We start from the raw sequence: 279,787 nt of genomic DNA on the forward strand, positions 1-279,787 counted from the left end.
TAAATAAATAACTAAACCTCCCGCCTCCCCACCCGCTTCCTGACGAACAAGCTCCAGCGCTGCTCCCTCAACCAAACCTCACCTACCCAACGCCCCAACTCAACCTAACCCTACCCGCTGCTCATTGGCTAGCCCCTTCCCTGCCAGCCCGCCCCTTCGGGGCGGTGTCCGCCTGCGATCGGTCCAGTGGGCCGTCCATCAAACGGAGCTCCGCCAATCGACAGCTCCAGCTCTCTTGGTTTCCCCCTCCCCCCCGCATGACGTCAATGGCAGGTGGGGAGAATTTAGCCGGAAGCTGGGAACATTTCCAGCTGAAAGTGAGGAAAAACGCGAACCGTGACCCCGAGCGCAAACTCCGAATTTCCCCGCTCCTTATTCCTCACTCGGCGTAACTGCCCCGGGGGTCAGGCGAAGGAAAATGGGCAGATTTTGAGTGGCAAACACCCTCCTTGGGGATGGGAACTCTCACGAGGCGGCTGCGTTTGACGTCAGGTCATTAGCCTGTGGCGTGTTGCTCCGCGGTGCTGCGGCTCTGGCAGAGAAAAAAAATAGATCCCGGGGTTTGGGCTCCCGGTAAAGGCGGTGACGGGATCGAGGAGGGGAGGGGGGGGGCAGGGGATGAGGAATGGGGTGCCGGAGGGTGGGGTTTAAAATCCGGTGAGAGGTGGAACCGGGGGTGGTGGGGGGGAGGTTGGGTTTGCTCCATGTCCTGGGTGGGCGGAGGGATATTAAGTGTTGGTGTTGTGAGAGAAGGGGCAGGTCTGTCTGTGGGAGACTAAAAATAGCAACATTGTGTCTTTTTTATACAATTATTCATTTCGCGGCTGATACAGTATCCTCTGAGTGGTGAGTAAAAATAGCAACATTTCTGCTCCCCCCTAGCCACCCGAATGTATCTGCTTGGCAGGGAAATCTGAGTCTGTTTGAAGTGGAGATTTGCCTTTCCAGCCCCACAGTAAATGACAGGAACAGCAGCACCAGAGCTTGCAGGGGGCTGACTGGATCTAGCAGGGCGAATAATTCTTTACAAGCTCCACTTCACTTTTTTTGTTCTATATTTTCATGAATATATATTAGTAGCAGTGGCTGTTTCTCCCTCCCCACCTCCCCTCCCTTAATCTTGGCTTTTACTCCTGAGGTGATGTTACAGTGGGGATGAGTGGCTGTTCTTGTATTAACCCGGAAATATTCTGGCATGTTTGTCTTATTTTCCACCCCCCCCCCCCCTCTCTCCTCTCCTCTCACCTCCAGCCCTTCTTGAAGGATTTTTCTGACTATTAAGGACAAGAGAAAGCGAATGGTTGGAAGTGTGCGGCGAACATACAAGATTTCTTTTTTTAAAAAAAAAAGTTTGGAGCTGGATTGTCAGGCCCACAGTCACAGAGGCAGGATTTAGTGAGCGTTGTTTTTTTATTTTGGTAAGTTCAGCCAACCTACTTTTTATTTACTGCCTAAAAATGTTTGGTTTGGGAATGGAATCCGCGTCTTCGACAAACTTGCACGCTTGATTTTTTGGTGAACTGTTCCAAATGTTAATTCTGGACCCCTGAATGTGCCCTTTCACATCCTCAGTCGACGTGTAGATCACCCAGTGCATTAGTAGAATCGCTTCGTCCTGAGTCGACTAGCTGTCATGTATTCTGAAGGGAGGGGGGTAGTGAAAATGGTCTTGTTATGAAGTAATCCATCTAGTTTCCAAAACATTCAGTTACGTGTACAGGGTCGAGTGGTCTGACTGAGGGTATTAATATTGCTAACCTTGAAAATACAGCCCCTTACATTGGCACATTGCGTTCTTGTTCAGTGTGTGCGAATGAGCAGTGAGATGAAAGTCCTATACAGTCTAACAGTTTGACAGCTCAGCTAAGTCACCATTGAGTGGGGAAGTTAATTTGATTCCAGAGTGCTTATAAGCAATCATGAATGTGAAGACTGTTTGCAGCTTGTTTCATCAAGCAGTATTTCGATGGCATATTCAGTACAGTTTAATCCCTTGAACCCCTCAGTATATTCGGAGCCAAATGCGTTACAAATTCCACATAGCGTTTATTTTACATGATATTTACTATTAGTGCACACTATATTTCTGTAATATCCCTTGTTTGGACTTTATTATTGTTGAAAAAAGTTATCTTCCAGTTTCCAAAGTAGCTTTAAATAACATTAATTGCTCTTTGAAAAATTGGGCAGCTAAGAGATTGTTTTGGATTCTTGATGGATGGTTTCATGGTATTACTTATTCAAATTTGTTACTTGATACATCACCTATTTGTTTTATTGTTTATGCAATACAATATTGTGAACTTAATGATCAAAAGTTAGTAAGAGAGTTTTTTTAACAGGCAGTGATCTCAGCTTATATTTTTGTCTGTAGGTTTGTCCTATGTGATGGGATAAATGGGGCACTAAGTTGCACGATTTTTGCAATGGAATATTGTGCAGCTCTAATTGTAATGTTCTTGTGTTCGTTTGGCTAGGTGTTATTTACTTTTGTCAGTTCTTAAAATCCACAGTACATATTAAATTCTGGCATATACTGACCTATTGTGAATTGTGTGTATAAAGGGTTCTAACACGAAGTTTTGGTTGTATTAAATTAGCTGTACAAATGTGCAACATGCAAAACTATGATGCCTATGGCATACCCCAGACTGTAAAATATGGACAGATATATTTGAATTCACTAATTACTCCTGAAAACTTGAGATATGTGATTTACTTAGTTTTATCTATGCTAAGGTTAATTTCTCCATTTTTAATTTAAAATAAACCAGAATGTTATTTTTGGATATAAGAAGCAAGTAGTGAGTTCTAGCCTTGTATAAATCAATAGAAGGATTGTGTAAAGACAAGGGTTTGATCGATACTATCCTGGTATAATGATGTACACATGTACATCGCCCTTCAACAAGTATTTGGGATGTAATGGCCCCCCCCCTTCAAGAATCCTAAATAACTAGGATACTTTGAACAAAAGTAATGAGTTAAATTTTGAAAAAATCCAGGAACATTATTTTTTTGATATGCTAGAAACTCTTGGAGAAAATGCACAATATACTTAAAAAGTCAATGTAGATTCAAGCCTTTGGCTGAAATGACTGATCCTTTTACTACCTAGATTACATGCAACTACAGTATCAGAACTGGGAACCGCTACAGCAGTGTAAATAATCTGATTTGAATTATATTAAGGAACTGACTGATCATTGTTCTCAACTAGAGTTTTATTTTATACACTAAAGCAATTAATTTTAAAAATGGTTATAGATGGTGGATTTTGAATTGTTTTGATGGCTTTAGAACATTTTCTTTGTTTTAGCGGGGAATTTTCTTAGCCATATATCCATCTTTCGTTTGGTATACTCCAACATTTGCATGATAGCACATTCCCGATTTGTTAATTTTTTGCATACTGTATGGCTTGTGAACTGTTTTGAAATATGATAGGTGCTACATGAGTGCAATACTTGCCTTATTTACACAAAAATCAGTTGCGAAAATTTGACATGAAAGTACTTTGGGGGAAAAAATTGCAAAATGCTTTCTGCTAATTGAAAATGCTTAAGAAATTAAGTTATGTTATAAATGTAATTAACTACTGTTTTTTGGAAGTTGAACAATTTTGCTGAATTGATGCTTAGACCATCTGGAAGATTCAATTATTTTAAGTAGAGTAACCATGTTCTGGCAGCACAGCACAGAATCAATGTAAAAGATGTGGAGCACACTAAATCAGCATGGGTAGTACTTTTCAAACCAACTAGTATGCAGCTCCTCATGTAAGGTAATGTAATGTAATCAGCGTAGGCTTGGGGAAGTTCATATGTTTGTAACAGAGCATGTGTCTTTTATTGTACAGCTTAGCTGTAGATTTAACTTTCTGCACCTGCATCGTGTGTTTGAATCATACATTTGTGGTGAGGTTTGTAGCTGTTAATTCCTGTCAGAATTTAGGGCTCTTATCTATAGCTGAATGATACTGACTTCTAGCTGTGCTGCTTTGTAAAGACTAATTTAGTCCCTGTTTTCTATTCTGCAGTGATAGTTGCTGAGGGAAAAAAAAAGCTGTAAAACATTGAGGTCAGTTCAAGAATATACTCTACAGTTCAAGGGGCTTTCATATGGCCAAGAGCTGAATGTAAAGATTTCAATATGTACTTCTTTAGATTAGAGTGAATGCGTTTTTGTTTTGATATACCCCATTACTGTGTACAGGTAGCGGCTAGCAACCTAAGGTAGTTCCTATCCCAGTCAATTAAAGTAGCTATTTTGTGCTTCTGCTTTCCATACGTAATATGGCAATATCTTCAGTGGTTCCAAATACAAGCAGACCGAAGCTCGAAACTAGCTCCTTCAGTGGGTTTGCTGAGCTGCACAGGCTGATAGATTAAATCTTTTGAGATTTCTGTGATATTTATTTAATCAGGAGCTAAAGCAATAAGGTTCAGTGAGAAAGCCTTTTCACCAGAACCCAGCCTCTTCTGGTGGAGTTTGTTTAAAGCCAAGACTTTTACCTGTTATTGTGTCAATATAGTATTGAGACAAGTGGAGAGTAAGATCAAGGATTAAGAGGAAAAGCCCCAAGTAGCAAAGCAATGTTTTTTTTTAAAAGAAGAACAAACCTGAACTGCAGCTGAAATGAAATGAAGTGCTGGGAGGAAACGGGAAAGGGAAGAAGCAATTAGGACCAACTAACAGAAATTAACCCAGAGGTAAAGAGGTTACAGCAGGCAATGAAATGAGGATTTTCCTGTTTTCTTTTAGCTAAGTGCATCTAAATTATTCTAAGGAATATAGACTTCATTTTTCCATCAATGGTATTAGGGAAATGTGTGTATCCTGTGTAATGATAGTCCAATTTTTTTGCAGTTCTGATTTTTTGGTATAAATGCATTCTAATTGCCTGTTCAACAATCACTCCGTTATTGTGGAGCTTAAAATGAACATTTTATAGAGCAATATGGGATTATAGCTGGGCTTATTTACCTTATTTGCACCAATATATCATGGGATGGTTAGAAATTACCATTGAAGCCAATATACTCTAATGTACCAATATAATTTATGTGCAGTGTTTTTAAATTCACCACCTCTCATTGCACCATTACTAGCGTCAGACTCCAAGCAACTAGTGTTATTATAGTTTAAAATGCCCTCTGTAGACACAACCCAAAATTGAAAGAATAAAGTCTGTGCTTATTTTGCTTAGGTGTGATTTGTAATAGCTCATGTGGACACAATACAAAAACTTGGCATACCTACTCTCATACTGTGTTGTAAGCCTAGTGACATCATTCGAAGAAATCCTACAATGCTTTGCTGATGCACAGCGGGCTACTGCCGTTCACATTCCTCAGGGACAAAATATTTTTTCTGTAGCATATTTAACTACTCAAACTAAATTGATTAATAATCTTTATAATTTGGAAGTTGGGACCGGTAATCTCTAGTTTGTGCTACCTAAAATAATTTTTGTGGTGTGGATTATCTTATTGTTGCACAATAAATAACATGCAAGAGCTGCCCTTCTTTACAGAACAAAAAAAAAAAGCCCTGATTTAAATTTTTTAAATCGTAGATACTGGTTAGAATTTTGAATACCTGTGCCACAGTAGATGGTTTAATGGAAACTCATGGACATGCAGTGCCTCATCCAACCCCAAATTTTCTGTCCATTGATGAATGGACAATCTAATGCACTTGTGCACTGCACCTTGTTTTTCTGATGAGTACCGTCAGTGATGCTTCACCTCGGAAAATACTTTAATTTGAATCTCTTGCCAAATTCAGATGGAGATGGAGAGTTAATTCAGAATTACCTGTGTTTTATAGACTTGCCCCATGCACAAAGAGTGAAAGCATTAAACGTTACAGAATTGAGCAGTGCGACCAAAATATTTTCAGAGTGGATCACCAGACTTCATTTTATTTAATCACAGCCCAGTTATGGCGAGGTGTTACCAATAGTCTTAACACCCTGGGTTAGGTTTCCCACTTCTAACTTTACTGTGTGGTAGCTGTTTAAAAAGTGTGCAGGTTTAGTTATTGGGTGAGAGTGTGATGGCCAGGATTTTTCACTTGTGCATTCACAGCCCATGATTACCCATGAGAGCAGAAGTGGAAAGCTTCCTAATCCACCCTCTGTGAAGTGCTGTCCATAGATGAACGTCAGAAATAGGAGCAAGAGTTAGGCCATTTGGCCCCTGGATAGGTGGATGACTTGAGGTACAAAGATGAAAAATGGTAGATCTGATGGTGGAGGTGTAGACTACCAGCTAGCCCCTTTCATGACCTGGGGAGGTCCTAAACTTTGCAGTCAATGCACTACTTTTGAAGTGTATTCACTGTTGTAATGAAGGAATTCAATAGCCCATTTATGCAGAGCAAATTCTCACAAACAGCAATGTGATAATGAACAGATCATTTGTTTCAATAATGTTGATTTGAGGGATATATTATGGCCAGTATACAGGGGATAACTCCCTTGTTTATCTTCAAAATAGTATCATGGAATCTGCTGTGTCCACCTGAGGGTGAACGTGGTGACGGTTTATCCTGCCACCTGAATGATGGCACTGCCAACAGTGCAGCACTCCCTCAGAACTATATTGGAGTGACAGCCTAGATTATGTGCTCAAGTCTCTGCAGTGGGACTTGACATAGCAGTCTCATCTTGGAGTCAGAAGGTTATTGACTGAGAAAGCATCTTATGAAAATTGAACAGTTGCAATGTTTTTGTTCTTTCCATTTGTCAGTCTTCAACATTTTCCCAGCAGTGAGTATTGATGTAACTTTTATGTAGTAACTCAAAGCAATTACTGGGACTGACCATCATTAGCTGAGACAGGAATGATGCGGTATTAATTTTACACGCTCATTCTAAAACCAACATAACCACCGACCACCGGATAAAATGAAATAAAACACAACAATGTGACTTCCATTAATTTTTTTCTTCTTTTGAAATAGGCCTTGGTGGTTTAATTTTTTTTCAAAAGGAATATGTCACATTTCCTTATCTCTGCACTTCAGGCTAAACCACTCAGCTCAAATCAGTATGTTTATTGGAATATTTTGGCACACAAACTTAAATTTCTGCTTTTCTTCCTGTAACATCCAGAATATTGTGGAACGTGAGCAAACAACCTAAGATGACACATCAGTGCTCTCTCTCTTTTGAGTTAGACACTCAGCTGAGGCCCTGCCTGCCTGTTCGGGTAGAAGATCCCATGGGGCTACTATATTTGAAGAGTAGAGATTTTTTCTGGTGTCTTGACCAACATTGCTCCTCAGCTATCACCACCAAAAAACGCATTAATTCAGTTTCTGTTTGTGGGATCTTGCTGTGTAAAGTTGGTTGCTGCTTTTGCCTACATGACAGCGGTGACTATAATTCATTGATTGTGGAATGCTTGTGATCTACTGACTGTATAAGTGCTAAATCTTTACTTCTATACCTGGTTAGAGACCTTTGCCAGTAGTCCTTTGTCAGTTACTTCAAACCTGGGCTTTTTTAAATATATATATATATATATATATATATATATATACAGTGTTGGAACTGTATGGTGAAGGATTTCTCTTAAGCATGCAGCCAGCTTCATTAGATACACCAGGGTTGGATAGGAAGCCTCATGGCTACATCTTTAAATACAGAAATGTTCTTTAATTTGTATCGGGGGCTAACTGATGGTGGGGAATGTGTTACAGGGTTGTAACACACTTGAGATCTAGATGATTTCATAAACCACATGAACAAATCTAAAGTCAGCTATAAATCTTCATTGAACCTGTTGAATATCTTACAGCTGTCAGCACCCAGATCTTTTTTTATTTTTGTGATATGTGACCTTTTCTCTTTATGTTGTTCATTTTGTTGTTAAAGCTCATACTTCAGTCTGCAGCTAGTTTTTACTGGACATTGTGGCTGATGAATTTTGCTACATGGATTTCTATCATAACGTGAGAAGAACTGATGTCTTTCAAAAAAATAAAGCAGTGTTTTGAAGATTTGGTTGACTGAGCATGTCCTTGTGTCAGCTGGCAGGAGGCAGTATTACTTAAAAAAAAAACTCATCCTGTACAGAGATATTAGGTGAGGTTTTAACTTACTCAAATCCCTTTCACTTACATAAAATGCCCATTGCATGGATACAACTCTATTTGTATAACTTTCAGTTTTATTTTGCTATCATATTGAAATAGTATTGACTTTATTGGAAGGTGTTGGAAAGTTAGGTTCAGATTTGAATTGGAAATTTCAACGTTGTGTTGTGTTGCTTGTCCACTTCACTTAGAAAATGTAGGTTAAGTCCATAAATAGCGAATAAATACCATTCTTCTACATCTGTAAAGTTGTGATTAAAAAATGAGAAAAATATTCATATAACTTGTGCCATTTCAATCTGTAACACAATTAATATAACTTATAGCAATTTTTCACATTTTCCCATAAATTCTTTGAAAAGGACGTAACATGCACTTTGTTGGAATATAAAATTCAGCAGGACAATATTGTGTTATAAATTTAAGATGCGTTTTGCCAATATTTTATGGTACAAATTACAATCCAGAGAGTATTATTGGTTACTTGCCATCAATAGTGAAAGAAAATTACTTTTTAAAAAAGAATTGTTCTACAGTTATGTGATCAGCACCTGTAGTGGCTTCCATTAATCAGGGTCAGAGCCAGATAATTTTTTTTTTATCATTGCTGTCCAAAGATCATAGTTCTATCTCAATCATTAATGCTCCCATAGCTGGTCTCATTTGTGTTTTTGTATGTTTACATTTTGTTGGACAAGCTGTTGAAGGCCCAAGCTCCCCCAAACAATACCCACGCTATGGTTGTATTCTTTCTTATCCCTGCTCTCCTGGATAACTTTCCATCTTCTGCCACATGTGGTGAAAATAGGCATGCTTTGTGCCATTCAGGATTCCTATAGCACTCTAGCTATAACATTAGGTACTCAACTACCACTTGGAAATCTGAGGTGTAGGTAGGGCGCCTCTAGAAGGACCAACCCTTAACCCTACCGTCCTTGCAGACTACGGCACCATCACCAACTTCAGTTTCCTCTCCAAAAATCCTTAAACGTTAATATAAAAGCAAAATACTGCTGATGCTCGAAATCTGAAATAAAAACAGAAAATGCTGGAAAAACTCAGCAGGTCTGGCAAAATCTGTGGAGAGAGATACAGATACCACTTATAAACTTACATTACAATAGCCTAAGTCTAGGCTAGCTATAATCTAAAGTAAATAAAATATTTATTTTGCGACTCGTCAGAGCTGAAGAGAGGTAGAAATGTGATGGGTTTTATACTGTTGAAGAGAGGGGGTAGAGCAGGTGGAGCAGAATAGAAGGTTAGGGATAGGTGGGAGCTCAGGAGAGATTTGACATCGATGTCATGGACACAAGAACATATTGTCGCCTCCCATCTTTCCTGGAACTCCATGTTTGAATCTCTTCAATTAAACGCGCATACACACACACACACCCGCCATAGTACCAAAATGGCTTTCATCAAAGTCACAAATGGTATCCTTTTGTGATTGTGACAAAGGTATACTATTCCTTCTCGCCCTGTCTGCAGCCTTTGATATAGTTGACCGCACCATCCTCCTTCAACACCTCTCCATGGTCATCCAGCTGGGTGAGACTGCTCTTAGCTGGTTCCAATTGTAGCCAGACTATCGCTGCGATGGGTTCCCTTCCTTCACTGCACTGTTAGCTCTGGTGTCCCCCAAGAATGTATCCTCTGCCCCCTCCTATTTTTCATCTATAAGCTCCCAGTAGCAACATCATCCTAAAGCACAGGATTAGTTTTCACATGTACACTGGTGACACCCAGCTCTACCCCACCACTGCCTCTCAATATCGCCACTGTTGCTAAATTATAAGATTGCTAATCCAACATCCAGCACTGAATGAGCAGAAGCTTCCTCCAATTGAATACAGATCAAGTATTGAGTAAATACGAAAACCGAATACGTCCAAAAACTGCACTTTTTGTTTTGAATCTCATCGACCTTTAGGATGGGAACACTAGTTATTTGTCTGCACTGTTCACCTTGCAATTTTTGTGGCATAAAAAAAAACTTATTACAGGTATCCTATATTTATTATTCAGTGATATAGCTTACTTTTTATTTTATTTACTTTAGACTATAGCTAGCCTAGACTTAGGCTATTGTAATGTAAGTTTAGTTCAGGTAAATGGTATCTGAAATCCGAAATGCATTCGGCCCTGAGGATTTTGGATAAAGGATACTTGACCTGTATTGGGAAGGCATTGTTTCAGGTCCCCGCTCCAAGCTCCATTCCCTAGGTACCAACTCCATCCCTCTCCTGGCAACAGTCTGAGACTTCAACATCCTGATTTTGATCACTGCACTATTGGTAGCTTTCAGTGCCTTGGACATCAGCTTTGGAATTTCCTTCCTAAACCTCTCTGCCTCTCTAACTCACTTTCTGCTTTTTACCTACTTGTTTGACCAAGCCTTTGGTCATCTGACCTGATCTTTCCTTATGTGGCTCAGTGTCAGTATTTTGTTTTTTAATGCTCCTGTGAATCACCTTGGAACTTTTTTTTGGTTACATTAAAGGTGCTATGTAAGTGTAAGTTGTTTGTTTGTTGTAGGATTTTGATGTATTTCAGAAGACATACATGACACTGTCCAATTTTTGCACTTATATTACGGATTTTCGGATCAACTGACTACATCACCCTTTACCCCTTGTAATCACACCAAATCTCTGTGCTTCATGCCAGAACTAGTTTGCCAGTTAACCAATCTTTCCATTTATGGATGGTAACGTGGAAGTTTTTTTAAAAATCTGTGCCCTGCTGTTCAGTTATCACTTTCACCTTATTCAAATTAGCCATTCATTTGTTACCACTGATGTAGACTTGCCCTTTTCGACCATGGAGCAAAGGCATCTATGTTTGTTAGAACTTCACACGTGCTCTGAATAGTGGTGACATCTTCCGTGTTTCTTTGACAAAAGACATGGGTGCTGGTACTGTTCTCCACACTAGTGAGTGGCAATTGTTAGCCTGTTTCAGTCTGAAACTGAAAGTTTCAAGGCTTTTAACCTTGCTTTGTTTCTGTGGCACACGGGTGCGATTTAGAGTTATAGGACATTATTTAAAGGAGGCGCTGTGGATTTCACCTGCTAGCTGGACAGCCAGCGAGAGTTCTGCATCACCTCTTTGCAGGAAGGCCTGCTGAATTAAGTGCAATTAACTGGGCAGTGGCAGGCCTTCCCTGGGATCAAGGACCCAGGAGCAGAAGTCCTGCTTGCCCAGAGCTGCTGATCTCGGATCAGAGGTGCGGCAGCACCACCAGGGAGGCAGTGGCTGCTGATGGTACTACACCCACCCAAGGCCTAGCATTGCTGAGGGACCCAGGCATAGGTGAGTGATGGCAGGAGGGGGCTGCAGCAAAGGCAAAGGGGTTGGCTTTTAGTGGGCCCCTTGAACAGGCACTGAGTTCCTTTGAATGAGGGACACTCCCAGGAAGCCTACAATGATTGCTTTTTGGGCTCCCTACATGGCAAGTCCCCTGCCTGATGTGGGGTAAATGCCAGTGGTGGTAGGATGCAACCCTTAAGTGGTCATTAATTGCACATTTAAGGGTCCCGATTGGTGGTGGGACAGGAAGGACATTCACAAGCCTTCATGCCATGAGTTTAACCAGGCAGAGGCAGAAAGGCAGTGGGGTCCTCGCCCACCACCCCACCTCCACCCAACACTGTCTGTTACAAACAGCCAATGGGACATGCTGTTTGATACGATTCACCAGTCATTTGTGCAACATTTAAACAATGGATGAAGTTAGCCATTTCTCACGGCTACTATACATCACTAGTGGTATTTTCCACTAACAAGATGCTGCTGCCAAGCTAAAAAGGCATTCTGCCTACCATGCAAATTAATAATGTGAAATGAATTCCAGTGCCAGTGTGATGCCAAGTATGTAGGCCATATGTCCAAACAACTGGTGGATTGTATCAAACAGCACATCCCATCGGCTGTTTGCAACACGAGTATGGACTGTACTCAACCAGCTTGTGCTTGTAAAACTCAGAACCCAAGGTCCAACATTAGATGTGATTCCATGATTGGGTAGCACTTGCTGAACAATTCTGAGTGTGCTAAGAATTACACTAACCACCAATTCGAGATTATCAGTTGGGTTCACTTACACTTGCTAGGAGCTACATATATTCACATGCAGGACCTTGTTCTTTGAAAATAAAAAGAACGTGCCCAAACATTGCACCTTTTTCAACTAAAACAAAAGCTTGGGTGGGGACAACATTTACCTGGAGCATTCCCCATGGCAACACCTTGACCAATCAGAGTTGACTTGCCTGGTTTGAATTTAAACGGACCTGGGGAATAACTGTTGCCTGATGCAGTCTCCATTGCAACACCCCAACCAATCAGATTCCACTTGCCAAACAATCAGCATCCTTTTCTCATGCAGTATAAATTGTTGTTCCCTTTTGAAATTTGGTATTCTTGCATCTGCCCATGAGTGCAAGACGAAAAGCTTTGACAGCATGTCACATTTTAAAGCAATACTCAAGCTCTATACTACCAAATGACTAGATACTAAAAGCAGGGTGCAAATTTTCTCAGAGAGGTTATTTTCACACTATTGCTAACATTCAAAAGTTCATTTTGCCAAATGGGTTTTCTCGAACTCACTCACTGACTGAGTTGCCTGGCTGTGATTATCTCAGTATATCTCTGTGTTTGGGATGGGGGATTATTATGGTTGTAGAATTTCTTTGTAATCTGCCCAGCGTTGGTATGAGTGCACAAGTCACGCAGCTTCAGTCTCTTGGTAGGACATGAGTGCTTGAAGCCTGGGAACCTTCCACTCATCTGTGCTAGAAATTATTTTAATTATCACAGGTGAAATTGTAATCCATCTGCAGGGTTCAGGTCATCTTTCTGATTTGTGAAATATGTTGCTGTTTTGTAACACAAGTCAATGATGAGAGGTCTCAGGATTGTAGGGAATGGCATCTGCCAGTGGTGCAATAAACATAACATCAGGTGACCAATTGATTTACAAAAGGGTCAGAGCTAACATTATTTAATAGCCATCAAGCAAACACACAATCTCTTGTGTAATTGCCCCCATTCTTTTCCCTCTTAGTTGAACAAGCTCTTGCCCCCCAACTCCCCAAGTTTTCAACCCGATGTTTCTACCCCCCCCCCCCCCCCCCCCCACACACACACACACACACACACACACACACACTCTTAACAAGATATTTGCCTGCACTGTTTCCCACAGCTAAGCAAGATTTCAATGCTATTTTTGCATCTCTTTTTTTCTCCCTCTTCAACTGCATTCCCTATTCATGCTCGCACCACAGGCTGTATTACTACTTCCTCAATTGTATCGTGCCTCAACACCTCTAACCCTATTGTTCTGAATCCCCCTTAGAAATTGCATCTGCCCTCCCTTCTGCAACCTCCACTGCTCCCTTCTCTACTACTCTTCTCTATCCCTTGTTCCCCTTGCTTCTCCCATCCCTTCCATCCTCCCTTCTCTCCTCAATACTCTTTTTTTCATTCTTCCCTGATCATGTATATAGATTTAATTATCTCTGATCCTCTAACCCTGCTTAACCTAAATTATTCAAATTGGTCTTGTCTACCTGTGAACAATGCCACAGGAGATTAACTTGCACATGTATGATATTCCATACATCTGCATTTTTTTGAAATCCCTTAAATATAATTCAGTTTCTTGAAACTGAACTAAAGCTGTTCAGAGAAATTAATGACTGCATTTTCTTATCGGATAAGAATGCTGATCCTATGCTCTGAGCAGGAACAGTGCTCAAAGAGAGCCCATATTGGAGAATTATTGCTGGGGTGTTGTAGCCCAACCTTTTGATCTGTGCTCCTTTTGAGTGTGGCTCCCTGCTAGGGAATTAATCCTCTTGTATACAACAGATAATATCACAAAAATGTGCTTTTCAATGAAATGCTCTTTTTGCTAACTTGTATGTGTTGATTTATAAAGTTAGTGTGATGTCAGTCTTGAGAGTGGAGACCTCCTCTCTTAGCAATGTGTTGTTGTGAAATAAAACTCAGTTCCCAATTCCAATTGAAGACAAAAAGCTCCAACAGGAACATTCAATAATGGAAAGTCAAAAATAAGTATGTTTTAATAGCGGCAAAATCAAGGCATTGTGTCCCACATGAATGAACCACGTTAGTAAGTTATAGTACAATGTTAATTCTCTATCCCCCCACTCTAATTCGTTTCATTCTTCAGCTGTTTCAATCACACTAAGCCTGTGTGTTCCTGGCATTTCCTATTCAAGAGCTCTCATTTTCACCTTATGGCCAATAATGGGCTTTTCTCTAGATAGGTGGAGCAGTTTATCCTTCATTTCAAGAATAGCCACACCATTTCCATTAGCCTGACTTGTTCTATTGGATCTCTACACTTGAGGTTTATGACATAATTGGAATCCCCAAGTGCATTACAGACATGTAATGTACTCCTAATTGTCTTCTATTTTGTGAAGTAGAGGAAAAGTAGGCAAATGTTTTGGATTAGTTGGGTGTGACTAAGGCCTGGATGTCTGTCGCCTCAATTTGAGGGTTAGCTGTGACTCAGTTGGTAGCACCTTGCCTCTGAATCACAAGGCCCTTGGTTCAAGTCCTATTCCGGGGCTTGAGTACAAAGATCAAAGCTGACACTTCAGTGCAGCACTGAGCGAGTATTGCAGTGTTGGAGGTGTCATCTTTCAAATGAGATGTTAAACCAAGGTCCCATCTACCTGTTTGGGTGGATGCAAAAGGTCTCACGGCAGTATATTTCAAAGAAGAGCCGGGGAGCTTTCCCTGGTGTCCTGGGCAATATCTATTCCCCAATCAACATTACAAAAATGGACTATCTAATCATTTATCAATTGCTGTTTCATTCATAAGTGTCAGCAGATGTATGTGATGCCGACATGACCAAAGCAGAAGAATCAAAATGTTTGATCCAAATAATTAAGAAGTGGAACCATTTTGGTGAGTCCAAAACCAGATGCTATTGGGATTAGGTAGGACCTGTGATGTTTGCTTTGCTAGTGATGAAAATTCATTGAAAATCTCCTTTTATGCTTTTGCAGGATGTACTAAGGGGAATAAAATAGGCTTTTGTTTTTAAAAATCAGACATTTTAGTGTCTAGTTTTATTCTGGTCAAAAATAAGTGGGTAGCAACTCTAAAATAGTTACTCTGCATGCTGCTCATAGGCTTACCTCAGAATACAGTCCATTTATTTTCCTGCCACTATTGCACTAGATTTATTTCCTTACCTTTTATGGCACTAGATCTTTTACTGAGATGAGTTTCAGAATTGACCCAGCGCAGCTGCATAGCTGAAAGTCCCTTGTGCAATTTCCCATATTACTGCAAAGTACTGTATTTATAAAAAATATGAACTGATCATATTCTAAAAGTACACAGCTGCAAACTGCGGTATAGAATTTTTCTACTACTCATGAATTGAACTAAGACTAATGAGCTGTGCTGAGCTTGGTTGCGGAATGTAAATTTTAGGTCTCAATTGGCAGTTGTGTATCCAGCTCCTTTCCTAAACCTTCAGTGATGGTTAGTGTCTGAGGATCTGGAATGTCATGTTTTATGTAAGCACATCCAACACTTAGAGATACTTCATTAAGCTTTATTTGGAAGTGAATAAATTTATGATACTGGTGCTTGGCATAAACTTATAAACTGATATAGAAAACCATACCAACCTGTTTTGAAGCATTCATTGTTTAGGATTTATTTTTATAAAACCTGTTTTTATTTTGAAGTACTGTCAATGTCTAATGCATACCCTAAGTTCTCAGTAAATTGCTGTGTTAAGTCTGATCCATGTTTAGTGTGCTTCAAAACTGCGGATGAAGTTGTCATTTTTATACTGCACTTTACAGCATGTATGTAACTGGCTTTGAGAAATATACCTTGTTTGTCTAAACTAAATGTATCTGTCCTGGTCTTCCATACTTTAAGTTTCTTAAAAATAACGTTAAATCTATTATTTATTTTTCTGTGCCCTTCTGCTTCTGTCAAAGATGCTATACAAACGCATGCTGTTGTACTTGTTTTCACTCTGCTTATTTTTTGATAGCTGTTTAACATTGGAATTAACTTTTATCTCCAGCTGTTATCAGTCTATGCACCAATTAAATTAAATTCCAGTGAGCCTTTTTTTTTTGACTGGTTGAATCTTAATGTCGAAAGTAGTCATCGAAAGATCCTGTAAAAAGGGTTATGGCTATTTCCAGTTGAAGCTGACTTTTTTTTTCTCTCTTTAACCAGCTGGAAAATTTTACTTGTACTTTATTTAAAATACAAGCGCTCTTGCTCTTGTTTGGCTTCTGCACCACCCAACCCTAAGTCTTCTTGGCAGACCTGTGTCAATGATATTTGTTATCATGTGGTTTCCAAAGTACTGGATCTGTGAGGATTAGATGGAAAAGTGTTTTAATTGACAACTAACTTTGGGGACTTAATTTGACAACAACAGGCCTCACCCCAGATGAATATATATATATATATATATTTTTAAAAACTGTCCTCATTGGGTTGGCTGAAGAACAGAAGGAGCTACTGATATACCAGTGAAATGGTGGGAATGTAGCTTTTGTAGAGAGGCCTGTGGGCTTTGCCATTTCTGTTTTCACCCCAGAAAATTCAAGTAGGAACCTTGGGTTGGGAAGATAAGAAAGAGGGTTGGACTGGGTTGACCTGGAGCAGCAAAATAAATAAAAGAGGAAAGGAATGAACTGGTTCTCATGTTGGTCGCGATTGAATGGTTTTGATTTGCCTTTATACGCTGTGGATTGAAAGAAATTGCAGCCATAATGTAACAGTATTTTGTAGCTGATTCTTGGCCCACTAGGCTGATCTACAAGTCTGCTTCGCCACAGTGTGTAGTATTTGGGTTTGTGCCCAAAATTCTGAGGAGGCGTGGAAGCATTTCTCCGAGAAGCTGGATGGGCCAGCAAGTCATCTACCAGTGCAAATGTACAACGGGAGGATCCCACCTGCTCAACTGGGGAATGTGCAGCTCTGTTGGTAGGAACCCTCAAAATGGGGAACAGTGGCATTTTTCATGGAAGACTTACTTCCAATGGAGCAGATTTGTAGGGGTCAATACACCTATATTGATTTTTTGGTAATACACTTTTATAGTGAGCATCATTTACTAAAACCTTGGGCAGAGCTTTGGCTAATGTGTTTCACTCTATGGGGTTCCATTTCCTAAGGTCTATTTATTCTCTTCCTCTGTCTCCCCACCCTTTTCCCACCCACCCTGCCAAGCCTAAACCATGGCTCAAAACCCTGCCAAGCCCAAACTATGGGCTGAATTTTACCGTCGGCGAGCAGGGGGCGGGGGTAGAATGACGCCGGGGGAACCCCCAACGTTATCCCGCCCCATTTAAATTTTCAGAAAGGTGGGCCTGCAGCAAATTCAGCTGTGCGCCCGCCGACCTGTCAATGGCCAACTGACAGGTCAATTAAACAATTAAAGGACCTGTCCGTCCAACCTTAAGGTTGGCGGGCAGGCCAGGAGCCCCGGCGGGCAATAGAAAAAACATGAAACCTCATCCACCGGCGGGATGAGGTTTCATGCAGTGTTTTAAAAAGTTTAATGAAGTTTTAGTGTCAATTATGAACATGTCCCATCTCATGTCACATTGTCACATAAGGGGGGGACATGTTAAGGATTTTTTTTTCTATTTTTAATGTTTTTAAAAGTGTAAGTGATCTCCCTGAGGCAGCACTTATCCTCAGGGAGATGTGCGTTCTTTCGTGCGCATGCGCGAAAGAGCACACCCTTGTTGCTTTTGGCGAATTCCCCCCTTGCCCGTACAGGAAGCGCACAGCACTTCCCGGTGGATGTCATGCTGGGTGGGCCTTAATTGGCTCGTCCAGGTAAAATAGTGGCGGGGCCCACTTCTCCGGCGGGGATCGGCTCCCCGCCCGCCAGAGATTGGGTCGGGCCCGCCCGCCTGGCAGGCAGAAAATTCTGCCCTCTGGCTCAGAAAAAATAGTTACACATTAGTGCTGTGGAAGATTTCCTCCTTGTGATATCTGTAGAAAAATCACAAAATTCTTTCCATGTGTGAACACTTGCACTATAATTAATGCACAGGAGAAATGTTCGCCCATGGAATGCAAGTATTAATTTGTTTTTCCATTTTTTTGTGTTTGCAATTGTTCACAATAAACATGTTTTTTATATTTGCTGCCATGCTTCTGAGTGTTTACATCTCCGCTGTCTGGCATGTTTTTATTCATGCTTTATGCTGTCACTTTATAGTACGCTGTCCTGCAAACCCAACTTTACAGAAATGCTGAAGCATCTAATTTTTGTGGGGTTTTAGTTTGAATATGTAATTCGTAGCTCATGAGATTTAGAGAATCTGCTCGGGCTCATCCTTTCGATGTCCAGTCATCAATTTAGTTCTTATGGTAGGTCATGACTCCTGCTGTCGTGGAAAGCAATCTAATTCATGCTTTTCCGCTAGCTTGCTGATGAGGCTTAATAATGTTCATTGATTACCTCTGTTCAATAAATCCCAGTGATGTCATGCACACTTTGGGCAGCACAAAGAGCTTTAGGAATCTTCAGTTTTACTCTTAAAAGACCTGACAGCATTATTGCACATGGTAATCCCATTTATCCACCCACAGTAATTTTCAATTAGATCTATAGAATTATTTATTAAGCGTGCTGATGAAGCTGAAATAACTTAATTTATTGTTTGATGATAAATAGAGCTAGGAGTGTGCTTTATTGGTCTGGTGCCCATTTTTTAAACTTTATGCTTTTGTGGACCTGGGAAAATGATTTGGATACAGTAGTGAATCACGAGACCGTGGAGGTATATTATCTGGTGAATATACACCCATGTTTTGCCTGCATTTTAGCAATAAAGAGGTTCTCTTCCCACCACCCCCACCCAGCTACCTGTATTATTTGTTGACACAATAGCTTTAAACCAACAATTACTACATAACTTGACAATGTACTCGTGTGTAGATCCTATAATTAAAGTAATTCCGCTGTTGGAAAAGCTGGTTTCTCCTGCCATTTAATGATTTTTGTTTAGTCTTATTTCCGTGTACTGTGGGTGTTGTAGTTTTGATTTTCTTTAAAATCACCTGACAACACTAATCAAAAGTTCTAAAATGTGACTTTAGGGATAATTAAAGTGCAGAGAAAAAGTTGCCGCGTACTTTGAGTGAACAGTCTGCCTGAAAGGCCTCACCATGTGGGCTTTTACAAGCTATGACTTTGCTGATGTAGGTGAAATAGAAGAAGACAGCAATGGTTTCTCAGCTGTTCAACCACTAGTGAGCCATCAATATCTCTTCCTTCAGCTGCCACCGCTTTTCAAACAGAAGTGAGGTGTCCACTGGGTCAGAGGCATTTGGTGACTTAGTCAGCCTGTGTGATAGACTACAAGCAGTTGGTTTCAGTGAGTCCATCACAGAGCAGTTGTTTTCCATACCCGCGTGACTGGGAGGATCTGCGGTTTCAGTTTTTGCTGCTAATTATGTTCATGTAGGTAAAAACTTTTTTTTTTCAGATTTGTGTATGCTGACTAAAATGCTTAAAGAATCTGTGAACCTGGTTAATGGCTTTTATTGTAATTTTAAAATAATGCTAATGTAGGGAAATGTACAACTGTAGAGAAGCTATTATTTAACCGCCAGTTTGGGTTATATGTTGGCAATAGAATTGTGCTTTCCTTTGAGGTTTTATGACTGTATTTTATTTCCTACTACTTTGTTCCTAGGCTGTACAAGAATTTATATCATAGTATTAGTGTAGCTTTGCTATATTATCATTGAACCCGTGGTACTATAACCGCTAAGTTCTTCTAAGTTCTGAAAACAGGAGTAATTGCTATTAATGCATGATTGCTTATACCCTTTTTAGGTCTTGATTCCATTGCAAGTTATCAAAATCTATCATGACTTTAAAAATATAAATGTAACAGAATAACTGAAACGAGATAGAAACCTTTTTTTGTGCTTGGTGTGGCCTGACAATACGTAATGAAATAATATTTTCCACATCGGTGTTGAGTCTTTGTTTACTGCCCTGTGCACTGTCTGAAGGACAGTAATCAGAAATAGTGGTAAGATGATTTTTATTAAACCTGCACAAAAGATACCAGAATACTGGGGGGAATGTAGAGAGAGAGGGGAAAGGAGGTTGTAATGAATTTGTTTGTTGATTCCCATTTGGTTTGTGTAAGAAAATAAGAAAAAAATAGTCACTCGTTGCATTTAGATCGCCTAAGTATTGAGTAGACATGAGCTTCTCAGCATTTACTAAAGTCTGTCTTTTACATTCAAGTTTAAAGCTGCTAGCCTAGAAGCTCCAAATCAATCTTAACCATTCCATAGATTTCAGACTGCTTTTTAAAAAAAAATTTAAAAAAGGTTTAGATAAAATGCAGTTTTTACTTTTTTTTCATTTGACATTTTTGACAACTTTTTTGAAGTTCATTTAAAGACTTCCTTTTACCTTTCCAAGCTTGCATTGTTTAGTAAAATACCAACGTTATTACTTCAAGTGACTCAATTCATTTTATAAGCACGACAGGCATTCCAGTCAACTTTACTAAAATGTTCCAATTGATACGTTTTCAGTGACCTCAGAAGTTTCCATTTATCCCGCTTCATCCCATTATTGTAATTAGTGGAGCAACCGGAATTGGTAGCTGATTTCCTAAAACCAAGTTAATATATCAACAACTTGTTGTGACAAAATGGAGATGGGTATTTTCTTCTTGTTAAGAAGTCATATTTAATTAGAGAGCATGTTTCTGCCGTCCACCTAATATTCCACCCTCAAGGTTTGTAAAGTCTTGATGCATTTTTAGTGTTTGGGCCAATTAAATTTCTTGCTTGTTTAGAAATATAATCCATTTTGTTTCTCATTATAACAAGCTGACATACGGCAAGGTTTTTTGACATCCGCAGAGGATCATTACATTGGAATGAGTGCTGATGTATTGGAAATAGTGATGTAAGATGTCGTCCTAATTGTTGTAAATAAAAATGTGCTCGCTCGAGCAACTGAAATTCTACATAGTGAAGATAAAAACCTTCGTAAAGCTCAACCAGCCCACCCTCACAGCAATGATGAATAGGTGACCAGTGTCTTTGTGAGGAGGCGTGAAGTCACAGATATTTCTTCAAGATCTGCACTGAGTTCCTCTCAAAAAGGCTTAAAGGATTTGTGACTCATTTTGTGATGAAATTCAAAGGCAAGCAAGTAACACTGGCAGATAATATACTTGCAACACTTATCTCTCATAAATGCAAATATTTTGTATACATGTAAGTGTCAGGTTGTTTCCATGGTTATAAACAGGTTTTACTACACAAGTAATGAAGGTGTGGCTATAGAAATGTCATTTGTTACATTTTATGCAATGCCCCATTAACAATACCACATAGTTTCTTAAATCCTCCTTTGTCAAAGACTGTTTAATCAGCTCTGCTCCATGCATCCTACTATGGGGTAGGGATGAAAGTTTCAGTGCAGTTAGTAAAACACTAGCATCACTTTAATCGGTGGTGGTTTCAGAATAGTTCACTCGTGTTTATTATTTGGCAGTCAGTGCAAAGCAATTTTAAAAATGGGTATGTAGCGTGAAATAAAACTTGCCAGTTCTCATGCCAAACTGATGATGGATGAATGAAAAGAAAGTTAATTTAAAATTTGTTTTATGTTCTAATGGGGCTATTGAGGCCATAAATCAACGAGGCAATAATTGTTGGGGTGGCAAATAGATGCTTAAGGAACAAAATATTTGCGAGAAGACGTTTTTTTTTTAATGCTGGTCTTCTAAAGGAAAATGGGATACAAGAGGAATAGTCTTGTGAATATTTTGTTCCTGAAACATCTATTTGCCACCGCAGCAGTTGCTGCCTCATTGATTTGTAGCCTCAATAATCCCATGAGGTACTAAGCAAATTTAAAATTAACTTTAATTCAGTGACGCATTCATTGGAAAAATGGTCATGGCAAAGCTTCCATCTTCTGATACCTGTGCTTCTAGGAAAGCACCACATTAAGCAGTCTCATTAAAATTGGTGGCTCTTCAGAAATGCCCAAATGCTGATTTCTGGCAGACACTTCCTACTCAAAGGGTGCAAAAGTGTTGCATTGCAATAAAACCTTGCATCAAAATGCCGTAACGCCTTTGTGCAGTGGTCAGCCTTTTTTTTTTCCAGTGCTTTTTTTTTTATATCTGGATGTGCGTTTCCTTTTTCTCCCCTGACTTTTTTTGCCTACAGCCTTCTGTATCAGCTTGTTCTCCAGCAATATATTTTCATGCAGAATTCATCATTTTAGTGGAATTTATTGATATTGAATTTTTTTATCAGTGGTATTGTTTTGGTCAGCAGAGTTTTAGAGTTCGGGAATCCACCATCTATGCTTCAACCCAAGCCAACTTTCTAAGAAACCAACACAGGTGCCCACTTATTTAAGTTCAAAAAGAACAGGCTTCACCAAGCTCCCTGGTAACTCAGTGAGTGGTCTGGTGAAATCTGGTAGTGTTAGGCCACACCAAGTCTGTTACCAACATTGTTTTCCCTTGCTTCTGGATCATTTCCTAGTTGCAGCCCTACTATCTCCTCTGTTGGCTTCCTTGCCCAGTGCTTCCTTGCCTCAAAGGTTAACCTTTAATGCTCTGCTCTTTGACCTCTCTGTTTCCATCTTGCCAATTTTGTTTGAGAATCTTCTCCGGCGGGTCATCGTTTAATGCTCTGCTCTTTGACCTCTCTGTTTCCATCTTGCCTATTTTGTTTGAGAATCTTCTCCGGCGGGTCATCGATTGCATCTTAAATTCCCCAACTCCTGATTACTGCTCATCATCACTCTTTGTCGGCGTAGCCTCCATTCCCTGCCCTGTAGAACTGCTTTCCAAAACAACCTGGCTACTTGCCTCCCTGACTTCAAAATCTCCGCACACTATTTTTTTTTAAAAAAACTTCTTTCTACATGGTGGTTTTGCTCTACATTGTCTCCAAACATCATTGTCTGCCTGACTGTCTGCTTAATCCTTGCATTTATACACTACCCCTAACACTAAAGAACCTCCCCTTAAATGTTTTACGGAGGAATGCAAGTTGTTGCTATGCGGAAAGAGTTAATCCAACAATAAAATTGTGTACTGTGTGTCATTTTCGAAGAGGTAGACATTTCGTCAGGAATACTTAACTTTTTGCATGCAGAATTTTCAAAGTCGATCAAAACTGTGAAATAACACAGATACAAATTGAGTCTTAGCCTTTTATTGTAATTATTTTAATATTTTTATTATTTAATATTTTACATGGATTCATGTTTGATTTTGTACAGTAGATTTAGTTAATCTGATTTGAGGAACCCCAGTATGAAGATCAGAAAGGTTTTCTAATGAGTTCAGACCGAAAGTCAACCAGTGCAAAGAATAATTGAATATTTAGAAAATATCTCTTACATTGTCAGTGTTTTCTTTATGGAAATGCAACAAAAATCATGATCTGTTACTGAGGTTTGCACCATTGTTATTTAAACACTATTTTGGGCAGTAAAGTTGCTTAGGCCTTTGTCAGACTTGCTCTTGTCCTAGACCAAGGAACATTTGGCTTAGGGCAAAGAGGGGTGGCAGCTGGAAGCCATCTGGGGAAAGAACTGAGTAATTGGGCAGATGCATTGGGTTGTGTAAGTTGACATGGGGCAAGTACTTGGGATGGTAGAGTAAGTAATTGGACTCTTTCTGGGTGTGTGCCGTTCTTGAGGGGATAGATAATAACCTTTCACAACCTAGTTTAGTGGACCCAGGTCTTTCAATTTCCAAACCCTCCCTCCCCCTCCACCCCCAACCCCAAAATCTGGTTTCAGAGCTGAATTTGCAATATATGACTGAATAATTACTTTGTCCAGTTAAGTGGTGTAAGAAGTGAAGATAATGTGGCAGTATGTTCAGTTGCTAATTTAATAAGGATTTAAGGAGCTATTTTGTGTGGTAACATGGCCACTTACCTTAAATTCCAAAATTTGTTGTTTTGTAATGATTTGATCATTTTTAAAAGAAGACAAAGTTTATCTAGCAAGCTTGTTTTTGAGTGGTATGCAAACCCCACCACACCCCCCCCCCACTCCCCACTTCAAATGTGTGAAGAGAAAGGGTGCTTAATCTGCTTTAAGGGGCTAAATGAGGGGAGGGGGCCATTGTATGATTGACATGGGTTCTGCCAGCCAAGCCAGTTGCAGAATAAAATTGTTAGCAAAGCCCAACTCAATAACTCGAGCTCCAAACAAATTCTCCATACTAAATATTCAGGATCCTGAGAAAGGGGGTAGGTCTCTTTGAGGATGTACAACATCATACTAAAAAATATTTTTGTTTTTTATATTACCATACAAAGAGATGTTTGTGCAAGAATAAACATAAAGTGAACTCAGTTGGATAGAGGGTGGGGAAATGCAAACTGAAGACTCAGACCAACTTCACTAAGTGTTTTGGAGACATTTGATTACCTCAAAATCCTGTTCAGCTTCAAGCTGACTTCATAGTTCCTCCGTCCCAAGACTGCTTCCTTTCAACTCCGTAACCTCTTCCACCCCACCTCAACCCATCTGCTGCTGAAAGCCTCATTCATGCATTTGTTACTGATAGCTATTTGATAAATGCTCTTCAGCTCATCTATAAGTCTGCCACCCATATCCTGTGGCAAGTCCATCTTGAACATCAGCACTAAGCTTTGCCAAGATACATAGACTCCAGACCCTTGTTGCCATAAATTTTAAAATTCACACCCTTGTGTTTAGATCACTCCATGACTTTGCCCTCTCCCTATCCAAAATCACAGCACCTTTTCAACTCTGTTTTTCTGACTCTGGCCTCTTATGCATCCCTCCACCGCCAGCCCCTAAGTCTGTCCACATGAGCTGGAGGATATAGTTTTATCATATATATATATATGTTATGAAGGTGTGAAAATGTTACATGCAGTAAGCATGATGCAGGAACTGGGTGCTTTATGCAGTGCTTTTTAATGCATTATACAGAGCGATGCTGTAAAGGAATAAAGAGATTATAGTAGAACCAAAATAAACAGCTGCAGCTAGAATTCAAGGACCTGAGCAGGTTTGGGGATTCTCCTGCCAGCTAGGAATAAAGGGAACAAAAAGTGTCAGCAAGACAGCTCAAATTGGGGACAGTATTATACTAATTTAATTTTTTTAATAAATGCAAATTAGGACTGATGAATATTAAAATGCTTTAGTACTGTATTTTATGAATGAAACTGAGATATGTGAGCCATGTATGTCCTATCGTGGTAGTTGCTTTTAACTATGGCCTCCGAGTTTGTCTTTTATGTAATATCAGCTATCCGGAATAAATAAATCAGTGTCACAGAGGGAGGCATACGAGAAAATGCTTAGCTTAAAAGCTCTCCAAATAGTAATCAGCATTGCATTAAGCACTCTGTACAATAACAACAATGTTATCTTCAGAGCATCCAAAATGAAATTCCTCAGCCATTCCCACAGAGGATCACAAGATCACATTTTTAGTTTGAACTAAATGGAAAGGAATAGGCTGGTACTTGTATACAGCAACTAAAGTGAAAAATGTGATCATGCAGACTGATTTCAAAAATGAAAGAAGAGAGTAAAAGGATTTTAAGAGCTATGGTGATGTTCAGTTAATTGACGGACAGAAACAACTGGTTTACAGTGATTGAATCATTCGGGTTCACCTCATTACATGGTTTACGGGATTTTTACCTGTTTTTTGCTGAGGAAACACCATGGTTTCTGTCTCTTTCCTTGCAGCCAAGCACCTTGGCACTGGGTGTAGACTAGAAAAAAAAACTATTGACAGTGAAACTTAGCCTTTACATGGTATGAATGAGCTCCTGAAGAAATAGGAAATTATGCATTAACAAATTAATTTCAGTTTGGGAGAGAAAAATAGTGGAAGAATGTGAGGGAGAGTAATAAATATAGTTTTTGTTCTGTAATTCTGTTATTATATACATCTCTCCACTAACATTTCCTGAGGAAAATGGTGTGTTTGCAGTGAGGCTATATTATGAACTTTGGGCATGGCGTTGGGAGAGGGAGCAAGAAAGGGGAGGGAAGACTCAAGAACACCTATGTGCAGAGCAAATGGTGCAAGAAGTGAGAGGTAAAGGGGAGGTGAGTAACTGAGGGATATCTTTACCTTTTGCTGAGAATGTGTTTTGGGGGTAGCAGAATTGTAGTATCTGTAGTGTATATGGACTTAAGTTGCAGATCAGTCATGTCCTCATTGAATGATGGAACACGCACGTGGGGCTAAATGGTCTACTGCTCCTCTGTTCACTCTCTGGAGTTCGATGATTAAATATAAGCCAATTATAGCTGTCAGTCTAACAAAAATCTGAACACAATTTGAATAAAATTAGAATTGAGGTTATATTAGTAGCTCTATGGCTTGGATAAAAGCTTGATTTTGCATAATAGCAAATTGAAAACCCTTCATTCATACAAAAAAGAAATAGCACTCTGTTTGACACAGTTCTGTAAGATTTGGGGCCAGGGTGGGTGGGGGACAGCGGGGGAGAGAGAAAGAGCAATTGTTTTGCAAATATAAATATATCAAACGATCGATTTCCATCAGACTTTCTCTGATGGAAAGTCCCAAAAAGTCAGCCCAGTGGATTAGACAAAAAAGGACCATAAAATACAAGAAGTGTGGGGAGACTTTTTAAAAAACTTCTCCCTGATCCCTATTGGAGTGGTATCTTATCACGATAATGGGCGAAAGGAAATCGGGGGCCTCTTAAACCATTTTGGAACTTTGCAGTTCATCATTGTTGCACTTGTTTAGAATTGAGCCAGGATTTTCCTGGTGCTTACTTTTGAGGCAGAATTTCCACCTCTTTACAGGGTTGTGCCTAGCTTATTTTTTTTCAGTATTTGAGTTGGGCTTGGGAGCTGCTTGAGAGTGGCTATGGTTAGCTTGGATCATTTGTGGCATTGCAGCATGGCTGGCACGCTCTCGGAGTTGGCAAAATTTCAATTTTATTTAATAAGTACAATAGAATATGCCTTGCTTTTTTTTTTACACCTAGCATTGTGATGGTGCAAATGGCAAAAATATGCCAGATGAATTATTTGTCACTTACGCATTTTTACCATGTGCTTATCATATATGGACAGATATATTGCACATCCCCTGTTGCTTCTGATGGAAAGTCCCGTAAAGGTGCAGAGCAGGGAGACAGTGAATTGTCCCTATGCCAATAAGTAGAGAAGAAAACCTAGGCCAAGTTTTTGTGTACATTCAACAATTGAGAGAGTAAATAACATTTTTGAATTTAAATTATTTTTCAACTTCTTTCAAAGATGGAGGGACAACATAGCATTTGCTAAGTATTTAAATGTATATGTGTGTCTATCTAGCGTCTTTACACATATACATATATATATATATATATGTATATTCAGGTTTGGTAACTAGAATTTTAAAATTTCACTTATATCATTACAAAAAAGAGCTATGAGAAATTTATGGTCTTTCTGTTTACTGTAAGTTAACCAGTGGCCATCTTGTTGTCATTTGTTAATCTTCCTTTATTGACATCTTGGGCTGTTTTCTCTTCAGTCAGAAGAATTGTAACTGTCATTATGCATCTGTTTCAGCCTGTGGGCATGCGTTGTAGTGCTTTAAATTCTACTTCAGTAGGCTTGTCAAAAGTTGTATCTTGTGACTTTCAATTTGTACTTGTTTCTTCAGGTTTTGCAGAAAAGCATTTCTTGTGGTTGGTTATGTCCAGCATCTCTGGGTTGCTGTTAATGGACAATGGCTTTGCAGCCTCCATAGCCAGCAGTAGTTGCCAGGGAAGACGTGAAACCAAATTGGAAAAACTTGTTAAAGATCAGTGAAAGTGATATTGACTTGCATCAAATGAAGGTGTATGTAAAACACCAAAATATTCAGCACTGTCCCAGCAACTGTTTATTTCTGTCTCAGCTATAAAGAAAATAGTTAGAATATTAGCAATGCAACTCATTGAATCTGTGATGAGCACAATAATAGAACAAGCATTGCAAAAAGGTTAAGCATGTTAGTTTTCTGACCAGAATAGTCAGTATGGATGTGTAGCCTTCATCTAGTATCATAATGCATACTGGTGCTTGAGACCTAGGGTGCAGCCAATAGCAATGATCTGTATCACACCACTGACCTGCACGAGTTGACTTGACTTCCAGGTTAAATTGGATATTATCAAGAGAGCATCAATGATCTTGCCTGATGTAAGTTTTACCTAATTGAGTTATTTTTTGACTGGAAAGTATCACGGAACTGCATACTTTACCGTTCTGAGTAATTCAACTGCTACCCAAAAGAGGATTTCACTTCCTCAACATTGCACCACAAAGAAGATGCACTGTGACTCTAAATAACCAGATTTGCATCATGGCGCAATGAATTTGCATTGTGCAAGATGACCCATGTATGTTTTTGCAATCACAGAAACTGAATAAAACCTTGCCCAAATCTTCCACAGTTACTTTTTGAACTTCCTTCAGGCCTCTCAAAATAAAACCTCAGTGTTGGAAACTTGGATCCAGCAATTTCTTTTCAAGGCAGTCATGAAGGCTGATAATGTTCTGAATAGAATGTTTGGAAGCTGTTGAACCAGATGGTTTGGAGATGCTGTCCACAACCTTTTTCATCTATTAATGGATGGAAAACCATGGATAATGCACCCATAGTTTTCTGATTATTTAGGTCAAAGCAGAAGTCCCTGTCAGCATAATGAATTTGGAAAATTGACCCATGTTTTCTATGTGCCTACTATTTGAAATTGATTTAACCGGAAGTTTTTGAACTTTTGACTTAACAAACTTTGACCTAACTTTTCTACTTAGTATCAGGTGCATTATTTTGCAAAATAAGTAATGCCTTTCTGGTAGACACTTCAGTGCAGCACTGAAGGGGTCCTACACCATTAGAGCTATAGTTTTTTTTTCTGAAACACAAAATCAAGGTGCCATCAACCTTTTTAGGTGGATGTGAAAAGTCCCATGGCATTTTTCATATTGAATTTTGGAAAGTAAATACATTTCTGTGGAAAGGATGTCTGCATTCTATTGAATATGAAAGCTATGGACCATGTCTGTGGCAGTTTGTGTATGTAGAGCTGAATATTGCTGAGCAGAAACCAAGATTTAAAGTGATTGACTAGTTTATGATCAGAATTGCTGCTGAAACTCCACAGTTTTTCACACTTATATTATGTCAGAATGATTGATTGAAAATTAGGTTTTTAAAAAAAGCTTTTGTTTTCTCCTAATGAGCATGAATGGATCATGACTCCTTGGTTATATCATCTCCTTGTTGAACATCTTCCACAAGTCGCCTCTGAGAACAAGGCAAGGATAAGAGTCCCTGTGCCTATTGGCCCTAAACATAATTATTGCCTCCTTGTAAAATAGTGGTTCGAGTTGTGGACAGGGGAGGCAGTGGCATAGTTGTATTGTCACGACTTATTATTCTAGAGACCCAGTGTAATGCTCTGGGGACCCAGGTTTGAATCCCACTATGGCAGATGGTGAAATTTGAATTCAATAAAAATCTGGAATTATAAGTCTGGTGATCACCATTGCCGATTGTTGTAAAAACCCATGTGGTTCACTAATATCCTTTAAGAAAGGAAATCTGCTGTCCTTAACTGGTCTGGTCTACATGTGACTCCAGACCCACAGCAATGTGGTTGACTCTTAAATGCCCTCTGAACAAGGGCAATTAGGGATGGGCGCTAAATGCTGACCTAGCCAGCGACACCCATATCCCATGAACAAAAAAAAAAATCCTCTGGCCCCCAGGCTTTTCCATCATTATTAGTGTATCACCTTAACAGTGCAGCAAGACACAGTGATATTCTTCTTGAATAAAGAAAAGGTTTTCATCTGGGTAGAATGAAGCTTCCTATTTAAATGAATGATCTTTATTGATGGATTCAAATAATGAATCACAAACTTTACTGTTAACCTTCTTTCTGGGTGAGTGCTAATGGCTTAATCTCCACCATCCGAATCCTGCCCTAGTGAGGGATCTGCTTAAGATGCCCTCAACCCTAATTCTCTCTTCTGTTCACTCTTAGACTGTTGGATCCTTGCTGTGGCCATGAACTCATGTATCCAGAGTGTGCATTTAAAAGGAGCACAGATTATCATCTTCAAAAGATTAACTGCTCCTCTGTCACTCAACCCACCCCTTCCTCCCTTCTCTGCAGCCCTTACCTTATTGTGTATTAGGGGTGATTGTTATGGCTGGTTGGAAGCACTTGAATAGGTGAAGGAAGAATTCTGTTAGTAACTGATTCCATTTGGAACAGAGGGCTTTGTTGGATTGTCTTGCCTTTTTTTGTGGTGTCCTTTTAAGAGTGGCAGTGGCCACCCCCTCACCTGCAAATGGTACATGACATTACAACAAACCATTAGTGAATTTAGTCTGATCGCAAACCAGAAGCTCAATGTGCTGAAAGCATCCTTGTAATATGTAACTGCAGTTACCATGTAACACAAATCTGTAGTCTGTCATAACTCAAGAAGGCTTGTAAACTTTACTGGGGAGAAAAAAAATATTTTAAAATATATAATTGAACCACAGATGACTGTCACATGATTTGTTGACATGTGAAAAAACATCACATAACTGAAAATGACTGTGTTGTTTTAGCATTTGCTTCCCTTCACTACACAACTTGTCTACCGCTTGCACTCACTAGGAAAAAACCTAACTGATCTATTTAGCCTGACGAGTAAAATGCTCTTTTGAACTACAGCAATTTAATTGCACCTCAGATTTTTAATCCCTTTGCTGCTGCACAGCTTCAAATCTAAAACCTTCACACAGCCATAAGACTATAAGACATGGGAGCAGAAATTAGGCCAATCGGCCCATCGAGTCTGCTCCGCCATTCAATTATGGCTGATAAGTTTCTCAACCCCATTCTCCCGCCCTCTCCCCGTAACCTTTGATCCCCTTACCAATCAAGAACCTATCTATCTTGGTCTTAAATACACTCAATGACCTGGCCTCCACAGCATTCTGTGGCAATGAATTCCATAGATTCACCACTCTCTGGCTAAAGAGGTTTCTCCTCATCTCTTCTAAAAGGTCTTCCCTTTACTCTGAGGCTGTGCCCTTGGGTCCTGGTCTCTCCTACTAATGGAAACATCTTCCCCACGTCCACTCTATCCAGGCCTTTCAGTATTCTGTAAGTTTCAATCAGATCCCCCCCCTCATCCTTCTACACTCCATCGAGTATAGAGCCAGAGTCCTCAAACGTTCCTCATATGTTAAGCCTTTCATTCCTGGGATCGTTCTCGTGAACCTCCTCTGGACCCTCTCCAGGGCCAGCACATCCTTCCTGAGATACGGGGCCCAAAATTGCTCACAATATTCTAAATGTGGTCTGACCAGAGCCTTATAAAGCCTCAGCAGCACATCCCTGCTTTTATATTCTAGTCCTCTCGAAATAAATGCCAACATTGCATTTGCCTTCCTAACTACCACGTCAACCTGCAAGTTAACCTTAAGAGAATCCTGGACTAGGACTCCCAAGTCCCTTTGCACTCCAGATTTCTGAATTCTCTCCCCATTTAGAAAATAGTCCATGCCTCTATTCTTCCTACCAAAGTGCATGACCTCACACTTGCCCACGTTGTATTCCAACTGCCACTTCTTTGCTCATTCTCCTAACCTGTCCAAATCCTTCTGCAGCCTCCCCACCTCCTCAATACTACCTGTCCCTCCACCTATCTTTGGATCATCTGCAAACTTAGCCAGGATGCCCTCAGTTCCTTCATCTAGATCATTAATGTATAACAACACTAGAACAAAAGAAGGGAGGTACAAGGAACAAAAGAATGAATGCTATGTTGGGAGCCACCCTGCTTATTTGTTTTGCACAACAGGAAATAAGTTCTGCTTTGTGAATTTGGAACAGAATTAAGACATGAAATTTATCTGGAACGGTACCTCCTGTTACAAAAACAAAAATACCTGGAAAAACTCAGCAGGTCTGACAGCATCTGCGGAGAGGAACACAGTTGACGTTTCGAGTCCGTATGACCCTTTATCAGAACTAAGGAAATCTATTTCCTTAGATTTCCTTAGTTCTGATGAAGGGTCATACGGACTCGAAATGTCAACTGTATTCCTCTCCGCAGATGCTGTCAGACCTGCTGAGTTTTTCCCAGGTATTTCTGTTTTTAGGATTTCCAGCATCCGCAGTGTTTTGCTTTTATCTTAGTACCTCCTGTTAGTTGGTTACTCGCTGGTGTTTTGTAGTGCACTGTTCATTTGAAGTACATACCGCATCCCCTTTAGGTCATGGAGACAGGAGAGACATTCAAGTGTTTGGAGGAAGTAAAGGGAAAGCTGTGAGGCTGGCCCCTGGTGTTTAGTGTTTCTGATTTATGAACAAAAACTGGAGAAATATGACATTTGAAACTAGTAAAAGGCAAATTTAGGGCTGACACCTGGAAGTTGTTTCTCTCGCACATCAAGCATTACATGGAGCCATCTCTTGGATGAATAGTGGATGCAAAAAACTTGGCATTGTTTCGGGGCCAAAGGATAAACTAACATGGTCGAAATGTCTTTCCTCATCCATAATTATCTTGGGCGATGCTTTGGAGACTAGTGTCAAAATCCCACCTACGCTGACACGGTATTGACAATGCTGCTGACTTCATATCCTCTAAGTTTGATCTCCCGTCAGAAGTAAGAAGTGCGTAGAGCTTCCGACATCCCCATCATCAATACCGATTGCTTCCACTTCCATGACATTTCCAGCCTCTACCTCGCCTCAGCTCATTTGCTGCTGAAAACCTAATCCATGCCTTTGTTACCTCCTGACTCTATGCCAGTGCTCACCTGGCAGACCTATCACCTGTATTCTCTGTAAACCTGAGGTCATCCAAACCTCTGTCTGAATGCTGACTCACACCTAACTCTTTCACCTATCGCCCCTGTGCTCGCTGACCTACATTGGTGCCCGTTCCATTAACTCCTTTTTAAAAAATTTCTTATCCTTATTTACAAACCCCACTATGGTCTCACAGATGGGTTAGGATAGGTCCCATCCTACCTCTGTAACCTCCTCTAGCCCTACAAGCCACTGAGATTTCTGTGCTCCTCCAGTTCTGGTCTCTTGTGCATACCCAATGTTTGTTGCTCTGCCTTTAATTGCCAGGCTCTAAACTCTGAAATTCTCTCCCTGTCCCTCTCCAGCTCCCCACCTCTTCTTCTTAAGACTCATCTTTAAAACCATCTCTCTGACCAGACTCTTGCTCATGTGGCTTGGTGTCAAATTTTCTTTGGTAAAGCACCTTTGGAACATTTTGCTATACTAAAGGAGCTGTATAAATACTTGTTGTTTAGAACACATTAACCTACAAATTAGGAGTGGGAATGAGGCCATTTCGCCCCTTGAGCCTGCTCTGCCATTTGATAAGATCATGGCTGATCTGACCCTAGCCTCAGCTCTACTTTCTTGTCTACCCCCGATACCCTTAAAAATATCCAATGACCCTGCCTCCACTGTTCTGTGGGGGAGAGATTCCATAGACTAATGACCCTCAGAGAAAAGATTTCTCCTTATCTTGGTGTTAAATGGAAGACCCCTAATTTTTTAACTGTGTCCCCTATGTCTAGTGTCTCTCATAAGGGGGAAACATCCTCTCAACATCCACCCGGTTAAGTCCCCTCAAATATATTGTAATTTTCAATAAGGTCACCACAAACTCCACTGGATACAGACCCAATCTTTCCTCATAAAAATAACCCCTTCATCCTAGGGATCGGTTGAGTGAACCTTCTCTGAATTGCTTCTAATGCAATTATATCCCTTCTTATGTAGGAATTCAAAACTGCACACTTGTTGTAGCAGGTAAATGAATGGGTAAGCTTAATTGTAACACAAAAGCATGACAAACATGTATTATGGAAATAATGGAGAAGGAAGCAAAAGATTATTACCTGACAGTGCATGCATACACAAGGTTTGTACTGAGTTTACAGTCACGTGTACAATCTAGTGTAAAATGCTGTTTCTTGAAGCTGATCTAGTGCATTGTGCTAACAGATTCAATGCTAACAGTGGCTATATCCAGTCCACGCTCGCAGGAATAACCAGCCTGCGCTGTGCTATGTTTATGTATGAATGTTTGATTGAGAAAGTTGTGGGTTCGGGCCCTTTTGCTGTATTATGCACAAAACCCAGGCTAACAGGTTGGTGCTGTATTGTTGGTAGTGAGATATTATGCCTAAACCAGAAACATGGGCTGGAATTTTATGGTGCCCTGCCAGCGAGCTTGAAGGTGAGGGTGGGGCTTTTAAAATCCAGTGTGTGGCCTGCTCGCTGACTACCCGGCTGCCCCTGATTGGTCTCCCAATTTACAGGCCGCGGAAGATATGTTGGGCAGCCTGCCTACCGTTGAGCCTATTGAGGCCCTTAATTGGCTAAGTAATGGCCACTTAAGGGCCTCACCCTGCCCCTGCTGCTATTTAAGCAGCAGGGGGAGGCCTGTGACAAACCGGTAGGCCAGCAGCGCTGTGCGGCCTCATGTCAGGCAAGATGTGGGGACACCACCTCCTTTGGGGGTCCTCTGTGCCCATCAGAGGTAGCCTCCCCACTTTTAACCCACCCCAGGCCTCAAACCCGGTCCCCAACCCCTTCACTCTCCTCGCTGATACTCATCCAATTGGACGGCAGCTCTCTAGGGTGGGACTTCCTCCCGAGATGGGGGCAGAAGTCTTGCCCTGAGATAATTAATGCTCCGCCGAATGTTGAGTGGCTGTGGGGGCAGCCCGTATCGGCAGGGAACACTCTTCAGGTGCTGGGGTAGGACCTTGGGAAAATCCTGCCCGTGAGAAATAGATTACCCGGTTATAGGGTGATCAGATTTTCAAAAGTCAAAACTGGGACAAGTTGAAAAGCTTTGGGAAGGCAGGGCCTGATGATGATTGACATGTTGGGTGACTAATGGCAGGGGTGGGGCAGTTCAAGATAGGAGGTCATGATGACAGTGGCATAAACACTATGTGGCTATATCCAGTCCACACTCCTAGGAATAACCAGCCTGTGCTGGTTATCTGCCACTGTAATCAAAGACTGAAAAACTTGTGAGCAAACTGGCATAATTGTTTCTGTTTGCTTTACTTTTTGCTGATTTTAGGCATTATAATTTTAGGGTGCAGTTATATCTTGAGATTGTTATTAACGTCATTGCATTTAAAGTGAGAGGGTGGGGGGGGTGGAGGGTGTGGTTGCAAAGGAGGTGGAGGGGAACCAGTGAAGGGTGGTGTTGCCCAGCCCATGCAGGCCTTTGCTGCAGCCTCTGTGCCCAAGATTGGCCTCTGAGTGGCCTCTGCTCCCTGCCCTGGCTCTCACTCGCACTCCAGCATGCTGCTGCTGGAAGGCGCTAAGGATTTTGTCTTGAGCAGTGGCCTCCTGTTCTCTTTCCCCACCAGCTGGGCTTGGCTCATGGTGTCAGGGGGTGGTGCGCGTGTTTGTGTGTGTGAGAGAGAACTGGCGTCTATTTGCCTGCAGCCAGCAAAGGCTCTCGGTCACTAATCATCTCCCAGGATGGAAACTGCTGCAGCTCATTTACTCTCTCTTTTTGGGAAAGGTTTTCGAAAGACGCTTACCGTTTGTTGTCATTGAGTAGGCAATCTCGAGGACGTATTGAAATTAATTTTGTTGTTTGGTAACGTGAGGTGAATAGGCAGAATTCCTCACAGGAACGCGACAATCCAGATGTTGAAATCAAAAACGGTTTTTATATTGCACCGGTCTGGCTCAGTTTCTGCACCAACTGATGATTCAGAACATTGTGCCCCACTCCAGGGTCTGCACACATAATCCAGGCTGATCCTTCAGTGCAGTATGGGAGAGGCTCTGTTTCTCAAATGACACATTGAATAAGCAGATGGGCCTTGATTTAGTCAGAGAAAGAGGCCCTGATGTTTCAGGGGTGATGGAGAGGGTGTGGGGGACACGTGCTTGTAGAGAGGAATTCCAGAAATGCCCGGAACGCGGAGGTCCTGGTGAATTTAATGGCAGGAGGACCTCACCTTTTCTTTTAAAAACAAAACCTCAGTTTCCCTCCTCTCAGCAGCCAGCCAGATTGGGGCTGGTTTGGCTGCCAAGAGGGAAATCCAGCGACAAGCTGCAACTGGAATACCAAGAGCGAGGGAGAGACCTGGGAGAGATCAGCAGATCAAAGAGGAAGATTTGCTTGAGAGGCTGGGGGGAAGCAATAACAGAAAATGCTGGAAAAACTCCAGCAGGTCTAACAGCGTCTGTGGAAAAAAAAAACAGAGTTAACGTTTCGAGTCCTTATGACCCTTCTTCAGAGCTCTGAAGAAGAGTCATATGGACTCGAAATGCTAACTCTGTTTTTCTCTCCACAGACGCTGTTAGACCTGCTGGGTTTTTTCAGCATTTTCTGTTCTTTGTTTCAGAGCTCCAGCATCCGCAGTATTTTGCTTTTATCTGGTGGAAGCAATACTGGTCCTCACGGCCCACAAGCACCTACCTGCTAGAGCTGACTGTGTCTCCACCGCTCTTTAGCTGCCGCGTTAGCCGCATTAAATTTAAATGGCTGCCAAAATTGGAGGTACGAAGCCCTCATTTAAATATTATAATCGCAGACGTGCCTCTCCAGAGCAGGTTATTCAGATGCCCAAAATCCACCGCAGTTAAACTGGAAGTAGGTGTTTTCATACCGGTTTGAGGTCAGGTACTGATTCCCAGGGTGCAGCGTGAGAAGGGTTTTTTGAGGGGTTTGCCGGTGGTAAATGGAACGTGGAGGGGGCGGCGGGGGGGGTTAAAGGGCTCAGTGGAGCTGAAAACCCGGACATTTGGACAATCTGGAAAAAGCTGTTGGACACTGGGACGTTTAGTGGAAACTTTGGACTGCCCTGGTCATACCAGGACTTCTGGTAATCTTGGAAAAACTCAGCAGGTCTGGCAGCATTGGCGGAGAAGAGCACAGTTGACGTTTCGAGTCCTCATGACCCTTCAACAGAACTAAGTAAAAATAGGAAAGGGGTGAAATATAAGCTAGTTTAAGGTGGGGGAGGGGTTTGTTGGGACAAGCAGCCAGTGATAGGTGGAGATAACCAAAAGCTGTCACAGACAAAAGAACAAAGAGGTGTTGAAGGTGGTGATATTATCTAAAGGAATGTGCTAATTAAGAGTAGAAGACAGGACAGATAAGGTACAGATAGCTCTAGTGAGGGTGGGGGAATACTAAAAGGTAGAGGTAAACAATGGGTGGAAATACATTTAAAAATAATGGAAATAGGTGGGAAAAGAAAAATCTATATAAATTATTGGAAAAAACAAAAAGGAGGGGGAAGAAACGGGAAGGGGGTGGGGATGGAGGGGAGAGTTCAAGATCTAAAATTGTTGAACTCAATATTCAGTCCGGAAGGCTGTAAAGTGCCTAGTCGGAAGATGAGGTGCTGTTCCTCCAGTTTGCGTTGAGCTTCACTGGAACAATGCAGCAAGCCAAGGACAGACATGTGGGCAAGAGAACAGGGTGGAGTGTTGAAATGGCAAGCGACAGGGAGGTCTGGGTCATGCTTGCAACGAATGCAGTAGATTAAGTTGAGGGAAGTGCAAATGAAATGCTGCTTCACTTGAAAGGAGTGTTTGGGCCCTTGGACGGTGAGGAGAGAGGAAGTGAAGGGGCAGGTGTTGCATCTTCTGCGTTTGCATGGGTTGGTGCCGTGGGAGGGGGTTGAGGAGTGGACCAGGGTGTCACGGAGGGAACGATCCCTATGGAATGCCGCAAGGGGGGATGAGGGGAAGATGTGTTTGGCGGTGGCATCATGCTGGAGTTGGCGGAAATGGCGGAGGATGATCCTTTGAATGCGGAGGGGTGATAAGTGAGGACAAGGGGGAACCCTATCATGTTTCTGGGAGGGAGAGGAAGGTGTGAGGGCGGATGCGCGGGAGATGGGCCGGACACGGTTGAGGGCCCTGTCAACTACCGTGGGTGGAAAACCTCGGTTAAGGAAGAAGGAAGACATGTCAGAGGAACTGTTTTTGAAAGTGGCATCATCAGAACAGATGCGACGGAGGCGAAGGAACTGAGAGAATGGGATGGAGTCCTTACAGGAAGTGGGGTGTGAGGAGCTGTAGTCGAGGTAGCTGTGGGAGTCGGTAGGCTTGTAATGAATATTGGTGGACAGTCTATCACTAGAAATTGAGACAGAGAGGTCAAGGAAGGGAAGGGAAGTGTCAGAGATAGACCATGTGACAATGATGGAGGGGTGGAGATTGGAAGAATATTAATAAATTTTTCCAGGTCCTGACGAGAGCATGAAGCAGCACCGAAGTAATCATCGATGTACCGGAGAAAGAGTTGTGGGAGGGGGCCGGAGTAGGACTGGAACAAGGAATGTTCCACATACCCCATAAAGAGACAGGCATCTCTACATTGGAGAGACCAAACGCAGACTGGGTGACCGCTTTGCAGAACACCTTCGGTCTGTCCGCAAGCATGACCCAGACCTCCCTGTCACTTGCCATTTCAACACTCCACCCTGCTCTCTTGCCCACATGTCTGTCCTTGGCTTGCTGCATTGTTCCAGTGAAGCTCAACGCAAACTGGAGGAACAGCACCTCATCTTCCGACTAGGCACTTTATAGCCTTCCGGACTGAGCATTGAATTCAACAATTTTAGATCTTGAACTCTCTCCTCCATCCCCACCCCCTTACCGTTTCTTCCCCCTCTTTGTTTTTTCCAATAATTTATATAGATTTTTCTTTTCCCATCTATTTCCATTATTTTTAAATGTATTTCCACCCATTGTTTATTTCTACCTTTTAGTATTCCCCCACCCCCACTAGAACTATCTGTACCTTTATTTGTCCTGTTTTCTACTCTTATTTAGCACATTCCTTTAGATAATATCACCACCTTCAACACCTCTTTGTTCTTTTGTCTGTGACAGCTTTTGGTTATCTCCACCTATCACTGGCTGCTTGTCCCAACAAACCCTCCCCCACCTTAAACCAGCTTATATTTCACCCCTTTCCTATTTTTACTTAGTTCTGTTGAAGGGTCATGAGGACTCGAAACGTCAACTGTGCTCTTCTCCGCCAATGCTGCCAGACCTCCTGAGTTTTTCCAGGTATTTCTGTTTCTGTTTTTGTTTTGGATTTCCAGCATCCGCAGTTTTTTTGTTTTTATCTTCTGGTAATCTTATTTGCAGCTTGTGGGATTTTGCTGTGTGCAAATTGGCTACTTCCTTTGCGGACATAAAAATGATCGTTTTTAAAATAATTCATTTTGAAGCACTTTGGAAATTGCCTACAACTGTGAATGGTGAATTTATATAAATTAAAGTTAATTTCTGTTTCTTTTTATTCCATTCTTAAAAGGTTTTAAGATGCAATATTTTAGGAGGGGATAATAGGAGTACAAAATTATTCATTTAGAAGACAGCTCAAATGCAGCAACCTTGGTACTGAGTCTGTGCCAGATTCTGGATCTTACTGGTCTTCAGGGGGAAAAAAATTGTCATCTTAATAGGGGACACATGAAATCAAGAGAATAAGTTCCTTTAGAATATGTGTTGAATCGTTTTCTATCCACCTGAGTTTCTAGCCTTTCTAGAACACCTTTCTGCCAAGGAGCTTCACCTGTCTTTTCTATTGATGCTAACAAAGCTGGATCTGGCACATTTGGTTTTATTTTCAGGTAGACTTTTCTTCCTTTTAGCGCAGGCTGATGAATTCTCACTCTTCTGCCTGGTTTTAACTTTTGTCGTTTTCTCCTCAATGACACTGCTGCATCCGTACTGAAAATATGCTCCCAAGTAGAATGCATAGTTAAATATTCTACCTCAATGGATTCTGCAGGAGTCAAAATGCTGTTCTTCCTGGGTGAGTTCAAGTGCCTTGCCACATCTGCACTGACTTCATTTCAGGTCCAAATAATTTTCATCAGCTATCTTGGCCACCTCTGGGAAAAATTCAGCCATTTTCACTGGTAAGGTAAGTAAGGCTGACTCACTGGCTGTGCTGTATTTAAAGTACGACTGTGTTAGTGATGCTGCCAGAGAGCTAAGCTTAAGCCACATGGAGCATGGGGAAACATTAGGTGCGCAAAGTGTTTACCTACGCAGCAGCGCCAATTCAGCAACTTCTCGAACAAGCCAGTAAATTTTTCATTCATTTAATAGGACTTAAAATTCTTGCACAGCCCACTTTAAAAAAAAAATGTCTGGTTTTCAGACAGGGCTGGTTTTCGGATAGCTGATTTTGAGGTACTGTACTGTATTATGTGACTGAACATTCTTGAAATTAATGGTTCATTTAAGGAACCTGTTTATTGATATTCAGGATTAGCTAGAAATCCATTGTCCAATTTTTTCTGAAGCCCTTTCCTATGTGAGAAAGGGAGATTTTACTAATGGTCTGTAGCTGTGAATGAAGTAGAACGACTGCTTCCGTCATGGAACAGATCATTTTGAACTATCGCTGGCTTGTGCTAGGTTGTTAATGCTGCCAAATCTAAAAGTTATACTTAAATGTATTTAAAGATGGCAATCACAGTACAGTGTACTAGCAATCTAGTGAATGAAGTTTTACCGGTAATTGAAATTAAATGGGAGGATGCTCAGAACAGTGCGAACAATTACAATAGTGTTTAACATCACTAATGAAGGCTTGGATTGTAAATAAGAGCAGCAGTCCTATTTAACTGTGACAACCGTTTATAATAGAGACCACACTTACTGTCTGTACAGTGTCTGCAGCTGCTTCACTGCTGATTTTCTTTGGTTTTTCTCAGTAACCTGAGAGTCTTTTTGAAGCCAAAAATTTCTTGAGACAATACATGCAATAGAATTGCATTGAACTGGTCTGATTGTGGAATTTGACTTCAGGTCTGGACCTGACCTTCACAGGACCTATATTTTCATCTCTTGACCTTCACAATCACAGCTCTCTAACTGTAAGCACTGCATATAGTGAACTTCGCTCTCCCTGTACTTCACTGCTTGCTATCTACTATCTTCCTTAAAACCAAACCTCAGTGACTGTAGAGGTCTGTTAAGATGGAAATAAAATTTGTAGCTTTATTCTTCATGAGCTATGCTGTGCAACATTTGAGTAATTCTTCGCAACATTAGATAAAATTTCAACCTAAAAGGGGGAGAAAAAAAAGTCCACAGAACATTTACAGTGATGCTTTTGCCAGGCAAATTGCTTGGGGATATATCCACTCTGAAGGGAACATCACTGCAAAAGTGGAGATTTCATTTATTGGGTGTCATCTATTGGGTGTCGGAGGGTAATGGGGTGGTGGGACAGGTCGTACATATACCTGTAGTACACACTTAATTGAAACGATCTGAAAGTTTGCACATTAAACTCCCACTTTGCTATATTGTTTATATTGCTTAATACAAAATACTGGAAATTTCAACTTCTTTAGTAGTGCTGAAATTGATTCTTTTTTCCTTACTAGGCGTGAACTGTAGAGCACATTTAAAAATAATTTATCATTAAACTGTGAATGCAATGGATATATTTCCCTAGGCAAATTTCTTCAGGCTACGAATCTGACCTGTTTCCCCCACCCCACCCCCATCTTAAATGAGACTGCTGACATCCTGTGATGATGGTTGCTTTGTCGCAGAATGAAAAAAACTGTAGAACATAATCAATACAGTGTTACAGTTTAACCTGGAGATGAAGAAATGGAAAAATTAAGTCAAAACACTGTTTTTATAAGTTCACCCTGAATGAATTTAATAGTGTTGACTTTGCACAACAAATATCACATTTAAAAACAACACCCCATTGGTGGTGGGAGTAACTGCATACTGGTAAACCCGGGTGGGCTGCTTAATAAATGCTTTCATCACAAATTAAGCGTAAGTGAGAAATAGCAAACTTTTGCCTGTACTGAGATTTAGTTTGCTTTTTTCCTGCTGACCACAGTGGTGCTCCAGTATTCTAATACGTTGCTCTCCATGTGTCTTGCAGTTGGTGTAGAGAAGTGCACAAATGCAAAGGTATTGCATGAGATCAATCCGGGGTGACTTCTGTACTGCCTTCTCTAACACCCCTCCCCCCTTTTCCCTTCTCCTTTTCCTGCTCCTGCCCTCCTTTTTCTGCAGGGGAAATTGACTAGTCTTTGAGAAAGATTTGTTGAATTTAAATAGAGTCTATAAGATTTAACGCTGAGTATTCTGCAGTTGTTGTCACTGGACTACAGTGGTTCAAGAAGATAGTTCACCCCACCACCTTTTCGGAGGCAATTGGGGATGGGCAACAAATGCTGGCCTTGCCAGTGACTCCTAAATCCCAGGGGTGAAAAGGAATTGATTTGTATCCGCCTGTTGAATTATGTCAAGGGAATGATTAATATCACAGAATTTTTACAGTGCAGAAGGAGGCCATTCGGCCATTTGTGTCTGCACTGGCTCTCTGAATGAGCAGTTTACTTAGTGCTATTCTCCTGCCTTCTCCCCATAACCCTGCACTTTGTCCCTGTTCAGATAACAATCTAATTCCCATTTGAACCTGCCTCCACCACGCTCTCAGGCAGTGCGTTCCAGACTTAACCAGTTGCTTTGTGAAAAAGTTTTTTCTCATATCACTTTTTTTTTGCTTCCTTTGCAAATTACCTTAAATCTGTGCCTTCATGCTTTCAATTACTTCACGAGTGGGAACCGTTTCTCTTCACCTACTCTATCCAGTCTCCTCTCGGCCTTCTTTCCCCATGGAATGTAGTCACAACTTCACCAATCTATCTTCATAACTGAAGTCCCTCGCCCCTGGAACCATTCTCGTGAATCTTTTCTGCCCTCTTTGCCATGCCTTCAAATCTTCCCTAAAATGTGGTGCCCAGAACTGGTGCAGTGTTCCAACTGAGGAAGTACTAATGTCTTATAAAAGTTCAACAGAGTCTCCTCGCTCTTGCACCCTCTGCCCCTATTAATAAAGCCTAGGATGCTGTATGCTTTGTCAACTGTTCTCTCAGCCTGTCCTGCCACCTTCAATGATTTGTGCACCTACGTATCCAGATGTATGTGCACGCAACTTGCAAGAATTGGAGTCTAAAACATTACTTTAGTTATGTAATTAACATTACTTAATTGTGCAAAGATGGTTTTGAGCGGCAGCATTGTCATATAAATGCTGGATTCGAGCTCTAAATGTTCTTGTATTGAGATTTCTTTTTTTGATGTGCCTAGTTCTTCATACAACTTCGTAGCAAAGCACCTTCCATGTTTGGTTAGCTCCTGATCAATTTCATTACAGCTCTGCTGGTGGTGGCAGGAGTTATTGAAAGGGTTAAACAGGAGTATGAGCACAGAAGGAAATATTTGAGCAAATCTACACTTGCTAATTCAGCTCCGAACATGAGGACAGATCTAGGGAAAATGAGCAGATGGCTCAGACTGCACTGATGGTCAGGTAAAACAAAAGAAGATTGGGTGTGTTCAAAGGTTTAAGTACAAAATTGAATAATTAATCAAATGCAGCAGCTTCCTCATGTCTGTAACTTGGACATCTTTTAATGGTTGCAGGGTCAAAACCCTGGAACTCCCTGCTGAACAGCACTCTGGGAGTACCTTCACTACACAGACTACAAGAAGGCTTAAATGCCATTTTCTCAAGGCGAAATCTGCCAGCTTTGCTTGTGATATCTATGTCGCCAGAATGAATATACAAAAAAAAGCCTTTCCTATTTTCAGACATGCATTTTGAATGATACATAAATGATCAGGTTCGAGTTTGCATCCCGTTTAGAACAGCAGAATTTTGATGCAATAACTGTTGTAATAAGGGTTCTTTAGATGTCTCTCAATGATGAGATCTTGAGACTTGTATATTTAAACATGAACCATTTATTGTTAACTTTTTAACTATTTACAGATCCCAAGTTACTGTCATGGATGGCTCCCTCAACCTATTACCATATGACTCTATACATCATACCGTGGGCAGTGCTATTCTCCAGTCCCACATTAACCCTTCCTCTGCTGAGCACATTTACGTTACAATGGCATGGAGGCACATGCTACAACATCATACAACATTAACCATGCTCTTTAATCATTGCAGAATCTCAAAACTACAGATCTCTGTATATAGATTTTTTTTAATATATGGTTAACTGAATTAATTGTCATGCGACAAACTTATGATGTGAAGTATTTCTGGAACATGAATGGTGGCGAAATTAACAGAACACTGAACATTTACTGCTTACAGATCAAGCTGCTGTTGGTTCTGAAATGCTAGTTTCTGCCAATGGAGGAGTCAAATTGTAACTATTCAGCATTTATGTCTGTACAATTTATATGCCTTTATCATTAGAACTCTGTGTCTTGTCTTGAAAAATTAGCCTATTTTCAAACTGTAAATTTTACTTGCATAAAGTTAGTCATTTGAAATTGGTTCTTAGAGACTAGTAATACTTTATGGTGTTTTGGGTACATATTCATTGAAAATAATATTTTATTTCAAAAGGTTATAGAAATTTGAAAGGAGTCCTTATGTACATGTAACAATGACTACTTTGGCTATAGTGTTCACTTTTTTTTACAAGTATTCTAAAAATGTACATAAAGTGTTGATTTTGTTGGGTGAATTGTTCCAGCATTGTTACATCTGCAGTAACAGTTGAGTGCAACTTCAACAACACTCAAGAAGCTTGACACCAGCCAGGACAAAAAAGCCCACATGATTGGTACACCATCCTTCACCAGCACATGCAGTTATGGCAGTGTGTACCATCTACAGGATCTAGCATTTATTGCCTGATCCTAAAGGCCCTTGAGAGGTGGTGGTGAGCTCCCGTCTTGAACCGCTGCAGTCCATCTAGTGTAGGTTCATTCCCAAAGCTGTCATAGTAAATTCTGCATTGTCTTTTTTGTCATTCATTATCTGTTTTAGGCATTCGATTTCTCTCAGTACTGTGCTTGTGTTCCTTTCCCGTGAGAAATACAGTGGTCTTTTCTGGACCACGGAGGCATCTTTAAAGAATAGTCACATCTTTTTGATTATTTTTGAGTTAGTGTAAATGTGCGCATTTGAATCGTTTTAAAGTTAAATAATTTGATCTCCAGTTACATACTTAATAAAGGTGATAGTTTAATGTGCTGCTGAATATTGGAGGCGTTTGAAGTAATTGAATACTTAAAATACCAATCCTAATTCCTGTATTGGTTCTGCTTTTAATTTCCAGAACACATTGCTATCCCGATTCAATGTTGGGCATCAGCGTACAGTTGAGGGAACATTTTATCACATGCTTTCTATCTTAGTTTATGAAGAAGTCTGCAAGAGGAAGTTGAAATGTTAACAGATGGCCTAGTCTTTCCACTTTCTCAACAGAAGTTGCATTTAACAATCTATTAAAGAATGCTCTTTCTTTCCCCCACCCTTGCCTCTTTGCTCCACCAGCACTTTTTCCTTCTTGCAGTTTACAGACTCCGTTACACAAACCACATTTTGGCAACTCAGTCATCAAATGAATTTGAAAAAAGCCTACCAATGCACATAAATATTGTAGCTCACTGCATCTGTATACTTAATCACCTGCTTGCACTGTCTTGCTTCTGTTTCTTAGCCTGTGAACAACAACATGAGCTAAAGCTCTGACATGTTCAGAAAACTTCTGGAGTTTACAGCAATCTTTGTTTCTCCCCACCCCTTCTGTCTGCTTGGCCATTTTCCTATAATTTTTGCCTTTCCACTATTATTTGTCAGTCGTTGTTGGTCATTTGCTTTGCTTCAGTAATGAACCTTCCCTGTTGCTAATTTTAAGAAAGGAAGACTATGGTATGATGGGCACTGAGTGCCAACATAGAGCTGGATTTTACGGGGTGCCCATGGTCCCTTTGCCCTCTCCCCCCCACCTTCCTGGCATAAATGTCAAGGAGAAACTTGCCCACAATTCCTACTACTTCCCCACAGCAATTTAACGCTGGTAACAGTGTTAATCGCTTCAAGGTGCGACTTCTGCCCCTTTCCCAGGAGCAAGTCCTGACTTGGAGATCTGCTGGCCAATCTGATTGGCCGGCAGTACTGTAGTTGCAGCAGTGCCCCCCAGGTGCCGCTGCTGGGACTGCAGGCAATGCCCAATGCTCAGGAGCCCGGACTGACAGGTAAGTCCAAGGTTGAAGATTGTGGCGTCGGCAAGTGAGTGGCGGTGTTGGGAGGCTGTACTCCAGAACTGACGGGGTGGAGTATTTAAATGGGGGAAGGGGGTGGGGGGGGATGACCTGGGAGGGTGTCTCCGATGGGCTGAAGGGGTCCCCAAAGCAGGTCCACCTCCCTTGCCTGACACCAACCTATACTGCTAAAGCTCCCGTCTTCTTGCATGGTGTGAGCCTCCCTTCCCCACCGCAGGTAAAATACTCATGACCAATTAATAGACACTTAAGGGCCTCAATAGGCCCAAGGGTGAGCAGACTGCCCAATGCCTCCCCACCCCCTGTACAACTTCAAACGGGTTGAGGGTGGGTGGATGGAGGGAAGGTCACCCACTGGATTTTACGTGCCTCCTCGCCTTCAAATCTGCCAGTGGGGGAGCATTAAAGTCTAGCCCGTGTAATATAGGGTAGGAAAGATCAGCAGCAATTGTGAAGCAGCGGAATTCTCAAATTCTGCTTTGCTGATGGGGAGGCAACTAAGACAGAGCAAGCATGTCACTGTAGAAAGAATGGAAAATTTGCTATAGCGTTAGTATCGGGCTCTTCTACACCTTTTGTGATGACGTGTGAATTGATGGAAGACATGAAGCAGGCTATTGACCTTTCACCCCAATCATAGGAGTCTGTATAACTGTGATGGACTCGAGAGAATGAATTAGTGAGGGAGCAAAAGCAGGTACGTCCCTTTGCTGAATGCACTATTTCCACAGGAGGAAGTTTTTAGTTTCTGAGTTGCATTCAACATGTCACGAATAATTAGCTGAGAATTTGATGCTAGGCTCACCATATATGTTAATGCTGGACCTCATGCTATTTTTGTGTAACAGCCGTGGTAATACATTATGCTGTAGATAATTAACTATACTGAAAATGTTGCTTGGTAAAAGGAAAGTAAATATACTCACCCTGTAATTGTTTGGACTTAATTTGTCAGAAGCAGATAAGTGGGTTATTAAGAAATGAAGAAGAAGCTGGATGAAGTGCAAGAATGATGAGGAAATATTGGAGCAAAGGGCACAGTTATTCTGTCATGTGCATCATTTCGAAGCAATGTAAAAGTGACAGCACAAACCTGACTGTAGAATCCAACTCCAGTCTCAATGTAGAATGCAATTGTTTGAGGATCCCTAGCAGAGGTTGCCTCACACATTCTTTATGCTTGACACATAACAATGGGTGCTTCTGGCTACGAATTATGGTACGGTATGGTTGCCCAGTAGCTATGGCACTAGACCAACAATCCAAAGGTTCAAATACCATTATATCAAGTGCGAAAAATTAATTCAGTAAATCTGGTAATTCATGGGTTGGCACTGCATAAAATGGTTCTTGAATGTTCTCGGTGAGGGACCTGCCATCTGTTCTCAGCTGCCTACATGTGATTCCATTACCATAACACATTGATTCATGGGCAATAAAAAGTCTTCCCAGTGCTGCATGCACCAATGAGTTTGAAGTGCAGCTAGCAATCTGATTAGTAAGTAGCACACTATAATTGAAGAAAAAGAAATGGAGGTGTAGAGTAAATGAAGGAATGTAAGTGGATCATTTATTCTAATTGTACCATACCTTTATTTTCATTTTATGATGTTTTAACATTTTACACTGCAGTTGTACTCTCTCACAGAAGTTAAGTATTGCCTGCTGTTGCTTTTTTAATGATGATCCGAGTGGGGAAACACATTGGACTCAATTATTTTAAAGCAAAGAGTGGGTAATCAACACACCTTAGCCTCATGCTTTTATATCGGGATATTTGATTGTCTTATTTCTTTTTAAATTTAGAAGTAGGCATAAATTATTTTGGACCAAACAAAGAAGAATATTTGTACAAATACATAGTGGTAAGGGCTTAGCCAAATCTACAGTTTTCTTCATTAGTTTACATCAGTAACAAGTTGTGACACTGCTGTTCAGAGTTTGGCTGAATTGAAGCACAAGTCCCAGAACTGGTAAGAGGAATGAAACGCCAAATTAACAGCACATGAATTTTCCAGGCATTGATCTCTGCTTTCAGTTGAATGAAACTTTTCTGAGGAATTGGTGCATGCTAAAGATGAGCCGATTTTCCAGTATGGTTGGTCAATTCTGAGAAAACCATTGTTCTTTTGAATGCTTTTGGGAATTCTAAACTATTTTTGGCATGAGGTTCAAAAGAACATGATGACGATCAAGTTCACATGTCCAGGTATGGGAAAGTAGCCAGATGGTAGTCAGTAAGTTACACGTTTATTTTAAACGCATCCTTTTCTGTTGCTGTCACTTACCTTGAGTAAGGTTTTCTTATTGACTGGAGAAACACCAGTATATTTCCATAGCCAGAAGCACGTGCTGCTGATGGCTAGGGAGATAGACAATACGCTTTTCTACTGCTTTCCTCTTAAAAATAGCTGCTTAAATAAATGGTGCAATGAGAATTTAGGGAGTGGGATTAGACGAGATGGCTCACGTGGAGAAAACATGGTACTTGATGGGCTGAATGGCTTGTTCCTGTGTTGGAGTGTTCTATAATGTGATAAATTGCCCTGTTACTGATCACATTAATAACCTGGTGGGGAGGATATCATTAGGTAATTCTGGCTCGAATTCCTGAGTTAAATTTATTCAGCTCCACTTTGCAAAATCACTTCTTTTTCCTCCCATAATATTTTCTGTATTCATGTTTTCTATATTTATTGCTGACATTATGGTCTGTATATTTACTGTGGTGGGTTATGTAAGCGGGAGTGGAGTTTGCCCCGCATGCTGTAGAATTTTAACTGCCCAGCCTGTGACTTTTCGCTACGATGGGTCCCCTGCCCAGAAGTCAGCTTGATTGACAGGCTTGGCTTCCAGCTGGACAGGGAGCATGCCAAAGCCTTGGGACCAGGTAGATCAGAACCCTGACCCTGGAGTGGAGTGGAGTGGAGTGGAGTGGAGTGGAGTGGAGTGGAGTGGAGTGGAGTGGAGTGGAGTGGAGTGGAGTGGAGTGGAGTGGGCTTCTGATGTGTGGGGCTTGAGGAAGAATTCCTTCTTCTTCTGGCCGACAAGGAGTGCTTACCTTCTCCCTGAAGCTGTCCTCACCTTGCTGCAGCAGCTGGGTTCCCTGAGGCTGGGAAACCAGGCTGTTCACTTCTAAAAGCTGCAAAGGAGTTAAATCAGACATTTCTAGTCTCAGGTTTGAAATGCCAAAGCACCTCCTGAGAGTGGGGGGATGGCTGCCCGCTTCTTGTCCCACCTGCAGTAAAACCTGAAAGTCCATAGGATTGGAGCTGGCTTCCTAACGTGCTTGGAGATTTTTCCCATTGAATACCCCCTCACCCGCATCCAATTCCACATGTTAATCCATATTAAAGCTCACCCTACTAAGGAATTTTTTTAAAAAATCTGTAGGTCATGTTTTAAAATCCGGTTTTGATTATTGCTGATAACTAGCAAAAACATTTAGTAAATGTAATTTTATTTTATCAATACAAAGTTTATATTAAAATGGTCCGAAGAATATTCATTTCCCCCTCTACTGTAAATTATTGGCAAGGCTACCAGATTATGCAGATGACATAGTCTTTTGACTCTGGCAACATTTCTTATGATTAACTACTGAACTGTGGAGGGAAGGAAAGGAACAATTATGCACTTGACCAGAGATTAAGCTTCTCCTGATTGTTGGCTATTAATTATTACCTGAAAGATGATCTTCAGGCTGTGCATGTAAAGAGTTGGCCAAGAACATTCTCTTCACTTCAGAGATGTTGTTGTGGAAACATGATCTAGTCTCAGTAAACATTTGATTACTGATCTTTTAAAGTTATTACAACGGGAAATTGTGTATTTATTTGTACAAGTAGATTAGAATTACTCATTTAAAACCTGTGTTTTTTGTTTGTGAACCATTTTCATCAATTGTAAATACAATTTCCTGAGATCAGTGACATTACCCACAAATTTGGTGACACTATTAGAAAGGATAACTTTGGGTATGTGTTGTTGGTGGTAAGCGCCTATTCTTGCTGTTAGTTTTTTGTATTTTTCTGTTTAAATAGTTCCTTGCGTTCAGCAGCACTAACTACTCTCATAAGTGGACCTTGTACAGCCTGCCAATCCGATTGACCCGTTTGCCTGCCCATTACATAAACATAGCAAGATTCACGTTCTATACTGCCAAGTGATCTCCTAGACTTCAGCACACACAATGCACATTCTACCACACCCCAGCTCAGGCATAAACCAGTAGACAGATCCATTCACCAATAAAAGAGTAAATATCAGCACTCTATGAAAACGTTATATTGAGAGTAATCTCCTTACAATCAGTAGCAAGTGACCCTTGGAGTATGGTTCCTCGACTTCTCACTGTCCCCGGAATCACTGATGCACTTCTTATCTCTGCTGTCTTTGTGCAACACTGTCAAAGCTATAGTACCAGATTGCTTTGAAGAAATAGAACAAAGGGACATTGAATCCTGTAATGGCTGAGTTTAAAATGGTGCATGCCCAAAAATGCAGCTACCGAATAAATGTACTATAAACAGCCTCGCAGGAAAATACTTCACAGGGCCTCAGAGAAATACAAGTTTCTAAATTGCTCTCTAGGGATACCAAGTATACTGTCACTAGTAATACTGAGATACTTTTGGTTTGATGCTGGAGCATACTTCATTTTCTGGAGAACTAAATGAATAAATTTAGGGCCCCATGTTCCATCTGTTGAACATATAGACATTCTTTAAAATAAATCCACACAGGTGAGGTAATTTCCTCTTCCATGAATAAAATCAATTTGGTGATTAATTTACTAAACAGTAGCCCAAAGTTTAACTTAAAAAAAAATCAAATACTTACTTCACAAGTTGACGTAAAGTTCCCTCTCGATCAGTGATACAAATTGGGAGAGCAAGTCTATTGTTTTGAGATCCATGGACAGCCAAAAGTTGGAACAATATGCCAACATTTTGACTTGTCAATGGTGCGGTAGAATCTAAAAGTGAATAAACTACTTATTTTGTAGTGCCTAAACTTTGACACCTTGCTGAAGGAATCTTCTGTTTTCATAATGATATATTATTAATTTGGTAAAGAGCTCCATAGCCAGACCAGTTTTAAAAAAAAAATCTGATTAATGTCAAGGGATTTATTGATCCCGACTCCTATTGTTTACTCTTATTTTGTAATTTTAATATTTTGTTTGCTCAATTCTTAATTTTCTCTCCTGTGTCTAATATATGTCGCTCTCTAGTGAATTGGTCCAGTGGTCCTAGGAATGCTGTTTACTAACTGTTGAACAGAACGACCAAGTCTACAATGTTAGCTGATCTTAGGGAAAGCTTGTTATCTTCAATCAGTGTAGGTTCTCTGAAAACTGTAATTGAAATTGGGAACTCATTTTATATAGAGTATAATATCTCATGTGAGACTGAGTTGACCATTCAGCTGCATAATGACATTGGGTTGGCCATTTATGGAATTTTAATATGCTTTAAAGTTTCCTAATTTAAAAAAAATGGTTTTATGTAGTGATGTTACTGATAATTGGATACATTGATGACTTTTACATATGCATATTGCAGAATTTTGGCATTTTTATTATTTGTTGAAGATATTATTGAAATAGTGCCACTGTATCAGAAGATTTGCACTTCAAACTTATTGTAACTTTCAGGATAATTTTATTATTGGCATTTGAGTAAATAAATTCAGCAAGATAAGGTGTAAATTTGAAAGCAAGGCTTTGTTTATAAAATTTCTATTAACGCAAATGTGGAGAATAATGCACTCAATGAGATATTTTGGATACATTTTGCAGGGCTCAGTATTTGGTCTTTATATAGAATATGTATGTATAAATGATTTTGTTTCTGTGCAAAAATACAGATGCATCGAGCAGTAGCACTGTTGGCACCGACAGTGTTACTGGCTATTGCAATTACTCTTGACATTTAGTTGATCCTGCTAGAAAGACTGCCCTGTCTTCTTGCGACTATTGTCTTTGTGGTTACTAACACACAGTAAATATAGCGCGATCTTTGGTATAGGGCAAAGATTACTAATGCAGGCTTATGCTCACCAAAGTAAAAGGAGTGAAACTAAGGCAACATCAAGCAAATTTCCAAGTTGAAGTTTTGTTTTCCTGGCACAAGCTTCAAGAATAACAACATTGTCCTTAGCAGTAAATGTACCAACTTTCTCACTACTGTTTTAATTATTTGTAGTGAACTGAACATGCACCTGTAGTAAAATTGTGCATGTCATTTGGGGAGTGAGTGATATTGTAATTGAACTGAAATATTTACCAACTTGATTTCAACGTTCAGCAGTTATATTGTTAGTATTTAACCACAACAGCCCTTGGGTCCTTTGTCAAAATAATTCTCCATGGGGAAAAAAAATTAATGTGCAAGGCATCTGGTGGAGGCAGATATTGGTGAATGTGTTGTGACCTCCATTGGATAGCCTACTGTTATTGTTGCTTTACATAGGTATTACCATGAAAAATGGAAGTAAGGCTGCCTCTTACTGCTATACCATTTGCACGCTTTTTTTCTGGTAAGTATCTCATTAGGATTTGGAGTTAGGTAACCAGTGCTTTTTATGTGTACTTGAGCAAATCTCTGCTAGTCTTTAACGATAATAGAAATGTGCCAGGTAATGGTGGTTTTCTTTTATGCATAGCTTCACATATACTGTCAGTACTATATTAGTGCATCCACTGCATGATATTTTTAAAGTCCATTGTACATTTATATAAAAGAGTTGAAAAACTCTAAAGAATAGATGTGCAAACGTCGGCAACATGTTGCTTTTGATGTTAACATCTTTGATCAACCAAATCATAGAAATTGCAGTTTGGAAGGGGATCGTTGGCTTCATGACTGTCCTCGTGCTAACTTGCCCATTAGATCTACTTTTCTAAACCCGTTTTCGTGCTGTTTCCTTATACACTTCAAAATATTTCAATCAATAATTTATCTAATTATCTCTTCAAAGTTATGATTTAATTTTGGCTTCAATAGCTCTTTTGTAGTGAAACATTCCATATCCTGAAAATCCTTTAAGTGAAAGAAGAATTCTGAACTCTCCCCTTTTTAATGTTTTGGTATGGAGCATGAAGTTCTGCCTCCTTATCACTGACTCTTCAATTGGTAGAAATGTTGAGTGTAGATTTCTGAAAATATCTCTGTTGCAACTTTTAACATTGTCCAACAGCAAGTACTGTTCCTAGATAAAGGGTAAAAAAAAATCAAACAATGTGGAATTTGAGAACATTTTGAAGTATTCTTTATTGGGTCTTTATAAATTTCCCCAACCATGATTTTATCTTTTAAAAATTCCAAAATTCTTTTGTAAGTGCATGAAAGTATTTGCTGATGAAATATAAGATATCCCAAAGTCACAAGGAAGGCTGGTTATTTTACCACATTTAAAAAAAGGAGTATTGGAGTAAGTAGGCTCTGAGCTGCTCTCATGGTCTTCCTAACAGTAATGTTTAAGATGAAATTGGTGATAGCAGGGTACACCAGAAATTGGGAAAGGTAGAAAGAGGGAGAAAGATTGTTGTCAATTTGTGGAGGTACACTTTGAGAGCTAAATTTATGTTCTATTTAAAGTCTTGAAATTCTATACGTAAGCTAGAAATTTCTGAAGAAAATAAATTCCTGCTTTTAGTAATTACTAACTGGTGAACTGTGGAGTAAAGTTTTGTCTAAAATAGTTTAATCAAAAGGCTATAAATATTTTCAAGCATGCGTGTTTATTCATCAAACACTAAATTCATACATTCACAGTAAATGGTAATATTGCTAAGTTAGTGTTGCTTTAGGAAGAAGAGGAGTAGGCCATGTTGTAATATGCCTTTAAAGGACAGCAGCATGACAGCATTGGAAGAAAGTTTGTCATGCGATCCAGTCTTAGTTTCAATTTTGTCTGTAAGCAGAACATAGCACCCAGAGCTCTGCTGCTGATGTCTTCAAGCTTTCTGCCTTTTGTATAGCTGTTCTTATGTGCCTAGTCTAAATAAGTGAACCTACAACATGTTTACCCAGTCCCTTATGAGTGATTAGTGCCTTTATATCATTATAAAAACACGAAAGGCCAGTTAGCTTCTCGAGCCTGTTCCACCAATCAGTAGGATAATGGCTGATCTACAGCCTAACTCCATATACCCACATTTGCCTATATCTCTTTGATACCTCTAGTTTGCAGAAATCTATCCATCCCAGAATTAGCATTAACAATTGACCCAGCATCAGCTGCCATTTATGGAGCATTCAGTATAATGCTATACATATATAGTGTGGTATAAACATTATAAAGAGTAGCACTAATTAAAAATTAATCAGAATCCTTGGATACTTAACTTGTAGTTAAACATGACTTTCTTGTTCTTGAGATAAGCAACTGGTAAATTGAACAGAACCTATGTTATCATCTGGAGTCTCATTTGCATTAAACCCACAATCTGGGTGCAAACCAATTATGTAACTTAAAAGATTGCAGAGTTTTGGTGTAAGTGAGCTACCTATGTAACTACCATCTGCTGAATTTCTCTTGATCAATTTATACCTGTTCATCAAATCTTTTGAATAAATCTCAGGCCATGCCCCACACTTAAAAAGTATCCTCTAATTGCAAGACCTCTGAACAATACAGCCAGATATTTACACACAACAAGAAACATAAACTTTTTTTCTGGTCTTTTAACTGCAACTTTTTAAGAAGTTTAAAAAAAAACCTCACTGAATCCCACACTGTATTTTCTGTATCTTTAAATGCATTCTGTGATGATACAAATAAATCTCACAATTAACAATTGCAAAGCTTCCTGAATGCAGATTCTTAAACATCCTGTGTTTAATTTGTGTGAATGATGGTCAAATGAGTTGAAATGTACATTTTAAGATGCAAAGAAGATTTATGGTAGGCTGCTTTTTTGGACTCATTATTTACACTGGTCACTGTGTATATTTTGATGAGATTGGGAGGTTACTTTGATATAACATGATATTGGCAAAATGAGGCAACTTTTGGGTGCATTTTTGGGTTGTAACTTTGCGTTGCTCCAGAGGAGGAAACTCTAGGCCCTGCATTGGGTCTACTTCACTTGTGTTACTGTTACTGTTTCTATAATTGTCTAGGCTGCAGCCTCATTCTGTTTAGTTTTGATCATTTACATTGGGGCATCTAGGCAACTGCTATCATTTAAGTCATAGCACAATCTTTGTGTACCTTTTCGAACCTGCAGCTGAAAGATATGAAGATCTGCTATTTTTTAATATCAGTGATTGGCCCTTTGGAGTATTTAATCACTTTAAATGCTTCAATCATCATTTCTCTATGTAATTGTTGTTCAGAATTTAAGAAGCCTATAAAATGCTAAACACAAGCTCCGACATGCTTTAAGAGAAAAGCAGATTGGAACACAAAAAAGCTACTGAGCTGCAACATCTAGCTGAGAGGCATGTACTGTGCTTTTACAATGTACTGAAGGCTGCATATGGCCCACCCACTACAACCTTTGCTCCTATCCTATCATCTGATGGAAATGAACTAATCACTGATAAGGCAGCTGTAATGGAAAGGTGGCATGAGCAGTTTGCTGAGCTCCTCAACAGAAACTCCCACATCTCAACAGATTCTCTGAATTAAAATGGAGCAGTTGCCTGAGAAAGAGAGTCAGTCTCTTCCTCCTCCCACTGAAGAGGCGATACAAGCTATTAAATCAACCAAATGAGGCAAGGCCCCCAGCCCTTGGTGTTGAAAGATGGCGTTCCAGCAGAGATTTGGAAGTTTGAAAGTATAGAGCTTGTTAACAATCTTAACAGCCATCTTGGAGAGTTTGTGGGATCAGAAAAAAGTTCAACAGAACTTTGAAGGTGCTAACATTGTCAGCATCTGGAAGCAGAAAGGATCCAAAAATGTTTGCAACAACTACCAAGGAATAAGTTTTCTCTTAATCACAGGAATGATCCTTGCAAAGGTCCTACTAAATTGTCTACTAGTCAGCCTTGTAGCTGATGTCCTCCCAGAATCACAATATGTTTTTAGGGCTAAATGTGGGACAGCTGATGAGGTGTTTGCAACAAGACAACTACAAGAAAAGTGTAGAGAGCAACATCAGAATCCACATATGCTGTTCAAAGACCTAACTAAAGCTTTTGACAGTGTGAGTCAACCTGGTCTATGGCACTTGCTGTCCAAGCTAAGGTCAAAATCCTACATTTACTGCATGATCGTATGGTTGGACATGTTTGAACCTATGGTGAGATTTCCAATGCCTTTGTGGTAATCAGTGGCACAAAGCAGGGATACTTTGTGGTTCCTCAACTTTTCAGTCTCTTTTGCTGCTGGTGGCTTAAGGAAGCCACCAGACACATGTCTGCAAGCATCAACATCAGGTTCTATTCCAGGAAGCTCTTCAATCTCTCCAAACTGCATATCTCCACCAAAGTCACAGAGGCAGTACTTGGAGAGCTTCTGTATGCAGATGACTGTGCCCTAGCTGCTCACAATAAGGCTATGGCAAAAAAAAAAAATTCTCAAGTACTGACAAAAACTTTACCTATGACTCTCTAAATCAGTGCCTCGAAAACCAAGATTAAGTTTCAGCCAGCACCAGACACAAGATGAAGCACCAGACCATTGATGGCTGTGGGGAAAAAGTCTCATACTTTGGTAGTGTGCTCTCTAGGGATGCCACTATTGTTGAAGATATCCATGCAAGCATCCAAAAACCAAGTTTTGCCAACCTCTTACTCTTACTCTATGATTGTGTCTGAAAGCAGCATGGCATAAGCTGAAGGCTAAAATTGAACTCTTATCAGACCATTGTCCTTACCACCCTGCTGTATGGCATAGAACCCTGGATCTGCTTTTAAGTGTCACATCAAAGCTTTGGGGTGTTTTCACCCAAAGACACCTGGGTCTATCGTGAGAATTCAATGGCAGGACAAGGTTACAAAGGGCAAGGTCCTTCATCTTGCTGGGCTCAGCAGTATGGAGACCATCCTCCTGAACTTTCCATTTAAATGGGCAGGCCATGTCTCCCGGCTGGATGAGTACAGAGTATCAGAAGCTATCAGAATGTTTATGGCTCAGTTTTGCTTTAGACATTTAGAAAACGTGGGGAACTGACTTGGGACAAACAACATCAAGGTGGTCAGTATAAACAATACATGGACCCCTAAAGAGCCTTACAAACTTGTGCATGGCAACCTACCTCTCTTGGGAAAGTAGCCAGCCAACCCATGTGGAGGCAAGCACTGGAACTTAGTTCAACATATTTGGAGGACTACTTATATCAAACTGGCAGGATCCGACATGCCCAGAGGAAAGCCGGAGGTGATGCATGTGCAGAAGTTCTCCCAGGCACCAACAATGACAACATAAACTTCCAGTTTTTTTGGACATCCATGCTAATCTCGCATCTGATTCCTCAGTCATGAGAGGATCCACAGATAAAATCACTTGCAGATTGGACAGACTGGAATAATGAGGTGTCTACCAACAAGAAGTAACCATGTACCTGTATTGGATGACAGATAACTTAGTATATCTTACGAGGCAGTGACACATTGAAGGGTTCAACTTACATTGATAAACCACAAGAGGAAACCTCAAGCGGCTTATCAATGTTATCTAAACTTGGAGATGTGTTGCTGTCTGGAAACACATTCCTGTGGGTTTAATTCTATATGATATATTGAAATGTATTGATATTTTCTCAATGTCTAGAGCAAAATTGAGCCATAATCTTCCTGATAGTAAGTTGGTTGTGAAGGAATGTCTGTCATTGCCCAATATCTGTTTTTCTTGCAGTGAAAACATTATTCTAATTGCCGCGTTATTAGCTATATAGGAATAGGAGTAAATCATTAAGCCCATCAAATCTTTCCTGCCATTTAATCAGACCATGGCTGATCTGTACCTTACTATATTTACCTGCCTTTGCTGTATATCCCTTGGTCCCCTTGCCTAACAAAAATCTATTGATCTGGTATTAAAAGTTTCAATTGAACCAACATTCAGTTTTTTTGGCTTCTTTGGGGAGGGAGGGAGGGGCGCATGGGAAAACAATTTGTGCAGTGATTTTCCATGGATTTGGTCAGCAGGAATTTTCTCTATTCCATGTCTTTTCAAGCATGGTGCCCTCTACAGAGGATCTGTGGTGTCCGTGCACAGGACAAGCAAAAGTGAGGCTGTGCAACCAGTCAGATTTGAAATATTCTCACTGAGCCATGCAGAATCCAAACCAGGAAGCATAAAACAGGAAGTGTAAATTAGATTTACAAAAGGTACAGAAGGCCAGCTAAAGGCAGGATTAAAGGAGAGAGAGATAAGAGACAGAATAAGTTTTTTTTAAAAAAAATCCTGAGGGAATGAGATTCCACATTTAGAAAATATTTTTTCAGGCCCAGAGATGTTGTTCAGTAATTATCATTTGCCTCATTGTTTGAAACTCACTGCATACACCAACCCTGCTTTTTTTTCCCCAACTATTTTTATTATCCCAGATTCATGCAGTCATTTCAATGCCCACTCCCATGCCACAAGGTTACCTCATGTTACGTGTGCTCTGTGTGGAACTTGTATCATATGTCTTTGGGGAATCCAAGTAGGCAACACACCCTCCCCTATCCACCATTTTTGTGACCTTCTCAGCAACCTCAGCTTGATTAATCAGATATGGCCTACCCTTCCTAAATCTGCTGTGCCTTCCCTTGGTCACCTGGTACTTGTCCAAGTTCTCAATTACTCTGTCCCTGATGGTAGATTCCATAACTTTCCCACAACTGATGTAAAAATAATGGGTCTGTAGTTTTGTTTTCTTCTTCCCTTCTCAATAATGGAGTGACCTTTTGGGATTGGCCTACGATTTCATAAATGCACAAATGTTTAATCCTCTATTTATAAATATGCATTCCCAATTATAGCTTCAGAAATTTTTTGAAGCAATTTTACAAGTTCAAAGTTAATATTTTCAATTTCTTAACCTACTTTTATACAAAATTATTATATTATGAAAAAAAACTAACTAATTTCTGTTGTTTATATGAACATAGAAATTCTTCTGAAATTGACAAGTTTTAGGGGGTATTTTCTGCTTAAGATGAAAGATATCAGTAGTGAAGGTGTCTTCAGCCTGATTTTTTTTTTTCCATTTCTCATGCACTTCACAAGAACTCTTGCATGGACAGAGAGGTTCTCCATCTTTGAGAATGGCTCCAGAGGCCCAAATTCAGAGGTCCCAGCCCCAACCATTTTCATGGGGGGAGGGGGAACTGGGGCAGATCAATCTTTGGACATCCATGGTTTACTGAGGCAGCTGCACATGTTAAAGTATAGCTGCCTTGAATCTGACCTGATTTTTGCAAGGAGGGAGTTTGAAATATGACATATGTACACTAAACCTGGTAGGCGAAGGTCTAAACTTATCAGAGTTCTATGGAGAGGTAGGTACCCTTTTGGATATGGTCCCAGGACACCTTTGGGAGAGTTCGGATGCCCCTTTGGATTGTTAAAATTAGACATGAATGTGTGTATGAAGTGGATAAACTCATTGGAACTGTCAAAGGGAGCTGCCGAGCTGTCAAGGCGTTTTAAATCTCATGTCCTTTTAAATATTTGGGAAAACGGTCTGCTATGTTCAAAATAATCAGCGCTTGCTATTTCACTTTGTCTGTTGACATAGACCTGAGGGCTACCATTACAGGATTAGTGCTGCATGACTGATTTCACAACCTATCATCACAGTAGGGTGTCTGTCAGTTCACAGTTTGACAGCTCCAAGTGCTTAAAGTATTTGAAGTGGAAGTACAAATACAAATGCTTATTCTGAAAAGGGATTAAAGGAAGTTAAATGTTATGAATGTTTATTTTAATAGTGAGTCATCAATAGACACTTAAGAACTTTATTTAATCTCAGCATAGATCCTGAGGTCTGCCCATGGTGCCTACTAGCTGAGTTGGCATGGAGGGTGTAAGGGCAAAGGGTGGTGGGTTGGGGCATGGGTTGGCATGAGTTGGCACTAAGTTGGTACAGGGGCTATAAGGGTTATGGGGATGGATGGAGGGTATGAGGGGCCATGGTGGGGTGGGTGGGGGCATGAGGTGGCAGGGATGGGGCATGGTGAGTGTGTGAGGTTTTTGGTTTTATTCTTTTTTCACAGTGCTGGAGCACCGAGGTGAACCTTTTTGCCAAGCTTGCCTCCACACCTGGCAGCCCCTGTTCTGCCTCTGAACTGTTTCTGGGGCAGAAGGGGAGGGCTCCCATTAATCCCCGCCCTCTCAGGATGAAAATCTGAACTTCCGGAGAACTTTCTCCCGGACTGGGTTTGCGAAGCCGGGAGTCGTACAGAATCTGTGCTTCAGACCCAGGGACAAAAATTCGGGCTGGTGACTTATCAACGAAGTGAAACATCCCAAGGCGCTCTACAAATGCCAAATTGGATACAATAGGAAGACTGGAGGCGGGTAGGTGAAGTGGCAAAAACTAGTTGGAGGCATTGAAAAGCAGGAGGTTTATTTTCCCTTATGATTTGCATGCTGCCATACTTATTGCCTACCTGAAGCATGCACTGAAGTCAAGACCAAGTAAAAATAACAGTTGCAGGTTATTGGTTGCCTTTTTATTGATTATGTGCATATTTCACTGTGCTATCCGAAACATCATAGGATCTATTGAGATCAGTTTAACAAATTCCTATGGTGGACATTTAACAATCAACCTCTTGGTTACTAGTCCAATACCATAACCACAGCACCACTATTTTGGAGGCAATGGAAATGAGATAGAAATAGAAGCTGGTAATATGGTGGTAGAAGTAAGTGGCTTTGATATCAGGATGGGAGGTTGAGGCTCAGCTCTAGATTGGAATTGGACCCCCAAGGTTTTGCACAATCCATTCAACTTGGATTGTTTGTCCAACCAAGTAACGACTAATGGTGCAGTGGTGGTTGTGGAGAGCAGGAATAGAGTACAGTTGCAAATCATAAGCACTTATGTAATATGACCTCAGAGTAACATTGCTGATGAGCAGCTTGTAAATGAGAAAGGGAGGCCCAGGACATATAATTGGGTGTCTGTGTTCAGGTAGGAAAAGAATTTGAGCAATTTCTGATGATACCCTGGCTGTACTGATGTATGTGGGAGCGAAACAATGTTGGAATAGTCCTATTGCATTTGGATGATCCAGGAGTTGTGAAGGAGTGGAACAGTATGTGAAACATCATTGGGAAGTTGAAGATGGGAATAAATGATTTGTGACTTTGACGTTGGTGTTGAACTGTAAAAAGGATTCAGACAGAGTTTTGAGAGAAATTGGTACAGAGCTGGAAGTTGACAATACATTCAAAGCTCTTAGAAAAGGAAATAGGAGAACAGTGGTGAGGAGGTCTGTGACATCTTTTGATTATCTGCTCCTATCACTGCTTGCTTATCTCCACAATCATCTCACCCTCAACTTCTCTCTCCCCCCGACCCCCCACCTTAGACCAGCTTATATTTCATCTTTCTCCTAACTATACTCAGTTCTGCCGAAGGGTCATGAAGACTCGAAACGTTAACTGATTTCTTCTCCACCGATGCTGCCAGACCTGCTGAGTTTTTCCAGGTAATTTTGTTTTTGTAGTGGTGAGGAGGGGGTGGCTGAGGCTGGGTTTTTGCTGGGGGAAGCTGTGATGATGGTTTTGAAGGGGAGAAAAATGATGTATGGACAGATTATTTGATATAAAGGCACTGTTGAAGCTGTGTTAGGAAATGATTAAGCATGTTATACATCACATGCAGAAGCTACTGTTTGAGACTCTTGCTGGTTGAAAGGATAGATGGGAAATCTGCTCCCAGTGCCACTCAAGACATTTACTAGGAGGTGCCAAGAGTCGGCTCGTGGTTGCAGCTCTATAAATGCTCCCCTCCCTCCCTTCCCCCAGCCCATTGAAGGAGAATCTGGCTTTAACTTGGTACCTCAATAATGGTACCTTCATTTCTCAGGAGCAGATGCTTTTCCCTTTATGGCAACTGTACTGTCCCTGCTTTGCAATTTATTGTTCATAACTGTCTTACCAGTGGAGTTTTGAAAGAGCGGACTTGCTAATTTATTGGTCTTTACTTTTCATCTCTATAGCAAGCAAATCCATGGTGACGGCATATATCGTTTTGGAATTCTCTATGTTGCATTGAGCAGAAAGTATACACTAACATGTCCTTGACCCCTTTTAATAAATTTTACAATAATAACATTTTACACGATGGAAACGGGCTCAAATAAAAACAATGTGCTTCAAGCTATCTTTTATTCTTGCTTATAAAGCTTATTCGAATTGTAATTGTTCTTGCAGTTATTCAACTAAAAAGTACCCAATTTTTCAATCTATTTTTGTCCCCTACAGAGGGTATTTTTGTTAAATGTAAATTGGGAACATTTAAAATTCTTCGCAGTGGCATGCCTGGGGATTTGTATACTAGTGATCTTGTTATTTTCTTGTTAAATCATTGAAGGTCTTTTTTAGATTGTTGAATTGCAAAGATATGCAATGCTACAACAGTGATTTGTTTTACTGATAAATGATCTGCCCATTTGTTGTAAGTTTTTTTCTTTGCTTCCATTTTTAACCTGTCATAATGGTCACTATTTATAGTTGGTACCTGTCTCTGGGTTTAATGCTGTCAGTAAGTATTTTATTGCCCTAGAATTTGTACCCATTAACTTTGTGGGATTTAAGCAACAATATCGAATTTTTTTTTAAATTCTAAAAATAATGTGCAGATAGTAGGTTTCACAACTCTTCTTCTGCTTTTATATTTGGAGTGTGAACCTGTTGATAGAAAACTGTGCAAATTCTGAGTCCTTTTTTGTATTGCAATGGTGAAAAGCAGCACATCCTTCCGGTGTCTTGCATTTTGCGTATGAGAAAGCAGCAGGGTATTTGCACTCAGGAAAGTCCTCTCTTCCAACCAGCTCCCACAACTCAACAGCTCATCTCCACACCCCCCCTCCCCCTCCCCCTCCCCCCCACCCCACCACCAAAACCCAATGATTTAAGATCAATGGCGAGATCCTAGAAAATGTGGACTATTTTCCATATCTTGAGAGCTTCCTCTGGACGAAGGCAGACATAAATGATGAAATTCATCTTCACCTCCAATTTGCCAGTTCAGCATTCAGCCAACAGAGGAAAAGACTATTTGAGGACCACAATCTCAATTCTGAGTCTAAAGTCATTACCTGTCCCACATGTGGCAGAGCCTGCAGATCGTACATTGGACTTATCGGCCATCTTGGAACCTATTGAACCAAAATTCGGGGGAAGGGTTGAGTTGAGGATGGACCATGTGAAGGTGAGGGAAGGGTGGAAATTGTAAACCAAGTTGAAATTTTCCACTTTGGTGCGAGGGTAGGAAACAGCACTGAAAGTCATTGCTGCACTGTACCAGATAATTTTTTCAGGGCCGTGGTTGTTCAGCAGTAACCTAAGACTTAGCACTCCATTTAAAATCTCAAAAGAATCAACAGGGTTTAACTTCTTCAAATGTTTTTACAGTAGGACCAATAGTGTAAAAAGTGGAAGTTCACATCAATTTGGTGATTTCTGATCGATTTCCACCTGCAAGGACTTCCAACAGCACACCTGGTGAAGGAACAGGGAATTACTGACAACAATTTTGGATTGCTATGTTTAACTGCGCATGTGTGGATGCCAGGAGTTGCTGTCAGTTTCATAGAGTAATGACTATGAACACTGACAGTGTTTCCAGGCTAAAAATGTCTTCATTCCAAAGTTAATCAGCTTTCAAGTTTTTCATCAGGTAAAGGTAGTAGAGTCATAGACATTGGGTGGAATTCAAAAAGAATTCCGTACTGGTCATTTTGTTTTAACACGAGAAGGATGAGCATCGATGTGAAAAATCTTTTCACATCATTGACTGTTTTGTACAGTGCCTATCTCTCTGCTTTTCTCCATCTGGTCCTTTGCTTTCTGTCCTGTTCTCTACTTCCGTTCCATGTTTCCTGCCTTTATGGGGTAAATACTCTGTAAATGTATATTAATCTAAGCTTCTTCCTTCTGGTCCTGTTGGTGTCACATTTGGGTGTATTTTAAAAAAAATTTCATTTGCTCCTTATTATCACTTGATTTAAAAAAAAATTGCTTTGAATCAGTCGCTAATAATTTACACGTCTGTCTGAATAAAAAGGGGTGGAAGATCTCCTTCAATGCCATTTTGATGTTTTTTTTCTTTGTTGTATAACATCATGTGATGATGTTCAGTTCCCTGTTTATTATCTTGCACAAGAGACATGGAGATAACATAATGAGAGGCTTGTCACTACAGTTCCAAGCCAGCCAAAAACTTCAATGCCCAAGGTCAACTCCCAGTTATCAGTGGACATTTGATAGGGTAGGTAAGTGAGGAACTGTGTTTTGTTCGGTACACCTTTTCATTTGTTTTTTATTCAGCAATTTCTTCTCATTCAACTAGCAGTATTACATTTCAGTCTTCCTTTCTGTTTAAACCATTCTTGAAGCATGTAGAGTGTTGGTGAAAAATAGTTGTCATAAATGTTAGCTTAGAGAATTAATTATTTTTAAAGGTATGCAGCTACTGTCATTATTAGTGGGGAAGATTGCTGCTTAGACTAAAAACTTCATGCACTTTTTCATGTTCTATTCCAGTGGCACTTGACAACACAAGTACAAAAGTACAGTAAAGACTAAAGTAACGTGTTTTTGGTTTGACATTGAGGATATTAATCACGTGGTTAGTCTGTTTTAAATGGTTGAATTCTTAAATATGTAACTTAATAATTACATTGAGTTAGCCTAGTGGATTACAATTTCATTTCTTGGGGAATGGGAACGGATCTAACGCATCTGAAGTGCAGTTCTGATTTGCTAGAATTCTTTTTCGACTGCAAGATTGAATTGCAAGATACTGAATGCAAAATTTAGTTCCACAAAACAATACAGGAGTTGAATTTTTGTATTACTTTCATTGAGGAGAAAAGCCTTGTGAGACCCTGAAGATTTTGTGTATCTGACAAAACAGTTTTGAAAACAAGAAATTGCTGACAGAAATTGGAAGCAACGTTCAAATATTAGGTCAACAAAATTTGAATAGTAGCAAAGCGTGCAAAAGGCACCCCAGTTATGATAAATTTGTGTTCTTTTTAATGGGAATCAGAATTAGTGTTTTCTCTCTTATTGAGTAAAAGATTCCAGGTTGCTTTAAAAAAAACTTTTTTTGTAATTTTAATGCTGATCTAATATACAGTTTTTACCATTTTGATTCATGCATCGGGCATTGATCTTACCCCCTGATCAGTTGAACAGAACTGTATGCATTATAAGCAAAAATGGAAGCTCAATTTTAACAGTAAACATTGTTTGTAACTCCTACTAGAAATGATTGCTACGGTGGCTACAGATAAGATCCTGCTTTTGTCTCTAAGTCATTGTTCATTAGCCTTGCTTTTAATCGTACAAGAGCAGCTCTGATGAAGTGTCATCAACCTGAAATATTAGTGCTATTTCTCTTTCCACAGATACTACCAGACCTGCTGGGTATTTACAGCATTTTTGTTTTTATTATTCTTTTTAATCTTGTTCACTACTCCATATTTTTGAAAAAAATTAAAAATTATTACTTTCTCTTGTAGCGTTACTGAATCCCAATCCAATCTTTTTTATTCATTCGTGGGATGTGGGTGTCGCTGGCTAGGCCAGCATTTATTCCATCCCTAATTGGTGGTGTGAGCTGCTGACTTGAACCGCTGCAGTCCATGTGACATAAATATACCCACAGTGCCTTTAGGTAGGGTTTTGACTCAGCGACTGTGAAGGAACGGCGATATATTTCCAAGTCAGGATGGTGAGTGGCTTGGACGGGAACTTCTAGGTGGTGGTGTTCCCATGTGTCTGCTTCCCTTGTCCTTCTAGATGGTAGTCATCGTGGGTTTGGAAGGTGCTGCCTAAAGAGCCTTGGTGAGTTCCTACGTTGCATCATGTGGATGGTACACACTGCTGTCACTGCAGTGGTGGTGGAGGGAGTGAATATTTGTGGATGGGGTGCCATTCAAGCAGGCTGCTTTGTCCTGGGTGGTGTCAAGCTTTTTGAGTATTGTGGGAGCGGCATTCATCTAGTCAAGTGGGGAGTATTCCATCACACTCCTGACTTGTGCTTTGTAGACGGTGGACAGGCTTTGGGGAGTCAGGAGGTGAGTTTCTCATCACAGGATTCCTAGCCTCTGACCTGCTCTTCTTGTAGCCACAGTATTTATATGGCTAGTCCAGTTCAGTTTCTGGTCAGTGGTAACCCCCAGGATGTTGATAGTGGGGGATTCAGTGATGGTAATGCCATTGTTGGTCAAGGGACGATGGTTATATTCCCTCTTGTTGGAGATGGTCATTGCCTGGCATTTGTGTGGCACAAATGTTACTTCCTACTTGTCAGCCCAAGCCTGGATATTGGCCAAGCCTTGCTGCGTTTGGACATTGGACTGCTTCAGTATCTGAGGAGTCGTGAAGGGTGCTAAACATTGCGTAATCGTCAGCGAACATCCCCACTTCTGACCTTATGGAAGGAAGGTCATTAATGAAGCAGCTGGAGATAGTTGGGCCGAGGATACTACCCTTAGGAACTCCCTGCAGTGATATCCTGGAACTGAGATGATTGACCTCCAACAACCACAACCATCTTCCTTTGTGCTAGGCATGACTCCAAATGATGTAAATTGTGTTTTAAATAAATGTGACGTTAAAAGCTTTATGGGAGGATTTTCCCCACGGGGGCAGGCCTGGGAACGGCTGTGAGACCGTGATTTCACGTTGTCTGGCCAATTAGCGCACAGCCAGCGTGAAAGGTGCGTTAAGGGCCTCGGTGCCACAGGGATGGGGGCGGGAGGGGTGCGAGTGCTGAAGTGTGCGCATGCCCGGGGCTGCCCGCATTGACAGCTCCCTGAAGGCACAGAGCTGCCTCCGGGAGCTGAAGGATTTTAAAATGAAAAGTAAACTTTTTACATATGATATAAACATGACCCCACATGTGACTTGGTCACGTGAAGAGGGACATGTAAAAAAGGATGTTAAAATTTTTAAATTGTATTTTTAGTGACCATTGGAAACCTCATCCACGAGGTTTCGTTAAAAATGCAAAGGTCGCCTGGCCTATTCGCCTGCCCGCCAACCAAATAATTGAGCGGGCAGCGAAAAATGTAACTTAATTAATTACTTAAGGGCGTTAATAGGCTTCTTAATTGTTGGCGGACGCGCTGCCGCCTCTCACGCGTGCACGTCGACCAAAAGATTGCGAGAGTTCGCGATGACGTTGAGACACTCGCCTGACATCATTAAGCATGATTCCACTCCCGTTTGGGTCAGGTGCCAAATAGCTCTGACACAAATACTTTTAATGGAACCGAACAACTATATTAAAGATGAGTGATTCATTCTGTAAATATTCCATAAGTAAGCTAACAGAATGGCCTTGGAGCAATTAAGTTGTAAATGGATTATTATTGGTTAATAGATGCACTTTGTTATCACCTTATCAGTCATATTATTCTGTTTCTCCAATTCTCATTTGCTTATAATAATCAAATTTGCTAAGAAATAGCAGATGGATTTTTAACTGTAGATCTGGGCATAAGGTATTGCTTACTAGAACAGGAAATCAAAAATGTTTGCATGATGGTGTGTCCACCAACGAACAAAAATTATGTAAATGCAATTGTTTGTTCATTGACAGTATCCAGGCAATATGAATCCGTAACAACAGGAATGCAGCGCCAGTATATCTGATTATAATTCAAAACATTCACCTTGTATAGACCATTGAGGCCAAATTGGGACTTTGGGATATTGATGCACTAGAGACGGCTCAAAGAAAACCAGTATGAATAATTCTGGGATGCAGTAACACAGTGAGATTAGCTGAATTGCACTTGCTTTCACTAAAGAAGATTGAAGGGAGCAGAGAGGCATTGATGATGCAACTATAAACAACTTATTTCATTTGACTGAGCAGAGAGTTAAAAATAACAGATGCAGAATGGAATGTCTCAAGTGTGACAAGAAAATAAATTAACTTGAAAGCAGTTAGTGATGAGCCGATTTAATGCTATGGTGTTGGGGGCAAATGGAATAACTTTATTAAATATAAATGCAGTGAATTGAAGTTTGTTTTGGAAATGAGAGTACCATGTAAACAGTTTTATCTGGAGTTGAAAATAGGGTAGATTCCATGACCTGGCAGCAGCATGTGAATCATTTTGATTGCACATCAGGACAGTTTTTTGGTCCAACTTTTGGTTATAATCTGACTCGTGAAAGCAGTAGTGCTAAACAGTATGCGACCTATACAGATGCTGGTATACATTTTCACTCTGACATGATGTTGAATTTGAAATATCTTGGGTGGCTGGTTTGATGTTCTGTGCGCTTAGGATCATAGAACATAGGACTTGGGCCATTCGGCCCTTTGAGCCTGCGCTGCCTTTCAAGAAGATCATGGCTGATCTAGTTGTGGTTTCAACTCCACTTTCCTGTCTACCTCCCATAAGTTTTGACTCCCTTGTCTATCAAAAGATCTACCTAACTCACCCTTGATTCCCTTAGTCTTGACTTACAAGCTTGATTTTGAGTCTTTTAACATCATGAAAATGCAGGCGCTTATTCTCCTAATAAGGAGGTGTCAGTTGTGGCTCAGTTCATAGCACCTTTGCCTTTGAATCAGAGGGTTGTGGGTTCATATCCCACTCCCGGAAACCAAGAACTGTGATTGTACTCGAAAGAGTTGCAATCTGTGACTGTTGATAACTCGAAAGAGTTTCTCCTAATAAGTAGTGGCAGGAAACATAATTTTGTATATGAGCCAAATTTGACTACTAATAGCCCATCTGCTTTCATGAAGTCCAAAAACATTAGTGTTAAATCATCCCACTTCACCACAGCTCCCCAAAAATTCTTCCTTTTACGTTTAAGTTTACCTTCAATAGCTTTCCAAGTTAAAAACATGTATTGGAGTACCTACATTCTCCTTGTAATTGGTTTCAGCAGCGAAAATTGCAGGTACTACATTTTTTCTTTAAGTTGCATGATTTCAACATAAGCTCAAGAAACCACTGCCCCTGCTCTTTGAGAATAACAACTAATTAGTTGGATGTACACCAATTAGAACTTAAAGCTTATATGACTGTTACAGAAAAGTGAACATGTTATGTTCATTTTCTATTGAGACCTACAACTAAACCCAAAACAAGGTCAACAAATCACTTCTCAATAAATTCATAATTTGGCACCAGAAATTCCTATGAATTTATGCTCAAGACCCACTTTTGGGATTTTAAAGATGGTGACCAGTCCCTTCTGTGAAAACACAAGACATGAAAGATCTCCTTAAATGTATCAAATTCTTTCCTGTTACAGACCTTTTCAATCTACCCTGTCACTGGCTGCAGTACATTACCAGTCTTGTGAACAGTAGCTGCAGATTTGAGGTGTAGCCAGCAAGATTCAATTGTGTTTTCTGATGGTGTCTGGGAGCCAGCATCACAGAAGGATCTGGTCACCATCTTTAAAATCCCAAAAATGGGTCTTGACCATAAATTCATAGGAATTTCTGGTGCCAATTTATGAATTTATTGAGAAGTAATTTGTTGACCTTGTTTTGGGTTTAGTTGTAGGTCTCAATAGAAAATGAATATAACATGGTCACTTTTCTGTAACAGTTATATAAGCTTTAAGTTCTCATTGGTGTACACCCAACTAATTAGTTGTTATTCTCAAAGAGCAGGGGCAGTGGTTTCTTGAGTTTGTGTTGAAATCGTGCAACTGAAAGAAAAAATGTAGTACCTCCAATTTTCGCTGTTGAAACCAATTACAAGGAGAATGTGGGTACTTCAATACATGTTTTTAACTTGGAAAGCTATTGAAGGCAGACTTAAATGTAAAAGGAAGAATTTTTGGGGAGCTGTGGTGAAGTGGGATGATTTAACACTAATGTTTTTGGACTTCATGAAAGCAGATGGTGTGTTGATAATGAATTTCAAATAAGATAACCTGAAGTTGACTGAGGAGGAGGTGGGGAAAGCACAGAATGGTGTTCATACATTACCGTAGAGAACAGTATCATTTCTACCTGACTATTCCATCTCCTTGAATAGCAATAGTTATTTGTAGCCTGGGCTAACAGAAACATTTAATTAATTAATTAGAATATTGAGTTTGAACTGGTGCTGGATTTCCATAAGTTTTTTTTTGTTGTTGTGGTTAGGAAATTTAAATACAAAGCTGTGCCTGCCGATTAATCAATCATTACAGTAAAGATTGAAATGTCTTGCTAAATTATTTGGTGGTATAACCACCAAATCCCATAAGTCCAGCCGAAGTTCAGGACTTTTTAAGAAAGGCATAAGAGGAGCACTGACTGTCTTGGAGTAAAGCAATGAAAGTAATTGGGTTATTAAAGGACAAAATTACCAAGGCTGAATATCATAGCTGAGGTATGTTGAGCTGGAGGGAATAAGTGTGGAAAATGTCTTGAAGCAGTGTGATGAGATAAAAGGAATTGGGACATAACAGATTGCTGGCACAAAACAAACATTCCTCTGCTTAATAAGAAAATTAAATAGAATGTGAATGTTTTGCTATCCAAGTCGAGGAAAAATTAATAATGTTAAGTTGCACGTGACAATTTGGGACAGTTTTTTTTTTATTTGTTCAGGGGATGTGGGCATTGCTGGCTAGGCCAGCATTTCTTGCCCATCCCTAATTGCCCCTGAGAAGGTGTGCTGCCCTCTTTTTATATAGATTCGGACTAGTTAATGAACCTGCAAAATAAAGCTTGTAAGTCAAGGCTAAGGAAATCAAAGCCGAGTTAGATCGAAAAGGGAGTCGAGGCTTATGGAGGACGGACAGGAAAGTGGAGTTGAGACCACAACCAGAACGGCCATGATCTTATTGAAAGGCGGAGCAGGCTCAAAGGACCAAATGGCCTACTCCTGCTTCTAAATACTGTGTCCTATGATCCTAAGTGCACAGAGGCCACTCAAGATATTTTCATCATGTCGGATTGAAAATACATACTACCGCCTGGATAGGTAGCACACTGCTTAAACACTACTGCTTTCATGAGTCAGATTATGACCAAAAGTTAGACCAAAACTTTCCTGATGCAATCAAAATGATTCACATCCTGACACCAGGTCATGGAGTCTATCCTATATTCAACTCCTGATGGAACATATTACATGGTACTCTCAGATAAGGAACCACTGGTTACTTTCAACCATGGTAGAGAACTAAAAATGGGCTTGAGTTAATAAAATCTTGTACATTAATATCATTGCGTAAGTGGTGTCGTGAAGAAATAAGGAGACTGCTGGTAATTGAGCGTGTAATTTCAAACTGCTTACAGTAAAGGCGGAATATGCTTATAGTCTTGGAGGATAACAGTAATGACTTGTACAGTATGTATTGAATATCTACATTAAGTGCATGTTCAGTAGTTCTATGCAGGCGCTGAATTGAAGGTGCAAATGAAGAACCAGAAGTGCAGCACAGTAGATTTCCATTTTTTTTTACATTAATGGAAGTGATACAAAAGTATTTCTGAACTCTGTCAGCTTCTGAAAGAGGTGGGACAGGAAATGTGTGACAACTTGTAATATGACTTGCAGTATCTCTTGGAGAACAAAAGACCCTTGCATTTTTACGGCATTATATGGTGCTGATTGGAACATTTTTACAAAGATTCTGGCTCATTATAACAACAGTAGCTTTCTGAGTGTGAACTAACGCTTTCATTTCTTTCAAGACGGATAAGACTTTCCCTCTCACAAGCATGGATTTATAGAAATGTGAGCAATCATGTTTATTTGGCTCTGTTGGAGTGAACATTGAGCTGCTCTGCTGTTAAACCACTTCCTATCAAAGGCGTCGGTATGTCATTCAACTTTATTGTGACTAAATTGTGGAAATGAGCTTTTAATCCTTTCATTTTAAGGACAATTTTAAGTTGATGTTGTGAGAGGAAAAGGTGACTTTCGTGTTGAGGCTGGTTGTGAGTTGGAAACCATTCCAAGGTTCTACCTTCTAAAGTAGATGGTGACGCGTTTCAGTAGCGCACACCGTGTGTGAGAGTTTATTTCCAGATGATCCTCGGATTTTCATGTGCATGCATAAGCTGTTGCTTTGGTTCTGCTGTGGTGATTGCCCTGCATTGTAGATGGCTTACAGGCCTAGTTTACAAAAGGAGTTAGGAAGGTCATGAGTGCACTTGTGCAGTTGTTACAGTTGTTTTAAGCCTTTCAGCAGACTGTAATCTTCGTGTTGGATGTTAGCCAAAATAAAATCTTTTATTTGAATTGCTTCTATCCATTTTTTTCAATGCAGAGAAGTTCTTAATAATTGGGGGGAAATATTCCTGTTACCTACTATTTAAAGCAAATTCTTTCACCTACATCAGCATTGCAATCCTGTTGTACACAGCCACAAGTGTAATGCAAGCTTGTAAAACCTGTAAGCAGGCAAAATGATCTGTGTAATTCCAATGATCCATGGGTGCTTTTTGCTTAATCTCTTTTTAGTTTGTTCCCTCCCTTGACCATTGTCGTACCATTTATCAGCTCTTGCAGAATAAAGACTGGTGAAGCTTCGACAAATAAGAGAGTTTTTGTGAAAGATTAACAGATTCCCCTTTTTGACCCTTCTCTTTAATGACATTAGAATGCATTTGAACAGCCATTCATGTTATCCTGCAGTCCACACATGTGTGAGCATAATAATTCTGTATACTTTGGATCATATCATGATGTTATTGCTCATTGCGGAGTACAGAGAGGAGTAATCAAGATTATTCCAGGCATCTAGGATAAATATTGAGGAAAGATTAAAAAAATTCTGGAGGTGACCAAAGTTTTTAAAGATTGGGGATGGGTAATAAATGCTGGCCTAGCCAGTGTAGCCCACATCACTTGAATAAATAAAAAAAAAAGTGGAATTTTGACTGAAGCAAGTTATAAGGAAAGATCAGCAGAACTTTTTTTAAATATGCTGTGATAGTTACTTTATGTAGTAAGTCACCTTGGGAGACCATTGAAATGACTAGCATAAATAGGCTTAGGAAACGGCAAGAATTTTTTGATAGGGTGAAAAAAATGGTTGGAATTGTTTACATAGGCACTGACTGTGAGCCTAATGGCATTTATTTTGTTCCAAGCAGTGTTAACTTGCAGCAATAACTGACCTAAATAATGAATTTGATGAGCTGCAACTGGTGTTACTTGATTATGTAGTGGAATAGGTTTGTTTCATAATAACCTCATAAAAGTGCTAATAATGTTGAAACTAAAATGCACGAAGAAGTCTTGTCATTTCCCCAAGCCAAATTGATGTTGTGCTTGATGGCTGTTTTTCTTGTATGCAGGATTGTGAAGTGTGCAGCGATTTAATCAGCTTATGTTGTCACTGCAAATTAAATGAGAGTAGGATGAAGAAAGAGATCTACCAGTTTGTGCACACGGTCTGAAGGTCAGTCCATGTCCCAGAGCTGGATGGAAACATATAGGTCAGCTTCAAGGCTTCAGAACCGAGAGGGAAACTTCAAAAAAAATCTGACGTGAACACCCATAATTTTGCTTTTGAAACTCCAAGTTTTCTGCAGTTGTAACTATATCGATTTTACAATAAATGTTTGGTTTGTTTTTAAACAAAAGTTTGAAGAACCCTCTTGGTTTTGCAAAGTGTGCAGATGATAAATATGAATTCCTTATCTTTCTATTTGCTAGACTTCTTCAATGGATTTTTGCATTTAAAGGGAATTTTCTTCTGTTTAAAGAGAAACAATCAATCTGTATTATAGCTAAGATGGAACATGCACAAAAGACCATGATTATTTTCCAAAACTTTATGAAAATTTTCTTTTAAGAGGATTAGCAGGCTACAAAGGATGAGGTGTCAGGGTGTAGCTAACACCCTGATTACACCTTTGACACAAATCGTTCCTGAGTCTCACATTTTTAAATGTTGTTTTTCCATCCATATACAAATTGCATTTTATATATTGATACCCCTTTGTGTGGTCTCAGGTTGCTGTTATCAGTATAGGATGACTCTTATTTAGTTTTACCTCAAGATTTCTCAAAGTGCCTGCCAGTGCTGATAAGCCACCTATAACTCCAGGGATAAAATATATATTCCTATTTGGATAATGGCTGGCTGGTAGGCTGTCTTCCACAAAAGCACACAGGAAGACTGTTGAGCAACCAGCTAGGAACCATTGTCAATCTGGAGAATTGTCAAGGTGACCTCGCTTGTCAAGGCCTTTTCAGGAACCGGGTTTCAGGATGTACCTGGTGAAGATTTCCATTTCCTTTTCAAGGAGAACTGTTCTGTGAAGAATTTTGAAGTTCCGACCTAACATAGCCATATGCCACAGGCCATTACATTATGGCCTGCAATTTCCATTGTGGGCACCACCCAAGTAGTGGGATCTGAAAATACGCCCGTTCCAATTGCTCATTCTGCTGATGTCAGATTATGTTCAAATTTTCTGTGATTCTGATTAGAATACGACCAAATGTAAAATAGCTGCAAATCAGCATGAGCAATTGGGGGAGGCAAGGAAAATGCCAAACGCTCGTATTTTTTGAATATCAACATTTAAACTTTAAGAAGCTGAAATTGCGGATGCTTTGCAGTTTGTAAAGTGACTTTTATACTGAAGCTGTGAAAATACAGAGCTGGTCTTCGTAAGGATGACTGGAAAAATGAGCGCTCAAAAAATTGCAGTGATGCACCAAAAAAAAACAACTGTTTTCCGCTGCACTCAAATATTTGGTCATCATTTAAACAAAAAGCCTCTGAACAAGTGCAAATACGGGTAATGTGTGTAAGGCTCTGCAACTGTGGATTGGGGCCATTATAATGGGCAGGAATGGGTTTAGGCAGAGGGTTCGATAGATTAGATTATTGTAAAAAAAAATTGAGCAGATTTGGGTGTTTTGTCCTTATGCCAAAAAAAAAGTTCATGATCTTTTAGGCTGAATATTTGATTTGCAATCTGACTTGTGCTTCTCTCTGGCTAAAAATGTACAGGAAATTCCAGGTCTATATCAATATCATTGACCATGTCCATATTAAAAGTAAGTAGCTGTCAGAAAGTAGTCAAGTAAAATGCATTTCCAGGTAGGTAATGTTTACTTAACAGAAAGAGGACAACATAATATAAAATGTCAAAGAACTCTTTTTGTTCCTACCTGTAGGAATGTATATGCTTAAACAAGCTACATAATTCAAATGTGGTTCTGAACTTTGTATCATGAAATCATCAACAGCACTGTTGTTGCCAACTTCTTCCAGTGAAGTTCTTTCAATACAAATAGACAAAGCATTCAACCTGTCTTGTGTCACACTTGCTGAGTTTGCGCAATTCGCTATCTTTAGGCTAACAACAAAAGCAATTTGAATTATATTGCACTTGTCCTTAGGAACTCTCAAAGTGTTATGTAGACAAACACACCAGCCAGTTTGCGTACAGCAAGGTTCCAGAAACAACAACTGTGCTAAATAACAAGTTATTCTGTTTCATGGTGGTATTGATTGAGGGAGGAATGCTGGATGGCACAGCTAGTCATATTCTTTGAATAGTGCCATGGGATCTTCTATGTCCATTTGAAGAGGTGTACTATTCTTGAGAATTTCTGCCTGTGGTATGCATTGGCTGGAACAGCTTCTGTTATCAGCCGAACTCTTATGAGTGGCACTGAGACGAGCGGGCCCCACCAATCCCCTTTTAATTTTGTGACCAAATGCTGGAACGTACACTATCTAAGATACTGACTGAGTGAGAAATAACGACTACAAGCATGTACCTTTGTGAAAAGGAATTACTTTGGTGAAACAAAAAAAAAATCAGGTTCACTAACAAATGATGTGGATTATTTCTTTTGTTAAAATCACCCATTCCATAGGTAAACAGAAGTGTATGATTTCATTATTTGAAGAAGAACTTGAATTTATATCATGCCTTTCACAGCCTCAGGACATCCCAAAGCCCTTCACACCCAATGAAGAAATTTTGAAGTTGTGAAAAAAAAAGGGCAGCCAATTTGAACACAGCAAGCTCCCATAAATGGCAAAGCGATAATGATTCAGAAAATCTGTTTTTTTTAACTGTTGATGTCAATTGAGGGATCAGCCCTAAGTTGGGTCAGTTTTTTTTTATTCATGTTGTTGTAGCTGTTGTCTAATCTGGCTAAAAGCACGAAGGCAAAGCATGAGTCACTTGATAAGATCTTAGATAGCGGAGGGGCAGAGAGGTTTTTCTGGCCCGCTTCTATTTCTTACTTAGTGTTGTGGTGACATCATTCAAAAACACAATGTCCGCTTCCACATGTATGCTGCTGACGCCCAGCTCCACCACACCTCCACCTCTCTCAACACCTCCACTGTCACCTGCCAGTAAATGTTGGGCAACATTCCTCCAACTAAATATTGGAAAGTTCAAAGCACAATCTATGATCTCCAACACAAACCTTGTTTCCTAGCCACACACAACATCCTTCTCTCTACGCAAGTGTCTAAGGCTGAACCAGACCAACCTCCGTGTGGTATTTGAACCTGAAATGAGCTTCCAGACATATATCGACTGCATCACTAAGACGGTCTCCTTCTACCTCCGTAACAATGTTCAACTCTACTCCTGTTCCAACTCACCTACCACTGAAATGCTCTCCATGTCTTTGCCTTTAGGCTCGACTATTCCAATGCTTTCTTCCCTCATCTTCCACCCTAAATAAACGAGCCCATTCAAAACAGCTGCCCATATCCTAACTTGCAGCAAGGGCAGGATTTTGCCCTTTGGGTTGGGACAGCGATGTTAGGATCAAATGGGTGTCACAACCCCACGTTTCTGTGGGGAAATAGTCACCCGGCAGAGGTTTTTCCCCGAATTGGCCAAATGTGGCCTGAGGATGAGGTCGCCATCCAATTAAAATGGCAGACAGGTTCTCAAAATTGGGGGTCCAACATTAGTACTTCCAACTGGAAGGAACAGCAACTTGCAGTTCAGATAAGAGAGAGGGTGCCTCCATTTTGAGGTGCTCACTCTCCAAATTCTTAAACTTTTACATTTAAAAATGTCTTCAACAGTCAGGCCATCATTGTGGAAGGGGAGCCTTCCACTGGAGGGGACTGGAAATTTCCAGTCGGCCTCTGATAATTGGTATTAATAGGCCTTTAGCTGTCAGTAATTGGCTACCCACCACTTGCAGATGGGTAGTCCTGCCAACTCCAATTCTGTTTCTGAGAAATGGCCCAGGGGTTGGATTGAGCTCTGCACATGACCCCCTGGCCACCCCCTCCCACTGGAGCCTAAAGATCCAAGTCCCATTAACCCCCCCACCCATATGCTCACAGATGTACATTGGCGACTGGTCCAGCAATGCCTGAATTTTAAAATTCTCATCCTAGTTTTCAAAGCTTGCCCTTGTCCCCCCCCCCTATCTCTGTAACCTCCTCCAGCCCTACAACCACCTGAGAGATCTGTGCTCTTCCATTCCTGGTTTCTTGTGCATCCTCGATTTTTAGTCACACCACCATTGGCTGCCTAGGGGCTAAGCTCTGGAATTGGTTCCCTAAAGATCTGTGCTTCTCTACTGCGTTCTTCTCTGTTAAGACGCTCCTGAAAATGTATCTCTTTGATCAAGCTTTTGGTCATCTGTCCAAGTAGCTCTCTGAGTGGCATGGTGTCAGATTTTGTTTCATAATGTTCCTGTGAAGCACCTTAGGGTGTTCCACAGCATTAAAGGTGCTATATAAATGCATTTTTAAAAAATGTTGGTTACTCCTGCAATAATAGTTCTCTGTGGCTCTTCATGCAGTTGAAGTGCATGTGTGTGGTGGAAAAAAAACCTATCTCTGAGAATTACTGCTTCAGGTATAACTTTGTAAATTTGAATAATAGGGATTACTATCTACATATTGAGGAGGTGGAACTGACTTTATTGAAGGCCTGGAATTAAGCTAGTGGAAACTATTAACCCAGATGAGATATATCCCTGTCCTTTGTATCTTTCGCAGCTAGCCTATGTTGCTTAAAATAAAAAAAACATAATAATTGACTCAATAAACTGCATCAGCCTGCTGCTGTTGAGCTGGTGTTAATTCTATTATTAATTGTTTATTTACTGTGTTGCCTAAGCCAAAGCGTTAGACATATTAATATATTCATAGAAATAATAATCTAAAATAACTCATTAATACTGTGCCACAAAACATAAGCCTGATATCCCAAAAATTTTACGTGCACTCATAAAATGCAGTCGCGCTAACACTGAAGAAATTGGTTTTATTCAGAAGATGTTTCTCATGTGTTAAATAAAAGGTTTCTAAAGCAACATTTTATGGGGAGTAATATTTCACTTTATCAGGGAATGCAGGCTCTGTTCATGGCAGTTAGCTAATATTGGCCCTGATTTTAGTCGGCAGCAAAGTGACAGTGCTCGCCACTGACCTTGAAGAAAGTCACCCACACAAAATCTAGTGATCTCTATGGTGTTGATTTCACCCTTCCCGATGTTAATTTTATTCTGCCATCAGTTATGGGGGATCTCTGGCATCCAACAATGATGTCCTCAGGCATGTAGGCTAAGTAAACAATCTTTTTGTAGAATTCTCACAGACAGCTTACCAGGAAGATAAAAGACAAAAACAAAATTACCTGGAAAAACTCAGCAGGTCTGGCAGCATTGGCGGAGAAGAAAAGAGTTGACGTTTCGAGTCCTCACGACCCTTCAACAGAACTTAAAAGATAAAAGTACTGATTATCCTTCATTTCTTAACCATTTTTATAGAAAGCAGAAAAAAGATTGGAACATACACATGGGGTTAGGGTAGAAGTGGAAATATCATAAACAAAATGTAACTTTTTTATTGTTTTTATAATCCGTGGATTTTTTTTTTATCATAATGGAGAAATATGACATTCCAGAAATATAAAATTAGTTTTTCAGAGCCAGAGATATTGTTCAGCAGTATTATGAGTTACCATGTTGTTTAACAACTCTGTTAAGCCTCACTCACCTAGGGATTTTATAGTGAGGTAACAGAGTTAAAAAGTGGAAGGTTGCATCAAATCGAATGATTGCTAAGATGTCCATCTGCAGAGAATCCCAACAGTACAGTGTATGGAGGAGCAGGGAAGCCCTGACTGCAGCACCTGGATTTCCAGATTTAATTGTGCACGTGCAGACACCAGAAATTGTTTTGGCATCATAGTCACACGCTAAGTCCTCCAAGTCATACACCGATCTGACTTGGAACCGTATCGTCGTTTCCTTCACTGTCGTTGGGTCAAAATCCTGGGAATCCCTTCCTGACAGCGCTGTGGGTGTTCCTACAACTGCTGTGGTTCAAGAAGGCAGCTCGCCACCATCTCCTCGAGGGCAATTAGGGATGAGCAATAAATGCTGGCCTAGCCATCGACGCCCATATCACATAAGTGAATCAAAAATAGTAGTGATGCCATCATCACAATCGCAAAATCACACTGCTGTTTGTGGGAGCTTGCTGTGCACTGATTGGCTGCTGCATTTCCTGCATTACATAAGCGACAACGCTTCAAAATACTTCTTTGGCTGTAAAGCTTATGGGATGTCCTGAGGTTGAGCAAGATGTTCTATAAATGCAAATCTTTCCTTTAACTCTGGGCCAATGTTATTTAGCTGAAGTAATAATAAATGTGCATTTGTCAGCATCTGAAAGAAGAAGATGGGTTAATGTTACAAGTGGCATACTTCTTCTGAAAGTTTTTTTTTATTATTTATGGTTCTACCCAAAAGATTAATTTTTATCTTTTGCTTGGCGACTGATTTGTGCATTCCAGTATTTTGTTTCTCTTTCAGATTTATAAGCTCCGGAGTTTTTTTTTCTGTCTCCTTAGTTACTGCTATAGTCTGTTGATTAAACTTGGGGGAATCCTGTCTGCAGCTGTTTTATTCCTTAAAAAGCAAATATTTTATCCATTAATACAATATTTGTCCTTTTGATGCCTTTTAGCACTTTTTTGTTTAATAGATTTTTTTATAGCTAAACACTACTTTATGCGGTCAGTAGTAACAGACAGTTTTTAATCAGTACCACACTGGGTCCACACTGGGTGATGCATTTACACAGTGACCTAGCAGGTGCTCCTGGGGTCAGGTTTTAATCAAGATGAAAGGCTATAAAGTTACTGAATGCCAGCTTCCAAATGACATACGAAGTTGCTGTTATGTGCAGAAAATCAGTACGTTGCTCTTATTTACAAACCAGGCTGAACAGAAGTCTGTATCAAGGCTACACTGGCCTTTATGTTAAACATAGCGTGCTAAAAGCCAGACACCAGTAGCAAGAATATAATCTGTTCTCTTGGATGCAGTGAACAGTTGCTGTCTTGAGTTGGTAGCTGGAACCTTGTGGGTGCTATCATTTTTACATTTTCTAATTCTGTGAACACTTATCCAACTATTGTGACCATATACTGCAAAAACAAAATTTTGGATTTGTCTGTTTTATAAAAAAAAAAATCTGGATGGAGTTGGGAGTGAAAGTGAGCGCTAGCATGCTGGGTTGTTTTTGTTTAAATCTCAAGTGATGTAGTTGATTTAACAACCCTGGGATGTTTTATAGTCCTTAAGTTGTTTATCTGAGCACCACTTATCCAAATTGACTGGCTAACTGAACTGACTCATTCTCCTCGCATTGCGTGTGCGTGCATGATTATCTTTCACAGTATTTATTTTTGTGCAGAATTGATATTGTAACTCAGTACAGCACTGGAATTAATACATAATAGGTTATTGTTAATTACTGATGCATAGGGCAAGCATTTCCTAAATTTTTGAAGTGATTTATTTTCGACTGTGTTTAGATTGTTCACTGCTTTAAGATCAATTTCCAGCTTTTTAGAAAAAAAAAACGTTCTTCTGTATTTTAAGTCTTTGCTGTCCTTTTAACAGCATTGCTTGTCACTTGCACTCTCTCTCTCTCTCCCTACAAATGTTTGCACATTGACTCATTTGCAGAAAGAAGTGTGGATTTATTGAACAAATGGATCATATTCTGTCTTTATTCTGAAATCTATTCTTGTTTGATTGAAAATGAATCGATTTGGTGACAATCGAACAAAATCAAGTCCAGAATAATGGATAATAAGAAGTAGTTACAAAACAGTGATCTTTGTGGGTTGCTCTTTGTGGGTTATAACAAAGTATTCTAGTTTGTTGGCTAGTTGCAGGCACTGAGTTTATATTCTGGCCATTGAGCAGATCCAAGTATTTCTGCTCCCACCAAGACTTCCAATTTTGACCACTTTTTATATAATGTACCAGGTCCTGGGAGGGCAGTCTAAGGCTGCCAACCTTTTACAGTAACCTTTAAATCATGCTACCAGCCTTTCTCTGAGAAAATTTGGCCCGTTGTGCAGCAAGACCTGAACAACATTCTGGCCTGGGCTGATAAATGGCAAATAATATTCACGCCTGGCAATTGTGTAGCAATCGCCATCTCCAACAAGAGTGAATCTAACTAACTCCTCATGATATTCAGTGGCATTACTATTGATAAGCCCCCGACTATCAACATCCTGGGGTTACCATTGATCAGAAACTGAACTGGACCAGCCATATAACTACCTATGGCTATAAGAGCAGGTCGGAGGCTGGGAATTCTCTGGAGAGTAACACCTCCTGACTGCCCAATGCCTGCCCACCATCTACAAGGCACACGACAGGATTGTGATGGAATACTCTCCACTTGCCTGGATGAGTGCAGCTCCAACAACATTCAAGATGCTCGGCACCATTCAGGACAAAGCAGCCTGCTTAATTAGCACCCCATTGACCAATTCCAACATTCAGTCCCTCCACCACCAATGCACAGTGGTAGCATTGTGTACCATCTACAAGATGCACTGTTGCAACTCACCTAGCCTCCTTTGACAGTACTTTCCAAACCCGTGACCTCTACCACCTAGAGGGACAAGGGCAGCAGATGCATGAGAACACCACCTGCAAGTTCCCCTCCAAGCCAAACACCATCTTGACTTGGAACTATATTGCCATTCCTTAACTGTCATTGGGTCAAAACCCTGGAACCTCCCTTCTAACAGCACTGTGGGTGTACCTACAGCACATGTACTGCAGCGTTTCAAGAAGGCAGCTCACCACCAGCTTCTGGAGGGAAATTAGGGATGGGTAACAAAAATGCTGACCTAGCCAGCGACGCCCATGTGCAGAATGACATTGTCAATACGAATTTTGTAATCATACTTGTTCACGATTTGTGATTCTGCAATCTCTTGACATTATCATAGACCTTTTTGTTTATTCATTCATGAATGGTGGTGTTACTGGCTAAGCCAGCATTTATTGCCCATCCCTAATTGCCCTTGAGAACTGAGTGGTTTGCTAGGCCATTTCAGAGGGCATTTAAGAGTCAGCCACATTGCTGTCGGTCTGGATTCACATGTAGGCCAGACCAGGTAAGCATCACTGATTTCCTTCCCTAAAGTACATTAGTGAACTAGATGGGTTTTTACGACAATCGGCAATGGTTTCATGATTATCACTAGACTTTCAATTCCAGGATATTTTTTGAATTCAGATTTCACCACCTGCTGTAGTGGGATTGGAACCCAGATTTCCAGGGCATTAGAAACAAAAACAGAAAATGCTGGAAAAACTCAGCAGGTCTAACAGCATCTGTGGAAGGTAAAACAGTTAACGTTTCGAGTCCATATGACCCTTCTTCAAAGTCGGGGCATTACCCTGGGTCACTGGATTACTAGTCCAGTGACAATACCACCTCGCCACCGCCTCCCCCCAAGTGCTGCACCAAATGCCCCATTAACACCAGTAGCAGTCAGGAAGACCCATTGAAAATCAGCTCTTTATCGCTGCTGGTATATCAATATTTTTGTGAAAAATGGCTGTCCGATTCACCTTGCTTAGGCTGAACAAGTTGTTGAACAAGAGCTATGAGTGCCCACTGAATGTCAGTTCATATTGCTTTGCAATTGGTGGGCAGGCCAGCTAACTCAAACTTTAATACATGTTGCAGCCAGGTATGAAGCTTCGTACATACTTGCATTCCATATTGAAGTAGAAGGGTGCCCAAAACATTGGGCAGAACTTTCAACTTTGACAGGGATGTAAAACAGGTGGCAGCAAATCTACTTCAATGGAGAGAAAAATCAAGCGGGGTGTTTGATGGGCGATCAATCCGCTGTGGCCCAGTAATATGCTCTCGCTGCAATGAAAGTTCCACCCACTGTGTGTTAGTAATCGATTGCGTGTGTTGCTGTGCACAGAATAGAATCAATAATATTTTTTGAAAGTGAACTAATATTTGGAAGCCTGGTATTACTGTTCAACCTATGAAGATGAAGGCAAAAGTAAATTCTGAACCGTAAGTGACTCAAGTTTTGTCAGCTGCAGGATTCCTATTAAAAGAGAGGGTGTGAATTCTTTCACTTGTTATTTTTCCCACAACTATATTGTGCAGGGAAGTAAACAGGCAGTCAGATCCTTCATAGGAGACAGAAGTCTTAATCATGTACATGAAACCCAAATTAAATTATTTCCATCACTTAGGGAAAACATAACAGAGAAGGAAGCATGTGAATGTATTTAGGGAAAGAAAGACCTGTATTTCAATAGCACCTTCCTCAGGATATACTAAAATTCATCACAGCAATGGATTACTTTGGTAGGTAGGGTAGCCATAATTCTTATATAAGCAAACGTAGTTAGGAAGGGGTAATTGTGTGGTTACATTAGTGGAAGGAAATGGGAAATACCTGGCCAAGTGCGGAGATGGAAGAAGGGCAAATGTGTGGCTATATCACTAAAAATAAGTCTTAATGGTTTGTGAGGGCAGCTGTTGAATAGGTGATACATGGAGTTATATCTTTTGGCTAAAAGTTAGTGAGTACTCCCTAGCTCCTGCTTATGGTGTTAGCTGAATTCTGATAAGGTTACAGCTTTGAAATTACTACCCCGTATCCATTATGTGTTATTATATACTTTAGAATTCCTGGAGGATTAACTTGTTCTGTGTTAACTTCTCATACAGCAATGAAGAACATAGCAGATGTTGATTAGCTGTGTAGGTTTCTGTTTGATGTCGGGAGTAACAAAACAAATGAACACATTATATATTTTTTTGTGTTTATGAGAAGGAATCATAGTCATGTCACAATGACCAGCATTCCTACTTTTTAATTGTACTAAAGATCACGGAAATAAGAAACACGGAACGTGTCAATCGATAGCCTTTGTTTTCAGGGGACATTATTTAAATTGTGATTCACTCAATATCTACATAACAATTGGGGCAAGTAGATCTCTATTCTTCAGAAACCATTGAGATGGCATTCTGACATTGGGCTTTTGTAACTGTCAAATTGATTATGTAACTTTATCAGAGGATACAAGCTTTAGATCCCAACAGAGGGATATTTGTCTCCTTATCTCTATAACCCCGCTTGGCTGCACCCATCCAGGTCATTTTTATTTAGGGCTTGGTGGATGTCATATTAAGTTGCATTTGCTTTGCTGTTGTTAATTGCTGCCTCGCCATGTTCCATTCTTATCTATCCTGTCGTACATAGATAATCTCCTACAGTGACTTCTCTTCTGTGACTTCTAGAGTTCCCAAGGATCTATCCTTGTCCCCCTTTTGTTTCCCATCTACCTGCTGTCTCTTGGTGGCATTGTCCAGAAATGCACCGTCAGGTTTCACGTGTATATTGACGATACTTGGCTGTATCTCTTCACCACCTGTCTCAACCCCGCCGCTGTCTAACTTGTCACACTGCTTTTCTGGCATTAACTAATGATGAGCAGAAATTTCCTCCTCCAGCTAAATATTGGGAAAATTAAAGCCATTGTCCCCGCTCCCTGCCACAAACTCCATTCCCTATCCATTAACTCCATCCGCCTCCTCTGGTAACTGTTTGAGGCTGAACTGAATTGTTTGCAGCCTTGGTGGCGTATTTGACAACAAAGTGAACTTCTAACCACGCATGTGCTCCATCTGCAAGGCCTCCAACTTCCAACTCCATACCATTGCCCAACTCTACCCCTGTCTCAGTTCACCTGCTCTTGAAACCATTATCCATGCCTTTGCTAATTCTAGGTGTGCAATTTAATGCCCTCCCAGAGGTGCGTTTGGAGGCAGAGGGCATTTAATTGGTCGGGAGTGTGCTAAGTGGGGATCCTGCTGCCTTCCCACTCTGCCCAATTAAGTCTGGGGCAGGAAGGCTCATGGGCAACCTTCCCGCCCTGATGCCAATTGAGGCCCTTAAGTGGTCAAACTGCTGTGGATGAGGCAGTCACCATGCAGGGAGCCCAAAAAGCTGTGCGTGTGTGTTGGGGGGAGGAATTCCCTTGTTGTCAGGCACTCAGTGTCTGATCGAGGGACCCAGCATTGGGAAAGGAGTGGGGGAGGGGTGCCACTGAGACCCATCCACCTGTTCTTCTGACTCCGTTCCCCCCACCGCTCCCTAGCTAGCGACCCCCATCCTTCCTTCACTCACTGTGGCCTGGGCTCCCTGCTTATCCTGGGCCTCTGGTGGGCACATTGCTGACAGCTGCCATTGCTTCCCTTGTGGTGCTGTTGGCAATGAGGAGGTGCTAGCCTCTGGCTTAAGTGCCTGACTGCCATCTAATATAGTGGGCCTTCCGTAAAGGAGGCGATATGGGGCTCTCGCCAGCTCCGCGGCCAGCAGGTGAGACCCTGTCGCCCAGATTAAATTCTGCCCTAGGTTTACGTATTCTAGTGTTCTCCAGACAGTCCCACGAATTGATCCAAACTTCTATTGTTCTATCCTAACTCGCACCAAGTCCTGTTTACTAATCACCCTTGTGCTTGCTGACCTATTTTGGCTCCCATTATGGCAACAGCTAAACTTTAAAATGCTCATCCTTATTTTGAAGTTCCTCCATGGCCTTGCTCCTCCCTATTTTTATAGCCTCTCCCAGCCCCACAAGCCTTCAAGATTTCTGTGCTCTTCCAATTCTGGCCTCGCGTGTGTTCCTGATTTTAAATATTCCATCATTGGTGGCCGTGTCATCAGTTACTTCGGCCCGGAGGTCTGAAATTCCCTCCTAAACCTCTCCGCCTTGCTACCTCTCTGTACTCTAAAGTTGTCTCTTTAAATGTGTCACTTTATGCAAGCTTTTGGTCATTTACCCTAATATCTGCTGTAATGAATATGTAACTTCTCATTTGAAAGATCAGTGAGAATCAAGCTGATATAACCATTTATAGATTAGGAATTGGACTGTAGATTGAAAAAAATGACTTCAGTGCTGTGAAAGCTAAATCAATAACTTCTCAACACGAAAGATTAATTTCATTGTAGCCCACTCGCCTCTCGTTGATTTAAAAAAAAATGAAAAACTTGTTCAGTCCCAATCATTTAGCTGTTTGGCTTGATGATCCTGTTTGAGAAATACTGAGGTAAACTGATGCTTGGAACACTGGTAAAATAGTTGGGAATCTCGATGAAAGCTTGTTGCTGCTTGCCACCAGAGATTTCAATGTTCCACACAGTCTTTATCTGCTCCTTGATGGAATGTTGTTAACAATCAGAGAAAATTCTTGCACAGAAAAATTTCTTGCTGTATTCCATCAGAATCAACAGTACTGTTTACAAAAAGCAACATGCAGCTTGTCCCCGTATTCTTATATTCCCTACCAGTTAACCAACTATCTAATATTTCAAATGTTGACACAAGCTCTGTTTCAGTTCCTAACACTAGTTGTGTTTTATGGTCTCACAACCCTACGTGAAAAATAATGATGTTTCTTCTGCTCTCTGCCCTAAATCTCACACTTAATCATATTTTCCAGTGTCCCCTTGTTCTATTCTCCTCAATCACTAGAAGGAATGTGTTTCCACCTACTCCATCCCTTCCTAATTTTACATACCTTTATCAAATCGTGCATTAATCTCTGTTGTAATGTAAGCCACCACAATTATTTTCTAGGTCTTCCTGCGTATTTGTGTTTCCTTATCGAAGCAGCATCCAATTGAATCCCTTTTTTATAGTACATATAATTGCTCTGCCTTTGAGGTTCTTCAATTTAGGTTTGATTTTGTCTATTGTTTCTTAAAAAAAAATGTTTTTAAGTTGTAAGCCTGCAAGAAAGAAGGTTCCCATAATAATATTTTTAATTTATGCATTCTATTTTTTTTTACTCTCTCTAGGCTTTGACAGAGGAGCTAAGCTGACCAGATCTACAAGAAGAAAGCTAAGAAGATAAGTCTTGTACCATGCACTAGAACATTAAACACTGAGAAGGCTAGGATTGCACACTGATTTCTTGGAGAGAGGAAGTTGAAGATGGGGCGGAAAAAGATTCAGATTACGAGGATTATGGATGAACGTAACAGGCAGGTAAGAAAATGGATTGTGGAAATTTGAGGAATGAGTTTTGTTGCACTTTCAAACTCATGTAACTTCTGAGACTTACTTTGACTCAACTACTATTTTACTATAGTATAAACACAAAATGCTGGAAATACTCTACAGGTCAAGTAGCATCTGTGGAGAAATTTTATGCCATTTGCTCTATTTGGTTGGGGGTATAGGTTATCCATTACTCATTATATAATGACCATTGAGATTAAGCTCCAGGATGCTTCAGAACATCATATTGAGTAGTCTTCATAGCTGCTTTTTTAATAATGGAAAAGACAAAATTTGCAAATGGGGCTAGATCACTATATGCAGGCATATCTGGCTTTTAAATCATTCGAGGGTTCATGCCTGTGAAGTCACTACACGTTGCAACCACAGGAGATCTTTCCTACTGATATTTTAATGCTTGAAATTAAATGTGATTTGTACTATTGACGTGTGACTGGGTGAAATTGTCGTCAGCCCATTAATATTACCACCTGGAGTTAGGATGAGGATTGCTAAATTATGCTGTCTAATTATTTATGTCGATGTGTTCAATTCTGGATCCTGAGTTGGCCCCAATTTCAAATGAGCTATTCAAATATTCATTTCCCTCTGCATACAGCCAGTTCTTTCTGGCATCCATTCATATATATATATATATATATATATATACATATGTATATATATGAAATTTTTTTTGAAATTGTTTATAACTGATACACACACGTGCGTGTAAGGCTGTGTGTGCGGTAACAGAAAGGTGCCCTTGGGAGCTGAACACCAAGAGCTAGCCTATAAGGTTACTCCACTCTGGGCCAACATAGATTTGCATACTAAGGAATGGAACACAGCATAAAAATGGTGTAAAACAATATGTCATTATTTTTTATTCCTTTACTGCAACAAGGTTGGAATAAATTAGAATTCTTTTACCACATTTTTTTTTATTTTCCTGTGCCTGCAATCTATTGCAAGGTGCCTGTGTGATGGACGTTTTAAAATTCAGAAATTAAAATTTATTGCAAGCATATACTTGCTAAAGTAGATTTCTATTTCCTTGTTGAAATAAGGAGCAGCTTCTTGATACATTCTGTGTATAATTTTAACCTAACCTAGCAGGTGGGAAATGAATGGGTTCAAGTCAGTCGCCCACTTTACACTCTGCCCAATTTTACCCTCAATTGAAATCAATGGAGACAACATTCAGATGGCAGCTACTCCAACATGCCTGCTTCTTGCTCAATGGGCTAGGTTATTTATTTTATTTCTTTTCTTGTAGATCTCTGCTGCTTCTAGTGTAATCATACTCCTTCAGTTGGAAATGGCTCTCTATTGCCTCTGAATCCAAATGTCTTGGGTTCAAGCCCATTTTCACCCTGACACTTTGGTACAATACTGGTGGTGTACTGTAGTATCTGAGGTGCCTCTATTTGGATGAAGCACCCTTTAAATTAACTTGACAGTTATACTTCATGTGGTATCAAAACCAAATGATAACTGCCTCACAGAGATGCTAAAGTTACGTATAATGAAACTTGTCTATTATGAGGAATTAAGTTTGATTGTTGTCACTGGGATTCTGTTTAGGGGTTCTGGATTCTGATGTCACTGAGGTGGCCTTTGAGGCCATTTGTAAAGATATACTGAAATACCTACAATCTTCTATTTATAGATCAATCCAGGATAATGGTCACAAAAACTTTGGCCTTCAGCAGGATTTCAAGTACTATAAATCAAGAATGAATGCCAACTGACTAATTTAGACATTTAATTGTAATGTGATCAAGTTTTAATAGTTGAGTGTTTTGTGATATTTCAAAACTGTAGAAAAATGTTTCTGTTTTGAGCAACCAGTGATTTTTCTGGACCAATAGAACAGCACAAACTTTACAGTGGCAGTGGAATTTGTCCCTCTAGGAACAACCATTTTTACAACCTCTGAGACTATCTTTTTTTTAACCGTGTTATGGGTAGTTTTAACAGGTGGCAAACCCGCAATACTAAGGGGAAAGCAGGGCAGTGTGGTTAGTTTTAGATTGTTTTTTTGCAAAGTGCCAGTACAAAGAAGATAAACCAAATGGCAGCCACCTGTGGCCTGCAAACATATGTAGCAATATGCTACTGTGATTTTGATTGAGTCTCAGAGCAATCCATCATTGCTGTGAAGGATTCCACTCATGTCCCAGCTGTGAAATGTCAGTATATCAACACATTCCACCAACTAATCACTGAAGATCATTTTTAAGCCTTCATTTAGGTTTAATTCTACACAGTTGTGATCTTCCATAATCTGATCCAGTACCCTGCCATGCTATGCAAAACAAAAATAAATGATTGTAATAAATGTTTTATCACTATTGGGTTTCATTGTACATACATGGTATTCACTTTGTGCAAGAGCAGGCACGTTTTTGTCAATATCCTTGATGTCACTGTAGAACTGGCTGCTGGAAGCTGAGTTGAACTGTGTTTTGGCCCGGTTACCAGTTGTAAATAAAGCAAGTGCCTCTCATCCCCATTGCTCTCCCATCCCCTTGCTGCCTTGTTTACTTTAAACAGAGAAGGTACATAAGGGTAGATTTTCTGATCAGCTTTTCTGCGCCCAACCATTAGTGTGCTGACCCTGCTGATAACTGACATTTGCTTCCCTTTACATAGCATTGGGAAGCTCAGAGTTCATATTGGCTCTGATGTTGTGACCTCAACAGAGTATTGTGTGTAAGCAGTTTTAAAGGGCTGATTAATAAATTTAAAGAACTGTAGTTTCTTAAAAGACAAGTGGTCATGTAAGGGGATAACTATGTTGGCAGCAATGGCAAAAGTTGTTAATATTTTGAATGAATGTCAACCTTTTCAAAATTTCTTTGTGTTGAAAAAAAAATTGCCTGACAGGACCTGATGGTAAACACAGTAAATGTGGAGACAATAAACTGAGTATACCTCCCTGTGATGCAGTGGAATATCGCTCCCAACTCCAGATTGGCAGTGGCACAGGATGATACAGTAATGGAGATGGTAGCCCTGCTTTTCATTGCAGGACACAATCTCTACAGGACAGAACATGCAGTATGGATGGGAAAGAGGAAAAGGACTTAAGGGGTGCCGCCGACTTTTGTGTTCTCTGGCAGTGCCATCTCTAGGGCCGTGTAGCAAATGATGCAGCTCTGCGTTTGGGTATCTGCTGACCTAGAGCCTGTGTTCAGTTCAAAATGTTGACTGCTAGCCAGCTGTGCCTCTGCTTGTAAATTTGGGTTGGAATGTTCTCCCATTCTGTCTCCGACATGCCTGGCATACCTCCATTTTTTTTTCTCCTCTTCCATTGGAAAATTCCCATTGGGAAATCAATTGACCTAATATGGATAGTTCAAAACAACTCAAGCTGTCAAACCCCTTGCCACAAATAGGAAAGAAAAACAAAATGGTAAGAAATGGATTCAGAATTGCCTGAAGTGCTTAACGAGCAGAAGCCTGGCTAATGTGTAAAATCTGCAATATGTGGAGTAGAATGACATCAAATTAAAATTATCTGGTTTCCAGAACAAGCAATTTTTTTTCTGAAAAATGGATTATGGAGTAGTAATTGAACAAAACAAGTGGGAGCCTTATGTTCTGGTTTATATGTTTTGGGAATAGTGTTACTCAGGCTTATTAATAATTTCAACTGCAAATAAAAATAAATACTAAATTTAAATACTAAATACTACTTGAAGGACTAGCTTGGATATCTTTTTTTTTGGGTGGGGTAGAATGATAATGGTGTCCAGTTATTTTTAAAGTACTATAACTGAATGAATCTAGAACTTGATCATACTGAGACCATAACTCCATATACTGGGTTTAGTATGGCTCTTCTACTGCTTAATGTGTCTCCCACTTAAACTCGTTTTTTATTTGTTCATGGGATGTGGGTGTTGCTGGCTAGGCCAACATTTATTGCCCATCCCTAATTGTCCTTGAGAAGGTGGTGGTGAGCTGCCCTCTTGAACCCTGCAATTCATGTTTTGTTGGAACACCCACAGTGCTGTTAGGAGGGGAGTTTCAGGACTTTGACCAGGTGACAGTGAAGGAACGGCGATATAGTTCCAAGTCAGGATGGTGAGTGGCTTGGGGGGATCTTGCAGATGGTGGTGTTTCCATGCATCTGCTGCCCTGCCTAGGTGGTAGAAGTCGTGTGTTTGGAAGGTGCTGTTGAAGCCTTGGTGAGTTCCTGCAGTGCATCTTGTGGATGGTATACACTGCTGCCACTGTGTGTCCACGATGGAGGGAATGAATGTTCAGGTGGTGGATGGAGTGCCAAAAGCAGACTGCTTTGTCCGTGATGATGTCAAGCTTGTGTGTTATAAGAGCTGCACTCATCCAGGCAAGTAGAGAATATTCCATCACATGCCTGACTTGTGCCTTGTAGATGGTGGACAGGCTTTGTGGAGTCAGGAGATGAGTTACTCCTACAAAATTCCCAGTCTCTGGCCCATCCTTGGAGGCACAGTATTTATATGGCTGGACCAGTTCAATTTCTGGTCAATGATAACCCCCAGGATGTTGATAGTGGGGGATTCTGCAATGGTAATGCCATTGAATGTCATGGAGAGATGGTTAGTTTCTCTCTTCTTGGAGATAGTCATTGCCTGGCACTTATGTAGCACGAATGATACTTGCCACTTATCAGCCCAGGCCTGAATATTGTCAGGTCTTGCTGCATATGGACACAGATTGTTTCAGTATTTGAGGAGTCGCAAATGTTGCTGCAATCACCTGTGAACATCCCCAATTCTGTTCTTACGATGGAGGGAAGGTCATTGATGAAACGGCTTAAGATGGTTCGGCCTATGACACTACCCTGAGGAACTCCTACAGCGATGCCCTGGGACTGAGATGATTGACCTCCAACAACCTTAATGGTCTTCCTTTGTGCTAGGTATGACTCCAACCAGTGGAGAGTTTTTCCCCTGATTCCAATTGACTTTAGTTTTGCTGGGGCTCCTTAATACCATACTCGTCAATTTCTGCCTTGATGTCAAGGGCAGTCACTGCACCTCACCTCTGCATTTCAGCTCTTTTGTCCATGTTTCGACCCGAGGCTGTAATGGGATCAGGAGCTGAGTGGCCCTGGCTGAAACTCTTTCGAGTTATCAACAGTCACAGATTGCAACTCTTTCGAGTACAATCACAGTTCTTGGTTTCCGGGAGTGGGACATGAACCCACAACCCTCTGATTCAAAGGCGAGGATGCTATGAACTGAGCCACAGCTGGCTGAAGCCAAACTGAACATCAGTGAGCAGGCTATTGCTGATTAAGTGCCACTTGATAGCACTGTCAACAACGCCACTGTTCATCACTCTGCTGATGATTGAGAGTAGATTGATGGAGCGGTAATTGGCTAGGTTGGATTTGCCCTGCTTTTAGTGGGCAGGACATACCTGGGCAATTTTTCACATTGCCGGGTAGATGCCAGTGTTGTAACTGTACTGGAATAACTTGGCTAGGGACATGGTTAGCTCTGGAGCACAAGTTTTCAGTACTGTTGCCGCAATGTTGTCAGGATCCATTGACTTTGCTGTATCCAGTGCCTTCAGCCCTTTTTTGATATCGTGTGGAGTGAATTGAATTGGCTAAAGACCGGCATCTCCGATGCTGAGGACGTCAGGAGGAGGTCGAGATGGATCATCCACTTGGCACTTCTGACTGAAGAAAGCTGCAAATGCTTCAGTCTTGTCTTTTGCACTGTCATTCTGGGCTCCCCCTCATTGAGGATGGGGATGTTTGTGGAGCCTCCTCCTCCAATTAGTTTAATTGTCCAGCACCATTCACAACTGGATGTGGATGTAGAGCTTAGCTCCGTTTATCACATGCTACTTCTGTTGTTTGGAATGCAAGTAGTTCTGTTCTGTGTTGATCTCCCAGCTTGATGGTAATGGCAGAGTGGGGGATATGCTGGGCCATGAGGTCAGATTGTGGTTGAGTCCAACACTGCTGCTGCTGATGGCCCACCATGCCTCACAGATGCCCAGTTTTGAGTTGCTAGATCTGTTTGAAATCTGTCCCATTTAGCACGTTATTAGTGCCACGCAACACGATGGAGGGTATCCTCAACGTGAAAACGGGACTTCGTCTTCACAAGGACTGTGGTGATCACTCCTACCAATACTGTCATGGACAGATGCATCTGTGACAGGTAAATTGGTGAGGATGAAGTAGGGTTTTCCCTCTTGTTGGTTCCCTCACCACCAGCTGAAGACCCAGTTTAGCAGCTATGTCATTTATGACTTAGCCAGCTCTGTCAGTAATGGTGCTACTGAGTCATTCTTGATGATGGACATTAAAGTCCCCCACTCAGAGTACATTCTGCACCCTTGCCACCCTTAGTGCTTCCTGCAAGTGGTGTTCAACATGGAGGAGCACTAATTCATCAGCTGAGGGGGGACGGTAGGTGGTAATCAGCAGGAGGCTTCCTTGCCCATGGTTGCCTTGTCCATGTTTGACCTGATGCCATGAGAATTCATGGGGTCCAGCAGACTCCTGTACTGTGTACCACATGTGGTGGCTCTGTCTGGTTGGTGGGTCAGGCCATACTCAGGGGTGGTGATGATGGTGTCTGGGACATTGTCTGTAAGGAATAATTCCGTGAGTATGACTACGTCAGGCTGTTGCTTGACTAGTCTGTGGGACAGCTCTCCCAATTTTGGCACAAGCCCCCAGATGTTCCTAAGGAGGACTTTGCAAGGCCGATAGGGATGGGTGTGCAGTTGTCGTTTCCGGTGCCTAGGTTGATGCCAGGTGGTCCTTGTGGTTTTGTCCTTCTTGGGAAGAGAAGGGATAGTTTTCCTTGGTTACTGTCACATAGGATGTAATCTGTGACTTTGACAAGAGCCATTTTGGATCTCATGGACAAGATGAGCTTGGAGAGAGCATGAGCAGAGAGACAAGAGTAACTAGAAATATGTGTCAGTTCAGAGCTCGGGAGGGAGGTAAATTTAGCCCTGCAAGTTAGGAGGAAAGTGGGAGAGGCAGGTGAGATGATCTTAATCTTAGCACTTATTGGAGGTAAAGGTAGGGAAGAGGGATTAAAGAAGATGGTTAAGACATTATAAGGCTACTTAATACAATGTTTAAAACCATAAAAATGATTTTCTTTTTGTAGGTTTTTTTCCTCATTTGATTTCCTTATGCATTATTTTCAACGTTTTGTGCATGGAAGCAAAACATTAATTCTGTTTCTCATGACTTGAGTGTAATGGTAGAATAATAGGAGTCTTGTGCACCCTTAACTTTTCTGGAAATGAAGTGTTGTCACCTTTTGGATCATTCATTAAATAATAATATTCATTTTCTGAGGTCCATTGTAATTTGCCTTCTAATGAGCTCCCCAAAAGGCAGTGGAATAGATGTGTATATAAACTCCTGCAGAAATCCCAATTTAAATCTGACTTGGCCACTGAAATTTCAAAATGAAGAAATGAAATTTTATTCAAATTGGCCACAATCCAGGAACCTTGATAAACTGTGATTGTGTTAGATTTTGGGATGGAAGCCAGTTGCTGTTTTTGTTTCTCCCTTTTTTATTTCTGTTAATTTTGTTTCCTGAAGTTGTTTGGTCATTGCTGGGGTCACTTTCCACCAAGTTGCCCAGCCATCCTGTGTGACCTGCCCTCAGTGAACGTTGTCAAGCCGCTTGACCTAGGAAGTTACCGTGTGTGAAGCCAAGGCTATCCTCAGCTGACGATAACACATAGACATTTCCAGGACCAGTCATTGGATAGCAATTAGAAGTAGGAATTTCCCGAATTTTTCTTGTCCATAGCCTTGACTGAAACTTAGTGCACACCAGGAGTCAGGCCTTGGACCTTTCTTTTTAAGTCAGCTCCCGCTATATCAATCAGTCGAATGTCACAGAGCATTGTGACTAAATTTCTATTTTTGATCTATGTGAATGGGATGAAATGACTATCCTAAGTAACATTTTTACAACTTTATTTCTTTCAAAATCACTTTTCTTTCATTTCAAAAGGGTTACTTCAATATGGCCCAAGTGGCAGGAACTTTTCACAATTATTATGGAAATTGATAAATTTGATCTAGTGATAATAGAAATTAGATACTGGATATTAGGTAGTGGCGGGTGGGTAAATAGGTTAATCTAGATAAAACCTTTCTCTCACAACTTAATGGAGATATCAAATATTCAAATACTATAGATGGATTTAAATGATGACCAGATGCATTTTGGAGAAAGAGACAATAAGTAGATATGGTAAGAAGTACAAATTGAGATCTCATCAACCTAGGGAAGAGGTTTTGGGATGAATAATTATTTATTATTAAATTTCTTATGTTTTTGCATTGTGTTTGTTTGTCTTTCTCCTTTTAGCAAAACTGACAATATAGAATACGATTTTAAAATCATTATTGCCATCTCCAGGAATTCACACTGCCATTGTAAGGTTGTGCTGTTTAAATCCTTCAGATTTCAAGATTAGGCATAATGGTTTTCTGTATTCTGTTGTTTTGTCCAATGCAGGTGACGTTCACAAAGAGAAAATTTGGATTAATGAAGAAAGCCTATGAACTGAGTGTACTGTGTGACTGTGAGATTGCTTTGATAATATTCAACAGTTCAAACAAATTGTTTCAGTATGCTAGTACTGACATGGACAAAGTTTTGCTCAAGTACACAGAGTATAATGAACCCCACGAAAGCAGAACCAACTCGGATATTGTTGAGGTAGGTGCCACCCTGTTTTGATTTAACCCGTTTTATTATGTGAGGTCCCGATAATTCTTCGGTAATTTGTTTAAATTTTGCTTTTTGAAGTGGTTTTATTAGCTGCCAGTGGGTTAAAATACCAATAAACCATTCATTTTTGTTCAGTCTTCTTGAATAAGAGCTGAGGTCTTTTTTTTTAAGGTTTTTTATTTTATAGTGCTACCCCTGATAGCAGCCCGATTTTCAACAGCAGTACTGCAAGGTAAACAAGGTGGCACAGTTGTCCCTGGAGCCAATATAAATATTACAGCTGGAGCTTGAGGCTATTTTATTCTGGTTGCCCATAAGCTGACGTGCCTCAATCTGCCCGTTACAGGCTTGCAGTGTAGTTCCGCACTCGCCTTCCCCGAACATAAGGGAAGTTAGGCAAACACTGAACAAAATCATGATTCCTGATTTTATATACATACATGTATTTTTTTTTAAAGTTGCATGTACAGTTATTTTAACATTCCAGCACTGTTTGGAACACAAATATGTTTGAATTCCAGAGCGCTGGGACCGTCAGCCTATGTTACAGAATCTTTTCTTCAATTAATGTAAATGACAAGGAAATGCCTTCTAGAGACGTGGAAGATGTATTGTGCATTCAAATAGGTTGATGGATATCTGATATATCACAAATCTGTGAGTATCAGTAGTTGACAAACAAGATTAAAGAGAGGAAGTAGACAACACAAAGGAAGGATTCCAGATTAAATATGCGCTCATGGATTGGGAACTTGGCCATAATGACTAGACGCTCTTGCATGGCTATTTGAGTATTGGTGAGAGGATATAGTCCTACTCTTGAGTAATATTATTATACTGAATGTCGTAAAAAACGAAAATATGGAGAGGAACTATGCTTCACTTATTTTCAAATGATCTCCCTTATACAAGGGATTACCTTTATGTCTGGGGTTCCGTGGGAGCCCTCTCTAAGGAGGCCATGTTGCTGGATTATCAGTAAGCAGCTCCATAAGGAATAGCAGAAATTGGCATACTTTCAAAACTGATAATGATCAAGATCCATTGGTACTAGAAACCTCAAGCACCAATTGAAGGAATTACCAAATGTCCAGATTCTTTTGTAAGGCTGATTTTTGATGAACTGATCTTGCAAAGGAGGAGGGTTGCTGTTATGTGGAATTCTGGATGTAATGTATGACATTTTCATCCATCATAGAAAATAGGAGCAGGAGTAGGTCATTTGGCCCTTTGAGCCTGCTCCACTATTCAATATGATTGTGGCTGATCCTCTGTCTCAACGCCATACTCCTGCTCTCATACCCCTTGATACCTTTACTGTCTAGAAATCTATCTGTTTCCTCATATTCCTCATATATTCAGTGACTAGGCCTCCAGAGCCTTCTATGGTAGAGAATTCCACAGGTTCACCACCTTCCTGAGTGAAGAAATTTCTCCTCATCTCAATCCTAAATGGCCTTACCCCATAACCTGAGACTGTGACCTCTTGTCCTTGAGCCCCCAGCCAGAGGAAACATCATCCCTGCATCCTGTCTGTCCAGCCCTGTCAGAATTTTATGTTTCAATGAGATCCCCTCTTATTCTCCTAAACTCCAGTGAATACTGGCCTAATCTCTCCTCATACGACAATCCTGTCATCCCACCCTGCCAGATGAATCAGTCTGGTGAACCTTCACTGCACTCTCTCTATGGCAAGTATATCCTTTCTTGGGTAAGGAGACCAAAACTGCACACAATACTCCTGATGTAGTCTCACCAGGGCTCTGCACAGCTGCAGTAAGACACCCTTGCTCCTGTACTCAAATCCTCTTACAGTGAAGGCCAACTTAACATTTGCCTTCCTAACTGCTTGCTGCACCTGGTATACAAAGGTCCCTTTGTACATCAACATTTCCCAATCTATCACTATTTAAATAATACTCTGCCATTCTGTTTTCCTACCAAAATGGATAACTTCACACTTATCCACGTTATACTACATCTGCAATGTATTTGCTCACTCACTGAACTTGTCTAAATCGCCTTTTGAAGTCTCTTTACATCCTCCTTGCCTCTTACACTCCCACATAGTTTTGTGTCGTCGGTAATCTTGGAAATATTACATTTGATTCCCTCATCCAAATATATTGTGAATAGCTGGGGCCCAAGCACTGATCCACCTGCCACTCTGAAAAATACTCATTTATTCCTACTCTCTGTTTCCTGTCTGCTAACCAATTCTCAATCCATGCCAATATATTACCCCAATCCCATATGCTTTAATTTTGCAGACCAACCTCTTATGTAGGACAAAAACAAAAAGCTAAAAGCTACTGCGGATGCTGGAAATCCAAAACAAAACAAAAACAGAATTACCTGGAAAAACTCAGCAAGTCTGGCAGCATCGGCGGAGAAGAAATCAGTCAACGTTTCGAGCCTTCATGGCCCTTCGGCAGAACTGCCAAAGGGCCATGGAGGCTCGAAACGTTGACTGATTTCTTCTCCGCCGATGCTGCCAGACTTGCTGAGTTTTTCCAGGTAATTCTGTTTTTGTTTTGTTTTTTTTCTCTTATGTAGGACTATTGCTTTCTGAAAATCCAAATATACCACATCCACTAGTTCTGCCTTATCTATTCTACTAGTTGTGTCCTCAAAAAAAAAACTCCAGTAGGTTTGTCAAACATTATTTCGCTTTCATAAATCCATGTTGACTTTGTCTAATCCCATTGATATTTTCTAAGTTACCTGTTATCACATCCTTCATAATAGACTGTAGCATTTTCCCTACTACTGATGTTAGGCTAACCAGTCTGTAATTCCTTGTTTTCTCCCTCCCTCTTTTTTTTTTTAAATAGTGGAGTTACATTTTCCACCCTCCAATCTACTGAGACTGTTTCAGCATCTATAGAATTTTGGAAGATGACAACCAACACATCCACCATTTCCATGGCCACTTCCTTTAGGACCCTGGGATGTAGATAATCAGGCCCTGGGGATTTATCGGCTTTCAGTCCCATTTCATTTCCCCAGCACTATTTTCTTTTTTACTAATATTAATTTCCTTCAATTCCTTATGCTTCCTAGACCCTTGGTTCCCTAGCATTTCTGGGAAGTTATTTGTACCTTCTTCCATGAAGACAGAACTAAAGTAGCTGTTTAATTTCTCTGCCATTTCCTTGTTCTCTATTATAAATTCTCCTGTTTTGGGCTGTAAGGGACCTACGATTGTCTTCACTAATCTTTTTCTTTTTACATACTTATGGAAGCTTTTATAGTCCGCTTTTATGTTCCTTGCAAGTTTACTCGCACACATTATTTTTCTCCTCTTAATCAATCCCCTGGTCCTCCTTTTATGAATTCTAAACTGCTCCCAATCCTCGGGCTTACTATTTTTTCTAGCAACTTTATATGACTCCTCTTTGGATCTAATGTTATCCTTAATTTGTTTTGTTAGCTTTGGTTGAGCTGCTTTCCCCATTGTTTTTGAGCCAGAAGGGAATGTATAACTGTTGCAATGCATGCCTTTGTTCATTAAATATTCGCCATTGCCTATTCACTGTCGTGCCTTTCAATGAACTTCCCCAATCTGTCATAGCCAACTCACCCCTCGTACCTTCACAGTTTCCTTTGTTTAGACTTAGGACCCTAGTTTCAGACTGGACTACTTCACTTCTCCATCCTAATGAAGAATACGATCATGTTATGGTCACTCTTCCCTAAAGGACCTGCACAACAAGATTATTAATTGGTGCCTTCTCATTACACAATACCAAATCTAGCATAGCCTGTTTCCTAGTTGGTTCCTCAATGTACTGGCCTAAAAACCGTCCCATACACATTCTAGGAATTAATCTGCCATGGTATTATTGCTAATTTGATTTTCCCAGTGTATATGTACATTAAAGTCATCCATGATTACTGTAGCATCCTTGTTACATGCATCTTTAATTTCCTGTTTAATGCTGTCCCCTACCTTACCACTACTGGAGACAACTCCTACTTATGTTTTCCGCCCCTTGTTGTTTCTTAGCTCCACCCAGACTGATTTTACATCTAGATCTTCTGAGCCAATATCCTTTCTCACTATTACACTGATTTCATCCTTAGCTAACAATGCCACCCCATCTCCTTTTCCTTTTTTCCTGTCCTTCCTAAATATCAAATACCCTTGGATATCCAGTTCCCAGCCCCGGTCGTCTTCAGTCATGTCCCCATAATCGCGATCATATCATACCTATTTACATCTATTTGTGCTGTCAATTCGTCTACCTTATTGCGAATGCTCCATGCATTCAGATACAGTGCCTTTAGACTTATCTTTTTAACATTTTTACACACCTTTTTTTGTACTATGGCCCTATTTGTTGCTAGCCCTTGTTTCCTCTGCCTTCTACTTTTGTTTTCCACTCCATTATGTATCGCATGCAAAGAACAACACAATGCTTCACAACATGAAGCATGTCATTGAGCTATCCATTTAGAAAGAGTTTCTGAGGGCTACATAACTTTTATAGTGGCATAGCTACTCCTTTAAAATCTGGCCAATAAACCATATTTGCCTGTGTCAGTGCAATCTACTGCTACTAGTTTCTAAAAATACATGAAAGATAAACATGCTGGCCACGCCAGTTCAATAGTAAGAATCCTCTAAAATTAATGGAAATGATGCATAGAAGGTTTATTCCTCAGTAGTTATTATTCTAGTGTTCTCCCTGTCATTTAGATGAATGAAAATAAGCATTTGGTGTAGTACATTCCAATTAAAAGAGTGATGCATCTTATTTTTAAACTATCTGCACTGTAATTCCACTGTGTCCTCTTCCTTCCTGAGGGTATTGGTTTTTAATTTAAAAAAACTGTTCTTGTCTCAGTTTTTTAAGTTTGTTTATTTTTGTCCCTTTATCTAAATCCTTTTGTACTTTGACCTTTGCTCTGCCGAAGGGATGACCAGCTGGCACACTTCTAGCCTCTGACTATGTTAGTTTGGGAATAGTAGAAGTGAATAACAGTAGCTTGTGGCGATTTCCTCTTTCTGTTTATTTGTGAAATCCTTCTTCCTCACTGCCCTGCCTCCTAACAGGGTTAGGCTGGGAATGGAAACTTGTTATGACGAATGTTTGGTGCAATCCTATGCCCTGTCATTCATCTGAATAAACTTTCGAGCCCCACTTTTTTTTACATCTTTAAAAAAGATTTGCAAGCGAACCCTTAGTTTAACAAGCTCCACCTCTTTGTCCCCCCCCCAACCATCCTCTCTACCCTTTATTTGTGACTCTTTTACCGATCCAGATACAGTATAATAACAATTCTACTGCCAGGTGCCAGATTAAAGGGCAAGGAAGATGAATGGTAAAGGCCCTAGGATGGTTTAATCTAGTACACCTATGAGATAACTAAACATAATTTATAAAACAAAAACATTTTGAGCAAAAAAAAACTCAAGAAGCAGTCCCGCCTCAATCATTTCAGCCAAGTAAGCTGACATCCCTGATTGACCGATCCACTACCATTTAAAATTTCCATAATTTAAATTGCACACATGAGCACAGTTTGGGATGATTACTCAAAGGTAACACAATTGGGTGTTTCCTTAAAAGACAAAATGCTTCTGAATTTTTGAGACAAAAACCCTGATTTTTCTTGCACTTGTCAGAATATCTTACCAAGCATAAGCCACTTATTTATATTTAGTTTTGGTATATTGATTATTTCCTAATGTTTTTTACTTGCGTTTTATTAGTTTTATCTCTAACCACAAACAATTAAGATCCACGTGGAGAAAGTATGAAAGTGTTATACTTATGTTTAAAACTACATTGTTCTGGCACCAACCTCGACCTTTGGGCTGAAGGGGGTGGGACAATGGGGATTGGAGCATTATCTGTAATAAAGTTGCTTACATTTTGTTCATCAAAAGTAGTTTTTGGAACGTATGATTTGTGTACTTACTGACCTCCTTGAGGACCAGAAGAAGAGGAGCCTATGCTATGCATCCACAAACCAAACATTCCTAAAAATGATCCCTGCCAAAACAATGTAGATACATACAACAGCCATTTCACACTCACTCAAAGCACCAAAATAGCAGTGAGATGATTGACCAATTACTCTTTTCTTTTTTGATAGTGTTGATTTGAGGGAGGGATGGTGTTCAAGAAACTAGAGAATTCCACACTCTTGTTAAGGAAATTTGTAAGGTCCATCTAACCAGGAAGCAAAACTTTAATTAAACTTCTCATCCAAAGTGTAGCAACCCCAAAAATTCAGGACTTTGTTCAGTACAACACTAAATTGCCAGTCTACCTTGCATGGCCAAGCCACATAGTTTTCCCAACAGAGCCAACAATGTAATTCTTTCTCATGCGTCCAACATCCATTTACAAATAAGAATTGCAGTGGGCAGATAAGTGGGAAAAGGCAGCCCTCCTTGTGTACCACATAGTGGTGAAGGGGAGGCACTTCTAGCTCATGACTTGCCTGTATGTTTGGAACATTCCATGCCAGTTTGTGGACAAGGGAAAGCTAATCCCATGAGGTGCAGAGATTATTGCTCCTTGGAGGTTAAATCAAAAGTTACACTTGGAAAACCCAGAGTTTGACTTTTACTAGTTTGTACTTCTTTGCAAGTGTCGGAGAATTCAGCTCATTGCTGTCCTTAGGACTCTGTACTCCTTTATCATAAGATAAAAGTTCAAGACTCAACATTACAGGGAGTGGCTTGTTAACATAGATCTTAAAGATGCTTATTCTTGTGTGAATTTGCCTCTCTAAGCAAGTGATTCTACAAATATTTAACTTCCTGAGAAGACTCTTATAAAGGGAGATGGTTTTCAGTGACATCCAGTGCAAAACCTATTCTTAACAGCTTGCATTGAAATACGAAATGCAGCATTATTGGTGGATGCTGGGTTAACTTGCATATGTATGTTGATTGTACCCAGCTTTACCACCGCCACTTCTCTTGATTTGATATCTGCTTGTCTGATATAATGACCCAAAACTTCCTCCCAACATCTCTGCTGCTTTGCCACACAATCCAGCTACTATCTCAGAGTGAGGCAAACTCTGCAACTTTTTCATCCTGTTTAACATAGGATATGGGGTTCAACGTTCATGTATCCATCAACAAGGTTGCCTATCTCTGCCCCTACTTTATCCCCTGCCAAAACTATTATCCACATCTTTGCTACCTCTGGATTCTTCCTTCAAGGACATTCTGGTCTCCACTTTCTGTAAGCTCCCAGCTTGTCGAGAAATCTTCTGCCTGACTTACTCATCCATCACCCTATCTTCACTGATACGCATTGACACAAATGCATCAAATTTAAGATCCTTATCTTTACAAACCCCTCCATTGTCTTGCCCTGTCCTATTTCTACAAGCTACTCAAAGTTAGCAACCCTCCCCATGCTTTCTTGATTTTGTCCTTCTTTACATTGTTCCCTCTCTCTCCTTCATTGCTGTCAGCTGTGCTGGACTTAGTTTCTGGAACTTTCTCCCTAAACATTTCTATTTTCCTTAAAACTCTTCTCTAACCTTCAGTCTCATTTTCAACTCCCCCCCAACATAGACTTGGTGTCTGTTCCTTTCTTCCTCTGTGAAGCATCTTGTAAACTACTTCTATATTGCAGCTGCTCTATGAATGCAAGCTGATGCCTTGCAATTGTTGAAGTTTTCAACATTCAGTTACTCCTTTCCCCCAAGTGTATTTGCAGAATTGTAAGCAACCACAATCTGTAACCTCATGACCTTGGCCTGATAAGTGGAAAGCAACATTCATCTCACACAATTGCTAAGCAATGACCGTGTCCAAGAAGAGAGAATCTAACCATTGCCCCTTGACATTCAATGGCATTACCATTGCTGAATCCCCCACTATCAACATCCTGGGGGTTACCATTGACCAGAAACTGAACTGGACTCGCCATGTAAATACTGTGACTACCAGAGCAGATCAGAAGCTAGGAATCCTGCGGTGTGTAACACACCACCTCAGCACCCCCGAAAACCTGTCCACCATCTACAAGGCACAAGTCAGGAGTGTGATGGAATACTCTCCACTTGCCTGGATGAGTGCAGCTCTAACAACACTCAAGAAGCTTGACACCATCCAGGACAAGGCAGCCCGCTTGATTGGCACCACATCCACAAACATTCACTCCCTCCACCATCTATGCACAGTGGCAGCAGTGTGTACCATCTACAAAATGCACTGCAGGAACTCATCAAGGCTCCTTAGACAGCATCTTCAAACCAAAAACCGCTACCACTTAGAAGGACAAGGGCAGCAGATGATGGGAACAACACCACCTGGAAGTTTCCACCCAAGCCACACATCATCCTGACTTGGAAATATATTGCCATTCCTTCACTGTCGCTGGGTCAAAACCCTGGAACTCCCTCCCTAACAGCACTGTGGGTATATCTACACCACATGGATTGCAGCAGTTCAAGAAGGCAACTCACCACCAGCTTCTCAAGGGAAATTGGGGATGGGCAATAAATGTTTGCCTAGCCAGCGACACCCACATCCCATGAATGAATTTTTTTAAAAAGTGTTAATGATATCTCCTAATACTGATGGTTGTTGCTTTTTCTGTGGTGCCCATCACAAAGGCTTCTCTTTTTTGTACAGTGGTCATTGGCAACTCTGTCTTGAATTCATTAGTGACTGGGCAGTGTCCATAAGGATAGTCACGTCAAGAGAGAGGTTTGTTCAGTAATTTGCCTGCTGTCAGTTCCCTATCTCCTACCCAGTACCTAATGCCTCCCTTATGGGATATCCCACCTAAAGAAAGGTTGCTTTTTGGCAACGTAGTCTCAACTGAATCCAATTTAAGAAACACGGCAATCACAGCAGATTTTTAAAACGTATATCTGCAATAAATAAGGCATAGCACAAAATATTTATACAAATGATTAAAGGATATACTTCTGATTGTTGTTCATCACCAGCATGCTAATTTGACACTGGTGTCGTCAAAAACTCTTAAGACACAGCAACTCAACACCTTGCTGAGATGTAAAATCCAGGAGTGGAAAATGTCAGTAGAGTCCTGGTCCAGCCTCATAAGTGAACTCAGGTGTAGACCTCAAAGTAACCTTTTCAGATCAATCTTTTTTTTCTCTGCAGGAGCCAAAGTAGGATCACCTAGGTGGCCTGTCAATCCCCTGGAATGAAAATTTCGTTGTGTTTATTCCCTCCTTTTATCTGCTTCCCTTCATTGTATGGATTTATACAGATGTACAAAAAAAAGTACAACATTCTCAAACCCATTCTGATAGGATAAGACTTAGTTCAAGGATTTCCCCCTCTCTCACCTTTTGTCATGTTTATACTGCGGAAGTTGCAAAGGCCACTTTGTAATTGTAGGGTAAATAAATACAATTTCAAATGTTAATGTTCTGTAAGCCATTATATTTCACCCAGGTCAGGATGAAAAACACCAAGTGGCAATCCAAAAATTGCTTTAGAATTTCCACTAATTATTATGAGATAGGATGATTGACAAAATGGTTTGTGATGATCCCCAAGTTTGACTAAAATTCACTTAATGGATCCTTCATACTATTGTATGTCATTTTATGATTTACTTGGAATCTATCATCAGACACTGAGTGACTGAATACGTGGACAACAGTGAACTGATCGAAGAGAGCCTATTTAGATTTGTGAATTGTAAGTCATGTCTGACTAATGTAATCAAGAAAGACAAATCAGAATATTTTCTTAAGGGTGAGGATTAGGGGCTGTGGAGAAGCAAAGATGTCAATTTACACAAATGGCTAGAAACCAATGTACAGGTACAAGAAGTAATCAAAAGCCTAATGAAATGCTGTCACTTATCTCGAGGGAATTGGAACACAAAAATGAGGAAGTGATGCTTTGGTTGTATAGCACCTTGGTCAGACCCCATCTGGAGTACTGGAAAGATACATTGGCGTTAAAAAGGATCCTGTGCAGATTCACCAGGCTGATGACCAGATTTAAAGGGATAAATTAAGATGATGATGCATAAATTTGATATTCCCTGGAGTTTAAGTCAAACGAATAATCTAAGTGAGGTATTTTAAATGATAAAGGGATTCAATAGGGTAGATGCAGAGCAACTATGGGCTGAATAATATTGGGTGGGTGGGTGGGGCAGCTGGCAAACACCCCCCCCCCCCCCCCCCCCCCGCCGAAACCATTTTGGCAAGGAATCGACACACCCCACACTGAGCCAACCTACAGCCATGAAGCATTGCGAGGCAGATGAAAGAGGACCATTGGACTTAGTCCCACCCTCTGGAGCTGCTAGCCAATCAGATTGGCTGGCAGCTCCATTAGTCCTGCCAGCCTCAGGAAAGCGTCAGTGACTGCTGCTGGGACTGCTGGAGAAGAAAGGACCCCAAAGCCTTGGATCCCTGAAGCAGGTAAGTCTGGGGTCTTGGGCTGGGAGGTTTTGGCTAGGCTAGACAGAGGGGCAGTGGGTGGAGGGGGAGAGGGTGGGTTTAAGAGAGGGAGTGGGTAGGAAGGAAGGGAGGGTTCACCCTACGATCGGCAAAGGGCAACCTCTGAAGCGTGACCCCCCCCACCCCAACTTCATTCCTGCCCTTTAAGCACTTGAGGTAAAAAAAAATCGGGCTTCCCAGTCCCATCCTGCTGCCCACGCCAAACATTTGATGACATGGGCAGTGTATTATCAAGGTCAATTGGTTTGATAACAAGCCTAATTGACTGTTAATTGTTCACTTTAATATGGTGGGGGGCTCCCAATTTTGGCATCCACCTGCCCACCCCCCTCCCCCACCCTGTGTTATGGAGGTGAGTTTGGGGGTGCGCTGGAATGTGGTGGGGTGGGCGCCCACCCCATTATATGCCCCCTCCCCTCTTGCAGGAAACACGTCTGCCGGGGAAATGTAAAATTCAGCCCTATGTCCTCTCTTGCGGAGGAATCCAGAACTAGAGGGCGTAACCTTAAAATTAGAGGTTGGACATTTACATCTGAAATCAGGAAAAACTTTTCTGAGGTTAGTGGAAATCTGGAATGCTTACAAAAATACTGTGGATGCTGGATCAATTGAAATATTCAGAACTTGATATTGATAGATTGTTGCCAGGTAAAGATAGTGGAGGATATTGATCACAGGCTGATTAATAGAGTCGAGGAGCAGATCATCCATGATCTAAGTGAATGATGGAACATTGTTCCCATATTTATCCACTACGGTTTTGTTGGCATATGGGAGTAATCTTTGAGATGCAGGGCTAGATTTTTCTCCCTTTTACTGTCCACTTTTGATTGATATCAGGGCAGGTAAGGGGATGTAGGTGTCATCTGGGGAGGACTGGTCACTGCCAGAATTTTATAATTTTAGTTTAAAAAACAATTGAGTAACTTTTTGTTCTAGAATATTATATTTCATGTTTGTTAATCCTGAGTGTTGCAATCAAGCCAATTGTCTAAATCTGGGATCTGAACTAAGGCAGCCTGAAAAGTACCGAGGTGGCTATCCAGAGGTTGGAGAGAGAGAGAGGCCGTAGATAGTAAATGCTAAGAAGAAGCTAAAGCCTTCATGATTTTATTATTATTTCAGCAAAAGACATCCTCTGCTTCCTTCCCTATTTCGTGGTGTCTCTGGGCCACATAACAGGTGTGATTTTTGAGAGGGCGAGCAAACAGCCTACTCCCAGGCACCAGCCTCTCAGCAATATCAACCTGATAATTGTTCTTGTGGTGATCTCTACCTCCCGTGAAGAAGCACCTGACCTCAACTTGGTGTTTTCCACGTAGCAATGTGACTAATCAGAAAATCACCAGGTTAGGGGATCTTGAGCGTGAAAACCACATCCTGCCACTATGTGGTATTACTTTGCTGTGCTACATCAGCTACTTAACAAATTATATGTCTTTTTAAATTACATTTAAGGTTTATTGCACCCGCATCCCTCCAAGGAATACTGTTTTTATTCTTGTTAAGAGTTGTGCCACCATCTGCTCCAACCCAGCTGTTTCCAGCTCTCTCCATATCAGCTGGAGATGTGATAATGAGGCTATGGCATCTGCCCCATTGTCTGGTGAAAATGCAGGATGGACTGTGGGTGGGTGAGAATGTGCAGCGGCAGCTCAGCCTACCTACATTTAAAATGGCAACTCTGGCAGGACACCCTACTGAAGCTTGCATTTTTTTTTGCTGGCTAGTTGATGATTCGACATTTTAGATTTTGTTTAGCAGCACCAATTAAGGAAATGAGTTTTCCACACACGGTTACCCACGTTGCAAGTTCTGAACCTAAGCTGCAAAGTCAAGAGGAGCTGCAGAGCAAAGACGAGACACTTCCTCACAGGGAGGGAAAGCTGAGGCAGAGTTCCTCTTAGGCCACTCATGTGAACTTCCTAGCGGCTGGCCTGCCTCCTATAGCAGCCTGTCAGGTGTGCCGCTGAAATATCTAAAATATAATACCATACCAGGGAGAGAGAGTCCTATGAAATTTTGTTCATTAGTACCCTTTTTTGTTTGGATACGAGTGCCCTGACAGTTCCAAAACAGCATCTGCAGCGTGACTGCATGCATGTGGGATGAATTGCAGCAGATATTACATTAGTGAGGGCATTAATGCACATGCTGTAAATGGCAACTGGAAGTATGCAGAGCCGGTAGATAGTGTGTGTAATTTGACGCCATTTTGGAGCTCATGGCTCCAGCTAACACCCCTTTGAAGCTGTACAGTTGAACAAGAAGGGTCCCCATCAGCTCTGTTTAAAGAGATCATTAAGTACTTACAGGTTAATTGCTGTTTGGTTTTCTTCTAACTGTCACTAAGAGTCTGGAAGTGTTTGGTGCTCCCTACAGTTGTTTGAAGTTGTAAGGGAGTTAGTGTGGCAGGTGCTGAAGGAGTTTTTACTGATTTCAAGGCTTCTGCACAAACCAATTGTTCCTGTACATGGGTGCAGTAGTAGGCATTCCTGCTTGGACGCTGCATGTCTTAGAGAATGAAACGAAGCCAAGCAGAGCACTTCAGGCTGTTGGAAGGGGGAGAAGGGCACTCAGCAGGAGGCCTTACCTGGCAGTGTAATCAGAGAGCAATTCTCCTACCTGAACCTTGAGGTGGAACGATGTGTGAGACCTTCAATGAGGATCTCCTCACTGAAGGTGTGTCACCTGTTCTAACCATAGCTACAAACTCAGAGCAGTGCAAGTAATGCCTTGTCAGTGCTGTGAAAGTGACCGTGATGATGATCTTTTATGCATCTGCTGCTTTCCAGACTGGAGCTGGGTATATGTGCAACAACTCACTGTTGGATGAGGGAGGTTGTTAAGTCTATCTATTCATTGAGAGCTGGCTACATTTCATTCTGTCTTGCCAGGGATAAACAGGCAGAGTGAGCATGTGTCTTTGCTAGGATTGCAGGCTTCCCCATGGTTCAGGGTGCTATTGACTGCGCACATGTTTTGTGGGTGCCGCGTGTCTACTTTGCCCTATATCGGAACTGAAAGTGATTCCATTACCTCAAAATCTAGCTGGTGTTTGACCACAGACGGCAAACCGTGAAAGTTAATGCCTGGGTCTCCTTTCAGTTGTCCTAATGCCTTCATTCTGTGACAGTCTGCTGTGTTTGAGCCACCATGACAGAAAAACAAAGAGTGGGCACCAAAACTGGGCTGCAATACTCTTGTGCCCGGTGTCTCCTCACGTGCACGTTCTGCTATAATCTATCCCCTCAAGATACGGGCAGTGTCAGTATCTGAGCTGGTGACAGCAGTTGTGAAATGAGTGCTGTGTCTTCATCAACACCACCACCACCACCACTATCATCAACTGTCTGTCCATGTTGCACATCTTGGGTATCTGAAAGGAAAAAGGCACAAGGGTAAATGTATGGTGTGGAGAGGAGGGGAAAGTAAGAATCATAGAATGGTTACAGAGAAAGAGGCCATTCAGTCTGTCATGTCGAGCGCCAGCTCTCTGCAAGAGGAATTAGCTAGTCTAACTCCCTCGCCATTTCCCTGTATCCCTGTAAACGTTTCCTCTTCAGCTGCTTTTCAGATTATTTGAAAGGCATTATTGAACGTGTCCACCACACACTCAGGCAGTGCATTCCAGGTTCTAACCACTCACCGTGTAAAAATAAGCTTTTCCTTATGTCACCATTGTCTCCTTTGCCATTCACCTTGTGTGCTTACACCATCTGCAGCTTGTAGATCAGAAGAGATTGTGGGATGAGGGAGATGTGGGATGCGAGAAGGAGGATTAGGTTTGAGGATAGCGTCATTTTCAGTGGTTTTTGCCCCGCCGCTGGCTGCAGCCTCATCACTGGTCATCCTGATAATGGCCAGCATTGTCTGCTCCAAGGAAGGCACATCTTCCCCTTCAGTTAGCTCCCATTTCCCTGGATTATGCACTACCTTGTCCTGCAAGAGAGAAGGAAGCTGATAAGGTTGGTGCAATTTGTTTAACTGATGTGGCTATGGTTGGGTAGCTAGTAGTGTCTGCTGAGATGTGGCTATGAGGCTTGCAGCAATGGTTTACTGTACGAGGGTGAGCTGAAGCTATGAATAGTACCTTTGAACTCTGTTCAAGATTGTTGGTAGCTGAGTGATGAGGGTGTGGTGATTTGAGCAATGTCTGAGGCATGTAGTGCAGCTGATAGGATATGGGCATTGAGAGGTGCTTTCACTGGCCTTGACCACTCGTGAGGGCATTTGGCATTTCACCCATGCCCTTGAGGTTTGACACGTGGTATTGACCTCCATGGCTATCTGAACCCATTGCATTTTGACTGCGTCTGGAAGGCCTCCTGTCCCCCTGCGGATATGGGTTCTTACTTTCCACCTCCTTAGAGAAGGCCGAGGGGAGATTTGTTAGAGATGTTTAAAATCATGAGAGGGGTGGAAGGCACAGATTTAAAGAGATCAGCAAAAGAGCCAAGGGCGACATGAGGAAAATGTTTTTTTAAACACCGCAATGGGTCACTAAATTAATTCCTGCGGTGGAGCGATTGTCCTGTGAGGAACAATTAAATGGACTGAGCCTTTTATTCTCTGGAGTTTAGAAGAATTTAGAGGTGATCTCATTCAAACGTACAAAATTCTTAAAGGGCTCGACAGGTTAGATGCAGGAAGGATGTGTCCCCTGGCTGGGGTGTCTAGAACCAGGAGACACAGTCTTAGAATAAGCAGCAGGCCATTTAGGACTGAGGTGAAGAGGAATGACTTCACTCAGAGGGTGGGGAATCTGGAATTCTCTGCCCCAGAAGGCTGTGGAGGCTCAGTTGTTGACTATATTCAAGACTGAGATTGATAGATTTCTGCATATTAATAGGAATACTGGGATAGTGCAGGAGAATGGTGTTGAGGTAGATCAGCCATGATCTCGCTGAATGGCCCACTCCTGTTCCTATTTCTTATGTTTTTATGTATGGTTCGGACCTGGAATGCACTGCCTGGGTGTGGTGGAGGCAGATTCAAACGTGACTTTCAAAGAAGAATTGTATACGCACCTGAAGAAAAAGAAATTGCAGCATTGAACTGATCTTACAGAGAGTCGGCATGGACATGATGGGCTGAATGGTCTTCTGCGCTGTAACCATTCTATAAATCTATAATTCTCCTCCACCGTGGCTTCCGCGGCAGTGTTTGAAAGCCTTAGAGCCCGCCCTCTCCTATGTTGTGCCATCATTCAATGTTTCACAGGTCAGGTCCACTTCCTGCAAAATCACTAACACCTGTTCCAGCCACAAGGTGCCTCTCCTTTAAGAGTTGCAGACTAGCTTTAACTGGTGCTAGCCAGTTATTATTTTGGGCTCCTTGCTGATGCATGCAGCTAATGAACGGCTTGGTTAGAAATAAAAGCAGAAAATGCTGGAAGAACTCAGCAGGTCCGGCAGCACCTGTGGAAAGCGAAGCAGATTAACGTTTTGAGTCCGTATGACTTCAGGGCTGAAGAGAGGTAGAAATATGGTGGACTTTATACTGTTGCAGTGGGGGCATGGAGCAGGTGGAGCAAAATAGGGCAGGGATCAGTGGGAGTTCGGGAGAGATTTGACAAAGGGAGTGTTAATTGCAGTCTTAAAGGCTAAACAAGGTGCTAATATTGGCCTAAAGGTGTGATAGCAGAATGTGTTAATAGCAGAACCATGGTTGGCACTCTGTGAAAGCAAAACATAAGAACACATTACAGATAGCTCTGTGGGGGGAGGGGGTTGAGAAAAAAAAATTACAGATCAAAGTGAGGGACAGAGTTCATGGTGTGAAGTTGTTCAACTCAATGTTAAGTCCGGAAGGCTTTAAAGTGCCTCATCAGAAGATGAGGTGCTATTCCTCCAGTTTGCGTTGGGCTTCACTGGAATATTGCAGCAGGCCAAGGATGGGAATGTGGGCATGAGAGCAAGATGGTGAATTGAAATGGCAAGCAACAGGACGGTCGGGGGCCATGCTTGTAGTCTGAGCGAAGGTGTTCTGCAAAGCGGTCACCCAGTCTGTGTTTCTCCTCCGAACGGAAGAGGAAACTGCATTGTGAGCAGTGAATGCAGCAGACTAGAGACTAAATACAGTAGACTAAACAGCTTGGTTAGTGTTGGCTGCAAATATCTAAATGAGCAGGCAGCACAAAGTTGACGTGCATGCCTCGATTACCATGAATGGGTGTGGGTTAAACGTGTATCATGATCCCATGCCCAATTATCAGGCCCCATCCAATTTAGTCCTCATCATCTTTCCCTAATAATTGTGAAAATTATTTAATTGACAGTATTTAAAATAAAGCACTGATCTTGACGGGCCATGTCTATTTTTTTTAATTCATTTCCAGGGATGTGGGCGTCACTGGCTAGGCCAGCATTTATTCCCCATCCTGAATTGCCCTTGAGAAGGTGGTCGTGCGCTGCCTTCTTGAACCGCTGCAGACCATGTGTAGGTACAGCCACAGTGTTGTTAGGGAGGGAGTTCCAGGATTTTGACCCAGTTATAGTTGAGGAACGGCAATATAGTTCCAAGCCAGGATGGTATGTGACTTGGAGGGGAACTCCCAGGTGGTGGTGTTCCCATGCATCTGCTGGCCTTATCCTTCTAGATGGTAGTGGTTGTGGGTTTGGAAGGTGCTATCTAAGGAGCCTTGGTGAGTTCCTGCAGTGCATCTTGTAGATGGTACACACTGCTGCCACTGTGCATCGGTGGTGGAGGGAGTGATTGTTTGTGGATGGAATACGAATCAAACGGGCTGCTGTGTCCTGGGTGGTGTCAAGCTTCTTGAGTGTTGTTGGAGCTGCACTCATCCAGGCAAGTGGAGGGTATTCCATCACACTCCTGACTTGTAGATGATGGACAGGTTTTGGGGAGTCAGGAGGTGAGTTACTCGCTGCAGGATTCCTAGCCTCTATATGGTAGAAGAACTAATTTCTTACAATGTAGCTACATTGCATTTGGTCATTGTCTTTAAATCAGATTTTTATTGCCATCTGAATGAAAACTAAGGGCAGGATTTTGCCCCTGGCAGGGGTGCTCGGGGAGGTCAGGAAGTTGACTGCCGCCTGCAATTGGCACCGCATCGTGATTCCACACTGGCAGGAACACGAGCGGCAACGCTCAGCGCTGACTATGTGGGCAGGGGGAGGAGGGGCAAGCGGGCCTAGTGTGATCTTTGCGCACCCGCGCGAAATAGCGCTTCAACCTCCCTGAGGCAGCTCCGTGCCTCAGGGAGATGAAGCGCTGTTTTAAGAAAAATAAATAAAGGAAATAAAATTGTCATTAAAACATGTCCCCTCATGTGACAGAGTTAGGACATGTTTTTAATTCAAAAATAAAATTTTTATTTGATGTTTATTTGCTTTAGGAAAACCTCAACCTAAACCACGGACCGTGGTTTCCTAAAAAATGTAAAGACCGCTTGGCCTTTTCGCCTCCCCGCCAACCGTTAGGTGCGACAGGCAGCGTAAATTTGAATTTAATTAGCTTCTTCATGGCTTTTAATAGGCCCTTCAATTGTCGGCGGGCGCGCTGCCGACTCCGGCGAGCGCCCGCCGAACGAAATATCGCGAGACTGCGCGATGGCGTCAGGGCGCTCGGCCGACATCATCGCGCTTAATTTTACCCTCGAGCGTGTTGGGCGCGCGCCTGCACACAGCGTAATATTCTGCCCTAAGTGTTTTCCATGATCGTTGTGCACTGGTGAGATCTTACTTTTTGATTTATCTCTTCCTGTTCTTCTGCTTCAAAAAAAAAATAGCTAGTGACGATAACACAGCATCCATCTTTATTCAGTAGATGCATTGGAAGGTATTGTGTACCAAGGGGGTAGTGTCGTTGTCAATTCATAGCCTTTGATGAAAAACTTTCATTAATTGATTTTACATGCGGCTATGTCGAGGGCTCAGTCGATGCTAAACACAAGAAAACATATGAAATGCTCGGATTTGATTTTGGAAGAAAAGTTGCAAAAAAGTGTCCAGTTTTTTTTTTAAACATGCAAAAAAAATGGTAAGAAGCACATGATTAGTTTTGACTTTGTGTGATAGCGTAAAATGGGTGATAGTGAATTGCTGGCTTGCTGTACATGATTCCATTGATTCCATTTGACTCCATTGAAGTCGAATAAAAATGAGGAGAGATGCAAAGTGGATTGTCAATTTGCTATCCCCTGTTTTACACTGTTGCACAAAGTCAAAGTTAAGCCCTCAGAGCCTACATAGGAGCATAAGAAAATGTTGGACAGGAGACGACCAACTCACTTACCCGTTCTGTCCATGCGCCATGATATCTTTTGTCTGTGGGAGGTCCGATGTTAACGAGAAGTGGAGGTGTTTACTGAATTGGCATAAAATGCCACGGAAATGCTGGCAAAGTGTATAAGCAGGTGTAGGACTGTTGCACCTGTATTTTCTCGATGTTTTGCTCTGAAAAGTCAGCATTACGTAATTTGTCGTGCCAAAAATTTCGAAGGTACTTATGGCCAATTTGGCTTAGTGGTTCTTGTGGTTTGTGAGCAATAGACTCCACTCCACAAAGGCTTGAAACGTTTTTATTTATAATAGTTTAGTATATTATGTCAAGGACATACATTTTGCACTAATAAATCTTACTATCCATTAGATTTCTCTCATTTTTGCTGGACCTATCTGGGCTATTTTTGTAAATTTGCTTTCTTTTGATGAGGAGCTGGGCAGATTTTTCTGAAACATTGCTCAATTTCTTTTAAAAAAAAATAATGGATTCTAAAATCTTTCCCTGAAATTATGGGCTGAATTATCTTTTCGGCATGCGGGGCCCGCCCCTGCACACCGATGCGTAAAATGACATGCGGTGATTTCGGGCGTGCACCCTGACGTCACCAGATCTTCCATTCGGCGGGTGCGTGCCCGCCAAACTCTCAAAGGTCTGTTAAGGCCATTAATAAACCGATTAAACTAATTCTCAACGCTGCCTGTCCAACCTTAAGGCTGGCGGGCAGGCGAAGAGCCCAAGCGGCCTTCGTGTTTTTCATGAAACCTCATCCGTGGGCGGAATGAGGTTTCATGAAGGTTTTATTAAATTAATAAATATTTTTTACCCATTTCATAAACGTGTCCCAGCTCATGTGACACTGTCACATGAGGGGACATGTCCGTGTAATTTTAATCTTTTCATTATTTTAAACTTTCCATTTGAACTTAATTGCCCTGAGGCAGCTCTGTGCCTCAGGGAGATTTCTGCGCTCTTTTTGCATGCTCTTTCGAAAGGGCACAGGCCCCGACTCTCTCTCTCCCTCCCTCCCCCTGCTCGCACAGGCAGCGCTGAGCACTACCGGGCGTGCGTCACGCTGGGCGGGCCTTAATTGACCCATCCATGTAAAATGATGGTGCGCAGCCGATCGCAGGGTGGCGATTGGCTCTGCGCCTGCTTGCACCCACTCTTGACCAGCCCGCCCGACAGGCAGAAGGTTCTGCCCTATGTGAACTTTTGACGTACACTCCTAAAGATGGTGTTCACTCCTTAAAAATTTACTTTGCATATTCAATGTGCAGGACACTCGTTATAAACTCTTGTTGAAGAGGTGCCTGCAAGGATAGGCTTATAAGCAGGAATACGGTTTATGGGATAGAGCCCTATTCTTATAAGACGTTCATCTCTATCTTTTCACCCTGCCACCCTTTTTTGTTCTGTTCCTCTTTTTCTGTAACACATATAAGCCTAGCTTCTTTCTTCCTCAGATGTTGCCTGACCTGTGTGTTTTTAGTATTTTTTTTGTTTCAATAAGCCAGCGTCCATCCCCTTTAACAGGTCAGCTATTTAAGGCAATGGGGTAATGTTTCTATGTTAGTGATTTCTATGGTTAGTTAAAATTGTAAAAATTCTGTTACAAATAGTAAACCGAGGGAGTCTTCAGCTGTACTATGCTCAGTACTACTTGATAATGCTAAGAGCATTTAAAATTGACTTTGAAACCTGTGATAAAAGTTTTATCACCCATGAACTACTCTTGACCTTATGCTTGAATTGCCTGAATCAAAGCAGGATACTGTATGTTGGATATCTCTCAAATGTCTGCAGTGCTTTCCATCATCCACTTTGTCATCAGTCATTAGTTACCTGTATTTGATTTATAGTTAAGGTTGCAGTAGAAATCCCAGATACAATGTACTTTAACACATCCGGTATGATTTCAAAATCCGCACCACCCTCTGTTGTCTCCCATCTTTTCCTTAAAACATGAAAGTACAAAATAGTGACTGGTGCAAGACTGTTGACTTTAATTTATTTCTTGTGTATAATTTTATATTTTTTATTTCACCAGTCACTTCTAAATTTAACCTTGGAATTAGAGTCCTAATCTATAACTTTCCAGTACTGCAAGGAATTTGTTATTGTATCTGTGTCACTGATATGTAATTGAATACGTAGTTTTCTCATCAGTTATTTCCTTTTTGAGTAAACCATGGTTTCTGTTTATAGGTCTATATGGCTGTGGCATGAACATTTCCTAATGCCTTGATTAGCAAACTAGCATCTTTTCACCGCCTTGTGCTGTTCCCTTCAGCAAACCTGTGACTTTTATGCCCCAGTTATGTTGTACCATGTGATTTTTTTTTTGTCTCTGGAGTGTTTCTGTAAGTAGTGCATGTGGGTAGCCATGGTTGTACTGTCTACTCACATTGCTCTTGAAGAGAACAGAGTTCCATACATTTGTACTTAAGTGCAGGAATAAAAGTCTACTCATTGGCCTTTGACATCCAGTAGCGTGTCTGCTGTTCAGAAGAAACTAATCAGGGCAAATTTAAAGGCAATTTGGTGGACTATATAAATTCCTATATGAATTTAAAAAGCTAATTTTGTAGGAGTTTCAGTTTTCTTAAGAAATAGAAAATGTTGGACCTTGGTGAAACGAGCAAAGTTGCATTGCATCAGTAACAAACATGTAGTATAAATGAAATACTAGAACAATGATATTATTAAATGCTTGAGTGTTTTTTTTTATTTTGGGGCTGTTGTAGGAGGTTATCATGTCTGTGCTTATACTGGAAGCAATACCTATTGCCAGGTTGAAAAAATGTCTAAATGTCTTGTGTCCTGGTCCCAGGGGTTCGGTTTGGCCAGGCACAGTGAAGGATCTAGCCTACGTCATTAGCATTCTACCAATTCTACGACGCCAGATCATGTCTGCATCCTGTGCTTTTATCAAATTGTTTCTTACTGTTTTATTATAAAGAAACAGATTGATACTTCATTCCGGGAATACAATATAGATCACAAAGCACACATCAACCTGGGATTAATTACTCACTGCTGTCTTTTCACAGAAATTTGCACATATGGTATCTGCATTCATAATTTAGCATGACCCAGTTGCTGCTGATCCTGGCTAGGGTCCAAAGCCCTTTGAAGCTTCCTAAGACTTAACCATAAGTAGCTTTTACCTCAGATGCAATACATGAGGAAGGCTGACGTGTTACGTTTGTGCAAAGGGGGTGTTCAGTAAAGTGCCGTGAGGATTTTCTGAAATAATTTATTCAGTACCTGCGGGAAGCCAGAGGGATCTGTTTATTGCAGTGTAGTCATGTGTTTAAGCTGATCTGAATTGATAAATAATATTGTGGCAACAATTTCACTATGACCTTTTTATTTTGAAAAGAAGTAATAAATGGAGAAATTTGGGATCAAGCCGCAGCTGTTTTACGATTGGGGAATTTCAGTTTGTAATTTTCGATGTAGTTTTGAAAGTGCTGTTCTGTAGAATTACATACGATGGTAGGAAAAATAAAAGTATGATATCAGCTCCAGCATGACCAACATTATTCTGCAGCTCAGGATGCTGAGCATTGCTTGTCGATGTCATCTGCACACCGACACCGAGCCAGTAGCAACAATTGACAGATGCAAATGGATTTCAAGGCAGATGGATTGTGCCTGCTGTGAGAGTTTTGCTCTGATGTTGTGAGTGTTGAAATGGGTTTGGAACATCTTTGCCATTGAGTTTTTTTTTAAAGCTTACATTAGCAGACATGGAGATGGTAATCTTTGTGACTCTTTCTCATTCAGCATGCACTGCACACTGGGAGTTAAGATCAGCCAGTCTCATTAGCACTGGTGATGTTTTTCGACATCGCAAATGCCATGTTCAGATGACATTGGATGACACTGAACCATCTGTTAGCTTTATTCTCATCCTTTGCAAAAAGCCCTGGGCACGGATCGAAGCAGCAGCTTGTTTTTGCGTAACCTTGGATAATGTTCTCTGCTAATATCGCAGACATCATGGTATATGAGAAAGAAACAGACTCATATGATTTGCATAGTTCCAAGAGATAAGTTGAGAAGGCAAAAGATGTTGAGGGCTTAGGCAACTGGTGGCTGCCTACTGACCGGTACCATGTGCCACTTGGGTCTTGTTAAAGTACACTTTTCAGATTCACCTATGAAACTGTCTCACCTGGTACCAATGGGAGCCATCCACTTAGGATTCAGGATGTGCTGGAGTTGCCATATAACAGCATCTGACTGCCTTGACTGGCCAAATACTTTTTCTAGTACCTGAATATCTTGTTGATTGATGACATTGATTAATGTTTTGACTGCCAGGTAATCTGTTTTAGGTGACTTTTTCAAGTGTCCAATATCCACCAGCGAGTTTCCTATCCATTATCACACGAACGATGTTCTGACTGTTTGCTTTTGAGGGGAGAATTGCGAGAAGAAAGTTGATCATCATTTGTAGTTGGTCCTTGCTCCTTGCAAGCCCTCCGCTAATGGAGTTAGTAATGTTAAATGGAAGAAATTGGCACAGTGGTGCTCAATTTGATCTCTTGGCCCACTCTGTCCTGTGGTATAATTCCTTTCCATGAGTACACCAGCATTTGTTTGCCTGGGGTTGAAATTTGTTCCATTTGATGTATGTGCATCTTATGGCAATTGTATTTCATGGCCTATTGTGTTCTTTAGGAGAACACCATTCCTTGCTGTTCCAATTTTGGAGGCAACCTGAAAGCTAAATTCAGACATAGCATCACTTATCCCCAATTGGAATCTCAAATTGATCCTATCCAAATACTGTTGCAAGCTGCTCAGCATGAAAATCTAAGTTTTTTGCCACGAAAAGCTGTAATTTGTTTTGCTACATCTTGGGTATCCTTAAAATAAATGTTGACAATACCTGCAAAGCTGCTAATGAAGCAATACTGCTTAAACTTGGACAATGTTGTGGATGATGCGTCCTGGTGGGTGTGTTTGTTTTTGCCTCATCCGCCACGTGGGGTCATATTGGAACACTTATTTTGAACACTTGGATTGTCACAATGCTTTAAAATATCCCTGCTAAGTAGGTATGCTATGTAGTTTAAGGACTTGTGGTTTTTGCGCAATGCCTCCTCCAGTGTATGTTTTTTATACTTAAAAAATCTCCTCAGCATTCGACTTTACAAGGAGTCAAGGATGACTGCGCTTATCCATAATTCTTAGCAGGATGAAAGGATGAAAATATTGTAGGGCCTTGGTCCCAGGGTTATCAGGAATAGTTGAGAAACATTCCCGAGTAATTTTAGAGAAGAGGATATTTAATTGTGAAAGAAACAGTTTTGCTATTCATGTCACACAAAGATATTCAACTTTTAGTGCTAGCAATAACATCATTGATCGAGTGCATCTAAAAAAAAAAATCATGGCTCACTACTTTGAATATCTAAACTCTTGTTTCACAATTGCAGTATTGATGTGCATCCAATGGGATAACTATATCAAAAAGAGTGCATGTATGGAAGTGAAAGTGATTTTAAGAGATACCGTTAACAACAACATTAAAGGTGTTGGTGTGTAAATTTACAAACACCCAGGAGCATTTATTTGGCATCTGTGCCATTCTAAATGACAAATCTTCAAAGTAGCTTTTTAGAAAATTAGAAACTTAGAAAGTAGAGTGCATTTCAACAAAATAGACATCTGGCTCTGGATACAACAAAAGTTTGCACAGTAGGATTTTCTTCTTTATTTATAAGGGTTCTAACATTTGACCTAAGAATGCACAAGTATAATGTTTTGAATAATAATTGGATAGCTTTCTAGATGGACAGGATCTAAGGAAATTATGGGTTCTCATTTCCACTTGTTGAACAGTAGAGGAATTTTTGGCGCTGCTTTCATCAAATTACATCTGTAATGACATCAAAATATTTTTCATTTGTGTTCATAAATTCCAGCAACCAATCCAAAGCAAGTCAGCTATGTATGTCAATGAGTATGACATAATGCCCTTGACTGTATTAATTAGTATAGCGGTTTTACTGCTGGAGACAAACATAAGTAGGTCAGGTTAGAAGCAATGGTGCAAATAATGACTTGAAATTTGAGCTGTAAAGGGAAAAGAGACTTCAGGATTTCAGAACGTGCTTGTATTGCAAGAATTACATAGAAATCATTCAGTGCTATAAGGATCCCATCTTAATTTCTCAACTGACTGTGAAATAAGTGGTTGGAATTGCAACTAATGTTATTCAGCCAACCGTAAATAATAATTGTTAATTAATGAATACATTAATTCTTCAACTTCAGAGAAGGAAAAAAATGTAGATAAAACTGTAACACTCAAAAAGGCTAAACCCAGGCAGAAAATCCAGCCCATTTCTCAAAACTTTGGAATTCACAGTCAACACTGACATCTTCCATCATCTTAAACTTACTAGATATGTGTTTATTTACTGTAATAAAAAGACAATAGCATGCAGTTTTGTTAACAACAAAAATGTAAAAATGACATTTCAGGGATCAAGCATGTTAGTGGGAAGACAAATGGTTGACATTGGCTTCCGTGTTTGTTTGCACAATGTATATGAGTTGAAAGGTCTTCAAGAATAGAAATGCATTTACAATTTTGCATCTGATTAATACTTCATGTCACATATCTGTTTTTAAAACATACTTTACAGTAGGACAGTCACAATCCTAGAAAGTGAGGATTTACTTAACTGAAAAGCATTGCTGTGCTAAGATTGATGTGCTTTTTAAAGTTTGATGGTTACAATTTACATGATATTTTAGAGCTTAATTTTGTGGAATCATACATGATTTGACCTTCGCATACATCTTTTGGCAAGTCTCACAATTTATGTTATAATTTTCAAACTGCAGATCCTCCTTTAATAGCAAGAGAAAGATAAAACCTAAATCCACAAGAGCATGAGCCTTTTTGTCCTTCTATTACTACAAAAGCTTAAACTGAAAAACATTACTTTTTTAATAGTTACTTTTCACTGATCCTAATTCTCACAGTGGAAATGTTATGATTTTTAAAAATCTGCATAATATTAGTTATGATTTAATTATTCATAAATATATCACATGTGTCAATGAAGTGTAAAGTTAGTCACACAAATGTATTTAATCTCTTGGAAGAGAAAACAATGCTATAGTGATTATCTTAGTTAAACAGTATCTAATTAAAAACACTTACAATACATGGACCATGATTTTGCAGTTAGCAGGGAGGGAACAGTGCTTGCTGTTGATTTTGAAGAAGGCTGCCCACAAATATCTTGTGAACTCTGCGATGTCTATAATGTCAAGTTAATTCTACCAGCTTTAAGGGTTCTGTAGGAGTGAAGCTATCAAACAGGCTGAGCAGGCAGTAACATAGAATTGTCACAGACAGCAAACCAAAAAGTAAAAAGCACTGATTATCATTCACCCTTTCCTCATTTTACAGAAAGTGATAAAAAAAATGAAATATACATGTGGAATTTAGGTAGAAGCTGACATGACATTTATATTATTTCAAAAATCTCCAGAATGAGACACGCTGTAGATTTCTAAAATTATTTTTTTCAGGACTAGAGAGGTTGTTCATCAATAATTATAACTTGGTACGCTGTTTATAAATAAGTCTCAGTCAACAAGGCACAACACTTCTGTGTTTTTTACAGTAAGAAAAGTGTTATTTAAAAAATTGAAGTTAACATTAAATCACTGATTTTTGTGCTGATTTCATCTGCAAAGATTCCAACAGTGCACTTTATGGAGGAGCAGGGTATCTCTGACAGCACTTTCCAAATTTCTGTGTTTTACGCATGTGCAAACACCAGAAGTTGCTGTCAGTTCACTATCATTCTGGTGGCAAAATTTGGGCCATAAAATACTAATAAATTGTGCTTTGTAATTTTGCATTTTGGAACCATATTGGTTATCTTATTTGCTGGATTTATTATTTTCATATGTAATATCGTGGAGTGTTTGGAAATGTTAATCCACTTCATAAGCATGATGTTGATTGTTGATAAAGAAAAGGCTAACACTGCAATAAAAAAAGTTACTTTGTTGGCAGCTGGGTAATGTCATCATGCATTAAATACCTAGTAGATAAATGCTTGCTGCAATTGGAACTGAACCTGACTATGTAATATTTATGAATATCATTAAAGCTGCCATTTCATATTTTGGTAATGAAGGCAAATGGGACGCAGCTGGTATTACAAGCAAGCCACATAAAACTTGTAATTGATCAATCAAACTAATTATAACTCTGGATGTGAAATGAATAAAAAATAAAGAGTCAGGCAACTGGCTAATTACTGAGATCAGCAAAGGAATTTTAACTAAACCTGAGTGTGTGAAGTATCTAGTAGAAATTAATAAAATTGTGTTTTGCTAAGACCAGCCTAGGAAGCAGCAGTAGCGTAGCACATTAGAATTGCAACATGACGTGTAACAGGGTGATGGGACCGGAGTTCATGCACACATCTAGCCGTGTAACCAAGCTGCTGTGCAGAGGCTAAGTGCTCAAAGTTGCTAGGTATGTGGGAAAAGACTAGTAAAGAACAAAAGCTATTACAGGTCACTTGTCTCTTCTGTTATCTAGCCTGCCCCTTGATAGCACATCGAACATTTGTTTCTGTCAATTCTTCAGATTACAATCTCTTGTTTTTGATAGTTGCGAGTTTAGCCATTCTCAAAGGATCAATGATCCCATCTGATATTAAATGCAATAACTCATCTGATATTAAATACAACTGAGATCTACTGAATTTACTAATAGTGCCTCCTTTCTCTTATCTGCCAAACAGTTGTCCTCCTAAATATGTCCAACCCTGGAATATTGCTGCCAGATCTAGAGGTTCAACTAATGTCTCATTCATGGTCAGGACACCAGAAAAAAAGTGCTGTTGTCTATTAGATTATTGCCCCTTTCACCTCTGGCTGAGCTGTTTCTTTCTCATTAATCTATACTGCAATTTTTCTTCTCTTTCATTTGTACTACTATGGCCAGTGCTCCTCTGAACTCCTCCTTTCATTGTAAGATCCAAAGATGCTCCCCTACATACCATGCCTCTTCCTCCTCATGTTCTCATTATGTTGAAATTAAAACTCCTCACATTGCCTTTCACTCTAACTAATCATTTCTAACACATCTGAACAGTTGAACTCTTTACCTATTTAAGCTTCCTTTCCTTCTGTGATAATGTTGCTTCTAAAACCAAATCTTGGCTTCACCTATTGCTGCTAATTTTTTTACCATTCTAGGGATTTTTTGGGTAGAGGGTGGAGAGAAGGTGAAGGGGTGGGAATACGATTTACAAGTCTTGGGTACTTGAGTACTGACTGACTGGAGTTTTAAAAAAAAAAATGGAAACAAATCATCTATTGAGTAAATGCATTTTTAAAAATCCAAGTTGCTGGCAATCCAGATGTAGGTGCCTTCTATTTTAGTTGCAGTTACACCAAGTTCCTTTCTTGGTTGAGTGAGTTTGTTCTTGGCCAGGCTGCTGTACACGTGGTCTCATGTAGGCATTCTGTCTCTGGAGAGAAGGTAACTGACATCAACCAGTTTATTCTATTTAAATCATTCTTCCTGGCTTATTTTATGAAGTGGCATTGACTGTGGCTGCGAAACAAATCAAGATCCTTTTTGCCTTACTTCCCCAGCCTGCCCCCCTACTAGACTGACAATTAGAGGAAGAGAAATAATTTGGAAGTACTGTAGGGGATACAGAAGCAATCCACATTAAAATGTGAAAATTCACTCCATTTATGGCATGATATAAATGTATTTCTACAATTTTAGTTGTATCTTCAAAGGAAGTCTGAAAATGCACATTTAAAAAAATTTAGCTGATATTCATTTGAGGAGGTCTTGCGGCACAATGGGTGGCATCCCTGCCTCTGAGCTAGAAGCTCCGGCTTCAAGACCCACTCTAGGACTTGACGGCTAAGGAAGGTGCATTTATAACGTGGTGAAACAAGTTGCCTATCAACCTGAAAACCCTTCCAACACGCTCCAGTGGCAGGTAGTAAGAGAGGGAGAGAAAGGGACGAAAATTTGGAGGCTCTACCATCACTATTTATAGCTCCAGGTTACAACATGCGTGTGAAAGTGCATGTTGTCACAGCAACTGGGACTCCTTGGGAGCCAGTAGGCTGAACTAACTTGTGTGGACCAGCTTGGTGTCAACAGATTGGGGTTTGATTCCTGTTCCAGCTGGGGTGGATTCGGGAACTGACTCTTTATCGTAGCTGTGGTGGAGATCATGGCCTTCCAGTGGAGAACTGAAGAAGAATGTTCATTGAATCAGTTTGGAAGGCTGATCCAGATATTGTCTCGTTCCCCAAAATGAGTGTGACAATGATTTTGACTGTTACTTGCCCTATTTAACGGACTATTTAGAATCCTTTGATTTTATTTTACAGAATATTTTGCATAAGGTATACACATTCTATGAAAAAAAAATCATGTCACGCAAGACTCTTTACATTTATACAGGCCGCAATTTTACTATGATGTGCCAAGTAATACCACTGCCTCAGTTACAGCTCTATTGCTCTCTAGATCCTAGATTTTTTTCCCTTTGGTTGCTGATGTGCGTTCTATTTGGAACTGAAAAGGAATACTAAAATCAACAACCACATGTTGTGCAAGCCTATTTAAACTTTATTTTGGATACTTCATAATAGATGAGTAGTCTTAGGTCAGACTAAACAAACATGAATGTTATCTTTGTAGATTCAATTAATGATATTGTTTGTTATACGTTACTCCATGTATTTGCTTTGATAACTTAACTGCAGCTTAATCTGTACTTGAGTCAACCTGAAAATTGAAGTTCCTTATTGGTAAGGAAGCATTGAAAGCTTTTATGAATTTTTATTTTAGCTTTGTTTCTGTTGTAATGACTAAGAGCTGGTAAATGCATTCCCATCCAATGTTTATTTTAATGTGTCTTTGAAGCATTGGAGTCCTTGCATCTCTGGCTAAACCTCAGCTCATCTGCTGCTGCAGTCTTCATCCTTAACTCTGACACCTCCGACTCGCCTATTGTAATCTCTCCTGACCAACTGCCCGTCCTCCAAAAACTTGAGCTCATTCAAACTCTACTGCAAATATTCCAACATATACCAAGTCCTGCTCACCAATTATCCCAATGCTCATTAACCTACATTGACTCCAAGCCCACCAAGGCTTCATTTACAATTCTCATCCTCATGTTCAAATCTTTTCACAATGTCATTCCCACCCCGTCTTCGTCACTGTAGCCTCCTGCAGCCCTGCGACCCTAGAAGAGGGTGATACATTATAGAAAATTATTCATTTTGCAATAGGATCAGTTTGCCCTGTTTATTTCCTTCTCATTAGATTTGAAAAGCTTTATTTTAATGGCTTGCATTGCCTCCTCTGCCAACACCTTTCCTGGTAGAATTTTTAAAAATAGTTTTGATATACCACACTAAAGTGTGAGATCCCCAGGAACATTCAGTTCGTAAACAGATTCTTGCTATGACACACACTTCAGTAAAATGTGTAATTTAGCCAACTCAAAAATAGATGATTAAAATCAGTGTGTACTATAGTTAGTGAAACAGTGAGTAAGAGCTTTTTTTCAGTTGTACTGAAGTGAAGCATTCTTACTTGAGTGAACTTGTTTACTCAACGCAATTTCATACGTGTTCTTAAGATCTGAAATTCCGTCAGTATTCCGTTAAGTGAATTCTGTTACTTTTCAAACAAAATTACAGATGCTTAATACATTGAGGAGCCTGATGCAGCAATTAAATATTCTTGAGGGTGGTTAAATCATCAAATTATTTTGCGTAAAAAGCAATTACTCTTCAGGGGAGTTATCCCCAGTGGCCCTGGCCATGATTTATCCCTCAATCAACATCACAAGAAACAGATTATTTTATCATTTTCACATTGCTGTTTGTAGGAGCTTGGTGTGTGCAATTCGGCTGCCGAGTTTTCTACAATAGTGTCTACATTTCAAAAGTACTTCGTTGGCTGTAAAACACTTTTTTGAGTTGCCCGGTGGTTGTGAAAGACATTCTGGAAATACAAGTCTTTTTTTCTTTTGATTGGAGTTTATATGTCCAAGCTTTTGCTAGGAGATAAATCATTGCCCGAAGCTGCGTAGTTCTGCACTTGGTCATCACTGAAATGTCTTTCGAAAATGGTAGAAATCAATACACATTTTTAAAAATTGCTTTATGTCTTGTGGTTAAATATATTTAATTGCCCCCACCCCGCCCACCCCTTTTGATTGAATTCTTTGCTGATTTAATAAACAAAAGAATTTTGGATTGCTAAATTCTGCATGGGATTGGTTTCCTTGCCCAGCAATGTCGAGCAGCAGCCCCTTAGCTTGCAGATGGTGAGTTTAATAGGCTGGTAATTGTTATTAGGCACTGTACTTGTCAATTATTTTCTGAGAAGGCTCACGTGACTCAGTAAATCAATTAACTGAACAGTCATGGAAAGGCAATTAAGAAATAATCAGAATGGTTAATTCAATTGAAGAGTGGAAATTGTATCGTAATTGAGATAATTTTGAGTTGAAAGCATTCCTGATTTCTTTTTCCTTCTCCCTGCACCAATGGCATTGATTCTTTTAATGGGGTACACTTCCGCTTGATCTGGCATCTCCCTCAAAAATAGCCAATATTCATGCAAGTCTTGAGAGTGTGTCAGTAGATTGTTGGTACAAGACCTGGGATCTTCCTGATTGTATGCTTATGTTTGGTAGCCTAACTTGTATTTAGTTTAAAAACTTAAATACATTGTAGGAAGTGATAATCTTTTGCTTCGCAAGTAAATTACAGGAAAGATTTTTAGAACTGTTTAAGCATTTTTTATGTTTACAAAAAGAGGGAAACTGTGAAAATAATGAAGATTAATTATTCTGAAAATTCCTATTAGGAAAAGTATAGTATAGAATTTAGCCTTGCGTGCATGTAATTGTACGGGTAGAAACCTCAGCACAAATATCAGCCAAGATTGATGTTGAAATTCAGATTGTCTAGTTGTGTTTGCAACATTCATGTGTTTTAAACGCTGGGCCAGCCAAATCACAGCCCCTCAAAATAACTTCAGTTCCTTCAATGAATTATTCCTGTTAATGAAGTACAAACTTACAGTAACGTAATTGATAATCATGAGTCCCGCAAATTACAAGCCTAGAAATCGATTGCTGATCTCCATTGGTGTTTTGCATTTGTTGATAAAATAGTGTAAGGCTTCTTCAGCATATCCCAAACCTGCACCCTCTACCGACTCTAAGGACCGGGACAGCAGGCTCATAGGAACCCCATGCATCACTTTCAAGTTCCACTCCAAGTCACATACCATCCTGACTTGAAAATATATTCCTTCATCATTGCTAGGTCAAAATCCTGGAACTCCCTACCTAATGGTACCTTGGAAGTACCTTCACCATACAGACTGCAGCATTCAAACAATGGCTCTGGCTACCTTCTCGAGGGCGATTAGGGATGGATAATAAATGCTGGCCTTTTCAACATTGCCCGTGTCTCATAAATGAATAAATAAAAAAAAACCTCCCAGATAACTTTGGTCTGGGTTGATCGTATTGTAACTGTCTGCTACTGCTGCACATCTGTGATATCTTATTCTCACTTCCGCTGTGTATCTATCACACATCAGAAGGTTCTCAGTTTTGTTGCAGAAGAGAAACAAACTTTTGAAAGTCAGCCATTGACCAGCAACCTTAAATTCACCAGTAGTTACAGGAGTCTTCTGATTTTCATCTCAATATTTTATAAGTGACTGCAATTACTTGGATTTACCTGTTGAAAGCAGCGGCCTTAAAAGTGCAGGTCAGATTAGCAGCTCAGAAACCAACAGTGCTCTAAAGTGAAGACTGCCCTTGAGCAGCATCATAGGAGAGCCAGAAGTCTAATTTCCAAAAACTAAAAATTCACATCTAAAATTCTTTCTTGGCCCACTTAATTGCTGAGAATGACTTTTGCCATAGTGATCTCTAGCACTGTCTCATTTTGCTGAGGATCTACCAATTTTGGACATTGATTAGGTCATGCCTATGCGCTATGTACATGTGTGTTTTTTGACGTTGTGGGCAGAGTATGGGTAGAATGGCTCTAATTCACCCACTTGGCACTGGCACAGTTGTTCTAATAGCTGTAAACACATTCTGTGTCAGGCTTGGTACGTAATGACTGTGACGTTTCTTCACTCCTTAACTAACGCTCAACCCAAGCATGCTGCATTACTTTGGTGAGTGAACTTTAGAGTGTCCTAGATGTGCCACACATCCGGTTTTACTTCTTTTCCTTTTCTCTTTTCTGCCATGGCAAAGACTCCCATCAGCTTTAAATGCTTTTTTTTTTTAAGGCCTGCGGGAAAGGCTGCTCAATGTGGTCATTTGCTTTTATGTGGTTTTATCCATTTAATTTTCTCCTAAAGTGATATTTTATGGATTCTTCTATTTAGTGATACCAGTCTAAAATGGCACTGTAAGTGAAAATATGTTACTGACTGAACTTCTGGCTGGCATTGGAATTGCATTGAGCCTTTCAGGGCTGAGTTTTGTCAAGGTCTGAAAATGTACTTGAGAGCACCATGTCGCCATTCTTGAAGAAACAAAAGGTGTGCAATACAGGAGTGGAAATTGAAATGCTACTTTTTTTAGGCATAGCTTCTGGCTTCCAGATGCAAACTAATTAGAATAAATATAACTGGAGTCATAAATTAGTTGCTGAGGGATTAGATACTGAAGTGAAGAAACATCTTGAGGGGAATTAATGGCACTAGCAAATGTCAATAATACTGAGAATAATATATATAAATTGAAACCTACCTTGACATTAGAAATTAGGTTAGAATGTACGTCATTTGCAATTTGACACTTTTTTTTTCCCCCAAAATATTTTCTAAAGTGGTAAAACAAGCAAAACAAAAATTGGAAATGCAATCGTAACAGAGCTGGTAGTGATACAAAGATGCTGTAAACCAGCTTCTACCGTGAAAATATGAAAGAGTTTTCTCAGAAATATTTCCCTGGGGGATTATAATAGCTGATATTGTATTCCTCCAGAAGTTATTTCAGGCTACAATATATGACGCATGACCAAACATTACAGATTACTTGGAAAAGCTCTGACTTGTGGACATTTGCCCCTTGCTATGATTTTAATTGGGGAATGTGGAGAGAAAAATTATGACTTTTTCCCCTCTCAAAATTTTGCTGCAAATTTACACTGCAGCCAGTAATGAACCATTAGCAATCTGCCCACAGGCATCCAAATAATCTGTAGGAAATTATTTATTGGAGAATAAGAAGCAATTGGCAGAATTGCTTCAATAGGGAATCGGATATATACATGAAAAGGGAAAAAAAATCAGGGCCACGGGGAAAGAGCTGGGGAGTGGGACTAATTAGATAGATAGCTCTTTCAGAAAGCCGCTACAGGAACACTGGGCTGACTGGCCTCTTGTGTGTGGTAGGTTTCTGTGATTCAGTTTAGATTATATTGTATGTGCTACAATATTTAATTGTGTCTTAAGGTATTCTCATCTCCATGCTGCAATTTGAGATCACCAGTTTTATACTGGTGGACAGATTTCATTAATTTTTCAATAAAGTATGAATATTTATGTGAGTACACACAATGGATGCAAGCCCACCACCACCACCCCCCTAACCTCCCCCAACCCCCCCCCCCAACCTCCCCCAACCTCTGCCCATCAGTAACTGGTTCAGCAAGATTTGGTAGCTATCATGAGAAAAAGTAAGAAAAAGAGAGAAAAATATTTGAAGAGGGGAAAGTTACAATTAATGTAAGCCCGTGACTACTGCACTTCAAGGACCTCCAGTTAAATTGAAGTCCATGGGAATCAGGAGGAAAGCTCTTCACTGGCTGGAGTCACACCCAGCAGAAAGGAAGATGGGTTGTAACTGTTGGAGACCAGTCGTCTCAGGTTTAGGACATCGCTGCAGGAATTCCTCAGTGCGCTATCCCTAGGTACAACCCTCTACAGCTGCTTTACTGCTTCATCAATCACCGTCTCTCCATCATAAAGTCAGAAGTGGGGATGTTTGCTGATGATTGCACAATGTTCAGTTCCATTTTCAACTGCTCCAATAATGAGCCAATCCGTGCCTGCATGCAGACCTGGGCTGCTAAATGGCAAGTGAAATTTGTGCTATGCAAGTTTTAGGCAATGACTGTGTCCAACCAGAGAGAGGCTAAACACCTTCCCTTGACATTCAATGGCACTACCATCACTGAATCATCCGCCATCAACATCTAGGGGGTTACTGTTACCATTAAGAAAGTTAACTGATAAGCTGCATGAATACTATGCCTGCAGTAGCTGATCAGAACTGGGTATCCGTGCAGTGAGTGATTCATCTCATGATTCCTCAAAGCCTGTCCACCAAATACAAGGTACAAGTCAGGACTGTGATGGAACACTCTCCACTTGCTTGGATGAGTACAGCTCCAGTAACACTCAAGAAGCTCGACATCATCCAGGACAAAACAGCTCACTGGATTGGCACCCCATCCACCACCTTAAACATTCACTCACTCCACAACAGGGTGGGGGTGCCAATCAAGTGGGCTTTTTTTTGCCCTGGATGTGTTTTGGAGCTGCAGTGTGTACAATCTACAAGATTCACCTCAAACACCACCTCCCAATCTGTGACCTCTGCCACCTAGAAGGGTGAGCAGCAGGCGCATGGGAATACCACCATCTCCAGCTTTTCCTTTTAACTCTCACACCATCCTGACTTGGAGATACGTCACTGCTCCTCCCTTGTCACTGGGTCAAAATGCTGCAACACCTTCCTAAATAACACTTTGGGTGTACCTTCAGCACTCAGATTGCAGCAGTTAAAGAAGGTATCTCACATCATCTTCTGAAAGGCAACTAGGGATAGGCAATAAATGTCTTGCCAGTGACACTCACAGCCGGTGAATGAATTTTAAATAAACGTGCACACAAATTTCTGTGTCCGCTTTAAAAGAAAAGGCAGTTTGACTTCTAATTGACTTGAGCAAGGCATGCGGTACCTAAGTTACACTCGATGGCATTTTAACACCACAATAAACTTATCTGGTGTAATGTTCCTGCCTGTCCCGGACAGAAAAAGCAAGCAATTGAATTGACCTAGAAAAGAACTGATGCTTTGGAGTCTAGCATCCCTTCGAAGTTGCTTGTGGTAGCTGAGTTTGGAAGGCTCTTGCGTGATGTTATGCACTTTTTAATTGCAGTTAGCAGATGTCTCTGTTTCGACCAGTATTGCAAGTGTAGTTTCACAGTGTTATATTGGTTTGACCACAAGTTGATGAGACATCATCAATATTGTCTTTTGGAAGGCTTAAAGCTGCAATTTTGTAATGCAGAACAGATCAATTCTTCCCAGGCTTCTGTAACAATATAAATATGTTCAACTAGCAAAGCATAATCAGTTAGTCCCTATTGTTGCATTTAGTCCTACTAGTCACTTTGAGTGGTACATTTTTGTGAGGTCTTTTTCTCATGCTGAGAAGGACCATATTGTCTGTCTTGCATGTGCCGTTGCCTGTTCTAGTGCTCCTGTGTCACGCTACCCCAGTGGCTGATGCATGGTGGTTTAAAAGGCAGCTAATTTTTACTAGTGGACGTGCAAATGGTTTTGGAGGATGATCTCACGCAACAGTGGCACTAAAAGGCCTGGTTTAGGACTGCGCCATCTCAACGTGGCTGACGAGCAACAGGAAGGGCACCGGCGTAGTGCTGAGTGGGAGGACGAATGCTGCCGAATGGAAAGAGGACAGCAGGTTTGTGCTCCATCATGCCACTGCCACACCCCAGGGGAAGCGCCTTAGCAATATGCTGGAATGCTGTGGCCCCTTCCAAGCTCCTTCGAACACAGGTATTCACAATCATGATGGCAGCAAGCAGAGTTTGCAATACTTGAGTTTCCAAATGTACGGTGTCTTCTGCTTGTGCTGCATTGAAGCTGAGACATTGGCCATCAGACTCTGCATCATGATTGGGTTTGCAAGCGTACTAATGGAGTTGACTGGAAAGGATTGGCTCCAAGGTTTGCACAAAGCCGTTGTGTCAGGTTGGTCCCTATCCATGCCACTTGACGTTGCAGGCAGGGTTTCTAGTAGGCCGTCAAATGCAACAAGCATTTTATTGTGTATCCTCATCAACCATTTTCTGTTCCAGTGAAGTGGCAATTTCGACCTGAAAGGTTAACTCTGGTTTCTCGCCACAGATGCTATCTGACCTGCTGAGTATTTCCATCATTTTATGTTTTTGTTTTAACCTTTTTCTGTAGTTCACCCCATCGAAGTTTTCATCTCTGTGGCACAACTTGCGTGTGACCTAGATGAGCAGACACCTTTGCTACCCTTGTCCCTTGACCTGGTTGCAGGCCACTCATCCTGGAGTCTCACCACATGCACATCCCATCTCTCAGCTAGCCTCTAAAGTTCAGGCAGTCAGTATCTGAATTGGTGGTTGAGAGTATGGGAGCCAGTGACTGTGGCCCGAATCTTCCACTCGCCCAGTGGGGATGGGGCACGCTCGCTGAGGCTGAAATGACTTGTGGTGACATCGGGCGGGCGTCCCAACGTCACCGTGTGTCATTTAGATTTTCAGTTCGGTGAGCGTACAGCCGACTTGGCTGCGTGCCCGCCGAACTGTCAAAGGCCTCTATTAAGGCCATTTAATTAGCAATTGAACGAATAAACTGAGCTGCCCGCCCAACCTTAAGGTGGCCTTCATGCATTTTTCATGGAATCTCATCCACGGGTGGGATGAGGTTTCAGGAAGGGTTTATAAATTAAATACATTTTTTTGTTAATGTTCATTGACATGTCCCAGCTCATGTGACACTGTCACATGAAGGGACATCTTAAAATTTTTTCTTTTCTTTATTAAAATTTTGGGAACTTAAACTAATCTCCCTGAGGCAGCTCTGTGCCTTAGGGAGATTTCTGCACTCTTTCACACGCATGCGTGAAAGAGCACAGGCCCCAACTCAGGGAACCTCCCACCCCACCTCCTGCACAGGGAGTGCTCAGCACTTCTGGGTGCACGTCATGCTGGGTGGGCCTTAATTGGCCCGCCCACGTAAAATGGGGGCGCCGATCGGGTCTGCCCCCCCATGCCCACACAACCCCCCGCACAACGGGGGGGAAAACTCTCCCCTGTGTTTCTTCTTCATCACTATCTTCCTGATCTTCTACCTCTTGCACTTTCACCACTGCCTGGCTAGGTGGCAGTTCTTTTCTGAAAGGAGAAAGGCACAAGGGTAGAGTTCTGGTGAAGAAAGTGGGGGAAAGTAAGAAGTGCATGATTACATGATCTGCACCTTATAAATTGGGAAAGCTTGTGGGTTTGGGTTGGGTATCAGATGTGACAAAGTATTTTGATACTGTCATCTTGAATTGTCAGTCCTGCTGCTGGCAACGGCAAAGGCCACTCTAATAACGATAGTAACCATCCCCTCCATCAGGGTATGGACACGCAGCCATGCGTGACCCCAGCAGGTTAGCTTACTGCTGCCACTGGTTATGCACCAACTCGTCCTGCAAGAGAGGGAGAACTGTTCGGTGAGTGTAGTGCAGTTGATTTGGGTGATCGCGGCTATCATGGTTGAATAGCTGGCAGTGAAATGTGGAGTGTGAGGCTTGCAGCAGTGCTGAGTGTGTGAGCATGAGGTGAAGCTTTGACTGTTGGTTATGAGTCATGATTGACAGATTGTTAGTAGGTGAGTGATGGCATGTGGTGCTTTGAGCAGTGTGTAAGGCTAGAGGTGCAGTTTGACATAATGTGGCATTTGAAGATAGATTCACTGTTTTTGAACACTTGCGTGAGGTAATTGAACTTTCTGAAGCATTGCGTGAGGCTCTCTGGCTTGACTCCAGCCGCTGACTGCCGTGGCTATCTTGGTCTCACTACCTTTGCAAAGTTTTTCAGAGGGCCTCCTGGATGCCAGTGGACAGATCACATCTATTCTCTTCACCTTTTCCACATCCAGTGCAGCATCCAGAGAACCTTGGAGCATGCTCTCCCCCTTGAATTGCACCACAATTCACTCTTCTTCCTACTCGGGCTCTCATAAAATAGTTCCAGCGCCTGCTCCAACCAAAATGCACCTCCCCCTTTTTTAAGAGGTGCAGGCTGGCTTTAAATAGTGCTGATTAATTTTAATTGGTGCTAGCGTCGCATAAACTCCGACCCAGTACTGAAACGTCCATTCATTCAACACCGCGTTTAGAGCTGGCCGGATGCAGCAATAATACAAATTAGTAGGTAGCACGAAGTTGGCGTACTGCCTGCATCAGAAACAGAATGCGTGGATTAATCCCACCGTCCAATTGCTGCGCCTGTTTGTTGTTGAATTTTGCTCTGAGTATCTAAAAAAAAATCTCAATTTTGAAAAAAAACTTCAACTGCATATATTGTAAACAATTTCATTACGCTTAAGAACTGGGTGTCCCACTTTTGATCATTGAATTAGCTGACAGAAGCAGTCTTTCAATTTTCTGCAGCTGCACACATGCTAGTATTACATATGTGCCACCTGTAGTGATTCAAAATATTTACATGTAATACAGAACTTTTTTACTCGACTTCAACTCAGCACAGTCAATCTTTTCAGAAAGTGTTGACAGAGTATAATTTTTCTTGGTTCGGTTTCTGGATGGCTTCTCTCATTTATTAGTGCAGAATAAACATGAGAACAGATTTGATTTCTTTAAAAATTAGTTTTTAGATTTTCTTACCATTTCCAAATATAATTAAGTAGAAAAATGCATACATTTGCAATTTTATTTGCATGATGCAGCAGAAGTGCAAAGAACTCAGGAAACAATTCTACTGCTTCATTTTGACCTCATTGAGACCATGACTTTGAATTCACCCTAACTCTGGGCCATTCTTCCGCCTTTGGAGTGTCAGGAAAAACATTTACCATCATCCAAAGTTTGAGATTGGGTAAAAACGTGTGACCTAAATTCATTGCTCTTGTTTGTTATGAGTGTTGTCAAGAAGCCTTTTGGTTCAGTCCCTTCATAACATCTTTTTTGATTCTTTCTATTTGCTGATAATCTAATGTGTTTGGGTCCAAGCTTAGTTCAGACTAGCAATTTGTTCAAACTAGCTTTCTTTGTTCAAATTTTTTTATACATGATGCAGACGAAGCCTGTGGAAATGTTCACGAGATTACAGTAATGAAAGATGCTGTGTATTGTCCAAGAAGGAGCAAGGTTACCGGTGAAGAGGTAGCTGAAGGGATACTGGAGAGTATAGCTTGGTCAAAAACACAGATTGCAAGTCATAAAGGTTATTGTTGTAGGGTCTCTGCTCAGCATGGTGGATAACCATGTGGTCCATAAAGACACAATGCCTAATAGAGTTGTCTGCCTGAAACTTCAGTAGTACAAATTAAGAGTGCAAGAAATGGGAGCAGGAATAAGCCATCCAGCCCCTTGAACCTGCTCTGCCATTCAGTAAGATCATGGCTGAACTTCTGCAAAAGTCCTGTCCTGCCCTATCTTAATGTTCCCTTGGTGCCCAAAGATGTGTTGACCTCAGTCTTGAATATACTCATCAACTAAGAATCTACAGCCATCAGGAGTAGAACATCCCAAAGGTTTGCAACCCTCTGAGTGAAGAAATTTTTCTTCATCTCTGCCACAAATGGCTGAGCCCTTACCCTGAGACTATGACCCCTAATTCTAAACTCTTCAGCCTAAGGAACAGCCTCCCAGCATCTACCCTGTCAATTTTGTACATTTCAATTTTTTTCCCTTCATACAGGTGTCACTGGCAAGGCCAGCATTTATTGAATCTTTGAGATTCGATGAGATCACCTCTCATTCTTCTAGCCTCCAGAGTGTATAGGCTCATTCTACTTATTCTCTCATCATAGGACAACCCAAAAATCAATCTGGTGAACCTTTGTTGCACCCCCCGCAAAATAAGCGTATACATCCTTAGGTAAGGAGACCAAAACGGTATCCGGTACTCCAGGTGTAGACTCCTCAAATCCCTGTGCAATTGCAGCGTCACTCTTGCTTTCCCCAAAAATCTAATGGATTTGTGAAACGGGGGCTGTATTTTACGCTCCACTGGTGGTGGGTTTAAAGGCAGGGAGGTGGTGGGGGGGATGGGGGGTGTGCCACTGACCTGTCTAAAATTTTAAGAGGGGTGGTGAGCAGAGTGGAAAAGGGAGGGGGTGGATGGCCACTTCAGGGCCTCATCCTTCTCCCACCAGTATTATATCTGGAGCATGGAAAGGCCCACACCATGCAGGAAACCCAGCAGCTTTAACCGTGTGGGCTGGTGTTGGGCAGGAGGGGGGAACCCTCTATATGGATCACCTGGGCCCATCGGAGGCCTCGCCCCTCTGAGATCATTCCCCCCCGCCCCCCCTTGACTCTCCTTATGGCTTCTTGAACCCGGTCTCTTGTTCCACCCCCACCACACCTTGCTGACCCTGAACCCGGACATAGCTGGGCTCCTCAGCGTCATGCCTGTAGTCCCAGCAGTGACCATTCACTCGGTCCGTGAGCCATGCCACCCTGTCTCAATCAGCACACTCCACCCTTCAGTGGAAGTGGTTATATGGAGCCCACGTATACAGTTCCATGAAGATTGTATCCACTCGGCACTTGAGGGCTAAACCTGCAAGTTTCTCTGTTTTACCACTGCCAGGCAACTTAAAATGATGGCAATCGGCAATTAAGATGAAAATTTGTGCAAAAAATTATAATTTCAAACAGATCTGTCTGATGAACACAGCACCCATTTAGAGCCTATTTTCGCCTTTTCACCAAACTAACAATCCCACCACCCCCACCCTGACCCCCCACCACCCCACCCACCTACCCAGCTTCCCAAATATTTGGATTAGTGGTGTTCTCCTAAATATGACTTGCAAGATCATTCAAGGGATAGTGGGCATAGATTTGTAAAAGGACAGGTTGTACTTGACTAATTTAATGGAATTTTTGAAGGAACAAAGGACATACAGTTTATTTTGTAGTTTTGGATTTTTTTTAGAAGGCACTTCAAAACTGTACTTTTAACAAAATATTTAAGACATATGGCAATAAACAGAGTTTAACTGCATGGACAGAGAGCACAAAAATTGATCACTTTCTGGATTGGTTAGTAGTTTTGGTCCAGGGACCTGTGCTGGGATCTTTTTAAACCTGGCAAACTAGGAAGAAGAATGCAAGAGGACAGATTAAAGCATTAGACTTCAGAAGTGATTGGTACAGTTTAGTGCAGAGTAATGTGGAATATTACTTTTCAGGTAGAGGATCAGTGGAAGGAAGTGTAGGCTAAATAGTAAGTTAAAGGGAGAGTAAGAGAATCCTGGAGTGCAAATACATAGATTTATATAGATGGGAGTGCAGTTGAAAAAGCAGATGGAATTCAGTACTTTGTATATATAGGGTCACTGAAGTGAAGTGATTATTTTGCATTGCACAAGACATTGGTTAGGTCAGAATTATGGAGGTGATCCTGTGCTCTTAGCAGGGAGCTGAGATTACAGGGATCGGGAAAATTGGGCCAAGGACGTTGTAGCCTTATCTCAGATCCACAGTGTGTGGCAGTGGCTTCCTTGCTTAGTTGCTGAGGGTTGTATTCTCACCCCTATTGTGTGCATTACCAGGCACCACATTAGAGAAAATTATTAAAAATTCTATATTAAAACCCTTGTTTGGAGAAACAATAACAATGGGGGTGTGGGGGGAAATGCTAAACTGGGGATTATCAGCAGAAGAATGAAGGTGTCTGGGGAGCTGTCAGCCCCATTTATGAAATAATAATAGTTTCTTATCTGTATGAATTCTTTGAATAAACAAAGAAATGTGAGACACATTTTCATAACAGTGTTGAAAGATAGAATGCTTTCTGGCAAGTGCTTATGTCTTATCATTTAAAAGGGAACTGGATTTCAAAAAGAAAAGTATGAATGTATGAGGGTGGGAAGTGAAATTGGAGTAGATAATGCCAACTGAAGAGAGAGGACCAAATGGGCTGGATGGTCTCCACATTAAAATAGAAAACCAATACATTTCTGCCAAAACACCAGCACATATAGAGTGATTGAGTAACAAGCATTGAACACACAAGCAGCGACTTTTAGGAAGAAATGTAAACTTATCTCTGCAACTGCACGCAAACAAAATCTTTTCCAGGAGTAGGTTGTTAGTCGGGGGCCACATGCCACACGAGGAAGAAAGGCAATCATCAACAAGATGGTGGAGGAATTTCCATTCTTGGGAATTTTCCTTCTCGGGTGTCAGCTGTGGCAATAATTAAACAAGTTTGACGTGTGGCCAGGTAATTTCACAAATGGGATGAAGCTGTGCAGAACTGCCTGACCTAGGGCTAACTGTGTCTCTACTTCTTAGACTAGCATCTCTGAAATGTGACTGGTGTTGGTTTTAGCTTGACTGGTCCATGAAAATGGGATAGGATGTGGTGGGACGAACAACCTAAAATTTTTTGAATGAATAGCAGCAGATATCAGTGGTTAGAGATGTTGGGTGTCTCTTAACTTCCTATTGGTTATTGTACCTTTTGAGACTTTCCATTGCCTGTCTGTATGCTGAAGCAGTGTGCTCACTGGAGAGTTGTCAGTTGTGCTAATGGACAATAATGGTGTGTTATCTGTATCAATTCTTTAAATAAACAAGAAGAAATGTAACGGGGAATATTTTGAGCATAAGGTTCCATCTCCTGATCTAATTGTTTTTTTTTTAAATGCCCTGAGTCTCCTGCCTTATAGGAGACATTATCAATGTTAATTAATTTCCCCAATTCCACAGAAACGCACTCCACCCATTTTGATTTTCCAGATGCATCAAAGAGCTGTTTAGCTAATGTTATCTAATGGCCCATCAGCAGCTCAATAAATTCAACACAGACTGGTATTTATCCTGCTCTTGGAAGCTAATTGGAGCCCATGCAAACCTTTTAAACATATCCACTTGTAGAGCAAAACTCCTTGTATGGGTAAACTCACGCCCACTAATAACTAATTAATGCTGGGGGTTCACAAAATAAGCTGTACTTTTTTTTTTGTTTAAGTTCAGGTTCTTTAGATAATGATTTGGAGTGCTTTCAAATGCACGAAAGGATTCCTCTGAATAGTTTCTTTAGACTGCAGGAAACAAAAAAGAATTTCATTAACATTACATAAACTTGTAAAGACCTGGAAGTGAATCAATGAAATAGTCATTGTAAATCATTCTGAACTTCACCGTCTGAGAAGCTAGAATATCTTTTAATGGTGTAATCTGAGTCCTCACTGCCAAATGTAGAAATTCAATAATGGCTAGTGAGTACAAGCCTGTCGAGCAACAAATCTGAGCACCTCATTGAGGCTGCTTTTCTTGACAGCAATAGAAATGATGATGCAGTGCAATCTATATAAAAACATGCAAACAATTCCACTTGGATCTATAAAGCGAAAGTAAATCAGAATGGTACTTGAATTCTATCTGCATCTGAATTATTTCTGGCTTGAGTATATATCTATCTGATTTGGATTTGGTTTGATTGCTTACCTGCTACAAATGCTATTTTTTAAAAAATGCATATATTATTCTTGGAGTTGCATCATCTCCCTCCAGCTGTAAAATGGTCACAATAATGAAATATTGGCAAATGTGGTAGTTAATGTCTGTCTCTCTACTGGAAGAATCCTAATGTAATCAATTTCAGTCTTTCCATTTTAAGATGGATTATCACTAAAATGCCTATCCAATGGCAACAGAATGAAGGCTTAATCAAAATTATCAATTAAGTGACTTGCAAAACCTTGGCATAAGCTACTCTGTTTTGCCTCATATTATCTAAATCCAGCATTAAAGGCTAGATGGATGCTGCAGAAAGAAGATAGTAATATATTCAGAATAAGACTGGAATAAAGATCTGTTGGAAGTAATTTTTGATAAAAGGGTGGAATTTTAAAAACATGCTTGACCTGCTAACATTATGTACTGCTGGGGGAAAATGGCTTGCATTTATAGAACACCTTTCATGACCTTGGGACATTACAAAGCGTTTTACTTCCAATTAAGTACTTTTGAAGTGTAGTCACTTTTGTATTGTGAATTACTAGTTATTTGCAACGCACACCACCCATATTAAAAGCGCACTCTGCCTTAATGGCAGTCTGCCTTTTTAAAAATATATTAGCTCTTTGTATAACCCGATGCTAATAATTGAGTCTGAAATGATGTTAGGAACCTGAAAGTAAAGAAAGTACTTCTTTTTTGGCTTAGTTGAAGTATTCTTTCCACTGAATCAGTAGGTTATGGGTCTTGAACCCACAGAATTTCAGCACATAATCTAAGCTAACACTCTAGTGCAGAACTAAGGGAGTGCAGCATTGTCAAAGATTCCGACCTTCTACTGAGGTTTTAAACAGAGGTTATATTGGCTTGTTCTGCTAGATGTAAAAGATCTCATGGCATGGCTAAAAAAAATTGGGAATCCTTTTAATGTCTTGCCAAACATCACCAAAAAATGGACTGACTAGGCATTCATCTCATTTATTGTTTGCTAGATCTTGCTGTCTGTACATTGACTGCAGAGTTTACACTTCAAATGTAATTCACTGACTTGGAACAATCTGAAGATGTGATGAATGCAAGGTTTTGTTTTGAATTGTTCAATTGAAATGAATATTATTTTCAATATTTAAAAAGCACCAAAATAAAAATAATGATCTGTACTTCATGCCTTCAATATCATTTAGCTCTACATGCTCTGCTGGGTGGAAAATAGTATTATTGTTATTAATTTCCATGGTATTAACTGTGCCTGAATCCCATTATATTAACACAGTGGCCTATTTTTAAATTGTGAAAATGTCACAATAGCAACACTAGATATGTATATGTGTTCCCATTCTGAAACAGTGGCAAGTTTTGTAGTTTATGTCTACATTTTTCACTGCTAGAGAGGGCAAGCATAGACATTAAACAGTAAAATCTCAATGAGTCAAATCCCAGGGAATCCGCCTCCACATTCGTGTTAAGCAGAGATTGGTGGTAATGAAGGAGGCCCCATTCCTACATGAATGCATCTTTATGTAACTCAATGTGCCTACAAACGTGGTCTATGTCAAAAACAACAGATTCAAATGCTGAATGAAAACACAGTAAAGTAGTAAATGTGCGAACAAGTTATTTGTTCACACCTTACAATGGCCTGACCTTGCCAGGGTTTTGCATTGAAAAAGGCCAGGAATTAGCTCTGGAAAATCTCCGTAATCTTTTTCTGCTCAGTGTGCTGTTTTCAGACGAGTGCAATACAGTCCACCATGCCGTCAATGCAGTCAAACATTGTTATCGGTGTTTTCTTGCTGCAGTGTGAAATCCTGGAGATCTCTACGTCCTTTGTGACATCAGTCAGGGAAATAGGGAGGCGAGTGGGTAGGCATTCTCGGACTCTTCAGTGTCATCAGCCTTCTCGTGCTCCTCGGTTGAAGAACGTACTGCATCTGCGATAGCATCATCTACCGGTTTCCTTGTGCATCATATGGCATCGTCCATCTCTGCGTAGGTTTGTATGATTGTCTCTTCTGGAATTTCCATGCCACCACCCCCCCCCCAGCAGCTGATCGAAAAATGCCTCCTCGTTGAGTTGGTTGGCCTCACCTTGCTTCTCCTCGTTCTTGCCATCTTGTGACGCCGTAACCTATTTGAACCCAGAATTTTTTTCATATTCATGGGATTTGGGCATCGCTGGCTAGGCCAGCATTTATTGCCTATCCCTTATCGCTCTTGTTCAGAGGGCATTTTAAGAGTCAACCACAATGCTGTGGGTCTGGAGTCACATGTAGGCCAGACCAGGTGAGGACAGCAGATTTCCTTCCCTAAAGGACATTAGTGAACCAGATGGGTTTTTACAACAATCGACAATGGTTTCATGGTCATCATTAGATTTTTAATTCCAGATTTTTATTGAATTCACACACCAGCATTTGCCATGGCAGGATTTGAACAGGATTCCCCAGAGCATTACCCTGGGTCTCTGGATTACTAGTCCAGTGACAATACCACTACGCCATTGCCTCCCTCCCATGGTGAAAGCAGTTGGTAATTGCAGCTTCTGCCACCTTTTTCATCATGAACATGGCCTCTGGTACAGTTGGATTGTACCCCTGGTTCTTTTCAATGACTTTGATAACCTGAGAGATCGGGAGAAGATGGTGGTACAGTGGTAATGACCCTGGACTGGCAATCCAGAGGCCTGGGCTAATGCTTTGGGGATGTGGGTTCAAATCCCACTGTGACAGTTGGTGGAATTTAAATTCAATTAATAATATTTGGAACTGAAAACTAGTCTCCGTGATGGTGGCCATGGCACCTATCATTGATTGTTTCTGGTTCACAAATGTCCTTTAGCGAAGGAAATCAGCCATCCTTACCTGGTCCGGTCTACGTGTGACACCAGAACCTCAGCAATATGGTTGGACTCTTAGCTGCCCTCTGAAATGGTCTAGCAAGCCACTCAGTTCAAGAGCGACTAAGGATGGACAACAAATGCTGGCCTTATCAGTGACGATGAAAGAATCTTTTTAAAAATCAGCTGCTGTTGGTAGTGTATTTTCAGGTCCCTAATCACTCCCTGATCCATTGGCTGGAGCTTTACCATGGTGTTGGGAGGCAAGGACAACAGTTTCACGCTCTTCAGGCCAGTGATGTTGGGTTGCATGGGGCCGTTTTCTGTTTTTCTTCCTTTTCTTTTGTTACGTTTTGTCCACTTTCCTGACCCATGTCTCAAAAATGCTGGAGGTCATCCAGGCGGTTTTGTTAGTCAAGACAAAACCTACACAATACATTTGTGAAGCAAGGTGACTTCTTGGACTTTCCTATCACAAGAAGTGGCAGATTTTTGGTGCCATCCACATTGGCGCATATCATAGCAGTGACACATTCCTTGCTCCACTTTCCACCATTACATGTTTCACCTTTAAACTTCAAAGAGTGGTGTGGCAAAAGGGGTAGAACAGTGCAGTTTCATCTGCATTAAAAATATCTCTTGGTACGTCACGTGGGCGAGACCATTTTGGAGCCAGTCATCTGTTGTTGCTGCCATAACCGCCACACCCTCACTGTTTACCTTGTGGAAGATGATGCTGTGTCTTGTCTTGAATCGGTCCAGTCCATCGCTGCAGGTGAACTCCATGTGGCCCACCTTCTTTGCCAGGGCAACTCCCCTTTCCTGCAGGATAGGACCGGAGATGGGGATGTTCTCTGCTCAGGTTGCCTTGAACCACGCTAGCTGAGCTTCTTCAACATCAGGATAGGCCGTCATTCTCATCCTCTTCCTTGCTGGAGAATACCTGTTTGTCAAACTGTTCCAAGATGTTCACCTTGTGTTTCATAATGATGGACAAACTTGATGGTGGAATCTCCTATTCCTTTACAATGCCCGCTTTCTGCTTCACATCACGGTTTTCCACTTGCTGTATCAATTGCACCTTCTCTCCGATCATCAACACTTTTAACTTCCTCACAGGTTTAGCTATACTTGCAGATCTCACACATCCTTTCACAGGGAAATCTTGATGTCAAATGATGGCTTGCCCCAGAGCTCCATGATTTTGCGCTCCTTTGCGGACGAACTCCGCCCTGATTGGTCAGCATGGTCATATAACAAGCTTAGATAAATTTGGGTAATCCAGAGTTGCTGGTGCAGAACTTCAGCTTACCATGGGCATTGTTTTATGGGATTTGCTATTCTGCCAGCAGGAATGGTTGACGACTTCGACACAACTGGAATTTTGTGTCATCCGAGTTTGACTCATCGTGATTTCACTGTAAATGCATTGAATTTCCCTCTTGCCCTCATTTTCAGTATTAACTGTGGAGTGTCTAAGTCATTATTATCGCTTTTCCCAGTGGCTTGCCAATTTGTGCCAAGCTATAGACATGTCATTTGGAATTGATTTTTATTATTTGTATTTTTATCAAACCGTCTTCTGATTGGACTGATGGTGAGTTCTGGTAGGTTTTTGGCCAGGGAGGAGGAGGTGGAGAAGGATTTGATAAGTAATCAATGTAAAGCCTAAATGTTCATTTCTTCCTTCCTCCCTCCTCTCCTGTTTTGTTTTTAAAGAGTGAGTAAAGAAAGAGCTTGGATGCTTCAGTTGTTAATGCTGCACTTAGTAAGATTATTGAGCATTACGTAGGATCCTCCTTAATATTTTTCCCACAAATTTTCTACCCTTCTGGGTATCTCATTACAGGTTATTCAAGTATGTATTAATGTTTTCCTTGCGGTGTTCATTTGTCCAGAGCTTCCCATAGACAATAGTATTTCTGATTGAAATAGAGAGAGAATCAGAGTATTCCTGAAATTGTCTGATCTGCAGGATTTCCTGTGGAAAATAAAACCAGTGTAACCAGTGTTGATTGCTTTGTCCTGACAGTCAAGGACTGGAATTTCCCAGCTTTAAATCACAATGGAGCTTGAATGGTGTTGAGCTGCTTGCCAAACAAGCTAGTAAATATTCTGAGTCTTTTGGGTAAGGTAGGCACTGTTTATTGTGTAAAAGGAAATTTGTTACATATAGGATTGAAACTGACCTCAGCAAAATGGGCCAAGAGATGTAGAACACCCAGGAAGAGTGGGGGTAATTTGGACTCTGGGTAATTGTGCATTAAAGGATGATATAAGTTCAGCCGCCATTAGACATCTTTCCTGATCTTCATTTCCATTGGCTTCAACGCCAGAGTTCTATCTCTGTCACCTAGAATTAGCTGTAACCACCCACCATCTGAAACAATGGAAAAAAAATTGACTTCACCTGTGAATCCAGTGAGGTTTTTGGTTGTGCTACCTACAGTGGCACAATATGTTTTTCTGAAACAAAAAATTGAATTTTTGCTGGTCTCCCATTGTGAGCAGCTGATTCCATTCTCCATGTTTAAAAAAAAACTGCTGGTCCTTGGGTAGTACAGTACAGTCTGGTAGTTGGACAATTCAGTGGCTCGCATGTTATATCTATCTAATAGCTTCAAATCTATAGTTGTAGTAAGTAATCTATTATTGATGTTATGGCACAGCGGATGGTAAATGCTGAGCTGCTCAAGTCCCAGAGGGAATCTTGAAACAGCTGCCACAACTGTTTTTGCAATTTGTATTTTATTCCGAGATGCGTGCCTTGAATTCAATAGTAATAAGTCCACTGATACTTTGAGGTTTTTTTACAAAACTAAATTAAACATTTATTAATAGAAGAAAAGATTTTAAGTACATACATAGGTCTATAAATTACTACTATAATAATTCCTAACTCCCCTAATTAATCTGGCTCCCAGTTACACCTCCGTTAAGGCAACAGTAAAACAGAATAGATTTCAACAGACCCAGGCAAAGCACACAATACCATATGATAAAGGCAAAATACTGTGGATGCTGGAAACCTGAAACAAAAACAAAAAATGCTGGAAAAACTCAGCAGGTCTGACAGCATCTGTGGAGAGAAAGACAGAGCTAACGTTTTGAGTCCGTATGACTCTTCTTCAGAGCTCACAATACCCTGGACAGTGACATTCAAAGTGAGTTTTCTTCGCTTCGGTTCCTGCAGACAGTGACTTGATGTATAAAGGCTGCAGGCTTTTCACACTTGTGTTAGACCTTAGAATGCCTTCTCCCTTACACATAACTTCATCTCCTTTATACATGTTTCTCCCTTTTAATGCAAATCCCATTGTTCCCATATGTTTTGCAACTTTACTTTTCTCATAATATAAATCTTTTCATGGTACTAATTTTATCAGTAACCTTTGGGAAAAATAAACATTGTTTGGCTTAGCTTCTTATAGCTAGGTGTAACATCTTACCATCTCTTTGAAATTGAAACTACTCTTGTTTATCTAAAAATGCAAATGTTGCTCACACCTCACATTCCAAAACTTCAGCCATGTTTACATCTTTAGCATTTCAAACCTAACTTCCCTTTTGATAACTCAAAGCCTCCAGACCAGCTATCTACAATTCAATTAAATCCCCTCCACACGCACATACGCAGAGAGAAACTAATTCAAACCCCACTATTATAACCCACTTTTACAATAAATCAAAATAATATTATGAAAATTATTATATTTTCATGACATTAAACAATTTATAGCATTGGGATGGCGTAGAAGAGGTGTTCTCAGGAGCTAGATAACCATAGTGAGACTAGATATTGCCATGGATCAGAAGCTAATTTATTTCAATTTCAAATTAAATTTAGAACTACACTTTTAAATGTTTATGAAATTGGTAGTCACAGATTCCATCTTTACTGCACTTGTTATATTATTTATGCCAGCTGGTCCTATGGCTCATGCTCATTTATAATTCAAACACTGAAGGCACACATTTGAGAAACTAAACTGGCAGCTTTCCTTATTTTTGAGCTGTGGTGACCCTGTCTATTTAGTATTTTGTAAAACACTATTTTCTTAATGTGTATCAAAATAAAACAATAAGATCCAATGCACTTGAGTATTTCCAATAAAAGAAGAAAATTCTTATAAAATGACATGTAGAATGAAAATCTGACAATGTAAAACAGAATGTTACAACATCTTGTAATGTAAATAATCCCGATAATGTATTTGTGGCACCGCATTCTTAAGAAGGTGTTGACGTGAAATTTGCTTCATGTTAATTTGTCTTAATTAACTATATTTAAATAACTTCCTGGATATATAATGCAGAAATCAAAATAAATGTTAGATATCTGTTATCAACTCTCTGTGGAAAGCAACCTTGAGAGAATAACTACAGGAGTAGTATTTTCTGCTAGTTCTTGGATTATGGGTGATAAAATGTTGCAATCAGTAGAAGTGACTATGGGCTGAACTTGAAGCAGTGGGCCATCTGTGTTTGGCCAGCCTGCCTTTTAGTTATGTCATGGCCGTCAGGCCTTTAATTGGCTTGAGGTGGAATTTCTGCCCTCGTTTGAGAGGAAGTCCTGTCTCCAAGAGCGACCAGCCAATCAAATGGCTAGCAGTTTTCTTGTCCAAGCAGCGTCACCAGGAGCTGTGGACAGTGCTGGAACTACAGCAAATCCCCTGAATAAAAGGAGCTAGGAGCCCGGAACAAGGTGAGCCTGGGGTCTTGCTGGGGCTAGACTGGCAGGCCACAGTGAGGGGTTTTAACAGGGCAGAGGAAAGAGTGGAAATGTGGGGGTGGGGGAGGGGAGCCTTGGGGTGGCCTCCGCTGGGCATAGGTTGCCCATACAGAAGGCATGCTCTCACTTGGCCTGGGTCTCCCATGGCTGGGAAAAGTCCCAGAGGCTGCAGGTAAAATATCTGCGGGAGCAGGCAGGGGCGGGCAGGTGATGGGCATAGCGCCACTGCCACTGGCTACGCGTTTATGCCCCCCCCGCCTGACATCCTGTCCCCATAGAGGTGTAAATCCCAGCCCTGTGAAGCTGTTGGATTATTGTATAAATCCATCTGGTTCACCAATGTCCTTATGGAAGGAAACCAGCCACCTTTCCCTGGTCTCACGTGTACAGGGCTCCAGTCCCACACCAATGACTCTTAGCTACTGTCTGAGGTGACCTAGCAAGCCACTCAGACAACAAATAAATACAGGCCAGGCCAGCGATGCCCAAATCCCAAGAATTAATTTTAAAAGAATTTCTTTTGGTTCACATAGTGGGAAAAAAATGATATTTAGCAAAATACTAACCAGGTGGAAATGCCACAGCTGGGAGAACTGAATTGAATTTAACTTCAATACAAAAACCATAGTGACCAAGTTTTTCATTATCATAGCTGATGTTTCTTTTTGTCTCAGCATCCAATTTGGGCTGATTATGCCTTGGAATCTTTTTCTACATAAAAGGTGCTATATATATTTCCAAACTATTATTGTGATGGTCTGAATTTTTTTCTTCCAGAAAAAAATTAACAAACCTGTTAAATTATTGAATGAAATTTGCACTCCAGAGAAATCTTTGCCTATTCTGGTAGAATTAGAGTTTCTGTCTTATTGCAGCTGTGCACGCTGATGCAGTTGCCCTTATAGAAAGGAGAGACTTTGAATTGCGCAGGAGAATTGTCTGTGTTTGCAAAAAACAAAGCATACCTCCAGCACAGTAGATGTATTGCACAGATGGTCACAGGAAGTGCAGACTATCTTGCATTAGGGCTGGTGATGCCAGAAGCTGCTTGCATTTTGTTTTCTTTTGGAACTACATTTCATCCTTTTGCATCAAGTCTCCATGGCTGAACTCTACACTGCACAACAGTAAAAATAACACAAGACATTAGTTTCATTGCATCCGATAGCAGTTGTACCCTAAAAGGTGGAGTCAATGTCCCATGTAGTGGGATTCAGATAATTGGTTACTGAGCATCTTAACTATTATTCTAAGTTACACTTGAATTCAGCATTGAACAGAGTATTCATGAGACCTATAAATTTATTCAAACATACTTAGAAATATCAGTGGAATGTTATTAAAGCAATCACTTCTGGCATAATTTTCATTTTCCTTTGTATAACTGACTCTTGTTCTTGCTGCTTTTCTTTCCATATCAACTTGGTTTGGTTCTATTACTTTTGCTTCAGGAATCAGGGGCTGTAAGTTGAAGCCCTGAATTAAGGAAATTGATCACATACTCTTGGCTGACACTCCAATACAGTACTGAGGGAGTTCTCCATCATCAGTTGATATATTAAATTGAGGCTTTGTCAGTCTGCTCAGCTGGACACAGAAGCTCCCATCTTCTTTGAAATAGAGCAGGGAGTTCTGCTGATGCTGTAGCCAGTGTGCCTTGGTCAACCAGTACAGATTGTATGTCTCAATTCTGTTTGTGGGATCTAACAGTGTGCACAATGGCTGCTTGCCTATAAAAACTGCAGTTACTGTCTTTCCAAAAGTAATAAAATAACTAACGATGTGAAAGGCACAGTGTAAATGCAAGTATGTTTGTTTTATTTATCCTCTTCACACTGACCCAATTATACTCAATTTTCTGTAGTTTTTTTAAACAAAATTTCCTCACTCATTTTAGATTATGAGCTAGAGTATCAGTAATAATAATAGAATAGTTCACTATTAATTTGCAATGATCTTGCTCACCCATCTTTTAAAAGTGCATTTCATCAAATGTATGTCAAGAGGAAAGCCTGTATCGACACTGTAAAATTTAATATTTTTCAACCATTGATTATGCTAATTTACGTTTGTCATACACTTGGTCCTGAAAAGTATATTTCTGACCATATTCCTTACGCCAAATTGCAAGAAGTGAAAATCACAACATCTATTCAAAGCTATTTGAAGTGTTTTGGAAGACGTGGTAAGTTGTTACATAAGTCTTTCTTTTCTTGCATTTTCTGTCATGCTTGCTCTCTTTCTCTCTTTATCATGAGCTTTCACTCTCGCTCTCATTCTGTACCTCGGCCCTGATCCCTTGTCTACCTGTTTGCCTGCTTCCAAAACGCTGCTTGTCAAATGTTTGCAATGTAGTGTTGTTGCTCTGGTTCGGTGACTCTTGAGGTCCTTCATCCATTCAGGAAAGTCTAGTTCAGCAAAGTAATTGCAGCTGGCTTTAGTTTTGAAAGACAAGGGCCAGGATATTGAGTTGGGGCGCGGGGCCCGCTCGCCGACACGTAAAATGACGCGGGATGACATCGGGCAGAACTCCCGATGTCACCTCACCTCATTTCCGTTTTCAGGTCGGCGGCACAGCTGAATCAGCTGTGCGCCCGCTGACCTGTAACCGTCCAATTGAGGCCATTTAAAAACTAATTGAACTAGGTAATGGACCTGGCTGTCCAACCTTAAGGCTGGTGGGCTTCAGAAAAAGCATGAAACCTCACCCACGGGCGGGATGAGGTTTCAAGTAGGTTTTTAAAAATTTAATAAAAGTTTGAATGAAAGTGATGGACTTGTCCCAACTCATGTGACAGTGTCACATGAGGGGACATGTCAGGGAAATTTTAATTTTGTGCATTGACCGTTTTTGAATTTGTCGCCGATCTCCCCGAGGCAGCACTTAGCCTGAGGGAGATGAGTGCGTTCTTTTGCACACATGCACGAAAGAGCGCATTCCCGGCTGAGGGAATGCCCCTCGACCGCACAGGGAGCGCATAGCGCTTCCTGGCAGACGTCACGATGGGTGGGCCTTAATTGGCCCGCCCACGCAAAATGGCGGATCGGGGGTGCCAATCGGAGGCGTGCCTGCACGTGCCCACTCTTCCCCCCCCCCCCCCCCCCGATGGGGTGGGTGGTTTGGGGGGGTGGGGGGGGGGAATCTTCCCAAGGCTTTATTTCTGATACAGAGAACTTACTGTCAAAGTAAATTATTGTCCCCAAAGGGATCAAAAGTTTTAATTGCTAAAGAAGAATTTAATCTTTCAACAAATTGCTTGATTTCAGTTATGTGAATGTACTAATTAAGTGACATTTTCAAATAATAGAAGTTACCGGTGAAAACCACATGTTTCTTTTCAGTATGTGGGAACTATGGGATTATGCTGAATGTGACACAAAACGCTATGTTGTGGCTTTTATCTGCAGTTAGTAAATGTGTTGTCACTTACAGTTGAGTGGGTAGTAAACATTTTAACAATTGGTATTTAATTGAATAGGCTTACTTCTGATCCATAACTGTTTAAATTTACATTTGTTGGATAAGTAAGTGTTATTCGGGTAAATACTAACTGCTGCCTAATTGCTGTTCAAAAAGCGAGAGGTTATCTTCTCATGGATTAAAAATTATGAAGGGCTGTGATAGGGTAGGCACAGAAAACATGTTTCTGTTTGTAGGAGAGTCCAAAACTAGGGGCTAGAAATATAAGATAGTCAACGATAAATCCAGTGAGATGTTCAGGAGAAAGTTCTTTTATGCAGAGGGTGGCTTGGAACTCGCTACCAAATGGAGGATTTGAGATGAATAACATAGATGCATTTGAGGAGAAATCAGATAAAAACATGGAGAAAGAAATAGAAGGATATGTTGAGATGAAGTAAGGAGAAGAGGAGGAGGCATTGTGTTGAGGATTAACACTGGCATTGATCAGCTGGGCTGAATGGTTTGTGTCTGCGCTGTAAATTCTACGCTATGCGATCTGTGGAAAACTAGCCACTTGGTTTATTCAGTGGATTGGACTGACTGGATAAATCTCCAGGTTTACTGTTCAGAGATTTTAATGTGTTTGAGTAACTTGTTTGTATTGTGCAATGGGTTTCAGCATGATAACTGAAAGGTGTACAGTACAAATAAATGTCTACACACACGCTACCTGAAATCTGTTTTCACAGGTAATTTGGAGAATATCTGTTTGCTTTGTTCAAGTGGCATGCTAGTGAATATTAGCACATCTCCCATTTACATTGCCCGTAGGAAATGGATGAGGCTGAAAAAATTATGGTGGCTGTCGAGACCAAGAAGCAAGGAGGGAAGGCAAGACCAAGACAGGTCAGGGAGAAAGGACATAGGAAGCCCTGGTAATAGGCAGCAGTAAAGATTAAACTGGTAGTTAGAGGGCCTTGAGAGTGAGTGCAGTTGTTCTGTAGGTAAATTCAGATTCTTCACATTTTTCTTTCAGTTTTGCTTGAGCGATTCGAGAAGATTGAATCAAGGAACTATCATAGCAGCTATGTCAGAAGAGAAAATATATTCTTAACAAAAACTGCAGTAACACGGCATCCAAACCGTAGAGAGATCTGTGTACTTTTGCCATGATGTATTGGAAATAATAACCTCTAGTTCACCGAAACACAATTCCAGCGGCAGTTTATCATTTTGCCTTTTTATGATTTTTCTTCAGGCAAGCACGAATTACAAAAATTGCTGAAAAGTTTCCACTGTGTTCTGGTTAAACCCTTATTGACCTACTGAAGTTAAATATATCAAAGGGTCAGTGCGCAACATGTACAGAACGTGTTCAGAATGGAATTTCAACCAGAAGTTGGGGGAAAAAATTGTATGGTGTATTGGGCTATGGCAAGTTGAAGTTTTTGGTCAACGATCACAGCTTTCAGATTGGATGGGCATATGCAAATCTGGGAATGAACATATTTTAAGAGCAGCATATGTGCAGTAAAAATGCACATGATATGTTTTTAACAATTGAGTGTTGGAAACTGCAGTTTCCTAATTCAACTGGTGGCCAGAAGCTCCATTGACGCTGTTAATGTTCTATTGTTAATGACTAATACTAAAATATAAACTGTGCACTGCAACCTGAGAAAGCATAAAATTACCCACTCTCTAAACCTGTCTCGGGTTGTATCATGAATTGGGCTATAAAAAAACATTTTTAAAATGGTTTTGTCAAATGAGTGAATGTTTGCAACGTAATCTATATGGCACAACTCTGATTGATTGATTGTATTCTGTGACCTAGGTGTCAGACATCCAGTGTTATTAACTGTTCTTCAAAATGGTTGCATAGCCTGTAAAGGGCACCAGACACTTGAGTAGAGATTTGAGATAAACATGAATAACATTTTTTTTTAAGTATTCAGAAGTGCAATATAGCACTCATCATCATTAACAGCAACCTCCTGCTTCAAATTACATTGATGATAATAAATCATGTGGTGTAAATAAATTCGTTAAACTCAAATTGCTGGAGAAGTATTTTTTAACTTTGAGATTATTTGGCTATAATTTAGGAACTAATTGAACAAAGCAAGCGTAAATTTTGCAAGCAAAGGATAAAAATCTATTTACTGAAATTGCCCCTCACAGGCATTTCTTTTTAATTATTAAAAAATCAATTAAAAGTATATTGTGTAAGGGATAACTTTGCCAGGATCTGCTTTTGTTAGGTGGCCTGAATTATCAGGGCTACAATGTACAAAGCCCCACCTCTGCTGTTGCAATCAAGTAGTGGAGCCTAGGAGAATAACACCTATAATGCCTTCACCTTAACTGAGTTAGCCTTCAGAATTCAATGCAATATTAGGCCAGAAAAAGCAAACATTACTCAATTCCTTAAGTAAGGGTGCTAACAAAGTAATACAAACATTGTTTAACTTGATCACTGATATAACTAATCGAAACATTGGGCTGAATCTTAACTCCCAAAAATGGATTGGTTGGGGTCAGGTTAGAGGTTAAAGTTCAAATAATATGAAACAGGAAACCAATCTGCCTCAAGCCCGCCTCGTTCCAGTTTTAACGTAGGCAGGGTGAGGGGCCGGCGACCAATCCACTCATGGGAGGTGGGTTTAAATATTAGAATGAGGCTGTGTGCCTTCATTTAACGGTCATTTTATTTTTAGCGCATGGCTCTTGGGCCAGATCAAGGCAACCCACCCAGAAGGAACACACCTCCAAGGTAAAATCTAGGCAATTATGTTTTATCAGTCCATTTGTCTCAGTGGGATATAATTGAGTCGAATGACATTTCACTCTGTTATCTGATTATACTAAGAATCTGTACCCTTATCTTACAAGCTGTTTATTCCATAGAGTCAATCAATGGAAACCAATGTCTAATTCGGAAAGCACAGCCTTTGACCTGTGCTTTAGTGACTGTTGGACTTCAAAAACTGTCACTCAAATCTGGTTACTGAATGTGATCATTATTTTTGCTTCTGAAGAATAATAGTCTAGATTTTAACTCATGTTGGGAAGGTTTGGGGGCGGGGTGGAGGGTGGGAGGACAGTGGTCAGGGCAGATGGTGAATTCCCCAGAACCACCATGGCCACCACCACCCACCCCCCAAACACACACCCCTGCCCTCCCCCTCCCCCTCAACCTCAGGCCAATAATAGTGGGAAGCCTTACCGACCAGTGGGTGGAAGTGGGATTTTGTGTATCATGAAACAGCATGCAGAGTGAGTGGGATCAAGGGTGTGTCACCATCAGGGAACAGGGAGGGAAGCCCAGGGGAGGGGGAGCTCCAGGTTTCCTTGTAGGACCAGGAGGGCTGCTTCTGCTGTTCCTGGCCCATGAGGAAAGGAACTTTTTGTTTTGATAAATCGGTTACTTTCCTGACCCCGGACCCATTTGCTGCCAGGTTGAGCTGGCGGGGAAGCAACAACTGCTTGGGTTAAAATTAAATTGCAGGCGCACGCACCCCCCCCTCCCCCTCCCCCCCCTCTCCATTATGCCATTGGAACCCGATTTATATGTTCAAAGTGGAACCCTGCTAGCTTCTGATGGGTATCCTGCACACGTGCTAAAAAGCAGCAAGTTAAAATTACATCCCGCAGGAACCCAGTGGGATTGGAGAGGGGAAGTTATTGCCTGAATATTTAACTCCCCATCCGGTTAAGATCAAGCTTCATGTCTTAGAATGATAAATTCAAGTCACCATCAGCCTAAATCTATTTCAGTACTCCACTTGAACAAAATTGTTTGGTCTGAATTGTTAGCCGTGTTAAACCTTACGAGTGTAGGTACATACAAAAAAAACTGGAACTCTGCAATAAAGAAAATGCTGCATGTATATAGCAGACCCTTCAGCATCTCAGAAAATGGGTTAACTTTTTAAATGATGTCTCTCTTCTCAGCTGCCAGTATATCAACTCTGCACATTGAACGTTTTGTGGCCTTTTATTTCTTCCACCATTCTGTGCAGACACTGATTTTGAATACAGTGCACCAGTCCTGCTGATAGACCCATCCCAAAAATCCTGTAATACCTGACATGTTCCTCCCATTTGTTTCTCATATAAAACTAATTTAAAAAAATATATATTTCAATAACCCTAGGGTATGGTTTATAAGAAAGAAATCTCTGCCTTTTAACTGGATTCAGCATTCACAGCAATTTTGGTATTTCAAGGATGTTACCCTGTGAAGCTGCCTACCTGACTCATTATTTCATAGTATCATGTGTAAAGGGCTGTGTAATTGTCAGAATTTATAAAACCTTTTGAAGCAAAATGTGACACTACCAGTTGAGCAGCTATATTTTGTCCTTAATTTAATATGCTGCCGCAGTCTGATTAAAGATTGACCGTGTTAAAATGTTTATCTTGGTCTTGCACCTTTGCTTGCCCATATGTGCATTGTTTAATGCCATTGACCCATTTTAAGTTACACTGTCGTCAGATTTTTCGTTAACTCACATGTACCAATATGGATGCACATTACTCCTCACTCCCAACTTAGTAAGAGGAATATGAAAATCAGATGGGAACCCTGGTTCTGACGGAAAGACGCCATCATTCTTGGCAATAGAGCAGTTAAATTGTCCATGTTTACTTGTCTAGTGACGACTTAGAAATGTACTTGGCACGTGCTAAATAAAATAATATTTGGGAGTTAAAGAATTGCAATTCAGCCTCAGACTTGGCAAATTCCCATGGGCTCGCATCCATGATTTATGAAGCCCTCGAAACTTACCATCTTGATTTACACTTTTTGTAATTCCTGCTGCAGCATCTATTCTATTTATTCTGTATATTTGTTATATCGGAAATAGCAGATATGTTTCTCCATTGTAATTTATTATTTCAGCCTCGAACACCTAAGCCTTTTGATTTTTTTTGTTTTACTAGGGTGGGTCAAAGAAGCTTTGAAAGATTTTTTTTTCCCCCCATTGCTTATGTTGTTACACACTCCAGTGCCCCCATGGCATTACACGCAGATACACACATTATTAATTTGTTCACAGTTCTAAATCACTATTGCTGATTTTGGCCTGCACATAACGCTTACCTATTCTTCTCTGTCAGAAGCCATGAAGCAGAAATTAACATTATTTTTAAAAAGGAATGAAGCTGTGCCTAAGCCCTGCCTCGCTGTCGAGCATTGGGCAAACTGTAGAATCCTCTTTCATTGTGAAGTTTGTATTTCAGAGTGATAAAATCCATGGGGAGAAGAAAATGGGTTGACATTTTTCACAAGTTGGCTGCTTTCCAAGCTACGCTCGTGGGCTGTGGTTTTTGCTAGACAGCAGCTCGCAGAAGGCACCAAGATAATCTTGCAAATTATAGATCTTTTTGTCATACTAAAGTCTCAAATTGATGAGAAACTGTATTCAGTGGGAATATACTGTAACACAGAATTAATGATCATTCTGGATGTCCTGGAAGCTTTCATTTCATTGCGCTTAATTATGCATCTTAATTTCCTAATACAAATTTTATGAGAAAGGTAGAAAGACAGCGTTATATTTCAGCCCTGTATCAATTCAAATGTTATCAGCTGGTTGGAAAGCTTTAATACTATTGGGATATAATGTATTTCCGGTTATGCAAAATCACTGACTTAGCTTCAGCAAGTGATGTCACCTAATAGATATAGAACACAATGGCTGACTTTATTTCATAGAATCACACGGCACAGTGTATTTACAAATAATTTGCAAATGCCTCCTTACCACATCTGTTTTAAACTACATCAACAACAACTTATTTAGAATCATAGGCCGGAACCTTCTGGTCGGTGTGCGGGGGTGGGCCCTGCTCGCCGACGCGCAGAACGACTCGCGGTGACGTCGGGCGCGCGTCCTTCCGATCTTCAGTTCGGCGGGCGCACACCGGAGTCGGCTGCGCGCCCGCCAAACTCTCAAAGGCCGATTAAGGCCATTTGACAACCGATTGAAACAGCAGGACTGCCCGTCCAACCTTCAGGTTGTCGGGGGGGCAGGCGAAGAGCCCAGGCGGCCTTTGCATTTATCATGAAACCTCATCCACGGGCGGGATGAGGTTTCATGAGGGCTTTATAAATCAAATAAATTTTTTTTTAATTAAAAGTCATTGACATGTCCCAGCTCATGTGACACTATCACATGAGGAGGCATGTCTGAATAAATTTTCTGGGTTTTTTTTTTGAAGTTTTCGTCATGAAAATAAGCTCCCTGAGGCAGCTCTGTGCCTCAGGGAGATTTCCGCGCTCTTTTGCGCACGTGCCCCGTCTCTCCCTTGTCCCTCCGCCCGTACAAGTAGCGCTGAGCGCTTCCGGGCGCATGTCACGCTGGGCGGGCCTCAATTGCGTGCGCTCCGAAAGGCAAGAAGACTGCAGCCCCCAGGTTTAATGATGGATCACTCAAAGCGCTGTTTGGATGCTGTGGAGGCCCGCCATGATGTCCTCTACCCCTGCTCTGGCCGCAGGAGGGGCAGCAACATTACCACTCTGGCTTGGTAGGTGATGGCAGTGGTGATCAGTGCCAACATGGACAGACGATCCAGCGTGGGGGGTGGGGGGGGATGAGTCCGGCGGGCTAGCCTTATAATGATACGCTGATGTATTACAATGAAGTGCCTGACATCCGACGGTGGGAAACGCGGCCCACCGCCGACAGGCTGAGCGGACGATCGCAAACTGCTTTCACGACGTCGTGAAACCAATTTTTGGCCTTCTCGCCATATTGTCCGCTCAAGCCACCGAAGCACACCCGCGCCAGCGGGCACAGGCGGTTCAGCCCCTAGTAAATCATCAATTTACCCTATTTTAAGTTACCATTGAAAACTGGAGGCTAAAAACTATAGGGCAGATGCACATCGTACATCGAAAGTGAAAGTGCATTGCCAGTCTCATTTGACTGCCGATGATCAAATTTAGTTTGTATTTGAGAAACTTGAGTTCCTCCGATGGCTCAGTTGGTGATATGCATTGCCTAATGTGGAGCTGAGCCGTACATACAAGAGAAACAGGTAGACAGAGGAGTAAAATAAAAACGATCAGCATCGAATACATAGAAGAAATAATCGTGCAGTTTTGATGATGATATTCAGACCAGTTAGTTTATGAATATGTATAACAATATTGCCTTTTCTTCCCTCAGCTTGCAAGCCTTTCCCACTTAATCATGGAAATGCAGTGTATTCCCCAAGCTGTTGATAAAGACCTTTCTCATTGTGCAAGATTCAATTCTGTTGACTATAGCCATCCTTTAATCTGTTTAAAAAAAAAAGCTCTGATTTTGAAAATTGCCAGGGCCAAATTTTCAGTCAAGGTTGGGATTCAGATCAGAGGCAAACAGCGGGTAACCAATAATATGCAAATTATTTTAATTAAGCGGCCTATTAAGGCCCCATTTCTGCACCAGTTGGGATTTCTAATCAGCTATGTTGGCCCAGAACACATCCAAGCCAACGTGGTGGGCTTAGGCGGGGAATGGGGAGGGGGCTGCGGCTGTTCACAAGAGAGAGCCCCCACCCCCATAATGGCTGCCGGGCGACAGCAACGGCTGCTGGTCATCCCCGGCCAGGCTGAAACCCAGGCTTCTGTGACCAGTTTAAAAATCCACAAAAACTCACTTGGCCTTTTCCTTCTCTCTCTCTCTCTCTCTCTCTCCATCATCAGGCGGGTCTGCTGACCTGTGAGCGCTGGCGAAACCTCCCTTTGGGCCTCCAGCATCAGGAGCCTGTGCACTCTCCCTGGCTGGATGGTGAGCCCACTCCCTGGCCTTGAATGGGCTCCCCCATTCAAAATGGCAGTGGCCATGTCTCTATCATACCATGTGGGTCAGGACCCAGAACTAGTCCCCTTGTTGGCTTCCTGACCCCTGAATGAAAATTCAGCACCCCCCCCGCCCTCCCAGTCTTTATTGCCGTTTTAAAACAGATCTACGTTAATTCACGAGACAGGAACCACAAAGGATTTTCTTTGTTTTTTTTTGCTTAGTTTAATAAACTTCAGCTGAACAAAAGGTGTGGATTTTTAAAACTACTTTAACCAAGTTTCAAATGCCACAAGCAGCAGTCACATCCTCCTGTGTTTTCTAACCAAGCTCAGCTCTTATCAAAGTGAAAGTGCAACCGCTGAGAAAATGGAGGCTTGTATCTCTCCCATAGCCCTCACTGGGCCTTGTTAACAGATTACAGCATTCCAGATGTACTCCTGTGCATAGTACAAGGCTCATGCTATTGTGTTACTGACTAATGATAAAAAAAAGGACAGAATTATTTCACGGCTTTGGGGCTGAAAGCCGAGGCTCAAATGAAGTGATAAGGTGACAGGACTTGGATATCAGAAAAGCTTTATGGCGCGTTATCTTTTAATGGAGTGCTGTTGTTTCAAGCTCCCTAGTGGTGACAACAGCCCCTCCAGAGTCGCACTGAGCAAAGACTTCCAGAAACAGTAGCAGGAGCCTGTCTGCTGAGCGACTTTCCCAGTGGAGGTTGAATATTTGCCTTACTCATATCAGTGCTGGGAACTGACTGAGCTGCCAGCAAGAGCTAGCTGGGCTTACACTCCATGACCTTCAGGGTACCACATAACAGTACCATGTATGGCCATAGTGAATGGAGTACCCAGCTGATTGGCTAAGATGGAAGATCAAGGCCTTGAACGGCTGACAGGTGTTAGAAATGACAGCACCTGTTTACCATGTGCTGATTTAATGATCCTGTACATTAGTGGAAGTTTAGACAGAGTTGGCGTATAGAAGACAAAACATATGCCAAGCATTTTCAAAAAAATCTCTTTGCAGACTTTCTGCTTCAGATTAAAAGGATTTCAGGTCTTTTTCTGGAGGTTGACCATGTAAACCTATCTGGTGAAACAGCTTACGATGATTGCGACAACGATGTGTTCAGATGGTGTTCTAACTTAAAGTTTGTATTGAAAGATTTTGATATGTTTGGTGTGGCTGCTTTGAATTTCAACATAAACGGGACTGATCTCACAAATGAGCACTGCTGACATGACCACGCCGCAAAGAGACATTCCCCACAATTTTCTGACCGTTAAAATTAATGGATGGAAAATCACCAGGAGCATACCTGAGATTCCCTGGTATGTTCCTACGAAGCACTGGGCTTCCCGCCAGGATTATGCATTCATACATTGTACGTCAAAATATTAACGAATTGGTATTCCTTTTTCAAAAAAGTTCAAAGGCCCCTTGATCTCCTTCAAATTACATTTTACGGGGTATTTCTGTTTATCAGCATGTTACCACATGCTAATGCAGAGTCATAAGTGAAGCTTTGGCCTGTACAGAATTAGCTGGTCCCTGTTGGAACACGGGTGGAACACCACAGAGGACCAGCGCATTCCTGGGCTTAGGAGACATTGGCCATGATTTCCACTGTCCAGTGCTGCACATTGACCATTTCGGATATGTGTCAGATGATGAAAAGATTCCTATGATCAAAACTCCATTGATACTATGACTTGCTGCAGGCTCACGTGTGAAAAATGGCTGCTTCGACAAGCTATTTTCCATATGTGGAGTAACAATTTCGTATGAATCACCTTCCATAGGAAATGAAGATTGAAAAATGATCAGAGGGGGAATGGAAGAGGGAAAAAAAATGAACCTGGTTTGAACTAATTAAGCAAATATAAAATGAGGAAAAGTATGAATTGCTGTATAATTAAGCTAGTGGAAAGGGGCATAGTTGCAATACTCCACAGCATAAATTCAGAGTGATTTGTTTAGATTGGGTTTTGCAGCAGATTCCTAAACTTGGTGGAGTGACAAAGTGGTCTGGGCTTTTGCTCCACTATCCTGCTTCAGATCAGGTGGAATGGTGGGAGCAGTGGAAAAATCAGGAGTTTACCACTGCCTCCCCATCCCTAGCTGTGCTTTTCTCATTCTGCTCCTTCACTGCCCACTTGTCTGGATGAGTGCAGCTCCCACAGCACTTGAAGCTTGACACCATCCAGGACAAAGCAACCCAGTAGCAGCAGTGTGTACCATCTATAAGATGCACTGCTGGAACTCACCAAGGTTCCTTAGCACCCTCCAAACCCACGGCCGCTACCATCTAAAAGAACAAGGGCAGCAGACCCATGGGAACACCGCCACCTGGAAGTTCCCCTCCAAGCCACTCACCATCCTGACTTGGAACTATATCACTGTTCTTTCACTGTCGCCGGGTCAAAATCCTGGAACTCCCTCCGTAGTAGCACGGTGGGTGTACCTACATCACATGGACAGCAGTGGCTCAAGGATGCAGCTCACCACCACCACCTCGAGGGCAGTTAGGGATGGACAATAAATGCTGGCCTAGCCAGTGATGCCCACATTCCATAAATGAGTTTTAAAAAATGTTAGTAACACAACTCCCCTGCCTCCCACTTGTGCCCCGGCTGTCTCTAGGGTGGTGGCAGCAATCCTGCTTAGCAGCCTTTCGGAGAGGGAGACCATATTCTTCTCCTTCTCTTGAGGCCCCTTACTCTACTGTGAGATCTCATAGCTCTCGCAGAGCTTGTTTTGAAATTGGGGGGAAAAAAAGGCCTTTGCAGTGCTGCACATGGCTGCCTGTCACCGCCACAAACTCCCCTGACCCCCACACATCATTTCAAGTGCTCCTACTTTTCCTCTGGGCTTGCAGTGAGTGTCCAAAATATCACTGCCAAATTTTGCTTAAATGCATCTTTCCATCAATTAATGCTTGGCAACTAGGGGAATGGGCCAGAATGACAGCAGGACAGCTGGTCTGGAAGTCTCCCCTCCAAAGGGAAGAGGAAACTCCAGGCCGCTATCTCTGAAAATTGCGTAATTTTCCCTTTTTTTTTTGTTGGACTTTTAATATCAGTTGAATGAACAGAGGTTTATTGCGCAAGTCCCTTAAGATTATTATGTAAAATCTTAAATATGCGTTTGACCGAAATACACTTTAGTAATTTTGTGTTGAGTTGGTGAATTTGAATATGCCATTACTTGAACAATTAATGGTTAGAAAATCTTTAATTACCGAAGTAACCTGTTAACACAGCCCCAAGGATGTGAAACAGAGCAACAGCCCCAATATTAATGGCGGAGGAAGCAAGCAAGGGGGAGCGGGGTTCTGCAGTAGCTGGGAAACCTGTCAATCCCAGTCAGGTAGAGGTCCTGCTGAATTTAACTGCAGACCTCTTCAGAAATTTTCTGCTCGCTTTCCCGCCCGGCAGCCAGCCAAGTCAATGGCATCTGGGGGCGGGGGAAAAGCTTGCGGTAGGAGGCAGCCGCTGGGGACGGTCCCCGGCAAACGAGAAGATCAGACCCTCTCCTGCCATTGGGGGGGGGGGATTTAAACCCCCCCCCCCCCCGCCCCCCCAACCCTGCCATGTGTCTACTTGTTAGTGGCAGTTCTAAGATGGTGCTGTTATCTTTGTATTCTAAATATTATTGAAATTATGCCAGGTGTAGTGTTTTACAAATGTGTAACAGCATGGCCTAAAAGCATGAAGAAGTGAATCATAATTACAGTCAAATGTCATATTGTTTTCAGTTATCTTACATTATATTTAGTATGGAATGAGCAAGAGGGTGCAAGATAAACAAGTAATCATCAGAGACTAAAGCAGCTCGAGAATCAGTAAACAGGAAATTAGTTAGAAGGGAGGCTATATAGGCTCAAAACCACAAATAAAACCACACATAACAGGTAGGTATAAGTAACAGAAAAATACAAAGCATTGGTACAATAAAATTAAGAACAATATGATATTAGTATTATTTCAAATAACTAAACATGCACTCCATATTAGAAATTGTGGGAAAGCAAAAATAACAATTCCAGATTAAGTGTTAAATTGTGAGGGATATTATTTGCTAGGACAGCCTGCACTGAAATCTCTGTTATTGGGAACAACTAGGTTTAGCTATTTTTCAGCATGTCTTGCAATAGCATTTTAGAAGATCAGTGCTAAGAGTCCACAAAATGCAAGGAGTCATCATTGCCTGCGCTTTCTGTTGTTGGTGTTAATTATGCTTTCTCTAAGGGTGCGTTCACACTCAACAAATTTATTGTCTGTGCAGAGCTTCACACCAGTGCTAATCTTGGAGTGTAAATTGGCTGCCAAAGTCCAAACTGACTCCCGAGGGAAATAGTAAAGCAGCCTCCTGTAGGGAGTCTTACTCAGCTTCCTTCTGGTGTCAGGTCAGCTCCTGATGCTAGATACAAGTTAACAGTTACACTGTAACTGCACAGTTGATGCAAAACCAAAGCACTTGTGCACCAATCCTGTAGTTGAATTGTGAAGCACCTTCTCAGGGTAGAATTTTTTTTTGTCTAAGGAAGGGTCTTTTCCTCTGTTCGGTGACTTTTTTTTGTGATAGTGAGCTAAATTGTCAGGCGTACTTTCTTTGAATTAATAGTTTGATTAATGATAAGATGCGTTTGATGTATAATAAGAGCCTTTAGAATGGGGCAAAAAAATGGTTATTGCTTTAAGAAGTACGTAATTGATAGAAGTGCAAATAGTATTGCATAATTAGAACACTGGAATTTTTATTTTTGTCCGCATGTTGTGACCGTGAGCCTCTGAAATTTGAGAACCAGTGTTGTAATGTGAAAGGCTGCTGGTTCTGTGCCACCACAAACTATTTGGAAACAGCTGAGCTTTTGCATGGCTTTCAGACAATGATAAGTAGGACAAAGCGAAATAAAACAAACGAGTCTTGCGATATCTTTCTCTAGATGCAAGATAATTTCAGGGTGTCAAATAAAAGTACTGTAAAACTGCATGGGAGAAATGTGTATCTATAACTTTGTCAGGATAGGATGGGGGGGGCGGGGTAGTCTTTTAAAAAATGGTTAAAAACATTTGCTATTCTTAGGGAGCTATCTGAATTAAATAGAAGCAAATGCCAAATATAGATGATGGCGCATTCAATCTTGAGATTCACCTCTATGTTGCCAAAACCCAGGATTCAAAAATACTACAGCTATCTTAATGTCTGTTATTGAATATTTTGTGTAAGTAAATATTCTATTTGTGTACTTAATTCTCTTCCCTCTTTCCTGTCTCTCTGGATCGTTCAGTGATTAGGGAGGCACATCTCTGACTCGCAGCGTGCCGCCAGTGCTAGACTGAAATGCACTACTAGAAAGTGTGACCAGTCTCTCTCATCCATTCTGCAAGAGCTTGTGCTGTCAGAAAGAGAGAGAGAATGTTTAGGCCCAACCTCTGGGGGTTTCCCCTTGGGGACCAGTGCTGTAGCTAGCCAAGCATTGGTTAAAACTGTGCCTGCGGCCAATTGCTTCACCCCTGCTGGTGCAAACCTGGACACCAATCGGGACAGCTGCTTGGTCATTGAAGCCTTTGCTGATATAAGTAATCAGACACTGGGCCTCAGCCAGTTCATCAGTACTGACCTACCAATGCCAGTATGAACCTCTAACACAAACCAAAAGCAAGATTTTGATTGATTTGCTGCCAAGGCATTGACTGGCTAGGCAGCTGTTTGGGACCTCATTAATGAGATCTTTGACTCTTCTATGTATCAGTCATGGAGTCCTTTCTGTAGCCTGTTGCAATCTTGTCTCCATCCTTACTGCCAGCCTAGGCAAGATTTTTAGTGAGCATTGACATAAAGTAAACCCTGAGCTGTGATACTAACTCTTCTCTCCACCCCTACCACCCCATGACGGCCAGGTGGGTGTGGAGTTAAAGGGTTAAGTACAGGCAACATATCCCCTCAATGCCAGCAGATATTGGGACATTTGAGCATGGCGGGACACGCGAATAATACATAAAATAATACATAAAATATCAGGTTCCCGCAGTGCAATATGTCCTTGAGCTGTCTCGTCCGTCAGTACCTTGGCAGCTCCTCAATCAAAATCTTGCTTTTGGTTTGTGTTAGAGATTCATGCTGGCATTGATAGGTCAGTGCTGATGAACTGGCTGAGGCCCAGTGACTGAGTTTACTTATATCATTCAATGACTAGGCAGCTGTCCTGATTGGTGTCCAGGTTTGCACCAGGCAAGGGTGAAGCAACTGGCTGCAGGCACGGTATTAACCAATGCTTGGCTGGCTGCAGCATTGGTCCCCAAGGGGAAATCCCTAGAGTTGGCTAGAGGCAGAGGTTAGATGTGATAGAAGCTTTGAACTCACCTAGAGAAGTATTGGGTGGATTTTCCATTTGGTACATTAGATCAATGGGAATGAGCCCTGCAGCCATTTGCACACACTTGAGTAATGTGCAAGCTAGCTTCCAATTTCCTGCTTTATTATATGTTCACAGTAAGCTCTTCCTGGAAATCTGTCAGTCATGGGGAGCATGTTGATTCAGTGGTGGGATATCCAGAACTGCAGCAGCTATTTAAAGGGCTACAGTAGTTGTTTAAATTGCAAGAATAAAAAATGGTGGCCTGTTTTGTACCTTATCCACTGGAGAGCAGTCAACTGAAAGTTTATCCAATTCAATTGGACAAAATTTTGCACAAAAAAAAGAATTGCAACACTATTTAGTCCGATCCTTTGCAAATAACATTTATAACATGCAGCATTTATTTTATTTGCATCTTTCTTAGCCTCCTGTGCTGTATAATTCTATGATATACAAACTGGGTGAATCATAACAAAACTTAAGTTTGAATTATTCAAAATAAGCTGAGTACAGCACTAAGCCAAAATTAGGGAAAATGCTCCCTTTTTGACAACACAGCACTTGAGTGAAAATAAATAAATGCTCAGTACACATACAATGATCACTCATAAGAATATAAATTGGTTCCACTTTATTTCAACCTTGTGCAGAGAAGAATTTTTTGTTGGTATACGGGAATAAAGTAGCAACAGATGCAATGCTAAACTTCAATAATCATTGGTGTAGCTCAAAGGATGATGCTGGGAATTGTACTTTGGGCTGCTGCATAATAAACATGTCCATAATGAAATGATTGGCACAGCCAATCAGATGTATATCTACTCAGAGAGCCTGATGTATAGCTGCACCTGGCTGCAAAGTTGCTTCAGTTACAACCTCTTCAGTTTTCAGTGTGACCTCAGCTACTAGTTGCAGGTTGGCCTCCTCCTTCACAATAGGACCCTCTGCATGACAAAACTGTGGCGTGTGCAACAACTGCCAATGGTCATGTAGCAATCAAAATTTAGATAGCTCTCTACTAAACTAGGGAAGTATTGGACTGGCCATTAATTCTAATGCCGTACAGATAGGATGTGCACAAAGTACAAATCGGGTGTTTAGATAATTAAATCCCATGAGTTGTCTCAAATGTAAATAAAGTTTTTTGCACCATATATGTGAAAGTGCTATGCACCAACAGTAAAGGGCCAGCAAAAAATATTGCGGTAGACTGGTTGAGTGGATGAAATGTGTCCCTGTCATTTCCTGCTTCCAACCACCCCCTCCCCAACCCGCAGGACAAATCCACTGCTGTATGTCAAGTCCGTGTCATACTGAGTCTGCTGCCAAGAAAGCAATCAGGCCGCAAAAGGAGATCTGCCCTGCTTCGCCCGCCTCCTTTTCAAAGGAGAAAGGGAAAGTTGCTGGATTCTGAAGTGGAACATCTAATTCCCCAGCCATTAGTCGGCAGTGGCTCACTTGACATCAGATTTATCCTGCTATCAAGTGGCACCACATCCTGGATATTTAGGGGGAGGCAGGGAAGGAGTAGAAAAAAACAAAAACTACTAAAGAACCCAGCAAGCCTGGGGACACAGAGCTACTGGCAAACTTATCAGCTGGAGCCCACAGCCTGCGACACTTGAGGAATGTCCGCAGCTTTCGAGAGGGGGTGGGGGAAAGAGAGGGCACAATCGGGAGGTAGGTGAAAGATCTGCCATTGGGAAGATTGTGGTGAGGGGTGGAAGAAGAGGTTGGAGATCAGGATTGTGGGATGGTGGGCGATTACCTGTGTATTTGTATAACTGCTTAGGTTTGATGGTTTTACTCTACTGCCTCAATATGGTCAGCACCCAGGCCCAGCTAGTTACAGGAGATAGTTCTAGGTTTTGCAAGGCCCAGGTGAGGCAATACACTGCTGGATTTTCTGGTAATCTTTTAAAGCACAAACCAACATGCAATACACAAAATCCACTATGAAGGAGAAACACAATAGCCTAGAACTTCCGATCTCTTGGTGGGGGGTGGGGGTTCGTAATCTAGAGGTGTCACAGAGGATGCGCTACCATTGCAAGGACTGCATGGCAATTGCACGGAAAGTTTAAACTTCCGATGGACATTTACCCTGCGCCGGGAACCATCCGAAACTCCAATTTAAATCAGAAGCTTCGGATAGTTCTGACTCGGAGCAGAAAAATTAGTGAGATTAAAACCACTTCTAACTCCTGGATAACTACACTACTGACCCCGACTAACCCCACCCGCCCCCCAACTTCCCCATGCAACTCCCCTCCTACTACCCAAATCCCCGACCCACCCCCAAACTGACCCATCCTACCCACTAACCGTATGCCCTTGGCCCTGGCTTCTCAAAGTGGCTGCGTGGGAGCTTTAAGCCTACCGCTTCATAGCAACTAATGCCAGAAAAAGGGGTTGCACTTTCACTTTCCCGACGTTGCTGCCCTGCACAGAAGGGACTCGGGGAACCAGGTATGCTGCACGTTTCTCACCAGGCCTGGGTCAAAAGTCCGGGTGAGCAATGTTCAGCTCCCGACCTAGGTAAGTAAAAAAAAGAGCAGAGTGGAAATCCGACTGATTGCCAATCCTCGGAAGTTCTGGATCAGTATCCCTTTAGAAGGAGTCCAAGCTGATCTGCAATTGTGGTAACCTGATGTTGACCCCACCATCAGGTTGGTTCTCTCTTGCAAGCTGAGCAGTTTGAGCACATCCTGTTCATTTGTTTCCATAAATTACGATAGAATCAGTGTGCTGTGCATATTATGGAAAGAATTCTTGGGAAGCAAAAAAATAAATTCATAATCTATCAGATCTAATTTTTCTGAAATTTGAGCTAATATTTTATGAATAAAAACCAATAAATAAATTAGTGATTTGTGCAAGAGAAGGAAATACTTGTTCTTTCCACGTGGACTTTTGTGGTGTTCTATATGGTTGATTTTATTCCAGTTTCTTCTACCATATGTGTGCACAAGATGAACTTTGAAGCGGGAACTGTGTATACATGAATAATGCATATCACAGGTCAAAAATAATGTTGAGCTTCTGGCCTGTTACTAGTGTACGCATGAATCACTCACTGGTCCTAATTCAAAAGTCACAACTGGGGCAAATCCTGATAACTCAAAAGAAATTTTCGTAGGTTACCTGAATTGTAGCCTGAAGGAGATTTTCCTTTTCCTACATCCATTTGTTCGTTTGTTTTTGTTGTTTTTTTTTTGAAATTCTTCCATGAAATGTGGGCGTCTCTGGCAAGGCAGCATTTGTTCCCCATCCCTAATTGCCCTTGAACCGAGTGGCTTGCAGAGCCCCTTTCAGAGAGCAGTTAAGAGTCAGCCACCTTGCAGTGTGCCTGGAGTCACATGTTTGTAGTTTCTGTTGTGACCTTTTCCCGTCTCATTTTTCTCTCTTTTTATTAGCATTATCTTCACTTTCTCCGGTGAAATAATCTGTCTCTTCTTTTAAAAATAAAACACTAATTCTACCCCACTTTGGTCTTGGTCTGTGTGTTCATTGTTGATCCTGCACGTCGATCCTTCCAAATGATAGTCATGTCCCCAGGTTGTTTAAGACAATTTAAGAATTTTCTGCTAAAGTTCCTCCAACCTATCACAAATGATCAGACAAAACTCAAAGATGTAATTTATTTTCCTCAAAAAATTAGTCTTGCTGTCCATATGCTACGCCAGCCTTGTCCTTCAGAAATCCAATCGATATCTTCATGCCACTTCAAAATTCTTGTGCTCATTTTCAAATCTCTTCATGACATTGTCCCCGCCTCCCCATCCCTATAACATCCGAGGTCTCTGTGCGGCTTCGTTCTCAACGGTTGCTCACCCCTTATTTTAATCACTCCACCGTTGGCGGCCATGCTTTCAATTGCCCAGACAGCTATCTCTGGAATTCCGTCCCCAAACCTCTCCTTCACTCTACCTCTCTCTCATCTTAGAAGAAGTTCCTCAAAACCTATGGGCAGGATTTTATGTCGCGCGGGTGGGCGCGCACCTGACCCGATCGGGCGTAAAATCGTGCGAGAAGACGTCGGGTGAGCGCCCTGACATCATCCCGCGCTTGTGCGGTATTTTGCTTGGTTGGCGCATGCAAAAGGCGGAGGCGCGCGCACCGACAATTAAGCCCATTAACTGCGCAATTGTCTCTGATTTTTACATAGCCTGTCCAACCTTACAGTTGGCGGACGGGCAAATCAGCCAGGTGGACTTTGCATTTTTCATCAAGCCTCATCCAAGGGCGGGATGAGGTTTCCGTTATTAAATAAAGTCAAAATCAAAATCTGTGGACAGCATTTTTATCATCTATATGTTCAGGTGCCTGATTGTGATGCTTGGACGTTTTTTTTTCTGATTTTCAAAACTTTATTTCATGGTTTTTGGGCCTGCAGCTCCCTGAGACAGCTCTCTGCCTTTAGGGAGCTTTCTCTCAGCGCTCGCCCGCGCCCGTGTTGATTTCATCACCCACCCGCCCTCCCACCGCCACCACGGCAGCGCTGAGCTTTTCAGTGTGAGCTTCACACTGGCTGGTTGTTAATTGGCCAGCCGGCGTGAAATCGTGATCGAGGTCAGGGGGTCCGTTTCCTGGCCGATCCTGGTCCCGCCGATTGCGCCCACCCACCGAGCTGAAAATTCAGGCCAATATCTTTGACCAAGCTTTGGTCACCTATTCTAATCTCTTTATGTGGCTCAGTGCCAGATTTTAGTTGATAGAGCTCATGTGAAGCACCTTGCAATATTTTACCATATTACCAAATTATTGGTGCTAAATAAATACAAGTTTTTGTTGTTGAGGAATTGGAACAAAATGCTTCCACTGCCTCCTCTGGAATCTTTTTCTAAGTGTCCTAATTGTACATGTACTTACTACTTAAGGTGAGTTCTTTCTTAACTATAAATTATACCTGAACTGCTTTATCAAAGCAATAAAATATAATGGGTACGGCCTAGATTTTCCATCCATTCCTAGTGACTGGATGGGAAGATGAGTGACTTTCTGAATTTCTAAAGAGTTCTGGTATGCATTAAGACATTGAGAGGTAGAAGTTTGTCTTGGGACGTGGCACAAAAGCAGGCAGTGTCATATAGGTTGCCCCAATACACAACACCCAATATTCAGTTCCATTGACTTCAGTATACAGGACGTATAACTGGCACCTGATGTGATACTGCCCATTTCTCACTACCAACTCGAGGTGAATCTCTATTCCCAGAACTTTCAGAATAAAAGTTCTTAGCGTAAAACTTTTGCTTTCCTTTGGTTTCTAACCTCCTAACTCTCTAAATTGCATTTATGCATTATGACACCTACAAGTATGCTTCATCATGCACATAATTGGCTTAACATTTTGTTGTGACCTATTTTAATACTGTCAGTTTGCATTAAAAATGTATGATAATACAGTATTTCACCATGTGTAAAGAATTTTGCATACTGAAGGCAGGACTACCTCATTTCACCTCCAATGTATTTTGTCCCTTCCTCAAGTAGTGTGCGTTTAACATTTCCTTTCAACTCTGAACAATTTACTGAAACAATCCTGGATAGTAATTTAGTAGCAATTCACATTATGTGAAATGAGGGGAGCTGTGTAAATTAATTTGAATTTTAAATCTGCATACAGCTGCTATAATCTTCATGTATCTCATTAAAGGTGAATAACAATGAACTTCATCCTCCAGTTTCTTGACCCAAAATGAGTTCATGGTAGTAAAGCAGGCCTCCCATTTTAAATGATTGAGAAATAAGTATCTGTCAGTGTTGAAATGTGCAATCCTACAGCTTAGTTTTGGTGCAGTCATGCAGTTTTCTTCTTATTGATTGCAAAGGTGACTGCTCTTAGGCTTAGTTCCAGATTTATGAAGATGCCCACTAAGACTGGATAAGTTTTGGGGTGGTGTTGGGTGAGGGGCATCATACACTTTATATATCTAATCGGTGAATGGTTATTGTCATAGCAGGTCTGTAGTTGTGTGTGAATTTTCCAATTGTATTTCAGACCTTAAGAAAGAAAGGACATAATGACTGTGATAGCCCAGACCCAGATGATTCTTTTGAGCACAGTCCGCTCATGGAGGACAAATACAGAAAGCTTAATGAAGATAATGATGTAATGTTCAAGCGCTATGGTGTAAGTACCTTCATCTGGTATTCTTTGTGTTGATTCTTTAAATCTGCTAGGCACTTAACAAGAAAGAACACAGAGGCTGCGACAGTCCAGAGCCTGATTCATCATACGTGCTCACCCCACACACAGAGGAAAAATATAAAAAAATAAATGAAGAGTTTGATAACATGATGAGGAATCACAAACTCGCAGTAAGTAGATTTTGGCATGTGGTTCCTTTGCTTGAGAAGACATTGATTTCCTTGCTACCTGATTGCCTGCTCTTGACCGAAGAAGGCTGCATGAAGACAACTGAACAGAGCGTGAAGGAGCACCGATTGAGACCTAATTCACAAAACATGTACCTAATCTCATGAGCTGATTCAGAGCTAACTCATTTAAATTACCATGGCTGGAATGAATCACCCTTTTCATACTGTGTAATTTCAGTTATTGCACGCCTCTGGCATTATTATGATTTTCCATCTCACAACTCATTATCACTGTGATGTATAATAATGTGTCTGTGAATTAATGTACAGAATAATTCACTCTAACATTTGTAGTTTGAACATGGTGTGTGCCAAGCTGAACCATACTTTTGTTAAGGTGTTATGTGTTGCATTTGGACGAATGTGTATTTTTTTCCAATCACAACTGAAAATGTATGGAGCACCAGCCCATTTGAAGTATATAGTTTTGAAACTGCCCTTCAGATTAATCAGTAAATGATAAATTTAATTAATCAAATAAAAATAAAAGCCATTTTTGCAAAAGGCTCAACTTGTTCCATTGACTTCCTCCATATAAATCCCATTTGCTCAGGAGAGAATACATAATCAAGTATGAAACTGATTGTTAATAGAAGCAAATGCTTGAATTGTGTTTTTGGCATTTAAATGTTTTATTTACATGTTTGTATGTAAAACAGAACAAATTTTCCGTGGTATTGGCTGTGTTAATGTTTGATTAAAGGTGGTAGAAGAATATATTAAGTAGCCATTTTGAGCCAAGGTTGTGAAGGGTTTTAGGTAAGTTAAAGGTGCTAGCTGATCATGGGGCAAAATTTTAATATCTACATGATGAAATAATTGGTCTTGTTTTTGACAAATTTAAGCGCATCGTGCAATTTTATATCTTGTTTACCAAATTGTTTCTATTCAATTCTATTTTGCTTTTCTATGGCAAATGTAGGGTATGTCAATTATTGTCATTTTACTCTTACAACAGTAGGGGAGACTAAAAAGACCACGTGCGCACGTATCAACTCCCGAATCCAAATTGCACCTGACACCGTAAAATGGCTTCTGGTAGCGCAGCGGGTAGATGTACTAATATTGCAACGCAACACTATAGAGACCGGGACTTTCCTAGATTTGTTTCCCTCCTGAGCCAGAAAATCTAAGGGTAGGGGTGAGGGTGTTAAAATTGTTCCTAGCATGTGTGGAAACATTGGGTAAGGTTCTTAAATTCACATGTGGCTAGTAAGTGAGGATGTGGTTGGGCTCTGCCATGAGACCTGTTAACACTCACTGCCCTGGCCTGTGTTTGAGAAATAAATATTGGGCCCAGGTGCTTGTCTGGAAAACTGCACCCCTGCGTGAGTCACTTCCTCAGGGGAAGAGGAAACAATATCTGAGGGTTGGGAGTAAAATGACATCAAAGACAAGGGCATACTGATTTATAATAGCAAATTGCCAGATGCACTAGGGTGGGTGTTTTCTGCCTAGTAGATCCAGTATGAAATTTTATTTTGCATCATGCAACATGATTCCTCCAGAACCAAATTCTTGAAAGAATGTGATTAAAAATATCATGTAACAAAAAATTTACAGTTGTAATTACATGGAGATCAAATGTGGAGTATCCTAGCAAATTTATCATTGTTCGAATGTCAGATTTGTGTTTCCGTTCCTTTGACTGATGACTGCAAAACTAAAAGTAAATATGGCACAAACATGTTGGCAAAGCAAACTTGATTTTCATTTTTAACAATATGTTTAAATGCAATGCTTTGCCTTTTCAATCACTTTGGTGTTTTTTTTTAAAAATCCAGTGGATCATTTTATAATACTTCTTTAGTCCAGTACAAGAATTTTGTAATGAGAAGTTTGGGGCAGAATTATTCCAGCTCGTCACAACGGGAAACATGGTGGCCGGGCCCACTTTATTGTGGGAGAGGCTGCGCATCAGTCCCATGGGAAAACCTCCTGCGATTAAGTTAGAGGTGAGAGGCAATGAGCTGATAAATACGCTGCCGGCTCATAGTGGGATGTCAATTCGGCCCATCAACGAGCCAAATAACACCCATTATCCTTGAGCCCGCAGGAAATTTAGCGGCGGCTCAGGGATTAAATGGGAGTCACATGGCTCTCCCATGCTTCCCAAAGGCCACTCAACAAACCATGTCATGTTTGCCAACGGCCTACCGGGGGTGGGGGTTGGAGGGGATTCCTCATTGTCACGCACTTTGTGCTCAAATAAGGGGCCAGAAATCGAGAAGCGGGGTGCTGAAAGCTGCCCTGCCTCTGCACCTGTCTTCCCAGTTTCTCTGCCTCCCCCCCTCCCCCAACCCGGCAACCATGATTCCACCCCACCCACCTGTGTCCAGGGGCCCTGACAGGCACTTCATTTGATCGACCTCCTTCACGGAAACGACAGTGGGTTTCTACCACTGGTTCTCCAACTGGTAGGCGAGACCCCCATCGCCCACGTTAAATCCAGCCCTTGGTTCCAGAATTATGACTGCATCTATGACTTACTTTTAAATTGGAGTGTAACAACTGTTTCAAATTTCATTGCAAATTCTGAAAATACTGAGGAAAATTACTGCACGAGATTTTCACTATAAAATTTGCCTTCTGGCTGATCACAAATGGAAGTCCCAATGGATCTCCATATTCCTTTTGCTTTTTGAAAATAATTACAATTTGAAACTCGCACAAAATGTCACCATACAATGCATTTCATTATTACAAAGTTCTTGTTTGGTACCTGTCCTAGAATTTTAACTTCTCAATGTGTTGCCTGTCAAATGGTGTGTGCTAGCTAACATTTTTGTTTTTAACTCTGTACCATTTTTGAGAAGTGTGCTAATCTGAAAGCTTCAATAATGTATGTACTAATATCAAAGATTTTTTTATTCATTTTTGCTGATTTATACAGAATTTCATAGCATGCAAAGTATGGTTCTACTTTTAAATATTAACCTTATTTTAATGAGATGAATTTATCTAATCAATGTTCTTTGTGGAGGTTTTGCTGAGAAATCGATAATATCACAACTGGGAAAAATGTTATGTTCCTGGTTCCTTAACCACATATATACTGATATGAAAACTAGAGCATATTATTTGGCAAGTACTACATTTTAGGAAATAAATAGGTAGGCGATAACACCTGAAAAATAGTTGGTACAGTAATTAAATGCATTTTTTTTTTCATTTCTGTAGCTTAAGTTGGTGTTCACTTCTATTTGGCCTTGGTTGTCTGTGGTACATCAAAGTGCACCAGTGCAGGGGCTCATTTCTCCCACTGTTTTTGGATCAATAATTAAACATAATTATTATTCCAGCTTTCACATTTTAACGTGGTAAAATTAAGGAAAATAATTTAAAAAGAGAAAATACCTGTAGTTTCATCTAGAGCAATTTTTCCAATCCAGATTATTATGGAATAGATTTCCAGAGTCCCCATTGATGTAGCAGTACCTCAGCTGCTGCTACAGCATATTGCAAACTCATAGGATTGTTATCGCAAGTGTCAGTCCTCGACTTGTGAGAACTTAGAAAATTGGCCCCTGCATGTATAGATAGCCAATGCTTGTGAAATAGCAGAATGATGCGTTTTAACACTAGTTTAGGGAAGCATACAGCTAAACTGTTGCTATATTAACTATATTGGGTCCGGGGTAGCGGTTCTTGCAAGATTGGGCAAATGAAAGATGTAAGTTCTTTCCTTTATGCTCACTTGCGTAGGGTAGAGTTGGGATCCATACTCATTGTACCATTTTAGGATGTGCAAATGTGCGAATTTATTGTAAATGCTCGATTCCGTTGTACATTAAAGGCATTCAGCACATCCTAAACTCAATTAATCCCAGGACGTCTTTGCTATTTGTTTTATTGAAATAACATATATTAGCAATGAAGTAATGCATCTTTTGATTTCTTTGCAGCCTGGTTTGCCACCACAAAACTTCGCAATGCCGGTTGCAGTTCCAGTGAGCAACCCAAATACCCTAACCTACAGCCACCCAGGAAGCTCCCTCGTAACCCATTCATTGGTAACCACATCTCTAACCGATACCAGCATGCTTTCGCCTCCCCAAGCTACACTGCCCAGAAATGTTGTATCACCAGGTGCTCCACAGAGACCACCAAGTGCTGGTAATGCAGGTATTCTTGTATTTCTAACTATTGATGCAGTGTAGAAGGTGACTGCATAATTAGAAAGTTACCATGCAAAGGAATAGTTTTTTTAGATTGGGTGCTTATAAATAAATTAATTAGAAAGCTGGCATAACTGGAGTAACTTGATGGAATAGAAATAAGATTTAAGTTACCATAAATACCCCCAAATAATCAGCATTTTTCTAAAACTTATGGGGTAATTTTCACTATTCACACTTACGGTTTGGGAGCCTTACCCATTGACAGTGCATGTTGGAAGATTGGGCGTAAGCCACAGATGAATTTCCACCCATTATCTATCCAGAAAACTGCAGATGGTACACCCCTCATAGGTCCTCCCAGCTGGCAAGGCTACATACTGGAAAACAATCCCTTAAAGCCACATCCCTGACAGCACTGGAATTGCTTTTCAAAGTTTAGCAACAATCACTGGTGTAGTAGCAAAATTTGAGGTGCAGGAGCTGTAAGAAAATGCTGGCCATATCATTTCTAAATCTACCATTATGTTGTTTTCCTATGTATTAATCATTTGAGTCCCCAAATGTCAGTAAAACTATGCTTTCTAAGTGAAAATTGTTAGTGCCGGTAGGCATTTTATTCTGAACCACGTGGTATTTTGAATCATTACTCTTTAGCATAACTCGAATTTATTATCCAACAGTTTAATTACTTGATTCAAGCCCATTAAAACATGAATTACAGAAATCTTTACTTACTTCTGACTGGGGGATGGTATATAGAGGGACCACTGCTTTTCTTGATTTATACTGATAACCTAGACCTGGATGTACAGGGCACAATTTCAAAATTTGAAGATGATGCAAGACTTGGAAGTATTGTGAACTGTGAGGAGGATAGCGATAGACTTCAAGAGGATATAGACAGGTTGGTGGGCATTCACGTGGCAGATGAAATTTAATGTAGAGAAGTGTGAAGCGATACATTTTGGTCAGAAGAATGAGGAGAGTTGACATAAAATAAAGGGTACAATTCTAAAGGAAATGCAAGAGCAGAGGGATCTGGGTGTATATGTGTATAAATCATTGAAGGTGACAAGGCAGGTTGAGAAAGCGGATAATAAATTATACTAAATCCTGAGTTTTACCAATAGAGGCACAGAGTACAAAAGCAAGTAAGTTATGAACCTTCATAAAACTCTGGTTCAGCCTCAACAGGAAGGATGAAAAGGTTTTAGAAAGAGTGCAGAATAGTATTACGAGAATGTTGGAGAGAAGGTTGAGAGGAGATTTGTTGGACGTGCTCAAAATCATGAGGGGTCTGGCTCGAGTAAATGGGGAGAAACTGTTCCTATCGGCGGAAGGTCGCGAACCCTAAGGTGATTAACAAAAGAAGCAGAGGCGACATGAGGAAAAACTTTTTTTATGCAGCAAGTGGTTTGGGTCTGGAATGCACTGCCTGAGCTTGTGGTGGAGACAGATTCAATTGCAATTTTCAAAAGGGAACTGGATAATTATCTGAAGAGCAAAGGTTTTACAGGGCTACAGAGAAAAGGTGGCGGAGTGGGACTGACTGAGTTGCTGTTGCAGAGAACCGACACTGAGACAGTGTGCTAAATGGCCTCCTTTTGTGCTGTAACCGGTCTATGATTCTAGTATAGATACATTCAAGGAACTTGATAAACGCATGAGGAAGATAGAAGCTGAAGGTTACCCTGATAGTGTAATCAAGAAGAGTGGGAGGAGGCTTGTGTGGAACATAAACAGTAGCATAGATGGGGTGGGCCAAATGGCCTGTTTCTGTACTGTAAAATCCATGTGAAACTCCAGCAGGAAATACAAACACTATCCTGCATTTCACGTCCTCAGGCCATCACAGCCAAGGAATTAATGTTCAGTAAACAAATGCAGCAGGGTGTATGGGAATATTGATGCCGCTTTAATCCGAGGAACCTTGAGCTTCAAAGACCCTGAAATGCCTGTATATAAGGAAGCTGTGTGCAGGGAGTTGTAAAGTCTGTAATTTTTTACAGTCAGGAAGCTATGCAGGAAGGTTACTGCTGTTGCTGCTGCTGCACAGTGACTCAGAGACATTCAGCAGCAGCAGTGTGAGGCCTGGGACCCTGGGCCTGGCCTTCCCTCCGCCACCTCTTAACCTCCAAAGGCTCTGGATTCACAGCCGCGCCACAAGCTCCGGACATTCCGGCCAACTCTTACCGCCTGGCCTGAACTCAAACTCCAGGAACTCATGGCCAAGCTTGCCCTTGTGCCCCACATAATAACACAGGTCAAATTCATTCAACATGGTCCCTGCGCCAGCCATCTCTGTGTCACAAGTCATGCAGCTCCAGGTGGTTGCGAGAGGATTTTCCTCCAGTTCTGATTGTTGCCATCGATGACCCAAACCCCCCCGCTGCATGTGTTACTCCTGGAAACAAGTAGCTTCAATATTGGAGGCAGTGAGGATTAAAATCAACACCCAATCTTAACAGATTGAAAATCCAGTCAGACAATTAGTGGAGTGGATTCCACTGAGATCAGTGGAAAGAAAGATCAAGTAGGGCAAATGTCAAAGCCCCAAACCCAAGATATACGAGCAGCTAAGAAAGGTGAGTCAGAGAGCAGGTATCAGAGATAGATACCGGCGGTCATTCAAGCAAGAGACATAATACCAGAGACAGGACTTAACTTCTGTAGAAAGTGCAGCCGGAATTCGAATCAGTTGCTTGCTGCTGCTTAGAGTTGCTTTGTGAAAAAAATAAATAAAAGCTGAAAGTATAAGGCACATGATCTGGTGTGTAACAAGTGTCTACAGTAACACTGCATCGTATCTCCGTCCATACTGCTTTAAATACCTATATATCAAGATTGCTCAGTTTAACAGCATTGTAAAAATATTTCTGAAGACTTTCTATGGTTAATATTTCTAATACAGCTCTCAGTACGTGTATTTATGATTTCACTAAGAATACTGACCAAAGGCAATAAAAGCCATAGTCATTTATGGCACAGAAGGAGGCCATTCAGCCCACTGAGTCCATGTTGGCTCTCCTTGGAGCAAACAAGTGAGTCCCATCCCCTTACTCTATTCCCACATTCTGTAAGTTTATTTCCTTTGCGTACCCATCCAGTTTTATTTTGAAATCATTTAATTGTCTCTGCTTCCACCACCCTTGTCAGCGGCGAGTTCCAGGACATTACCACTCGCTGCATAAAAAAGTTCTTCCCCATATTCCCCCCGTATCATTTGCCCAAAACTTTATGTCTGTGTCCCCTAGTCTTTCTACCATATACTAATGGGAACAGCTTTACCTTGTCTATCTTCTCCAAACCTGTTTTAACTTGTACACCCATTGAACTCCATGAACGCTACCTACAACATCACTGCGCATGGGAGCTGACTTGCTCTGTTTGCTAAGTGATTTCTTACTGAATTGCTTTATTTTCAAAGGGAGGAGGATTTCCAGCAGTAATATCATAAAACAGAATTGAAAGGCTGAATCGTCAAATTAATTCACAGACCTTGGGTAGAATCTTGCCCTTGTTGGGCGGGCGGGGGTGGGCGAGAAGCCGATCACTGCCTGTGATCGGGGACGATAAGCTGGCGGGCCAACTAAGGCGCACCCAACGTTCAGCGCTGCCTGTGCAGGCCGGGGGCAAGGAGCACAGAGCTGCCTCAGGGAGATGAAGAGTTATATTAAAAAAAAATTAAAAATGTAACAAGACATGTCCTGTCATGTGACCCTGTCACATGAGCAGGGACGTGATATTAATTAAGTTTTAAAAAAAAATTTATTTTATTTTAATTTACTTTAGGAAACCTCATCCCGCCCGTGGATGAGGTTTCCTAAAAAGTGCAAAGGGGGCGGGCAGCGAAAAATTCTATTTAACTGATCATTTTATGGCCTTAACAGGCCTTTTAATTGTCGGTGGGCATGCTGCCGACTTCGCGCACCCACCGAACGAGATATCGCGTGACTGTGTGTTGATGTCGGGACGCTCGCCCGACATCAACGGTGCGTCGTCATACACTCAAGCGGGTTGGGCTAAAAATTTTGCCCATCGACAATCAGCAACATGGAGCAGAATTTTCGGGTCAGTGGGCGGGGGCAAAGCATCACCGCCTGTCATTTAGGTTGTCAGTTTGGCGGGCGCGCAGCCGAACTGTCAAAAGGCCTCTTAAGGCCATTAAGAAAGTAATTAAAGTTGTTAATAATGCTGCCCATCCAACCTTAAGGCTGGCAGGCAGGCAAAGAGCCCAGGCAGCCTTTGCATTTTTCATGAAACCTCATCCATGGGTGCGATGAGGTTTCATGAAGGGTTTATTAATTAAATAAATTTTTTTGAAAAAATTAATGGACATGTCCCAGCTCAAGTGACAGTTTCACATGAGATGACGTGTCCTTAAAAGTTTTTTTTTTTCAGAAGTGTTTCAGAACTTTAACAAATGTCCCTGAGGCACAGGGAGCGCAGGCCCCAACTCAGGGAATCCACCCTCCCCCGCCCGCACAGCGCTTCCGGGTGTGCATCACGCTGAGCGGGCCTTAATTGGCCCGCCCGCATAAAATGGCGGCGCGCACCCAATTGGGGGCGCTGCTCGGGTTTGCACTCGCTCCCACCCGCCCCCGCACAACCCCCCGACGTGGGGGTGGGGGGAGGGAATTCAGCCCATGATATCAAATTTGAAATTCTCACCCTTGTGTTGAAATTCCTCTATTGCCTCACCCCAATCTCTGGTTCAAGCCCCACTACAGACTAGAGTGTAGTACCAAGGGAGTTGCTGCATCATCAAAGATGCTAGGGTAGGTATCCGTTTGCATGCACCACTACACAGACTTAACTTGAGTCACTGGAACAGGCAGCATCTTAGGCCGGTACCTACACATTCTTCAATTATGTTAATGAAGAAAGCTGCACATACCATGTAGGCAGCAGGACATGCACTGCCTGGCCGCTCCCAAGAATTGATGTAAATCTACATAGCGCCACTGTCCTCAATCACGATCAAAAAAGTAGATTATTTGGTCATTCATTTGTTGTTTGTTGGACCTTGTGCACAAATCAGCTTCCATATTTGTCTACTCAGCAACAATGACAGGGGTGACAGTGGCGTCGTGGTTATGTCACTGGATTAGTAATCCAGAGGCCCAAGCTAATGCTTTGGGCACATGGGTTCAAATCCCACCACGGCAGCTGGTAGAATTTAAATTCAAAAATATAAAGCTAGTATCAGTAATGTCAACTATCACTGATTGTCCTAAACTCTCATCTCATTCACTAACGTCCTTTAGGGAAAGAAATCTGCCATTCTTACTCCATCTGGCCTACTCGAGACTCCAGACCCACAGCAGTCGGACCCTTAATTGCCTCTGAAATGGCCTAGCAAGCCTTTTAGTTCACCGGTAATTAGGGATGGGCAACAAATGCTGGCTTTGCCAGCAATGCCCATGTCCCACGAAAGAAAGAAAATGACGGCGCTTCAAAAGTACCATTGGACACCATAAGGATGTGATAGGATTCTAAATAAATGCAATTTAAGTTCCTTTCTAAGTAAAGGTTTGAGGTTTTTAAATTAAAACACCAGATGTTTATTACAGGCTTATATTAGAGTTTTAAATTGATGAACTTGACAAACTTTTCAAATTTTTAATATATATTACGTAATACAGTTTTAAAAGTAAAAGATTACATGCTATACCATACGGATTAAATAGATAACCATCGTGGTATTTTGTGGTTTTAATTTCCTTCCACAAGTGCAGTCAATTTATGGTGGTTTCATCCAAATAAGCTGTGTGAACAAAGCATGGACACGTGTAGCAGCCACTCTGTAGTACATGCATCCTGATGTATCGCTGTAATCTGTTAGTGAATATTCTGTTTGGCTAGTTTTCTTATACATATTCTTCAACATGTATCATTATCTTTGAAGATTCGATGAAGTATTAGTTTGCTAAAATGCCGCAAATTTAATATGCAACTTTAAAAAGCCTTATTCTAATTATTTCGCAAATAATTTATTTTTGGTGAAAAATCCATTTTTTAAAAATGTGATTTATTTTTTTATTTATTTTGGACCAGTTTTATTACTAATACATTGAGAATGTTTTTCTGATGCCTTAGATTTAAAACTGGATCTGTCCTCTGTTTTATTTTAGGTGGAATGATGGGTGACCTTACAATGCCAAATGGTGCAGGCACCAGCCCTGTGGGTAAGCAAGAAATCTGGCATAGACTCAATACTTCAGGCTTTGTTTAACCTGGTGTCACTAGAAATAAGAAATTAATGCTATTGTGCTCTGGGGAAAAATTTTCCCCACCGTTGGTGGGGGTGGGGGGAGGATGTGCAGGAGTGCGGGTGGGCGTGACTCCGATTGGCGCCCCCAGTCAGGGGGAGGTCGTGCTGCCATTTTATGTGGGTGGGCTAATTAAGGCCCACCCAACGTGATGTCTGCCAGGAAGCGCTATGCGTTCCCTGTGCGGACAGGGGGAGATTCCCTCAGCCGGGAGTGCGCTGTTTCGCGCATGCGCACAAAAGAGCGCACAGATCTCCCTGAGACTAAGTGCTACCTCGGGGAGATCGGCTCCCATTTAAAACTTTTATTAAAAAAATTTCCCTGCCATGTCCCCTCACGTGACACTGTCACATGAGTTGGGACATTTCCATAAGTTTTATTGAAACCTTTCTTAAACATTTAAATACCCTCATGAAACCTCATCCCGCCCGTGGATGAGGTTTCATGCTTTTTCTGAAGCCCGCCAGGGCTCCCGGCCTGCCCGCCAACCTTAAGGTTGGACGGGCATGTCCTTCAAACGACCTTAATTACTTTCTCAATGACCTCAATAGGCTGTTGACAGGTCGGCGGGCGCGCAGCTGACTTGGCTGCGCCCCCGCCGACCTGAAAATGGAAATGACACAAGGTGACATCAGGAGTTCCACCCGACGTCACCTCGTGTCATTTTACGTGTCAAGACCCTGCCCCTGGAGTACGTATCAACTTTGTACGATAGTGTTACATGGGTTATAGCAAGTTGGTAGCCTGTTTTTACATCTTTCCTGATTTTAATTTATATTGACTTTGACTGGAGGATGTTTAAAATGGGCTGTCGATTTTGCTATCGCCCCTTTTACACTTTTGTGCAAAGTTGATATGGAATCTTGCTCATCCTTTCAACTTCAACTTACCAACAGGAGTCGGCCAGTATCTTACAGGGGACTCGTCACCAAGAAACTTTCCTTTTAAAGAAATTTATGCTATTGCGGTGCCATCTTGGTCAGGTAATCTTCAGTCTACTTTCTGGCAAATTTGCCATGTTCAGCACAGTTTCCTTGGCACTATTTTTCTCCTGTTCTCCATAGCAAGGCTGGCTCTTTTCCATATCCATCAGGACAAATCTGTTCATTGTCATTCATCATTTACTTTTGCTCATTGTTACCAAAAGACAAAATCTCCGAGAATATCCCTTCAATCCTTTTTCATTTTTGATCAGCCTTCAAAAACTTTTAATGGAAATACACATTTGCCTGGCCTCCAATGCCATGTCCTGCACTGGTACAACCCTCTGAAAAATAGATAAGTACAAAAATAACTGAAGCTTTGAAATGATGCTGCTGTGGAATCCTGTTTGGCTGCTTGTAGCTAGTGTAGAAATTGTTGCAATTAACATTCCTTTTACTGATTAAGCCTTTTGTATTTTTTTTTGTAAACATGGGGTAGAATTTTCCACTTGATGTGCGGGCGGACGCCCCGACATGCTCGAGCATGAAATAGCGCACGATGATGTCGGGTAAGCTTCCCGACGCCATCATGCACTCGCGCGATATTTCAGTCGGCAGGCGCGCGCGAGTCGGCAATGCACCTGCCGACAATTAGGAGGCCTGTGAAGGCCATTAAAGAATCAATTGATGGTGATTTTTCGCTGTCTGTCCAACGTCACAGTTGGCGGGCGGGCGAATCTGCCAGGCGGACTTTGCCTTTTTGAAACGCCATCCAAGGGCGGGGATGAAGTTTCCGCTGTTAATTATTTTTTTTAAAGTTTTGACAGAATTTTCATCATCTATGTTCTCATTTGAGGAAATCTGATGTATGGACATTTTTTTCTGCTGCCTCCGCCCCGTTAGTGCTGAGCCTTTCAGCATGCGTTTCACCCTGGCTGGCCGTTAATTGGCTACGAGGTGCCTGATCAGGAGGGCACCTCTCTCTGAACACACCCCCTTCCCTGGAGCCAGCTATTACTGCGCAGCCTCCCTGCCACCAGTGATGGCAGGGTGAGGCCTTTCAATAGCTATTACTTGGCCACTTTAGGGCCCTGGTTGGCCTCTGGACAGGGAGGCCATCCTCGACTTATCCCACCCTGACTTTAAGCGAGAGGAATCAGGAAGGCGACGGATCCTCTGCCTTTCCTCCCAATTGTGCGGCCACCCCCTCCCCCATACTCCTCCCAGACTCATTCCGGGGGTGGCTGGGGTTGCATCATTAAATTCCACCCAATGATTCAGCAGCAGTTCCCTGTACTGAGCGATCTTGTCCTATTATATCCAAAAGTTGTACCTTTCCAGCATCCTTTCATGTGAAATTCCCGTGACCTGAAGATTAACAGTTGGCCTACTTACAGTAATCTCTTAATTGGATTCAATGTAATCTTGTAGTACACCATCTCCTCCATTTTTACAATACCAAGCATTAAATACACCAGATTTACAGGCCCAATTTGTAACCTCCCTTTCCCTTCAAACACCTTGGACATGTTGACACCCAAATCTGTGACTTATCTTTCCGCAACTCATGTTTAAATCTGTGCACGAATTGGGCTTCCTTCCCATGCCAACCATCAATATTAGCTCTAGCAGTTCCTAGCTTTGTTTATGCTGCAGTTTTGGGTACTGAGTCACTCAGTGACTCGGCAGAACTTCCTGTATGCTGATCTAGTCCCGCCTCCCTCCCTGGCTGTTGAATCAGACTAAATTGGACTACTGGCAGCCTCTTGTGATCTATTTCACCCCAAGCTGAGTTTCTGATCCCTTTTCCTCCCCACCAGTAAGACCACCTATTTTGTAATCATAGCATGGCCCACCTCTGCCCTACCTCAACCCGTCCGTTTTCAAAACCACATTCATGCCTTTTTCACCTCCAAATCTGGCTATTTGAATGCTCTCCTGGTTAGCCTCCCATCCTCCACCTTTCATAAGCTTCAACTGATCCAAAACTCTGGTGCCCTTAGGCTCATTTGTTCGTTGTCACCATTCCCTTACTGGGGCTGTTGGCATCGTCTTGCTTCACCTTTGGTTTTCTTCAAGCCTCCCTCAGTCTATGTCGCAATGCAATTCACCCATCCAATTTTTATTCTTCCTCTCCTGGTTTTATCCTCAGTCTCTCCTTCAATTGCTGCCGGGACGAAGCTGCCAGGACCTCGTTTCCAAAGTCCGTACTTGGCTATCTTTCGCTCTCCAGTTGTACCTAGCAACCCTTTTGATTCCTGAACTCCCATATTGATCTAACTCACTCGTTTGTCTTCCTGTCCATCCAGCTGGTTCTGAGCATCCTCCGACATACCCACACTTCAAAAGTTGTTAACCTCCTCTCATCCTCTTTCTTCAGGGTCCAACTCTCACATCCATAGAGTGCAACACATCACACTAGTGACTGTACTAGATGTTTTTTCAACTTCCAGATGCTACTTAAGACACTGGTCTCAACTCTTGCCGTAGCTAACCTAATCTGGATTTCATTCTTGGATGTAACTTGGCGTTTATCATTGAGCCAAGGTACTTGAATTTGTCCACTGCGTCTTGATGTCTCCAATCTTGACTTTTCCATTGCCATTTCGAGCCATAACTTTGGACTGTACAGACTCACTGTGTCTTTTGATTAGGCCTGCCATAGCCTCTAGCTCTTCCTTTGTTCTGGCTATGAGTGTGGTGTCACCTGCATACCTGAGATTCCATATGTTATGATCTCCTGTGATGCAGCCACATCTCACTGATAACTCATCATCCTGCATTATCTTCTCTCCCACAGAACTAAACAGCATGGATGACAGAAGACACCCCTGCCTGACTCCCTTCTCAAACAAGAATTTGTTTGTGTGCTCATCATGCACTCTGATGACTCCTGAAACATTTTCTTTTTATTCATTCATGGGATGTGGGCATTGTTGGCTAGGCTAGCCTTTATTGCCCTTGAGAAGGTGGTGATGAGCTGCCTTCTTGAACTGCTGCAGTCCATGTGGTGTAGGCACAGCCCCCATGCTGTTATGTAGGGAGTTCCAGAATTTTGACCCAGTGATAGTGAAGGAATGGCTTTATATTTCCAAGTCAAGTAGCTTGGAGGGGAACGTCCTGGTGGAGGTGTTCCCATGTGCCTGCTGCCCTTTTCCTTCTTGATGGTAGTGGTCATGGGTTTGGAAGGTGCTGTCTAAGGGGGCTTGGTGAGTTCCTTTTCATTGCATCCTGGAGATGGTGCACACTGTTGCCACTGTGTGTCGGTGGTAGTGGGAGTGAATATTTGTGGATGGGGTGCCAATCAAGTGGGCTTTGTCCTAGATGGTGTCAAGCTTCTTGAGTATTGTTGGAGCTACACTAATTCAGGCAAGTGGAGAGTATTCCATCACACTCCTGACTTGTGCCTTGTAGATGGTGGACAGACTATACATTTCTGTATACAAGATGTTTGGATGTCCATGAGTTTCCTACAAATATCTATCCTTATAAGTTTCCCTCATGCATCCATTACCAGTATAATTGAACAAACAAATCTGATCTAAAATATAAAGGACCTTTTGATCTCTTGAGCAGTGGTTGCCATCTAAACTGTAATTTGTCCAAATCGACATGTGAACACTGTCCAAGGAAGTCCCTGGAAAATTAAGTTGTTGAGCACACCAAATGTTGACATGAACCATCAGCCACTGAGGTATTCAAAGGTAACTGCAGTGAAATAATCTTACCTTGCACATAAAGGCAAAGCTGGCATTACCCTGCCAATGTCCTGCATGTAGAATTTGTTCAGATAATGAATGTGGGTGCCACATACTGAACTTTGGCTTTTCATAAAATGATACCCAAAGCAACCTTTTAAATTTGTATCATCAATTCAATTTGATTTGCCAAGTAGTGAACCATTTTTATGAATACATTAATAAATAGATCTCTAATTGCAGTGAGAAAGAAACCTACCCATATAAATCATTGGAGAAGAGCTTTTGGTTTATTGGGGAGCTAGGAAGAGAGACTGTGCATCATTGTGATTTAAGTTTTTACAACTGAATTTTACACTTGGCATCCTTAGCCACCTTTGTCAAGGATTTTTTTTTCTGAAAAATGTACTCATTTGCAGGTGGTCTAAGAATTTAATGTGTGCAATTGGTTGGACCCAAGTTGTTTTAGAAATGCTATTGATTTAAAATCGTGTTTGGCTGGTTGTTGCTGCTGTGCTATACCAGTGAAGCCTACTTGCCTGATGAAAGTATTTGGCATCTAAGGTGTGTCCATTGACAATATTGTTGCTCAGGGCATATTAACTCCACCACTGACATCTGAAATAAACCTGGGCCAAAGGGAGTCAATATCAGTATGATCTTACACAACAAGCATAACTGCAAGTGGGTTCAAGGCCATCGGAGTGTGTTGGATGTCTGACACCCAATGCCCATCTGATTATTAAACACATATGCCCTAATAACTGGTTGTTCTTCCTGAAAAGTTACCCAAGGACACTGTCTATCTTTGGAGGAGGGTTTGATGTCTTCCATTTGGCGTTATGTGATCATTAAAAAAAAAGTCACATTGTAAGGAACTAATCATGAAGGTTGGTGCTTTTTTAGGTAAATGACAGATGGCGCATGTTCTATAATTAGAATATTTGCAGAGTGACATTTAGCAGATCAGCAAAGTTTTTGAGAATGGCACTTGGAATCTAACATTTATTTTTTTGATCACTTAATGTGGTTATTCAGTAAAATCTGAGCAATTGCTGTATTCCATAGTGCTAAACTTTGAGTACTCTGCAAATCGCATTAAATGAAACTCGTTAGGTTTTACAAATCTAAATTTAACAAGCTGAGGATTGCATCTCGAACAAGTAATAAACTTGATTTAAAAATGAGTTTGAACCAAAATTGTATAATGTAAGTTGACTGGCTATGTGTGTTCTCGGCTAGCAAGTGATGGGAATAGGGTCTGAGTGTACTGAAACAAGGCTGGTGCATAGAAATTCCTCTTTACACTTGTACCCAATTGATCGGTACAGTTCATCTAAGTACTAGTGAGCTAATCAAAAGTCTATTGCATACAAAAAAAGCAGGGTGAAAAGTTTACAATGCATTTAAGCAGCTGTGGAACTGATGGCATGTCACTACAATAAAAAGAAAGTGGCACAACTGAAAGTTTGTATCACGCCAGCTCTCCATTTACTTTTTCTCTAAAGGTTGAGCCTTTACAACTCACTGTGTTAATCTTTATGCTCTAATAATGCTGGAGTTAAATTTACAGCATAAAGAGGGCTAAAGTCACTCCTTATGGGGTTTGCCATTATATAGTTAATTGTGCACATTGTCCTACCATTAGAAGATAACATTGCTACAAATAAACATACCAGTATAGCTTAATATGCTAGGGTATTTTCCTAAAACACTCAACAGAATTTGCTTTACTCAGATGATAGTTTCAAATTTGTGTTAAATAATACCAAACCTTGTATTGATTGCAAAGCCAGTAACATGTAAGCTGAGCAGAACTTCTGAACATCCAGCAAGCATTTTGACTATGTCATACCATTAAGCTCCTGGTACACAATAACCTGCCAGCTAACTGGGCCTGTTATGTGCTACGTGAAATGGAACAGCAGGTGCAGATTAAGGATGAATCCGGGAATTGAGACCCAGCGAGGCCTTGATGGATCATCAGCTGTTGTTTTTACCTTTAGAGTGAACAGGAAGGCAGCTCTTGAAAGAGCACAGTGTGTCAGCAGGGATGTCAGTTTCACATTCTTGGCATGCTTGTTGTTTGTTGCCAGTGCTGTTGGGAAATAGACCCCCCACCCTCTTCTCTGGAAATCAATCTTGTGATTTAAAGAGAAAGAAAGTTGAGTAGATGACCTTATACTCTGAATGGTTTATAATTTCTATATTGTAAAATCTCCCTGTTAAAGTGCAGAAATGGTTAAAATGTAACTTTATTTGTTACTTTATACATCAAAAAATACACACAAACCTAGAAATTCGTTGACCCTTGCCCGTTTTACAGGCATAGATGCCTAAGCATCAAATATGGTAGGTGACACGAGCATATGTATTCCAAGCCGAAAGTGTGGCGTCCGCTCCTGGACAAAGTGCTTTAAGGAGGCCTGACACTTCTTTGAGGCCCTCTAACTGAAATTAGACTGCTCTGAACACAGCCAGCACTGGGCTTGTTGCATTCAGGCTAACCAGGTCTCCATGTGTCTTAAAAAGTACTGCTTGTGAAGGCTGCCAACAAAATGGTGGCTCTGACTCGCACTGATCGCAACACTGTCCCCGAAGCCAGGATTAACTTTGGCCTCGTGAAACTTTGGATCTGACTTTGGTCAGCATATTGGCCTCTTCGGCTCCTCTGGAGTATGCTGATGAGGCTCTGAGCCTCATTTTCGATGGACCTTGTGCTCCTGGCTGCTAGTGTGCTACCTGTTTCAGGCACAAAAAATAAGCTGAAACGTTCCATTGTTTATAAAGCTGAAATTCCAGTGTTTGTTTATTTTTTGTCAAAAAAAGTAACAATTTCTTTTTGTAACACTTGAAGTGCTCTTTTAGCTGTAACTTGAATATTGCAGGCCCTGAGTAAATATAGTAAACAAGCGAATCTCATTAACACAATCCGAATTACTCCAATTTTACGTTGCTGGAGATGTTGACATTGAGGTGAGCAGATTAGATCCTGCTGCATTTAAATTTTCAGGTAACCGATATTTTCCAAAATGGATTTTCCTTGCTACTATTTTCAAAGAGTAGGATTGTTACACCCCAGCACAGATCCCAGTTACAGCCAGTCACATCAGCATATGTGAACATATAGCAAAAGATGAAATGTCTACCGAGGAGGCAGTGAGCAGAAACCTGAGAAGGAAATATTTGGGGTTTTTTTTTGAAGAAAGCAAATTACTGGATAGATTTCACCAATGTGCTTTCTTGTGAAATTGTCTAATTTTGTATAATTAATGATGGTATTAAATTTCCCAGTTGCCCCTTCAACCTGCACTCCCTACTCCTGCCCCCCCCCACCCCCGCCCCCATCCCTGCCCATGTATCCTTGGGACATGTATGACCTTTAGTTTGGTAAAATTCATCCATTTTTTTTTCTTTTATCTACTGATTCTTGAGGCTTGAGTGTCACTGACAGGGCAGCATTGCCCTTGAGAAGGTAGCCATGAGCAGCTTTCTTCAACTGCCGCTGTCCCCCTGTTGAAGGTACACCCACACTGCTTTTTTGTGTACCAGTTTGATATAACTGAGTGCCTGGCTGGGCCATTTGGCCATTTCAGAGGGCAGTTAAGAACCAACCATGTTACTATGGATCTGGAGGGACTAGCATTTTTTCCCAGATTTACTATTTAATTGAATTTAAATTCCCCCAGCTGCTGTGGTGAGATTTGAACTCATGCCTTTGGAGCATTAGCCCAGGCCTTTGGATTACTAGCCCAGTAACATTACCACTATGCTACCATTCCCCAAATTCTGCCCTGATTTGGCCCTTGGCAAGCAATCAGTCGTTGCCTATATAAGACACAATCTGATTCTTTACTGAGAAGTTGGATAAGTTCCTCATTGACCTCACTCTTGTGAGGGTTCCACAATAATACCCCATATAAGGTGGCTCCCTGCAGAGATCTATCTCCGGTTAGTTCAATGCCTGGATCAGGAATTCACTAACAGTTTGCAATTAAAACTCTCATCTGACTTATTCAATCTAAGTATGCACATCAGGAAGAAAAGTGTGGGTCAGCAGATTGCATGCACATCAATACTCACTTGTGTAGTGGTTTTATTGCAAGTTATTTTAAATTTGCAACACTGGCTATTAACTGTGAATGGGTGTTTTTATATATTAAGAGCCAATTTATTTATTTGTTCATGGGATGTGGGCATTGCTGGCAAGGCCAGGATTTATTGCCCATCCGTTAATGGCCTTTGAGAAGGTGGTGGTGAGCTGCCCTCTTGAACCACTGCAGTCCATGTGGTGAGGGTACACCCACAGAGCTGTAGAGAGAGAGAGGGGGGGAGAGAGGTCAGCATGAAAAGAGTGAGTATGCAGTGATGTTCAGAATTTATATTGTCACCAAGCAAAGAATCTAGATAATGAACAAAATGGACTTTAGAACCACGCTTATTTTTTAGATCACCCAGCTAGAGTCTTCCTTTCTGCCAGCCATTGTGCAATAGCATTGACAGGAATCTTTGCAGCCCAGATGGTCCTCCTGGTTGGAACTGAAAGTGCAGCAAATGACTTGCAAAGGGAAACCAGTTTAATTCTACAAATGTCGAATTGCTGGGAGACTTTTATGGTTGAAAGGATTTTTCAAAGCACAAACTTTTATTCCAGCTGATATTTATTTATTTTTCGATTTGCCCCAAAAAATAACAATATGGAGATAATTAGTAGACAATGCAGAATTTTGAAAAATCACATACCATCTCTGTACACATGCAAGCAAATCAACTGTGTTTTCCAGCATGTTACTTGGGGATGTGATTTGATAGCCAAATGTTACAGTCAGTGAAAAGAATTTTACTTGTTTGTTGGGAATACCGAATATGTGTTATCATGATTTTTAAACCAGGAGAACTTCAGGTAAGCAAAGGAATGTCTAAGAATATTTTTCCTAGTCAGAGTCAGTTTTAGGAAAATAGTAGTTTGCATATGTGTGTTCCTGTAATTTCATGGCGTGCCACGCAGTGAGGTTTCATGTGATTTGTATCTTTACTGGTAAGCACTGTCACTCAATTTATAAAACAGTTTGTAATGTGAACATAGCATTTTGAAAATGCCATATCCTAATTAGATAAACAATGTACTTTCACACTCGCTGAGAGGAACACATGTGATATCCTTTGGAGGAGTCCCACACGGAATATTCCTTTTGTGACTGGATTTAAACCTTTCATCCCCATCACATGCCATTAATGGCAGTAAGATAAAAGCAAAATATTGCGGATGCTGGAAACATGAAATAAAAACAGAAAATACTGGAAAAACTCAGCAGGTTGGACAGCATCTGCGGAGAGAGAAACAGAATTAACGTTTTGCTGTCCGACCTGCTGAGTTTTTCCAGCATTTTCTGTTTTTATTTTACTAATGGCAGCCTGTTGTCTATAACAATGCTCTTGAAGCAAAGCCACCTTTGTTTGGAGTTCGGGTACCATCATTATCAAAAACTAAAAGTCACAGGATGAGCAATGCAACATGCTTTAAAAAATATTTTTAAAAATGAAATTCCAAGCAGAAGAAATGTATTTTTTTTTTTAAGAAAAGCTCAATTACAAATGTGCCACTCTATTATCTGTCACCACTTTCCACACAGAAGTATAAAAAACTGAATGTCACATTTACAAGTGTAATTTTCTTCCCTGCTGCCTATTTAATTTTGGTTCTCATCTTCTCACTCGAGAGGTGACCCTAAGCCCAGGCCTCTGCCCCTATCACTCTAGAATCAACAGTGAGGAGATTTACAAGTTTTCCTCTGACTTTTTCAGTTTCCCTTCTCACTGTTATTTTCATTATAAATTTAGATTGTTCATTTTATTTAATTAGCTGGCGGTTAAATTATGAAACATGAAAGTATAAAAATGTTTTTTTATTCTTTCTATCGCCATTGACTAATCTAATAAGATCATAAGGAGTAGGAGGAGGAATGGGCCATTTGGCTCATTGAGCTTGCTCTGCCGTTCAGTAAGATCATGGCTGTTCTGACTGTGGCCTTAACCCCACTTTTCTGTCTGTCCCCCACAACCCTTGACTCTCTTGTCAATCAAAAATTTGTCCAACTCAGCCTTGAATATATTTAATGACCCAGCCTCTGCTGCTCTCTGTGGAAGGGAATTCCAATTAATGACAATCCGGGAGAAAGAATTCCTCCTCCATCTCCGCCTTAAATGTGAGACCCCTTATTTTTAAACTGTCCGCTAGATCCGGATTTCCTCACCGGGGGAAACATCCTCCCGGCGTCTATCTACCCTGTCAAGCCCCCTCCCGCTTATATGTTTCAATAAGAACTTCCCTGTTTGATTAAAAACCAGTTTCCTGAGAAATGTCAACAGCCATTCACTCATATAAAAGCAAAGAGCTGCGGATGCTGGAAATCCAAATCCAAAACAAAAACAAAAACAAAAATACCTGGAAAAACTCAGCAGGTCTGGCAGCATCGGCGGAGAAGAGCACAGTTGACGTTTCGAGTCCTCATGACCCTTCAACAGAACTAAGTAAAAATAGGAAAGGGGTGAAATATAAGCTGGTTTAAGTTGGGGAGGGGTTTGGGACAAGAAGAGCACGTTAGGCTCCTCTGCTTGTTCACCAGGATTCATGTGATTACCCAGGGCTGACTGCCCCCCTTTCCTGCTGCTGACCTTTCCTCATATTGCACCGCTGCTACCTGAACTGGAGCTGATTTGTGTGGTCATCTCTTGGCGAAAGGCTGGCCAATTTCCCAGCTTCCATCCCTGGTTTGCCTTTTGACATCCATCCCTGGCCTACTTCCTGACCACTAGCCTTACTTGCCTTCCGGACATGGCCTCAGTACAACCCGAGCCTCTGACCCACACAGCATGTACCGTCGGTCTCCAGCCCAGCCTCCGCTATCTGCTGATCTTGGACTCTCTTCGGTTCAGTTTTACCCTGTCTTCATTCCAGGCCACAAGCTTAAACCAATCTAAAAATAAAACTCTCTAACCTTAGTAAAACCTACTCGGGATTTTTTGGTGCACAGTAGCTCAGCCTGAAAATGTAGACTAATGAAAAAATATACTTGTTTTTGGAATCATCACTACTATTTATACAGGCGCATCTTTTACTTCTAACCTTGTTTAATGAATAATTCACTCAAGATCTTTAGCCGCACCGATTGCAGTTAATTTTTAGTTAGAACTTTATAATCATTGCAACTTTAAGTCCCTCCTTTTGCCTGCTGAGCTTGCTTTGCCATTCAGGAAGGTTGCTGTCTGAATAAATGTCACAGTCTGCACCAGGGTTGACTCATTGTTGGGTTGTTATAAGCTAGCTTAGTCAATTTCTGGAATGCATCTGAAAAGCATCTAATTAAGTTAACCAGGTTACTTCAGCTCTTTGTTATTGGACTGATGATCCACACCACATGTGGAACATTTGGGGGCACTTTTTCATACATCTTACCTTGAAAATGGCATTATATAGGAGAGGATTCAGGGAACGTCTACTAGGACGAATCAACTATTTAAACTTCACTTGTGACTGCAGAATGAGAAAACACACATGCAACAAAATTGTGAAAGCTGGAGTTCGGAAGAAACGTTTTCTCGTAAAATATTAGATTTGTGAAATAGATTTGCCTCAGAATCATCTAATGTTCTAGCTGTTGATTCCTGCATGAATAGAATAGGATTAATCTTATAAGGAAGACCACCAATAGAAACAGATGATCAAGTAGTTTACAGACCATTATAGTTTACCTTTTGCTAATTGCAGAATAACACTAGTCTCATTTTGAATTATATAGATACCATTTCCAAACATTTTAACTTGGTGGCATACCATAAAACTCTGGTTATTTGTCACACAGTTATATAGTTTGGAGGGATAGAAGGTACAGTTTGTGTGAAAGGTAGTTTCTAGATTGAAGAAAATGTTTGCTTGAGGCCACTTGGTGCACTTTTAGAATGCTCCTTCAACTGTTTGATGGGCTGCTCTTCTGTTTTGGATTAGCGGGAAGTGAATCCTGAAAATTGATAGCCAATTAATTCCCTGTGATTTGTTTAAAGGCGAATAAAGTGCTTGGCAGTTGTGTGCAAAGAAAGGTGACATCACCGGATTTTTAATGCTGTTCAGATGCAAACCTGTTTGGTTCCTGGAGACACTGTTCTATAATAATTATTTCAAGCAGCAGCAACAAGAATTTACATTTAATGTAGAAGAAGCATAGCCGGTGCTTCAGAGGCAGAAATATTTTTTAAAAAAAGAGGCCAAGCCCAAAAAGGGGATATTGAAAGGGTGGGAGCTGAAGAAAAGGTTGGTCAAAAAGATGGATTTTAAGGAGGGTCATTAAGGAGGAGAGGTTTATGGAGAGTATCCCAGCACTTGGGGGCATAGGTGGCTGAAGGCATGGAAACTGCGGTGGGCAAAGACAGGGATGATGCACAAGAGGTCAGAGTAAAAGTGATGTTGGGAGCGAAAGGTTGGTAGGATTAGAGGAAGTTACCAAGATGGGAAGGATCAGGCCACAAAGAGCAGACAGCTAATCTTTCAGAGTGCGAGACAGTGGGGATAGTAATAGAGCTTTGTTGGCCAGATTGTGTTGGGCTGGAACCCAGAAGCTATTACTCCATTTGAGATGAAGGTTATTTAACTCCCTCGGGAGATTAGCAAACAATTGGAAAAAGTCCCTGATGTTGGAAATCATATTGTTTGCCTGAAAGACCTGAATTAATTAACAGAATGCTCGCTCCCAGGCACCGTCCTTCAGTTGTTATTTATAACAAATAAAATTACTATTGTGTTCAAAAACAGAGACTTGGGGGAAATTATTTCATTAGGACCCTGACTTTCTTTTCATATTTTAAAATAGCAGTGTGGAAAATAAATATTGAATTTAGTCTTTCCAGTAGTGCTGCTGTTTATTACAGAAGCTCAGTTGTCCACTTTAAGGCTGGTCACACGCACAAACAGAATAGTCGCTCCTTCTAACAGCTGGATGTAACTTTACTTGCTATCTTTCAGCTAGCCCTGTATCTTCTGGGAAAGGCAATCTAGAGAAGCTCAGGGCAGTTTAGCATCGTAACTTCCAAGCAGGCAATTTTCATTTTTCTTCCTTGACAGAATGAGCAAAAACCTCTCCAAACATAACATAACTACCAATGCCTTTGAGCTGAGTGACATTTGCTGAGCAGAAAGCAAAAATGCAAAATATTCTTTAACCCAAAATAAAAACAAGGTGGAAAAGGCCTTCTGGGTCATCCAGCCCCAACAAAAGAAAAAGTTTTCAACTTTGCAAGGGAAAATGACGAAACATTAAGTCCATCACAATTTATTTAATTTTTTTGGACACTTCCAAATTTGTTTTTCCGCATCTAGTTCACAACAAGATCACTAGGTGGCAGTAAAGTGTATCAGGCTGATTTGAAATGACTAACCATAGAACAATGGAACATAGCTATGTACGAGGGTGTGCTCATTTTTAACAGCTGTTAAAAGAAAAGTCCAGCTGGTTTTCTGTTTGAGTTGTATTTATCTAACCTATTTACATTGAAATTGAAAATATTATGTAATGGCTCGAAGGGCCAAGTGGCCTACTCCTGCTCCTAATTCGTTATGTTCATATGTTCGTCTACAGTGCACTCACTCTGAAGTGGATATAATATTGCCAGTTTCACTGATCAGTAACACAAATGATTAACCTTTTGTGTTCCAGCTGATAGCTTGAGGCCTGTGAAGAGCTAGTGTATCCAAACAAAATTCTCTATTTAAAACCATATTTGTAGCGCTAATTATAATGGGTAACCTCTCCTGGTACCAAGATCTTATGATCAACCAGTACAGAAATGATATGCTTTTTCCTCTTTGGTATGCAATTTTGTAGAACTAAATGATCAGCATATGCTCCAAGGTTTCAGTTTTCATGCTTCACTGGGTGATACAGATGCGGTTTACTGTTAAGTAGGCCTGTATGATATTCAATTTTTACATCATCATGGTCCCCACATGGGCTCAGCAGGATGCACAATGCGGAAGAACAATCAAAATAATAAACCTTTATTGCAGATGTTTCCAGTTGATTTAACCTCAACAGTTGAGCTGTACAGATCAGTTTTGGTCATCTTAAGGTGTTAAGCCTAAACTTCCTAGTGCCCTATGTCCAGTTTTCTTATTGTAGTGCACATTTAGTACAAAGTCCCTAGCAGAGAGCAACAGAAACTCGCTCTGATTCTGTTTCATTATTTCCATCAAAATCTACTACTTAGGCAGTGTTGAGAATTGTGTCAGCTCTGCTGTGATGGTTGGAGCTGACACATTAATCCTCAATCCAACACACATCATGATGTAGCAATAAGATAGACATGGTGTAGAATCTTACCTATGTCGGGCGGGGGGTGGACGCGGAGCCGATTGTCGCCTGCAATCGGCTGGGCGCCGCCATTTTATGCGGGTGGGCCAATTAACTCCCAACCGTGGATGAGGTTTCCTGAAAAACTCGAAGGCCAACCTTAAGGTTGGATGGGCAGCATTGCAAACAACTTTAATTGCTTTTTTTAATGGCTTTAATAGGCCGTTGACAGTTCGGCAGTACGCGCCCGCCAAACGAAATATCGAAATGATGCATGATGACTTCGGGACGCATGCCCGACATCCTCACGCACCATTTTACAGGTCGGCCCTGCTGTTGCATGTCGACGGCAATATTCTGCCATGGAAACTGCCCTATGTTCACAGGGACTTTGGGGGGGTGGGGGGTGGGGTGTGTAGGAGGGGGAGAAAGACAGTTAATTTACTTAAACTAAGCTAAATTCTGCCTGTTAACTTTGTTGAGTTGTTCAATTTCTTCCAAACCTCAGAATATCCCTGGACATGTAATTTTTTTTTTAAAGCAGCTCATTTAGATAAATTGAATGTTTTTTGAAGGAGCTTGCACTGTCCTTTAAAACTCTGCGGTATAATCCCAGTTAGATCTTTATTAGGGTAAGAGAGAAAGAACTCCAGATCACAAGGTAACTACAGTTAATAAAGGCATTCAGCCCATCTTGGTTCTTAGATTTTTGCCTGCACCTATCCATCTGGACGTCTATTCTAAGGATTGATCAATTGAACTGGGAGGTTATAACTATCAGACTGGTGCCCTTTTCTCTATAAAAGTGAAGACTAAAGAATGACCTGATAGAGGCAGATTATGACACGGTTTGATGGGTATCCTGACTTGTAACCACCCTGGCTTAGAACTTTTTCACTGTTCCTTCACTGTTGCTGGATCAAAATCCAGATACTCCCTCCCTAACAGCACTGTGGGTATACAGCCCACACCACATAGGCTGCAGCATTTCAAGAAGTTCACTACCACCTTCTCAGGGACAGTTAAGGATGGGCAATAAATGCTGGCCTAGCCAGCGATGCCTATATTCCACGAACAGAAAAAAAAACATGCAGAGAAGGTATTTCCAATTTTGGACAAGACCAGAAATGGATCACAAACATAAGACAGTCACTAATAAATCCAATAGGGAATCAGGAGAAACTTCTTCACCCAAAGTGTGGTTAGAATGTGGAACTCAGTACCGCAGGGAGCAGTTGAGGTGAATACTCTTTCAAAACTAGATAGTGACATGAGGAAGAAAGGAATAGGATATGTTGATGGGGTTTGATGAAGAAGGTGGTAGGAGGCTTGTGTGGAGCATAGACTCTGCATGGACTAGTTGGGCTAAATGCCCTGTCTCTGTACTGCAAATACTCGGTAATGGATGAAGAACTTCCTGATAGCAATCCTAAATTTACCTTTTACTAGTCCAAGCCTGTATCCCCTCATCCTACTCACATGGTTGTTATTAAGGTAGGTTGACCTATCCTTCGCTTTCTTATGCACCATGGTAAGGTCACACCTCAGACACCCCCTATCCACATTTAAAAGCATACTTCTCTCCAGGCTTTCCCTCATAACTCAGGCCCCTGATACTAGGATTCAGTTTGGTGTTTCTTCTCTGTATTGCTTGCCTTGACTGTCTCGCTTGTTTCTTAGCAGCCAGAATTGGTCATCATGCTCAAGGTGTGGCCTGACTAGAGTTCTAGTTAGCCATTATTTCCTCTGACTTGACTGTGTACTTCAACATTCTATTCGCCTTTATTGTTTGACATTGACCGAACATGTTGAACATCCAGTCTACCAAGAGTCACTCTACATCCTTAGTTACTTCAATATCATTCACAGAGGACATTTGACACCTATTTTCCCTTTCTGGTTGAAATACTTCATATTTTTCTGCATTAATTGTTTCAAACCATTTCTATTGCACTGAGCTCATTCTGCAATTTCTAGGCTGCCTCTTTTAATCTCACTGGCCCTCTTCATTTGCCACCCTTTGCAAATTTGACCAATTTGTATTGAGTTGCTAAATGTAAATCACTGATGTAAATTAGAAACTTTCATGGTCTCAATACTGACATGACTTCTATAATCGAAGGGCATTTGGAGTACTGAAGAATTGCAATAGAATATTATTATATCTCTTTTCAAAAAAGTACAGTCAATATATTGAGACTGGCTTCATTATTTTACTCACGCCAGGGAAGGACAGTGCTCTCATAATTGTAGTCATTTGCCAAAAGGTTGTTAAGCAATCATTTTGTTTTTGGAATTCATGACTTGGCAGTGTTTCATCAGTGGGCAACTGACTGTCTGCTGTGGTCAAATGATTCTTTTGAATAATGATGGTGTTCTGTACAGTCATGTGTTTGAGGTGAACATCCTGAGATAACTTGCTGACCTCATGCTGTTGGCATGAAGCTCCTCGCACTGGAAGCGTATTGGTGTGCATAATTGTCTGACTATTTTAAAATATCTAATTTGCATCTTATGCCTGATGAGCAGAGTTCTAAGATTATATCCAGAAATATATTTCTCTGTTTAAGGAATTAAACTGAAATTTGCCACATTGCTTTTTTTTTAAAAAAAAAGCAAAAATCCTCAGTAAAGAAAAAAAAAGCTAATTTTTAAAAAAATCTTCCTTTTCTGGGATGACATTTGGTTTAAAATGCATTGCCTGGCCTCTCATTGACCCTTGGACACAGTTCCTTGGAAGCTCAGCTGCGAGATGTTTGGCAGTAATCGGGAACGGTACATTTTTGATTTATAGAGGAATGACCCAATTTAGTGGTTCATTTGAAACCATCAAATACAGAATACTTTGTAGAAGTTTCAGTCAGGACCCTTGGGTGGGATTTCATGTCTTGCCCCATGACGAGTTTGGTGGTGGTGGGAGGGCATTTAATCAGGGTGGGTGAGAACCACTCTGCTTCTCTGCCTCCACTCTGATTGAGTCCATGGAGGGAAGGCCCATGGACAACCATCGCACCCCACTGCCAACTGAAGCCTTTAAGTGGGCAATTAATGCCCGCTTAAGGGCCTCCTCCCACTGCTGCTGGTTTTAACCCATTGGCAGGCAGGGGTGGGTAGCATGACAATCAAACCCATGCGGGATTTCTTGTGGCACCCAACGGAGTGGGGGGTGGGGGGGCATCCCTTGTTCAAAGGCAATCAGTGCTTGTTTGAGGGACCCAACATTGGGAAGGAGGGGGTCTGCTGAGTGCCAGCCCCTGCCCATGCTGCCAAACCCCACTCCTCTGCGACCACCCCCTCCTGCCACTTGTGGCCTGAATCCAGCGAGGATACTAGGTGTCGGGTAGGTGTCACACCAGCAGCAGCCACCACCTTCCTGGTGATGCTGCCATCCAATTAGAGCTGCCGGCTTCTGATTGGCATCAGCTGTTAGCAGGTGGGATTTCGCAGTCTCAGAGTCTCCAAACATGTTTGACAGGAAAGTCCTTTCTGCATCATTAAATGCACTCATCAACACATTTAGTATCTGAGCCCAAGTCAGTCTGATCAAACATAACCAGGGTGTGCCACATGCTTTGTTACCCTTAAAGACTGCAAATAATTACATTAACCATGAAACTGACTCCCAAATGTATTAAAGTGAATGTAAGAATGCATCTTCTGATTATGTTTTAAAATCAATTTCAGGAAATGGTTTTGTTAACCCTCGTGCTTCGCCTGGCCTGCTGTGCTCCACAGGTGGGAATGGATTAGGAAAAGTAATGCCCACAAAATCTCCACCCCCTCCTGGTGGGAATGTTGGAATGAACAATCGCAAGCCAGACCTTCGAGTGGTAATTCCACCAACCAGCAAGGGCATGATGCCACCTCTGGTGAGTTCATTAGAAAAAAACTGCAATGCAGAATATATCAACACATTCATTCGTAGCTGTGTTGCTCTATTTTATTCTGCTACTTTGGAAATTATAAGCAGATGCCTCTCAAAGTAGTGGGTGTACCACGTCTGTGGGTACACAGTTTGCAGCAGCCATGCCATGGAATATTCAAAATGTTAGCAAAGTAAATACATTGCAAACACCCTCAAAATACATCCTGATAAAGCATCAGTTTACATTTACATAATATCTCCCACATAACAAAAAGACCCAAAGCAATTCTTTGGGAGAATGGCTATACTAAGCAGGAAGTAGGAAAGGTGACCAAAATCATGCTCCCAGATAAAGGTTTATGAAGAGAGTAAGATTCAGGAAGAGAATGAAGCTGAGGGGACAGGATAATTAAGCTGGGTAATAGCACAAATGTACTAATGAGCAGAGATTGTAAACTGGATTTGCGTGTGGAGGACATTGAACAGGTAGGAGGTGCTATGAGGATTATAACTAATTTCAGTAGGGGTCAAGGAGACAGTGTGGATTGGCAATAACAGGAGTGATAGCTATGCAATGTTTCCTGAAAGATAAGGTCCATGTCTCAGTGTTGGAGTTAGTCTAAGGCAGAGCTGGGGGCACTAATGAGGAGAATGTCTGAGTAATTGAGTTTCAGTGGCTCAGCGGCATGGGTAGAGTGATGTTCCAGAGGTGGAATGTGGAGTTGAAAAGAACACAAAAAGCGTGCCTGCAGATTCAATATAAGCAAGCGCCTGGGTGGGACAGGCTGAGGCAGTGGCATCAGAAAGCGGGAGCCAAACCATAGCCTTCCATCTTGCTTAAGTTGAGCTATTGCAAGTTCCGGCTCCTGTAGGACTTGATGTTGGAAGGCTGGCACCTAGAGTCAAGGATGAAACAAGAAAGCTAGTTTTGGTGCCATTAACATACTTGTAGAAGCTGACCCTGTGTTTGAAAATGATGGCATTGAGGGACAGTCTATAAAGTTGGAATAGGAGAAGGCTGTGGATGGAACATCCCAGATTTTGTGGATATGTGAGGAGAACCTATGAGAGAAAAATCAACTGATTACATTGAGAAAGATGAGATGGAAACTAGGAATTGACGGTACAGTGGGTGCCATGGGAATCTGAAACAAATGACAGCGCTGATTTTTATTTCAATATAACATTGATCAGTTAAAAATTAAAGCAAAAAAACCCACTGAATTTAATCTATACCTTTGTATTGATTGACTACCAATTATGAGAAGTGTCAAGATCATTTTAACTTCCAATAACGGAGTATGTTTATTTTATATCTGCTTTCTGCAGTCAGAGGAGGATGAGTTGGATATGGTAAGTCTAATCTCACCTTGGACAAATGTGTGTGCTTATAATAGGTCTTGAAAGAGGTTTGAACTAATACTCATTTTCGGAGTTTTGTACTGTCTGCTGTAATATTGCATGGTTTTGAGTTTGAAGTGGAAAGTGCTTAGGACTGTCTATGGCGTGGAACGCCAGTGCATTATACCCTTGCATTTTCGCCTTTTAAAAAAAAATCTACCCCTATTTTTGAAGTAGCTGCTAAATTAAAACCCTATAAAATCTTGGAATTATACCTATTCCTATTCCTTTGTTTTCTCCCAATAGCCAGACCCTCAAAGCACCTAAGAACTTATGCAATAACAGCTAAAAACGGCCATCTTGTTCTACTCCTTTCCCAGTGTATAAGTAGCTCTCAATAACTTGACAGGGATTTAAACGTATCGAAAGGTTTTATATTGTACCTTGGTTTGATATGGTTTGTTGAAACCCTTCTACCTTATTAATGTAAGTCCATTATTAAGTTACTAGGTTGTATCTCTCAGGAGCCCCATCATTTAAGTTTGAAAAAAAGATCCACTCCATACTAACTAAATATTAACTATGGACTCAGTTAAAAGTGCCTAGATTTGCCCCTCAATATTGGTTCAAATATTGTCAGCCATTAAGTAACTCTATATCCGCCAAATACAATCGTATTTATGATTGCTAGCTTTAAGACTTTTGAAAGCTTTTACCTTCCTTTTCATTGATGAAACTGAGTATACTTTGTATTAAGAACTACAATAATTTCATAGTAGATAATGTTTGGCAGATTTTATTTTTTCTGTATGCTTTTGGGATGTTTGTGATTCTTAATCTAAAAATATTTGGTTTAGCATTCTATTGAGCTAACTCAAGTTGCCACGCTTTCTATTATTATTGTGTTACTATTAGAATTTAAATTTGTTGGAATAATGTTTTTCTTATTTAACTACTGCATGTAATAAGACATTTCTACCATTTACTATTTTTTTTAAAAGAAGACCCTTGTCTTTTAATCTTGCTGCCCTCCCTTTTGATACTCTGCCTGTGTAGGCCATTAGTCATTTGTGAGTCTTGATGGTAGCGGTCACTCAGTAGCGATCAGGACGAAGAAACCTGGTCAACACTGCACTGAGGCTAATGATAGTACCCCTGTTCTCTTCTGGCTGAGACCAGCCAACTTGGCACAGATTAGCAATTGCGTTTGTATCTTGTATTCGCTAGTTAAACTCATCAAGCAGTTAGAGTGGCTGACTGCACATTGTTTAAAGCGCTAGTGCTGATTCTTCTTGATGGCTCCAAATCCTGACTGAATAATGCAATTCTGTGTTGTTGTCAGGGCTTTGGAACTTGCTTCAATTATATTTTACAGTGTTCCACTGCACTGTGCCAATACAAAGACCATTGTGCACATGGAACCTGTTTACGCAGAGTTGATTGAAAATTACAACAGGCCTACTATTGAAGTTTGCAACAAAGAAGGGGGGGGCCACTCATTTCATCATATTTGTGCTGGCTCTTTGCAGGAGCGGTCAAAAACTATGCCCTGTTCTCTCCTCATGGACTTGAATTTTCCTCTGATTCAAATATTTATCCAATAGGAGTGTTGTCCGCCTGTAGCACTGCAGATTCAACAATGGACTGGTGATGCTATCAAAGATGCCCTGCAATTGACCACAATCCTCATGAGGAAAACAGAGGAAAGATTTCCTCTCCCTCGACCATTCTTCTGTGCACCATTCCACCTGGTTACCTGACCGAGAACTGGCAAAATTAATGAATGACAGACTCAAACTCTACCAACTTTCTGTTTTGGAATTAAATACTGCACCTGTTTTAATTCCTGTTAAACTGCATTGTAAACTTGAACAGAATTGGAGCGTGTCTTGTTTAATTATTTTATATTACAAGTGGAGGAAACAGGATGTAGTGAAAATATTAAAACATTTAGATCCCAGTTTTCTCTCTTGCATGTGATTTTGAACTTGATAGCACAAATCTCCATTAGGTCCCATTTTGGACAATGAACAACCCCCAATCTAGCATTTTCAGGTATTGTAAATCTTGGGCTGCATTTAGTTGTAAAAACAACCTCAGCATACAAAACATAAAATTGGACTTCTTGCTTTTGTGATGAGTCTCTTCATCCCTGTTAATTAAGTGGGTTAATGAAATTTAGATCAGAAACAGTTTCTTATAGTGGAGAAAATGAAAATAAATCTGCTTTTCCAATAATTCCTGTACAACTCTGCCTACGGAGAGATCTATTTTATGTAAAAGTGTTTCAGTAGTATATGCTTGTATTAAATAACTCAATCTTTTACTTGTAGAATGTACAGAGGATAAGCAGTTCACAGTCAACACAGGCTCTTGCAACTCCAGTTGTGTCTGTTACTACTCCAAGTCTACCACCACATGGTCTGTTGTATTCGACATACAACACTGGTAATCAAACAGTATTCATTTTTATGCATGACTATCTGTACTGAAGTAAAGTTATTGGGAAATTGGTCTATTCTTCACTGTAAAAAAAAATTAACAAAATGACATTGCTTGAATTTTGTGTGCAGTCAGGTTATCGGAGTAGAAGGTTTTGTTTATACTACCTATTAGCTCTGTGCATAACAGGCATGGCATGGTATGGTACTGAGCCACTCAGCCTGTGAAGATAGTAAGGTTTGAGTTGGGGCCTGTTCTGCTTCTAATGAAATAAATTAAGATTTTCTTCATCACAATTTGCAAATTGTGAGAGTAGCTGGAATTCAACAATCATTGCTAGCTAATTCTGAAAAAAATATAATGGGAAAGATACTATTGTTCAGATGTTTCTTGCGGGGTAGTGGTCTGAGAAGAAAAATCCAGGTAATTAAAACTACATATAAATTACACAAGTCAAACTGAGGTTAGTTGTAACTGCTTGTACATTTCTGGCTCCAGGTCAATAGAGTTTAACATTAATTAACTTACTTAGCAAAAGAGAAAATTAATGCATTCTACTTCTTTGGAAAAGGATTAACATTTTCCAATTCCATTCCCCAATTTTCTTCAAATATTCTTTTACAATTTTTAATGAGAATAAGTTGTTTTCTACAAAAAATCTCTACTGTGAGAGGCAAATTACAGACTGTGGACCTGTTGAAAAAGAATGGGATTTGCTTAATTTATAATGTTGACATGTTATCAAAAGAATAAAAAGACAAAAATAGGAGACCTATAAATGCTGTAAAAAAAAAAAATTACATTATAGCTTTATGAAAATAATGCTAACATTCTACCTTACCATTAAGGTCAATATACTTACTTACTGAACAACCATACTAATGGACTTTTACATGGTTGAAGGTGACGCATTAACACATGTAGGGGGTTATTTTGGTGAAAGGGTAAATACTTACTGGGAGCTAAACAGGTGCTGTGCTGATAAGACATGCCTGCTTGAAAGTCGGTATAGCATACAATTTTGGTGTTAACTACTGATTACCAAAGTTTAAACTTGCTTCATGGTGATAAAACAGACACCTTCAGGTTCGCACTCAAATATTGATTAGACACTGGGCTGGATTTAATGCAGCCTGTCACAACGGGAATATGGTGGTCGGATATGCTTAATAATTGAAGAGGCCCCACATCAGTTTCAAGGTAGCGGGGGAACCTTCCCTGATTAAGTCGGAGAATTGAAGGAGCTGACACGGGATTCCTGGCCACGGGCAGGGGGGGTGGGTGCCACTGAAAACCACCCACCCTGCCCTTGCCTCTAAAGTCCCAATCCCACCCTGCACCCCCCGTCACCTTTGGTCTCCGGTCCCATGATGTTCCTGGGCCTAAATGCGATGCACCAAAATCTTGTGCAGCCTCCTTAATGAGAGCTAGCAGGCAATTTAGGGGTTGATCAATTATTTAACGATTCTGTGGGTGGCCGCTCCCAACTTCTGCTCCTTTATAATAATGGCATCTTGCACTAAACCGATGTTTGAGTTCAAGAGCCATATTTTGGAGGCTCAGTTTAAGTCACTTTGAGCTCCTGATCTTTTAATGGAAGAGCATCTTGAATGTCTTTGTGATGATATCTCTTAGGGGTGTGTATGCTGCTTTCAATGAAAAACTTATTGCACCTGAAACATTCAGAACAAGCATGCTTTCCAAAAATCAATGTTCAGAAAATTGTTATAGAACCTTGGTTTCATTTTATTTAAGAAAGCTTAATCCTATTCAGTTATAAGACTGAGAATGGTTGAATCAACAACTCTGCTAGACTCAATTTTGACTCAAATCTAGTGAAATTAAAATTGTTACTGAAGCAAATTGTTCTTTATTGTTGCATTTATGTGCTCACAGACTCATGGAAGTTGGAATGGATTGTTTCCAGCTTTTACATCTATCAAGGATATCTGATTAAGAACAACTTTAGTACACTAATTGTACCTGTCTGATTTTACCAAAGAGTAGAACATGCCTTTTCAAAACACTTTGGTTAATTAATAATTGATGAAATCATTTAATGCATAGGCATTTTGCAGAATAATTTTTCATGGGGAACAAAAAATGAAGTTAAGCCTCCTCTTCAGTGCTCACTGGAGTATTTGCTATTTAAAGGTGCAGATTCATGTAAAGCTAAAAGTAACTGAAAATGATGTTTTCCTCCATTTCCTTTGCAGATTACTCACTAACCAGCGCTGACTTGTCTACACTATCAGGATTCAACTCACCAGGGACATTGTCATTAGGACCAGTGTCTGCTTGGCAACACCACCACCTTGGACCAGCTGCCCTCAGCTCACTAATGTAAGTTAGGCATTGCTAATACAGCTTAATAGAAAGTTATCAACATTATTAAAAGGAATCTAAATCAAAAACTAATATTACCGCATTGTTATTGGAATGTCTCTGAGCTTTGGGTAAGTGCCATATGATATTGAGCCATATAGATCCAGATGGTCCTGGGTTTGATTACTAGTCTATATTAGCTGATCTTAACTAAGCAGAGTTGGCAGCATCCCAAGCAGCCTTTGTACCTGGCCTACAGATGTGAAGAAGCAGCCAAGGTTCCTGCTGCTGGCTCCCATCCAATAACTCTTGGCTTGAATACCTAGTGTGGATAATGGATGAGGACATGATTGAGCTCAGCTTTGATGCCTACAAGAGTCCTAAAGGCTACAGGCACTGAGCCCATGTATAAAGAATGGCCATTTGACCACAGTACTTTGAGAGGCATCATTAACCCATATTTTCCAAAATGGAAATTATAAATAGAAAAAGTTAAATAATCTTTTTCTCAAAAATCTTCAACTTTCTTAGACATTTAGGAATTCCCTCCATAATAATAGGCAAAATCACTTTGTGACAGTCTCTTTAACTATTCAAACTTCAGTACATTTTAACCTTTCTCTAGATCTACTGACTCCGGGCTAGACCTTTGTATGCTTCCAACAGATTATTTACCTGTTCTGTTTCCACAGCAAGGAAAAGATTTAGTAGATTTTCAGAGGGAAATTGGGTGCTGACATTAAGATCCAAAGTTGCTTTGATTATCTTTTCTTTTATGTTGGGTCTTGGTAAGTGCTGGAATTGAAATTAAGTGGCATCCAATCAGTGGCATGCTAGCACTTAGTTTTAAAACCTTTTCAAAGCATCACAGATGATTTCTAGTGTTGGACACTCAACAACATTTCTCTCTGAAGCTTTCTGTCTGGTCATGATTTCAGCATGCATCAGACCTGCTCTGAGTTTGGCTCTACGGCCCACAGATAGCCAAATTCCCTGAAAAGTAATTCGAGCCTCCAGAATTACCACATTATGAAGTTACTGAGCTGTAACCCACAAACTCATTAGCACTAGCGTACTATTGTAGCAAGTGTCTCCAAATCCAAGGCATAAAATGATGAACCCCTTTGTTACAAGTTTAGGATCTTGCCTTAGCTATTGATCACATGGAAAGAAATAATAAACCATGCATTCCATTTGAATGTTTGTATTACTTTCTTCCAGATTGTTTCTAGCTGCAAACGTTCACCACAAAAATTGACCCATATGCATTTTTAGCTTTCAGCTATGCGGCCAGAACTACATTTCATAGTTGCTAGCTCAATGTTTGCCTGCCCCTATGTTTCTTTTGTTTTCTTTGTTAATTCTGTTCCAGGAAGTAGAGCAGCAGTGTAAATGATATCTTCTGGGGCATCCTTAAACATAACATGATCCCAAAATTCTTTCCTTGAAGAAAATTATCTTAAAAGCAAAAGTATGACACTCCTTTAAGGGACATTATTAAAAATACTTTTGCTTCTCTGGTATCTATCATGGAACTGTTCTGTAAAAAAAAATGCTTCCATTGGTCAGGCATTCATTTCTTCAGCCATTAACCTCTCCCTAATGATTATCAACCTTGATGCTGGGTAATGCATCCATTATGAATAAGAAGGTCTCAACACCACTTAATCTACACAGTCCTAATTCAAGGGAAAAGGTGCTGACATCAACTGTACATCTTGAAAGATGAGAGGTCCTTGGCCCTCTGTAGGATATCTGAACATGGAATAAAGTTGGTGCACATTTCTTTAATATGATGCCATTACTGAATTCCTACATTGATAATCAACTCACTGCAGCCCCAGAAGCAGTTGCAAATAATATTCTTTGACTGATGGATAGGTCCATTCTCTGTATGTTTGCGCCTTCATGTTACTCCAGATCCAGTGGTTGGAAGGAAGAACCAGAAGGGAAAATCTGGTCCAGCTCATATGAGTTTTGTGCCATCCTGACATATGATACCTTTCATAGAATCTTGATTTCTCACCTAACTGTACATTCGAAGATCAAAACAAATACCTCTCCAGAGGCGATTTACTGTATGCCCTATACCTCTTGAAAAGTGATTTTAGCTGATAGACATTTGAATAAAGAAATTTTATACTCTAGGTATTCTCCAGGTTAAGATTGTGTCCTCCAGAGTCACTCTTCCTTCTGGATCAGGTGATTGTGAACTTGAGCCTACACTTGTGCTTGAGTGCAGAATCTGGACAAATAGTTCAGTGCTGTGCTTGAAGGGCTATTTGCATTTTTGGAAGTGCCTTTCTTCACGTTAGATGTGAAACCAGGATCTACATCTATCTGTGCCCAGATTAGGGTTGCCAACTGTGCCAGGTGACATCGGTGGAAGTGATATCATGGAAAGCCGGTGGCATGGCATGAAAGCTATTTAAAAAAAACAAGCCATATCGCATTTCAAAGTAGCTTCCTTGAAATGTCTCCTATATTTCAATGCAAGAAATGGTGGCAAAGTTTCAACTTTGTGGAGTGCCCTGTGGAGTTTAAAAGTGACTAGGAGGTCACATATGGACAGTTGCAATTAAATCAATATGCTCAATATGGGGGGAAAAAAATCTTCCTCTCGAACCTGACAGTTCCTCTTACCTTCCACTCTAAAGTGGAGCTCTGCCACAGGCATTCGAACCGGCATCTTACTCCCAGTCGTAAGCTTTTTCCTCCCGGCATCAAGCAAGGCACTGAATGCGCAGCATGTGCAGTGTCAGCTACCTACATTCAAGATGGCACAGACTAAACGAACACAGGAGAGACCTTCCCCCCACTTCCCCTGCTCTCTTCGCCTCTGTTGCGACGCATGATGTTGTCATCGTGCACATGTGCAGACTAGAACCAGTAAACAAGGAACCAGGCCTCTTCCAATCTCCCGGAAAGCTTTCTTTGGCACTGTGGGGTTGATGCCGATTCCGATAGACTCCCGGCCATTCCAGGGAGGGTTGACGATCCTGGCACAGATGGGCAGAAAGATTTCATAGAAATATTCAAAGAGCAGGGAGTTTTTCACACTGTCCTGCTCAATATTCCTTCCTCAACAGCGCCTTCTAGAAACTTGTTTGGCTTTTATCTTATGACTGTGTGACTTTGGATGACTGCCATGTTTGATAAGATGATAGTCAATGGAAGGTAATTTGTTATATAAAGTGCTGTGAGCTACTTTAGTATTAAATACACTATATACAAAATTTACAAGTAAATTGCATGTAACAGACTCATTGGTTCAAGCTTGTGTACATGATACCTGGGGACTCAGCATTTCAGGATTCCACTAAGAGCTACAGAATAGGCAGATTGATCTTCTGTCCATCAGCAGATTAAAGCTATAAAAAGCATCAGCAAAGCAATTGTACAACAGTCAGAGGTACCAAAACTCAGCCTAAGCAAATGAAGTGAGCTCCCAACCTATACACTCTCCCAATTAGAGAGTAATTTTACCCTGGTTATTTGTTTGGGGTGGTCTAGCTGGCTGACAGGTATGGTCAGCTTGCTTGGTTACCAATTAAATCGGGTTAGTTAAATACCCTGTTCTCCAGAGAACTGCAATACTAATTGCCTCATCCTCTTGAAACCTGGGAAGTTTGAATCTGCTGTTGGGACAGTAACGCTATTGCTATTGGGAACCGTTTCTGTGATTCTCTGATTAGAGCTCTCCCTTAGCAACCGGTGGTGCAGAGAGAGAAATAAAATCACCATCATTTTCTGTCTGGACCCCAAAAAATCAGATATCAAGTTCATTCGTACAAAAATAGCAATGTCTACAGCAAGTCTACAGCTGGGGCATTGTGAACACATGAACATCTTTTCTTGGTAACCGGAATTTGGTTTGATGTGTGTGAGTGTCACGAATATCCTTGCGCTGCTTGACATCCAAACTGGCCTTCAAGACCCCAAGCTACGTTTTAGCACAGTAATAATCTTAAACCTACTCCCAAACATCAAGAACATCCAACAATAAGCTTGTTGCACTCGCATGGATTATAAAGAAACTATGGGAACAGGAAGGGAAGATGCAAATTAATTTTACTTTTTAATGAACTTGAGTTTGAAACTAGATGAAATAAATGTCCCAATGATATTATAATATGTCTCTGTCTTAAACATTCATGTTGGAGAAAAGTGCAGATTATACGATTCTACTACATATTCTAGAGAAACTCTTGAAGGAAACCAAATGCAGTTACTTTCTGGCCGTAGTCTGTAGGCAGTGCTTTCTGTTTTGTCATTGTAAAGTGGGGGAAAAAAAGTATTTTAAACCTGTTCAAAAACGGATGCATTTATAACATCATTGCACGTGGTGACCAGAATAATTCTACCATCCTGGACAAGTACCTGAATTTACTGGAGCAGCAATTTGCATGTTGTTCCATGCATGGTTGTAAATGTTTCATCCAGTTAAACTTTCATGAATATTGGTATTGGCCATCCTCACCTCTATTCAGAATAGTCACAGTAGACCACATGGTTTCTGTTCTAAATTGCTAGGTACAGGATGAAAATGTGTTGAGAGGGCTTGAGCTGCCAACTTCCAAACATTGGGTGCGTTTACCTTCATCACAGGAATGAGATGTCTATGTTTGGACACACAAACTGGAGCATCCCAGCCTACATTTCATTGCATGGACCAGTTCAAACCTAGCTATAATTATTTTGAGAGCAATGCTGTTGTTGTGCAGACTGACAATTATCTGATCACAAGAATCTTGGTTTCATGACATTGTAGTTGTTTTATTATTGGTTGCAACTTGCACCAGAATTGAATGGATTCAATTTAGTATTTTTATGAGGTTCTCTGGGGACAAGGAACTGATGACCTGCTTCATAAGAGAGGTTTCATGTCGACAAAGCTAGGAAAAGATCATCTGACTTGGTACAAAAGCTTAAAGGGACAATATTCCTAAGATTATTTTTTTCTCTCGAAGTGGATTTCAGGAATTTCCTATTTGCATGTGTAATGAGGGAAACTCTACCTGTGGTAAGCAATCTCCCAAATTCTTTTCCTGGACCATTCCCTTACTTATGACTGAAAGGACAGTCAATAAGTAATGTGCTCTTAGATCGTACTAATGCAATTCTGGAAAAGCTCTGTAGCAAGTGAATGAGTGATGATAGTTAATGCTCCTATATAGTTTTGCCTTTCTCTCCTGATGGCTTTCAGGTCAGTTGCTGCTGAAATTGTAAGTTCAGAGGGTGTGAAATCTCCAGCATGAAGCTAGATTCTATACGCAGCATGCCAGCACACAGCAACATTGTGATGACTACTTTTTCCCTGTTGAATATGGCAGCAGCATCATAACAGCCTGAGAGGGTCATTCAAGATTCAGCTCCCCTGCACCTGTGACCTTCACTGGCCTTGCTGCTCCAGATGCCTCTGGGCTCCCACTAACCGCTTTCCTGGTTGTGGGATGTTTAATGATTCAGTGCTGGTTCCTTCCTAGTCCTTGGTCTGCAGCAACCATGGCAAAGGACTCCTTTGAGAGGACAGTGTTATTTTGTTTCCATATAGTAAGTTGAACAAATTTGCGAAAATGGAGGTCTGTAGTTTCTTTTTTCTATTCCAGTGGGGAAATGCCTAGGCAACACTTAACTAATTCTCACAGTGGCATGACTGAAATCAGGAATTCACAGATCAAAAAACTGTAGGATACATCTTGGGTATAATCATTTTGTGTTGAAGCTTTTCTGAGAATAAACATTAAGCGTGAATTTGGTTGATGTTTGTAGTGCTTAACAAAAAAAAAGTTTGGGCAACATTAATCTTTGGTGAAATGTGTTAACTACTTTATTTATACAAGAGTCATCGTGCTCACCTCAGCTGCTGTTTTAATTTTCTGCAGAGTTAACAGTCAGTCACTTCAGGGTTCAAACCTTTCAATCAACACCAACCAGAACATCAACATCAAATCGGAGCCAACCTCACCCCCTCGGGACCGGGTGACGCCTTCAGGTTTCCCTCAGCAGTCCCGACACGATACGGGGCGCTCGCCCGTCGATAGTCTGAGCAGCTCCAGCAGCTCGTATGACGGAAGCGATCGCGAGGACCCTCGGGGTGACTTCCATTCACCCATTGGACTCGCAAGACCCTCCACAGATGATCGAGAGAGCCCATCCGTAAAGCGCATGCGGATGGACACGTGGGTGACATAAAGCCCCCTTTTGCTGCCATTTTGTAGTATCTCTTTTGTTACAAGAGAACTGTCCTTACATATCTAAAACAAGGACATGGAAAATGTATAAGTTAATCAGGTACTCTACAGTGCAAATTAATTGTATATTTGCAGATGTCCCACATTTAAATTTTAGTCACTGTCTCAGTCTGGCACTTATTTGTATTAGCTGTTATCTTATACTGGTTTGCAAAAAAAAAATTTATATTCAACCCTACCATGCTTGCAAAAACAAGACAGTTGGTTGTCAATTCTGACAGTGTCCTGTGTGTGTGTATAAAAATGGTGTGGCTAGTTAAACTTTCTGCTTTGTAGAATTGAAGCTGTAGAAAGAAACAAGAGAGCAATACTGTACATAAAATAAATCTATGATATTGAACCTGGCATGGGTCTCCGTCTCTTGAAGAAGTGTTATAAATTGCACGGTATAGAGCTGAGGGTGAACAGTTCTTCCTGCATGTGCAAAAACAGGTTGTAAAAGTGACAACACAATTTATTAAGTACATTGGAAACATGCATTAAGTACCTGCATGAGAAATGAGGAGACTGTTGGTGAATATAGCATTAAGAGAAACTTAATATATTAAGTTATAATTGGAATTTAGTTAAAGCTCTTTTATGTTGATGTCTGAAATCCAAATTTGATTCAGATCACTTATATATTTTTATTAAAAGAAAACATAATACCCCAACTTATTATTGACTATATAGAACTGTATAATTTTAAACACATTCAGCTATGAAATTATTTATATATGCCAAAGTTGCATGTTGATGCTCTCTAGATACGGTTTTATCTTGTTACCTTGGATTAGTTTTTGCTTTTTTTAAATGCAGGCTAAACCTTAAAAGCCATGAACACTTGCTAACCTATATGTAAAGAGAATTTGAGCCAAATGTTTGTGTATATAGCATCTTAACTATATCACCTTTGGTGTCAGTGTACAATGTATTGTTGTACGTTCACCAGATTAAAGTATATTTTTGTGGATTATCACCAACTTGACAGGGCAAGATCCTTATGAGTAGAGTATCCACTGGTAATTACTATTTTGTTTAATATGCTGTACTTCCTTTGGTTTTAATTATTATATATGGCAATTGCAAAAAGTAGTAAAAGTTTTATTTTCCTCAATGGCAGTGAATGTGTACAATAATTGTTATTTCTGTGCTGTATGGTAATGCTTTACTATACATATAAAAAGCAGATCCTAAATCCTGATGTTATATTTGTCATGCACAAACTTGAAAGCAAGTTCCTTATATTGTAGACTGTTGTGGATGGAATTTCACTGCTTTATTCAATTACACTTTTCTGATATACGCTGCCTTTTGTGATAAATCACTGACAGTAGACACTTGTGGTTCTTAATAAAAACAAAATACCTGCAAGGGAGTAGTGCAGGTGAGTACCTTTTGAGAGTAATAAATGTAAAAGGTTCTTTTATATATTTACAAAAAGAAAAGGATTGTTCAGTGGTGAGTGCAATAGGAGATTTGACAATCAAAGGGGAAGGCCTGAGTGCACACTTGTAGAAACAGAGCAATAGAGTAAGGTTTGTACCCCTCGAATGGACTGACTTGATGACTCCCAAGTGAGCCAAGGTTAATGGCATCAAAGGGAACCAAAATCTGTCATGTTCATAGCTAGTACACGCAGTGTAATTTAGTGATAAAATATGTATTATAAAAAAAATTAAATGGAGATGTGTAGTTTGCTGATAGGTTCTAGTGACATCACTGTAGGAACTGGTCCCTTCATTCTGCCATTTGTTCTCCATTATAACCATCTGTAAAAGACTCGAGAGATACTTTCAAGAGGATGACATCATGTTTCATGAAATGTTCTGCTAAAGGAGTGCCAGTTACTAATGCAAAATGGGCCGTTTGGCTTTGGTAACCTTATATAGCGTGATTACGGCACAGAAGGAAGCCATTTGGCCCATTGAATCCATGCCGATCAATATCCTCTAACATATAATAGTGAAAATGTTGTAGCTGAATAGCCCTTTTACTTGGTTTACAACAGACTCAATTCCTTTTTTATAAAAAGAGTGAAGCAGAATCATTGTGTAAACATGACTGGCTATCAAAGTCCATGCCATTAGTATCGGTTCTACTTAAGCTGGATTTACAGAAATTGTTTTGTAAGACTTGTGTTCTTACAAAATGTATTCATGATATGACCATTACTGCTTTTTGGTTCTTTTATCAGCAATAAATATAGGCGTAATACTCATTCTTTGATTTTTTTTTGAGGGGGAAATCTAACTTTTTTTTGTTTAGATAATTTTTGTAAATAATATTTTCAAGTTTCTTCAAAATATTGGTTTATTGCTTTGCCTGAGGTGTATATTACTCCATGTTTGGACCTCATAAAATGAACACTTGGCACACTCGAATCAAAATCACCTTTTTCATATTTACTTCTTTTCCCCCCTCACCTTTTTGGTTCCACATATATTAATTGGCTGAAAATGCATTCAAAGATAGATCATATAAGACTAATGCTACTGAGACAATGGTAGAAATTCTAATTTGCTCGCTCACTCACTGCTGAACAGACCTCTTTTAAGCTGCAGAGAAGCAGCTGAGTTGTGTAATCTGCAGAACTGAAGAAAGGCTTTATTGAATTATGCATGTAGATGAAATTTTCTGTACATTTGGTAAGAAGTTTGCTTCACATTTACTGTGTCTCCTTGTGTGCAAGTTGCCTTACATGGTGGCATCATTTACCTTTTGTTCCCAAATGATAACAATTGTCCTACATAGTGGGCATTAATGTTGCATAATTGTCAGTGGCATGCATGGTTTAAGATAGGAACTATGTTGCTATTAGTTGAGACTTTTATGTCTATATTAAACGATCCTTACTAGTTCAATTTAATTCAGTTTTTTTTTAACTTATTCTTTAAATGTATCTTTTTTCTTCACTGTTTAAGACCATTTCCCCATGTATCTCTCTTTTTGCACTGACACTCAAAAAAACTTTTAGTTGGGTATATGACCAGGTTGGAATAGGGTCTCCTTTATAAGCCAGCAGAATGCTGATTTGTGGAAGGGATCCATCTGAATGAAGGAAAATACTGTACTTAATATGAACACTTTCACAGGTGGTTGATCATTGGGGTTGGGGAGGGAGGGGACAATGCATGAAATACTGCATGGAAAGGCAATGTTTGCCGGTTCCATTGCTGATAGCTAATGTCCTTTTTTAAAAAATCTATAAATTGAAAAAAGCTGGGCGTTTTCTACATAATAACCCTTTAAGGATTCTGACATTTCATAATAGCAAGGCATGGTGGACTGCTCTACTTGAAGGTAAAGCAAATAAAGTGCAGCTAGGTCAAAAGTACAGAGCATTTGAGGTAATTTGCCATCTTCTGTTTGAGAGGAAAGGAAAATAGTTTCGGGCTCTGCAATGTAAGAAAGGGAATTTGCTCCTTCAGTAAATTCAGAGCTACATTTTCTACCCATTCTTAAACCTCAAGGTTTTGGATTCAATTGTTTTCTGCCCCTAAACTAAATGACTTTGAGTGTGATACTATTGGAAGTATATTATTTGAAAACACACATTAGAGAAATTCTAGCAGAAATTCTGCATTGTTTGCAGAATTTTGATTGTTGGAATCTGTAGTTCATTGTTTAACTACCAGTTTAAAAAAAATCAGATGTGATGGATTTCCTAAGGGAAAATAACACTGTACCATTAGCTGATCTTTGAGATAGATTTTACCAGGAGTCAGTAGGAGGTGAAAGTATTGTGTAGTTAACTTAGTGTCTAGATGCATGTGATAAGACAATTTGTTTCTGTATCCTAAACAGTAATAAATCTATAGAGAGATTCTTACCAGTGATATGAGTTAGGGCAATTCTTTTGTAAGTAGAAAGGTCCAGTAACTCTCAAGTGCAGTATGCATAAGTGCCCTATGGTGGCCTTTCAGCTGAGAGAGAGAATATCTACAATACTCCTGATACAGCTACTGTGCACGTTTGTTGAACACAGTTCCTGATAGAAACTGGAGTTTCAATGACAGTGTGCTGCTACCAACCATTACATTTTAATTTAGACTTATCACATTTTTATTTAGTTATGTAAAATATTAATACTGTGGGCAGGAAAAGTACAAATCACTCTCAGGGTAAATTTTAAATAACATTTATTTACCACCAGCTTCACCTGGCATCATAATCCCATGGGCCTAAATTATTAGAAATTTAAATTGTATGTAATATTGTCAGAAACCTAATGTAAAGGAAGAAGTAAGTAAATGGAAGCACTATTAGGCTTGACTTAATCGATTAATAATGCACTGGCCCCATTGTGCTTCAAAGATTTTACAGAGCTTAAAAAATGGAAAATGACACAATATCGGTCAATCCGGCCCAGGGCAATCCCTATATGCAATGCTTATCTGTGAAAACCATGGACATATGAAGGCGATGTCCATCTGCACACAAGAGACAGTAAACTAGAATTCAAACTTCCTGTTTCCGGACACTGTTTATGGAAAACTAAACAAAGTATGCAAAGAGAAAGGGAATAGAGATGATTTTCTTTTGCACAGACTTTCTACCCTCTGCTGTGCAAGACACTGCTTTGCAAAATATTTAAAATGGCTTTTATAAAAACTGATGTATTTGGTAATTGTTTGTTACTTGTAGAAATCACCGGAGCTGTTCACGGTTTAAACTTTAAGCCTGTTGGCAGCACAAGCTGGACTTTGTTGCCATCATTGAAACAAATATTGATGAGACTTTAAGTTAACCTGCAATTTCCCTGAATGTGTTGTTTTTCTTCATTATACAAAGATAAGTGAACTTTTTATCGGATGATGACAATTATGCTAGAGATTGTTGTAAAAATTTGTACCCTGCACTCACTTAAGTAAAGATATTGGCTTTTACTGTGTATTGAGAGTCCATGTCAGTTATTCAGTGTAAAGTTAAAATCATTAGAATTGGTAATAAGTCTAAATTTACATGGTGTTTTCTCCTTAATATGTTCAATTAAGGATTAGAATTACATGGATATATCATGGGATAAATATCTCATAAATGTCATGGTTTAAGTACTTCATTTCAGCTGTGGTCAGTCTCACAACTCTTAGCTGGCCACAATGGATTGTTTTCACAACACACTTTGTCACGATAGTGTGATTTTTGATTGCTCTGGTGCTCTCCCACAAAGAGCATTATAATATGTAATTTTTGAATTGATTTACAGAAACAGATATATAATAAATGAACATATTAAAAACAAACAGAGAAACTAGAAATTACTCATTTTCCACAGCAGCGACACTTTATATCTAAACCCATCCAACCACGTTCTATGTGGTCACTGCTTTAATGGCAAATAAAATCAAACCACAGGATTGTTTCCACGTCATGTTCAATACGGAAAATGTTTTAAAATATTTATGATAAAATGCCAAGCAGAATTAGAGGAAAAGTAATTGTTTCCTGTAAGGAGAGTGGTTTATATACAAATAGAGAAGAATCTAGAATGAGCAAGTTGATTTGTCAAAACACAAATGTTTGTGCTGACCTTGCACTACAATAGAATGTTGTTTTAGTATGAGTGAGGACAGATTAATAAAGGTTTAGGGTTTAGATCACAACCTGAATGATTCTGTAATCCCTAGATTGCTTCAGTACCATAACTGAAGCCACCTCAAAGTACCTGCACTGCTCTCGAAGGTTACAGATGTAATTAATTTACCTTAAGAATATAGAGGAGCAGTTGGAGTTTGTTACCTTTTCCATAGTGTTCTGAGTGGGGGACTATAACCGTGTAGAAATGTGCTCTAATTTCCGATGAAAACCAAAAAAACGGGGATGGGAGCAGCTCAAATGAGGGAGGTCACTAACCTCTGATTACACTCTTTTGATGTTGACCTTTTTAAAGCGAGTGGGATACCTGCAGGAAGGAAGTGGGCTGCTTTCAATTTGCAGATCGGATCCCAACTTCAGTACCAGAAGACTGAGTGGTGGAGCAATGACTGGGAGGTGAAGCATGTGGCTGGAGGGGTTGGAGTGCTGCTGTGGGCCTCATGAGGAAATCTTAGGTCTCCCATGATCTCCCCTGAACCCGACCTCCCCTGAACCCCCCCCACCCACCACCCTGATCATATGTAGAGCCTCCTCATCACTTATTGAGGACCCCAGCTGCAACTTTCTTCTGTGGATTCAGACCCACCTGCCTGCTAAGCAGTGGATTTATCTGGGTTCAGGTGGCTCATTGCAAAGAATTGACTCCCTCAAGTGTACCGCCTGCTTCAGGGGCCATGTGCACTGTACCCACCCTCCTTTTAAAATCAGGGCCAGAGATTCTGTTAATCTGATGGTAAATATCAACTGTTCATTTTATTCCATCACTGAGTAGACACCAAAACCTAGAAAGTCATCTATTTGGTGACTGCCAAATTTTTCTTCATTCATGAGATGTGAGCATTGCTTGCAAGGCCAACACTTATTGCGTCTCTCTAATTGCCCTTAAGAAGATAGTTTTGAGCCACCTTTTTAAACTGCTACAATCCATGTGGTGTAGGTACACCCATGGTGCTGTTAGGAGGTTCCAGGATTTTGACCCAGTGACGAAGGAATGGGGATATATTTCTAAGTCAGGATGGTGCGTGGCTTGGAGGCAATGGTGTTTCACATACTTGCTGCCCTTGTTCTAGGCGGTTGAGGTCATGGATTTGGAAGGTGCTATCAAAGGAGCCTTGGTGATTTAATGCAGTATATCTTGTAGATGGGACACACCGCAGGCTCAGTGTGCTGTGGGTGGAGGGAGTGAATATTTAAGGTCGCGGCCAGGCTGCATTGTCCTGGTTGGTGTTGACCTTGAGTGTTTTTGAGCTGCCCTTACCCAGGCAAGTGGAGTGTCAGCCATGGCTTAGTTGGTAGCACACTCAACTCTGAATCACAAGGTTTCAGGGCTTGAGTAGAAAAATCAAGGCTGACACTCCAGTGCAGTACAGAGGGAGTATTACACTGTTGAAGATGCCATCTTTCAAATGAAACATTTAACTTAGGTCCCATCTGTCGGCTTGGATGGATGTAAAAGATCCCATGGCACTATTTCAAAGAAGAGCAGTAGAATCCCAGGTGTCCTGACCAATATTTATCCCTCAAACAACATCACATAAGAAACAGATTAACTGGTTATTAGGCATTGCTGTTTGTGGGAGTCTGCTGTGCACATATTGGCTCCAGTGTTTCCTACGTTACAACAGCAACTGCACTTGTTAAGTACTTAATTGGCTGTAAAATGCTGTGGAGATGTCTGGTAGTTATGAGAAGCACTATATAAATGTAAGTTTTTTTAAAGAAAGAATACTCCATCATACTCCTGAGTTGAGCCCTGTGGGTGGTGGACTGGATTGGAAGAGTCAGGAGGTGAGTCGCTTCCTGCAGAATTCCCAGCCTCTGACTTGTTCTTGGAGCCACAGCATTTATGTGGCTGGTTCAGTTAAGTTAATGCTCAATGGTGATGTTAGTGGGGGATTTAGCAATTGTTTTGGCATTGAATGTCAAGGTGAAATGCCTGAATTATTTATTGTTAGAGGTATTTATGGTCTAGGACTTATGTGACGCAAATGTTACTTGTTAGTTTTCAGCCTAAACATGGACATTGTCCAGGTCTTGCTGCACGTGGACACAAATTGCTTCATTATCTGAAGAATTGTCAATGGTGCTGAAAATTGTACAATCATCAACAAACATTCCCACTTATGACCTTAAGATAGAGGGAAGGTCATTGACGTGGCAACTGAAGATAACTAGGTCTAGGACATTGCCCTGAGCAGTGTGCTGGGATTGAGATGATTGACGTCCAAGAACCACAAACAACTTCCTTTGTATGACTCCAGCCAGTGAAGAGTTTCCCCCAGTTCCCATTGGCTTCAATTTTATGAGGACTCCTTGGTATCACACTCTGTCAAAGGCAGTCACTCTCACCTGGAATTCAGCTCTTTTCTCCATGTTTGGACCAAGGCTGTAATGAGGTCAGGAGCCAAATGATCCTCGTGGAACCTAAACCAGACATTGGTCAGGAGGTTATTGGTGGGTAAATGCCACTTGATAGCACTGTCATTAACAGCTTCTGTTACTTTGCTTGATGGATGGTAGATAGTTGAGGCTGGAATTAGCTGGATTGGATTTGACTTTTTTGTGGACAGGACATATCTAGGCAATTTTCCACCTTGTTGAGTGGGTGTCGGCATTGTAGCTGTAACTCTTTTCGAGTCAAAACAATAAACTAAATTAACACAATAAGGGATAAATCAAGCACAGCCCCTAAGTCAGGTCAGCTGTAAAACCAAGGACAAAGTTTAAAGGAAACTTACAAACATTAAACCAAAATGTGATTAAAGGGGTCAACAAACCACCCCAGTGCATTGTAGCTGTACTTGAACAACTTGCTAGAGGTGTGGCTAGTTCTGGAGCACAACTTTTCAGCTGGGATGTGTTCAGGACCATCATACCCTCTGATTTTATTTTGTTGTGCATGGATGATTTGTTTAAGTTTCCAGGCCCTTTAAACCCTTTTGCACTGCCATGTACTCAAGGTTACTTAAAGGGGCTGACGTGTGTGGATTGCAAGGTTACTTTCGGGCTGTAAAGTGGACCTGCAGCTTAGAAGGAAAATTGGTTGAATCCCAAAGCCTTTAGCATGTCCGTTTCTTGATATCACGTGGAATGAATTGAATTGGCTGAAGATTGGCTTCTATGATTTTGGGGACCTCAGGAAGAGGCTGAGAAGGATCACCCACTGGGCGCTTCCAACTGAAAATTGCTGTGGATGCTTCGATCTTGTCTTTTGCTCTGCCATCTTTGAGGATGAGGTTGCTCATGGAGCCCGCCGCCTCCTGTTAATTGTTTAATTGTCCACCATCTTTCATGACTGCATGTGACAGAACAACAGAACATTGATGTGACCTGTTGGTTATTGGGATTGCTTAGCTCCCTCTACAGCATGTTGCTTCCAATCTTTCACATGTATGTAGTCCTGTATTGTCACTTCACCAGGTTGGCATTTCATTTTTAGATATGCCTGGTGTTGCTCCTGGCTTCATTGTACTAAGGTTAGTCCCCTGCCTTGATAGTAATTGTAAATTGTGGGATAGACTGGGCCATGAGACTACATGCCCAGCATTTCTGCCCACAACCTCGCATCATGATATCGCCATCAGACGAGATATTAAACCAAGGCCTTGGCTTGGACATAAAAGATACCATGGCACTATTTCAAAGAACAGCAGGGGAGTTATCCCCAAAGCCTATCCACCATTGGCAAGGCACAAGCCCAGAGTGTGATGGAATACTGTCCTAGATGAGTGTGGCTCCAAAAACACTCAAAAGCTTGATTCACTCCTTCCACCAGTGATGCACACAGTGGTAGCACACCATCTACAAGATGCACTGCAGCAACTCACCAAGGCTCCTTCAACAGCACCTTGCAAACCAGCAATCCCCCACCACATAGAAACACAAGGGCAGCAGATGCATGTGAACGCCACCACCTGCAAGTCCCCCTTAAAGCCGCATGTCATCCTGATTCACCTCTCCTTCAATGTGGCTGTGTCAAAAACCTGGAATCCCCTCAACAGCACTGTGGGTCTAGATCCACCAGATGGACTGCAGTGGTTCAAGAAGGTGGTTCACCACCATCTTTTCAAAGGCAATTAGGGATGAACAACAAATGCTGGCACTGCCAGTGATACCCATGTCCCATGGAAGAATTATATTTTTAAAATTGTACCTGTTTCGCAGGTACAAAATGTGCACCCAAGCATCCAGTATGGCGGGCAAGACACACAGGATAATACTGGGAGTGTGATGCCTGCCATATTGATATAGGCAGGAAAAAGAGGCATCCAGAGCCTGAGACACTGGGTTCTTTGCTTATTAGAAACATAAGAAATAGGATATGGAGCAGGAATAGGTTGCTGAGAGTTATTAAATATCCCTTTAAAAGTCTGCCATGGCATCTCTACTGTCATATCTTTTAACATAGTTCACTTAAGCCAACTCTGCCTTCATACACTGATAATTACACTTATTTAGGTTTAAAACTCTAGTCTTAGAACCACACTTCTCACCTTCAAACTGAACATGAAGTTCTATAATGTTATGATAGCTATCGCCTAAAGGCTCCTTTACCATGAGGTTATTGATCAATCCTGTCTCATTTTAACAACCATGTCCAGAATAGCCTGCTCATTGGTTGGTGCTAGAATGTACTGCTCTAAGAAATTGTCCCGAATACACTCTTATTTTCCAGGCTACCTTTGCCAATCTGATTTGCCCAATCCACATGTAGATTACCAATAATAATTGCAGTACCTTCATTTTTTACACACCCCATTTATTTTTTCCTGTATATTCTGTCCTACAGTGTAACCAATGTTAGGGGGGCCTATAAACCACTCCCACAAGTGACCTCTTACTTTTCCTATTTCTTATCTCTACCCAAACTGATTCTACGTCTTGGTCTTCTAAACTAATGTCATCTCTCACTATTGTACTAACGTCATCCTTAATGAACAGAGCTACTCTTTCCCAGAGCTCTGTCTTTTTGAAATGTCAAATACCCGTCAATATTCAGATCCCAACCTTCATTGCCTTGCAACTATGTCTCTGTATTGGCTGTCAGGATATACGTATTTATTTCTATTTGTGCTAACAATTCATCCATTTTGTTATGAATGCTGAGCATTCAGATACAGAGCCTTTAACTCTGTCATTTTACCATTTTTGCAATCTCTGGCCTTACCTGCTGGCGTGCTCTTAAATTTGTACGCTCTGTCCCTTCCTGTCACACTCTGATTATCATTACTTAAATTTCTACCCTGCTCGATTACCTTGTCATTTCCCTTTAATTTACCACATCTTCCCTCAAATGATGCCTTACTCCCACTATTTACTTTTAGACCCTCTCTAGCACTCTAGTTATATGTGTCTCTCTTTTTCTGTCTCCCTCTTTCTCTTTTTCTGTCTGTCTGTCTCTCTCTCTTTTTCTGTCTCTCTCCCTCAGTATGTCTGTCTGTTTTAATCCTGGAGGGGGGTGTCTTCTTTTAGGAAAATATCACCTACATGTAGCCTAAACAGAGATCCTCAACTGATTGACTGTGGGAGACCACCACCAAAAAGCTAATTTTAAAAATGTATTTATCCTTTGCCAGTCTTGTAAATGAAATAACCAACTACAGCATAAGGCTAGCAGTCTTTTAATGTAAATGTATCAGAGAGAATGGTTGAATATTAGCTCCTTACTATCGCATCCCTTCCAAATGTCAAGCCAGATACACCAATGAATTTGTCCACTGCCAAGTAAACAGTTGCCTGCTTAAAACAACCATGCAGATGCCTTGTAGTATACTCCCTCAAAAATTCTATTGCTCCACTGAACGCTATGACCCACTTTAACCACCTGTGAATGTTGTTCTATAAGTGTGATAGTGCATTTGATAATTGTACACCAACGGACCAATACTTTTTCTTCCACATTATTTCAATATCACTAATGTTCATATTCCCTTGTACTTACTATTCACTAAGCCTGGATTTTCTCCATGGCATGATTGTCACTGTAAGGTAGGACTTGAAACCACACTGCTGCTGTCTCTGCCACTGATTCTGGGGCTAACTTCATTTGAATATTATGGGAAAGCTTCCAGCATTAAACATTTTGGGAGCTTTCCCACGTTATGGAGCAAAATGATGTGTTTTTGGAGTCTTTAAACACTTCGGCAACTTACGCGCCTTGCAAGATCAAATCACCTGCTTCTAATCAGGAGGTCTCTTCTTTGGGAAATGGCAGACAGACCTGCACACAATGGAGTGGGGGTGAGGGCAGCGGGGAGAGGGTGGAGTTTGTGGGAATTCCTGTTTTGGGACTGGTTACTAAAACTCTCAGTGGGATGTACCAAGGTGCGTGGAAGGAGGTGGACAGCATGCGTGCCAACGCAGGGTCATAAAATGTTTAATAATCTGCCAGGTTAAAGGAGCCAGCCACAGCTTCCAAGAATGTACTAAGAATCCTTTCCACTCACAAACACCTCCCACTCGCTCTGTTAAATTGCTTCAAGCATGATCTACTATGGACCCTTTTACACCTTTAACCTTCACTGGTTTCTGTGTTTCAAGTGTTTCTGCACGCAGTCTTACATATCTGCTGATTGCTCTCTTTTCTGACATACTTTAACAAGAATATGAGTGATGACCGATATAAGGTTTGCCACATAAGCAAAGATGATAAAAATATAGGTGAATATTCTAACTGGGTGATTCTTGAACACATACTGAAACCTGTTTGATTAATGTAATGATAGAAAACAGGGTTGAAAAATGACCTTTCATTCTATGCCACATGAAGTACTTTTAAAGAGGTGAAATAAACGCCAATGTCAGGCATAGTGTTATAGAACCAGAACAATAAAAGTGTTATAATTATCAATATGTTTATGTGACTGGGCAATTTTTGTTTTGCAATTGTTTATGTTCATAGAAAAATTAATGCCTACTTCAATGTCCCTTTTCCACCTCAAAGTGTGAATTATTCATCAAATAGGAGGATAGAGTTTCCTAGTCCTTGGGCTATGTGAGCAGTGTGCCATGAGCTTTGCACTTCATTGAAATGTGATGAGTCCCTGGTATGGATTAGTCCCACTTGGGGGATGCAGAAAAGGTGGAAATAGGAGAGATTTTTCAGCTGAATCCTTTTAATCCTGGCTGCAGTGCTTTTAAATGAAGCAACTATTTTCAAGTAAAGGGGTGGGGGGGGGGCACGTGGGGACAACATTTTTGGCAACCTTTTAAAAATGCTGTGTATGTCAAGGAGTGATTTGCCAAAAAAAAAAAATAGAGGTAGGAAATGGAGTCTAGGGCAAGTGATCAGGACCCTTGCATCTCCTGTTTGATGGATACTGAACTTGTAGTCAGCTCATGTAACTGTACTTCAAGGACAGTTGTCCTACTTGGCACTCCCTTCGCGGAGGACAGTCGCGTAAGCACACCTGGCATTAAAAAATATAGAAGTTGACACATTAAGGAAGCTGCCAGGATATGGTTATACGACAGTTCAGGTGGCTGCTCCAAACATGAATGCCACAAAGTATTGCCTCCCAATGTGGAACACTTTGCTGCTACCCACCCAAGCCTTAATCAGACAAGCTTATAGTTCTCGCGATATGATCATGTATGCTTACACTCCACTATGGTGCTTATAGAAGCAGCAACACCTAGTGGAAACCCCTGGTACAGAGCTACAAGGATTTGACAGAGTACATTACTATTTATAACCTAACTGCATGATGTATGGTCAGCTATTAATACAATGACTTCTATGTTGGACACAAAAGTCAGCATCTGAAAGAGAAAGGCAAGCTAATATTTTGGGTGGGGCCCTGCATTCATAATTGAGGTTAAGGCATGTACATGAGTCAATGGTTGACCTTTAAACATTGAGTTGTTGTAAATTACATTTTTATTTGTCATATATTAAACATCTGACACCTATGTACAAATATTCCAGTCAACATTCCATTATAAATTACCATGTTGACATTAATGGCCAGTGCCCTGTGACACTCTCCTGAGTGGAGATGCTGCAGTGCCATCAATATCAAAAGGATGTAATTACAGCATAACCAGTTTATTACTGCAGTTCCCATTCTTAAACCATGGACATAGTCATTCATAATGGAAGTATAAAGGTAAGGAGGAAATATCTGGCCTTAAAATGGGAACTGAATTATATCTGTGCCCTGGGTCCAAATATCCTTTGGACACTAATCCTGTTTGGTGCGGGGGTGGTGGTGGGGCGGGGGTGCTGCGGTTGCCTTGGGAGTGGGGTGTTTCCATTCTGATTGAGAGTCACCCCCTGCCTCTGACCGCCTCCCCCACCCCCCCTCCCCATGATGAATTTGGTAGCAGGATGTGTTTAGTCAGATAGGAGGGCGGCAGTTGGGACCGGCCGTCTTCCCTCCTCCACCCTGATTAGGTCCGGGCCTGGGGATAGTCTTCCCACTCCACAGCCAATATGTCCCCTCATATCAGCTTTGCCAAGCTCTGCCCTTCCACCCCACCCTCAGACTCCTCATGCCCCCATGGCAAATTCTACCCTTCTACCCACCTTAGACCCCTCATGCCCCCATGCCAAGCTCTGCCCTCCTACCCACCCCCAGACATCTTTTAGAACAATAGAACACCTACTCCCCAGAGCAAACATTCGATTGATAGCTCAGGCTCTCTGATCAATTTCACAATGTTTGTTTACATAACTCAAGTGGTTTCAAGTGTTTGAGGTTTTTTTGAAACTTCCAAGAGCCCGGATGATTGCCTTATTTAATCAGCTTGTCCAGACTCTTTTTTCAAGCATGGAGGAAAGTGCGCAAATGATTACATTTTTTCAAAGCTTTTTATACATCCCATTTCATACTATGGTGTTCATTAGTTGTCAAAAGTTTACAGTGGGTCAATGGGCATGGAAATACCATGAAGGGTCTTTGAGGGGGTGGGTGGAAGGGCCAGAGCTTGGCAAAGGGGGAATAAAGGTACATTGGGGGTGGGTGGAAGGGCAGAGCTTGGCATAGGGGGCATGAGGGGACTGAGGGAAATGGGTGGGGTGCATGAGGTGGCATGGATGGAGCATTGGGAATGTTTGGAGGGTGAAAACTGGAGCACCTTTGTGGTTTTTTCCTCACTGGGCAAAGTCCCATGGCACTGAGATGAGCCTTTTTTAACAGCCAACCGTGGCACCTGGCAGCCTCTGTGGCTGCCTTCACCCTTCTTCCTGGGTCAGCTGGCCCAACTCCAGCTCACACCCGGACCCCGCAATGAAGATCTCGCCTTGGCAGGCTCTTCTCCCAGGGCAGACGGTGGGCCAAGCCGGGAATTTTCCCGACTCCCCTACCTGCCTTGAGGATGAAAATCCCATTTCTCTCTCATAAATGCTGCTAGACGTGCAGTACTTCCAACATTTTCTATTTTATCACAATTAACTTCAATTACTACAACACAAAAATAGGTGTAATTCCTACTTTATCACATCGTATTAAAGAACAAAATTATATTAGTATAAAAATCTATATCAGCGATATTGTTCTCATATAAAAATATTTTCCCCTCATACTCCATGTTAAAATTTCCTCTTTAAACAGGTGTAAATATAGGGCATGAAAACAGAAAATAACTGGATATACTTAGTAGGTTGGACCGCATCTGTGGAGAAACAGAGTTAAAGTTTCAAGCCAATGACCTTTCATCAGAGTTGTAAAGGGTTAGAGATGTAATAGGTTTGTAACAGGGGCAGAGGGAGAGAGAGGAGGGCAGGAATTAATAAAAGGAAAGGCCTGAGATAGGGTGGAAGATAGGAGAGATTAAATGACCAAAGGGATGATTCAAGGCAAGTGGTAATGCAACAAGGACCGGAAAGTTGGGTCTAAAGGAAGTGTAAATCGTGATGGTAGAGTTGCTGTTCAAAAAAAATGGGAGCAGTGGTTGTGATCTGAAATTGTGTAACTTACCATAGATATTGTCAGAAAAACAAAAATAGCTGGAACAACTCAGCAGGTCTGACAGCATCTGTGGAGAGGAATAGTTAACGTTTCAAGTCCGTATGACCCTTCGTCAGAACTGATGAACCTGAACGTTCTGATGAAGAGTCATACGGACTCGAAACGTTGACTGTATTCCTCTCCGCAGATGCTGTCAGACCTGCTGAGTTGTTCCAGCTATTTTTTTGTTTGATTTCAAGCATCCGCAGTGTTTTGTTTTTATTATAGATGTTGTCAACCTTTGAAGCCTTAAAAAAATCCCTCCAAAGACAGCGGGGTCAACTTATACACCAAGTATTAAAGTGAACCGCTGGTGTGGATTTAGGTGGTCACCATCTTTGTCATTCACCACGTGGGGTCTGCTCTGTGTGGGTGTGTCTTATACTCCTTCATCTGTGTTGCATCTCCACAATACAGCCCATATTGCCTACTCGATCCTGGTACCGATAAGTAAAACATCCATATGTGGGGAGAAAAATTGAGATCGACTACTAAATGTGAGTATAGTGTGTCATGACTGAAAAGAGGGTAGGGGTGGGTGATTGATTTATACGGATAAGTATATGCAAAAATATGATGTTTTGGGGCCAAAGAAATTAGGCCATCTTATATGCTGTGCCTACTCATGCTATTGGTTGCATGGTATTGTATGGCTCTACGGTATTGTTGTGTCTGGAAGTAAATGACAAGCTATTTTTATTATAGGAAATGTAATTTTTATTCTCCATTCAAAATCCCTCCCAATAGGTCTTGGTATCATAATATAAAATTTAGAGTCATCACCAGAGTTGACGGACAGCTGAGTTCCTTGCCTGAATGGAGTATTTTTTCCCTTGAAGAGGATCCACACAGAGCATCTCCAATTCTGCAATTACTTGGCCCATGAGCACAATATGAAGCTAAATACTTGCAAGATGTAAGTTGTAACGCTGTCTGAGGAACAGGAGTTACTTCATAAATAAAAACTTCAACCTCTCTTCCTTCATAATCTAGCCTTTTTCCAGCTGGCAGCAATATGTTGGGAAGGATTTAATTTGCTGTTTGACGCTAGAACATTTGGCAATCTTCTCTCCGAATGTGCAAATCAATGGCAACTGAAGTTGGAGGCAAGATTCATTCTTGAATCATCTACAAAATAGATTATCCAGTGTATTATCAACATATAATGGTGGTGATGTATCACAGAGAGGGAGGCACAAAAGGACTGAATTTGTTTATTGAGTTGTGTCTGATGGGACACCGCTCGTTCATAATTCAACAAAAGCAGAGCCTTTAATACCTTTATTAAAAACTGTTACTGGCATTCTTCTTTCCAGTGTGACACAAAACACTTCTGTGACCTTATTAATTTACTGCATGGAATCCCAATATCATCAGCCTCCAGGTATCAGCCGTTTGTGAATTGTTGTTGGAAAATATAGATTTTTAAGTCTCCTAATTTTTCTGCTCCACCATGGGACATTCTTACTTGTGAGCATGTTTAAAGGTCAATGTCAGTTTATATTTCCATATATTTATATATATTTTTTCATTTAATGATTTTAAACTGAACACGGGTGGAAAAAAATCACAACTTAACACAAAGCCCTGCATGTGTGCCTGTTGTCAGCTGGTTAGGAGGAGTGGGATGGTGAAACAGATGGAAGGAGGCAGCTTGCACTGATAAACAAAGTGAATCTGTGGGATTTGGATTGTGTCTACGTGGATTGAACAGTCTGCATCCACTGGGGTTTGGGAATATGACAGGGCCAATGCAGGTCACATCTTGACCCATTAGCTCGCTTGGACATCTTCTGTAGGTTTGGGGAAAAACTTCAAAGGATTTTGACTCAAATTTCTGAACTCTCTAATTATCATCTATCTTGTGTTCTGGGGCATATAATGTTTTATCCTTCACTCCAGACTTGAATCATAATTTGTGTGCAAAAGTTGGTGAAAAAGGTGCATGCATAACATTGCCACATCCATGCCTGGAGAATTGCTATTTTTCAAAATGTTTTCATGGGATTTGAGCGTTGCTGGTGTGGTCAGCATCTATTGGCTATCCTGAACTCTTGTATGATCTTCAGGTGTTTATTGGCATGAACAATTAGTTTCATTTCTACCACCTGCAGGACAAAATGCCAAGTGTTACATCAAATCCTCTTAAGGTTGTATTGACCAATTAATCATTAATGACAAGGTGATATATTGGCAAAGCATTGATTTAGCTATAACTATTCTGAAATAACAAATGCAAGGCTTGCCTTATTCATAGACTTTATAGATTGGCTACTGCTATACAAAGACCATAAATCTTGACTTGTAAGCTTGTTACTTTCAAAACCCTGCATCCTAGAACTTTTGGCTGCCTAAATGGAATCTTTTCTGCCACTACATCATCTCCTTTACATGCTGGATTACCTAATGGAGCTGCGATTTAGTAATCTGCAACCTTTGTAACCTCCTGGCATCTGGATAGCAAAGACAGAGGTTGTTATCATAGTGGGTGTTGTTGGAAAATCAAACTGAAGGAGCCTTTTCATATCTCTCAAATGCCCAAAGCGCTTTACAAAATGAATTGCTTTGAAGTGCAGTCACTAATTCCATGCTAATTCTGTTATTGTTTTCCTTGACGACCCATTAGGATGTGCCAAGAACAAGGGCACGGGAGAAATCCAAATGAAAGTAACAGTCTATTATCCTAAATCACATATTTATGAAGCAACATCTACATACCCAAATTGCTCTCTGTCTGCATTGAAAGATACTATAGCTTTTTCACGCCATAGGATTTGAGTAACTTTTGAAAATGTATTTATTTTCAGTTCAGTTAGAGAATCAATTAAACTGATACCAGTCGTGTCCTAACCTTTTCCGTGGAAACTTTCCCAAGATCTAAAATGTCGTGTGCTGTTTCTGGTGAAGTGTTAGCACAAATGGTGAGATTAATACTAGATTCTGCATCACTTCATCTAGCCAAGTAAATGAGTTGTTCATGGTGTAAGCAAAAATGGTGATTAACTTTGGACTTCTCTCTTCTAGATGCTGCCTTATTGAGGTAACATACTCCATTTCCTTCAGAGATGTTGAAAGCTCTCTAGGTGTGACTTGCAAGGAAAAAGCAATTAGTGCACTTTGTTGCATGGAGAAGCCAACTTTTTGACTTTGCAGTCACAAACTGATTAAAAACATTGAAGCAGGTAATATGTGACTGGAAAAGTTCCTGATTCTTGTGATTGGATAATTTCCAAGTTATTGGATTTTAGGTGCCCTGTCAAGAAGTTTTTGAACATTGGCAAGATAAACCGAGCCAGCAAAAACAGTTCACTTTGTCAAAAGAGAAGTAATAAAATGTTAAGATTGGCACTGTCTCCAGATAACTGTTTCATGGTCACTTCTCTCTGATCTGATGATGGTTAGCAGGAGAATACCATATACATTTAATCATCCCAAAACTGTAATAAAAGTTCAGCATTTATAAATCTATGCAGGAGGCTCAGTAAATACACATTCACATGCACCCAGTTCTGTAGGGATTTAGACATCTTTGTTTGTTGTCGCCTTCAAAGACTTTTCATAATGTTTAACATGACTTGGTTTGTGTCAATTAGTCTCAACATGGACTAGCCTCAAGTAGATAGCCATTGTCAGAGAGCCAGCGTCTTTCCATTGCCTTGTCCATCAGTTTGTGAGACCTCACATCTCTCTTACATGAACTGCCACTCATTGGAGAGCCAGCATTTTTGCTGCCAAAGACATCTGCTTCACCAAGAAGATCTTATGAGCAATTAACTGCGTAACTTTTCTGATTATGGCCAAGCTCTTCAAAGCTATGTGAAGGCTACCAAATACTATCATTGGACAGAATCTTCTGCTCTCTCATGGAAAGCTTGGAGGAGGGAAGGGCATTTAATTAGGTGGGATGGTGGTCCCTGATTCTCGCCACCTTCCCACCTGTGTCAGAATCCAGTTCTGGGTGGGAAGGCCGATGGTTGATCTTCCCACCTTGCTGCCAATTGAGGCCCTTAAGTGGCCAATTAGTGACCATTTAAGGGCCTCATCCTACTGATGCTGGTATTAACTCAGCTGTCGGCAGGCTCATCGCCATGCGGTGTACATGGTGGCCAAAATCATGTAGCCAGCATGTCACCACCTGGAATTTGGGGTAGGGGTCCCTCCATCAAAGGCATTCAGTGCCTGATCGAGGGACCGTGTTATGACCAGTCCCCAGCTAAGGTCCCCCAATTTAACAAAATTAGGGCACCATTCCGGAAGTTGTGTTCCTGGTGAGGAGGAATGAGTTGGTTCCCCTTCGTTTTTCAATCCCCTCGGTTGGCCGTAACAAGGTTAACTTAAAAGGGATCCCTTCCCCCCTGCTGATAACTTTTCCCAGTCCAAATGTATTTGTTTTTTTTTAGAAGGAGCCAATTTAACCAGGTTTTCTTGAGTCAAAGAAAGAGTAAGTTTATTAGTTACTAAAAACCTAAGAAAAATAATAAAAATGTAACACACATACACACAGATCAGAAATGAGTAGTTAAGTGTCCAAATAAAAGTTAAAAAAGATATACGATTCAGTCTTTTGCTTGTCCATGAGGTGCAGATGGTGAAACATTGCAGCTGTTAAGTTGAGTGAATCCAGTACAGCTGACTTTGGCAGTTTTGCAGTGGGTTTGGAGACACTTGCGAGAGAATAGTGCGCTTGTCGGGGGGGCGTGCGTCTGACCGAATGAGTGTAAAATGACGTGTGATGATGCTGGTTGAACATCCAGACATCATCGCGTGATATTTCGGTCCGTGGGCGTGCGCAGGAGTCGGCAGCACACCCGCCGACAATTAAGCGGCCTATTAAGGCCTTTAATGAAGTAACTGAATCAAATTTTTCGCCGCTCGTCCATCCGTTCAGTTGGCGGGCGGGTGAAAAGGCCAAGCGGCCTTTGCGTTTTTGGCAAAACCTCATCCGTGGGCGGAATGAGGTTTCGACCAGTGATTAAAGAAAAATAAAACCTTTTAACACTCACATTTAACATGTCCCTGCTCCATGTGACAAAGTCACATGAGGGGACATGTTTTCATTATTTTTAATATCTTTATTTTAAAAATCCTCAGCTCCCTGAGGCAGCTCTGTGCCTCAGGGTGCTTTTACTGCACGCACCCATGCGCAAGCACAAACTTACCCTCCCCCCCCCACCCACCCACCCAGGCAGTGCTGCAGCACGCGATTCACGTTGGCTGGCGTTAATTGGCCAGCCAATCGCGGTTGGGGCCCGATCGCGGGCGGCAGTCTGTTTAGCAGTCGCTCCCGGGCCCGCCCAATGGTCCCACCCGATGACCGGAAAATCCTGGCCTTGGTTCTGCAGGATAGCTGAAGAAGTTGTCCTATTTCCTTTGATTGTGCCTTTCGCTGAACCTTGCCTCCAGCAACAGAGAGAGGAGAGAGAGAGAGAAAGAGAGAGAGACTTTGTTTGCAACTGCAGGGGTGTCTAGTGGGTCTTCTCCTTGCTGTCACACACACAGCACAGCAGCACACTAGCACACTATGTACTGCCTTGCAGCTAGCTTTTAATCCATTTTTCCCTGTGTATTCCTGTAAAGGAGAAAACAAATATTTTGCACCCAAAGTCTGTTTTCTTTGATCGCCGAACATTTTACACATTCTGAGATATGAATCAACAGGAGATGGATTTTAGATGCCTGCTGAGACATGGTAATCAGTCTTTTGTCTCTGCAACCACTGGAGATTAAAGTTCAGTCTTTTACATCTTTCCTAGCTCCTTTTTAAGTGTCTCTGCTTGAAGGCGGCCATGACACCTTTTCAGGTGCGACATTCCATATTCTCTAAGGACAGGTCTGTCAGTATAATCCACATAGGAATTTTTCCAGAAAGTGGTCACTACAGCCATCTTTTGCTCAGTGTCCTTGCTTGTATTTCCTTAAAAACACACACATCTTCCTTAAATGGTTCAATATGCCTGTAAGTAATTCGTGGCTGTAATCAGCTTTTCATGACAGACTGGGCATTAGGAAAAGGGGGACCCACTGAGAGCCACCCTCCTGCCCAACTCCCTGCACCCCTCTCCCACCATCCCCCACCCTGCAAAATCACTCCCCTCAAATTAATTACCTATGCTCTGGGTCACTCCATGATCCTGGGGCTCTGGTGCCTGTCCTTCCGGTAGCAGCCACAGCCTCCTTAGTGGCACTGCTGAGCACAAAAGATGCTGGCCTCTGACTAGCTGGCAGCCCTTGGTAGGTGAGAATTCCACTCCCAGGGTCTTGATTCCAGGGGAAGGCCCGTTGCTGGCCTCGTCACTGCCTGATTGGCTTGTGGTTTGGCAGGTCTTCCCAAAATAGGCAGTGAGGGTCTCTCGCTGACTTCCCAGCAGTAAGGCTGCTGCCTCAACAAGATTCCGCCCATTGACTCTTTCCATCTGCTTCCCACTCTATCTCTCTGGGCTTTGAACTGTATGCTTATTAATTCAGTGATCTTGTGTGTTAAAAACATTAAGTCTGCGACCATTTGAATTAAGCAACACAAATAACACAGCAGGGCAGGAATTTACTGCTAAACAATGAATTTTCAGATAATTTGAATTAAGTGACTTTGAATAAAGAGTAATTAATTGATTTCACCAGTGATGAGTTATAAAGCCAAATATATTTTTTAATCACAGTGTATAAAGTAAATGCTTTAGAAGCAATCTTAAATGGACATGGTATATTTTCTCTATCGAACTTTCTTGACTTCCACACTGTCAAAAAGTTTGACGTTAACATTGAACAAAGACCAGGGACTTACAATTCCTGCAATTAGATCTTTCACAAATGTTGGTCCAGGAGATCTTGTACTGTAAGCAAAAAAAAGTCCCCTTATGTCTTAAGTTGGTGAACTCATTCGAAAATGGATTCATATCACCACTAGATCTTTTCAGCAAAGTACAATTTATATGGTTAATTATAATCAAAAATTAATGGATGATAACATCTCATAAGGCAGCACTTCATTGCTCACAAGTTATGATGTTCCATCTATACTCGTATAATATAACTTTTACCATATAGCCCATTCATTATATATTTGCTGAACTTTTAAATTTTTGCAAAGTCATAAAAAGAAATCTCATAATATAGGTGCTTAATCCAAGTTTTTGATGGCGATATGTCAGTAATTGATCATTCATCAACCCGCTCGTTTCTTTTACAATTCGCTGTCTGAAACTCTAAGCTGTCATTATGCCAAGGCTTTCAATTGTAAGTTAAACCTTGAGTATATGCCCTGCTGGAGTATGGTACACATGATAAACAATAAAGGATGTCTGAGGCCTTGGCATCAATCAGCATTAAATGTGGATCAGGTTAGAGGCAACACTTTGTGGAATGCATGCTTGCACTCTCCACCTGGTGTAAGGTACTGTGTATAGGCTCACTATGTTTCAGCTTCCGCCCTCATGCCTTCTCCTCCCTCCCAGAAACACGATAGGGTCCCCCTTGTCCTCACTTATCACCCCACCAGCCTCTGCATTCAAAGGATCATCCTCCGCCATTTTCGCCAACTCCAGCATGAGGCCACCACCAAACACATCTTCCCTTCACCCCCCCTGGCGGCATTCCGTAGGGATCATTCCCTCCATGACACCCTGGTCCACTTCTCCATCACCCCCTACTCCTCAACCCCCTCCCACGGCACCTTCCCATGCGACCGCAGAAGCTGCAACACCTGCCCTTTCACTTCCTCTCTCCTCACCGTCCAAGGGCCAAACACTCCTTTCAAGTGAAGCAGCATTTCACTTGCACTTCCCTCAACTTAGTCTACTGCATTCGTTGCTCCCAATGCGGTTTCCTCCACATTGGAGAGACCAAACGCAGACTGGATGACCGCTTTGCAGAACACCTTCGGTCTGTCTGCAAGCATTACCCAGACCTCCCTGTCGCTTGCCATTTCAACACTCCACCCTGCTCTCTTGCCCATATGTCTGTCCTTGGCTTGCTGCATTGTTCCAGTGAAGCTCAACGCAAACTGGAGGAACAGCACCTCATCTTCCGACTAGGCACTTTACAGCCTTCCGGACTGAATATGGAGTTCAACAATTTTAGATCTTGAACTCTCTCCTCCATCCCCACCCCCTTCCCGTTTCTTCCCCCTCCTTTTTTGTTTTTTCCAATAATTTATATAGATTTTTTCTTTTCCCACCTATTTCCATTATTTTTAAATGTATTTCCACCCATTGTTTATCTCTACCTTTTAGTATTTCCCCACCCCCACTAGAGCTACCTGTACTTCGTCTGTCCTGCCTTCTACTCTTAATTAGCACATTCCTTTAGATAACACCACCACCTTCAACACCTCTTTGTCCTTTTGTCTGTGACATCTTTTGGTTATCTCCACCTATTACTGGCTGCTTGTCCCAACATCCACCACCCCCACCCCACCCCAAACCAGCTTATATTTCACCCCTTTCCTATTTTTACTTAGTTCTGTTGAAGGGTCATGAGGACTCGAAACATCAACTGTGCTCTCCTCCGCCGATGCTGCCAGCCCTGCTGAGTTTTTCCAGGTATTTCTGTTTTTGTTTTGGATTTCCAGCATCCGCAGTTTTTTTGCTTTTATCCTTTAATGTCCGTCTGCTTCTTTTCACATCCTGCAGGTATTACACGCAGTATTAACCTTGACTGCCATCTACTGCCGTGCATGCTGTACTGCTCTCCTTTGAAGAGGGGACCTATGGAGCATCCTTTTTCCACACTCCACTTCATTCAGCTGCACCTGCACTTGTCATTCATCAAATAGGGGGTTGTTCATAGATCCTACTTTCCTCCACAGAGGCTTTAACAAGCTGCTAACCAAAAAAAGGCTGAACCCCTATGGCCTTTGGAATGGTAGTGGGAAACAAAATGTTCCCATTAGTGGCCATTTGGTTTTAAGTGGTTACATCCTTCAAATCCTGACTGCATCCCTTTAAGATTGTTAACTTGCCAAATATTCTGTTCCTGCCCTTTGGTGAGTTCTCAGAGCAAGGTCTAAACTAGGGTAGAAGATGGAAGCCAGGTGGTCCGGTATGGCCAACCATTACCTAGTTTGAGCAAGTGCAAAGTTTGCAATTCGCCAATCTCACAGCCTGAGCCTCAATTATTCCAATAATTAATATTCCACAGCCAGTTTGCAGAACTTTCCAAGTCCCCCTAATAGCTCCCAGAAGAGTGATTTTCATACAGGTTATAAAATATTTTTAATCTCTAAATTAATTATTTTGGTGTCACTTGAGGTCTGATCGAGAATCAATGTGTTTGTGCTTCTCTTTCTGAGTAGAGTTCAATTCGCCACAAATATTCTGGAAGAAATGCAAAAAACACACCTATAAACCAATGAAGTGTTAAATAGACATGGATTGTTGATCCAATAGCTTGTTCAAAAATATTATTTTGTTCAGCTAAGTTGTGCATTTGGTAAGAAAAATGACCTCCTTGATAGAAAAGCAGTTCTGTATCATGATTACAATGTCGTGTGGATTGTAAATCATTCATTGGAACAGGCTGTTTCTTTACACAGGATGATATCAGTGAACCTCAGGAGGTTGGAAAAAGTTAGAGGTAGATTAAAGACATGAACCATTATTATCCTAAGCCTACAAAGAGGAGTCTGTTCACTCAAGATGTTGACTGTTGGTTTCAGATGTGCCACGGGCAGCTCGGAGGGTGTGCTTGATCTTTACTCCACTTGGCTTGGTAAGCATTGCAAAGAGCTGTTGGTGTTCTTCACTAAAAAAGCTAAGCTGACGGCAGAAACCTTTTGAGTAAATGAACCAAATAAACCCTGTAGAATATCTCATTTAACTTAAAACCACCTGTTTGCAATATCCTGGGGAAGAAAGAGGTGAACCTTTCCACTTTATTACACAGAATTGTTAATGAACATTAAAAATTGTGGACTGCAATGAAGGAGTCATTATTAAAACTTAGAACATTCCTTTGTTGGGTGCATTACCTAAAAATATCTCTATTTATGTAGTATATTTCTGAAACTAAGCTGCTGCTCTCAGAGGTTGGTTATGGTATTAAAGCTTATATCAAATACAAGATAAACCAATAGCTATCCGATTTTCAATCTTTTTTTAGCTTATGTGTTCAAAGGAGTCTTAACATGTCAAAACTTGTGAAAGAATAGTGTTACAATCAAACTATCTTAAATTGCTCCTAATAAACTACTAAACATACACTTCTGAATGGTGGTTTAAAAATGTACAGATTAAACTTTAAATTGGGTTAATCTGAAAATTGGCATTTTATACGAAGAGTTGGTTTAACTGCAATATGTGTGAAATAATGTGGTGTTTGTGTTTGTACATATGAGAGTTTTATTAGTAAAGCACTGGTCTCAGTGAGAAATAATGTAGCTTGAATGACCTCAATATAGTCCAGTTCTTGATGAAGACTTTTTGATCCAGGAACTGGAACTTTAACCCTTACCTGCATGTTGCAACTCGGGAGACCAGCCAACACAACCAGTGTCAACACCCCTATTCTTTTTGTAAAATTCTTTTTCTGGCTCCAACTTATTTTTTTCCACTAATCTATGGACATACTACAAGAAACAAGGGGGACAATGAAGCATTAATATCAAAATTTACAAGAATGTTATTAAACTTATCCTTAGAATGACCTTTTCAACATCAGGCATGTCAAAGGCTTATGGCTCTTTGAGCCACCTCAGGCTCAAGCCCATGCAGCTGTCAGTCAACTCAAAACAAGTCACAATACCAGACTATAGCTCCCAACATTCACCAGCGTGACTGCTACTGGCGTGCCAAGAAAATTTCCATTATGGACATCAGGCATCAAGGCTGTTCATTTACAGAATGTGCCTGAACTTTGAGTTGGTCAGCCCCACCCCCATGCCCACCGACCCCACCACCCTCCCACTTCCATATTTTAACAGAAAATTGACATTGAAAACCCACTGGATCTCCATTTTCAGCAAAAATATTAAACATCAAATGCAGTAATGCATGAACTCAAACTTCTTTCTGAAGTAATTACTGCAGTGTATGTTACTACTTTCAAGAGGTGGTTTATTTAGTGGGAAATATAGCATGACAAATTAAACTTTGTACTTTGCACTTTGGCACTGTTTAATCTTTATATTTTTTCATGAATTCAAAATGAGTACCAGTGCATTTCTTTCGTTTATGTTGATCTCAGAGAGAACTTAAACACATCCCACACATAAAACGATTAACATAAGCAGTGAGAATTCTGAAATGACTGTGCCATTATGCAAGTTTAGAGAAAGCGTGAATAAAGTTAAACCAGCTTATTTAAGCAGATCTGTTTAGTGACGCAAGTATTGTCATAAAGTAGGAATTCATTTTTTTTCTTAGCTTTTGTATACCTCAACAATCCCATTTTCTCAGCTGATAGGTAATAAAGGCCAGGAATTACTCCTCCATGTCGCATGCAGAGGTGTATTTGTTTATTATTGTATGAGGTAAATAAATCACAGTAACTGCACTTCAACAAATAAGATGAGAGATGCATTGTGATGTATTAGATAATGTGATATGATTATATAAATGCATTATTTCTTTCTAATTCTATATTATGCAAGGACCAACATGAAGGTACTGCACAGCCTCTGAGCAGAAATCTCTCATGAACTCTTTTGCAACTCCTAGAGCTCACCCATAATATTTTATTGAGGTTAACCTGCAATGCTCCATGATCCTGGGCAGATGCAAGTAGATAAACACACAAACAGAAAATCATATTTATACAAGAAAGAAAGAAGAAAGCATCTGCAAATTATTTGCTCGGGGCTGGAGAGGAACTTACAGTGGAAGGGGGAGGATGTAGGTACCAACAACATAGGCAGGGCAAGAAAGAGGTTCTGCATAGTCAGTATGAAGAGCCAGGCACCAAATTAAGAAGCAGAACTCAAAGGTAAAGCCAAATGCAAATTGGCATACGGCAAATAAGATTAGGGAAATGAATGCATGGCTCAAAGACTGATGTGGAAGAAGTGGGTTCCAGTTCATGGGGCACTGACATCAGTACACGGGGTAGTGAGGGCTGTACCGTTGGGGAGGTCTACACCTGAACCATGCTGGGACCAGTGTTCTGCGAGCTGCACACCTAGGGAAGTAGAGAGGCCTTGGGTAGATGTAGCAAATCAAGGGGTAGAGTCAAGGCAGCAGAGCACGATAGTAGTATGGGAAATGAGGGTCAGAGAATGGCAGGGAGGGACAGAGAGAAAAAAACCTAAGAATACACCAACAGTCAAGGCTAGATGTTACAAAAGATAATACAAAGACAAAACTAAAGGCTCTGTATCTGAATGCATGTAGCATTCATAACAAAGTAAATGAATTGTTAGCGCACATTGAAGTAAATAAATATGATCTGATAGCCATTATGGAAATATAGCTGCAGGATTGGGTCCTGAATATTGAAGGGTATATGACATTCAAGAAGAATAGGAAGCTAGGTAAAGGTGGAGGGGTAGCACTATTAATCAAGGATGGCATTGATGCAATAGTTAGAGATGACCTTGGTTCAGGAGATTAGGATGTAGAATTGGTTTGGGTGGAGATGAGAATAGCGGGAGAAATAAGTCACTGGTAGGAGTGGTCTACAGGACCCCTAATAGTAACAACAATGTAGGACAAAGTATACAAGAATAATTAAAAACTCTGCAGAAGAGTCATACAGGCTCTAAATGTTAACTCTATTTCTCTCTCCACAGATGCTGTCAGACCTGGATGAGGAGTTCATAGACTACTTTCAAAATAGTTTCTTAGAGCAGCACATTCTGGAGCCAAACAGAGAGAAGGTTATATTAGACTTGGTATTATGTAATGTGACAGGATTAATTAATAATCTCAGAGTGAAGGCACCTCCAGGTAGCAGTGACCACAATATGATTGAATTTTACATCCAGTTGGAAAAGGGGAAGAGTAGGTCTAAGACTAGTATTTTAAATTTAAATAAGGGAGACTACATGGGCATCAAAACTGAGCTAGTGGAAGTGAACTGGGATACCAGACTAGAGGATAGATGAATAGAGAAGCAGTGGCAGACATTTAAGGGGATATTTCAGAATACTCAAAGTATATTCCTACTATAAAAAAAATTCTAAGTGGAGGTCCCACCATCCGTAGTTAACTAAAGAAGATAAGGAAAGCATCAAACTTAAGGAAAAAGCATATAACTGCGCAAAGATGAGTAGCAGGTTAGATGATTGGTCAGAATGTAAAGAACGGCAGAGAATGACTAAAAAGTTAATCGGGAGAAAGAAATTAAGCGTATGAGAGGAAGCTAGCTAGAAATGTAAAAATAGATAGCAAGAGTTTCTACAGGTATTTAAAAAGGAAAAGAGTAAGTCAAGTTGGTCCTCTAGAGAGTGACAATGGGGAGTTAATTGTAGATAATAAGGAAATGGCAGATTAAATGAACATATATTTAGCTTCTGTCTTCATCATAGAAGAAACTAAAAATATTCTAGTAATAGCTGTAAATCAGGAGGTGGAAGGGAGAGAGGAATTTGATGAAATTACAATCACTGGGGAAGCAGTACTGAGCAAACTGATGGAGCTGCTGGCTGACAAGTTTCTGGATCCTGATGGACTTCATCTTAGGGTCTTAATAGAGGTGGCTAATGAGGTAGTAGATGTGATGGTGTTAGTTTTCCAAAATTCCTTAGATTCTGGAAAGGTTCCATCAGACTGGGACTTGGCAAATGTAACCTCTCTTTTCAAGAAAGTTCAAGAAAGGAGGCAGAAAACAGGAAACCATAGGTCAGTTAGCTTGACATCTGTCTTGGGGAAGGTGTTAGAATCAATCGTTAGAGAGGTTATAGCTGGGCACTTAGAAAAACTCAAGGTAACCGGGAACAGTCAGCATGGTTTTGTGAAAGGGAAATCATGTTTAACCAATATATTGGAGTTCTTTGAAGGAGTAATATGCGCTGTGGATAAAGGGGAGCCTGTAGATGTACTGTACTTGGATTTACAGAAGGCATTTGAAAAAGTGTCACATCAAAGGTTTTGTGGAAAATGAAAGTTCATGCTATCAGGGCTAACGTACTATCATGGATAGAAGATTGGCTGGCTGGCAGAAAACAGCGTATGCATAAATGAGTCTTTTTCTGATTGGCAGGATGTGACGAGTGGAGTCCCACAGGGTCTGTGCTGGGGTCTCAACTTTTCAGAACTTATATCAATGACTTAGATGAGGGAAGCGAAGGCATGGTAGCTAAATTTGCAGATGACACAAAGATAGGCAGGAAAGTATGTTGTGAAGAGGACATGCGTTTGGAGATGGATGTAGATAGGTTGAGTGAGTGGGCAAAAATTTGTATAACTTGGGAAAATCACTTTGGCAGGAAGAAAAAAAAAATGCAGAGTATTACTTAAACAGAGAACGACTGCAGAATTCCGAGGTGCAGAGGGATTTAGGTGTTCTAGTGCGTGAATCACCTAAAGTTAGTGTAAGTAATTAAGAAGGCTGATGGAATGCTATCCTTTATTACAAGAGGAATTGAATCTAGAAGTAAGGATGTTATGCTTCAGTTATACAGGGCAGTGGTGAGACCACATCTTGAACAGTGTGTGCAGTTTTGGTCTCCTTATTTAAGGATGTAAATGCGTTGGAGGCGGTTCAAAGGAGGTTTACTAGACTGATACTTGGAATGAGTGGGCTGCTGTATAAGAAAAGGTTGGACAGACTGGCCTTGTTTCTGTCGGAGTTTAGAAGAGTGAGGAGTGACTTGACTGAAGTACATAGGATCCTGAACAGTCTCGACAAGGTGGACGTGGAAAGGATGAGTATTCTCTTGTGGGTGAATCCAGAACTAGGGTGCTCTTTTAAAATTAGGGGTCACCCTTTTGGGGCAGAGATGAGGAGAAATTTTTTCCTCTCACAGGGTTGTGTCGCTCTGGAATACATTGCCTCAGAAGGCAGTGGAGGAGGGGTCATTGAATATTTTTAAGATGGAGGTAGATAACTTCTTGTTAGGCAAGGGAATCAAAGGTTAATCGGGGGTAGGTGGGAATGTGGAATTTGAAACACAAACATATCAGCCATGATCTCATTGAATGACAAAGCAGGCTCAAGGGGCCAAGCAGCCCACTTATGCTTCTATTTCATATGTTTGTATTATTTGTAGATGTTATTTACATATTATGCAATTGAGTGAAAAATATGCTGAAGAAATTCTGTTGAACTTTATAAATAGGCTCCTGGTTCATTATGCGGTTGTGCGTGTCATATATGACTCAATGGAAATTCATTTGTATAACTGAATTTAGATGAACTTACAAAGCACAATGCCTAAAATGGCAAAGGACATAGGCAAAAATATTAAAGTCAGTTTCACTATAATAAATCTTCAAACCATAAAATAAACGGAAACCGCCTAAAATGGTATTTATGAATCTCCATAACCAGGGGCAGTGATATATTACATATTGTGAGAAAAACAGGAATGTGGACAGGCTGAAGTCATTTGGGTAAACACTCAAATAATATTGGTTGTGCAATTTTGCAGATAATTTACCAAAGTTTTTAGAACAGTAAAAACATTTGCCAACTGCATAATTATGATGTTAATCTATGAGTGCTATAGATAACAGCACTATCATAGCAAATATGGAATATGCTCACTGTCCACAGTTTACCGGAGCCTTATAGATGCCAATCGCATTGTTGACATGTCCAAATACCTCCTTATCCAAGGGCATTACAATGCAGCATGGCCTGCAACTTCTGGTGGCAGTAGATTCAGAATAGGACTTTGAACCATTCTATGCATGTTCATGCTCCACTAGACTTGTGCCCTACACCTTTTGCAAAACGAAAGTGTTGCGAAAAAGCAAATGCTGGTTATGAGAACTCCCCGTATACATTTGTTCCATTCCTTCTTTGCCTTAATTGTAATCATGCATGCAAAGGTGGCTCATTTACATTGTCAGTCTTTCTAATATCAGCAAACATCATCCCCAGTCACATCCAGGTGCTACAGACCTCATTGGCAGCACTTTGGTTTTTTTGAACCTCAACCTACATTGGAATATAGCCGCCTGCTACTAAGTGGGTCACATTCCTTTGCCACGTTTGTTCAAGACTTTTTAAACATATAAACCTATTCAGTCTATTTACTTTGGAACGAGTTTACCCCATTAGAAAGTGAACATTCCTGATGTTGTTTATTTTAGTAATAGCGTAGCTGGCTCGATCTGTATAATACCGGTCTCAAGTTCATTAAGCCAATGTGAATTTGCTGAAGGAAGAAAGGTTACTTTCTCCCTGTATGGTAAGGTAATTTTCTTAAAAAGCTGTTTGCCATAATTCAAACCTACACTGAAATTTAACTTCAAAACACATATCTGCTGGCAAAAAGGTTTGTGTGTGTGTGCGCATTTTGATTGCATCTTAAGAAAATCTGGACCATGTTTGATGCAAGGCCAAAGGCAAGGAATGTATGTCTGGAAAACTGAGAGGAATTTCCTGCTGGTGAAATAAAGAAGGTGTTCTCTGCAAATGTTTTGAAGGAATTGAAATGATTTGTTGAAGGATTGTTAAATATTTGACAGATTGGGTTTATTAGTTTTGGCTTATTCTATGTAGCTTAGTTGTGTGCTTTTCAAAAGGTTTCTCTTTATTGTCTAGGAGATCTTTTGAAATCTTTAGCTTTGGTAGTTATACTGACTGGTGTCATTGATGTGCTGCACGAGAGAGACTTAAGATGGGCTACAGAGCAACGATCCAATGACGAATTCAGGGAAAGCCATAAATTTAGGATAGTCAATTCTGCTTACACATATTCCTGGAAGTTTCATGTCGTGACCTCTTGCCTTCAAGTACCTCGCTCAGTCGACAGTCTTTAATCCTATCTCCAATATTTTTATAACTGATTATTAAAAAGATGGATGTTTTCTTTATTCACTTAAGTGGCAACAAAGCAGGCAATGCCAAGAGGTTCAATACCATTATTTCTTCCTTCAGCATGAAAAGCAATTTCCAAGTGAATTTAGCAGATAGAGTGCACTAAATGTAGGCGTACATTCTAACATTGTACAGAAAGCTACAGCTCATCATATCAATAAATCATGAATGAAAAGATTCTCCAGCTTTCCCTTTACCCATAGACATGTTGCAGATAACTCTCGCTAAGTATTAGTCCTCCCTTGCCCTCCAGTGCCCTAATTCAAATTCTTTATCACTACTTTAATTGCAATCCCTCTGATGGGAAATACCAGTCTGTTTGACTCTATCCTGATTTAATTTGAAAGTCAGTTTTTCTATGGAGTATGGCCAGTGCCTTGGTGATTTTTTTTAAGTCTCTCTCTCTCGAGCCACATTAACCATTGCATGTAGTGATTGTTGATAACTGGACATGGCTGAGAGCAGTTCGTCAAATGCAAATTCACCCTGCCTTTCCACATGCCAGTTGCTTCACATCAACACTAATAAACAAAAGCGTTCAAAGGAAAAAGGAGAAGAAATCCTTTTTCTTTTAAATGCCATGCTTTTTCTCCTGGGCTCTTCGCAGCTGTGTCTAGAATATTAATCTTTAATCCTGGAGACTCTCGGACAATCCAGGAAGGTTTACATTATAAATTACTATGTTAGCATTTCCATTTAATGTTACTGTCCCACAGGGTCTGACCACTAGGTTGCTCTGTTAAGCAGGTTTCTGAAATCTCCCGTGACTCCATCACTGTCTTCTATATACCGTAGATCATGGTATATATATCGACCCAATGTATAAGGCAACCTAACTTTTCCAGCACCAAAAATTCATGTTTTTGCATATACTCAATGTATAAGTCAGCCCCACTTTTCAACTACGACATGTTGTACTTGCATTAGTAGTCAAGTTGTTGGAGGGATTTTTCAAGGCTTCAAAGATTGACTTATACCCCAACATCTACAGTAAACAAATACCTTTACTTCTTAACTATCCATCGTCAATGCCACAGGCAAGTTACCATAGATTATATAGACTGCAATATATCAGCCGATAAATACATTGTGTACTAGGAAGAAATCCTGAGATTTGGTAAAACTGTGGGGTGAGGGGCATTTACAAGGATATTTTTGCTTTGCCAATATTTTTTATGTCATGTTCAAATTAATGACTTTGGTATTAACAGAATTTCTGCCAATGTATTATCAAGGAGATTTATAAGAAACTGGTCAAAGTTTAACTATAATAAATGGTCTATGTCAATCATGATAGTGGTTCTGTGGCTATAAAGAGCTCAGAATTACAGTGTTTACTTTCCCCATAGTTAACCCTCAGCAGATTGAAAACATACAGATAGTCAGATTTTTGTGTGTGGTTATTTTAAGAATGAGGGTGCTTATTCCTTCCTCTATTTTTTAGGGTTTTTTTTCTTCTACTTACTTCTGAGGTTTTCCTGGCTCATTCATCAACTGGTAACCAAGAGGGCTGGTGACCTGAACTTAGGGCACAGGAGAGCAACCCTCGATGACTCTGTCTCCTGCTTCCCCGTCCTATCCTGGAGGCATTGAGCAACTATTGTGTGTCTGTCTTTACAGCAGAGGACACAAGTTCCTTACCAGAAATAGACAATAACCTAGGGGCTAAAAAGTGAGGAAATTAGGGAGATTAATATCAGCAGAAATAAAGTATTGGAGAAACTTAATGGGCCAAAATCTGACAAATCCCCAGGACCTGATGCCCTACACCCTAGGGTTCTAAAAGAGGTAGCTGCAGAGATAGTGGACATGCTGGCTATGATTTTCCAAAGTTCTTTAGATTCAGGAATGGTCCCACTAGATTGGAAGTTGACAAATGCTACACCATTTATCAGGAAAGGAGGGAAAGAAAAGCAATGAGCTACAGGCCAGTTAGCCTAACATAAGTTGTTGGATAAATGCTGGAATCTATTATTAAGGAAGTCTTAACAATGTACTTAGAAAAGCTTAGAATGATTGGAACAAGTCAACATGGTTTTACAAAATGAAAATCCTGTTTGACAAATTTATTAGAGTTTTTTTGAGGATGTAACTAGTAGGGTAGATAAAGGGGAACCAGTGGATGTAGAATACCTGGATTTCCAAAAGGCATTCAAAAAGGTGCCGCACAAAAAGCTACTTGGCAAAATAAGGGCTCATGGAATTGGGGGTAATATATTAGCATGGATAGAGGATTGGTCTGCAAACAGAAAACAGAGTGGGCATAAATTGAGCTTTCTCAAGTTAGCAGGCAGTGAATAGTGGAATGCCGTAAGGATCAGTGCTGAAGTCTGAGCTATTTACAATCTAAATTAATGTCTTGGATGAAGAGACAGAGTTATGTATCTAAGTTTTCTGATGATACCAAACTAGGTGGAAACGTAAGATGTGGGGAGGACACAGAGGCTGCAAAGAGATATAGACAGGTTAATTGAGTGGGGAACAAGATGGCAGATGGAGTATAATATAGGGAAATGTGAAGTTATTCAGAACAAAAACAAAAATACCTGGAAAAACTCAGCAGGTCTGACAGCATCTGCGGAAAGGGATACAGCTGACATTTCGAGTTTGAATGACCCTTCATCAGAACTAAGAAATATAGAAATGAGTTGAAATATAAGTTAGTAGAGGAGGGTGGGACAGGTAGAGCTGGATAGGGGGCCAGTGATAGGTGGTGGCCAAGAAGAGACTGCCAAAGATGTCATAGTCAAAAGGACAAAGGGGTGTTGACGGTGGTGATATTATCTAAAGGATGTGCTAATAGGGACATTAAGGGTAGTGAGCAGGACAAGCTAGAGCCAGATAGCCCCAATGCGGGTGGGGTGGGGGGAAGGGATCGAAATGGGCTAAAAGGTGGAGATGAAACAATAGATCAAAATAAATTTAATAATAGGAGGGAAAAGAAAAATATATTTGTAAAAAAATTATAAATTATTGGAAAAAGGGGGATCGGAAAGGGGGTGGGGGTGGAGGAGAGAGTTCATGATCTGAAATTGTTGAACTCAATATTAAGTCTGGAAGACTGAAGTGCCTAGTCAGAAGATGAGGTGCTGTTCCTCCAATTTGCGTTGAGCTTCACTGGAACATTGCAGCAGGCCAAGGACAGATGTGGTCATGAGAGCAGGGTGGAGTGTTGAAATGACAAGCGACAGGGAGGTCTGGGTCATGCTTGCGGACAGACCGAAGGTGTTCCGCAAAGCGGTCACCCAGTCTGCGTTTGGTCTCTCCAATGTAGAGGAGATCACATTGGGAGCAGCGAAGGTAGTAGACTAAATTGAGGGAAGTGCAAATGAAATGCTGCTTCACTTGATAGGAGTGTTTGGGCCCTTGGACGGTGAGGAGGGGGAAGTAAAGGGGCAGGTGTTGCACCTTCTGTGGTTGCATGGGAAGATGTCGTGGGAGGGGGTTGAGGTGTAGGGAGTGATGGAGGAGTGGACCAGGGTGTCCCGGAGGGAACGATCCCTACAGAAAGCCCCTGGGGGAGGGGGGGGGGGGGGTGTGTTGGTGTGAAGGGAAGATGTGTTTGGTGGTGGCTTCATGCTGAAGTTGGTGGCAATGGTGGAGGATGATCCTTTGAATGCGGAGGCTGGTGGGGTGATAAGTGAGGACAAGAGGGACCCTATCGTGGTTCTGGAAGGGAGAGGATGGTGTGAGGGCGGATGCGCGGGATGATGGACTGGACACGGTTGAGGGCCCTGTCAACCACCGTGGGTAGGCATCCTCGGTTCAGGAAGAAGGAAGACACCTGAGAACCACTGTTTTGGAAAGTGGCATCATCATAACAGATGCGACGGAGGCGAAGGAACTGAGAGAATGGGATGGAGTCCTTACAGAAAGTGGGGTGTGAGGAGCTGTAGTCGAGGTAGCTGTGGCAGTCGGTAGGCTTGTAATGAATATTGGTGGACAGTCTGTCACCAGAAATTGAGACTGAGAGGTCAAGGAAGGGAAGGGAAGTGTCAGTGATGGACCACGTGAAAATGATGGAGAGGTAGAAATTGGAAGCAAAATTAATAAATTTTTCCAGATCCAGACGAGAGCATGAAGCAGCACTGAAACAGTCATCGATGTACCGGAGAAAGAGTTGTGGGAGGGGGCCTGAGTAGGACTGGAACAAGGAATGTTCCACATACCCCATAATGAGACAAGCATAACTGGGGCCCATGCTGGTACCCATAGCCACACCTTTTATTTGGAGGAAGTGAGACGAGTTTAAGGAGAAATTGTTCAGTGAGAGAACAAGTTCAGCCAGATGGAGGAGAGTAGTGGTGGATGGGGATTGTTTGGGCCTCTGTTCAAGGAAGAAGCGGAGAGCCCTCAGACCATCCCAGTGGGGGATGGAGGTGTAGAGGGATTGGACTTCCATGGTTGAGGCCAGAGAACTGGAAATTGTTGATATGATGTAGGGCGTGAGAGGAATCGCGGATGTAGGTGGGAAGAGGCTGGACAAGGGGAGAGAGAATGGAGTGAAGATAGCAAGAAATGAGTTCCGTGGGGCAGGAACAAGCTGACATGATCGGTCTGCCGGGACAGTCCTGTTTGTGGATTTTGGGTAGGAGGTAGAAGCGGGCCGTCCGAGGTTGGGAGACTATGAGGTTGGAAGATCTCCAGAGGAGATGAGGTCAGTGACAGTCCTGGAAGCAATGGCTTGATGTTCAGTGGTGGGGTCATGGTCCAGGGAGAGGTAGGAGGGAATGTCTGCGAGTTGACACTCAGCCTCTGCGAGGTAGAGGTCAGTGCGCTAGACAACAACAGCACCACCCTTGTCAGCGGGCTTGATGACAAAGTCAGGGTTGGACCTGAGAGAACGGAGTGTGGCAAGTTCAGAAAGAGACAGGTTAGAGTGGGTGAGAGGAGCAGAGAAAGAGGCAACTGATGTCACGCCAACAGTTCTCAATGAAAAGATCAAGAGAAGGTAAGAATCCAGAGGGAGGGGTCCAGGTGGAGGGGGAATATTGGAGGTGGGTAAAAGGATCCATTGAACGGGGAGAGGACTCCTGTCCAAAGAAGTGAGCACAGAGACGAAGGCGGCGGAAGAAGAGTTCAGCATCGTGTCAAGCCCGAAATTCATTGAGGTGAGGGCATAAGGTTAGGAAACTGAGTCCTTTGCTGAGCACTGAACGTTCTGCATCAGAGAGGGGAAGGTCAGAGGGTATGGTGAATACACAGCTGGGATTGGAGGACAGGATGGGGACAGAGGGACGGGCAGTGGTGGAGGGTCCTGGATGGGCATTGGTGTCGATGAGTTGTTGGAGCTTGCGTTCCTTTGCATCTGAAAGAAAGAGACAATGTTTCTTGTCGAGGCGTCGGATGAGATGAAGAATAAAGTGAAACTATGAAGTTATTCACTTTGGTCATAAGAATAAAAAAGTGGAATATTTTTTAAAAAGTGAGAAACTTTTAAGTGTTGATGTTCAAAGAGACTTTGGTGTGCTGGTTCAAGGAACACAAAGTTAGCATGCAGGTACAGAAAGCAATTAGGAAGACAAATACCATGTTGGCCTTCACTGCAAGGGGATTGAAATACAAGAATAAAGAAGTCTGGCTACAGTTGTATAGGGCTTGGTGAGACTGTATCTGGAGTAGTGTGCAGTTTTGGTCTCCACATTTAAGAAAGGATATACTTGCATTGGAAGTGGCTTAGCGAAGGTTCAATAGAGGAGGGGGTTGTCCGATGATGAGAGGCTGAGTAAATTGGGCTTATATTCTCTGGAGTTTAGAAGAATGAGGCAATCTCACTGAAACCTACAAAATTCTGAAGGGGCTTGATAGGGTGGACTCAGAGATTGCTTCCATGGGTTGGGGAATCTAAATTTGGGCCACATTCTCAGGATAAGGGGCCGATTGTTTAGAACCGAGATTAAGAGAATTTTTTTTAAACTCAGGATGTTATGAAACTTTGGAATTCTCTACCCCAGAGGGTTGTAAATGCTCCATCGTTGAATATATTCAAAGCTGGGATAGATAGATTTTAGGTTTCTCAGGAAATTAAGGTATATAGGAAGTGGGTGGGAAAATAGAATCGAAACCCAAGATCAGCCATGATTGTATTGAATAGCGGGGCAGGCTCGATGGACCGTGTGGTCTACTCCTGCCCCCATTTCTTATGGAAGTTTGGTGCCTCCCCACAAAAGTGAACAGTGGTGCAAACTCTCCATATTACTTGAGGAAAACTCAGTAACCAGGAACCAAAAGCTACATGGCTCTCTTCCATTAAAGAAACTGGTAACAGCACTCTCAGAACTGGCTTCGTCCACAAGGGCCTAAGAAACAGATCCCAAAGTAAGTGACTTACTAGCAACATCTCCCTGAAATTCAACTATTTGATCTGGGGCTCTTATCTGTTGAAAAGGATAAACAGAGAGAGGTCTTCAAAATTACGAAGGGGTTTGATGGGGTAGGCATAGACATTTCCACTTAGCGGGGATTTCAAAACTATTGAGTTATGAACAATAAGATAATCGCTAATAAATCCAGTAAAGAATTCAGGAGGAGCCTCTTTAACTAAGACAGCACTAAATATGTGGTATTCACTACCCCACGGGAGTGACCGAGGCAAGTAGCATAGGTGCATTTAAAAGGGAAGCTGGATAAATACATGAGGAAAATATAAAATAATGGGGAAAGGCAAGTTTGGGCCAGATTTCAGGTTTCTTCCCCATACAAGAGCGATTTAACAGCTATGTGGGTGCTGTGATGGGGCAGGGCAAACCATGGGTCAGTTCTGGATGAAATGGGCTGAATGGTCTTCTTCAACTGTTTCTATCACGCGAATCCAAAAATAATTTAAAACATAAAACACTCAATAAAATAAAACTTTAACAGCTCTCCGCTTCTGGGGTTTTCCTCCCTTCATAGCTGCATACATGTGTTTCACTAAATATCTTATCAGAATTCATTATCAATGCTTAAAATAACTAACGTCAGTTTGCATATTAAATGTGACAGTCTTTACTGTCCTCAAACTAGATTAAATGGCCGTAGATGTTAAAACCCACCACCAGATGGAGCTGGAGCCATCCAGAGAAACTGCTTCACAACCGTCTGACTTTTACCCATTAAAGTTGCAACGTTCTGGATCCATTTTAATCAAAGTTAACACTGCATTGCCAAACAGTTCCATTTTTATCATAGAATATCCTTGTAAAAAAACATCCTGGCGGGTAACAGTGTTATTGAAATGGCCCTCTTGGGAGTGTATTGCAAAAAAAAACCCCCCACACGTTATAAAACTCACTTGGGGTGAAATTCCTTTCTTCACTAATTTTAGTGAAAAACAATGTTTTTTCTGCCATTAAAAGCCCGGGAATTTCACTCCCACTTTTCAACTGAGAAAAGATGCTTAAATAATTGCAGAGGCATTGCGAACTCACGAGAATATTAATCAGGCACGCAAAATGGGGAACGTCCGTCCAATGGCACAGTTGGTTTCTTGTTTAAAACATTTTTGCAGTGCTGTAGAGTGCAGCTGACAACACTGCGCCTGGTCAATGGCTTTGCCTCACTGGTAGCAAGTGTGTTCTGGATGACAGTCCAATATAACGCAGGTGGTGGTGGTGCTGGGGGGCTCATTAGCATAGGGCCGTTGAGCTACAAGCAGAAAATGTGTACCCCAAGGATGTCCAGAGGCTCTGTATTGTCACAATGATGGACAAAGCGAAATTGGTCCATGGGAAGGATGGGTGATGGTGTGGCAAAAGGTTGTTTTGTGGGTTCTGGAAGGGCATGTCTGCTCCTCCCCACATCACAAAAATAAATGAAATGTTACATTCTTAGTTTATCTTTAGCTGGACTGCCATGTAAAACTACAGAAAAAGCAGGGCATGCACTCCACCTAGAACTGTCCTTAAAATGGCAATTGGCATGCTGTGTACATCGCAGGATCTCGATTTACACATCAAAAGTACGTACCACAAGCCCTGGCAAAGATATGGATGGGATTGCTGCTGTTTCTACTGGGCAGGAGGTCTCAAAATCTTCCACTTTTTTTAACTAAGCAACATTAAAAATTTACATCACATCATATACTTTGGGCTCCATATCACAATATGTTTCCATATATTGCTTGATTCACCTCAGGTGTTGGACATTTCTTTTTAAGTGGTGTTCTGTAAATAACATGCAAGATTGAACATTTGTTTATATTTATAAAAGGAACAAAAAGTTTATGCACATATAAACAAACTCATTGGATGAAGTATTTCTTTCTCAGGACGTTGTCATGACGGAGATCTCCACTCATCGCTCCCTTACAGATCTGCTGTGGAAGTGTTGCTGCAACAGGTTATACAGACGAGGGAGGCCCTTTTTGAAATAGGGGCACATAGGGCTCGAGAGACCTGCCAAGACTCAGTAAAAAAAGTAGCCAGGAGGGAAATATTGTCACATTAATTTCTTTGGTGCAGCAACAGCGTCCAAATTGAATGAGGTTTCAATCAGGCATTTCAGACACCTGGAGCCCACCCACATTAATAAAATCAGCCTGCCCTAATAATTACAGTTAGTTTTCCTTATCCAAGGTGGGCATGAGACACTCTTTGACCAAGTTTGAGTGGACACTGCACCCAATTGGAAAATAAGGCTAACATGTGTCTTTCAGAAGGTATGACATTCTGTTACAGAGGATAGTCTTATCTTCCGGGAGATATTCCATGCCTATTCTTTCAATATAAGATTAGCAGCATATAGATTGCTTTAAACTGAAACATTTTGGCAGTTGCCAGGTAAATAAATATTCGTTTGTAAGATGCAGAGCTCCTGGTTGCAATTGAGGTGTACACGAGGAGCGTGCAATCCGTTCCTGTTGATATAGGTGGTGACATTGAAGCACATTTGGTTACATAGATGCAAGCTTTGACTAATTTTACCTTCAGGAATCCTGCCTTTCTAGAGCTGACGTGCCTGTCAGGTTGCTGAGTTGTTCCAACTCTCCAGAAAGAGCCCAATTGTGCAGAATACAGCAGGTCAAGTAAGAAACTGAAAATCCAGGGTTCCTATACCACTGCGAGAAGAGTCATGGATCAGACTTTCAGTGACCTGAAGCTAGACACGGACCTTGTTCGAACTGGGGAGACGCAAACGTGCCTAAAAAGCCCAGATCTGACTCTCTTTCCGCCAGATAATCGCCAGTACAGCTCCCGCCATGGCTTAAGTGTTAAGTGCATTGCCTAATGTGGAATTTTCCACATCAAATTCAAGATGAGCTGAATATCCTTTGGACAGAAACAAAATAATGCAGTACATGAAGATGTTTCGATCAATACATCACATAAATATCTATTTCCATATTACAACTGAATCACGACAAGTGGGAAAGGCTCACCTTGCTTAATCCCTGATGTGTGCTAAGTGAACGAATCTCACTTAGGATGGATGAGAGAGTTTTAGGGGGGGGGTGCACGGAGGGATTGAAATAGGTGCTTACCAATCAACAATCATTCCAAAAGCTAGGGAGAACAATATTAAATCGACACAAATCAAATGCCCAGCGCCCATGAAGGCATGTTAAAATTTTATTTTATTTTTTAAATAAAAGGTACACGTTATCTGTAAGGTTATTTAGGAACTGATTTAACAATGTAATAACAATAAATGTTTGTTGCTGAAAACCTCTTCCTTGATATTTTGAGGCTATTTTCTCCCCCCCACCCAACTAAAATTGAATGAATTAGGTAAAAGTCACCTAAATTTCAACACACTAGGCCATTCAGCCTATTGTGCCCATATCAGTTCAATGCCAAAGCTATGCACTCTGATCTCATGTCTGTCTGTACCCTTTAATATTTACTTTTGAATGCCTCCCTTTTAAATGTCACAGTTTAACTTCAATTGGCATTGCATTCTAGTCTAACAATCCATAAAAAAAAACGTCCTTTAACCTCCCTTATATTTCTAATACTAATGCCAAATTTATGTTCCCAATGATGCCGATTCACCACTGAAATTGATCTTTTAGTATTTTCCCCCTTGAATCTTTTAGTAAATTTGAACACTTCTTTAATGCCCCTATTAACTTCCTCTTATTTTTTTTCCCTGATGAAGCTACCAAGTGAATCTGCATTGCACTCTTTCTACAGCTCCAAAATCCTTTCTCTAATCAGATGCCCAAAATGGCACATTCTAATGCAACCTGACTTAAGGTTTGGACAGATTCAGCACTATCGCCTTGGATTTGTATTCAGTGTGCCCCGTTCACAAAACACAGAATCTCTCTCACTCATTTTAATGTCTGTTTTTTAGTGTTTCTAAATGTGCACCAATCTCCTGCATTTAAGGCTTTATTCACCTGCACTCTGACTTGTCCATTCAATTGAGCATTGCTCCACTGAAGGTATATTTCCAATTTTGTTCTTTTTCCCCCAACTCCATATTTATTCACCATGACTTCATTTTCCAAATGCTCCCTTAATCTGTTTCCTATATCACAACAGTGACCACATTTCTAAAGCACTGGCTGCAAAGTGCTTCGGGGTTGTCCTGAGGTTATGAAAAGCATTATATAATCATTAGTTTTTCTTTATGCCCTCTCGCAGCCGCTTAGATTTTCTTTTGCAGCTTTTTATGCTCTTAATTCAGAAGTATTCGCAATTCAGAAGTATTCACAAATTTTGATGCACCCATGGTCAAATCTTTTATGTACATGGAGGAGGTCCTAACAAAAATCACGGAGGTATGCTGCCAATCCATTTAGTCTTTACTTTCTGTTTTCTAACTTTCAGCCATCTCTATGTACGCTGCAACTTTACTCTTACCATCAGAGTTCTTAAACTTTGTAACAAGGTTCTAATGTGGCACTTCATTAAAAATTTCTTGAAGTTAAAACTTACAACCTCATCTGCATTCTCTTCATCTATATGTTTGGTAATTTCCTGGAAGAATTTGATTAAGTTAATCAGACACGATGCTCCATTTACATCCATGTTGACCGTTTCAAATTAGTCCATAGCTTTTGTTATGATCACTGGCGGTTTTCCTCCTGTTGACAGGAGGGCAATTGGTCTTAGCCTATCCCTGTCTCCCTTTCCAAATGGGTCCTTTGGCAAAACACCTTGTTCCAAAGAATTGTTTAAAAAATAAATGTTCAGTGCAAATGCTATTTCATTGCTGACACTCCTGAACGATAGTCACTGGGGATCCATCTCCTCCCTGCATGAATATATAAAATAAGTTTAAAAATGACTTGCATTTTTGTTGTAAAATTCATTTATGGTGACAGATCTATAGATAGGTCTGAAAACACTGCATGCCAAGTGGTGTTAGCTTGCATTCATTTGGACTACTATAATTTCTTTGCTTAATTAACATTTCACAATTCTATGAACAAAATGGATAAAACTTAATCAGAAGTTTAGCACAAAATAAATACGTTCCTAGTGATTTAATACATACAGGTAACATCCAAGGAAAACTCTGTGCCATTCTGAAAGCTTCTGTGTCAGCAGAAGATAGCAGCAAAAGGTTTAAACTGGCAAAACGTTATAGAGTGTAACGTACGTTCAGCTGCCTCAATAACTCAACAGGTAGAAATACTGTCAGACAGGTTTCTGCAAAAGCAATATTTCTAAATGTATAATGTGCAGATATAGGAGGAAACTATTCATCCAATTATGAAGCAAATGAAATGGGATGCAGAGTTATGAAGTTATTTGTCAGAAAGTAGAATTTTCCTGAATGCCAATCTTCTTTTACAATGTTCTGATTCTTACTGTTAATTGCCATAGGCATCAATTCTTACATTTTTTTTCTCGGAATACTTAAAATTAGATTATTAGTTTCTTTCTTTCATAACAGCAGATTACTTCAAAACCACTTCTGCTTGGATCTCGACAGGTCATGACCACCCAATCCAAATTTAAATTTCATCAATGGAAAACAGAAAACGTGCATCATCTCTCCAAACAACACAAACCTGAATCAAAGATCAATAGCCAGTATGACAAAATAAAGGCTCAACATGATGCCAGCTGAACATTAAGTCATGAACATTGTGAACAACTTTTCTGCAAGTGACTGGAATGCTGGTTCATGAAAATGGAATAGTTATATACTAGTCAGCTAGCATCAACTTCCAAATACAATGCAGCTCTTAATCTGGAACTATTGTAAATCCAGCTCATGTCACTAAAAATATTTCAGGATTTAAACGTTGAAAATTGTAGGTACAAAACTATAAGGCTGCTATTATTTGGCACTGGGATCCATTGTCTAAAATATGTCACATTAACTCAATTCTGTGCTCATCTATTAAATACTTTTATAATAATTCTCAGGAGTACTAGCACAGGCACAAGTTGTCACCATCAATTGCACTTTGTTTGATTAGTCCGTGGTTTACAAGTGTTGGATTCAACAGTAGTCATCAAAACTTCAGGGAAACAAATAAGTAGTAACTTGGCTACTCATGACAATTTGGTTGCAAACTCTACCAGTGAGTTCATTTTACTACATTATCATGAATAGATAAGTGCCCTGCAGGGGTACCGCAAAGAGTTACTGAAAATCAGGAGATGATATGGAAATTCAGACTTCAGTTTAGGGCTTACACTGGGCCTGTACAAGCAATTCCAGTGTCACAGTAAATGTCTAAAGTGGAATACACATCCCTTCACTGGTACAGGCATGCCATCTGTACCGATCCAAAACCAATGACTTTGATCGTTCCAGCCAGTTACTGTGTACTGTTATCATGGATGAAAAAAACATGAGGTTGTAACTTTTTAGTCCATCCCATTCACCCATTTGAAAGTGTTGCAATTTTGGATTGTACTGTAGTTGAGATAGTGCCATTTGGCCTTATTGATGTGCCAGTCATCAGCGGAGATGTTGGGTCCACAGCACTATCAGTCTCTTGAATTTTGAAGTACACCACGTAAAATATTGGGACAATAATGCCCACTAAAAGCATGATTACCACAGCATTCCACCACCGAATACCCCAGTCGGCTCCATGATGAACATCCTTTGGAGATAACGGGGCTGAATTAACTCCATTGGGTGTTTGACAATAAATTACTTCTTCTAAGTGATCTTTACATTGATCTGTGGACTGGATGATTTTCTCGATATCCTTGTCAATTTCCTCAAAATATTCGCTTAACTTATTCTCGCCTGTTCCTTGGTCCGCTGCAGCACAGCCCTCTGCAAACGTAGAGGTTCTGTTATTTGCAGAAATAACCTGTCGCCGTTTTGCCTCTTCGTGTGCTTCTGTCAATAAACTGTGCTTTTTCACAGGAATTTTTATTTTTTTTAAGGCAAAGAAGTCTTGCTCTCTAATGAGGTGGTTCACTCGTTTGAGGTCTGCAACCTAATGCAAGCAAACAAAAGTTTATTTTAATCCATTGAAGTATTTTCGGAAACCTAGTGACAATTTCTGAACGTAAGGTTCAGAATTCACTGAAAGTTTTTAGGACAGTTGTTTTTCCAGCTTGGAAGCTTTGCTTAGAAATGTAAAAAAAAAAAATCCTATTTGCTGGATGATTAAGCCTTTAAAATGGGAGAATTTTGTTTTTGCCTTGGAACTTTAATATAAAATGGAAGAATAAAGTTAGCTAGAACAAGAACCATCTAGCACAGGCAGGATATTCCACTATAAGAACAGATTTAAACATGCAAATATGCAATTTCAATGAAGCATTGGTGGACTCGGAGCCCAGGTTACAGAGTTATGGATATGTTGGTTTACAGAGGGTGGAGGTTGGGATGCTGGCCAGGAAAGCAGCGGAAAAGTCAAGTCTAGAAATTTCAAATGCACAGAAGAGGGTTTCACCAAATATTTGGATAGTCAATAAAAAAGTTTGAAATTCCACCCATAAGACTCACCAAGGATGTTCCAAAACTAAATCTTTCACCAGTCATCATGTTTGACAGCCAGTGATGAACCCGTATTTTAATGACGGAGTCTTAACAAAAAGCATTCAAATCTTGAAGGCTGTCTAGCAATGATCCTGCTAACCTGGAAGGTACTATGTAGGCCTTGTTCAGGGACAAATACCACATGTGCGCTGCAAGAATTGCACACTTGAAATGTTAAAGAGGAACATTGCTGTCTAGATCCTACCTGTAAACAAAATCCATGCCTGAACTTAAAATTAAGAGTCTCAGGATCCAAGTCTCATTTTGGCAGAATCTACAAGGATTCATGGCACAATATCTAGGTTTTCATTAAAACACTAGGGACACTATCATTTTCAAATTGATGAGTTAAGACAATGTTGCACAATCTAAAAGGACCCTCCCCAAGAGGCTCATATTATAAAAGTTGCAGCTTCACTCTTTTTGAGCCAATTGTAAGTCCAGCACAAAATAAAATTTTCAGTAAGACACTATTTAACTCTCTATAATTACCATCACAACTAGTATCAGCTCCTAGCCAGCGAACTAGGTGCAAATGTCTGAAATACAGTATGTCGCCTCAGCAGGGATGAAAGAAATCCTGACAGGGCTTCCTGATTACTCCCCAAGTGCATCAGCACACTTCTTGCAGCAGTAGCAGCAAGAGTGGGAAAGCACACAGCAGGACCTCCCTCCCTCACTGAAGATGGCTTGTATAGTACAATCTGTGTCTGTGAGGAGATTATAAACTAAACATGTTTAAAAGTATTAATAGGAGGAAACAGCTTGCGCTTATACAGCACTTTACACTACCTCAGGATGTCCAAAGTGTTTTGCAACCAAATAAGCACTTTGCAGTCACTGCTGCAACGAAGTCAATGAATGTTTCCAGGAGAGACCTATTACACAGATATCATCTGAGTTTAAAGTAAACTGATAAGGACAATAGAAAAGAAATATTTTGGGGTGGGACTTTCCTCAAAATTGCTAACAGGGCTTCTGTTTATCCCTATGAGACCCCCAGAACTTGACCCAATTTTCCTGGATCAAGGTTTATTACTCTTGCATTGTGGTCTCTTGGATGATTCCTGCTGCTAAGAGAGCCCGCCAGTTACATCAAGGAAACTGTGGTGTTACGATGAAAGAGCTTAAAGGGACAGAGGGAACTGTAATGTACACAGGTAAATGAGCAAAGGCCTGGGGTTAGCTAGCAAATGTTATTTGACCCAAGAATAAAACACATATTATTGTGACTGTGACCTATGAAAAGGAAATTAACTTGGTTGCATGTAGTAAGATTTAACAATCTTGGCTAACTTACTTACCGAACAGCCATATTGCAAAGCAAAAGTATTGAGGTTGTCGCCGTCAACAACCTCTCGAACCAGAAACGCTGTACTGTTGGACTTTTCCTCAGTAACACTGGACCACTGACACTCTCGACCTCTGGGCCGCAGTTCAATGCTATCCTTGTCTTCGTCTGACGACTCACCAGATGTTGCTGCGTCACTCCCAAATAGATAAATTTGACCATCTTGTGAAGTGTGGACGTCTACAGGTGCCTGGAAGGATCTTGTCTGCCCATCTTTCAGTCTCATCATACTATTGATACCTATAAGAGAAAGAATTAAATCTTGGGTTTATTCAAGCAAGTAAATCTTCTTGTAATCCTGAGGTGCAAGGGAGTTTGGCTGTGTGTAATGAGATGAACGTACGCAGTTGACTTTGACAACAGTACTGTACATATAACAGAACTTAACAGAGGCAGAGGCATTCTTTGGCTTTTTCTTTTAAACTAATATAAACAACAGAATCCTAGAGTCAAGGGGTTATCAGGGGCTGGCAAAACTTTTTCAAATTTAACTCATTGCAGTACAGTACAGGCAAGGCAAACACAGACCTCTGAGAATATTCAGTCACTGTGGGGGTATTCAAAGTTGCTTTTGACCTTTTGAAACTTTGTTTATATTGTATTTTTGAACTAAATTTATGCCAGTAATAACATGCAAAATCATCAAATCTGATTCAGTTGCACAATCTACAGGTCACAGCCTGATCTCTTGGTGGGGCTTTTGCACAAACAATGTGAAGTGTTTTGTCACTCCTTAATAATTAAGGACCCACACACACCCACGCACAGATGCTTCTGAACCCCCAGCTTCCTGTGTAAAAAACAGAAGGTTCCTTTATTCCTTATTCTATGCTAGAGGGCAACACATCTGAGACTTAGCACACCTTACTGTCAGGTTTTTTATATAACACTTCTTTTTAACTAAAATGTCCTTTTACAAAAAAAGCATAAACATTAAACACAAACATCACATGATGCATACGTATTTATTATGAATTATTGTGCTACGTTAACTAAAATTAAACTTCTGTAACAATTGAACAGCATGGGAAGGGTTAAAAGGCCTTGCCAATTAAAATGTATATCCTTGCAAAACAAGGATGTGGGTTGTGCTTATCCTAGCTTGGATAAGGATATTGCTGACAGGAAAATGAGGGTTTAAACTTTGACTTGAAGCTGTGTATATGATGTGCATGGAAAGGCCAAGCTGGTGTGGCAAACCATGGGAAAATAATGGAGGATAATGGAGGATATTGGAGAGAAGTGAAGAGGAGTGCAGGAAAATGGATGTCTGCGCTCAGTATGCAATTAACTTTTGAAAATAATGGACTGAACACGAATGAACAAAAGAATCTTGGGCATAACTAAAATAGGGAAGAAAACTACAAAAACAGAGAAGGATGGGTGGAAGAGTGATCCTTAAAAGAAAGAAATTTCAATATTGAAACATTAGTACTGTAAGCATGCCAGAATTTATATTGTAGTTGGACTATGTATCAATATAATAAAAATATAATTAATATATCTCAAAGATTAATAAGTAACTAGTGTCCAAGTTAATTCAATAATGAGAATTAGTCAAACCAAGTACCCCGTTCTTGGTTCCAAACTGAAATCTGAACTACTCAGTTTGATTCTCTCTTGGCTAACTAATTAGACTACACTAATGAGCTCCTAATACAGGATAGGAGAAAGTATTTATGTTTTGAGGTCGAAACTTAAATAGAGTTATTAGTAGTGGAAATTTAGTAGAATAGTATTACATCACCGTTTGTAGTAAAGTGTTACTTGTAAACATTTTTTTTGTTTTCACAACAATGTAGTTTCCACGTCACAGAAGAGTATAAGGCACTGATTTTGACAGAAAAGTATTTGTTACTAACACCACGATCTCACAGGCTTAAAATAACTCATGTATTGTTATACATGAACTAATGAACAGCTTATATTTTCTAACTGTGAAATGACACCACCTGTACCAGTATAGTTGCTTTTTACTGATATTTTACTTTCAGGTTTACTGGTTACCTAACGTCACCCTCTTGTGTTCTACCTATGACCTGGTTCCTTCTACACTGGGAGCAAAATCATCTGCAAATATATGCATCAATTAAAAGGTGGAAGCAATACAATAAATACCAGTGGGATCACGTAGAAATTAAGAATTTATTTTGTGCAAAGGTAATGACGTTCAAATAAAAGATAAAACGCTTTGCACATAAAACATTTCTGAGAGATGATAGTGAATTATTTTGAAGTGCAATGACTGTAGTTATATAGGCAAATGTGGCATCAATCTTGCACACAACAAAGAGGTGAATCACCCAGCTATTCTTGATAGTATTTCTTGAGGGAAAAATGCTGGTTATTTTTAAAAAAAATATTGTAATGGAATCTTTAACATCTACTTGAAACACTGGATCATAAGACCATAAGATGTAGGAGAAGTAGGCCATTTGGCCCATCGAGTTTGCTCCACCATTCAACGAGATCATGGCTGATCTGATAATCTTCAACATCCATTTTCCTGTTTTTTTCCTCCATAACCCTTGATTCCCTTATTGATTAAAAATCTGTCTATCTCAGCCTTGAATATACTTAACGACCCAGCCTCTACAGCCCTCTGGGTAAAGAATTTCACAGATTGACTACCCTCGGAGAAGAAATTCCTCATCTCTGTTTTAAATGGGCTTCCCCTTACTCTGAGGTTATGCCCTCTAGTCCTAGACTCTCCCACAAGGGGAAACAACCTCTCAGCATCTACCCTGTCAAGCCCCCTAAGAATCTTATATGTTTCAATAAGGTCACCTCTCATTCTTCTAAACTCCAATGAGTATAAGCCCACTCTACTCAACCTCTCCTCACAAGAAAATCCCTCCATACCTGGGATCAACCTAGTGAACCTTCTGTGGACTGCCTCCAAAGCCAGTATATCCTTCCTTAGAAAAGGGGACCAAAATTGTTTACAGTATTCTTGGTGTGGTCTAACTAGTGCGTTGTATAGTTTTAGCAAGACTTCCCTATTTTTATATGCCATTCCCTTTGAAATAAAGGCCAACATTCAATTTGTCTTCCCTATTACCTGTTGAACTTGTATGTTAGCTTTTTGGGATTCACGCACAAAGGCTCGCAAATTCCTCTGTGCTGCAGCTTTCTGCAGTCTTTCTCCATTTAAATAATATTCAGCTCCTCTATTCTTCCTGCCAAAGTGTACACCCTCACGTTTTCCCACATTATATTCCATCTGCCAAGTTTTTGCCCACTCACTTAACCTATCTATATCCCTCTGTAGGCTCCTTGTGTCATCCTCACCATTTGCCTTCACACCTATTTTTTGTGTCATCCACAAACATTGCGATAGTACATTCACTTCCCTCATTCAAGTCATTAATATATTTTGCAAATAATTGAGGCCCCAGCACTGATCCCTGTGGCACTCCACTACTTACAGGTCTCCAACCCGAAAATGCCGCCCTGATCCCAACTCTGTGTTCTATTAGTTAGCTAATCCTCTATCCATACTACCTCCAACACCATGGGCTCTTAACTTATTAAGTAGCCTTATGTGCAGTACTTTATCGAACGCCTCTTGGAAATCCAAATATGTTACATCCACAGGTTCCACTTTATTTATCCTGCTTGTTACCTCCTCAAAAGAATTCTAATAAATTTGTTAGGCATGGTTTCCCTTTCATGAAGCCATGCTAACTCTGCTTGATTAGATTATGTATTTCTAAATGCTCTATTACATCCTTTATAATAAGTACATTTTCCTAATGACAGATGTTAAGCTAAATGGCCTATGGTTATCTGTTTTTTGTCTCCCTCCCTTTTGAATGAAGGTGTTACATTGGCCATTCTCCAATCCTCTGGGGCTTTTTCCAGAATCTAAGGATTCTTGGAAGATTGTTACCAGTGCATCCACTATCTCTGCAGCTACTTCCTTTAATATCCTAGGATACAACCCATCAGGTCCAGGGGACTTATTGGCCTTTAGCCCCATTAGTTTCCCTAGTACTTTTCCTCTAGTGATAGTTATTGTATTTATTTCCTCCCCCACCTCTTTTGCCCCTTGATTATTTAGTATTTTTGGAATGCTATTAGTATCTTCTACCATGAAAACTGAAGCAAAGTATTTATTCAACTCTTCTGCCATTTCCTGGTTCCTCATTATTATTTCCCCAGCCTCATTCTCAATTTGGCCTCTCTCTTCCTTTTCATATATTTAAAGAAGCTCTTACTGTCTGTTTTTATATTACTTGCTAGTTTACCCTCAACGTTTATGTTCTCCCTCTTTATTATTTTTATGGTCATCTTTTGTTGGTTTTAAAAATTTTCCCAATCCTCTGGCTTACCATTAATCTTTGCCACATTGTATGTTTTTTCTTTCAATTTGATACTGTCCTTAATTTCCTTGGTTAACCATGGTTGGTTTATCCCCTTCCTTGAATCCTTCTTCCTCACTGATATATATCTTTATTGAGAGTCATGAACTATTTTCTTAAATGTCTGCCATTGTTCAACAACCGGCTTTTCTGCTTAACTGCTTCCCCAGTCCGCTCCAGCCAACTCTGCCCTCAATCCACTGTAATTACCCTTATTTAAGTTGAGCACTGTTGTTTCCGACCCAGGTTTCTCACTCTCAAACTGAATGCTAAATTCTACCATTTTTTATGGTTATTTTTCCTAGGGGGTCCTTTACTCTGAGATCATTTATTAAACCTGCCTCATTCCACATTACCAGATCCAAAATAGCCTGATCCTGGTTGAATTCACAACATATTGTTCTAAGAAACTGTCCCGAATACACTATGAATTCTTGCTTGTGTTTACCTCTGCCAAATTGATTTTCCCAATCTACATGAAGGTTAAAGTCACCCATGATTAATGTACTGCCTTTTTTACATGCCCTCATTATCTCCTGATTTATTTTCTGTCCTACAGTATAGCTACTGTCAGGGGGCCTATAGATTACTCCCAACAGTGTCTTCTCCCCCTTGTTATTTCTTACCTCCACCCATTTGGATTTTACATCTTCCGATCCAAGACCTTTTCTTGCTATTGTACTTATTTCATCTTGTACTAACAAAGCTATCCCGCCACCCTTTCCTTCCTGCCTGTCCTTTCGAAAAGTCACATACCCCTGAATACTTAGTTCCCGGCTTTGATCTCCTTGTAACCACATCTCCGTAATGGCTATGAGATCATACCCATTAACCTCTATTTGTGTCGTTAATTCATTTATTTTGTTCTGAATACTACATGCATTTAAGTAAAGGGCCATTAATTTTGCCTTTTTACCATTTTTTCCCTTTTGACCCTACTTGCTGCTTTTTAAAATGTTTGTGTGCTCTGTCCCTTCCTCTCACACTTTGGGTATTATACTTAAATAGCTGCCCTGCAAGGCAGCCATGTCCTTTTGCTTTGTAAGCCTATGTATCCCCTTCCCAGAACCGCGCCCCCCCCACACCTCATTTAATTTAAAGCCCTCTCTACAGTCCTAGTTATTCGGTTTGTCAGGACACTGGTCTCAGCTTAACTGAAGCCCATCCCACCAGAACAACTCCCTTCTACCCCAGTACTGGTGCCAGTGCCCCATGAATGGAAACCCATTCCTCCCGCACCAATCTCTGAGCTATGCATTTATCTCCTTGACTTTAGTTACCCTATGCCAATTTGCCCGTGGCACAGGTAGCAATTCCGAGATTACCACCTTGGAGGTTCTGCTTTTTAATTTAGCTCCTAGCTGTTAAAATTCTTTCAGCAGAACCTCCTTTCTAGTCTATTGGTAGTTGTTGTTGGTACCAACATGGACGACAACAACTGGATCCCTACCCTCCCATTCAAAGTTCCTCTCCAGCCTGAGGCGATGTCCTTAACCGTGGGACTGGGCAGGCAACACAGCCTTCGGAGCTAATGCTCATACAGCTAGGTACAGAGTATTATTTAAAGACTATTATCACACCCATGACTTAGCTAGTTTCTTCTAAAGTGCAAATATAGAAATCTACACAGCCCATCAGAAAACTCTGGCTAGCAAATAATGTGTAGCTTTTCTTTGTTCTTACATCTCCAGGGAGTCTTTAAATGAAGTTATTGTCCATTCATAGATTTTAAATGCTTATTTTGTAACACAGAACATTGTACACATTGTACGACAGGCAGTACAATCCACAAGGAATAGTATAGCTGCATTTAGGATTTGACAAATAGATGTTATGTACAGCAATAACTAATATTTCTACTTGCAGGATAAAGTTTTCAATCAGCTTATGTAATTTATTAGGGAAAGGACTACTTCCTTATAGGGCAGTCCGCCAGACTTTGCAAGTTCTAGTTGCAGTTCTAGAATCTTGTACGAAACAGCGAGAGTTTAGGTAACAACTTATTCAGGCTGCAATAACAGCAACTGGCATTTATAAAATGCCCTTAACACAGATAAATATCCCAAGGCATTTCATAGAGGCCTGGGGAGAAAGGCACCAAGCCAAAGGTGGAGGGGTTAGGGGGGGATTTCTCACGGCTCGATTAGAGGTGGGTTTTAAAGAGAAAGAGGAAGGAAGGGGTGTGGTGTTGAGGGAAAGGGATTTTTGTCTAGAGTGTGTTAGGAAGGAATGATGTCATGGAGGAATTTAAACACAACAAGAATTTTAAATCTGAGGCACTAGGAGACAAGCAGCCAAAATAGGTCAATGAAAATGGGAATGACAGACAAGTGGAGCTTGGCATTGAATAGGATATATGAGGTAATACTGAAGTCTTCACATATTGGTATATGTAAAATCAGCTCATTGTTCAATATTCTTTGGTGTCGACATTCAGAAAAGTCAAAGCTCACACGATCAAGGAAAAACTTGCAAGCTGATATTTTGGTGCCATTAATTGACATTGCCGAAACCGTCTCATAAGGTATCAGAGCATGACATCAGGGTTTATTATGCCTTTACAGGTTTGAAATCAGGATCTCAATTTGGAAGATCTTTTCATGTGTGAATGCTTCAATATCACACAAGTTATAGACAGGTCACTCAACATTGCCTTATTCAGCATGTTGGAGAAGACTGATTGTTATTGTGGTTAATGAAAAACTTAGGATATTAGAAAATATTTTAACCCTCCAAATTAAGTCCTGGAATAGGAAACTAAAAGAGTTTGGTGCAAATGATTAAATTACTATACTTTAAGGAATGAAGCCAAACTAGTAACCCATTTTTAATTCCAATGGTTATTTCGGGAACATTGCAACATCCTTAGTCTAAACAGCTGATGCCACGACTGCAGCATTGACTTGAATGGGAGTCAGGGAGAAATCTCTACCATTGCAGTCAACAGCAAATTGCATTAAAATTTATGTTTGCTTCAGGGCCATCCCTTTAAACAATGACCAAGGTTATTTAATACAAAGATTTCCATACAGTTGTATGTATATCTTTCAGAGAAAGAGGGGGCGGGGGTGGGTGTTAAGAGAATCCAACCCTAACATTATCAAACTCATTGGTAAGGGCGATGCTGTTGTGTGGCAAACCAACTGCTATTCTGCAGAGGCTGAATGCCAACTCTCCAACACTTCTTCTTACCTCCCACTGGACCATGACCCCACCACTAAACATCAAGCCATCGCCTCCAGCTCTATCACTGACCTCAACTCCTCTGGAGATTTTCCCTTAATGACCACCAACTCTAAATAGTCTGCTTCTACCTCCTTCCCAAAATGCACAAACTGTTTGCCCTGGAAGGCCTATCGTTTCAACCAGTTTCTGTTCTCACTGAACTGATTTCTTTCTTCTTGATTCTATTTTTTCTTCCCCTTATCCACTCTCTTCCCACCTACATCCGTGAATCCTCCAATGCCCTCAGTCACTTTCACAGTTTCTAATTTCCTGGTCCTGTGTCCTGTTTATCATGGATGCCTAATCTCTCTACGCCTCCATCCCCAAAACGGCACTGAGAGCTTTTCGCTTCTTCCTTGAACGGAGGCCCAACTAGTCCCCATCCTCCACCACTCTCTGTCTGGCTGACTTATTCCCACATTGAACAACTTCTTTAACTCCTTTCACTTCCTCTAAATAAATGGCATTGTTACGGGTAGCTGCATGAATACTAGCTATGCCTGTGTCTTTTTCTGGGGTATGTGGAACATTCCTTGTTCTAGTGTTGGCCTCCTCCTTGCCCTCTTTTTTTCAGTTCATAGACCACTGCATTGATGCCTTTTCCTGCTTTTGCCCTGAATTAGAAACCTTCATCAGTTTTGTTTCCAACTTCCACCTTTCTCTCACCTTCATAGGGCCCACCTCAGATTCTTCCCTCCCCTTCCAACTTTTCCATCTCCATTTCTGGGAGAAGCTATCAATGAATATTCATTATAAGCACACAGAATCCCACAGATACCTTAACTACACTTCATCACACCCTGCTTCCTATAAGGACTCCATTCCATTCTCCCCATTTCTCAGCCTCTGTCACAACTGTTCTGATGATGCAACCTTCCATGCCAATACTTCTGGCATGACTTCTTTTTTCTTCAACTGAGGATTCCACCCCATCATGGTTGACAAGGCCCTTGACTGTGCCCAATTTCCCACACTTTTTGCTCTCAGCTCTCCCCCACCCTCCTAAAACCATGATAGGGGTCCCCTTGTCCTCACCTTCTACCCCAATAGCCTTCGTATTCAACAGATCATCTTCTGCCATTTCTGCCACCTCCCGCGTGAAGTTACCATGAAACACATCTTCCCCTCCTCTTCCCCCTCAGCATTCTGAAGGAACCATTCCCCTTCCCATGACACTTCTCCATGCAAGGACAGGAGATGCAGCTTCTGCCTTTTACCTCCTACCTCCTCACAGTCAAGATCCCAAACACTCCTTCCAGGTGAAAAGCAGTTTACATGCATTAGTGTTTCACTGCTCACAATGTAGCCCACTCTACTTTGGACAAATCAAGGACCATTGGATGACTGCTATGTGTAACAGCTCTATTCAGTCCGCAAGCGTTACCTTGAGCTTCTAGTTGCCTGTCACTTTAATTCTCCACCTTGCTCTCACATTGACCTCTCTGTCCTTAGCCTCCTGCAGTGTTCCAGTGAAGTTCAGTGTAAGCTCAAACAACACCATCTCACCTTTTGATTAGATATTTGATTAGATATAGCCTTCAGGACTCAGGACTGAGCTCAACAATTTGAGAGCGTAACCTCTGTCCCCATTCTGTTTCCTTTTTCTTTGCAGGTTTCAGTTTTACTCTTGTTTTTCTCTTGCTTTTGCTTTGGGCAGCAGTTCAGCATTCTGATATTTGCACTTCCTTTAGACATATCTTTTGTTTCTTTAGTTGTCCCATTACCACTCCCTTTGCTCTTGCGCCACCAACCCTTTTGTCATTTAATTTCTTATGTCTTCCACCCTCCCACAGACAAATCTTTATCAACTTTACCCTAAATCTGGCTTGCAATCTTTGTGAACTGGAATTGCTTAAGATCAAAAATTAATGTAAATGGAATCATAGAATGATACAACACAGAACCACCAACACTGACCACTCAAACCATCACTTTTGCCTACACTTTGATAGAGCTATCTAATTAATTCCACTTCCTTCCTGTTTCCCTATAATCTCTTTTTCTTTTAAGTACATATCTAATTGTCATTTAAATGTTACTACTGAATCTGCTTCCATTATCTGGGTGAACATCACATCTTCAGGTAAGTTTTTGTATCTCTGGAAGCAGTAATGTTGCTCAAGCTATCTTACACCCAGCCTAATATTCCAGTTGAGGCCTATCCACTGTTACAAACACTATCAACTCACGATTCATAAGGGATGATAAGATTGTGTGAACTGTCTTCCCCATTTAGACCTTTAGGATTCGATACATTCCACAATAGTAGTGCGAGGTTGTCTTAAATCAACTCAAACAATCTTGCCTGCTAAATGTCAGCTTTCAAAAAACCTAAAACCACAAAGGCCTAGAGTTCTGCATGAAATAGGCTGTTAGTGCTTGACTGTAAAATTCTTACATTCTTATTTGATAAATTGTTCAACCGCAGTAGTAAATTATTTGTGAAGCTAACTAGATACAACAGCTTGAACCACACTTTAGGCTGTGCAAGTATACAAACAATAAATAAGATTAACACATTGCCACCACAATAAAGAAAAGAGCTATGGCAACTAAGGTTACAGAAGTAGGACACCACAAAAAGTTATATCACAATTCATCTCATCTTTGTTATGGTACTTACACAGTCACTGACTAACCAAATCCAAAGCATATCACTCTGCTGCAGGGTGCAACATTGGGATAGTATCCCTGTACATTCAGATAAGAGTATCACGTAAAATAGAGCAACAGTGGGTAAATAGAATTGAGATACAGATTAGCCACAATTCAAAAGAACAACAGGCTGGGCTTGATGGGGCTGAATGGTCTACATCTATGTTCCTAGACACAGATGCTTTGCAGCAGTATTGACCAGCAGGCCTTACAGTGGCATTCTGGACTGCTAAAACTTTACTCCTCACAATTCAATCAATTTTTTGTGCTAAACTCCAGTGCTTGACCTGAACTGCACACAGTATTCAAGGTCAGGTCTGACCAGAAAACTATACATTAGTATAAAATAGTGGGACAGCTTTTAAAGATTCTTTCATGAGATGAGGATGTCACTGGCAAGTCCAACAAGCATTTGTTGCCCACCCCTAATTGCCCTTAAACTGAGTGGCTTACTAGGCCATTTCAGAGCGCAGTCAAGAGTCAACCACATTGCTGTGGAGTCTGAAGTCACATGCTGGCCAGTCCAGGTAAGGCTGTCAGATTTCCTCCTCTACAGGGCATTAGTGAACCAAATGGATTTTTATAACAATCGACAATGGTTTCATGATCACCAATTCTGAGACTAGCTTTCAATTCCAGTTTTTTTATTAATTAAATTTGAATTCCACCAGCTGATTTGAACCTATGGCCCCAGGGCATTGTTCTGGGTCTCTGGATTACTAGTTCAATGACATTACCCCAATGCCACCATCTCCCCTATTATGATAAACAGTATAACCGTATGATAAACAGTATGGTATTATGACAAGCAGTTGGTAAAGGCTGAGTCGTTTAAATCCCAGAGGGAAACTTGAACAACTGTCATAACCTATATTTTCAATTGGTATGTTTGAGATGCAGCTCTGAATTCAGGAATAAAATCACCAAACCTCACTAGGTTTATTTTTATAAAACTAAATTAAACATTTATTAGTTCAACAACAAATTTAAACACATACACATGTCTACCAATTACTATCATAATAACTTTTAAACAATTCTCCATCTAGAAGGACAAGGGTAGCAGATAGATGGGAACACCACCAGCTGGAAGTTCCCCTCCAAGTCACTCACCATCCTGACTTGGAAATATATCACCATTCCTTCACTGTCGCTGGGTTAAAATCCTGGAACTCCCTTCCTAACAGTGCTGTGGGTGTACCTACACAACATGGACTGCAGCAGTTGAAGCAGGCAGCTCACCACCACCTTCTCAAGGGCAACTAGGGATGGCCCAACCAGTAAAGCCCACATCCCATGAATGAATTTTAAAAAAATTAATCATTCCCAGGTAAATCTTCACCAGGACAACAATAATCCATAGATGTTAAACAGACACCAGGCAAAGCACATTTGATGAGATTCCTTTCAATTTGGTTCCTTTGCAGGCAGTTGTAGGCTTACAGGCTGGTTGAACGTTTAATGCCTCTGACTCTCACACACAAACTCCTCTCGGTTTATACCTAGCTTTCCTGTTGAATGTAAATTTTCCATTGTATTACTAAAGTTTTCTTAAATTTTACCTCTCCTAACAATAATCCTTTCATTCCACCAATTTTATTAGTAATATAAACACATTGCCTGGTGTCTCCCAACTAGGTGCAAGATTTTACCTATTCTTTTGAATGGTTTATTCAACAAATGCAAATGTACTCTTTACCTTCTATCCTTACGTTTATCTAACTAGCATCTCAAACTACTATACATCAGAGCACCCAGACTAGCTGGCTTTAATCCAATTAAGCCACACACATAGACACAGACCCTGCTACAAGTCCAATTTAAAAATAATTTCAAATAATATTATACACATTAATATCTCTTCTTGACAATGGAAAGTGATAAACCTGAGAATGACAGTAAACTAAATCAGTTTCACCGGTCATGTAATTGGGCCTCTCCCTGCATATGCTAATAATTTTGAAAATGTAATTTGCCTGTTGTCACTACTCCTTGTTACACTTTTAGGGGTCTAGTGCTGAAATCCTTCTTTATAGTCTAACATACGTGCAACTGAGCAGGAATCCTGCTGTGCCACTAAGCTCCACTTCCTAAACACTGGAGTGTGTCTGGGATCAGCTAAATTAAAATACAATAGGTCGTGGTGTATGAGTCGACCTGGCATATAAGGTGACCCCATTTTTTTGGCACCAAAAATCATGTTTTTGCATATACACAGCGTACAAATTGACCTCACCTGCACCCCCCCCTTTCGGCCATGATATGCTATACTCACATTAGTAGTCAGCTTCTATTTTTCACCCCACAAATGGATGTTTTACACCTTATAACTGGGTGCATGGGATCAAGCAGGCAATACAGGTTGCGTTGCAAAGATTAAGACACGTCCACACAAAGCAGATCACGCGTGGCAAACAACAAAGATGGCATCCACCCACATCAGCGGTTCACTTTTATGCTCGGCATATAAGTCAACCCCTGTTTTTGAAGGGATTTTTTCAAGGTGTCATAGGTCAATTTATATGCCGGCATCAACGGTAATCCTGGCAGATGCATTTGTTAGTTTGGGTGCACCCTGGGCAAAGTTCCTACTAAGGTGTGCGACTGCGCAGGCCTTGTTCCGTGATAAATAACACACGTACGTGCAAAAAATTTGAAGGACAATGCACTGATAAATTTGGCAGCCCACAACAACTAAACATTAAAGGGAAAATTGACCTTGGGTGTCTATTAGATGCAAGTAGAGAAACATGCAGTACAGCGCTTAGGATCCTCACTGGTAGACCCCAACCTCATAAATTAGTGCTGTAATTGTTCTTCATTGTAAGAGGACTGGGTGTCAAGAGCTTATTTGGCACAATTCAGGGGTCTTCCAGGCCATGACTCGGGTCTGAAGCCCTTGGTGAGCCCTACTTCTGTCCCTACTGAGATCTGGATGCCAGTTTTGTTGCAAGATCTGTGAATGCAAAGGAAGTAGGAGCACTTGGAATCCTGATCTGAGAAACCACCCCACTGGGCCTGTCTCCTTGTGGTGTTCTAGGCCTCGTATAGAGTGAATGGAAGTTTCACCCAAGGCACCAGCTGAAATTGGTATTGGCTCCACTTCTGAAGAAACCAAGAGTTTGAGTTTTACTCGATTGTCAACCCTGTCAGGTCTCTTGCATCCACTTTACTCCCCCATTAAAACCCTGCCCGTGAGGAAATTCAAGGCAAGGTAACTTCCCTGAATGTTATTTGAATAAGAGTTTCCACCAAATCCAGCCATACACATTTAAATTCTGAAACTCAAATCTCGCGAACATGAAAAAGTGACATAATTATCTGAATGCAGATACCAACACCACTCTTACAGCAAAAGTAATGGGAAGTTAGTCCTGAATAATTATAATGAGTGCTATTCCAGTGAAAATGATAAGTAAACTGCATCAATGTTTTCCAGCACCATTAAACCACATTTCAAGTTAATTCAACAGTGGTTCTGGCAGACACCAACCTGCATGATAACACACGTGTACAAGGAAACACATAATTAAATGTCTACAAAAGTCACAACAGTAAGCATAACGTGTATGTTTTAATTCAATAAATGAATAGAATTTTGTTCTCGAGACCTACAGCTTCATCAGAACCAGCAGGATCGGTTCGATTAAGCTATGTAATATTCTTTTTTGATTCATTATTCCAAATTACAGTATTAAAAAAAGAGCAAGACTAACATGCCATCTAGTTTAAGCTAACTAGTCTCTGTAATTAAATTACCCAGGAGCTTTTCAATCGAGCAGTGTTTATGCTGCTGGACAGCTCCACTGAAAATACAAACTTCCCATTCCCCTGCTTCTCCTATTCCCAGCTGTAAATTTTATCACCTAAAATCATGTTCCCAAATTGTATTAGCCTACTTAATCATTTTTTTTTAACCTAAATCGTGCGCAAAGATATTGTTTCTTTCACAAGCTCAGTTGGAGCATACAAAAGATGTCAGTAATCTAGGGCTCTGAGTGAAAGCAGCCGAGGTGGATCTCAAACTGCTTGAGAAGTATGGATCTTATTTAGCTAAAAAAATAACTTACCTATACCCGATTTACATCGGGATTAGTGGAAACAATGCAGGGTTAGGAACAATAGACAAAACCATTTCCTGTTGAAGTTTCTTTACATTCTAAACATGCTGGTTTTGTCAAGAGGAAAGAAAATGGCCGCCAGCCAACCTACCCCCTATGCAGGCAGATTTATTTAGGCTTATATTAGAATCTTAATCTTCTAAAAGAAACTGAGGCAGACTTCATCCAATAGACCAGAAATTCCTCCACTGACACTCCTAAATATTTACAAATCATTTGTTTTTTTCTAAATTGTTTTGTAGGTTTGAGGAGCTTCAGTAAGTTCAGAATTACACTGAAACTTGGGAGAGAATAGTTCTACTGTACTTGAATGTTACTATTCTTCTTATTGTAAAACAGGGCTGAAAAGAGGGCTTCTTTTTATTTAAACTCTGCATGTATTGACACTAATTGTTATCATTGTAACTGACATTCTATGCATTTCCCCGTGACATAACAAGAGAAGGATTTTACTGATATTAAATGAACAATACACTTCTGCACAGATATTACAACTGGTTTATTGTATTTAAAGATGCGTAGAATAATCTTTACTTATACTTAGATTATTTGACATTATTTGGATCAGGGCTGAAAAAATCCATTTATTGCACTAATGTAAAATACAGGTTAATTTATTTATTTTCACATTTGTACAAGTGAATTTTTTTCTCTGATCTTTCCCTCTCCTAAACATACCAACTACAAATTTCACCTCTCAAAACCCAATACAACTCGATTTTTAAAGACTGAGATCAATATATTTTTGGATATTGAAAGAATCAAGGGTTATTGAGATAAGGAGGAAAAGTGGAGTTAGGTAGAAGATCAGACATGATCTTATGGAATAGCACAGGAGACTCATAAAGCCTTTTCCTGCTCCTATTTATGTTCTTATGATTTCCTTCATTTTAAAAATGGTGCATACTTAAGCTCAACATTTGCTTTTAAATATATAGGCCTGGAATTTGCTGTATATAATAATGAGGTTATCAGTGTTCACCATCATAACAGAGGAAATTGGATAGCAACTTCCCACAACTGCACAAGTGCAATTAAATGCAGGAATCTGGAAGTCACTGTCACAGATACCCTGTTCCTCCGCAGGATGCACTATAATAAATCAATGCAATGGTTTGAAGGTAGAGTACTTGCCCACTAGATTCCATTAAAGATACCAGGAAAAGTTAATGATTCAGGAGTGAAAGGATTATTAACGGTGTGATAAATGATAATTACCACCACACAACTTCTCTGGTCCTGAAAATATAATTTTAGAAACATGCAGTTTCATTCCTTCAGAAGTTAATTAATATTGGAGGTTTTGTTTTCACTTTTTCTAACATTTTAATCCCTCTCTCTCTTCCACCTGTCTTCCCCAATTTTTATTTCCCTTTCTGTACTTGATTTAAATCTAATTTATTCTTCCTGCTTGTCTCAGTGAGGACTCTTCAATCTGAATGATTGAAGAGCTTTGTTGTTTCTTTGTTCACAAAGGCCATAGATGCCATGTAGAGGGCACTGTGCTGGATTAGACTCTGGAGTAGACCAAATATCTGCTCAAAAGCCTGCAAAAACCTAGTGGGTACTTATCAGCAAGGTAAACAATGAGTACTGTTCTTTTTCCGCTGACCACAATATTAGCCTGAGTCTTCATATATAAAGATATTTCTGAATGTGCAAATTTTTCTCACCTTACATTGAAGCAGATGTGGCTACTGCTCTCATGAGAGCAAATTAAAATGGAGCCTGTGTACAGGGTCTGCTGCTTTTAATACAGATCATGAAGAAATTGTTCTGAATTCTTCCCTCTGCCCCAAACTCAATTAGATATTTCTGTTGTTTTCCATTCATACCTTAATTGTATTGGGTGAGAATGCTTAATGCATGTTTTTACTATTAACAGCTGAAGTCGTTACCCATGTCTCTGATCTCCCTCATGCAAAAACATTTGAGAGGTTTGCATGCTATACTGAAACATGCAACTGAGCAGATTATATGTAGTATTAAATATTTAATTTCATATCTATTTCCCGATTTCACCAAGTTTAAATTCTAATTAGTGTCTCATAATACTTTATTATGAAATCTAACATCTAGCCATTAAAGGTCTGCTGGAAACAATAGAAGACTATTATACAAAAGGGAATCACAATTACCAACAAGAAACTACAGTAATAACAGGTACAGGTGTGAAAATGCTTGAAAGTAACCAATCAGTAAGTAATGCAACACTTCTCCAATAAATCCAGCAACTTAAATTATACCAAACACTTGCATTAAAACATGAAACAAATGATAAGTCTACTTATTGAAAACATGCGATTAATATTATTAACTTTCTGGGGAACAATGTGAAAAAAAATCATCCTGAAGCACATAGAAGTAACCCAGTTGTGCACAGTAAAACGTGACTTTCTTTTTGCTCAACTTTCTTCCCTTCTCTGGGTTTAAGAATGTGACTACTCCTCTTGATACCTCACCCAAGTGCCAGCTTAGCTTGTGAGTTAACGTGATGTGGGGTGTCATGGCTGAGCCTGATCTCCTTCTTCTCACCTATGATCCCTACGTCCACACTCTTCCACCAGGAGATACTAAACAACAAATCAGGAGCAGTAAATCCATTGATTTGTCCCTCATTATCTCAAAGACACAGAGATCCCAATTGAACAACTTGAACCCAAGCTGAGATCACTTAACTGAGCACACACAAGACATTGAGCACTTGTTACATAACGTGGTACAGTTACACACTGACACAGAAATCTCAAGGGGCTAATAAATCTGTGAAAATCTTCCTATTTCATTAGAGGAGCTGAAAAACTAGGGTACTTTGTACTTCACCAGAGCATCCCATTATCAAACACAATGCATTCTTCCATGGCACCACATATGGTAAAAGGGATACACATCAAGCTAGCATTTGAAAATGAATTGTACCGTCAGATATTGGCACATGTATACAATTTTAAAAATTAGACAACTTAATGAAAGCTGATAAACTTTTTCCCCTAAGGAAGTTTAAGCTCAGTGGCACTTCTTTTGGAACACCAGCCTTTCATTACAACAACTTCTGCACAACTGCGAATGTCAGCCTTAGCTCAGTGATCTCACTTATGCATAAGTCAAACAACATGGGTTCAAGCCCTCTTACTGAAGGAATGCTGTGGTGCCGTGCTTCCGATGAGATGATAAACCTCAAGTGTACATTAAAATTCCCATCAAAGGAGGTGGGAATTCTCTCAGTGTCCTTGTCAAGCATTGTTCCTCATCCACCATTGCCTCATGGCTTTTGAACCCTTGCTGCGTGCAACCGTCTACCACATTTCCCCACATTACAACAGTGTTTACACTTCAGTGTAACTTTATTAGCTCTAACATCTTGAAGTTGTGAAAGGTGCTATGCAAGTACAAACTCTATCACAGATGCTGCGGCATTGAGAGACAGAACGTCTATACGTATGAGAAAAACAAATAAAAACCACTTTCCTCAAACTACAAGTATAACTTTTAATCAAACAAATCAATTTACTAGGTATTTTGACAAAGGGTGCACATCAGCAACTTTAATTTATCTATTCTCTCCTTATATAAAGCCTGGCCAGCAGAGTCTTTGAAATGGTGTGTTGGTTACATGTCTCCAGGGCCACTACAGGAGCCAATTAAAATATTAACCTATTATTTGATACTCCTGGCCTCAGCACCTCTGTCTTAAACAGACACTTCCCCCGACCCAGGCTCAATGTTATGAGGCTTCGGTGGCAAAATAACAATTTGCCTTTATAAAGCATCTCTAACAGCAAAACATCCCAGGGGCGTAATCATACAAAAACTGACACCGAGCCAGAGGAGGTAGGAGATATTAGGGCAGGTTAACAAAGATTTGGTCAGGGAGGGTACTTTA

At 40.8% G+C, this 279,787-nt stretch overlaps 2 protein-coding genes across 25 annotated transcripts in view; one reads left to right on the top strand and one right to left on the bottom strand.

Annotated features, from left to right (window-relative positions):
• Positions 1–297: 297 nt before the first annotated feature.
• On the top strand, positions 298–219,072 carry mef2aa (myocyte enhancer factor 2aa). Of its 23 annotated transcripts, XM_078530397.1 has the most exons (13): positions 725–846; positions 1,252–1,422; positions 87,567–87,746; positions 96,272–96,475; positions 171,897–172,028; positions 172,079–172,216; positions 176,182–176,401; positions 182,532–182,585; positions 201,315–201,499; positions 202,825–202,848; positions 205,170–205,284; positions 207,495–207,621; positions 213,489–219,072. In XM_078530397.1, the coding sequence occupies exons 3-13, from the start codon at positions 87,693–87,695 to the stop codon at positions 213,796–213,798; spliced, it is 1,563 nt and encodes a 520-aa protein (XP_078386523.1). In that variant the 5' UTR covers positions 725–846; positions 1,252–1,422; positions 87,567–87,692; the 3' UTR covers positions 213,799–219,072. The 23 variants fall into 23 exon arrangements, with proteins under 23 accessions (XP_078386501.1, XP_078386500.1, XP_078386523.1 ...); XM_078530375.1 differs by lacking the exons at positions 725–846; positions 171,897–172,028 and adding an exon at positions 298–317; XM_078530374.1 differs by lacking the exons at positions 725–846; positions 171,897–172,028 and adding an exon at positions 392–573.
• Positions 219,073–255,836: 36,764 nt separating this feature from the next.
• lysmd4 (LysM, putative peptidoglycan-binding, domain containing 4) overlaps positions 255,837–279,787 on the bottom strand; it is a 31,849-nt gene continuing 7,898 nt past the window's right edge. For both annotated transcript variants that reach the window (XM_078530399.1, XM_078530398.1), the window contains exons 2-3: positions 261,493–261,779; positions 255,837–259,640 (exon numbers count right to left, since the gene is read on the bottom strand). In XM_078530399.1, coding sequence (XP_078386525.1) covers positions 259,068–259,640; positions 261,493–261,768 — 849 coding nt within the window. In that variant the 5' untranslated portion in view covers positions 261,769–261,779 and the 3' untranslated portion in view covers positions 255,837–259,067. The remainder of the gene's footprint in view (positions 259,641–261,492; positions 261,780–279,787) is intronic.

Source organism: Cetorhinus maximus, chromosome 26 (genome assembly GCF_964194155.1).
Source record: "Cetorhinus maximus chromosome 26, sCetMax3.hap1.1, whole genome shotgun sequence".
NCBI classification, from domain to species: Eukaryota; Metazoa; Chordata; class Chondrichthyes; order Lamniformes; family Cetorhinidae; genus Cetorhinus; species Cetorhinus maximus.

Excerpts from the sequence above, each read along its gene's own strand:
- mef2aa (XM_078530397.1), top strand. The coding sequence starts at position 87,693 with ATGGGGCGGAAAAAGATTCAGATTACGAGGATTATGGATGAACGTAAC. Across the intron at positions 172,217-176,181 it reads TGAGGAATCACAAACTCGCA|CCTGGTTTGCCACCACAAAA; the intron begins GTAAGTAGATTT and ends ATTTCTTTGCAG. Across the intron at positions 207,622-213,488 it reads GCTGCCCTCAGCTCACTAAT|AGTTAACAGTCAGTCACTTC; the intron begins GTAAGTTAGGCA and ends AATTTTCTGCAG.